Source organism: Schistocerca nitens, chromosome 6, assembly GCF_023898315.1.
Source record: "Schistocerca nitens isolate TAMUIC-IGC-003100 chromosome 6, iqSchNite1.1, whole genome shotgun sequence".
Lineage (NCBI taxonomy): Eukaryota > Metazoa > Arthropoda > Insecta > Orthoptera > Acrididae > Schistocerca > Schistocerca nitens.
In genome coordinates this window covers 558002447-558290804 of record NC_064619.1, presented here as the reverse complement: position 1 = coordinate 558290804, position 288358 = coordinate 558002447, and the positions used below count along the sequence as shown (strand labels likewise).

Here is a 288358-nt window from a genome sequence, read left to right as displayed (position 1 = left end):
CACATCACTGTACGTACTGTATTGCTGCTCGGAATACGTAGGATCTGTTTCGATGCAAGTTGTGCTAAGTTGAACTGACAAATTAATTTTGTACACTTAAAAATTATTTCCAGCTCACACACAAATTCTGTAATTTATTCCAGTAACGAAGTCCGTTTCTGCACATACTTGTATTTCACAATGTATTTTGATATTTGCCTCACGTAAAAAAGCTTTAAAAACTATGTACTATCGTCATCACAATCGCGCATTAAAAGTCGAGTACCGTAAGTACTACGACTGTTCGTCCAGAAAAGGACAACGCCGTAAAGACGTCGGACAAAATCATAATTTCAGTATTCTACATGCTCCACGCAAAATCTACCCACAGCAGCAGTAAATCAAACTAACCAAGATCAAAAAGGTTCAATTAAAGCCATCATCAACAGGCAGGTACTTTTGAACACCGCAGTGTGTTACTAGACAGGTCCTGTTGCAGGTTGTATGCCGTTGCCTTCCCACAGTCTTTGATCTGAGTCGCCCAGCCAGTTACAGGGGGAGCTACAGTTTCCCGGTGTAACTCGACATTTTTCACATAAACAGACGTTTCCAGAGGTGAAAGAAGCGATAAGATACACATAAAAATCATAGTAGTGAACGTAATTGGAATCTCAGGGCACTGAATCGTTAATTCGCACTTATCTGTTAAGCCGCCGACCGAGACAGAAAGAAAAGTATGCGCTGGATTATATCATGCTAAGAAGTAGATTACGAAATCAAATATAGGACTGTAAGGCGTATCTAGGAAAAGATACACATTCAGACCATAATTCAGAAATGATGAACAATAGGCTAAATCTCAACAGAACCAACGTACAAGGGAGTGGAATATTAAAGTACTGAGGAATGATGTTCGTTCCAAGTTCTGAGACGTAGATACTGCGACGACGAACACAACTGAGAAGGAATGGGTCTCTCTTAAAACTGTGATCATAGAAGTTGGATAGTTAAATATAAGGGACTGCGAGTAAGTTATGGGTAACATAAGAAATATTTTAATTCTTTGACGAAAGAAGAAAATACAAAGATTGTTCTGCAAACGAAAGGAATATTGCAATATAGTTTACTGTGAAGCGAAATCAGTAGAAAGTGTGACGAATCTAAAGCGACATGCCTACAGGGAAAAATGAGAAGAAACGTAAAAGGAACTGTCATCGGAAGGATGTAATCAGCAAAAAATGTTTCAAATGGCTCTGAGAATTATGGGACTTAACATCTGAGGTCATTAGTCCCCTAGAACTTAGAACTACTTAAACCTAACTAACCTAAGAACATCACACACATCCATGCCCGAGGCAGGATTCGAACCCGCGACCGTAGCGGTCGCGCGGTTCCAGCCTGAAGCGCATAGAACCGCTCGGTGTAATCAGCATACTGAAAATCCAATATAACTTCAGAAGAATTTAAAAGCAAAAGTATCTACGTTAAGAAGATGCGACGAATCCGCCGTTTAACGTAGAGGAGAATGCGGACTGGTGGAAAGAGTACATTAAGGGACTCACCGGGGATTGGAGAAAGGGTTGCTAAAGCGGTAGAAGAAGAGAGGGACTTGATGCAGTCATCGAGCTAATCTATCCTGTTCAAGTCTCTTCATCTCTGCATAACTACTGAAAGCTTTATCTCTTTGGACCTGCCTACGAATTCAAACCTCGATCCACATCTACAATTTTCAGCCGGCAAACGGTTCTCCATTATCAAATTAAGAATCCAGCCAGCCTTATCGCTCTTCAGCGGCTCATCTACCGCCGACACTGCTTGAACATTGCTGCGGACCAGTTGACACTTGCTAAGGAACAATTACTACGGAACATCCGACCAACGATAGTAGAAGGAAAGGTAGAGGGCAAGACTTGCTAACTGCAGCGAAGCTTATGCACCAACGCTCTGTATGCTTTCGACAGTCCATGCATCACGGTGTTGGACGAAGCTTCTTGTGGAATCGATTACAGCAACATTCCGTGTGGTATGGTAACATGTGTGCAAGGCATCATTTCAGTGCTTACGATCGTGGACGAGAAATTGCACGGCTCGAAGACGATCAATGTGTCACTACTGTGGCCACTGTAATGCGCACGTCCAAAAGTGTCAGCTCACGATTAAAAACGGGCGTTGAACCTGGAAATGCTACGTGAAAGAATGTCAGTCGTCGTAGACGGATCACCACATCGCAACAAGATCGGTATGTAGCCATAGCGGCGATGACGAGCAGACACCTCACTGCTAGGCAGTTCTCAGCAGACCTTGCAACCGCTAACGGTACAGAATCATTTCGCGGCGATTACATCCGGCTGGCTTATATTCTCGGAAGCTTGGTAGATACATCTCACTTCAAGCACGTCAGCGTCGAGAAAGAGTTCGTTGGTGTAGGGATCATGTTGTTTGGCTTCAATGACAGTGGTTCACTGCGACATTTCCGGGGTCGTGCAAGAAACCGACATTTATAGACTGTCAACACCGATTCCCTGAAGATGAATATTAATCGTACCAAAATCGCTTTTCATATTCCTGGCAACCGCAGCTGATGAAAGGCATGATGTTAGGAAGAACTCCGCTAAAAATCCGGTAAAATTGTTGTTTATTAAAGCGCAACTGGTTTCGCTGCCTAAAGCCGCATAATCAAGTGCATTCTACACGGTATGAAGCAAAGCACAGCGTCACCACATTTTGTGGATATTAAAATTAATAAAGGAATTCTAAAATATACTCAACTTTAAAACACCATAGGCATACCCATCTCATACTGTAGCGAGTAATCATGATAGTTGTCATAATGTTTTATCGACAATCCATCCCCTTTTGAGAAACTTTTGGCATCCGCTTACTATCAAATAACTTTTGTTTTCTTTTTAGATGCAAGAAAATTTTAAAGAATGGAGCACATGTTTACAATTCGCTCGCCATAGTATTGACGATATTCATTGTGGTATGTTTTCAATCTGTATATTGAGCAAGCAGTAAAGGAAACAAAAGAAAAATTCGGAGTAGGTATTAAAATCCATGGAGAAGAAATAAAAAACTTTGAGGTTCGCCGATGACATTGTAATTCTGTCAGAGACAGCAAAGGACTTGGAAGAGCAGTTGAATGGAATGGACAGTGTCTTGAGAGGAGTATATAAGATGAACATCAACAAAAGCAAAACGAGGATAATGGAATGTAGTCGAATTAAGTCGGGTGATGCTGAGGGAATTAGATTAGGAAATGAGACACTTAAAGTAGTAAAGGAGTTTTGCTATTTGGGGAGCAAAATAACTGATGATGATCGAAGTAGAGAGGATATAAAATGTAGACTGGCAATGGCAAGGAAAGCGATTCGGAAGAAGAGAAATTTGTTAACATCGAGTAGAGATTTAAGTGTCAGGAAGTCTTTTCTGAAAGTATTTGTATGGAGTGTAGCCATATATAGAAGTGAAACATGGACGATAAATAGTTTAGACAAGAAGAGAATAGAAGCTTTCGAAATGTGGTGCTACAGAAGAATGCTGAAGATTAGATGGGTAGATCACATAACTAATGAGGAAGTATTGAATAGGATTGGGGAGAAGAGAAGTTTGTGGCACAACTTGACCAGAAGAAGGGATCGGTTGGTAGGACATGTTCTGAGGCATCAAGGGATCACCAATTTAGTATTGGAGGGCAGCGTGGAGGGTAAAAATTGTAGAGGGAGACCAAGAGATGAATACACTAAGCAGATTCTGAAAAAAAATGGTTTAAATGGCTCTGAGCACTATGGGACTTAACTTCTGAGGTCATCAGTCCCCTAGAACTTAGAACTACTTAAACCTAACTAACATAAAGGACATCACACACATCCATGCCCGAGACACGCAGATTCAGAAGGATGTAGGTTGCAGTAGGTACTGGGAGATGAAGAAGCTTGCACAGGATAGAGTAGCATGGAGAGCTGCATCAAATCAGTCTCAGGACTGAAGACCACAACAACAACAACAACAAAGTTTTGACTAGGAGCGAAGGGTTTGCCTGCGATCTTTTAATGTAAATGTCGTGTGACTAGGGCCTCCCATCGGGTAGACCGTTCACCGGGTGGAAGTTTTTCGATTTGACGCCACTTCGATGACTTGGAACGCCGATGGAGATGAAATGATGATGATTAGGACAATACAACACACAGTCCCTGAGTGGAGAAAATCTCCGACCCAGCCGGAAATCGAACCCGGGCCTTTAGGTTTGACGTACTGTCGCGCTGACTACTCACTACCGGGGACGGACGATCTTTTAATGTAGTGAGTATATTTTAGACGTTTCTTTGTTTATTGTAATATCCACAAAATGTGGTGACACTGTACTTTGCTTTATACCGCGTAGGTTACATCTGATGATGCGGCTTTAGAACGCGAAACCGATTGTGTTTTAATAAATAACAGTTTTACCAGCTGTTAGCGGAGTTGATCCTAACATCAAACAAACGTTGCCGAAGATCCATTCAGAGGAAGGCATTCATATTTTGGATGTAGGATATTGAGTTCCATCTCCGCGCCCTTATTCACAGCCGGCCGTTGTGGCCGAGCGGTTCTAGGCGCTTCTGTCTGGAACCGCGCTGCTGCTATGGTCGCAGGTTTGAATCCTGCCTCGGGCATGGATGTGTGTGCTGTCCTTAGGTTAGCTGGGTTTAAGTAGTTCTACCATAAGTCTAGGGGACTGATGACCTCAGATGTTAAGTCCCATAGTGCTTAGAGCCATTTTGAACCTAATTCACACAACACATAGACGCACGCACGGGTCTCAACCACAAATGTTCGTCTTGCTTCCGCATTCTAGCAGCATCCTAAATGGATGTTACAGAGAAGACGTTTTTCTTCTTAACTAGATCATAATGAAATATTGTGCCTCTCTATTTGATCATAGACGCCCAGAATCCACTGATGTGACGTAATGTTTTTGTAGATACGAAATGTAACATGTGACGCTTGGCATGTCAGTGGGTTACCAACTCGGTGACAACTCGACAGAATGTATGTGGCATCAGTTTGTTCCGTATCCTGCTCTTTAATTACCACCGCCATATTTGAAACACAGTTGACTCTTTTTCTGCCGGAATTAGGTAGTGATTTAGAAATGAACCGTAAAGCAACTGGCTATTATCACACGGGCAGCGCCTCAATCCGTTACCTCGTCCCATATCTAACAACCTGAGTGGAAATCTTTCCCGTCTGCTAAGCTACGCAGTTACGGATGGGCAATCAACCATTTCGCCTATCTATTCGCTAAAAATCCGCCACCGGAAAATGTAGATATTCTTTAATACCTCTCGGTGCAACATTTGCATGTAACAAAACCCAGGCGAGACGTACTTCCTGGACTACGTGCACGCCAACCTCTCCTGAGAAGTTTATTGGCACCTGTAAGGAGCCAGGTCCAACATCTACAAGGGGTAGACCATCACTGCCGATTCAAACTGAACAGTAGGTTTCGTCCAAATGACAAAAAGTCAAAAACCTTCCGCTGGTCATCTGTTGCTTGCATCCTTTATTTTCTTTCACATCTCGCATTTCATATTTATTTTAATCATCCTTTCAAATTCTCGCCTGGTGGTGAAAACGAGGATCTTCTATTTTCATATAAAATTTTAAGTTGCAAAAAGGATATTTCCGATGAAGGTTCCTACTTCGTCTCCAAAAGGGTTTTTGTTTAAAAGAGGATTTAGTTTCATGAATATTTAGCTGTCAAGAGCATTTTTCTTATGAAAAACTTTCATCTTTTGAGAAAACATTGACTATTCTGGAAAATTTCATTTTTCAGGAAAGGTTTCGTCATTATAAGATTTTGTTTTTGAAGAAGAATTTTATTTACAAGCATATTTTAATTTTCTTAAAGAATTTTGGTTTACGAAAAGATTCAAACTGCTCTTATGGCACAGAATATTTATAGGTAGGAAATCAGAAATTTTCACTGAAAGGCATTCACATTGCCCCGTGAAATATCAGAGACAGAGGCTGAAGAAGGAAGTGTACCATTATGTTGAAAATGGGTGATGCCTTCGACACATGCCTTCGACACATTATGACACCATCTGCTGAGTGAGAAATGCGCATTCAGCAGAAAGAAGACTGCAAAGGAAAACCAAAGGAAGAGAGTCAAGCACATTCGTCGGCTCGTTAGATATGGTGCAAGAAACGCTACGTCTTAAAACAGAACATGTAACGAGGAGCTGATACAGCAGAGAACAGACTATTAAGTGAATATAGCAGGATATGGAAGGCACATGGGGTCTTTACGAACCGAGCATCATGTCATAGCCTTCCCCTAGCCCTCTTTAAATATTCGACTTCCCGAGCTCTCTTCAGTTGGTCATTGGGATCCACGGCATTCAAAGTAATAGCATTCGTTTCTATGATTATGATACTGTAGTGAAACTATGTACTAGGTGTTCCAGCACGGACTATGAACTAGCTGACATGAAAGTCTTCATCTGATGAGCCTCACACAGCTCGCTGCCTGCCATCTGCTGTTGGGACAACGCCACATCGCAGATTGCTACCAGCTTTGAATTTCAACACAGAAGCCAGAAATAGGGCCTCTTGGGATCCACGTTTCTGTTCAGCATCCAGGTATCTCCAGGTGCCGGAGCCCACGGGGCCAGAAGGGAGGAGATCAACCGGCTACACGACTACTGACACCAGGTACACCACTGATGGGTCATCGAAAGTCATCGCAGGATTTGGAGTGGGCCCAAGGACACTACAGCAGTCTGTGCGAAACCAAACGCTTGCACTAAGCACAGCTGCCACCTTCATGCGGGCAACACGTTTGGGCACTTAGACGATAAGCTGACGAAACGGACGTCAGCTGGAATACAACACGCAGGTGAAGGAAGCATCAGCCGAGACTGGTGCACGGGAGCAACGAATTGTAATAATAATGAACTTAATAGTGTTTTATTTGTGTCAAAGATGCTTCATAGGTTGCCAGGCTCCAGACATCACACAGAGGAGAGACCCCCTGTATTGCTTTTAATGTTGCAGAAATCATATCTCAGGCAAGGTTTCGAACAGCAGGAAATTAAGTTCCGTTTATTTAGAGTTTGGCATGTAATCTTTCCGATAAGCTGCATACATATTTCAGGAGACGGTTTTTGTTCAAAATAGGGGCTTGTGATGCAAAAGGCAGCTAGTGGCAATGATCTGTTAATGTAAAAAATGCCAAATTGCATCATGGTTCGAAATCAACGTTAAACGTCAGTTCTCCCTACAAATGTATGGGGGAGTCAAATCAAAGGTAGAGGGAACAGAAGGGCATCCCAACTCTAACTGGGCCACGATCAGTACATCATTTGCTGTATTGACAACGATCTACAGGATAGCCGGCCAGTGTGGCCGAGCGGTTCTAGTCGCTACAGTCTGGAACCGCACGACCGCTACTGTCGCAGGTTCGAATCCTGCCTCGGGCATGGATGTGTGTGATGTCCTTAGGTTAGTTAGGTTTAAGTAGTTCTAAGTTCTAGGGGACTGATGACCTCAGATGTTAAGTCCCATAGTGCTCAGAGCCATTTGAACCAATCTACAGGATAACAACAACTTGTTTGCAGTGAACACATAGTGCGTAGTTGGGCGATCACTCTGTTGTAGATATAATTCAAAAGCCAAGATCGCTTAAATACTGATTACTGGATAACCGGTTTCAACACACTAAAGGTTCCATCATCGGATCTGTGAAGATATAACATGACAGGTTTGAGGGAGGGCTTACATGAGTTACACTATATACACTACTATTAGTGCAGTACCACATACCTGAATGAAGATTAACATTTATAAACCATTTGGATATAACGATACATGAGGCAGATCAGCTGATATAAAATCATTGTTACAAAAAACAACTGCTCTTATGGCTATTCTTTTCCATAAAATATGTAAAACCGAAGTCACAACATAAAACTACTTGGTACATGACCGCTGCTCGACTAACAACGGTCGTCATCACACTGCCCTATTCCGCGCAGGTATACCTGCTGCTATTCTAGTGGTTCACAGCCGGCCACCAGATAGCGCTGCCCAAGCAGTGCACACAACAGTCCCACGGTATAACTACCCACTACCACTACAACATTACTATTACTGCTAATTAAATACCCATGCATAGTATGTATAGTTGCATAGTATGTATAGTACACTCCTGGAAATGGAAAAAAGAACACATTGACACCGGTGTGTCAGACCCACCATACTTGCTCCGGACACTGCGAGAGGGCTGTACAAGCAATGATCACACGCACGGCACAGCGGACACACCAGGAACCGCGGTGTTGGCCGTCGAATGGCGCTAGCTGCGCAGCATTTGTGCACCGCCGCCGTCAGTGTCAGCCAGTTTGCCGTGGCATACGGAGCTCCATCGCAGTCTTTAACACTGGTAGCATGCCGCGACAGCGTGGACGTGAACCGTATGTGCAGTTGACCGACTTTGAGCGAGGACGTATAGTGGGCATGCGGGAGGCTGGATGGACGTACCGCCGAATTGCTCAACACGTGGGGCGTGAGGTCTCCACAGTACATCGATGTTGTCGCCAGTGGTCGGCGGAAGGTGCACGTGCCCGTCGACCTGGGACCGGACCGCAGCGACGCACGGATGCACGCCAAGACCGTAGGATCCTACACAGTGCCGTAGGGGTTCGCACCGCCACTTCCCAGCAAATTAGGGACACTGTTGCTCCTGGGGTATCGGCGAGGACCATTCGCAACCGTCTCCATGAAGCTGGGCTACGGTCCCGCAGACCGTTAGGCCGTCTTCCGCTCACGCCCCAACATCGTGCAGCCCGCCTCCAGTGGTGTCGCGACAGGCGTGAATGGAGGGACGAATGGAGACGTGTCGTCTTCAGCGATGAGAGTCGCTTCTGCCTTGGTGCCAATGATGGTCGTATGCGTGTTTGGCGCCGTGCAGGTGAGCGCCACAATCAGGACTGCATACGACCGAGGCACACAGGGCCAACACCCGGCATCATGGTGTGGGGAGCGATCTCCTACACTGGCCGTACACCACTGGTGATCGTCGAGGGGACACTGAATAGTGCACGGTACATCCAAACCGTCATCGAACCCATCGTTCTACCATTCCTAGACCGGCAAGGGAACTTGCTGTTCCAACAAGATAATGCACGTCCGCATGTATCCCGTGCCACCCAACGTGCTCTAGAAGGTGTAAGTCAACTACCCTGGCCAGCAAGATCTCCGGATCTGTCCCCCATTGAGCATGTTTGGGACTGGATGAAGCGTCGTCTCACGCGGTCTGCACGTCCAGCACGAACGCTGGTCCAACTGAGGCGCCAGGTGGAAATGGCATGGCAAGCCGTTCCACAGGACTACATCCAGCATCTCTACGATCGTCTCCATGGGAGAATAGCAGCCTGCATTGCTGCGAAAGGTGGATATACACTGTACTAGTGCCGACATTGTGCATGCTCTGTTGCCTGTGTCTATGTGCCTGTGGTTCTGTCAGTGTGATCATGTGATGTATCTGACCCCAGGAATGTGTCAATAAAGTTTCCCCTTCCTGGGACAATGAATTCACGGTGTTCTTATTTCAATTTCCAGGAGTGTATATACAGTAACCGTATGCGAAAGTGTTCTTTGAATGGATATTTGATTATCAGTAATAATAAAGTTGTATTGTAGTAGTAATGAGTGGTTTTACCGGGGGACTGTGTGTGCACTGCTCGGGCAGCGCTATCTAGTGGCCGGTTGTGAACCACTAGAATCGCAGCGGGTATACATGCGCAGAATAGAGCAGTGTGATACCGACCGTTGTTGGTCGAGCAGCGGTCATGTACCAAGTAGTTTTATGTTGTGACTTCGGTTTTAAGTATTTTATGGAAAAGAATGATCATGAGAGCAGTTTTTTGATTTTTCGTGACAATGATTTTATATCAGCTGGTCTGCCCCACGTATCGTTATATCCAAATGATTTATAAATATTAATCTACATTCAGGTATGTGGTACTGTACTAATAGTAATGTATATTGTGTAACTCATGTAAGCTCTCCCTCAAACCCTGTCATGTTATATCTTCACAGATCCTATGATGGCATCTTTAGTGTGTTGAAACCGGTTATCCAGTAAACAGTATTTAAGCGATCTTGGCTTTTGCATTATTTCAACAAGAACTTTATTCAAGTGAAGTGCTATGTTGACTCAACTCAGTACCTACGCAAACGCTCCTTAAATGATTCACATCTAAGAAAGGAGTCGTGGTAAGGATATATGACTTGAACACGACGAAGTTACGAGACAGTGCGCAAATGGGACGTATACTGTCCATGCCCATTCAAGACAGCCGTCCCCGTATTTTCCTGAAGCGATTGAGGGATATCACGGAAAGCCGAAATCTGGACAGCGAGACGGAGATTCGAGCCTGAGGATAGTATGCGAGTCCGTTGTGTTAACCAACGCAACACCAGGTTTGCTCTCTATAGTCTGCAGGACGCTGCGAACAATATTATTGTACATGCCAGACGTTCGTAACCCCAGCGAATTTCTGACAGAGAGCGGAATGTCTTTAATTTTGCGAGTTGGGAGTAATATTGTGTTGATGCTACATTTCTCCAGGGTTTTGGCACTCGTGGAAAGGGCGACTCGACGCTTGTAGTAGCGCCACGGGCGCGTTCCTTTCACTCGTCTTTTTCTTGTGTTCACCTACAAGAGAGCGCATTTCATTTGCGTCTCCGAGTAGCTACTCCTGCAGAAGGTTTTACGTATGCTTTGTAGCTGGGCGAGAAAGTTCCTGAGGTGATGCTCAGTCGCCAGAAAATAAAAACAGGAAGGTGGGAAAAGGGGAATGGAATTCATAAGACACGGATATACAGTTATTTAACCTTTCCTTTCTTTCCCAATTTGAATGTGTCATTTCTTATTTAAAACAATAACCTATTTACAGCAACACCATCAGCAGATGCAAAAGTCCTACGAAAGTTCCTCTACCAATAATCCAAATACTAGTAGCAGAGGAAATGAGACTGTTGCCCATTCATATTCCAGCATATGGACTGATACTTGTTCCTTGAACTTACGTAAATAATGTGCCATCATTATTGGGTGCAAGACTGTAACTTCTCCTTGTTCATTGTAAGCCTTACTCGTTGTATAATCTTTATCTAAAAAATTAAATAGCATGAACAGTATAATTAACTTCGCATAGCATACTTTGTTGTACCCAGTGCGTTTTAGAATCATGCCAAACTTTTTGTGAATACACAGGTTATTAGGTGATTGCAGGGCTTATATATTGCGAAATTTAGTACACAGGGCTGCCAACTGTAGCACCAACGATTAATCCAATCCGGCTGGGCATTCAGTCATAACCGTGCTTGTATGACAGCTACGGGTACATCATTACATGCGGCTTCAACTTGCAAGTGCCTTAGCTGTTCTTAAGTTGTGAGTAAATGTAAGAATGTCTGCAGAAAACTATCGTGATTATAGATCCCCACTTATAAACTGTGAATACTGACACATGGAAATTTTATTTTAATGCTACCTGACTTCATTTAAGACCGAATTAACAGAGGGATGACTTGCTACGCCCAACGGTTAACAAATAGGCTTAAATTAATATTTAATCCTACCTTAATGGTCCGGTTTCCTAGTAGCGAAATATCACTTGACCTACAAAATGTACAAATGTTTCGTCTTATAGAAGAAGCATGTGCCATGAGCATGCTTGGCTTACAATTGTGCTTAAACACTTTTCCAAACAAAGAGTGAAAATCTTCAGTAACAGAATATACACTGAAAGTCTCGTGAAAAATCGTTAGCTGCTTGGAAGATCACAAGGCAAACTTACCTTCAGCAACCTAAGAGAATTACAAGAATACGCTAGTAGTATTCATGAGCTGAATGAATGAGTATGGACTCCGCAAGCAGCTCTCAGTGCCTAAATATATTTGCTTAAAGCAAATTATCATTGTAGAATTGCTACTTCCGTTTCGTTTACAAAGTCAATAAACACATGACGTATTAAATAGAATCGTTAAATGAATGTTATCAGTCTAATAATGGCAAGGAGCGTAAACACATTCATAGAGGTTGTGTCTGAAATACTGATTACTTAAATTCAAAATACAGCTCGTAGTACATGGAACAACAAAGACTCGCGTGAATCACATGACATTCTATAGTCACTGCCTAACAACGGTTTTCCTCAAGAAGTATTCAGAAATCTACGAAAAAACAAGATCGTTAGATGAATGACGAAACGATTTATACCACTCGCCTACGGTCCAAATGCATAATACAGAGAAAACGAATTGTGGCTCACATGAATGGAGACTGAAAGCCCCACAATACAAAAATGTTGGACAGTATCACTCGTAATGGCTCAGTACTTACGTAACTACTAGGCCCTAATATAACATCCCAAGCTGCGCTAAGCATTGTGTTACATTGCAACTCGTTGTTCGTAATCAGAGAACAGAGGAAGCACATCTTGCTGTAGCTTTTCACATAGGTACAAAACCAACCTGAAACCTCCAGACAGTTTCTGCGTCTACATACGCTGAGGTGATAAAAGTCATGAGAGACGTCCTAACATCGCGGCGGACCTCCTTTTGCACGGCGTGGTGCAGAAACTCGACGTGGCATGAACTCAGAAAATCGTTGAGAGTGCCCTGCAGAAATACTGAGCCTCCATAACCGCCCATAATTGCGAAAGTGTTTCTGGTGCAGGATTTTGTGAACGAACCGACCTCTCGAGTATGCCTACAAATGTTCAGTGGGAATCATGTCGATCGATCCAGGTGGCCATATCATTCGTTCGAACTGGCTCGAATGTTCTTCAAACCCCACCGTGAAGAATGATGGCCCGATAACATGGCGTATTGTCATCCACAAAAATACCATCGTCGTTCGAGAACATGAAGTCCTTGAATGGCTGCAAATGGTCGTCAGGTAGCCGAACATAACCATTTCCAGTCAATGATCGGTTCAGTTGGACCAGAGGATTCAGTCCATTTCATGTAAACACAGTTCACACCATTATGGAGCCACCACCAGCTTGCACATTGCCTTGTTGACAACTTTGGTCCATGAATTCGTGGGGTCTACGCCACAGTCGAACCCTACCATCAACTATTAACTACTGAATTGGAATTCATCTGACCACGGTTCTGTTTTCCAGTCGTCTGGTGTCCAACCGATCTGGCAATGTACCCTGGAGAGGTTCTGTAGGCGATGTCGTGTTGTTAGCAAATGCACTCGATCGGTATTCTGCTGCCATAGACCATTAACGCCAAATTTCGCTGCACTATCCTTACGGATGCGTTCGTTGCACGTCCCACATTGATTTGCGCAGCAATTTCAGCAGTGTTGGTTGTCTGTTAGCACTGACATTACTATGCAAACGCCGCTGCTCTGGGTCGGCAAGTGAAGGCCGTCGCCCATTGCGTTGTCCAGGGTGAGAGTTAATGCCTGAAATTTGGTATTCGCGGCACACTCTTAACATTGTGGATCTCGAGATACTGAGTTTCCTAACGATTTCCGAAATGGAGTTCCAATGCGTCTCGCTCCAACTACCATTCCGCGTTCAAAGGCTCTTAATTCACGTCGTGCGGCCGTAATCACGTCGAAAACCTTTTCACATGAATCACTTGAACCCAAATAACCTTAGCGCCATTGCACTGCTCTTTTATACTTAGTGTATGCGATACTACCCCATCTGTATACGTGAATATCGCTATCTCATGACCTTAGTCACCTCAGATTACATCAGACCAGCCACAGCTATGAAGCAGGCAACACTCTTTGTGTCCCATTCGAACGCCGAAGACATTACACCGGCGCAGGTGTGCTGATTTCCTATTGCCCGAGACATATGGCTCACCAAAAGAGCGTCGTGTAGACTCCCCATCCCGACTGCGCGAAGACTGTCTTCCCTGCAGATATCAATCAGTGGGCACATTATCTTTGCAATAGTGCTCGCGAGTCAACAGAAGCGGAAAATATGAGAAATTACAAGTTTGCATATATTACAGGCAACTTTCAGAGTCTATGTAAGAGTGCATCAGTCACAGTGGCTGGCGGTTGGTGACGTACCAATCTCTCAGCCTGACCAAGGATCAGATGCTGTCAGTGGGTAAAGAACTCGATAACATGCTGACCATGGCAACAGACATACACCCGCTGTATCGAGGAAGGTTAGAACAGCACGAGCAACACGCAGTCATGCGTTACCTTGTTGAAAAATAACGCCACAGTCACCTTGGAGTTGGGGCACAGCCTTCAGCATTGAAAGGTCAGAAATGTAGCTATTGCTGTACAAATTACCGGCTTTGCAAACCGAAGGTGACTGCGGTGTGTATTCAGTGGCACCCCATACATCGCGCCACGTACAGCTCTCAGATGACGATGACGTATGCAGTCTGGCAATGTTCATCATCTCTGGAGTCCCCACTCCGTCGTGATGCCGTATGCAGAACTGAGACCCCTCTGAAACAATCACATAATGCCACTCACGTACACTTCGTCCATGGGCGACCAATTTCGGAGTGCCTCTCTCTGCTGTCGCGCAAGGGTCGCTATGCTGACAGTTCGTGGTGCCCCACACATAGCCGCTCTGTCTATGTTTGTACTTGACTTGCCGCGGACAAGCTCATAGTGTGACTCAAGGCCGAGCGAACAACGCGAACAGTATTAGGCGGGGCCGGCCGAAGTGGCCGTGCGGTTAAAGGCGCTGCAGTCTGGAACCGCAAGACCGCTACGGTCGCAGGTTCGAATCCTGCCTCGGGCGTGGATGTTTGTGATGTCCTTAGGTTAGTTAGGTTTAACTAGTTCTAAGTTCTAGGGGACTAATAACCTCAGCAGTTGAGTCCCATAGTGCTCAGAGCCATTTTTTATTAGGCGGGCGCCAGTCGCGTGTGGCCGATATCCTGCATTGCTTTGAGTGCGCAACTCCTCACCCCATTTATTCAATATTCGCATGAAAATTGTGGAATCCCGACCAACGCGATCACGAATGTCGAGGAACGATAAACTAGAGTCTTGATAGGCCATAATCTGCCACTATCTAATTCCGACATCTGTTGGTTCATTCCCCTCTCTTACTCTCTTCTCACAAAAAACGTACATTCAACTGTGATTTCTAAATTAGAGATCCGCTGTGGATTCTTTCCTTATGTAACTAACTTTCTGCTGCATAGCTCGCGACAGGGAAGATTAGTGTTCGGACGAGGTTGAGCTTTGTCTTGGCGGTGATGGAGGTGTCCTTCCAGATGTAAGTTTTGCAGTAGAATTTCTCGCAGCCGTAGTGCTCCTTCGGGTTTCAGGTTCACAATCTCCAGTATCAGTGACAACAAATTCTAAATACTTGAAGCGACTGACCACCTTAGCAGAAAAATGTATGATGTCAGTTTTGTTGTCATTAAGGTGATCTACAATCATCACTTCCGTCATTGTGTTATTCATTTCAAGTTCACATTCTCAATAAGCCAGCCTTCGCATGATGGCTTCCAGTTGATGCTCGTCTGATGAAATTACCAGAATACCATCTGCATACCCGAGATTATTAATTCCTTGCCAGCTACAACGATGTCGTCATACCAGTCTTCAGGAACAGCGCTCATAATATGCTCGCTATGTGCATTGAACAATAGTGGAGAGAGAATGCAGCCTTGTCTCACGCCGATGTTAGTAGAAAAGATGTCTGAGAAGGTGTTATTGGCCGGCCGAAGTGGCCGAGCGGTTCTAGGCGCTACAGTCTGGAACCGCGCGATCGCTACGGTCGCAGGTTCGAATCCTGCCTCGGGCATGGATGTGTGTGATGTCCTTAGGTTAGTTAGGTTTAAGTAGTTCTAAGTTCTAGGGGACTGATGACCTCAGAAGTTAAGTCCCATAGTGCTCAGAGCCATTTGAACCGTTTTTGAAGGTGTTATTGATTCTTACAGTCGCTGTGTTGGAAAAGTACAGTTGGCGGATCAGGTATACCGCAGATGTTTCGGGGCACCCATCTTGATGAAGACAGTCCTTAGCTTTGACCATTACACCTTGTCGAAACTTTCTTGTAACCCACGAAGTACATTGTAATGGTACTTGAATTATGCAACAATTACGGCACCTCGCCTCAACCTCTCGATACCAGCAATATTCTACTGTGTTTCTGTAATGTAGTTAACATATTTCTGAGACAATATTCAGATTTGATTTCATTGATGTAGAGGCATTTTGATACATCGATATGTTTATATTGCAATGATATTATTCTTATTTGTATTCTTTCTTTTGTCACTATGATCTTTGACGTACTTGTAACTCTGATATTTCGGCACGTAAGCGGTTATTAAAGAGTCGGACATTGAGAGAGTCAAGTCTTGGACGTCATGTTGGAAAGACGCAAATTGTAGTCAGTTTATAAAATGTCAACTTTAACAGTGAGGAAGATATTTTCAAGTATGTTTTATTTTGTGAAGTGAAGTGATATTGCAACAAAAGCAATAAAAAAGAAGTGTAACTTAAATTCGGAGTGCTGATTACTTTTTTACATCACCATTGTCCTAACTTTCAAAGGTTTATTAATCTTCAAGAATGGTTTGTGGAACACATCTATAAAACTTTTCAATATCGCAGAATAACACCTAGACCTCTGTGCATCCGAGCTTGGAATCATCACCACCTAGATTTTAGACGATTGAGCCATGAGTTCACAGCGAGACCAGCGTGGGAAAAACGAAAAGATGAGTGCCTAGTTTATCCATTATTTCATGAAATGACTTTATTAACTGTGCTCTAATGACACCTGCCACATAATGTAACTTTGTTGTTGCCCGAAAATGCAATATTTAGCAACGTGAGCAACACTACAACCATAATTAAATTTGACCTTTGTTGTGGCAGCACCAGATATTCAAAAATTAACTGTAGATGTGTTTCAGGAAAAGTACATACTGAACCTATTATGAAAAATATCGACAAAAACCTGACAATCAAATATTAAGGAGACACAATCACAGGACGAAAAATGGACGCAAAAAAACAATGGGACGACAAAGGATTTAAAATAAACACTACGACAGGATTCCGACGGAGAAGACATCAGCTGTAAGTTAAGCTAAAATTCTAACGAATTTTGTAATTTGTTATTGTCATCTTAACTGGTTCATTTTTTGTTAACAGTTAATAATGGACAAAATTAATGAAGGGGACGAAATAGTGGGGGGGGGGGGGAAATCAAAAAATTGATAGGACTGAATTAATTCTGCAGCTTCTGAGTAAGCAGAATGAAAAAGTAAATAATTTAAAATCTGAAATGAGGGCCGAAATTGACGAAAGGTTAGCGGAAAATTTGAATAAGCAATTAAATATAATAAGAACCGAGTTAACTGAGGTCAAAAATACACTGGAAGGTAACTTAAAGGTGATAGAATCGAGGGTAGACAATGTGGAGAAAAAAGTAATTGTTTTTGAAAATGAATTCGTTGCTGAAAATAGTAACAGAGCCAGGGAAATTCAGGAACTTCAAAATGAAAATGAATCACTAGATGCAAAATTAGATGACTTAAAAAGCAAACAATGTTAATGCAATCAGTAGTGTTGGGAAAAAGGTTGACAGTTTAAAATCAAATCCTACCAATAAATTGGGCACATTAAAAACTAAAATAAATTAAGTTGAAGAATATGTTGTTAACAAAAATTTGTAGAGTCATTGACCAGTATGGTCGAACCTGTTAGTGACAAGTTTTCCTAGTGATAAATTGCACCCAGTTAATTTTTTGCACCATTGCAAGGAAAATTGTGTGCCAGGAATGTCTAATAATTCAAAAATTAAATTGATCAAAAATTTTCTTGAATGGGTGGCCCTATCCTGGGATAACCGAAATTTCGGGGTTAATCTAACGGTTACAATAGAACTCTGCCACAGAAGATACTGACTTCATCGAATCAAAGAGGTTTCAGTGCCCAGTAATTCAGGATAGACAGCGCTCCCGACAAATCAACTGGGCGCGCAACTTCATTTTACTTATTTATTTATTTCTTTTTTTTGAGTCATCGGTCTACTGGCTGGTTTGATGCGGCCCGCCACGAATTCCTCTCCTGTGCCAACCTCTTCATCTCAGAGTAGCACTTGCAACCCACGTCCTCAATATTTGCTGGATGTAGTCCAATATGTGTCTTCCTCTACAGTTCCTATAGTACCACGAAAGACATTCCCTGATGTCTTAACAGATGTCCTACCATCCTGTCCTTTCTCCTTGACGGTGTTTTCCACATATTCCTCTCCTCTCTGATTCTGTGCAGAACCTCCTCATTCCTCACCTTTATCAGTCCACCCAGTTTTCAACAGTACTCTGTAGCACTACATCTCAATTGCTCCGATTCTCTTCTATTCCCGTTATCCTACATTCCACGTTCAATACCGTATAATGCTGTGCTCCAAACGTACATTCTCAGAAATTTCGTCCTCAAATTACGCCCCATATTTGACACTACACTACTGGCCATTAAAATTGCTACGCCAAGAAGAAATGCAGATAATAAACGGGTATTCATTGGACAAATATATTATACTGGTGTGTACAGGTAAAGCTGCCCATGCAGCTTCAACACGATACCACAGCTCAAGAGTAGTGACTGGCGTACTGTGACGAGCCAGTTGCTCGGCCACCATTGACCAGACGTTTTCATTTAGTGAGAGATCTGGAGAAAGTGCTGGCCAGGGCAGCAGTCGAACATTTTCTGTATCCAGAAAGGTCCGTACAGGACCTGCAATATGCGGTCGTGCATTAGCCTGCTGATATGTAGGGTTTCGCAGGGATCGAATGAAGGGTAGAGCCACGGGTCGTAACACATCTGAAATGTAACGTCCACTGTTCAAAGTGCCGTCAATGCGAACAAGAGGTGACCGAGACGTGTAACCAATGACAGCGCATACCATCACGCCAGGTGATACGCCAGTATGGCGATGACGAATACACGCTTCCAATGTGCGTTCACCGCGATGTCGCCAAACACGGATGCGACCATCATGATGCTGTAAACAGAACCTGGATTCATACGAAAAAATGACGTTTTGCCATTCGTGCAACCAGGTTCGTCTTTGAGTACAGCATCGCAGGCGCTCCTGTCTGTGATGCAAGGTCAAGGATAACCGCAGCCATGGTCTCCGAGCTGATAGTCCACGCTGCTGCAAACGTCGTCGAACTGTTCGTGCAGATGGTTGTTGTCTTGCAAACGTCCCCATCTGTGACTCAGTGATCGAGACGTGGTTGCACGATCCGCTACAGCCATGCGGAAAAGATGCCTGTCATCTCGACTGCTAGTGATACGAGGCCGTTGGGATCCAGTACGGCGTTCCGTATTACCCTCCTGAACGCACCGATTCCATATTCTGCTACAGTCATTGGATCTCGACCAACGCGAGCAGCATTGTCGCGATACGATAAACCGTAATCGCGATAGGCTACAATCCGACCTTTATCAAAGTCGGAAATGTGATGGTACGCATTTGTCCTCCTTACACGAGGCATCACAACAACGTTTCACCTGGCAACGCCGGTCCGTTGCTGTTTGTGTATGAGAAATCGGTTGGAAACTTTCCTGATGTCAGCACGTTGTAGGTGTCACCACCGGCGCCAACCTTGTGTGAATGCTCCGAAAAGCTAATCATTTGCATATCACAGCACCTTCTTCCTGTCGGTTAAATTTCGCGTCTCTAGCACGTCATCTTCGTGGTGTAGCTATTTTAATGGCCAGTAGTGTAGTAGACTTCTCTTGGGCAGAAATGACCTTTTTGCCTGATCTAGTCTGCTTTTGACGTCCTCCTCCCCCGTCCGTCACTGATTATTTTGCTGCCTAGGCATTAGAAATCTTTAACTTTACCTACTTCGTGAGCATCAATCCTGATGTTAAGATTCTCGCTGTTCTCATTTCTGCTACTTCTCATTACTTTCATCTTACTTGCCCTTATCTTTCCTAAAGCCTAACTGATCGTCAACTGACAGATCTTCAACTTTCTTTTCAATTCTTCTATATATTATTCTTGTCAGTAATTTGGATGCATGAGCTATTGAGCTGATTGTGCGATAGTTCTCGCACTTGTGTGAATAATATTTTTCCGCAAGTCAGACGATATGTCGCCAGACTCTTAGATTCCACACACCAGCGTGAATAGTCGTTTTGTTGCCACAGTTTTAGAAATTCTGATAGAATGTTATATATCCCTCCTTCCTTATTTGATCTTATGTCCTCGAAAGCTCTCTTAAATTCTGATTCTAATGCTGGATCCCCTATCTCTTATTAATCGACTCCTGTTTTTTCTTCCAACATATCAGACAAATCTTTCCCCTCATAGAGGCCATCGATGTACTCTTTTCATCTATCCGCTCTCTCCCCTGCATTTAACAGTAGAATTACCGGTGCAGTCTTGACGTTACCATCTTTGCTTTTCATTTCACCGAAGGTTATTTTGACTTTCCTGTATGCCGAGTGAGTCCTCCGACAATCATTTCTTTTTCGAGTTCACCACACTTTTCATACAGATATTTCGTCTTAGAGTCCCTGCACTTCCTATTTATTTCATTCCTCAGCGGCTTGTATTTCTTTACTCCTGAATTTCCCTGAACATTTTTTTTTACTTCCTTGTATCATCAATCAGTTGAAGTATTTCTCCTGTTACCAGTGGTTTCTTGGCAGCTATTTTCTTTGTACCTTTTCTTTCCAACTTCTGTGATTGCCCTTTTTAGAGATGTCCGCTCCTCTTCAACTGTACTGCCTGTTGAGCTACTCCTAATTGCTGTATCTACGGCCTGAGAGAACTTCGAGCTTATCTCGTCATTTCTTAGTACTTTCGTATCCCACTTCTTTGCATATCGATTCTTCTTGACTAATCTCTTAAAACGTCAGCCTACTCTTCATCACTACTACATTGTGATCCGTTACATCTGCTCCTGGATACGCCTTACAATCCAGTATCTGATTTCGGAATCTGTTTCTGAGCATGATGTAATCTAACTGAAATCTTCCCGTATCACTCGGCATTTCCCAAGTACAGCTCCTCCTCTTGTAATTTTTGAACAGTGTTCGCTGTTACCAGCTGAAATTTATTACAGAACGCAATTGGTCATTGTTCTCTCTCATTCCTTGCCCAAGCCCATATTCTCCTCTGAACTTTTCTTCCAATCCTTCCCCTACAACTCCATTCCAGTCCCCCATGACTATTAGATTTTCATCTTCCCTTATGTAGTGTATCCCTATTTCAATACCCTCAATACCTTCTCTGTCTCTTCATCTTCAGTTTGCGATATCGGCACATTTACCTAAACTATCGTTGTCGGTGTTGGTTTGCTGTAGATTCTGACATGAGCAACCCTATCACTAAACTGTCGCAGTAACACACTCCGCCCTACCTTCTTATTCATAACGAATCCCACTCCAGTTATACCATTTCCTGCTGCTGTTAAATGTAAATGTCGTGTGATTAGTGCCTCCCTTCGGGTAGTCCGTTCGCCGGGTGCAAGTCTTTCGATTTGACGCCATTTCGGCGGCTTGCGCGTCGATGTGGATGACATGACGATGATTGTAACAACACAACACCCAGTCCCTGAGCGGAGAAAATCTCGACCCAGCCGGGAATCTGTCCCGGGCCCTTAGGATTGACATTCTGTCGCGCTGACCACTCAGTTACCAGGGGCCGGACCCTGCTGCTTCTTATCTGGCCAGAAATCCTTGTCTTCTTTCCATTTCGCTTCACTGACCTTCAATATATCTAGACTGAGCCTTTGCATTTCGCTTTTCACATTTTCTAGCTTTCCTACCAAGTTCATACTTCTGACGTTCCACGCCTCGACTTGTAGAACGTTATCCTTTCCTTGGTTATTCACTCTTTCTCTCATGGTCACCTCCCTCTTGGCAGTCCCCTTCTGGAGATCTGAATGGGTGACTATTCCAGAATCCTTTTCCCATGGAGAAATAATCATAACACTTTTTCAATTACTAGCGTCGTGTCCTATGGACACATGTTATGTGTCTTTAATGCAGGTTTCCCACTGCCTTCTGCATCCTTATTCTGTTGGTCATTGATGATTCTTCCGCCTTTAGGAGTAGTTTCCCATCCTAAGGACAAGAGAATACCTGAACCTCTGTCCGCTCCTCCGCCCTCTTTGACACGGCAGTAGGCAGAATGAGGGCGACTTTTTATGCCGGAATTCTTCGGCCGCCAATGCTAATTATTAATCAGAACTTAAACGGTGGCAGGGTACTAAACGGGGACCGAGGGCGTTTCGATTACTGATCAACGCCACTACCCTTGGTTCACAGGTGAACCCTTTCCAAGGTCAGAATTCCTTTCTAACCGGCGGCCGTGAAATCCCAGTCAAATCGTTCACCGAGTGAAGACTGTGTGTGGATGAGACTACACTGTATACCACTGTGACTTTCCCTTTGCCTTTTCCTGTCGTACAAATGATCCGTGGAAAGAACAATTGTTGGTTAGCCTTCTTGCGAGATCGAATCTCTGATAAGCCTTTTGCGAGATGCACCCAGAAGGAAGCAATATATTGATTGGATCTTAGGCTTTCGGATTCTTAACAGTCAATAACTTCGTTGAACGCAACGTCTTTCTTGTGTCAGCCACTGGAGTTGGATGAGCATCTCTGTGAGTCATTCGTGGTTTCTCAACGAACTTGTGATGAAACTTATTGTTCTTCTTTGAATCTATTGTATTTCGTGTGTAAAGCCTATCAGGTTGATGCGTAATGCTCAGGTATGGTCAAACGAGTGTTTTGAGAGCTGTCTTCTTCATAGGTGGACAACACTTGTTGACTATTGTTTCAAATGAATCTCATTCTGGCATCTGCCTTTCCTGCTGTTAAGTTTTATGTGGTCGTTCCACCGTAGATCGCCCCGCACGTGCAATACCAGGATCTAATGGGTGCGAGTGCTTCCAGCAAGTGTTCGGAAATCAACAACGGGCCTTTACGCCTATTTTGGGCAATATGTTACATTTGCCTACGTTGAGAGTCAGTTAACAATCCCTGCTCTAACTGTCGGTCCTCTGTAGGTCGACCAACATTTCGATGCAATTTGCTAGTCATGTGACTTCTCTATACAGAATAGCATAATCTGCGAACACCTCCTAATGTCTCATATCTGTAACCGATTAATCTGTTTATTGTTAATCCTTTCCAATTGTACGTTACCCTCGAATATTTTGGGTATTTAGTATGTCTAAAACCTGTGGGAAATGGCTAGAGGACTTAAAACGAAGCAAAAAAACCATATATACTTATGATGGTTTTTTCTTAGTTACATACACTTTTTCTGCCCTTTTGTTTTCTTATTTCCAGCTTGATTCTACTAGTTTTTCTTTCAATTATGGTCTTGTGATGACTAAATGGTATGTTCAATATTTTCACCATTAGCTCTAACATAAACTTTTAACGCCGCATCACGGGTTATCTTACTTCCTCCCATATTGCATGTGTCTGCAGTATCTGCTGAAAACCTTTCTGAACACGCAGGCCAAGAGTTTAAACATTCTCAGTAGGTCTTGAATACGCTATGTCCTCTAAACGCTCCCGAAAATCCTAAATCCCAATGGACTGAGGTCATGTTGCTGCCCCACGACCTATCCATTTGCTTGGAAAACGCTGATTCAAACGTTTACTTGCAAGGCAGAGTAAAATGAGATGGTGCCGCATCGTGCATGAACCACATGTTCTAACGTAACTATAGTGGAACGCCTTCCACAAAAACATTTAAATCTTCCATTAAAAATTCACTCCATGACGCTCCAGTCAGCGTTCCATTCAAAATGACAGGTCCAATTAATCTGCCTCCAATTATGCCACCCCACAATTTAATGCTTAGCTGTTGGCGATGTTTTTTTATTCAAAAACTGCAAAATGATACTGATCCACCAACTCATATTTGTTGAGAAAATTCAGCTGGTAAACTTTGTTTCGTCAGTGAATAGTATGGTAGACATAAAGTGTTGGTCCTAAACACACATCCCCTGTAACCAATCACAAAATACTTTCGTGGACTGAAAACCTGTTTCAGTAAGACCTTTCACTCTCTGAAGATGGTACAGATAAAGCAGTTGCTCTCGTAACACTTTCCACACTGTCACTTGACTCACAATCTCTGTTTCTGCTATTGCTCAGGTACTCTTGCCATCCTTCTCCTCAATATGATGACGTACTCGATTTTCTAAATCAAGTGTTACAACATTATTTGTTCTTACACAAGGAATGACCATATCTCAAAAGAGCCTTTTTCCACAAGACGCTCAAATATTCTTTGAAAGATCTTATAAGAGGCCAGTAATCACGCCCTTGAGTTCAGTGGCTTTATTATCCGCTTCCCCTGAAGAGGATTTGCAGACAAAATTATCAGCTCTTTGATAAATGTCTATTACGAAATCTTTCAGCACGCAAACTAATGGCTTAAGGCTCATTGCAAGTCTATGCATGAGGTGCGTGTCCGCCATGTACCGATTAGAATGCATGTTCAGTACACACTAGTCCAATAAGACTACGCTCGAGCAGGCATGACGCCCGTGATTGGAACTGAGACACAACACGTCGTTCGCCGGCCGCTGGTGGCCGAGCGGTTCTGGCGCTACAGTCTGGAACCGCGCGACCGCTACGGTCGCAGGTTCGAATCCTGCCTCGGGCATGGATATGTGTGTTGTCCTTAGGTTAGTTAGGTTTAAGTAGTTCTAAGTTCTAGGGGACTTATGACCTCAGCAGTTGAGTCCCATAGTGCTCAGAGCCATTTGAACCATTTGAACAACACGTCGTTCTCCGGGTGAGTTCAGTAACGCAAGCTTCTTCCGTGGCGCACCTCTCGGAAATAGCCGATTCGAATCTGGTGGGAGACGAGGATTCAGTACCCACTGAACACTAGTCCGATAAGCACTGTAGAGCGGGCTTCCTCTACTGATTTGGTTCTTAACACTAATAGGATTTGTTTATTTACTAGTACCGTGGCAACTAAGTTAAACATAGAAAGGCTTTGGCTTAGCACTTCCCAAAACGAACAACATTTGAAAAGAAAAAAATACCTGTAGAACCAAGCTGGAAATTTGAAAACAAGAAGATGGCGACGAAGCGAACATTAACAATAATAAAGCCACTGTAAATACGATAATAAAAAAAAAGACCATACGTAAACAGTGAGTTTCACGTAAGAGCTGTCAGGTACTTTTTGTCTGGTGTTTCACAGATATTTTCAATTTTGTTTTTGCAATGTGTAGCTACAGTCAGCCCACACAAATTCTGCTCACCTCGTATTTTAGGCGACGGCCGGCTCTGTGGAGAATGTCAGTTTGTTTCCCGTTACAAAAAAAAAAATGATTTTTAAAGTGGAGTTTTACGTACCCATTCCAAAACCAATCCAGTTCGATACTCGTTTAGCTGACATGTATTACCAGGGACCGTAAAACACGAAGAATGGCAAGTACTTCAGTAGTAACAGCACCGCCCTGTCCCGCATTGACTGCTACCGCCATGCGGAGGCGCGCTGCTCATTCGCAGCTGGAGTACCGCTTACTCCTCGTGTTTTACTGTTCGTGGTAAAACATAACGCTAAAACGAATATCGCACTACACTAATTTGGGACCGCTCTGTCGAATGGGCACGTGAAATTCCACATTAAAAATCATTTGTAACTGGAAACAAGCGACACTTTCTGTCGACGTTGGGCATCGCATGGAACAGGTGATGAGCAGCATTTGTACGGACTGACTAGATCTACACGTTGCGAAAACGAAATCGCAAATATCTGCCGAAACATCAGAGAAAATGCGTCTGACGACTCTCAGGAGAGACACCCCCGTGTATGAACTTTTTTGCTTCTTTTAAAGTCCTCTATCCATTTGCCAGAGGTTTCTCAGTATTAGTTAACAAATCGCAAATATCTGCCGAAACAGCACAGAAAATGCGTCTGACGACTCTCAGGAGAGACACCCGTGTATGAACTTTTTTGCTTCTTTAAAGTCCTCTATCAATTTGCCAGAGGTTTCTCAGTATTAGTTAACACCCTGCACAAAAAATAATTTTAAAAATAAAGTAAAAATATTGATTCTTTTAATGAAAATTATTTGGGCGCTTATGTTCACAGAAAATCACACGTATTCAGGTTGTTATAAAACGAAACATACAGTTGACCATATTTTTAGTAATCAACACTCGTCACTCTAGAACATTGTAGGAGCTACGCAGAGATTAACTGAATATTTGAGGCTTGGTATTTCGAATATTATAAAAAGATCTGAAATTTTCGCTTCTGCAATTAACACAATACTGCTTTAACTGTAGCAACTGACGACAGATACGCGAAAAGATGACAGGCAATACGATAGCAGCCCTCCGTTGCAAGGCCATATATCAGGTGCGTGTCCGCAGGAAACGCTCGCATTCGGCGAGGAAAGTCGAAGAGTTCGGCCACAGTATCTCCCTTGCCCTTCTCTTCTTCTGCGCCCCACTTCTCTCAATGGCCCTTCCATGAGGCAAGCGGACACCGAGCGGGGCGCCGGCAGACGCAGTCGGCTCTGGGTTTTCGGCGGCAGCCACCGAAAGTTGTCTGAATGTATCTTAACGAAGGCCCTACTGTCGTGGTCGAGAATTCTTGTTTATAGACAACTTTAACGTAACTCTGTTTCGTGCAGTCCATGCGGTGGTGTAAGTCTGTTCAACTCGCCGAGCTTTTCATAAACCCGACGTCGACTGTGACCAACTGATCTAATCCACATCGAATGTTTCAGATGAACATTGCTTTATTCGTCATAGACTACAATCTACACAAAAAGTTGCTTCTGGTGTAACGTAACAGACCGTTTCGGTCACTAAGAAAAGTGGCTGAAACCATCCGTCCCTTTCGATATTGACACACTGCCACTAAAGGACCACATCGAAAAATTATGTATTAATCTTAGCAAAACTAACATACTAACCCACGCGGTCGGGAACGGGTTAAGGACAGAGCATGTCTGCAAGATCGCACATAAAACGCGAATTTCATTAGATTAAAAGTGATAATTATTAACTCGGCGAGAAAGCGTTGATTTACTCGCATCTACCGACATTCTGGCCTGCACAAAGCAACCTGGCTTAGACGAGGTCATGTTCCAAGGAACAAGCATACTCGCACCAGGACGACGGCCGCAATAGTGATTCATAATAATACAGCTTCCAGGTGACCGTTGAAGACGCAGCCTCGTTTTTTGCAAAGAAGGAGATGGTGCTAATAGAGCACACACGAAAAATCGAAAAGACTCCGGATTTGCAGTATACTGCCTTATAGGACATCTATGGAATGGAAATATTTAGGTTGGTTTAGTCAGTATTTAAGTGGTCTGACTTATGTTTTGACACTGGATATAGTCAAGTCTCTCCGGCTGGATACACAAATATTTAATTTCGTTGCTGACGTACTGCGTGATGTAATGATGGTCACTTTATACAGGATGTATGGAAATTCCCGTCACAAACTTCTAGGACTTTTAGGAGGAGTCAGTAAATAATATTTTGAATGGGAACCCAACTACGGTTTCAATTCAGTTGTTTGACTTACCCACTTCTGCTTGAAGAATTGAATTAGGCGTGTCGAAGAACAGTTATTAAGCAACAATTCGAAACGAAACGTAACAAAGCATCCATTTATAACTGAAGCACATTTGTTTGTATTAACACTTAAATAATATGAAACTTCTGGCAGATTAAAACTGTGTGCCGGGCCGAGACTCGAACTCGGGACCTTTGCCATTCGCGGGAAAGTGCTCTACCAGGCTGTGGCTAAGCCATGTCTCCGCAATATCCTTTCTTCCAGGAGTGCTAGTTCTGCAAGGTTCGCAGGAGAGCTTCCGTGGAGTTTGGAAAGCAGGAGACGAAGTACTGGCGGAAGTAAAGCTGTGAAGACGGGGCGTGAGTCGTGCTTGGGTAGCTCAGATGGTAGAGCACTTGCCCGCGAAATGCAAAGGTCCCGAGTTCGAGTCTCGTTCAAACACACAATGTGCCAGGAAGTTTCACATCAGCGCACAATCCGCTGCAGAGTGAAAATCTCATTCTTAAATATTATGTGTTTACATTATTCCCAAACAAAAACAAGCCCAGCATACTGTACACATAGGACGGTACTGATGCATTACAACAGCGGCATGATGTGGCGACCACCAACATTGTTACAGACATTGCACCTACGAAGCATGTTCTGGTACGCACTCTCCATCCCATCACGAGTCTCTCCAATTTCTAGTGAACCGGGCAGAACTCATGCCAGCAGATCTTCCTCTGTGTCTACAGGAGTCTCGTAAATTAAACTTTGCATACGACACCACAACAAGTAGTCCACGTCATCCTCCCCACCCTCTTCTATACCAGAACAAGCAAGTCTGAGACTTTCCTCTTTCCCTTAGTAGACGTGGGCGCGTTGCACATCTGTACTGAAACCGTCGCATAACGGGAACATTACATTTCTAGACAGGGGTTCCTATTCAGAATATTATGTACTCAATGGCTTGTACAAGTCAGCTAGAAGTCTGTAACGGGAATTACCAAACACCACGTATTTTATGATTGACTGTAATTTTTCCGTCCAGTGGGTTGAATCATTCTCAGTTTTGGTGTCGTTGCGAACTTAGTTTTGATGGAAGTGTAGTTCTGGGTACTAATTGTCGAGGCTGAATTGATTAAAATCTCTTTACTTCTTTAAACAGTTTCAAATAATGAAAAGATCAAGCTCTTCCCGATGGGAAGATGGAAGACGCCCTCTCGGTCCTACTGGCGGAATTCTGAGTCTCGGTCGAATCTCAAGAAAGCATCCACAGCACAGGCCAGTGAGACTTGAGCACGCCCGAAACTTCAACGCGCTGCGGTAGACACCTGAAACTACCACCTCACTTACGACTTTCGTCCTGCAAGTGTCTTGGCACAGACCAGATATCTGGTGCCAAACACGGCGACAACAACAACAAAACTTAATATTCCTTTAACGTAATCATAAGGGCTTGAAATTCAATAAACATATATGTTGTTCAACCTGCCGTAATTTAAATAGTGCGAATATGCCCCTTAAGGCTTCTTGAGTGTGTGATTCCAGGGCCAGAAACCCAACAACTTAACGCCACTGTATGTTGATGTATCACAGGCCTCAAGGACGGCAGACAACTTAAATACCAGGGCTTAATTTTATCAATCAAACAACTTAAATTGCAAAAGAAGCAGAGCTAATGCTTCAGGAACAAAGCTTCTAAAACTTGCTATACTTTAAAAAAAAAACTTAACTCTGGCCACGCTCATAGCTACTCTACTCAGATGCAAATAAGTTACCACCACACAGACTGCCCAGTACGGCCACAGAATCACAAAACCAGGTACAGATGCCGATAAACTTAACCATAACTGGACGTGGCCACGCAAGCAGTGGCAAACACCGGACAGGCTTTACCAGACCCTAGCGTGCTTTGCAGGTCGAGTAAAGTAAGATAGTGCGACTATACCCAGATCAGTATTTACGGTCAAGCACCCTTAATTAAAATAACTAAGCACACTGATGCACCACTATACAATTCTACACCACCCAAGCACCCTAATTCACACTAACGTGCTCTGCAATATCAAACACCACATATGGCGAAAAAACAACACTACAAAACCTTTAAAATCAACTCAACAAAATCAGTACCAATGACAAACATGGCAACTGATCTCACAACGCCCTGTACTGAAGGGAACTGTCTGTTCATGCTACTGCACACCACAGGGAATCGTCAAGATTCTACATTCAAAGTTTCACCGTTTTGGAAACCATACCAAGGCGACAGCCCACCAGTTCTTCCCTTTTTGATTCGTTTCCGTCACTTCACGACAGCATGTTCGCGTTATAACACTCCTTCGCAAATAATGGAACTAAAAAACCCACGTTGCTGTCGTAGCCATTCCTTACAGTCATCCAGAACGGCAGCACCACACAACTTCTTGACTGCGGCGTGCTATATCGGTGTTTTCCTCTCATGGCTTGAATAAACGTTTTCGAGTCGTCTTTCACCGTATTAAGGCAGCGTGAACCACCTTTCTGACAGCGGTGAAGCTACGTACAATAGAGAGCGATCGACCACTGAATAACCGTAGCTCTTGTTTACAAATTACGTAATCCCGTACCTTGACTGTGGCCAATGCAATAACCATAAACAGCGAGCAATAACAGTAGGACTCCACATACAACGACGTCCTTAGCAGCACAGGACCGCAAAGCTTATCACGAGACAACAGCCGAGCCGTCGAAACCCACAACCCTGGCCAGCGCCAACTCTGCCTCGTTACCGTAGTGCCTCTATCGAACACCGCGCTCGTAAACTCGGAGAGTTGGGAATGGCGAGCTGCCCAAGTGTGTACCACACCTCGCGGCTACTACGGACGCCACTAGCGCCACCACACCGCCACGCGCACACATAGGGTGTTCGTGGGTTGGTTGGTTTGGAGAGAAAGGGACCAAACTACAGGCTCATCAGTCTCTAACATGGGATGTTCAAAATGGTTCAAATGGCTCTGAGCACTAAGGGACTTGACATCTGTTGTCATCAGTCCCCTAGAACTTAGAACTACTTAAACCTAACTAACCTAAGGACATCACACACATCCATGCCCGAGGCAGGATTATAACCTGCGACCGTAGCGGTCACGCGGTTCCAGACTGAAGCGCCTAGAACCGCACGGCCAAACCGGCCGGCCACATGGGATGTCAAACATTCCGTGGAATACATTGCAATTACACAAGGCGGCGCTATGGCTCGAATTCCAAACTGCCAGAAGAGGAATCCAACCAGCACTGCTGCGTAGAATTTTTTTCGCTGCACTTGCCTTTCATACAACTGTAAGTTAATGACTGATGTGATTTTACTGGTACACGTTGGTTCAACTTGCGTCTGGCACGAATATGGTGTACAGCCTGGCTGAGTTTTGTTGTTGCTGTTAGCGCAAAATTTCTTATTCGTGTTCCTTTCTCCGCCAATTCATGTCACTTCATATGATTATTACTGGTACACTCAGTTTGTGTTCAACTCGCATATACTATGTGTACGATGTGAAGATATTTTAATAGTCTGATGTAAATGCGATCTACGCATCAAATTTTTGTAAATATTTTTAAAAAATAGCTTTCCGCTGTGGCCGAGCGGTTCTAGGCGCTTAAGTCCGCAACCGCGCTGCTGTTACTGTCACAGGTTCGAATCCTGCCTCGGGCATGGATGGATGTGGTGTCCTTAGGTTAGTTAGGATTAAGTAGTTTTAAGTCTAGGGGACTGATGACCTCAGATATTAAGTCCCATAGTGCTTAGAGCCATTTTTTTTTAATTTGTCAAATTAAATAAAGGTGGCTTTCTCCATTCCTGGTGTTTTCTGGCAGTACTAAACTACTTCTTTTATCTAAAACTCTGAGTTGCCGCGCGGAGTAGAGCCGCGTGGTCGGGGGCCCCTTGCCTCCAATTTGCATATAAGTTGGTACTTATGCGTTTCATGACTAACTAAACTGAATACCGTTAGTTCTATTGGACCTAAAATTGCGTATTTCGACGTTGGCACCTAATTTCGCCTATTTCGGCATCAAAATCCTAAAAAGTACCTATTTCGTTAATCTGACATAGAGTTTTTGTGTTTTCAAAGATTAGAAAAAGGAAGTAAACTTAGAGCTTGATGTCTCATCGAAGGCGAAGGTCGTTAGAGACTGTTTACAATTCCTTTGCTTGCCTTACTACCAACAGCACTCGGCACGGTTGAATGGTCATCCATCCAAGTACGCGCCGAGCGCGACAGTGCTTAACTTCGGTGAGCGAATGGAAACCGGTCAAAGATTTGAGTCACACATTAGAATCGAAAGTGGGAGTACTAAATGTTATATTTGAAAATATTTCGTTCGTAGGATTCTGGCCAGTTGTGGATTTTCGCAAAGAAACGGTTTCGTAGTCCTTAAGCTGAGCACGGATTAAAAAAACGCAATGTTAATCGTAGACGCTCTCTATAGCTAAATTACTGCCCTTCGCGCATTTTCTCGCTGCTGTCTACAGGCAGTCCTATCAAACTACTCTGTTTCGTGAAAGGTATTATACGTGAATTTTCCGGTTCGAAAAATAATTTGCCAGTAGTGAGATGTTTTCATCTGAAGCACCAGTAGATTCCATTCGCGTGTTCAGAAGGGGCGGCCATCTGTCAGGTGCCGTATGTCCAGCAACGAGTACGATACTACGGTACTTCCCCTACCGCTCCCATGCACCGCAGAAAAAAAAAAAAGTTCTGCAATGATTTGTGTCATGCACTTGTGGCAGCAAACATCCCCTTTCGGAAACTAGAAAACACTATTTTCAGAGGTTTTCTTGAGAAGTACTGCCATCGGTCTATTCCTGCAGAGTCAACTTTACGTAAGAATTATGTGGATTCAGCTTACAATGCTGCATTGCACCGAATCCGAGATGATGTTGGAGAATCTTGTATATGGATTTCTGTGGATGAAACTACAGAGAGTCTTGGCCGTTACATTGCAAACCTGATTATTGACAAGCTAGATCTAGATGCTCCATCCAGGGCTCATTTGATTTACTCAAAACAGCTTCCAAAAACTAACCAACAAACAATAGCACAGTTTGTGAGCAATGGGCTTAAGGTGCTATACCCAAACGGAGTGGATGAGAATAAGATGCTTCTGGCCGTCACTGATGCTGCTGCATATATGATAGCAGCGTCTCAACTATTAAAAGTATTCTACCCATTGATGCTGCATGTAACTTGTGTAGTGCATGGGATCAACCGCATAGCAGACCAAGTAAGGCTACAATTTCCTACAGTAAATAAAGTAATATCTATGGCGAAGAAAATTTTTGTTACGGCACCATCAAGAATACAGGTATTCAAAGAACAGCTTCCAGATGTCCCATTGCCGCCAGAGCCTGTTGTCACCCGCTGGGGCACGTGGCTAATAGCAGCAGAATACTATAGTACGCATCTCTCAGCTGTCCAGAAGGTGGTTGAAAATATACCGGAGGATGCCGCATCCGTAACTGCAGCAATGGAGTTACTCAAAGATTCTTCCTTAAAACGGGACTTATCTTACATTAGGGCCCACTACACATTTATGGCAAGAATAATTTTACAATTAGAAGGCTCAGGGAGACCTATCTACGACGATATTTCTTTGCTTGACGAAGTCAAAATGAAAATTAATGAAGCGCCAGTTGAGCTAGGGGAAAAAGTACGGGCAAAAAAGCAAATGGTTTTGCAGAAGAACACTGGCCTGGAGGAGCTGTGTGGAGCTGCCGACATACTTAGTGGAAAATCCAGCACTCCTGACTGCAGCATTCCTATCCAACATGTGCCGAAAATGAAGTACGCCCCTGTCACATCTGTTGATGTAGAACGTTCTTTTGCAGCGTATAAATTGATTCTGACTGACAAGCGCCACAGTTTTTAACTAGAGAACCTAGAAAAGATTTTGGTTATTTATTGTGAAGCCAACTATGGTCAGAATATGTGAAACTACGAATGTATTAATTAAACCATTGCCACATACTTTTTACGGAGATCTTTATCTTGCAGGAACTCAAAAATATTTGGAGTTATGTTCAACATTAATGTTGTAGATTGCTGTGCTCTGTAACTGTGTAAATATTCATTCTCCTTGTTAAATGACTAATAAGATGTTCATACTGTCAACACTGTGTATTTTAATTTATTTTTATTTTCTCTGCATCATTTTTATTAGAGCCTATTTTAGGTTTTTTATAGCCTAAATTAACTACTGAAGGAGCCTATTTTAGGTGCCTAAAACACACTTTTTTACGACCTAAAAATCCGTGGTCTAGTCATAGCACTTGAAATGCACTTTAAATTCTTTTGACTGATAAAGGAGAACATGGTGAATTACTAATACTGAGTTTTCTTAGCAAAATTATATTGCAAGTTAAGTTTGTCTTTTCAAAAACATGTGAGAATTGAAGCTACATTACTCACAGTTGATTCACAAACAATAAGATTTAAACAGCAAGTATTATCTAACTTCACTAATCCAACCTAAATGTAAATAATCAAATTACATATAGCTCTGTTAACAAATCTTAAAAGCATTATAAAAATGAAATATGTAACTAGTCTTTTCCTCAAAACAGTTTACGTACATTCTGGGGTTACTCAACAATTAGAAATTATCAGCCAACTCATCTATACTAACGCACTGGCAAAAACAGAAATCATAATTATTTAAATCTTTCCTTATTTGCCTGAAGACTTCTGCTTCCATGTTCAACAATATTGAGATACCTACATTAATCTAACTCTTGGTGGCTTCACACAGCATACCACAGAAACTGCCTAATCCATCTTCTTTCCCTCACAGACAGCTACCTACAACAGAGCAACCAGTACTCTCATACTCCAACAAAGCAGTACAGTATCTTTGGCTCTGTAGTCGCGCTCAGTCAGCGATCCACATTATCGAGCCTATCAGACACATCCATCGTTTATAGTACCCTAGTGTCATTTTAATTTATTAATATTCTTATCTTATTCTGGTACCACATACAAGTGTGCCTGAGTATAGTCCTTCATGAGTTACCTGCATACCACTTACTGGATATCATATTTATCACTAGAACTAAGTGTTGATAAGCGCCACTTCAGGTAACAAATTACGTGCTATACTTGTAGATGTCATTGTGATGTTATGAAAGATTGTACTAGCGTATAAGAGATGAATTTGGGACAATATATGGGTAATTTCTGTGGACTAAATGCGAAACATAACGTTGTAGGATTAAGGGTAGAAACACGAGCCATATGGTTCAGCTTCATGGGAATAGAAAGCAAATCAAAATATACCGGTCGAATAATCTAAAATTTGCATCGCAAATATTGCGGAAATGAAAAGTACTATTCATGTGCGGTTTTCGCAGAAGGGTTTGGTAGTCAGCGGCGCGTACTGTCATCCAATAAACTGATTGTAATAATACTTCAAAAGCGTATTTTTTGTTCAAACACTTTTCTAAATGTAACAATAGGCATTGACATTAACAAACTAAAAGTAGGGTAAATCAGAATGTCAGTTGTGTTTGTTGCAGGATTCTAGTGCGAGGCGTTTACGAGACATCGTATTTTGGAAAGTTTCCACAGTGACGCTTGTACAGTACAGGAGTAAAGCCCACTAAAGAATAACAGAAGTGCATACACTAGATAAGTGACAAGTAACGAGACAGTTGATTATCACGCGTTGCTTTCAAAATGACCACCAGCAGCGGAAATACACGCTTCCAGTCTGGTATGGAACGACTGCTGCACACGTGCAAGTATTTCAGCTGAGATGTCCGAGCAGGCTGCAATAATACGTCGTTGCATATCATCAGTGTTGTTGGTCTGTCATCGCAGACAGCGTCTTTCAGCTTTCCCCCACAGATAAAAGTCTACAGGCGTCAAATCTCGGGACGGGCCGCCCAAGATACAGGTCCTCTGCTTCCAGTCCAACGATTTGGAAACAATCCTTAAAGACACTGTGTAATACTTTGTGCACTATGGACAGCCATCATTTTGGTACCACAGGTGCATCCTGGTCTATAGAGGAGGATGTGAGGAGGCTGTGACACTTGTCCGCGTTGAGCGCTCCGTGTACGAAAAACAGACCTATGATGGTTCACCACACGTTTACACACCTTGGACACTGACGTTCCACCTGACGAGGCCAACAGGGATGTTCAAGAGACCAACAGTGCATGTCTTCGCTTGGTAAATGTGCTTCATCAATAAAAAAGATACATGTTACATCTGTAGTATCCTTCGTAATGGCGATTTGCAGAAGTTAACACATATCTCAAAATAATTGCTATGCAGCTCTTGATGGGGTGAGACGTGATAGGGATGGAACCTATCGAGATGGAGAATACGTAGAACGCTTGTCTGAATTATGCCACTTTCTCGTGCGATTATGCTGGATATAATGTGTGGATTAACTGCAACAGCAGTACAAGAACGAACTGCATTCTTCCTACACCATCTGTAGACCACGAGCATGTCAGCCTTATACCATTTTTAGTTTGTTATTCTCAACAGGCATTCTTCGATTCAAAAAGTGTGTGTTTCCACAAAAAATATGCTTTCTAAGTGTTATTGCAATCTTTTTATTGACTAACAATACGAGCCCCTGACTACCAATCCGTTCTGTGAAAACCACACATCAAAAGCACTTTCAACTTCCGTAATATTTGCGACCAAGCTTTAGGTAATTCATCTTGTATAGTGCATAATTGTTGATGTAGCACATGTATGACGCGATTGTTCTAGGAATATCCTGAGCAAACATTCGAGGCGAATTTGCTAAAGGAAAGGGAACGCTGCGCCCCAGAATAATATGCCGAGCAAACTACAATTAATAAAATGTTCCTTGATATTACGCCGTGGTCGGAAGCATTACACCTTGAAACCCAACATGTCGGCCGGCCGATGTGCCCGAGCGGTTCTAGACGCTTCAGTCCGGAACCGCGCGACTGACCGGTCGCAGGTTCGAATCCTGCCTCGGGCATGGATGTGTGTGATTTCCTTAGGTTAGTTAGGTTTAAGTAGTTCTAAGTTCTAGGGGACTCATGACCTCAGATGTTAAGTCCCATAGTGCTCAGAGCCATTTGAACCAACATGTCGTCTTCATCTGTGGAGGACATTTTCAAGCGGGAACGTAGCTTTTTCGAATATCCGATTCACACACTGAGCACAGAACCCATTCTGTGTCTTTGTAGTTTCATTACATTTGCAGACTTTCACAGCGGTCAGGGCTCGTCATCTACGGAAGAATCATTGTACTGAAGACTGATTGAATAGTAAACCTTTGTAACTGTATACATTTCAGTATTCATATCTACTGTTAGCAACTCATGCAGCAACTACAGGAAACAAAGTTACGTATTACTTTTACTATTTGATATTAGATGTAGAATAAATTAATATCTGAGTTCTCTGTCCTCGAATCTCATCTGTTCCTCACTCTCGTATGCACTAAAGAACCACAAAGCGTGCAAAGGAAGTTACAACAAAGGCAACCCAAAGTTTTAAAGGGGCTACAAATTTTACAAAACTAAACATCAGTCTATATTCAAACAAATAAAACCATGTACATGTTAAATGAATTAATGGACGGTGGCTACGGAAACAAATTTACAATCTGTGAAGGCACCTTCATAGTAGCCTGCTATTCGCCTAAAATACAAGGAACACATCAGTAACTATAGTGAGATTTGCAGCACATTGGTCACGCAAACATTAGGCAGAACTTATATAACACGTCGCCTCCAAGCGGCGTTTCTTTACTTAATATCAAAACAAGATTCACAAAATTACTTATAATTGATATAATCGAAAAATTCAATGAGGTAAATTGTTACAGTTAGAATATAAAGAAGACTCACAGATTAAGAATGCAAATACTAAAAGTAAGATAGCCAGAACCAAATTTTAAAATTTTGCTTACACGGAACATTAACAGTATTTTAAACGAAAGGCATTTACTGAATTAAAGGCTGGGTGTTTCTTAGATTTACTTGAAGGTTTAAAGACATTTTGTAAGAAAAACGCCGCGCGGGATTAGCCGAGCGGTCTAGGGCGCTGCAATCATGGACTGTGCGGCTGGTCCTCGCGGAGGTTCGAGTCCTTCCTCGGGAATAGGTGTGTGTGTGTGTGTGTGTGTGTGTGTGTGTGTGTGTGTGTGTGTGTGTTGGTCCTTAGGATAATTTAGCTTAAGTAGTGTATAAGCTTAGGGACTGATGACCTTAGCAGTTAAGTCCCATAAGATTTCACACACATTTTTGTAAGACAAACCACATGCGAATTGAGTAATCGAAATATTCCCAGCGAGACCAATGCTTAAACTCAGGGACAGCAAACAAAGGCAGTAGCCACTCAAATAAACAGACAGCGTGAGCAAGGCCAAGAGAGCAGCGTGTCAAGTGAACAACCTTTGATTACATAAACTTTTAGAATTGTGTTTTGCTTGAAGTTCCTCTTTTCACAGGGGTTGGTAGAAACTTCGATACTTATTGTGCTTATGACTCATGAAATTATTATTATTGGAGTTGAATTCTAAATTCAGCTTTGAAATACCATTCTATTTGTGACACCTCCCAATTTTATATTAAAAAGATCTTTTAATAATTGCTAACTTGTTTTCAAGTGAGGTATACATACACACACACACACACACACAGCTGATTAGTTCCAGTTCTGGCATGATGTCTACACTTGTTGTTTGGCTTCTTTATGTCATTTTTGTACGGGCGCTATGAACCGCGTGACTGCAGCAGTATGCTGCAAGCATCTTACTGATTATTTCGATATATAGTATTGAAATCCACCGATTTTTTCCTATACTCTTAAAGAAATTATCAGTCACGTTATAGAGCCGAATGCCATCAGTAAACAAAAGAGAAGAAGCTTACTGATGCAGGATTTAACCCATACTCATGAAAGTCTCCAAAAATTCTGATCGTTCACAGTCCAATTTGGGAGACGCAAAAAGACGTGATTTATATATGCTTCTGTTTCAGAATCACACATTCAATGGTTCGTAAATGTTGATTCTATATACACTGGTGTCCAAAATTAGAGCAACAAATGTAAATTTTACAAGGTTGTGTTTATTTTGCCACAAAACAGTACAAACAGGTGATAGTAAAGTAGAAACATGGTAAAGAATACGAAAGTAAGCAACTGCGATATGCATAACGGTAGACAAAAATGTTCTTCGTTTTTCCAACTTAAAGGATTTGCTTACACTTTCCTACAACTGGATAATGTTATCAGTATGGGGTCTGACCACCTCTGGCAGCAATACAGGCGTGTCAACGACTGAGCATGCTGTGAATGATATAATCAACCTCATGTTGAGGCAATATCGTCCATTCTTCCTGGAGAGCTGCTCGCAAGTCTTGCAGAGTGGTTAGTGCATGCTGACGTGGTGCACACTCTCTCCCTAGTGCACCACAGACACGCTCTACAGGATTCTAATCGGGTGAGCGAGCAGGCCACGACTTGCGTGCAATATCTTCCGTTTCCAAGGAAACATCAACCGCTCTTGCTCTGTGAGGTCCATTACCGTCCATTAATACGAAATCTGGGACCGCATCAACTCGCAAGAGCCGCATGTGAGGCCCCAAGATCTCGTCACGATACCTAACAGCAGTTAAACCTTGCCGATTCACCACCAAATTTCACGAGAAGGTGTTCATGCGGTCAACATCATCCTTGCCCACAACATTAAGGACCCTCCTAGGTATCGGTCTCTTTGTTTAGAGTTCCAAAATCGTGTTCCACGTTCCCTCCAGATGCGAATGCGTCGAGAATCATTCAACAGACCAAATAGGGAGTGATCTCTGAAACGAACACTGGCCCACTCTTCGACTGTCCAGGTGTCAAGTTGACGACTCCACTCTAGACGTTCCCTTCTGTGAAGACGCATAAGAGGTACACGTACGAGGTGTGGCTAGTAAAAAACCGGACTAGTACTGGTGAAACAATAAAACGAATGCAATAAGGCTGAAAGTCGCGTGGCCTGTCACGTGACTCTCGCTCCGCCTACTGCTCGAGTTTCATCTGCCTCCTGCACTCAGCCGGCCGCGGTGGTCTCGCGGTTCTAGGCGCGCAGTCCGGAACCGTGCGACTGCTACGGTCGCAGGTTCGAATCCTGCCTCGGGCATGGATGTGTGTGATGTCCTTAGGATAGTTAGGTTTAAGTAGTTCTAAGTTCTAGGGGACTAATGACCACAGCAGTTGAGTCCCATAGTGCTCAGAGCCATTTTTGAACCTCCTGCACTCAGTCTGCCCGTGGCGTCTGTTTTAAGTAGTTGACGTTTTGTCTGTGCGTCGGAAAATGTTGAGTGTACAGAAAGAACAGCGTGTTAACATCAAATTTTGTTTCAAACTAGGAAAATCTGCAAGTGAAACGTTTGTAATGTTACAACAAGTGTACGGCGTGATTGTTTATCGCGAACACAAGTGTTTGAGTGGTTTAAACGATTTAAAGATGGCCGCGAAGACACCAGTGATGACACTCGCACTGGCAGACCATTGTCAGCAAAAACTGATGCAAACATTGAAAAAATCGGTAAACTCGTTCGACAAGATCGCCGTTTAACAATCAGAGCAGTGTCTGAGTTAACAGGAGTTGACAAGGAAAGTGTTCAAGATTCCTCCCATTCAACTTGTCATTGTTTTATAACTGTTTTTCAAAGTTCACGCGTAATTTCCACTACGCAGTGCATATTGTCCCAGAACATTTCCTGCCACGTCAGTCACGCACCATTCACTGACAGTTTTCGCAGTTAGAGGTGCCAAGTGTAAGGAATAACGTGAGGCTTGCACTTTTTCAAGATATTGTCCGCCCGCTACATTAATCAAACATCCGCACACATAGGTGCCATGTGGAAAAGTTAGGACATTTAGTCTTCAAACTGTTATTAGTTTCATAGCAAACGCAAACTGCGCTTCCATATGCTACATAGTGGGCTCCTGGATATAACACTTCCCACCGAAAACAAATGCCAGATGCAATAAACACGGTGGATTTCTGAATGCAATATCCGCGCTCGCTTTTCCTAGTACAATGGGAGGCAACTTGCTTACCTCTTGTAGAGATGACTTGTGGCTGTCGCCCCGATTGGTTTCTTCCCCGACGGCCACGAGCACTAGGTGCATACAGAGAACAGTACATAACAAAGAGGCGAATGGGGAAATTCTCAGTGCTGCTAGAAAAAGATATGAAACACTGGGATGCTACCTGACTTTCCTTTTATTGATAGACTCACAAAATCAAGGAAACGATTCCGAGAGCTAGTCAGCTAATATTACTCGTAGAAGTTTCCGGATAATATTTCCAGAACTCCGTAAACAGTCGAAACAAAATGCGTCACAGTATCTTAGAAGATTCAAACAAGATCGCGCATGTATGTTACACAGGTAAATTTTAACAATCCGATCCGTCTTTACGAGAATAGCACTTCACACAACAGAACCTCTCTAGACTCTTAGGGAGCTGTCTTAACAGTTTGGCACCTAACCTCTCAGGTCCCGCTTGTGATGGGTTCTTGGTATCTCCCAAACTGGAATTTGTGATTGATGTATGAATGTGAACTGAAAGTTATAGAAAATACTCGTAATACGTTCTGAGCACAAGTAACGTCAGCAGCACGGTTGGAGATGTACATTAAGATGTAAACATTAAATATAAACCATAAACGATACGCTTCTTGGCGCCCAGCCTCATAGGTGAATCACCTCTGTCTCTCTAAGCTCCTGCATGATACAGCTTCCACCCACCCCACCGTTATCACGCTCTGAGTGCATCTGGCGCGTAGTGGGCCGGCAAGCCGAATGATCTTTCCTTCTCTCTAGCTTCCAGCGACGAAAATAATTCGGCGATGTACGTTAAAACGTAACAACAAAATGCAATAAAATGTAGGCAGGGCAATGGAAACTATTTTAATTTGAAATATAAGGTTTTCTCCTTCCTCTTTCAGCTTATTTATCGGCAAGTATAAGCTCTGATTTTTTATTTACTTATTGAGGAGTTCAGTTTCCTATGTCAAACTTCGACAGCATTCGTGGTCGTGTGTGGCTGGTTAGTAACGTTCAACATTACAATTGGTGTAATAGACTTTTCTATCCGTGGCTTGACCGTATAGTGTGCAAATTTCAAGACATTTTCTCCACTGGTCATTTCCTCCATTGTTACCATTCACACTTCATCAGCTCGGTTAGGTGCAAAACAAATGTGGTAAAAGGATCTGATGTCATTTCTATCCTTGTATTTCTCCGTTAAGCCCAGTTCTTCTACTTTCTTTTACAGACAGTGGTTGAAGTGGAAAATTGCAACCGGGAAGTAATGTTTCGAGGAACACTGTTTTCATAGCTTTAATTGTAGCCATTTCAAAGTGTAGCACTGCAGTTTTCGGAGACCAGCCAGGCATATTACTTTTCGTTCAAAAAATGGTTTTTCATATTTGTTCGGACTTTTGTCTGGGAGTCTAATAAACCAGGAAATACCTTCATCTCTTCTTCAGCGTTTAGCAAATCATCGCATCTAGTGTACAGATGTTTGAACTCTTTCGAACAAATTATACATCCGTAAGAACAGTTCCATTTTCAAACAGGCTTTTCTCCGCTTCTTCGTAAGAGAACACCAGGATCCTCCTGTCAGGAACAGACGCATCGTCAGTTTTCAGACAACTGTTACTTTCAGTTAATTTCAAAATGTCTTCAGTCAGTAGAATCTCCGAACTAATAGGAGGGTTCTGGATCGCCGGAATGGCTTCCCTTCTTGCCTTACACAATGCAGTCTTGGAGTTACCATACGTGGGCATCTACACTCCTGGAAATGGAAAAAAGAACACATTGACACCGATGTGTCAGACCCACCATACTTGCTCCGGACACTGCGAGAGGGCTGTACAAGCAATGATCACACGCACGGCACAGCGGACACACCAGGAACCGCGGTGTTGGCCGTCGAATGGCGCTAGCTGCGCAGCATTTGTGCACCGCCGCCGTCAGTGTCAGCCACTTTGCCGTGGCATACGGAGCTCCATCGCAGTCTTTAACACTGGTAGCATGCCGCGACAGCGTGGACGTGAACCGTATGTGCAGTTGACGGACTTTGAGCGAGGGCGTATAGTGGGCATGCGGGAGGCCGGGTGGACGTACCGCCGAATTGCTCAACACGTGGGGCGTGAGGTCTCCACAGTACATCGATGTTGTCGCCAGTGGTCGGCGGAAGGTGCACGTGCCCGTCGACCTGGGACCGGACCGCAGCGACGCACGGATGCACGCCAAGACCGTAGGATCCTACGCAGTGCCGTAGGAGACCGCACCGCCACTTCCCAGCAAATTAGGGACACTGTTGCTCCTGGGGTATCGGCGAGGACCATTCGCAACCGTCTCCATGAAGCTGGGCTACGGTCCCGCACACCGTTAGGCCGTCTTCCGCTCACGCCCCAACATCGTGCAGCCCGCCTCCAGTGGTGTCGCGACAGGCGTGAATGGAGGGACGAATGGAGACGTGTCGTCTTCAGCGATGAGAGTCGCTTCTGCCTTGGTGCCAATGATGGTCGTATGCGCGTTTGGCGCCGTGCAGGTGAGCGCCACAATCAGGACTGCATACGACCGAGGCACACAGGGCCAACACCCGGCATCATGGTGTGGGGAGCGATCTCCTACACTGGCCGTACACCACTGGTGATCGTCGAGGGGACACTGAATAGTGCACGGTACATCCAAACCGTCATCGAACCCATCGTTCTACCATTCCTAGACCGGCAAGGGAACTTGCTGTTCCAACAGGACAATGCACGTCCGCCTGTATCCCGTGCCACCCAACGTGCTCTAGAAGGCGTAAGTCAACTACCCTGGCCAGCAAGATCTCCGGATCTGTCCCCCATTGAGCATGTTTGGGACTGGATGAAGCGTCGTCTCACGCGGTCTGCACGTCCAGCACGAACGCTGGTCCAACTGAGGCGCCAGGTGGAAATGGCATGGCAAGCCGTTCCACAGGACTACATCCAGCATCTCTACGATCGTCTCCATGGGAGAATAGCAGCCTGCATTGCTGCGAAAGGTGGATATACACTGTACTAGTGCCGACATTGTGCATGCTCTGTTGCCTGTGTCTATGTGCCTGTGGTTCTGTCAGTGTGATCATGTGATGTATCTGACCCCAGGAATGTGTCAATAAAGTTTCCCCTTCCTGGGACAATGAATTCACGGTGTTCTTATTTCAATTTCCAGGAGTGTAAATGTTTATCTTTCAACCCTTTAATTTCATCTTTAAAACTCTGGAAAACAAGCACTTCTTTTTTCTTCTTGGTTGACTCTTTTCCTGCAGTTATGCATTCGTTTCGTAATCAGGCACATTTGCTTCGTCAGGTGGGCGAGAATGTGGCTGTTCACCCATGATTCTACTATTATCAATTTTTAAATGGCCTCTGCGCTTAACTCCTTTCGGCAATTACGCACGACCAGTTCGTTTACTAATTTTCTGTGCATCTCGTAGCGATAACCATCACTGGGGAGCCACGGTTTCGTTTTCAAAATGGTTCAAATGGCTCTGAGCACTATGGGACAGCTGAGGCCATCAGTCCCCTAGAACTTAGAACTACTTAAACCTAATGAACCTAAGGACATCACACACATCCATGCCTGAGGCAAGATTCGAACCTGCGACCGCAGCGGTCGCGCGGTTCCAGACTGAAGCGCCTAGAACAGCTCGGCCACCCCGGCCGGAGGTTTCGTTTTCTTGGTTGTAATTGCAGTATCTGTATTACTCACCGTCTGTAGAACTCAAGTATTTAAGGCCTGCGACACTTCAAGCAAAGTCTGTCGGCGAGGGTACTGCCTGACTGACGGTGACATCTGTTGCTGGTGAGCGAGTGGGATAATCGGCAATGGGGCGGTGCAAAAACTGCATGGCCGATAGTCCCACGTTACTCGCGGCATCTACGAAATGATCGGGAATAGCGTGGTTGGAAAGCCCACGTAGCCGCTGTCAGATGTGCACCGAGTTACCAAAAGTGTGTGCCGCGTTCGGCACTATGTCCTAGGTTGGCAACACCCGAACTGTTATTCTAGGATCGCCACACTCCCTATCGACACTGCTTGTGACATCTGAGAGAAATGTTTATCCGCGCGAGGACAGTGTGGAAATATGGTGACACCGACGGCGAGCTAGAATCAGTACTGAGAGTAAGCAGAAAGTTGTCGCTGACTCGAGGAAAGCCCGAAATGCATAGACGGTGTGTTTACTTGGCTCTGCCTAAGCCAGTGGTCCCCAACCTTTCTCAGACCGTTATCGCTGAGCGCAATCAGATATTATCTAGGACCCCGCCGTCCCCGTCCCACCACCACATTATTACACTACTGGCCATTAAAATTGCTACACAGCCGGCCGAAGTGGCCGTGCGGTTAAAGGCGCTGCAGTCTGGAACCGCAAGACCGCTACGGTCGCAGGTTCGAATCCTGCCTCGGGCATGGATGTTTGTGATGTCCTTAGGTTAGTTAGGTTTAACTAGTTCTAAGTTCTATGGGACTAATGACCTCCGAAGTTGAGTCCCATAGTGCTCAGAGCCATTTGCACCATTTTTTTTTAAATTGCTACACCAGGAAGAAATGCAGATGATAAACGTGTATAAATTGGTCAAATATATTATACTACAACTGACATGTGATTACATTTTCACGCAATTTGGGTGCATAGATCCTGAGAAAGCAGTACCCAGAACAACCCCCTCTGGTCGTAATAAAGGCCTTGATACGCCTGGGCATTGAGTCAAACAGCTTGGATGGCGTGTACAGGTACACCTGCCCATGTAGCTTCCACACGATACCACAGTTCATCAAGAGTGGTGACTGGCGTATTGTTACGAGCCAGTTGCTCGGCCACCATTGACCAGACGTCTTCAATTGGTGAGAGATCTGAAGAATGTGCTGGCCAGGGCAGCAGTCGAACATTTTCTGTATCCAGAAAGGCCCGTACAAGACCTGCAACATGCGGTCGTGCATTATCCTGCTGAAATGTAGGGTTTCGCTGCGATCGAATGAAGGGTAGTGCCACGGGTCGTAACACATCTGAAACGTAACGCCCATTGTTCAAAGTGCCGTCAATGCGAACAAGAGGTGACCGAGACGTGTGACCAATGGCCCCCCCCATACCATCACGACGGGTAATACGCCAGTATGGCGACGACAAAGACACGCTTCCAATGTGCGTTCACCGCGATGTCGCCAAACACGGATGCGACCATCATGATGCTGTAAACAGAACCTGGATTCATCCGAAAAAATGACGTTTAGCCATTCGTGCACCCAGATTCGTCGTTGAGTACACCATCGCAGGGGCTCCTGTCTGTGATGCAGTGTGAAGCGTAACCGCATCCATGGTCTCCGAGCTGATAGTCCATGCTGCTGTATACGTCGTCGAACTGTTCGTGCATATGGTTGCTGTCTTGAAACGTCCCCATCTGTTGACTCAGGGATCGAGACGTGGCTGCACGACCCGTTACAGCCACGCGGGTAAGATGTCTGTCATCTCGACTGCTAGTGATACGAGGCCTTTCGGATCCGGCATTGCGTTCCATATTACCCTCCTGAAGCCACCGATTCCATATTCTGCTAACAGTCATTGGATCTCGTCCAACGGGAGCAGCAATGTCGCGATACGATTAACCGGAATCGCGATAGGCTACAATCCGACCTTTATCAAAGTCGGAAATGTGATGGTACGCATTTCTCCTCCTTACACGAGCCATCACAACAACGTTCCACCCGGCAACGCCGGTCAACTGCTCATTGTGTATGAGAAATCGGTTGGAAACTTTCCTCATGTCAGCACGTTGTAGGTGTCGCCACCGGTTCCAACCTTGTGTGAATGCTCTGAAAAGCTAATCATTTGCATATCGCAGCATCTTCTTCCTGTCGGTTAAATTTCGCGTCTGTAGCACGTCATCTTCGTGGTGTAGCAGTGGCCAGTGGCCAGTAGTGTACCTACTTTAGCAGCTAACTCAATTAAAGGAGAGTTTTATTTTTAAAATGATTGTGTGTGTGTGTGTGTGTGTGTGTGTGTGTGTGTGTGTGTGTGTGTGTGTGTGTCTTAAAATGAATGACGAAGAAATCCATGCTGCATCGCAAGTGCTACACACAACTACTTCTCAGATAAAAAAATGGCTCTGAGCGCTATGGGACTCAACTGCCGAGGTCATTAGTCCCCTAGAACTTAGAACTAGTTAAACCTAACTAACCTAAGAACATCACAAACATCCATGCCCGAGGCAGGATTCGAACCTGCGACCGTAGCGGTCTTGCGGTTCCAGACTGCAGCGCCTTTAACCGCACGGCCACTTCGGCCGGCCTTCTCAGATAAAAAAGCCGACTATTCACAGTGAGGCTAGACACCTGTTACAAAACATACTTTCCCTGTATTACTCCTCTTCATTGCCGCACTTCTTTGATCTACACACTGCAAACCCAGTTGAAATCATCCAAGTTAAAACATGAGCAGCGTACATACTGTTAGTAGATCACTTAATTGCTGCGCTCCTTACTTCTGAACTGGTAGAAAGTGGAAGACTTCAGGCTGTTAATTCTTTGTGCCTCACTGCAGCCACCAATAGTAGTAGTAATAATAATATACTAACAATAACAATACTGTGTACAGCACTTTAGTAGTCCTTATGTGTCTACTGCTGCGTCTTGCAGTCATTTAATTCGTTTATCTACTGTGAAGCGAGTAATGAACAATTTCTGGGCAACTGCAGGCATTCACTACGACCTTTTCTTGAGATATTTAGCATTTGTTACGTATTAACTAATTTACCATCAGTGCTGTTCGGGTCAAAGCAACTTACGTGTATGATGGGTGGATTATGTGAGGAATCTTTAACCTCCAACGCATTAATGATTCTAATTGAGAAAAAGTAATTTTTGACAACTTATATGAGGGCTGTTCAATAAAGAATTATCATAATTTTTATGGTCATAATTTCTCGCGCTAAAATTTAATCTTACGATATTCTGTTAGCTTAATGTGCAGCAAACACGCCGTAGTAGTTTCATTTTTGGGACTCTTGGTTCCCACCTGTGAGAGGCAGGCAGGGTCAGACATGTTCAGTATCGCCTTCCGCTGCAGTGGAGGTAACACGCGAGGAACAATATGCGGGTTTGAAATTCTGCTTTCGTCTCAACATATCTTCAGCTGAGGGCTATACAATGTTATAGGAGACCTATGGCGAGTCTATTCTGCCCTACAGCACAGCTCGTAGGTGGTTTAAAATTTTTAAAAAAGGGAGGCAATCGATTTCAAAGGAAGGTGGACCCTGTGCCCCAGTTACTGCTCTTCCGGAAGAAAACATCAACATTACTGCTGTCATTGTGAGAGAGGATCGAAGAATTACCTTTCTGAAATACTGAACATTTCATTGGGTGCCACCACAGAAAAATTACACATGGCACGTGTTTGTGCGCCATGGTTTCCAAGACTGTTGATTCCCGAACGAAAGGACATTCGCGTGCAGGTCTGCATGCAGTTAAAGTTGATGTTAGAGGAAGATCCGGGGGTTCTTTCAAATGTTATCACTTGACTACATCATTTTGATCCTGAGAGCAAACAGCAAAGCTCAGTGTGGAAATCTCCTTCATCACCAACCCCCAAAAAAACAAAAGTGGTTGCTTCTGATGGGAAAGCTATGGTCATCTCATGCTTTGATATTCATGAAATTATTAATCAGCATGTTGTACTTACACACGTCAGTAACTGGACAATACTACAGGGATGTCCTGAAAACATTGCAAGTCCATACCAGGTGCAAAAGTCCATATTTCCGTGAAGCAGGCTGTATGCTGCACCACGATAATGAGCGGCAGCGTATTACCAATGTTGTTGCTGAATATTTTGCAGAAATCAACGTGAAGTACATCCCTCACCCTCCCTATAGACCAGATTTAGCCCCATGTCACTTTTGTCTGTACCCTAATATGAAGAAACACCTTCATGAGAGGCATTATCAATGAGAAGCAGTGGTGAAGGCTGCTGAGGTGATTTTGAAGGCCCTCTCAAAAAATGGTTTCTAGCATGTATTTGAAGACTGGCAGAAACGCTGAGACAATTGCATCGCATTCGTGGGAGACGACTTTGAGAAGGACCATCAAACTTATGATTGAACAGCTCTCGTATATCAGTATTTCAGTCTTACAAAATTGTGATATTAGTTATGATCTTTTACAAATGATTTAGTTTCGGACTGAAAGAGAATCGGTTCTTTAGCTTTTACCCCTCAGAAATTTTCATTTTACCCCTCAGAGGGTAATTACCCACATGTTGGGAATCACAGCCTAAGCGGTAGGGACCATGGTCTGTCGCACGGACTGTTATTCTGTATGTTTGGCATGAACGCATTGTGCACCTATGAAATGTGAATAATCGTGATTGTATAGCTTATTGCTCCTGCATACATTTTTAAGAACATGGCACTGTGCTGTTTGCACTTTATTATTGACACTCGCAAAAAATGGGATAAGTATATTCTTCTGAAGAAACCTGTCGAGAAATCAAACTTTTCATATACAACGGGTTGCTTATTATTTTATTGTAAATGTGAATAAGCCGGACATATAGAAATTTCGTGTCATCACTGTGTAGCATATTCAGTTCTTTCAGGCACAGTGTACTGATGGTTGTGCCGCCATTTCACAACTTTCCTTTCTTATCGTACAGTTTATTCCTCACAAAACCATACATGTGTAATTCATGTGCTACATAACTTACAGAGATTCAACACTTCCGTGTACACGGTTTATTGCAAAGGCATTTGCCTGATTTAAACTAGTCAGTGGAACCTATTAGGTTCCATAGTAACCGTTAGATTAGTTATTTGAGCGATATAGAGCATTTGCATATTTCTGGATACCTGTGCTGAATAATTATCATGGTTCTGCTTTATTAATTTGCTAATTGTTTGGACTGTGTAAATTTTAAGAGTAGATGCTACGCTCAAAATGGCTCTGAGCACTGTGAGACTTAACAGCAGCCGGCCGGAGTGGCCGAGCGGTTCTCGGCACTACAGCCTGGAACCGCGCGACCGCTACGGTCGCAGGTTCGAATCCTGCCTCGGGCATGGATGTGTGTGAAGTCCTTAGGTTAGTTAGGTTTAAGTAGTTCCAAGTTCTAGGGGACTGATGACCTCAGCAGCTAAGTCCCATAGTGCTCAGAGCCGTTTTTGCACTTAACAGCTGAGGTCATCAGTCCACTAGAACTTAGAACTACTTAAACCTAACTAACCTAAGGACATCACACACATCCATGCCCGAGGTAGGATTCGAACCTGCGACCGTAGCGTTCGCGCGGTTCCAGACTGAAGCGCCTAGAACAACGCGGCCACAGAGGCCGGCAGATTCTACGCAAGTGGTAGCAGAGTGTGGCTGATTGATTTACATTGTCCATACATATACTGCAAAATTACGCTATCTAGTTCACTTATTCCGTGTCAGTTTTTTTTTTTTTTTTTCAAAATTCCCCCCGATGTTAGGTCGAGCAGTGCTTGACACTTTGTTTTCAAAGATAAAGAATCCTGTGCAGGAAAGTTGAAATTAGTGTTCCCAGTTGGCTCTGGATGCAGTTGATAAGATACTGAAGTTTTTTAACTGCGCAAGAATTTCAACAATGGACGATAGCTATGCAAGTAAATAATGTGGACGCATTAAGATTAATAACCACTACTGCAAAGCGTAAATTACGAGAGTAACTAGTGTGATACATGCAACTGAATAACACATCGATACAACTAAGATAGAATTTGTGGGTTAATTCCGCCCAAGACCTTGCAAGAACTGACTTATCGTCAATACTGGTGTGAGCAAAGGTAGTGCTATAACAGTGAAATATGTTGAGTTCATTAAAAGAATTTGGTAGCCTTATAATTGGAGTTCACAGAGGAACAAGTGGTGAATCATATTTTAAGGGGGTTCGGTTTGGAAACCAGGTAGTGTTATATTTGGTCGAATTCCCCCATGATTTGCTCAATTAGAGGAACTAGTGAGACTTATACAAGCCACTAAATTAATGGATTCTCATAGGAATAGATTTAATGAAGGAGGTGCCTGTGAGAATCAGCAGTCAGATAAAATATCAGGGGGTGGGGTGGGGGAGAAGGTACGAGTCCAAGAACACTTCTGTAGGAGGCAGAAATTTAAAAGGACGGATGAGGAAAGGGATAGCAAAGGTAACTTGTTGGAATTGTGGCAAACAGGTCATAGAAGATGGGAGTGCATCGGCATGGTAAACCCAAAACACAATTAAGTAGTGCAATAAGAGAGGGTGGGACTCCACATTTTCCATTCGATTATGCAGCTATCAATAACAAACCAGTCTGTGCCTTAATTGATTGCGGAAGTCGATTATAAGTGGTTTGTCGAACATAAGAATGTATGTAGTTCGGCGATAACCGATACAGACAATACCTCACAGCAGATAAGTCGATCTGGCCATGAAAGGAATCTTACAAGTTAAGATTTCGACTTGCAAATATTCCCAAAAGATCTATATTAGTTTTGGAATATTTAGCTATTGAATATATTTTGGGATCGGACTTTGCTAGTAAGACAAGACTGATTCCAGACTGAGATCGCCAGTGGATTTTATTTCAGTTTTAGGCTTGAAGTTCAGTTTCAGTTTTGTCGATGTGGTCAGAAGGAACTGATCAACTTGGCAGACGATAACAAGTTACTGAAGTGGGTAGTTAAGACAACTCACAATCGGCTGATCAGCAGTTAGGTCACGTCGTCGGTTTCCTAAAGGAGCACATTAAAGGTTGCTGTAAGGAATTTCCGAATGTGTTCACGGAAGATTTATTGAATATCGTGTGGAATTAACGGATCAGATTCCCCTTAAATAGGGGCCATACAGGTAATCTCCTCCTAGAATGAAGGAGTTAAAGGAACATGTACAGAACCAGTTTCTATACGGTGTGATATATCATCCAACTCAACATACGCTGCACCATTATTCTCGGAACCGAAGGACATCGTCCAGTCGTGGATTACAAGGGCCGAAATAAGAAGGTGATGTTAAGGAGCACTGCAATATCGTACTTATACGCCGATACCAGCCAGCGACTTTCGGTTAAAATGGCTCTAACCACTATGGGACTTAACATCTGAGGTCATCCGTCCCCTAGACGTAGAACTACTTAAACCGAACTAACCTAAGGAATCACACACATCCATGCCCGAGGCAGGATTCGAACCTGCGACCATAGCAGTAGCGCGGTTCCGGACTGAAGCGCCTAGAACCGCTTGTCCACAACGGTCGGCGCCGGAATGTTGATTCCAAAAATTGAATAAAGTATTTTAATGCAGAACAGATTTCAGAACAAATATAAGTCCTTTATTAGACAGTAAACTACCACAACGACCTGTATACGTGTAATTCTAGTTTTGCTTAATAACAGGTAGTAGCAAACAATGGTAAAGTTAGCTATCTCACTGACGAGGGATATCAACAAAAAAATTTCACGACAGAGAATCTGATCAAACTATACTCTAATTTACATGTAATACGAAAGGTGCTCAATAGGTAATGCAATACATTTATTTCTTGGGCAATATCATTTTAAAAAATGCTGAATTTGTTGTGGAACATCATCGATTATTCCCGTTTCTGCGCAGGTTACGGCTCTATCCGTTGCTTCAAAATGGCTTCTGTAACGCACCTGCGCTCCAAGCACAGACTTGTCACTGAGTTTCTTGTAGCGGAAAACCAAAGTATCGCAGATATTCAGAGGCGTTTGCAGAATGTCTAGGAAGACCTGGCAGTGAGCGAAAGCACGGTGAGTCATTCGGCAACACGTATATCATCAGCGGAAGAAGGTCGTGCAAACCTGTCTGACCTCCGGCATGTCGAGCGGCCGCAAACAACTGTGCCAACTGTAGTGCTGAAACGAGTGGACACTGTCATTCGAGATGATCGACGGATCAGTCAAACACCTCACTGCTCACCTGGACATCTCTGTTGGTAGTGCTGACACATTCGTCCACCACGCAGGGTATCCAATGGTGTTGCCCGCTGGGTTCCTTGCCGCCTAATAGGAAACGATTAGAGCAACGCAGGACCATCTGTGCGGAATTGCTTGCGTGTTACGAGGCTGATCGTAAACAAATTTTTGTAAAAAATCGTCGCAGGTAATGAATCGTGGGTTCATCACTTCGAATAGTGGCATCACACCACCTCTCCTCCGAAGAGAAAGTTCAAAGCCGTAGGCTCAGCCGATAAAGTCATGGCGATGATCTTCGGCGACTGTAAAAGGGTTATTCCTTTTGATGTCTTCCCACATGGTGAAAGGATCAACTCTCAGGAAATTGAAGAAACAACTTCAGCGTGTGCGTCGTCACAAATGTGCTACTCTCAGGAAATTGAAGAAACAACTTCAGCGTGTGCGTCGTCACAAATGTGCTACTCTCAGGAAATTGAAGAAACAACTTCAGCGTGTGCGTCGTCACAAATGTGCTACTCTCGGGAAATTGAAGAAACAACTTCAGCGTGTGCGTCGTCACAAATGTGCGAACGAATTTCTCATTCTCCTTGACAACGCAAGGCCTCACACAAGTTTGCGCACCCGGGAGGAGCTCACAAAACTTCATTGGACTGTTGTTCCTCCTTCACCCTACAGCCTGGATCTTGCACTTTCCGGCCGGATTGGCCGAGCCGTTCCAGGCGCTACAGTCTGGAACCGCGTGACAGCTGCGGTCGCAGATTCGAATCCTGCCTCCGGCATGGAGGTGTGTGATGTCCTTAGGTTCATTAGGTTTAAGTAGTTCTAAGTTCTAGGGAACTGATGACCTCAGCTGTTAACTCCCATAGTGCTCAGAGCCATTTGAACCATTTTTGAATCTCGCGCCCTCCGACTTCCATCTGTTTGGCCCAATGAAGGATGCACTATGCACTCCGTGGGAAGGTGTACGTGGATGATGGTGAGGTTACTGACGCGGGACAACGTTGGCTCCGACGTTGACCAGTAGAGTGGTACCATGCCAGCAGACTCCCTCAATAAGGTGGCCTAAGGGTGTCGCATTGAACGGAGATTATGATGAGAAATACGGATTTATAGCCAAAACAGTTGTGAATAATGTGGAAGGCGCAGTATACCGTTAGCAGAGCCTGTTCTGTTGATGGTGCAAATAGAGCGGTCTAAAGTTTTGGTGATTCTCATGTACGTCTGTGATGTCGCATTGAACGGAGATTATGATGAGAAATACGGATTTATAGCCAAAACAGTTGTGAATAATGTGGAAGGCGCAGTATACCGTTAGCAGAGCCTGTTCTGTTGATGGTTCAAATAGAGCGGTCTACAGTTTTGGTGATTCTCATGTACGTCTGTGATGCTGTCATCCTAACGCATTACGTCCCTCCACGGCAGACCGTCAATGCACAGTATTACTGTTCGTTTCTGAAGCATCACCTGCGACCAGCTTGGCGAAAGAACCAACAATGCGTGGGCGCATACAGCACAAGCTGTGGTTGCTCTGTTCGGTCGATGGGACTGTGAAGTACTGTATTATCCGCCATACTCCCCCGCCTAAGCCCTTGTGACTTTTATTTGATTCCGAATGTGAAGGAACCACATCGTGACATTCACTTCAGAACAGTTCCAGAGATTCGACAGGCAGTAGACCGATCCCTTCGCACCATCAACAGAACAGGCTCTGCTAACGGTATACTACGCCTTCCACATCGCTGGCAAAGGGTTCTACACAACGCTGGTGACTGCTTTGAAGTGCAGTAACAGGTGCAAACATGTAACTCTTTTGTACCGGTTGTGAATAAATAGTTGCCACTATTTAAGTTCCAACCCTCGTATTGGCAAAGAGCCGAACATCGTGGCTATAATGAAAACATGACGACTCCAGTGGGCAGGGCATGTTGCTCGAATGCAGGACAACCGATAGCGATAGCTGTACTCAACACCAAGCCAAACGGCAGAAAGCCCTTAGGAAGACCTAGAACTTAATGGAGTGACTGCGAATTCAAAGACCCTCAGAGAGTGGGACTGCTGGAAGGATGGCAGAAAGGAGCTGAAGACAGGCTGAAGTGGAGGCAATCTCTCAAAGCAGCGCGCGGTCCATTGGGCCTAATCGCGTAAAAATAAAAAAAATTAAAAAATATATGCTTATTGAACGAATTTCGTATTTGCGGTTTCAGTGAGTTCAGTTGAGATTCTGTTCGGTGTAAGGATAATAAGTAACACGCAAAAGACATTACTCTGGGAATTTTAAAGAATGGACAATGAATCTAAGAGCTTTTAACAGCTCGAATCAGTGCCCAAGAGCGAATAATGAGAGGTACTTACATGTGTAGATTTTACAGTAACACCCACAAAATATACAAATTTGTTATTTTTGCGACGACAGTTTGCATATACACTACTGGCCATTAAAATTGCTACACCAAGAAGAAATGTAGATGATACACGGGTATTCATTGGACAAATATATTATACTAGAACTGACAGATGATTACATTTTCACGCAATTTGGGTGCATAGATCCTGAGAAATCAGTACCCAGAACAACCATCCCTGGACATAATAACGGCCTTGATACGCCTGGGCATTGTGTCAAACAGAGCTTGGATGGCGTGTACAGGTACTGCTGCCCATGCAGCTTCAACACGATACCACAGTTCATCAAGAGTAGTGACTAGCGTATTGTGACGAGCCAGCTGCTCTGCCGCCATTGACCAGACGTTTACAAGATCTGAGAGAATGTGCTGGCCAGGGCAGCAGACGAACATTTTCTGTATCCAGAAAGGCCCGTACAGGACCTGCAACATGCGGTCGTGCATTATCCTGCTGAAATGTAGGGTTTCGCAGGGATCGAATGAGGGGTAGAGCCACGGGTCGTAACACATCTGAAATGTAACGTCAATGTGAGCAAGAGGCGACCGAGACGTGTAACCAATTGCACCCTATACCATCACGACGGGTAATACACCAGTATGGCGATGACGAAGACACGCTTCCAATGTGCGTTCACCGCGACGTCGCCAAACACGGATGCGACCATCATGAGGCTGTAAACAGAACCTGGATTCATCCGAGAAAATGACGTTTTGCCATTCGTGCACCCAGGTTCGTCGTTGAGTACACCATTGCAGGGGCTCCTGTCTGTGACGCAGCGTCAAGGGTAACCGCAGCCATGGTCTCCGAACTGATAGTCCATGCTGCTGCAAACGTCGTCGAACTGTTCGTGCAGATGGTTGTTGTCTTGCAAACGTCCCCATCTGTTGACTCAGGGATCGAGACGTGGCTGCACGATCCGTTACAGCCATGCAGATAAGATGCCTGTCATCTCGACTGCTAGTGATACGAGGCCGTTGGGGTCCAGCACGGCGTTCCGTATTACCCTCCTGAACCCACCGATTCCATATTCTGCTAACAATCATTGCATCTCGATCAACGCGAGCAGCAATGTCGCGATACGATAAACCGCAATCGCGATAGACTACGTCCGACCTTTATCAAAGTCGGAAACGTGATGGTACGCATTTCTCCTCCTTACACGATGCATCACAACAACGTTTCACCAGGCAACGCCGGTCAACTGCTGTTTGTGTATGAGAAATCGGTTGGAAACTTTCCTCATGTCAGCACGCTGTAGGTGTCGCCACCGGCGCCAAACTTGTGTGAATGCTGTGAAAAGCTAATCATTTGCATATCACAGCATCTTCTTCCTGTCGATTAAATTTCGCGTGTATAGCACATCATCTTCGTGGTGTAGCAATTTTAATGGCCATTAATGTATAAGAGCAGTGGCCATGTTGTGTAGGAGAGTTCGCTCTGTAAGGTCGCCGAGCACGAACGTTTATGTTGGTTGGTTTGTTTGATGTGGGGGAGAGAATCAAACGGCGCGGTCATCGGTCCCATCGGATTAGGGAAGAATGGAGAAGGAACCACCCCGGAGCCTGAAGCGATTCAGCGAAATTACGAAAAGCTTAAATCACGATGGCCGGACTCGGGTTTGAGCCGTCAACCTCCCGAATGGGAGTGTGCAAATCACTGCGCCACCTCACTGGGTCCTATATGCTGATGAGCGGGATGTTGGTGGCGACTAAAGTGACTTAAGTCTTTTGAGGACAAGACTAAGGGCTTGTAAAATTTCTGCTGGTGTATTGGAAGTAAGAAAATGTTTCGACATTTCGCTACGTGGACCTTAGCTTTGAACAGCGGAGCATACAATGGCGTGAATTTTTCCACATAAATTCATGGAGTTTAACCCCGAACAGCATCGTGCTAGGACTTGTAAAAGTCTACTTTCGTGAGATTTTAACTGTAATTTAAGGTAGTCGGTAATTTAATCTGTCGTTGCTTCTCTCTTGATATTAAGGAAGATTTAATAAATATTTCATTATTAAACCGTCTCATCTTGTGTTTAGAACATTATTCGCTTCAAGAACCAGTATTCTGCCTGCAGTCTAGTAAAATTATTCGGAGCTAATAGAATAATTACAGCGTAATGAGGACGCCTGTGGCCTTATCCTAGATACAAACGGAGCCAATGAACTTTAAATCGGTCGCACACTTAATTGACCCTTTGAACGACGGAGAATAGTGTGTGGAAGGACATCACAAGGAAACGAAAAACCTTTGAATGAGATCGTACCCAAAAAGCCTTATCTTAATAGCGTTTGAGATTACCAGCGCATTATTTATTGGTGTAGCACCATCTTTTTCATTCCTAATATATTACCCATTCTGAATACTTCGCACATGACGAGGCTTTATAACTTTATTTAACCCTTTCTGCGCCTGTGATTCCAAATGGCATCGTTAAGTATTCCTGGAGGGATGAAGTAGTGAAGGCAGCAGAGGATCAAGTAGGTAAAAAGACGAGGGCTAATAGAAATCCTTGGGTAACAGAAGAAATATTGAATTTAATTGATGAAAGGAGAAAATATAAAAATGCAGTAAATGAAGCAGGCAAAAGGGAATACAAACGTCTCAAAAATGAGATCGACAGGAAGTGCAAAATGGCTAAGCAGGGATGGCTAGAGGACAAATGTAAGGATGTAGAGGCTTGTCTCACTAGGGGTAAGATAGATACTGCCTACAGGAAAATTAAAGAGACCTCTGGAGAGAAGAGAACCATTTGTATGAATATCAAGAGCTCAGATGGCAACCCAGTTCTAAGCAAAGAAGGGAAGGCAGAAAGGTGGAAGGAGTATATAGAGGGTTTATACAAGGGCGATGTACTTGAGGACAGTATTATGGAAATGGAAGAGGATGTAGATGAAGATGAAATGGGAGATAAGATACTGGGTGAAGAGTTTGACAGAGCACTGAAAGACCTGAGTCGAAACAAGGCCCCGGGAGTAGACAACATTCCATTAGAACTACTGATGGCCTTGGGAGAGCCAGTCATGACAAAACTCTACCATCTGGTGAGCAAGATGTATGAGACAGGCGAAATACCCACAGACTTCAAGAAGAATATAATAATTCCAATCCCAAAGAAAGCAGGTGTTGACAGATGTGAAAATTACCGAACTATCAGTTTAATAAGTCACAGCTGCAAAATACTAACGCGAATTCTTTACAGACGAATGGAAAAACTGGTAGAAGCGGACCTCGGGGAAGATCAGTTTGGATTCCGTAGAAATGTTGGAACACGTGAGGCAATACTAACCTTACGACTTATCTTAGAAGAAAGATTAAGAAAAGGCAAACCTACGTTTCTAGCATTTGTAGACTTAGAGAAAGCTTTTGACAACGTTAACTGGAATACTCTCTTTCAAATTCTGAAGGTGGCAGGGGTAAAATACAGGGAGCGAAAGGTTATTTACAATTTGTACAGAAACCAGATGGCAGTTATAAGAGTCGAGGGGCATGAAAGGGAAGCAGTGGTTGGGAAAGGAGTGAGACAGGGTTGTAGCCTCTCCCCGATGTTATTCAATCTGTATATTGAGCAAGCAGTAAAGGAAACAAAAGAAAAATTCGGAGTAGATATTAAAATTCATGGAGAGGTTCGCCGATGACATTGTAATTCTGTCAGAGACAGCAAAGGACTTGGAAGAGCAGTTGAACGGAATGGACAGTGTCTTGAAAGGAGGATATAAGATGAACATCAACAAAAGAAAAACGAGGATAATGGAATGTAGTCAAATTAAATCGGGTGATGCTGAGGGGATTAGATTAGGAAATGAGACACTTAAAGTAGTACAGGAGTTTTGCTATTGAGGGAGTAAAATAACTGATGATGGTCGAAGTAGAGAGGATATAAAATGTAGACTGGCAATGGCAAGGAAATCGTTTCTGAAGAAGAAAAATTTGTTAACATCGAGTATAGATTTAAGTGTCAGGAAGCCGTTTCTGAAAGTATTTGTATGGAGTGTAGCCATGTATGGAAGTGAAACATGAACGATAACCAGTTTGGACAAGAAGAGAATAGAAGCTTTCGAAATGTGGTGCTACAGAAGAATGCTGAAGATAAGGTGGGTAGATCACGTAACTAATGAGGAGGTATTGAATAGGATTGGGGAGAAGAGAAGTTTGTGGCACAACTTGACTAGAAGAAGGGATCGGTTGGTAGGACATGTTTTGAGGCATCAAGGGATCACAAATTTAGCATTGGAGGGCAGCGTGGAGGGTAAAAATCGTAGAGGGAGACCAAGAGATCAATACACTAAGCAGATTCAGAAGGATGTAGGTTGCAGTAGGTACTGGGAGATGAAGAAGCTTGCACAGGATAGAGTAGCATGGAGAGCTGCATCAAACCAGTCTCAGAACTGAAGACCACAACAACAACAAGTATTCCTGGCTTTTTTGAGCTTCCCAATGCTACAATGATACCGTTTGGCATCGCTTCACGTAGTTCCAAGTTTGGCCAACAGATCACAGAAGCAGTTGCTTTCATGACTCGCCGTTTGTTTGAAGTGCAGAACAGAGAAGTGTCGTGACTTGTGGTACTGCATTTGTGAGTGAACAATAACTGTTGTGTTAAGTTTTATTCTGTGTATACTGAAATTCTTGGTTATGGAAACAACTTTACGTAGTTCCTCAAGGGCAAGGGAAAGAAATACGGTAAGTTAAAAATACGGTTATGTATGCATTTTTTGAGTAATTATTATGTAATTTCTAATGATGCCATTTGGAATCATTTTTTTATTTGTTAACCAATAGCTTCAAAACAACTTTTGCAATGGATATGGCATATGTGCAACATATAAAGTAAATATTCATCACAAAAAAATTTTCTCCAATTTTTTTCTAAACGTGACGCACAAAGGGTTAAAATAATTGTGATCTCTCCTTCGTCTGTAATGTTGAATACTGTTTTATCTTTTTGGACAGTGTTTATTTTTTTGGTGGGCATTTCCTGTAACAATGCGATGTCGGTCTCTGGAGCTTATTTAAAATCCTCACCACATTGTATTTTTTTAGTCAACAGTTTTATGACTGGTCTTTATGCGGCCAGCTACAAATTTATCTCTTCCACCGATCTCTTCATCTCAAAGAATCTCTTCTACCCTACGTCATCAATTATTTCTTGAATATATTGCAATATCTATCTTCCGCTACGGTTTTTACCCTCTACAGCCTCCACCGAGAGACGTGGCGCAGTGTTTACCATACTCGACTCACATTCGACAGGACGACGGTTCCAATCTGCGTCCGATCATCCCGATTTGGGTTTTCCGTGATTTTCCTAAATCGCTCTAGGCAACAGGGCGCGACTGGTCTCCAACCCCATCCTTGCAACAGTTAGAGCTTATTCTCAGTCTCCGTTGTCAACAGGGCGCTAAGTCCTAATCTTTTTTCTCTCTAAAGCTTCCTTCAATACTATAGGAGCTATTTCCTGATGTCTTAACGCACGTCTTATCTTTCTATCCCTTCTTCATGCCGGTGTTTTCTATATGTTACTTTCTTCGTTAGTTCAGCTAAGAACCTCCTCAGACCACCTAACTTTCAACATCCTTCTATAACACAACAGCTGGAACGCTTCATTTCTCTTCTTTTGCGGATTTCCCACAGGTCGCCATTCACTACCATAAAATTTTATGTCTCAAACGTACATTCTCAGAAATTTGTTACTCAAATTACGGCCTGTATTTGATACCCATTGAATTCGTTTGGCCAGGAATATCCTCTTTTCCTTCGTCCGTTCCGTCTTGTGTTGTTCTGCTTACAAGGTACTGGTAGGAGAATTTATTAATTTTGATCTTCATTTCATCGCTAGTCTCATTTCTGCTGCTTCTTACGAGTTTCGTCTTTCTCCGATCTACTCTCAATCCATAGTACTTGCTCATTAGACTGTTCGTTCCGTTCAACAAAAAATGGTTCAAATGGTTCTAAGCACTATGGGACTTAACATTTGAGGTCATCAGTCCCCTAGACTTAGAACTACTTAAACCTAACTAACCTGAGGACATCACACACATCCACGCCCAAGGAAGGATTCGAACCTGCGACCGTAGCAGCTGCACGGTTCCGGGCTGAAGCGCCTAAAACCGCTCGGCCACAGCGGCCGGCTCCGTTGAACATCTCCTGTGATTCTTCCGCACTTTGAAGACAGTAAAGCTGTCATCGAATATTATCAATGATACCCTTTCACTCGGAATTTTAATCCCACTCTTAAACACACCTTTCTTTTTCATCGTTGCTTCTTCGATCTACAGATTGAAAAGTAGAGGCGAAAAACTGCATCCGTGTCTTAAACTCTCTTTAATCCAAACTCTTCGTTCTTGGTGTTCAATTACTACGTAACGGCACAGGCGAAAGCCAGGGCACCGCGCCAAATCCAACGCATTGGCTGCACCTAGCAAACCCATCCTTTCGACACAGTGGCAGCTTCCTCAATATCGATTCATATTCCGGGCACTAGCCGTCCTCGAGGAAATGTCAACGACCATGAAACACTTGGCAATACTTTTCTTCCGTATTAAGACGGGAGTTCGACGACACTAATAATACCTTAGCAGTGCTTGTCTTCCCCATTGAGGAGCCCACTCTGGCCGTATATAAAAACTCGAACAAGCCGAGAAGGTCATCGGAACGCCAACGCCAACCACGGACCTACCGCGTATCAGTCCTTGCCGCGAAGTTGACGATGTCCTACCGACGCATTTCACTTCTTGTTCAAAGGTGTCATTGGCGTTTCCCGCATGTGGGCACTGAAGTGAATTACTAGTAACAGATGAAAATTTGTGCCTCTCTTTAGCCGCAGAGCATTCTTCCCTTCCGACCCAAATCCTCTTCCCGTTACACACTACTGACGTGGCGTCACCTGCCCGTGAACCCCTTACTCACAGATCCCCAATGATCCATTAAGAAATCGCCAACGGTGTGCACCTGCGCTGAAAGAAAGCATCGTTGGTCGTCATCGCCTTTTTTGATACGTACAAGAAATTTGTCCGCAGTTACGAATACAAAGTACCATCAGCTGTATAATCCGGGTTCGAGTCCCAATCCGAAACAAATTTTCACAGTCATCATTCCATTATACAGCTGGTGGCCGTCCATATTCCCAACTGCGAATACATTTCGTGTATTTCATACCCGCTGTAGTCGCCGCAGTGCCTGTCCCTTCCGACATTCATGCACGTCCGAAGGAACACTGCATCGTTATTCGGTATAACACAGGCACTGCAATAATTTATATGCCGATATCGGGCAAGTGACTAACAAGTAAAATGTCTCCTGTGTACCGGAATATACGTAATAGATGTACGAGTACACGTTGTAGACATATAGTTGAAGATATTTGGGAATTTGGGTCTAGCCTTGAGTCGTGCTCGGATAACCTAATGGTTGTTCCGCTTCGAGCGCCGAGCAGAAAGGTTCTCGTTTATTTCACCTGTCGCAGCGTCGCTTGTGTGGAGTTTTCCTCGTTAATGTTGTTCTGTCTGCCGAGTAAGTCTTAGCGCCTCCGCTCCGTCTTTACTGTCTGTTTGTGTTCGTCTACTTGCAGCGGCGTCGGCCGTTCCGCTATGGCTACCATGGCCTCCACGTGTGTTCCACTTAAAGGTACTGTGAGCTTCGCTTCCGATAAAAACAACGCGACACGTGCAGCCCGGGTCTCTAGAAATCCACGATTTGTGAACTCTGATCTGGTCCACACCGCTTATTTTGACGCAAACGAGTACGTCTTTTACGCGAAATTTATAGATCCCCTTCACGTTGAAAGATTACTGTCGCTACATGGTTCTCAAGTCCTGTTCAAGCATCGCGATAATTCCGTTAGTATGGTGTCACTCGCAGATGCTGAAATCGAATATACCAATGTTCGAGCGCTCAAACTTCTGTCGGTAGTCAAATTCGAATGGCTCTGAGCACTATGGGACTTAACATCTGAGGTCATCAGTCCCCTAGAACTTAGAACTAATTAAACGTAACTAACCTAACGACATCACACAATCCATGCCCGAGGTGGGACTCGAACCTGCGATCGTAGCAGTCGCGCGGTTCCGGACTGAAGCACCTAGAACCGCTCAGCCACCGCGGCCGGCTGTTGGGAGTCGATGACAAGTTTCTAAAAGACATATTGACTGCATATGGTAACGTGAAAAACGTCCGTCGTGAACGATGGTCTACTCAACACAGATTACAGTGTCATAGTGGAATTCGTTCCGTGGAAATTCATGTCAAATGCAATATTCCACCAATTTTACAAGTGTGTGGTTACCGCGTCCGTGTCATGTATACTGGTCAAGATGGAACCTGCATCCTATGTAATGGAACTGGACACGTTAGGTCTAATTGACCATGGAGGGTTTTTGTATTAAAGCCGTCATTTGTGCAGTGTCGCAAATTGACGGTTGCTGATCTTGTTCCTTCCATTCCCGCCGTCGGGCCTACTTCTGCTTCGGATAGTAATGAAGAAACAGTCAGTTATGATAATCGTGTCAATGAATTTCCGCCTTTACCTCCGCGACAGGTTCAGTATCCTATTGGCCCCAGGATAGAACCTATAATGGCGACCAACAAGCGACGTCGCATGGTGATGGTGATGGTGAGGATTTGGCTGTGCCTTCTGCGCCAACCTCCTCCGCATCGATTGTGTCTCCTTCTCCTCTCGATGGTACGGTGTATCCCGTCCGCGATACGGTGAGTGGCGAAGGAGTTATCTCCAGCATCCCTCCTACTCGCAAAGTGGCTCCTTCTGAGCTGCCTGTGTGTGGAGAGGGAGCGGAGTCCCCCCCCCCCCCCCAACCCTTCGTTTTTGTGTCCTCCGTTACAGTCTGAGACAATGCACGATGCAGTGTGCTCCTGCTCCTTCGTCTTCAGCCGCCGACGGCTTCCTGCGTTTGCCGACTACAGCAACTCACGAGGAGAATAAAATTAGCGACCAAGTATCACCTGTTGCATTGACAGTTCACAAAGGGAAAAGTGGTCCAACTAAAACATTAGTATTTCTTTACGTACTACACGAATATGTAATAAAAAATGAGGGTTCCTATTAAAAAAACGCAGTTGATATCCGTTTGACCTATGGCAGCGCCATCTAGCGGGCCAACCATAACGCCATCTGGTTTCCCCCTTCAAGCTAGACGAGTTTCGTTTTTTGCAGTTTTTTCGTTTGACGCTATTTCGTGAGATATTTGGCCCGGTCACGATCAATGGACCACCTTGTATAGACTGCGTTATCCGGCGACACCTTTATGAGGTAAGAATTTGTCAGATTCATTTCACAGGGCCATGGCGTAGCGCTGCTTTCGTTAAAATTTATCAGTTTTCATTAAGATATGATATTAACAAAAATTATCATTTTTATTAATTTATACTGGAAGGTTACAATCTTTAATGTAGCACCCGAATATTCTCCGGGGACCGCCTTATTCTTTCGCGAAGGCATTCCTATTGCTGAGGTGGAAATACTGGATTCTGTCAGAGGCATAGGTTGTCAACTTTTTAATCTTACCTTGGTTCTTTTATATCCTCCTTCTGTCACTGGTCACGCAGTGGATCGTCCGTGTTTTTTAAAGAGTATATTGTTTATCTGTTGCGTAAGAGTCCTTCAGGTATTCTGTTGGGTGGTGATTTTTAACTGCGTATTGCGTCCTGCAGATCAATTTCCTAATTTTAATTTCTCTCGTGAATTATATGAATTGGTCCGCTCCTTACGCCTAAAAGACGTCTGGATATGTAAATATACGACGTTAGTTTAATTTACCCACTTTACTGAGACTTCTAGTAGCATTTGATAGGTTTTATTTATCAGACTGCCTGAGTGATAGTATTCTTAATGTTGAAGGCATCCCAGCTTCTTTTATGGATCACTGTGCTGTGGCCACAACTCTCAATCTTGAACGGCAACTAGTCAGTTTGTTTCGCCCTCCGTGGATGTTAAACGTCGCTCACCTAGCTGACCCCTCTCTCGGTGGTGTGATGCGGGTCGTGCGGGAGCGTACTTTACGGTCCACTGGGAAATACTCTTCCACTGTTGACTGGTGGACACAGCTAGCAAAACCGAGGCTCAGGCAAACTTTGATACTTTCCTGTGCTACCAAAGCGCGAGACTTTCGGAGTTCTCATGAATATTACTATTCCATCCTGCTTGAACTCTATGCTGCTTCGGATGACGCCCTTCTGCTAATTGCGGATGTCAGGAGTGTAAAAGCAAAATTGTTGACCTTGAACAGAATACAAATGGAAGGTTTGAAAATCCGATCGAAGCCGCGTTCATTGGTGACGGAAGAACTGCCTTCCTTACACCATTTGCTTCGGCATCAGACCCGTCGCCGACGTGCTTGCACTCATTATCTCACGTCAAATGTTCTCAAAATTCCCCGGGTCTAGATGGACTTCCCAAGGAATTTTACATGCGCCTTTGGCCGTTGGGTGCTACCTTTACGTCCATTTTGGATGAATTGTTACAGGGTAGAGTAGTGCCTACTTCGTTCAAAGTGGGAAAAATTTGTTTAATCCCGAAACCCACTGGATCGGCTTCCCCTGATAGCTTCCGCCCACTTACTTTGTTAAACTTTGATTATAAGACTGTGGCGAGGGCAGTTAACAGTAGGATGTCGGCTCTGATGGGACGATTGTTACAAAACATCAAAGCTGCGTATCTGGTCGTACCATTTTTATCCCAATAGTCGAGTCTCGTGACGTAGTTTCCGTTGTTGCTGTAACGTCCGTTTCTTGCGACCTTGCGTTTCTAAACTTCGATAAGACATTTGATCGTGTTAATCACGACTTCCTGCTTGGGATTCTGGAGGCAGTTGGTTTCACTGTTGACACATGGCGAGTGCTCTCAAATCTGCTTACGGGTGTTTCGGCTTCGGTGGTAGTTAATGGCCAACTGACGCCCCCAGTAAATATCCATAGAGGAGTGCCTCGAGGAAGCCCGCTGTCCATGACTTTGTACTTTGTTTTTGTTGTCTCTGGAGCCCCTGCTTCGGATGCTAGATTCCCAGCTGACAGGTTGGACGCTTTCCGGCGGGACTATAGCTGTTCGTGCATACGCGGATGACGTGATGCTTCTACTTTGCGATCCTGCTGAAATACCTCGACTGGGGGCTGTAATCGATGATTTTTGTCAGAGTTCAGGTGCGAAACTTAATGAAGGTAAATGCAAGCTTCTTCCCTTGCGAGATTTTGATGACGCGGTCGTTCCATGGACTACTGCAGTGCATCGGCATACGTCTCTCGGTATCATCATTGACTGTTGTCCACTCAGAATGGGAGTCCGTTACGGACAAAATTCAGGGAGGGATACTAGGGCACGAAAGGCGTTCTCTTACTATGTTCCATAAAGTCTGAATACTGGATACATAAATCTTACGCAAAGCTTATTACGTGGCCCAAGTTTCTCCGCTTCGCTCGATGATGACGAAGAAACTACAACAATTGTCTGGTCTGACTACGAAGTCTTTCGCGACGGAGTCCTTGCGGCAAGTGAACTGAAAACTTTTTATGCAATTGGTTTGGTCGTTTCTTATATTTCGCTTAAGGTATGAGGTGATCACGAGGCCTCGTGCCTTTGGGGGGTTGGGCCTGATTGATATACGAAGGAAGATGAGATGATGTATGTGCGTCGTACTGTTTTGACGATGACTCAAAAAACTAACACATTCACGTCTCGTTTATTTCTCTGTGTCCGTCCTGCTACTCTTGAACCCCCTATTGATGTCGGTCGTATAAATTAAAAGTTAAAACACATTCGTGACTTCTATCTTGTGGTGAGCTATTTAGGGGTTCACATCTCATGGAGACCTGTCCTCACCATGAAATTCCTAAAGACTCGATGGGAAGCAGTCCGTTGCCCGACTTTTCCGTATTGGGCTTAGTGACACGGATTTATGTAGTCGTTGTAGGTCTCCAGATACGATACAATATCGCTTTACTTGTGGGAGTCATATGGCAAACTGGTCTTGGACAAGGCACAACTGGCCTTCCTTACTCGATCTACAGAGACAGCAAACACTGCGGACATCATATTGCGCCGAGATTCGTCTTTCTTTCCAAGGTCGAAAACCCCTTTCCGTTATGTGGTTGCTGGGACACTTCGTTCACTATGTTGTAGAAGGCGAGGGCGAAGATCACATGAACTTCATGCAGTAGATGATCATTGCCTATTGGACATGCTTGCGAATGCCGCGATACCGAGACCTCTTCGCCAACATGTTCAATCTTGTGTTCCGTCGGCAAGGTGTTGGTTAATTTACACTCCTGGAAATTGAAATAAGAACACCGTGAATTCATAGTCCCAGGAAGGGGAAACTTTATTGACACATTCCTGGGGTCAGATACATCACATGATCACACTGACAGAACCACAGGCACATAGACACAGGCAACAGAGCATGCACAATGTCGGCACTAGTACAGTGTATATCCACCTTTCGCAGCAATGCAGGCTGCTATTCTCCCATGGAGACGATCGTAGAGATGCTGGATGTAGTCCTGTGGAACGGCTTGCCATGCCATTTCCACCTGGCGCCTCAGTTGGACCAGCGTTCGTGCTGGACGTGCAGACCGCGTGAGACGACGCTTCATCCAGTCCCAAACATGCTCAATGGGGGACACATCCGGAGATCTTGCTGGCCAGGGTAGTTGACTTACACCTTCTAGAGCACGTTAGGTGGCACGGGATACATGCGGACGTGCATTGTCCTGTTGGAACAGCAAGTTCCCTTGCCGGTCTAGGAATGGTAGAACGATGGGTTCGATGACGGATTGGATGTACCGTGCACTATTCAGTGTCCCCTCGACGATCACCAGTGGTGTACGGCCAGTGTAGGAGATCGCTCCCCACACCATGATGCCGGGTGTTGGCCCTGTGTGCCTCGGTCGTATGCAGTCCTGATTGTGGCGCTCACTTGCACGGCGCCAAACACGCATACGACCATCATTGGCGCCAAGGCAGAAGCGACTCTCATCGCTGAAGACGACACGTCTCCATTCGTCCCTCCATTCACGCCTGTCGCGACACCACTGGAGGCGGGCTGCACGATGTTGGGGCGTGAGCGGAAGACGGCCTAACGGTGTGCGGGACCGTAGCCCAGCTTCATGGAGACGGTTGCGAATGGTCCTCGCCGATACCCCAGGAGCAACAGTGTCCCTAATTTGCTGGGAAGTGGCGGTGCGGTCCCCTACGGCACTGCGTAGGATCCTACGGTCTTGGCGTGCAAAATGGCTCTGAGCACTATGGGACTCAACTGCTGAGGTCATTAGTCCCCTAGAACTTAGAACTAGTTAAACCTAACTAACCTAAGGACATCACAAACATCCATGCCCGAGGCAGGATTCGAACCTGCGACCGTAGCGGTCTTGCGGTTCCAGACTGCAGCGCCTTTAACCGCACGGCCACTTCGGCCGGCTCTTGGCGTGCATCCGTGCGTCGCTGCGGCCGGTCCCAGGTCGACGGGCACGTGCACCTTCCGCCGACCACTGGCGACAACATTGATGTACTGTGGAGACCTCACGCCCCACGTGTTGAGCAATTCGGCGGTACGTCCACCCGGCCTCCCGCATGCCCACTATACGCCCTCGCTCAAAGTCCGTCAACTGCACATACGGTTCACGTCCACGCTGTCGCGGCATGCTACCAGTGTTAAAGACTGCGATGGAGCTCCGTATGCCACGGCAAAGTGGCTGACACTGACGGCGGCGGTGCACAAATGCTGCGCAGCTAGCGCCATTCGACGGCCAACACCGCGGTTCCTGGTGTGTCCGCTGTGCCGTGCGTGTGATCATTGCTTGTACAGCCCTCTCGCAGTGTCCGGAGCAAGTATGGTGGGTCTGACACACCGGTGTCAATGTGTTCTTTTTTCCATTTCCAGGAGTGTATTTTTTCTGGTAAGTGTATTTCGTTGTTATGTATGTTTCATCTGATTTGCTTCGTCTTCCCTCTCCTGGTTTCCCTGTTCGTTTTGTTTAGTGTATTGACTCAGCATCGCTCCAGTTCTATTGTAAAATGTGTACAGATGAAGTATACATACACACGAGCGTAAACAATCCTTGCAACCAAATTGGGATTTTTCTTAGTTTACTATTTCGAATGTAATCTGGTTTCGTTTGCCTGTACTTGTGGATTCTATTATAAACTACAAAAATAAATTAAAAATACAAAATAACAAAAGAATTAAAAAATTACAAAAAGCTCATATAAAAATGACTGTTTATACATATCAGGTGAGCTTGGTGGTGGTTTGTCGGCTATGTACTCCGTTTTTTTTCTTTTTTCTTTTTTCATTTTTGTTTTTTTTTTATTATTCTGCTATCATAATTAATTTTTTCTTCCATTTGCAGCTTATATTACATGTTGATTTGACTATGGCCTACTGAAGTGTCATGATAGTACCGAATCATTCTGATAATTAAAAAAGTGGTAAGGTGACTGTTCGCGATAAGCAGGAAATCCGCGTTCGAGTCCTAATCTGGCACAAATTTTCGCTGTCGTCATTCTATTTTACAGCTGATTATTGTCCATATTCGCAACTGCGAATACATTTCATGTATTTCATAGCGGCTGTAGTAGCCGCAGTGCCAGTTCCTTCTGACATGTCCGAAGGAATATTGTATTAGTAATGCGTGATATCACTGGCATTTGCAGTATCGTATTATTGGCGTGTATACTGGGTGTGTCTCCTATGGGTCGTTAAGCACATTTAATCTGGTGTTTCGGCACGTATTTGCAGTTTCGTTTTTCCAACGTGTAGCTGGAGTCGGCTCAAAACAATCTGCTCATCACTCTTTTATACGACATCCAGCGTCGACGGAAGACATCGGTTTTTTTCCCATTACAAACAAAATTATTTTTTAAACGGAAGTTTTGGTGCTCATTCGATAAGGCGGTCCCAGATCAGTCTAGCGAATTATTCCTCCTATCGATACATAATGAAAGGAATCATAAAACAAGAAGAATAGTCAGTACTCCAGCAGCTACCGAGCAGTAGCGGTCAGTGGAGGCCAAGCCAGCTCTGCCGCTGTTGGAGTATTGGCTGTTCTTAGTGTTCTACTGTGCCTGTTAGTATACATCGGTAAAACGAATATCGCACTACACTAACTTGGTAACTTGGAATCGCACTGTCCAAGGGACATGTAAAATTCTACTTTAAAAATTATTCTATTTGTAACGGTCAAAAAACCGAGTCTTTGCATCGATGCTGGACGTCGCATCATAGATGTGATCACCTGACTCCAGCACAACGTTGCAGAAACGAAACTGGAAATATCTGCCGTAACGTCAGAGAAAATACACCTGATGACTCTTAGGAGAGACACCCAGTATATGGGGTGTCTATTCTTTCGCACATATCCGGAAGAACAGGCACCTTATTTGTTCCAGTGGCCATCTAACTACTTGTTCAAAGGTTTCATTGACTTCAGTCTAATTTGACCACTGAACTAATTCAGTGGTAAGAAGTGAAAATTTGTGCCAGACTGAGACTCTTGCCCGGATTTTCCGGCTTACTCGAACGTTCGCCTTAACTGCCTTGGCCATCCGATCACGTTTCCCTTACGAGTCAAATTTCCCTCGTTGCACACTGCTGATGCAGCGTCACCCACCCATGAACCCCTTACTGGCAGATCCAGATCCCTATAAAAGATGGGGTACGGTAAGCATCATTGGTCGTTGTCACCTTATGATATATATGTAGGGTGGACCATTTTGCTCCATAATGGAGAATAACTCGAGATGGAGTTTCATCGCAGTCCGCTCTGGCCGAGTGGTTCTAGGCGCTTCAGTACGGAACCGCGCTGCTGCTGCAGTCGCAGGTTGGAATCCTGCCTCGGGCATGGATGTGTGTGATGTCCTTAGGTTAGTTAGGTTTAAGCAGGTCTAAGTCTAGGGGATTGATGACCTCAGATGTTAAGTCCCGTAGTGCTTAGAGCCATTTGAGGAGTTTCATCTAAAAGTTGTTGGGGGGGGGGGGGGGCAAAGAGGGTCACGCATTGATACTAACTACCGTGACCTTGAACGTGTTTTTCAAGCTTATTTGCAGGTTAAAGTGATTTTTTTTCAAGGGGAACCCTTATATTTGATTCGAGATTTGGAAAGAGTGGAAAATCTTTCGTTAAAGAGTGATCATTATTCAGGGTGATGACAACGTTCAATCAAGGTCAAATAAGCAACTATGTTTTTAGTTCTAGTAGGGATTAACTCGGGACAGAGGATGGATACAGCAAAATACAGTGGTAGGGGCGTCTTGAGGAATGAGAAGACGAGGGGACTCATGAAGCGACTTGTAAATCAATAATCTACGTTTTACTTATGTTTGTTCTATCTTGCAAATGTCACAATAAAATTTATATGCTTTGATTTATTTATTTCTGCCTATAAACACGCTAATTAAAACTTGAAGTTCGTATCTCTGTTTGCTCTTTCCAAATCTGACGTCACAAATAAGGGCTTCCTGGAAACCAAACTCGACCTTCGACCATTGCGTTTAAAACCATGGTTATTGGCCATGATACGTGACCCTTGTGCATCTATCATTGAACTTTGCAGTATCCATCCTCTATTCCAAGTTAATCCCTATTAGAACTAAAACATATTTGCTTATTTGATCTTGTTTGAACATTAGCATGACGTTGAACCATGTATCATTTTATACATAAAATTTGCCCCCCTTTTCAAGTCTTAGATCAAATATTAACGTCCCCATCTTTAAAAAAATCGCTTTAACCTTCAAATCAGCTCGAAAATCACATTATAGCTCACGGCTAAATCCCCAAACCCAGTGGCCATCACCTTGCCAGCTGAAAAAATGGTATTCGGCTTCTTCCCTGCACTGTCACCAACCTTTTCCAGCGTTTTGACTGCCGTTTTGAAACTGGTGCGTAATGATTGATCCAGATTTCATCAAAAGTCACAAATCTGAGCAAACCGTCCTGTGGACTGCGATTAACTCATCACCAGCCATTGTGTTGAAAAACTATGCTGGATTCGCTTTTGGTCGACTGAGCAATCGTGGCACCCACCACTCACACAGCTTCTTCATACCCAAGTCTCCACGCAGGATAGTACACATTCGCTACCTGAGACGTCTACACTCTCAGAAATCTCATGAATTTTTATTCGGCGGTCTTTCATTACCATATCATGGGTTTTGTTTACGGTTTTCTTTGTGGTGACATCAAGTGGACGGCTGGAGTGCGCTTTGCCTTCGGTGTTTGTCCGACCACATTTAGGTTCATTAATCCAGAAGAAAATATTCCTCAATGATGGTGCAAAGTCCGCGTGAAATTCATCCAGTTCTGTTTTTATTTGCGTGGCAGTCCAACTCTTCAAATGAAAATGTTTAGAAACACGAAACTCGGTTCGCTCCATTTTCAATCTAAGTCGACTCACTGAGCAATTCGAACGGCTGTCAACAATTAACTGTATGCTTCACATTGTTGAAATTCTTTGTAAGATCCTTGGGATAATGAAGTTTACCAAACACGAAGAAACAACTGAAATGTTACCTTCTTTCATGGAAATTTACCAGACTTATCAAACCACCCTCATAGTTGTTCGAGTTGAATGGAGTAATAAGGATCTGTTCTGTTCAGTGATTGTTTTACTGCAGCTACACACTACGTACTCCTGTCTCCCTGGCTACTCTCTAGCATATGAACCCAGCACTCCGCAGACTGGAGTCTAACGTCTTCTGACAAACATAAATAAGGTTCCCACCTCCCATGGCGGTCATTGCACCCACGACCCACTGCACTTATTATTCCTTGTACATATTATATACTAGCTGTGGAACTCGGTTTCGCTCACAGAGTTGACATGAGGGTGATGTTAGTTCGGATAAAATGATAATTTTTCACGTATAATTGAACACGTATTTTAATTATTTACAATACTCGTTAAAATGCAGGAGGTAAAACAATTACTGAAGTACACTCCTGGAAGTTGAAATAAGAACACCGTGAATTCATTGTCCCAGGAAGGGGAAACTTTATTGACACATTCCTGGGGTCAGATACATCACATGATCACACTGACAGAACCACAGGCACATAGACACAGGCAACAGAGCATGCACAATGTCGGCACTAGTACAGTGTATATCCACCTTTCGCAGCAATGCAGGCTGCTATTCTCCCATGGAGACGATCGTAGAGATGCTGGATGTAGTCCTGTGGAACGGCTTGCCATGCCATTTCCACCTGGCGCCTCAGTTGGACCAGTGTTCGTGCTGGACGTGCAGACCGCGTGAGACGACGCTTCATCCAGTCCCAAACATGCTCAATGGGGGACAGATCCGGAGATCTTGCTCGCCAGGGTAGTTGACTTACACCTTCTAGAGCACGTTGGGTGGCACGGGATACATGCGGACGTGCATTGTCCTGTTGGAACAGCAAGTTCCCTTGCCGGTCTAGGAATGGTAGAACGATGGGTTCGATGACGGTTTGGATGTACCGTGCACTATTCAGTGTCCCCTCGACGATCACCAGTGGTGTACGGCCAGTGTAGGAGATCGCTCCCCACACCATGATGCCGGGTGTTGGCCCTGTGTGCCTCGGTCGTATGCAGTCCTGATTGTGGCGCTCACCTGCACGGCGCCAAACACGCATACGACCATCATTGGCACCAAGGCAGAAGCGACTCTCATCGCTGAAGACGACACGTCTCCATTCGTCCCTCCATTCACGCCTGTCGCGACACCACTGGAGGCGGGCTGCACGATGTTGGGGCGTGAGCGGAAGACGGCCTAACGGTGTGCGGGACCGTAGCCCAGCTTCATGGAGACGGTTGCGAATGGTCCTCGCCGATACCCCAGGAGCAACAGTGTCCCTAATTTGCTGGGAAGTGGCGGTGCGGTCCCCTACGGCACTGCGTAGGATCCTACGGTCTTGGCGTGCATCCGTGCGTCGCTGCGGTCCGGTCCCAGGTCGACGGGCACGTGCACCTTCCGCCGACCACTGGCGACAACATCGATATACTGTGGAGACCTCACGCCCCACGTGTTGAGCAATTCGGCGGTACGTCCACCCGGCCTCCCGCATGCCCACTATACGCCCTCGCTCAAAGTCCGTCAACTGCACATACGGTTCACGTCCACGCTGTCGCGGCATGCTACCAGTGTTAAAGACTGCGATGGAGCTCCGTATGCCACGGCAAACTGGCTGACACTGACGGCGGCGGTGCACAAATGCTGCGCAGCTAGCGCCATTCGACGGCCAACGCCGCGGTTCCTGGTGTGTCCGCTGTGCCGTGCGTGTGATCATTGCTTGTACAGCCCTCTCGCAGTGTCCGGAGGAAGTATGGTGGGTCTGACACACCGGTGTCAATGTGTTCTTTTTTCCATTTCCAGGAGTGTATATTCTAACTACTTATAATACTTGTTTATAAGCAATATTTTTCATTTTGTTAGCGAGGTACATATGGTCAAATTTTTAGAATTTCGTGCTCGAGAGCAAGCTACTATGCGTATCGTGAGAGAAGCAGAAGTCTTTGTGGTTGATGCCGCAATATTTTAAGTTTGTCCTCGCGCTTTGTTAAATGTAGGCTAATTTGATTGGAAATTGCAGTATTTCAAATTGGAATGTTGGTTCAGTAGAAATCAGTAGTATTCTGAGGATAAACAGTGTATGTCCTTTGTACTCCAAGGACATAAATTCGGTTTCGATGATGTTATTGGATATCTATTTGACGAACATCCTTCTTCCACTACATAGCTTCGGGGAGTTGATATTTCGGAGCAGTATGATCGGACATCCAGTTTTAAGTCGAAGGCAGTATAATGGCATTCCTAGTACTTGCAAAGACTTTAGAAATCGTGTAGGAAAGTTCTCACTTTCTTTAAAGTTTGCCGCTGTGTGGAACGATTTGTATATTCTACCTTCACCAGAAATTTTCTTTTGAATATTAAAGTTGATACCGTCGACAATATTATTTTTAGTTGCCAAAATTGCCTTTTCAGATAGTCTGGATTGGTGTTGCTGTGAACAATGTTTGGATAACTTTGGTCGATGAGTTCGCTTTGAGCAGTCGCTATGTTGCAGAAATCACTGCTGAATTTAATGAGGCCGGTCGTCCTGTCAGTAGTATTTGTGCCTTCGACTACTTGTAAAAGCTGTTGAGCAAATTGTGCTGTACTTGATAGATTCCCGGGAATTACGCCGGATATTATTGTAAAAATAGCACAATATTTTAGCGAGACAACTGCCCGCCATTTTCAGCTGCTACTGTCGCGTCGCTGAGAAGCTCGACAATTCATATGTTGACTTTCTAGAACAGCGCAGGCGCCAGCGGGGGCATAAGACCAATCGTAGACGGCGTCGAATACCAGAGCCCTCTGCTGGAGAAACGGGTCACGGTCTGCGGAAGCGCGCCGCGGCGCGGGAAAATGAGGCCGGGAGCGACGGACCCCGTTCGCGCGCGCGAGGTGTTGGCGCGCGATTTAAGTATCTGCGCTAAGGCTTTCCATCTGCGTTGACTCAGTGCAGTTGCTAATCTGCGGCTGACGATTCCTTAGTGCCGCCAAGGCTGGCTCCCAGGCTTTGCTCAGGTGAAACCCCGTGTCTCTGTTTATTAGGTCACTGCTTATACGTATTTCGACAGCCTCTTTGATGATGGAGTACCAGTATGTGGAAGCATGCGAGAGGATCTTGGTTTCTTCATAGTTCATGCCGTGGCTCGTGTCAAGGCAGTGTTCAGCAACCGCAGATTTCTCTGGTTGACCCAACGTCGTGTGACGTTTATGTTCGTCGCATCTGTCTTTAACCGTACGACACGTCTATCCAATATAAGACTTCCCACAATAGCACGGAATTTTATATATTCCTGGTCTCCTCAAGCCGAGGTTCTCTTTAACAGAGCCCAGCATTGATTTCACTCGTGCTGGAGGCCGGAACACACATTTAATCTGGTATTTCTCGAAAATTCTGCCCATCTTAAAAGACACGCCACCGACATACGGTAGAAAAACCAACCCCGTGGTGCTTCTTCAGGCTGTTCTTGCGGTTTAGAGCGTGCTGGTCGAAATGCATTCCGGATCTGCTTCTCGGAGTACCCGTTCTGGGGAAACACAGAGGAGATGGCTAAGCTCTGCCGATAAGCTGTCCTGATCTGAGATGTCCAGCAGAGGGCTCTGGTATTCGACGCCGTCCACGATTGGTCTTCGATGACGTTATGCCCCCGCTGGTTCTGCGCTGTTCTAGGAAGCCAACATATAAATTAGCGAGCTTCTCAGCGACGCGACAGTAACACCTGAAGATGACGGGCAGTTGTCTGGTTGAAATATTGTACGGTTTTTACAATATTATCAGGCGTAATTCCCGGGAACCTATCGAGCAGATGCAGCGCTGGGAAAGCCTCAAACAGCACAAAATGTGCTGTCCTTTCGTCTTCGTCAGTTCAACTCTCGTATTTTTTTGTTAGTTGCAAAATTTGTATGTGTGCCCAGAGACGTTATTTTTTTAAGGATGTGTAGATCTCGCTTAGTGGTGCTGACTAGGCAATAACTGGAAGTGTTTTTCGAAAATCCCCTAAAAGTATGAGTGGAGGTACTCCCATCACATGTTTCCTCGAAAGTTTTATAATGTTCTGTCCACGGCTTCGAGTGATTTTCTATGTGCCATTGTGCTTTTGTCCCAGAAGATAGATCTGCTTGCTCTACAACTTCACCCCGTGCAGACGAACTTGAGATTTTACATGCTGGGAATCGTTCTTTGGTTATATTCAACGGTAGTTGTAAGACGTAATGAGCAGATCGCCCTTATTCCATAATTGTGACTGCAGTGCCAGATGATACCTGTGAAACTACTTTACTGTTGTTTAGCTCGTATTTCCGCCAGCAATAGATACATTAGAAACGATTTCCCGGGGCCGCCCGGTGCGTCCAGGTAAATAATTCCGCCGGTATTTTTGTCAGTCCAGTTTATGATGACATTGTAAATCTGCTTTTGATTGTCACTGACGAGTGGTTTATTGTGAGCATTGTATTGAAGTTGTTCGTTGATGTAGCATTTTTCCTTTGTAATTTCGAAGTTTAGCACACTGATAGCATCTTTTCGTGATGCTTGCATCCTAAGTTGTATTAAGGTCTGGTTGTTTATTGCTACACATTTATCTTCTTGGCGAATGAATTTTTTATTCAAGATGATGTCGTTTAGTTTGATGGTCAGTTAAGGTTGAACTTGTTGGATATGGTACAGTATGTCATCACTCATGCTGTCTTTGTAGGAGTCCCATAGGTCTTTCGGAACCGATGGGTTACAGGTTTAGAATTATGGCGAATAAGTCTCCCATTTGTTCAGCTGGGGCTGTGAGTGAGGCTTCTTGTAGTGGTAATTCCCAGTGGTTGTCATTTTCCAGTAGGCCTAAGCGTTAGCATGGTTCCTGTTCCCTTTCGCTTTGCCCCACAGTCCATGTTTCACAACCGTACGGTTCTGTGCTCCAGACGAACAGTCCCAAAAATTTCTTTCTCAAATTAAGGCTATTTTCGATACTAATATACTCCTGTTGGCCAGGAATGCACTTTTTGTCAGTGCTAGTCTGTTTTTTATGTCCTCCTTGCTCCATCACTCATCCGTTATTTTGCTGTCTAGGTAGCAGCATTCCTTCGCCTACTTCTTGATCCCAACGCTGTTGTTAAGTTTCTCGCTGTTCTCATTTCTGCAACTTCTCATTACTTCAGTCTTTTTTCGATTTACTTTCAGTCTGTACTCTCTACTCATTAGAGTGTTTATTCCATTCAACAGATCTGTAGTTCTTCTTCACTTTCACTACGGTTTCTGAAGTATCTGCGCTAGCAGAATAGAAATGCGGAAAACACAAGTCGAAAAACATTTTATTGGACCCATCAAAACGACACAATAATACAATCTCCAAAAGAACAACCGACTCGATCCCAACTACGGATCGACACAAATACAAAATAACAAATAATAATAGAAAAGACCCGACTCTTCACAGTGAGCGAACCCAAAGAATTCGACAACTTCAAGAGGTTCGTCGACTATACCAAGAGATCGGCCAGCTAGAAGAGGCGTCTGGCCATTGGTGTCGGGGCGGCAGCTCTGTATACTTCCGAGAGGTTCGTCGAACTGCCCTTCGCCGGCAGTGCGCCGCCCTATAAAGCCCTTTGGCGGATGTGTCTGAAGGAACTATATGCATAGCAAAGTAGTTCCTGGGCTAGCTGCGACCTCTAGTGAAGCTGTTCTGCAGGCTCTGCGAACAGGTAGCGGTCCCTGGCGGCCGTTGGTGGAGACCTGGTGTTGTGTTGTGTTGCGATCGCCAGTAAGTATTTGTTTTGATAACACAGAGATGAAGGTTTTCCTGGTGCTTATACAACCTGTAATGCAGGCATCCCGTGATGGTTGGACGTGATGTGGGATGCCGATGCTGTAGGCGCTACGATGTCCGACGTGGGCGGCCACAGCAATTAGCAATGTCATCAGTGAACCTTATCGCTGATATCCTTTCACTCTGAACCTTAATCCCATTCTTTCGCCTTTCTTTTATTTTCATCGTTGATTATTATTAATATTCCCATGCCTTGAATTCTGAACCCTGTCTTCAATGTTTCTTTTATTTCCGTCATTGCTTCTGCAATGTATAGATTGAACAGCAATTCTCCGTAATATGTCGTATTGGTTGTCTTGTTTGCGGTGTCCGTAAAAGGTGTAAAGCAGCTATCAAGAGCGCTCCCAGTAATATAAATTTCCCATTCAGTAATCTCATATGTTCGTTCCATTCATTTTATTTCGTTCTGTTACGAACAGGCGTTTAAACGACTTACCTGAGGTTCAACAGCGATATCGGAAGTAGGTATCGTAGTATTGTTGTATGGGCATTTTGGGCATTTAACCTCCGAAGAAAAATTCAAAAAGGGGAAGATGGCTTTTAAAGCATTTATTTCGACAACCGTTTTTGGTAAGACACATCAATCTGTACTGTGTATTGTGGCACATCACAAATATGCCTGTGAAGATAGTGAAAATCACTGGATATCGGCATGTCATATTACGAATGAACAATACATACAAACATATATGATGAGGTGAAATGGCTGCACGATAAATGTGAAGAAATCCGAAAGGAAATGATTGTCAGAAGGATTGACTCACCATTCAGAAAAAATCCAAATCAGCTTTGGTGAAATTGAAAACAATGACGGAAACATTGAGACTGTAATGAGTATACCACTGTTATATGCAGGGGAGAGAGCGGATAGGTGGAAAGAGTAGCTTGAAAGCTTCTGTGAGATGGAGGAGTTGTAAGAAGACGTGTTGGAAGAAGAAACAAGAATCGACAGAGAAGACATAGGGTGTGCAGGACTGAAATCAGAATTTAAAAGAATTTTGGACGACTTAAGATCAAATAAGGCAAAAGGGATTGATAAAACTCTATCGAAATCTCCTAAATCATTGTGGGAAGTGGCAACAAAACACCATTTACTTTGCTGTGTAGAATGTTTCAAACTGGCGATATACCATCAGAGTTCCGGTAAAGCATCATTCACACAATTCCGAAAAGTACAAGAATCGATAAGTGCGAGAATTATTGCAGAGTCAGCTTAATAGCTCATGGCTCCAAGTTGTTTACAAGAATAATACATAGAAGAATGGAAAAAATAGATGAGGATCTGTTAGATGACTATCGGTTTGGTTGTACGACAGGTAATGGCTCCAGGAGAATAAGGGACAGGATGGTAAGACATCTGTTAAGACATCAGGGACTGAGCTCCATGGTACCAGAGGGAGCAGTAGAGGCAAAACCTGCATAGGAGGACAGAGACTGGAATACATCCAGCTGATAATAATTGAGGACACAGGTTGCAAGTGCTACTCTGAGATGAAGAAGTGTTGGCACAGGACAGAAATTCATGGTGGGCCGCAAAAAACTAGTCAGAAGACTGATGACACACACACACACAGAAAAAAAGCACCAGAAAGGCAGTTCTGATGCTGTGGTTGATAATGGAAGCAGGGCTGAAGAACAAGAAAGGCACGTTCATACAATTTGTGGACCCAGAAAAAACGTTCGACAGTGTCAGATGGGGCTAAATGTTCGATATTTTGATAAAAAGAGAGGTAACACAGCGGGAAAGACAGTATGTCATATTACAGGAAACAAGTGGGAACAATAATACTGGAAGATTAACAGTCTTTGAGTTTGAAAGTGTACGAGTTTAAGACATATTACGGAGAATTGCTTCAGTATATACATTTTGGCCAAGTCGAATAAACGAAATATGCGGAACAAAACGATGAGAAGTTACTACGATTATTACAGATCCGTAAAGCCGTTAATGAAGTCTAGCAGAAGCTGAGTAACAATAGCAGCGAGGAAGATGACGTTCTTAGTCAGGCTCTGCTATGGACGAGCCAGATTTCAATGAAACGCAGCTCCTTGTGAAGAAGTTTCGTACATCCATCATGACATAGATAGTAAGACAGCTGTTGAAGAATATATGCGGAATAACCTGAGTAACAAAGTCAGCTCTGTGTCTGAATTTATTACTTATTTAATTTCGACTGCTTTCGTGGTAAAAAAAATGGAAATGAGCGTGTGGCATCGTTAGCCGGTAGGCTCTGTCCGGGGAAGTTCGGCCGCCAAGTGCAAGTCTTATTTCAGTCGACACCACATTGGGCGACTTGCACGCCGGTGATGAGGATGAAATGATGACGAGGAGAACACAACACCCAGTCCCCGAGCGGAGAAAATACCCAACTTGCCCGGCAATCGAACCCGGGCCCATTTGCATGGGAGGCGAGCACGTTACCACCCAGGGAAGCATGCGTACTGCGTTCATGATCCATTCAACCGTCATGAGGACCCTCTGTGCCAAATGGTGGTCACACAGATAACAACAATGTACATCATAAAATGATGGAAAACATCGGCGTCCCAAAACCAAGTTGTGAGTGGTGCGTCTAGTGCAGTCATCAGCCAATTACGACACGGTCCCGCCACATTAATGAGACAACCGCATATGTTCGATATCAACGTACAATAACCACTCACAGACGGTAGGTGGGAACGCTATCAGTGGAGGATATAAAGCATGTCGGGAGACGTAGGAACAGTGAGGTCGTTGTCGCAATGCGAAAACGGAGCGATTTATCCGACGTCCATAAAGGGCATGATCATTAACTTTCGGGCCGAAATGGCTACGTTCGTAAACTTTTGGTGGGCCTCCGTTTCTGAAGTACATCATGCATAGGAAAATGGCTCTAAAAACCGGCGCTGAGGCAACTCTGGTGCACCACGGGCAATAGATGATAGAGGTGAACGACAGCCGGGAAATGTGTACGGACGGATAGATTTTCAACTATTGGGCAACTGATCACACAGATGAACCAAGGGGCTACCAACATTGTCTCCTCAACGACTGTCTGGCCAACTTTGCTGCGTATGGACCTCTGCAGCAGGCGCCTGATTCATGGAGCCATGCTGACTAATGTCTGTACCACAACTGGACGTTCACTGAGTGCCGACAGGTGGCATTTTCAAACGGACCACGTTTCGTGCGCCATCAGGTAGATGACCCTTGGTGTGTACGGTGTGAAACGTCTGGAACCAAACATCCTGCATGCCTTCTGGTCTGGGGGAACGATTTCGTGGCGTTCCCTGTGTGACCTCGTCTGTCTGGAAGGTACTATGGATCAACAAAAGTGTATACCTACCCTTGCGGACCATGCCCACTCCAACATGCAGTTTGTTTTCTCTCGGCACGAGCATCTACATGCAGGACAATGCAACGTGTCACACGGTTCGCAGTATATGTCGTGATTCGAAGAGCGCCAGGATGAGATTACCATAACCCTGGCCACCATACCCGAATTGAAACCCAATAGAGAATCTCTGGGACCACATCGGACAGTCTCGTCTTACCATGGGACATCACCGCAGGACCCTAGCACAACTGGCCAGAGCACTGGCATGGCCGCACATGCCTGTCAGTATCCTCCAGAACCTCATTGATTCTGTTGAAAGGAGTATAATGGGGCGCACTGGTATGTGGCACCAGAATAAGATAGGAATAATAATAAATTGAAATGAAAGTAGTGTAGTATAAACGATGTATTTGATAGGCTCGATAATGCGGCTCACTGACTGTACGCGACGGCAGAGCCAAAGATACTGCTTTGTTGGAGTAAGAACGCACTGGGCACAGTAAGAGAGGGCTAGACACACAGTTGTAGGTAGCTGTTTTGAGGGAAAGACGACGGAGTAGGCAGTTTTTATGGTGTGCTGTGTGAAGTCACCAAGTGTTAGATTAATGTAGGTTCGTCAGTATTGTTGAACATGGAAGCAGGAGTCTTCATGCAACCAAAGTAAGGTTCAAATGGCTCTGAGCACTATGGGACTTAACATCTGAGGTCATCAGTCCCCTAGAACTTAGAACTACTTAAACCTAACTAACATAAGGACATCACACACATCCATGCCCGAGGCAGGTTTCGAACCTGCGACCGTAGCGGTCGCGCGGTTCCAGGCTGAAGCGCCTAGAACCGCTCGGCCACTCCTTCTGGCCCAACCAAAGTAAGGACGTTAAATAATTATGATATCTGTTTTCTTGGCAGCACGTTAGTATAGATAAGTTGGCTGATAATTTGTAATTGTTGAGTAACCCTAGAATGTACGTGAACCGTTTTGATAAAATGTTTCTAAGATTAGTTAACAGAGCTATATTTAATTTGGTGATTTCCATTTATGTTGAATTAATGAAGTTAGATAATACTTGCTCTTTAAGCCACATTGTTTGTGAATCAATTGTGAGTAATGTAACTTCAATTGTCAGATGTTGTTGAAAAGACAAACTTAACTTGCAATATAATTTTGCTAAAAAACTGAGTGTTAGTGATTCACCATGATCAGTACCACCTCCCTGTCCAGGTCATATTTCTTTTTTAAAGAAGTTGGGTTTCCTTAAATGTTCTCGTTTATCATACAAATGAATTTCATGTGCGTTTCAAGTATTATGGCCAGTATTACACACTGCTGAGACTGCAGCTAGCATATTTTTATTTCTCATGAGAGACGAGAATACATCGCGTTCCATCGTTGCTGCTTTAGAGGTAAGGCAATTTAATTTATTTGTTATGTTCACAGGGACCAAAGTTATCAGTTTTGAACAGGGACAGATGACTCAGTGCCTAAGGCTGGCTCTGAGCACTATGGGACTCAACTGCTGTGGTCATTAGTCCCCTAGAACTTAGAACTACTTAAACCTAACTAACCTAAGGACATCACACACATCCATGCCCGAGGCAGGATTCGAACCTGCGACCGTAGCAGTCGCACGGTTCCTGACTGCGCGCCTAGAACCGCGAGACCACCGCGGCTGGCTCAGTGCCTAAGGGGCTGAATGTATTTTGCAATGACTGTATTTCTTTGTTGGTATTGGAAGTTGCATTGCCAAATAGATTCGTGTAAAGTTTTGCTAACAATAACACAGAGTAAGCACACCAATTGCACTTACAACACGCCACACGACAATTCAAGTTCTGTATCTATTCCACAGTTCAGACATTCATTCCAACTTACCGTTAAGTTTATTATTTCATTTTATCTAAAGAAAGTTACCCTATTCCAATACACTAGCAGCGATCTGTGCTGCAAAAGTGCAGTAGGAAGTACTTTCCTAGCCATGGTTCACTAACAGGACGGGAACTGGGTCAGAAGTTGGAAACAGTGTGAAACGAGACACCTGAAAAAAGGACCTTTCGTCACTGCTCTATAGTCCAGATTAGGCTGCTTCAGCACAAAATTTTGCTGTTGCGGCCATTTGCGTAACTGAGTTGTGGTTTTGGAATTCCAGCTAGCCTTGGAATTCGCTGCTTTTGGAGCTCTCTTCGTATTGTTTTGGAGCTGACAGGGTTCGTTTGGGCGAGATTGACTCAAATGACTCTGAGCACTATGGGACTTAACTTCTGAGGTCATCAGTCCCCTAGAACTTAGCACTACTTAAACCTAACTAACCTAAGGACATCACACACATCCGTGCCCGAGGCAGGATTCGAACCTGCGACCGTAGCGGTCACGCGGTTCCAGACTGAAGCGACTAGAACCGCACGGCCACACCGGTCGGCTCATAACAGTCAACACACACTTCCGCCCACGATGTTTTTCAGCGGATAATGTTTTCCCACGTTCCTCTTACATACTTCATACGCTGCCTCTTGAAACACAAATCACTTCGACTCCCTTGGTTACGGAAGCACCCACCATATGAGCACCAACAATTTATCCATGTTAGATTTCACTTACCTGCTACATAACGCACTCAAAACTACACAGAACGGTGTTCAGACCTCGACTGACACCAGTAACGTGATCAGGAGATAGCACAGGTACTGTTCGTGGTTAAATGCAACAGCACAATCAACATGGTCGGCCATCATCTGCTTTTATGTTCAATCATGCATTTCTCACGATGTGTCCATATTTTTTTCTGTGGTCTTGTCAGGCGTCCCGGTGCTCACGACAATCCCGCGATACATCAACGGAACTCGCCGCTAGAGCAGCCAAAACATAATGACACTGTCTGTTAATGTATTGAAGTATCATGTGCAAATAGTAACTCAGTTTCTGCAGTTAAAATGGAAGAACGCTGCAGCGAAGTTTTCTTGGAAGTATAGAGCAACAGTGCACCATCGTATGCTCTGAGATTAGACGGTACAGATCCTTTGACTATGGCCAACCTGAAATACCACATCACAATCGAGACGATAGAGAACGAGAAATTTTGGGTAAATTAGCCATAAAATTCGCCTTCCCCTGATTTTCGTGTTGAAAGACGTTCTAAAAACCAAAAACCGTTCCGAATCGAGGTAGCACCAGAAATGTGGACGAGTGCTTGATATATCAGCATGAAGTGTTATCAACTCTGCAGATAACGTTATATCATGCATATTATGTATGACTTACTTAGCCTCTTAATCACTATGCACGAATGCTGGCTGTATCAACACAAAGTTTTAATTATAAATGTAAATACTACACGTCTATAAGGACTTGGGATTGTTCTGACGATCTGACTGCTGCCCACGATGCAGTACGAGAAGCGATCTGCAACTGTAGATGTGATCAGCATGTCGCCAGTCCCTGCAGTCGTTATTGTCAATAAACGAATCCTGATGATACCGCTGCTTTTTTATTGGAGCAGATCCTCGTTTGGCCTCACTAAACAGAGTGGACTCCGTTCCTCACCTGCCTACCTGAAAAAAAATCGGAGGAGGTACCAGGAACTGAATCCAAGTCCTTCCACGTAGCAGAAAGTGACGCTAATCATTCGGCTAGGAAGGTGGTCTAAATTTAAACATTAAGTCGAAAAAATAAAGTGACATACTTAATTGTTCCTTTCTTTCATGTTATAAGAACCCCCTACTCGTACTAAACCTCCATAAATGTCTGTTAACCGCGTGAGTCCCTAAATGGTGGAATAGGGGGCGTACGATGTAACTTGCCACGCTTTCCCATCCAAGTTCTGCGATAATTGAGCCAGCCCGTCCTTGAACTGACATAGTGAGCCGCCGCGTAGAAATTCCTTCTACCTGTTATGTGGAGATGCTAGCGTTGTTTTATGTCCCCTTGCAAAGCCGTTGCAGCTCCATAGATTCTGAAAGGGCAATACTACTATGTATGTTTTACGTAATGACACGGGAACAAGTTTTCTTGTGCAAATAATTTTTGCACGGGTTGGCGGTATGGTGCGATTATTTAAGAAACACCGTAAAATGATCTTGTTCACACTGATTATAAGCTAGCTATTATAGGTGAAACTAAATAATTTGACCCTGATTTGGAATTTGAAATATGTCACAAAATCGGTTTACTTTCTGACGCAAACGAAAACGCGGGAACTGTGGCTATTAGATTTTAAATGTACACACAGAAACTCAAGAAACTAAACTATTAAAGCACACAGAAGCCTCCAGGGAGCTCGGTATGCACTCATTCACTTAGACGAGAGCCGTCCGGAGTGGCCGTGCGGTTCTAGGCGCTACAGTCTGGAGCCGAGCGACCGCTACGGTCTCAGGTTCGAATCCTGCCTCGGGCATGGATGTGTGTGATGTCCTTAGGTTAGTTAAGTTTAATTAGTTCTAAGTTCTAGGCGACAGATGACCTCAGAAGTTAAGTCGCATAGTGCTCAGAGCCATTTGAACCAACTTAGACGAGACACGTGGTGAGCCCAACTACACTTGATCCGTCGGAACCCAGCTAGGGGACAGCCACGGACCGACCGACACAACGACTTGCTTGCCGTCAATCAGTACATGGAAACTCAAACACAAAAGTTTACGAATGTGATAATCCACAGTGATGTATGTATTAGCTGTCAAAATTACACAGCATGTTGGACAGCAACAACAGGTGAGGAAAGGACGCTGTCTGAAAGTACGTTAGTGGCCAGGACAGGTAACCGGAACACTAACGGCCACAAGGCAGAAAATTCCGCTGGTCCGCAGCAACCGACCGACTCGCCGCCGAATGCCGACAACATCTAAAATAGTCGTCAGTGGAAATAACGGCAACTACACACACAACCTGACAAACACTTGCACTAAGACCTGAACGATACCCAATAGTAATTAAGCACACACGGAGAAAAATCGGAAGTCGATGCGCGCGCACACACGCACACGCACACACACACACACACACACACACACACACACAGCTGACTCACGAACGATCAGCGAGCCAAAACGCGTCGCTCGGTAGGACGACCGACCGACGACCCACCAAGATAGTGGCCCCACTCAAGTGATGCGTGGCGGCAACTGTCGGGCGAGCCATGTCGACGCAGACCTCACTGCTCCAATCCGACTGCACTAGTGCCGCATTGCAACTCCTCGACTGGCAGATCCGGACTGCAGCCTAAACTCGTAACCTAAACTCACGACGAACTAGGTTACGAGAGACAACGACCGGGAAGTAATAGGAGTCGAGCAAAGATACTACGTAAGGGACTATATCAATACACGCTGCTAGCGCCGGTCACGGTCAGGCAAAGCAGCAACTCATTGACAGTAGTAATTTAAATTAGCGTAGTGAGGTGGAAGTACGTTTAAAACAGGGTGCAAAGTACATTATGGCGGAACACGCGCCACGCACTGCTCAGTAGGCGACACTTCTCATTAATGTACCATGTTTGATTATTATTCAAATATTCACACATTTACACTCTCTTTTACAACACTCGACATAGCTTTCTTAATTGTATGGTAACTTTCCCATCCAACTTCCGAAATATGATACACACGTCCAGCTCTCCGGTACGCACTAGTCAGAGTGAGTACTACATATTCACAACTAAGTTACGCCCGATATAGTGTACAATATATCCGGCTCTGAAGAACACCCGAAATAGAGTGACTATTACATATCCACATCTAAGTAATGCACAATACTGAGACCGAGCGAGGTGGCGCAGTGGTAAGACACTGGACTCGCATTCGGGAGGACGACGGTTCAATCCCGCGTCCGGCCATCCTGATTTAGGTTTTCCGTGATTTCCCTAAATCACTCCAGGCAAATGCCGGGATGGTTCCTCTGAAAGGGCACGGCCGACTTCCTTCCCCATCCTTCCGTAATCCGATGAGACCGATGACCACGCTGTCTGGTCTCCTTCCCCAAAACCAACCAACCAACCACAATACTGAGACACGTATCCGACCCTCCAGAACGGCCGAAACAGAGATACGTGTCCGGCCTCCCAGATCGCCCGAAACAGAGTGTCTAGTGCAGCCGAAGTACTTCACCTCCCAGGCGCGCCACTGAGCCCCGAAGGTGTCCGAAGCATTTCGATTGCAATATCGTTACTTTATGTTTCTCAGAACTCGTGAAATTTAATAAACAAAAAGATAGACTCATAGGGTAACCATGAGAGATTGTCATACCAAAAGTCGTGTTGAACAGAATGAAAAATATATAAATAATTAATAAGAGAAGTTAGGCGCTCTGGCGCCTATCACCCGAACGTGCCGACCAATCAGAAGCAGGTTCAGTACAATTGGTGTACTCTCCCACAGGACTGGCACATGCTGTACCACCTGTCGTTTGTACCTCACTCCGCTTTTGTACCATATGCTACTTCACCTGTATCAAGCTGAGTCAAGGCAAGCTTCCAGCAAAATAAAATACTGGCGGCCACAGCCAGCACTATCACACAAGGCACGGGCTCATACCTCACTGTCTGTTAACAAGGTTCATAGCAAGTACAGCGTCCCGGTGTCAGACCACTCGCCTTACACGCCTCACCTCGTACCATGTTTCATCTGTTGCCCAAGGTCAGATCGGTGTTAATAGGAACAAGATTTCAGTCCGCTGCAGCTGTGAAAGAAAAAGCAGCATGCGTCATCAAAGACCTCACGGAGGAAGACTTCCAGCACTGTTTCCATCAACAGAAAATTCGCATGGAGCGTTGTAGGAATAGCGAGGGCAGTATGCTGAGAGTGATAGTGCCTCAATATGTATGTTCTTAAGTAATATTTCGTACAGTAACAGTCCCGTTATTTTATAGCGACACCTCGAATGCTGTAGATGCCAAAGCAAGCTGAGGAAAATGGCACAGTCCACCACCGCCACGTCGCTGAGCAGCGCATTTTTGTTTTGGCTTTTCTAGAGGCGTGCTACGCTGCAATAGTACACCTGATATCCCCACGCCGCAGCAGCGCAGCGCGCCAACTGCGGAGCCAGAACAAACTGGCACAGGTTTCTTCAGTTTTATCAATGGGCTACTTTCATTAGTTTTTCGTTCTCTAGCGGCTTGCTACATTACTGTGGAGTGTGGAGTTCTATCTATACCAAAACTGTAACCATGTGCCAGGTGGTTATAAATCAACTGCAGCTACTTACTAAGGTCCAGTGTGCGTCGCAATTGTCGTAAAGCAGCTCATTTGATAGATATGCCAATGCCTTAACGTGGGACCGATTTACAGTGGAAAAAAAAATTCAATTTTGACCATCAGGTGCAAATCTGGGACTGTAGAGCATCTCGTCGACGTCTCCGGTGCTCATATTAGACAAATTGTGTAAGCGGTAGTAAATAATAAACTTGTTTGACCTTTTGCATACATGTTCTGTTCCCAATCTATTACATATGGAAACATTTGTATATATCTTTGTTGCATTCGCAGGGGAGGATTTACACCTTGTGACCAATATTGGAACTAATTTTTTTCCAGCGTAAATCGGCTCTGCATTAACGCATTAGAATATCTACCAAGTTTCGCTGCCATGCGATAATTTCAGCCCACGCTGGACTCTGCGATTAGCTGCACTTCAGTTATAACTAGAGTTGGAAAACTACCGTAGGTTTCCGTGGGACTACCATAAGTAAGCGTACACTACAGTAATTTTCCTAGTGCCCTCGGTTAGTTAAGGTCTTACCTACGTTACTTTCATGTTAGGTGTGCTGCATACCTATCAGGGTTTACCTCATAACGATTGTTTCCTGCCGGCCGGTGTGGCCGTGCGGTTCTAGGCACTTCAGTCTGGAACCGTGTGATCGCTACGGTCGCAGGTTCGAATCCTGCCTCGGGCATGGATGTGTGTGATGTCCTTCGGTTAGTTATGTTTAAGTAGTTCTAAGTTCTAGGGGACTGATGACCACATATGTTAATTCACATAGTGCTCAGAGTCATTTGAATCATTTTTTTTATTGTTTCCTTTACGTATGCGACCGGTATCTTACTAGATTCCCCCAAAAACTGGAAGTGACGACCTGTCTAGAAACAGTGATGAATACAAAGGGCTGGGTAACCTACAAAACATTCGAAATAGCAATCATCCTGTCTGTTTCTTAAGAAAACACAGCATTTGTAGCAAAACTGGAACTGTCAATGTTTAATTCAGATGTTATTCGAAAATTGTTGCTTTGTGATATGAAGCAGAGATATGTTGTAATAAGAATAAAGAAAAAAATGCAGAGTTGTGATACAGCGCTACGAAATTAATTTCCTCAATAACAAGGTTAAATAAAAAAACACTAAACAAAAATATATCACACATCGTTTCAACACCTTGTCGAGCTCCTGTAAAGCATTTTTCTGTTAATCATAAAAAACTTCCGGATTTATCAATGACAGGAAACCCTTGCCTTTGATCATGATGATGAACGTTCTACTGTTTACAAAAAACGACAATATTTATATATTTTTTGTATGTTTGCTCATGTAAACTGTACTGGCCTCAAAAATCATTGCTTTGTTTACATAAAAGTGCAGGTGTTATGGAGTGAACTAATTTTCATGACTTATAACATGCAATTTATTTTCTATAAGGATACATAATATTCAATGAGCTAACACTGAACGATGCGCGGTTCTAATTATGTGCAAACCGAACAAAAAAAAAAAAAGAAAAAAAACAGAGAGAGAGAGAGAGAGAGAGAGAAGTCGTTGGCTCCCAGTGTCTTTCTTATACATTCATTTATGTTTCTTTCCCTACCAGTACTACCTGTAGTCCTACCACTGACTACCTCATTTACGTAGTGTATCAAAACTACCGAACCATAGTTTTAGTGGAGCTGAACTCTAGGTATAACCACCCGGAACCTACAGACAAACCAATAAATTTGTACTCATCTCTGCCCACTGCGTCGTATGCCAAATAAGAACACTATATATTATGCTATGGAACCAAGACAATAGGCCTTTACTGGCTTGATTAGCATCTTCAGGTATATCATGTGGTCTTGATATCCAAATGATATCGCTGTCTTACTTTCTGTCACTATTGCTCCTTTGATGTTAGTGGAGCTATAGTAAGTGTTAAACTTTAGCTGGAGCAATTATTTCTGAAGTTGTCGAATTATGAAAGTTTATTTGAAAACTCCAGAAATAACTGCTCCAGCTAAAGTTTAACGCCTCCTATAGCTTCGCTAACATCAAACGACAAAACTTATACATCAGTGACAGCAGCTAAGACAGCAGTGTCATTTGGATAACAAAACCACCTGATATAACCTGAAGATGGCAATCACGCCGAAATAGGCTATTGCAATAAAAATATAATCGAACAGAGCAGCGTCTTGGCCTCGTACCGTAATATACAGGGTGTTCCATTTACCTGACGACCGCATACCCGGGGTATGCGGAATTGCTCCCGCGCACTATGCCTCCTTTTCTTTTCTGGGTTTTATCTTGAAGGCCATTCAGACGTGCGCGCCTTGTCGGCCAATGTCATTCGTGCAGTGAAACAGACATCACTAGTGTAACAGTGAAGTTTGCGAACGCAACAACAGCAAGAGCGAATTATTTAATTATTCAAACAAGAAGCGTAAACGACGACGTACAGTGTTCACAGAAGCACGACTCCATTTTAGTCTCTCAGACGCCTTTCGCACCTCTGAACAAATAGGTGCTAAGCTGGTTTGTCTGAGATCGTATAATCAGTAGTACAAGAACATCGACCTGGTCATCGTGCACACAGTGTTAAGTTTTGCGAACGAGTTTTAAAACGAGTGAAATGGATCGTTACCTCATTCTGTTTTCAGACGAGGCTTGGTTCCATTTCCATGGATATGCAAACTCCCAAAACTGCAGACAATGGAGCGCAGATAGTCCTGTTGTGGTTCATGAGGAACCCCTTCACGATCAGAAAATAGGGGTGCGATGCGCCGTTAGTGGTGGCAGAATAATAGGGCAGTTTTTTTCAATGACACGTTTACAAGTAAAAGATATGTGCAAAACATTTTGCGACCGTTTTTGAATGAACTGAAAGAAAGAGAACGAAGAATTGCCTCTTTTTATTCGACAGGATTCGGCAAGGGCTCATACGGCCAATATTTCTTCGCGCGCAATTCACGATGTGGTCGATGAAAGAGTGATCTGACCCGCTGTAAGTCCTGATTTAATTCCGTGAGAGTTTTATTTGTGGGATGCACTGAAAGACAAAGTGTACACAACAAATCCTCCCGCGATTGAGGAACTTAAGGATAATATCCGAGAATCAATTAATTCAATATCTCAGAGAATTACATCGTGTGATTAATAATTTCTTGAGTAGACGCCAGAAATGCGTGGAAAATGGTGGCAGGCAGTTCCAGCATCTTCTTACGTGACATGGGTGAGTAAGAAATTTATTTGCTTGTATTTTAAATGTAGACATGTCATACCGAAACAGCAGACGGGCGACACGGCCTCTGATCGCCGGGCAAAGGAGCTCTCGCTGCCCAACATCTACTGCGCCGCACAGGAGGTCATCAGATAATAGAACACCCTATACGAGGTGTGGCTAGAAAAAAACCGGACTAGTACTGGTGAAACAATAAAACGAATGCAATAAGGCTGAAAGTCGCGTGGCCTGTCACGTGACTCTCGCTCCGCCTACTGCTCGAGTTTCATCTGCCTCCTGCACTCAGTCTGCCCGTGGCGTCTGTTTTAAGTAGTTGACGTTTTGTCTGTGCGTCGGAAAATGTTGAGTGTACAGAAAGAACAGCGTGTTAACATCAAATTTTGTTTCAAACTAGGAAAATCTGCAAGTGAAACGTTTGTAATGTTACAACAAGTGTACGGCGATGATTGTTTATCGCGAACACAAGTGTTTGAGTGGTTTAAACGATTTAAAGATGGCCGCGAAGACACCAGTGATGACACTCGCACTGGCAGACCATTGTCAGCAAAAACTGATGCAAACATTGAAAAAATCGGTAAACTTGTTCGACAAGATCGCCGTTTAACAATCAGAGCAGTGTCTGAGTTAACAGGAGTTGACAAGGAAAGTGTTAGGCAGATTCTTCATGAAAGTTTCAACATGAACAAAGTGTGTTCAAAAATGGTTCCAAAGTGTCTCACAATCGAACAGAAGGAACGCAGAAGAATGATTTGTTCTGACATCCTGGAAAACATTGAAAGTGATCCCACCTTCTTACAAAATGTTATTACTCGCGATGAATCGTGGTTTTTTACTTACGATCCCGAAACTAAACGCCAATCGATGCATTGGAAAACTCCTGGTTCTCCACGACAAAAAAAAAGCACGAATGTCAAAATCGAAATTCAAGGCAATGATGATTGTTTTTTTTTTTTTGACATCAAAGGGATTGTGCACATTGATTGGGTACCAGAGGGACAAACAGTGAATCAGCATTACTACATTAGCGTCCTGGCTACCCTACGTGAGCGAGTACGGAGAAAACGGAACGATTTGTGGAGAAAAAAGTCATGGATCCTTCACCAAGACAAAGCCCCAGCTCACAGTGCGTTGTCAGTGAAGACGTTTTTGGCAAAACACAACATTCCCATCTTAGATCATCCACCCTACTCACCTGATTTGGCCCCCTGTGACTTTTTTCTTTTCCCTAAAGTCAAGTCAGCTTTGAAAGGAACTAGATTTGAGACTGTTGAAGCAGTAAAAGAAAAAGCGACGGAAGTAATGTATGGCCTTACCGAAAATGATCTGCAGCATTGCTATGAACAGTGGAAAATTCGTATGGAGCGGTGTAGAGACCGAGGAGGAGAGTACATTGAAGGAGATAACATGAAATTGTAAATAATTGTAAATAAATGTTTTTTCCAGCATCAGTCCGGTTTTTTTCTAGCCGCACCTCGTATAATGTCCTTATAAACAAATAAATAATTACCTAACTTTATTTTTTAGAGATGGAAATTAAAACCTTATAAATACTCCTCGTACATCAGCCACAGTGTGAAAGGTTCTTAAGAAGACTGATAATTTGCCGTCGTGGTTTTTCAACTGCTTTTAGTATTCACCGCACTACACATATCTGACTGCGGTGTGCAGTCACACAGCTGCTCTCGCGACACGGTCCGGCCCGGCAACTGGCAGCCGGCAGCTGTCGCAGACAACAGTCGTGAAGAGTGTGTAATGGCGGCCCTGCAACAGTGTTTGCAGGAGGCAGGGGTGGACAATCAGCTAATGGCCGCGCGGCGCATTGTTCCGCGTAACGAGGGCGCGCCCGCGCCATCTGCAGGAGGCGGGCCGAGCCAGCCGGCTTAACGGACCGGACCGTAAGCTGCGACGCGCTTCCGCTTCCACTGCTGTGCCATGGCGCAACACGATCTACATTACAGAAATAGGGCAGTGTGTCTCCGCAGCGTGGCATTTGTCAACTTTGACGTTCACAGGCTAATCAGTTCACTGGGGATGTGTACGCTGCTTCGCAGTGGCGGATGACGTGTGAGTTCATTAACATTGCTTATCGCTTGACGCACCCAAGCTTCTCTCATTCATGTTTCCTTTGTATAGCTGTGATACAGTTGTCGATGAGTTTCCCTAAGTGGGGTGTCGGTTGTACTGTTTTGCAGACACCTGTGATGTTATAATACGATCTCTGGTGACCTACAGGGAAGGGAAGCATCCCATATCATCATGCAAATCAATTAAAGAAAATAATAAGATCTCCACCGGAAACGTCTTACTGAACGATAATTGACAGGCGTGGCCCAATCAAGCATGACAATGTGGCTACCACACTACGCGAATAGACATACACCACTGGCCATTAAAATTGCTACACCACGAAGATGACGTGCTACAGACGCGAAATTTAACCGACAGGAAGGAGATGCTGTGATATGAAAAATGATTAGCTTTTCAGAGCATTCACACAAGGTTGGCGCCGGTGGCGACATCTACAACGTGCTGACATGAGGAAAGTTTCCAACCGATTTCTCATACACAAACAGCAGTTGACCGGCATTGCCTGGTGAAACGTTGTTGTGTTGTCTCGTGTAAGAAGGAGAAATGCGTACCATCACGTTTCCGACTTTGATAAAGGTCGGATTGAAGCTTATCGCGATTGCGGTTTATCGTATCGCGACATTGCCGCTCGCGTTGGTCAAGATCCAATGACTGTTAGCAGAATATGGAACCGGTGGCTTCAGGAAGGTAATACGGAACGCCGTGCTGGATCCCAACGGTCTCGTATCACTAGCAGTCGAGATGAAAGGCATCTTATCTGTTTGGCTGTAACGGATCGTGCAGCCACGTCTCGATCCCTGAATCAACAGATGGGGATGTTTGCAAGACAACAACCATCTGCACGAACAGTTCGACGACGTTTGCAGCAGCGTGGACAATCAGCTCGGAGACCATGGCTGCCGTTACCCTTGACGCTGCATCACGGACACGAGCGCCTGCGATGGTGTACTCAACGACGAACATAGGTGCACGAATGGCCAAACGTCACTTTTTCGGATGAATCCAGGTTATGTTTACAGCATCATCATGGTCGCATCCGTGTTTGGCGACATTGTTGTGAACGCACATTGGAAGCGTGTATTCGTCATCGCCATACTGCCGTATCATCTGGCGTGCTGGTATGGGGTGCCACTGGTTACACGTCCCGGTCACTTCTTGTTCGCGTTGACGGCACTTTGAACAGTGGACGTTACATTTCGGATGTGGTACGACCCTTCATTCGATCCCTGCGAAACCCTACATTTCAGCAGGATAATGCACGACCGCATGTTGCAGGTCCTGTATGGGCCTTCCTGGATACAGAAAATGTTCCACCGCTGCCCTGACCAGCACATTCTCCAGATCTCTCACCAACGGAAAACGTCTGGTAAATGGTGGGCGAGCAACTGGCTCGTCACAATACGCCAGTCACTAGTCTTGATGAACTGTGGTATCGTGTTGAAGCTGCATGGGCAGCTGTACTTGTACACGCCATCCAAGCTCTGTTTGACTGAATGCCCAGGCGTATCAAGGCCGTTATTACGGCCAGAGGTGGATGTTCTATGTACTGAATTCTTAGGATCAATGCACCCAAATTACGTGAAAATGTTATCACATGTCAGTTTTAGTATAATATATTAATATATTTGTCCAATGAATACCCGTTTATCATCTGCATTTCTTCTTGGTGTAGCAGTTTTAATGTCCAGTAGTGTATTAATGAGAGGAGGTATCATCTGATCTATAACAGTAAAAGCTCATCACTAGAACAGCCAGGTTTACTATCGAAAAGCATAAAACATGAGTTACACCTGAGATAAATGAACATTTAATACTCTGATAAAGGATTCTACCCTAGTAGAATGGCACAATAAAAATGTTAATATCGTGTGATTAGGGTCTCCCGTCGGGTAGACTGTTCGCCGGGTGCAAGTCACGCGGAGAAAGTTGTATTTATCGAAAACGGCCGTTGTACAGGTACGCTATGAATCTATGAAAAATGCATGCCGAACCAACGCCGATAACAATAGTAATACATTCATGACACAAAAAGTCCACAGCTCGTGGTTTAGTGGTTAGCATTGCTACCTCTAGATCACGGAGTCTCGGGGGTTGGGTTATTTGGGGGAAGAGACCAAACAACGAGGTCATCGGTCTCATCGGATTAGGGAAGGATGGGGAAGGAATTCGGCCGTGCCCTTTCGAAGGAACATTCCCGGCATTTGCCTGAAGCGATTTAGGGAAATCACGGAAAACGTAAATCAGGATGGCCGGAAGCGGGATTGAACCGTCGACCTCCCGAATGCGAGTCCTGTGTGCTAACCACTGCGCCACCTCGCTCGGTGCACGGAGTCTCGGGTTCGGTTCCCGGCCGCGTTGCGGATTTTCTCTGCACGGCGTCTGGGCATTTGTGTTCTCATCATTCCATCGTTTGGGAGAATGGCTAGATTGGACTGTGTACAGATTGGGAGGTTGTACGGGCACTGATGACCGTGCAGTTGAGCGCCCCACAAACCAAATATCATCACACAAAAAACAATTTCAACCAGAACACCCGGAAAATCAAATCGATGTTCTAACTTCCACTGCATTCATTATCCAAATTCTTTAGGCTTATAAATAGAAAATTGGCCGATCACAGCCGAGCAAGTATCATCTTTTGCAATTGTATCTGTAACTGCACTTGCTCAGTGGCTGGAATGTAGCCACGCCAAACATACGTGGTCACAATGTATGAATCCCAATATACTGCATGATCAAGTGTATATAGAACCATTCAAATAGCTGCTGCAGCATATCAGCAGTCGCCGTAATTGCCTTTATTATCGGATATCAGTGCCTGTATTCCATATGGAAATTTATAATTTAATTATAATTAATATACCACAATATAAAGCTGGATGTTAATAACTACAATACTGGTCATTAAAACTGCAATACGTTAACGCGACTTGCGAGAAAAGTCAGATCGGCATGAAGTGTAAGACATGATTCGATTTGCAGATGATTTGAGTGCGGTTGCACCAGTGAGTAGATATGACGCCTCCGCATTCTGTATATAAAAGATTATTGAGCGGGTTACTCATTCGGAAATCACGTTTCAGCGTTGAATGTTTATGAGAAGATATGGAAGTATATGCTAGAAATTTCGGAATTCGGCAGGTTCAGGTTCAAGCCGCAGCAAGTATGCGGTATATCGTTGGTCGGGATCCCACGACTGTTACTCAGATAGGGAATCGATGGGTTCAGGACCCCGTACTCAACGCCATGCAGTATCTCAAGAGCACCATGCGGTTGGAGGGTATTTGAACTTTTACCCTAGCCAACATGTTCTCCAAATATCTCACCCACCGAAAACATCTACAGCTGCATGAGTATTCTCTAATTAACACTAAGGGCACTGCAGAGGGTTCATTGGACCTCCTTCAGCCTATTTTTTACGCCTCCACCCTCGAACTTCCCGTGGGAAGACCGAACACTTACATTTTTCCGTAGGAGCTCTACTATTTTTTATTTCAAAAATGGTTCAAATGGCTCTGAGCACTATGGGACTCAACTGCTGAGGTCATAAGTCCCCTAGAACTTAGAACTACTTAAACCTAACTAACCTAAGGACAACACACACATCCATGCCCGAGGCAGGAATCGAACCTGCGACCGTAGCGGTCGCGCGGTTCCAGACTGTAGCGCCAGAACCGCTCGGCCACCAGCGGCCGGCTATTTTTTATTTCATTATGATCATTTCTTCCCACATAGGATGGCATCAGTAAAATATTTTAGTTTTCAGGGGAGAATGTCCGTGATAGAATTTCGGGAAAAGTAAACGCCTTTGTTTTAATTATCGCCATGGCAATTCGCTTATCATATCCGGTACACTCACTCCCCTATTTCGCGGCAATACAAAACGAGCTTCCCTTGTTTGGACGTCTTCGATGTCCCCTGTCAATCCTGTCTGATAAGGATCCCATACCACATAGCAACACTCTACACAGGACGGACAAGCGTAGTGCAGGCAGTCTCTCTGGTCGAGCTGCTGCACCTTCTAAGTGTTCTGCCAATAAAACGTAGTCTTTGTTTTGCCTCCCCCAACACCACATCTACGCGATCATTCCAATTTACGTTGTTCGTAATTGTAATCCCTAGGTATTTATTTGAATTGACAGTCTTTAGATTTGTAATTATCTCGTGTAACCGAAATTTAACTGAAGTGTTTTAGTACTCACAGGGACGACTTCACACTTTTCCTTGTTTAGAGTTAACTGCCACTTTTCGCACCATACAGATATCGTGTCTAAGTCATTTTGTAATTGCCGGCCGCGGTGGCCGAGCGGTTCTAGGCGCTTCAGTCTGGAACCGCGCGAGTGCTACGGTCGCAGGTTCGAATCCTGCCTCGGGTATGGATGTATGTGATGTCCTTAGGTTAGATAGGTTTAAGTAGTTCTAAGTTCTAGGGGACTTATGACCTCAGCAGTTGAGTCCCATAGTGCTCAGAGCCATTTGAACCATCTATCTTCGAGCGATCCGTTGTACGTGATTACTAAGCACGGAGCTATCCTGTCAGCGTACTCTGAAAGGAATCTGACTGATATACAATTTGAATAGGAAGACTTGCGTCTATTAAGCGATTTAATCTACTTCGCTACACGGGGGTATCTACTTCTAAAATACTCATCTTGGCAGATCTTCTTGATTAAAATTCTTGAATATTTACTTCGTCTTCTTTGGTGAAGGAATTTTCGAAAATCCTGTTTAATAACTCCGCTTTAATGACGCTGTCATCGGTAATATTGTCATTAGTATCGAACAGTGGGGGTACTGATTGTGTCTTGCCGCTGGTCATGCCCGCATCTCGTGGTCGTGCGGTAGCGTTCTCGCTTCCCACGCCCGGGTTCCCGGGTTCGATTCCCGGCGGGGTCAGCCGGCCGAAGTGGCCGTGCGGTTAAAGGCGCTGCAGTCTGGAACCGCAAGACCGCTACGGTCGCAGGTTCGAATCCTGCCTCGGGCATGGATGTTTGTGATGTCCTTAGGTTAGTTAGGTTTAACTAGTTCTAAGTTCTAGGGGACTAATAACCTCAGCAGTTGGGTCCCATAGTGCTCAGAGCCATTTGAACCATTTGAACCGGCGGGGTCAGGGATTTTCTCTGCCTCGTGATGGCTGGGTGTTGTGTGCTGTCCTTAGGTTAGTTAGGTTTAAGTAGTTCTAAGTTCTAGGGGACTTATGATCACAGCAGTTGGGTCCCATAGTGCTCAGAGCCATTTGAGAGCCGCTGGTCATAGCTGCGAAGACACTGGAGTACCACCACTCGTCTGCGACTGATATACTCCGGCATAGAATTGAGGCAGTATGGAAGGACGAACCTGTGTCTGTTATTTGTATCTTTCCTAGTTTTTCAATTTTGATGATCAACGTTCTGTCATCTGAGGAACATACTTAACCGTATACTTATCTGTAATGTAAATGGATGCTTGGTGTGGGAAACATCGGTGCCAGGTTACGTAAATAAAAGTAAGATGTATTTTTGAACTGAGACCAGTAATAACTTTTATGTAGTTACCTTTATACATGCTAACGTTAATTTTTATAAAAATCAACGCAGTACGCTTGTAATATTCAGTTATAACATAAAATATGATTGGGATTCAGGAGTCCCGTCAGCTCCAAAGCTGTGACTTCACTTTCCTTCAAATGATCATGGAAATGAAGTACGCAGTGTATCCAGATCCCAGAAAGATGGAACAGAGGTTGGAGGGAGGGGGGGGGGGGAGGGGGTATTGACAGTTGTGTAAGATTATTATAAACACATGGACAGCTTAGATAAAGGTGACGTGTTGAGGTCTCCTTATGAAATAGTGTCATAAAAGTATTGGTACAGACCGTTTGATGCAATTTTTTACCAAGGAAAAACACCAAATAGCCGTATGTTATGAGAAGTTACTTTATTTAGACAACCAGTTTCCTCATCTCACTAATGCCATCTTCAGGCACCTATACATTCGATGTATAGACAATAAGATATATCGGTACTAGCAAAATGGGAGCGATCAATATCTAGATTCCGTGAATAATTTTTGGGGTGTTTACTTTGAAGACTTGACAACAAGTTGTCCTCAAGTCTTCAGAGCAAACACTCTAAAAACGAATTCACGGAATCTAGATATTGATGGTTCCCGTTATGCAGTACCGATATATCTTATTGTCTATACATCGAATGTATAGGTGCCTGAAGATGGCATTAGTGAGATGAGGAAACTGGTTGTCTAAATAAAGTAACTTCTCAAAACATACGGCTATTTGGTGATTTTCCTTGGAAAATGTTTGACAGGCAGTTGTCCCTTAAGCACAATGGATCAACAGAGGTTTTATGCAATGGTCAAAATGACGTCAATTCCTATATTTCCTACTGTGACGGAAGAGGTATGCTTCCATTGACTTCGAACGTAAAACTGCTCTTGGTCTAATCACACTTGCAAAGCAAATGTACAGAAATCGAGAAACGCCCAAAAAGGATTAAAATTGTCTTCTTTCAACTCAAAAGAAAGACAGCGTTTGCGGCATCAAACGACATCCGTTTTAGAATACAGGATGTAACTGGCCAACATGTCAGTTCAGGAGGCAAATGTGAATTTTACTCATCTACAAAACTAGAATCTAGACCGCATTCAATGTGTTCAGAGTGAAATATTTTTTGTGTGTTAATGAAGAAAAAACTGTTTTTATAAGTATCATCAAAAGCAACAATTCTAGCTGTAGGACTCTGTTGGGACTTACCAGTCGCTAATGTACTTCGCCTGTATAACCTTATCGGGGCTTGCATGTCTTCTGAACATTATATGCATTTCAATTACTTTGGACCATTTTTTAGATAAAATGATTTGCTGTTAATTCAATAACATATAAAGTATTGAAGTAAAAATTTTGCACCTTATTTTATAATTTTTACAGTTACAGTAAATAGAGGGCTGAGGCACACATTTGTAGGGCAGCGATAGTACTAGGCGTACTCAAGAAAGACAGAGGTAGTACGAGGCTTACTCAAGAAATCTCGGGTGAGAATCTAGAATAGTACCGTAATCCTACACGATACTCATTGCGTAAACGGCCCACCACCCGATGGTGAGGATTGCCACAGAACCTCTGAGCGAAGCACAAACTGTTCATCATGTACGCTGCAAAATCGAACCCTGAGCAGGGTATTTCGCTTACAGCCCTCTCATCTCCTCATACACTCACCTAAAGCTTGGAAACAGAATCGGGGGGCCGGTGGGGTGGGGGGTGGGGGGTGGGGGGGGAATATTGTCACAAAGTACCCACATTGTCTTTAAATATTTTTACCATTTCCTACATGGCTATGATTTGTTGCACCTTCAGAGGAAAAAAAACTGAATATAAGCGCTTTGAACTTTCTTGATGCTGCCTCTTAAACGCGCATGTGTGATGAAATCCCTTTTTTCTTTTGTTTTAGGTAGCAAAAACAAGTGAAGTCACAAGAGGCCAGGTCATAAGTTTAGAACATCATCAAGTAAAAGAAGGTAAAACCGACTATACGTTAAGTACAATAGACAGAAGAAAAGATAGGTAAAAAACAAGGACTTCCCTAGAGAAAAGCGGTAGAGACAGGGGAGGTCCCGAACTAAAGATGAAATACGATACTGCAGTGCATGTGTTACGCCGAATTACGACGCACTGTTCCTTCACAGGCACTTCGGCGACTACAGCCGTTACGAAGCGCAGGCGACCTCAAGTAAAATGTCTCCCCTGTACAGGAACATACGTAATGGATGTAGGAGCACAGGTGATGGACATATGGACATATGGAAGTCTGAGTCGGGCCGTGAGTCGCGCTCGGGTAGCCCAATAGTAAGGCAACCGCTCTCGATAAGCGGAAAATCCGGGTTCGAGTCCCGATCCAGCACCAATTTTCATTGTCGTCATTCCATTATACAGCTGATTGTTGTTCATTTTCGCAACTGCGAATACATTTCATGCAAAGATTAAACGTCCTTCACCATACTGCTACGACGGGTAAAAAGTAAAACGCGGTCGGCTGCAAGCACATCGTTCACAGTTGGCCTTTAGCTGTGCTGCGGTGCGGACGCGCTGTTTGTGTTCCTGCCGCACAGCGAGCGCTCGTGTTGTTTACATCGTACTCGGCCGTTTCGCGCGTGCCGTACTCAGCATATAGATCACTATGGCGCACCAATACAGAAAATCGACGCTCAAATTTACGTTCCGCAACGAATTCGCACGGCCCAAAGCACTCGAAGTCGAACGATTTCTACGAGAAGAAGTTAAAATTCCGGCGACCGACATTCTCGGCATTCACTTGTCCATTGTGAGTAGTATCGTATATGTCAAGATCATCAATGACGCAGCATGTCAACGGATCCTTCGGGAAACGAAACAGGGCCTCCGTTTCTGCCATGCTGATGGTAATGTGGGGACTGTGCACGTCGATTATTCTGGCATGGGACTTCGTACGATCAGACTTTTCGAACTTCCTTTCGAACTACCGGCGGAGGACGTCGTGACAGCGCTGCGCCCCTAAGGCACGGTGCATGATCATATTGCGGAAAAATGGACGCAATTCCAGACATATCCGATGCTGAACGGAGTTCGCCAGCTCCGAATAGAACTTAAAAGACATGTGCCTTCACATCTGAATATCAGTGGCAGTGCCATCGTTATCTACGATGGGCAACCGAAGACCTGCTCTGGTTGTGGGAAGGAGGCACACCTCAGATCCGAATGTATCCAACGTCGAATCACTCAACTGCCGCCGGCTGACGCGGACCCGCCATCGCAGCCGACGCTGCTTCCCGTGACTTATGCAGCAGCCCTCACGACAGCTACCACTTCACCACGACAGCCGACATTCACTGATGGGTCGCGGCTCCATCCTACAATACAGGGCGATGACGACACACCCGTTCCACCAGCTAAGGATTCAACTCCGATGCCGCCGCCTCCGTCGACGGATAACAACACACATGACGATAGCATGGCCGTAGACTCGCTTATTGTACCTACGGCTGCTTTTGTGCCGGAACGTCGTGAATCTTTGCCATCGTCTGACACAGAAGGACACACCAGGAAGCAACGCTCTCCGAAGAGACGGAAGCGGAGGCGTAGAGCAACTTCCGAACGGGATGCGACACAGCCTCCAGAGGACGACGACTCCACCTTTAATGACGACGCTACCACAGAGGCAGGCGCCATTTGCTGCAGTGTGGCACCAACGAACGGAACTGAGGACAAACCACACATATCTACAGTGGCAAAATCGGATGCCGATATGCAGGACAGATACCGCCCACCACCTTCTGGAGTACAAGCACCTATGCCGTGTCCTGAGGAAGCTAGGGAAGCCGATCTTGCTTTGAGTTCCCCGACGTGGGCGGATGACCACGACGTCGACGGCACCATGCACGTTACGCCAACAGGGACCACGCCTTTGGCGCCGGCTCTCTAGACAGGACTGCAGGTGAGATTTGGGGGGATGTGGAGGTGTCAATACAGTCAGAAGCGTCATAGGTAATTCCAGTTTTAATGGATAACTTGACACCTGCGGTTCGGCAACAAGTTTATCGTATCATCTCTCTTAACATCAACACGATACAAACGGCAGAGAAGCTCCAGTTGCTGCGTGAGATGCTTCGTTCTTCGGATGTTGACATTGTCCTGTTGCAAGAAGTGTATATAGCGGCCCTCCCCGCTTTCTACGGTTATGTGACATATATGTCACCGGCGGACCGAAATGGTAGCGGTACGGAAATACTAGTGCGCGACGGAATTGCCATCGAAGACGTGACTTACCTTCCGTCAGAAAGGGGGCTGGCGATCACAGCACTGGGCACACGCATCATTAACATTTACGCTCCATCAGGAACTGACCAACGCCGCGAACGATCGCTGTTCTACTCGGAGGATATCGCCCCCCTCTTTATCAGCCGCGTTGATCAATATATCTTCGGCGGCGACTTTAACTGTGTGCTCCACCCCAAAGACCAAGTCCCACATTTCTCGACTTGTCAAGAACTTCGGCTCCTGGTTCGGGATCTGCTTCTCACCGACACGTGGGAGACAGTGCACGGTGACCGTCCCGGGCCGACATACCTTACTAGTCACTCAGCCAGTCGCCTAGACCGCATTTATGTCTCACGAGCTCTAGCGACGGGAGTATTGGACACCGAACGTTGGCCGCTTGCCTTTTCCGATCATAGCGCTTTCATATGCACACTCACTCTACAGCAGCAGCGGATATGGCGCAGCCGAGGACCCTGGAAGCTGAATGTGGCACATCTTCAAGCCCTGGAATGCCGTCAGATTATCACCAACACATGGATGGATTGCGAACGTCGTCTTCCCCGATACCCTTCGAATCTAGCATGGTGGGTGGAATGTGCAAAACCAGCGTTTCGGCGTGTGCTAACACAATTCGGAAAAGATATCGCAGCTTGGCATCGTCACACATTGGACTTTTATTACACGATGCTCCGCGAACTCGCCAGCCAACCACCATCTCCAAACCGACAAATGGAAAGCCGCCGAATTAAAGGTAAAATACTGTCTCTTACGAGGAAACGTTTGGAGGGGGTCGTTGTGCGATCGCGACGTCAAGACCGAGCGGAAGGAGAAAACCCGTCTATGCATCACATCGTGCTCGACGCCGACGCCGACGCCGACAGCAGCTGATCACGGACCTCGTATTGCCAGGTGGTAGGGTCGTCATGACTCAGGCGGCGGTTACAGAAGCCTTTGCGGATCACTATCGCCGGTTTTATGACGAGGTGAATACAGAGGAAGCGGACGATCACGACATACTGCCGCACGTGTCGCACACCCTCGACAATGCAGCAGCGGCGACGCTGTTAGCTGGACTTACACGGGACGACATCGAGGACGCGCTTAACAAGGGAGCCCTCAACAAATCTCCCGGGCCAGACGGACTGCCACTCGAGTTTTATCGGACTTTCCGCGATCTAATGATGCCCCGATGGATCATCATGTACCAAGAACTGATGACCCCTGGTTCCCACGTGCCACCAGCATTCGTGGAAGTGCTCCTTATACCGATACACAAGCCTTCCAGAGGTCGGACGGTCGAGGACTACAGGCCAATTACAATGCTAAACTCGGACTATAAAATCTTCGCCCGACTACTCGCCAGCCGCATAAAGAAGGTTCTGCCCCTACTCCTCTCCATGGAGCAAACGACACAGGGCGGAGTGACCAACATGCAAACGGCAACCAACGAATGCAGGGATTTAATAGCCATCGCCACATCCTGTCGCCTTCGAGCTGCTCTGATCTCCATTGATGTCGACCACGCCTTCGACAGAGTTCGCCACAAGTTCCTTCTGTCCGTTATGGCCCGCATGGGCTTCCCGCCTGACTTTCTCGACATCTTTCAGCGCCTTTTCCGTGGAGCTGCAGCCCGTGTACTGGTGAATGGATGGATTGCTGGTCCCTTTCCGATCCGACGGACAGTTCGCCAAGGATGCCCACTCTCCATGATCCTTCGCGCGATCGCACTCGAACCACTTGTCGGAGGGTTGAAAAACAGGCTCTCGGGCATGTCATTGAGGGATCACACCTTTCACTGCAGGATATATGCTGATGACCTTCTATTACTTGTCCGCTCTGGTGACGAGGTACGCTCGGTGATACAATGGATCAATCGCTATGGATTGGCAGCGGGCAGCCTCATGAATGTGGCCAAGTCGGCAGCGATGCCCATTGGGAGAGGTCTACAGGAGGACGCTTTAGCCCCACTCCCACGAGTCAACAAGATCCGGTTCTTGGGCATAACATTTACACAGGATGTGCGCTGCACGGCTGCCATGAACTATGCACGATTACTACAGGCAATACGCACAGAAGTTCGCCGGAACCTACTTCGACGGATGGACCTCCTACAGCGTGTGGAATACCTCAACCTTCACGTGGCGACTAAGATGATCCACATGGCCCAGGTCCTACCGATATCGACAGCGATGGCCCACGGACTGCAAGCAGCGTTTGGATATTACCTTACCGCCGGACACCTATTCAAAGTCCGCTACGAAACACTCACCCTCCCTCCGCGTGATGGCGGACTGGGACTTATAAATGTACGAGCGAGAGCTACAGCGTTATACTTGTGCGCAATGATGAAATTGTGGACCCACAAAGATGCTTCCCTTACGGGACGTCTGTTAGAGGAATTGCTGCCGGCGTCTCTTCTGCCACCTGTCACGGTTGCGCACATTACACCCTCACTCTCGCACCTTTCGGCTTTTATTCTTGAGTATAGTTACGTGCACCCAGACCTTCCCAATACTCGCACTCCCAAGGCGAGAGACGTTTACAGGCTGCTGCTAAGGTCCATCCCTCGCAATGTGATTGAGAGGAAGAGCCCTACGACCCTATGGCCTGCAGTGTGGAGAGCGGTCCAGAAGCCGTTCCTCCTCACGCGGGTACGAGCCGCGTGGTACCAGGTGGTGAACGGGAAGGTTGTCACTCGACAAAGGCTGCACGCTATTGGGATGACGGATTCCCCCCTTTGCCCACGTTGCCACCTCGTGGATACTGACGAACACCGTTTAACATGGGGATCATCGTTAGAGGTATGGCTGCTAGTGCAGAAGATCCTCGCCTGCTACCTACGTATCGCGCCTCGCACAATTGAGCCACGGTTCCTCCTTTGTCCAGAGGATACTTATTTCCCACCTGCGAAGACTCACGCTCTCACATGGTTTAAAGGCATGTCCATATACTACCTCATTCGAGATGATGAGAAGATGGTACTTGATTACTGCAATTTCTCCAGGACAGTCATAGCACACTTGAGTGTACACCCCGATACCGACAACTATTTGCGAACTATTTGCACAGTGTCTTCGATAACCCCCCTCACAGTTGGAGGGTACCGGGCAGAGGATGGCCGCTGTCTGGAGCTCGAAAGGTTTTACCAATTTGGAACGTGGAATCTGTACGCAGATGGGCCATGCACATGGAATGGCGTGCGGGATTTGGTTACATTTTTCTTTCTTTATTCTCTATCATCACACTATTGGTTTCAAATTCTATTTCATAGTTTAGGAGGAACTCTTTTTCTGTTGTTGCTACGGATGTAAATTCTAATTTAGTTTGTCGTAACTGAAAGACGCCTTTTTCCATATAAAAAAAGTTGGCAGAGAAATAATTAACAATTAAAAAATTGTAAGGCAACCGCTCGATAAGCGGAAAATCCGGGTTCGAGTCCCGATCCAGCACCAATTTTCATTGTCGTCATTCTATTATACAGCTGATTGTTGTTCATTTTCGCAACTGCGAATACATTTCATGCAAAGATTAAACGTCCTTCACCATATTGCTACGACGGGTAAAAAGTAAAACGCGGTCGGCTCCAAGCACATCGTTCGCTAAAACGGCCGATAACTGAGACGGCAAACACACTAGAACGTAAGCGGTTAAAAAAAGGTCATTGTGCCAGGAAATGGTTGATGATAATGAGGACAAAGTGGTTGCGGATGACCACGTAACAAGTGGCGATGGCTAATAAGACAGTGCCAACTCGCAACCTAGCTAAAATAATATCCTCGCGACGATAGGGCCGAGAGGTAGTGTCAGCCAAGACGCAAGGAGTTTAACGTCTTGCAGGCGAGGTTCAACAGTTCAGCGATTTTCTCAAAGATGATACATACCCCCCAGTGATGGGTGAAACACAGTGAGAATATAAACCATCGAATCCAGAGCAACGATGAACTGATCAGCTGTTGAATACCTTGCTTCCTCACTCAAGTAAAACGTAGAAACGAATCTACATCTACATGGGTACTCTGCATCACATGTAAGTGCCTGGTAGAGGGTTCATCGAACCACTTTCACAATTCTCTATTATTCCAATCTCGTATCGCTCGCGGAAAGAACGAACACCTATATCTTTCCGTACGACCTCTGATGTCCCTTATTTTATCGTGGTGAGCGTTTCTCCCTATGTAGGTCGGTGTCAACAAAATATTTTCGCATTCAGAGGAGAAAGTTGGTAATTGGAATTTCGTGAGAAGACTCCATTGCAACGAAAAACGCTTTTCTTTTAATGATATCCAGCGCAAATCCTGTGTCATTTCAGTGACTCTCTCTCCCATATTTCGCGATAGTACAAATCGTGCTGCCCTCCTTTGTACTTTTTCGATGTACTCCGTCAGTCCTATCTGGTAAGGATCCCACACCGCGCAGCAGGATTCTAAAAGAGGTCGGACAAGCGTAGTGTAAACAGTCTCCTTAGTAGATCTGTTACATTTTCCAAGTGTCCTGCCAATAAAACGCAGTCTTTGGTTAGCCTTCCCCATAACATTTTCTATGTGTTCCTTCCAATTTAAGTTGTTGGCAATTGTAATTCTTAGGTATTTAGTTGAATTTATATCCTTTAGATTTGACTGATTTATCGTGTAACGGAAGTTTAACGAGTTCCTTTTAGCACTCATATGGATGATCTCACACTTTTCCTTAGCTGGGGTCAACTGCCAATTTTTACAACATTCAAATATTTTCTAAATCATTTCGCAATTTGTTTTGATCTTCTGATGACTTTATTAGTCGATAAACGACAGCGTCACCTGCAAACGACCTAAGACGGCTACGCATACGGTCTCCCAAATCGTTTATAAAGATAAGTACCAGCAAAGGGCCAATAACACTAACTCGGGGAAGGCCATAAATCACTTCTGTTTTACTCAATGACTTTCCGTCAGTTACTACGAACTGTGGTCTCTCTGACAGGAAAATACAGTCACATAACTGAGAGGATATTCCAAAAGCCCGCAATTTCACCAAATGCCGCTTGTGTAATACAGTTGAAACTTCTTATTATATTTCTTTTTTACTTAATTAAAATTAAATAACTGAGAAGGTGAAACTACTAAAACTGCTGAGTGAAACTGAACGTGCTGTCACTTTGTCTTTATTATTTAAACACTGACCTATAGAATTTTCCTTGACAAATACATCTCAAACTTATTCTATTGATTTATGACCCACAATACACAAGGAGAACGCCATCTGGCTACTATTTAACACAAAAGAATGGCCCTGAATTAGAAGAAATCCTAACAATAACCCATACATTTCATAATAAGTCACTTACCTCACAGAAAATCTTCATGACACGAACTGCAGCAAATACAGCAGGTATACAGACAACTAAATAAAGATTCTAACTACTGTAGGCTCTAACTACTAATAGTTATGTGGTTAGCAAAGGAAAGATTTTGTTGCAGAGAAAACAATGTATTTAGCAGATTTTACCTTAATCATGTGACATCCAGGTCAAAAAATTATATAATCGTCAATAACTCCATTACCCACATTTTACAATCCATGTCCAACCAATATTAAATCTCCATGACGGACACGCGTCCAGACCGTCCGCTCGCGCTAACACTGGAAACCACCGTCACCGCCAACTATGAACGTCTGTCTACGAGTCCTTCCAACAACAGAGTCTCTAACAGAGGGCGCACAGCGCTGTCAGTGATATTGGTGCAATCTCAAGCGCTGCCAATATATAAATGGGCTACTTACACAGTGCCAAAAGCCTTCCGGAAATCCAGACATACGGAATCGATCTGAAATCCCTTGTCAATAGCACTCATTACTTCATGCGGATAAAGGGCTAGTTGTGTTTCACAGGAACGATGTTTTCTAAACCCATGTTGACTGTTTGTCAATAGACCGTTTCCTTCGAGGTAATTCATAATGTTCGAACACAATATACACTCCTGGAAATTGAAATAAGAACACCGTGAATTCATTGTCCCAGGAAGGGGAAACTTTATTGACACATTCCTGGGGTCAGATACATCACATGATCACACTGACAGAACCACAGGCACATAGACACAGGCAACAGAGCATGCACAATGTCGGCACTAGTACAGTGTATATCCACCTTTCGCAGCAATGCAGGCTGCTATTCTCCCATGGAGACGATCGTAGAGATGCTGGATGTAGTCCTGTGGAACGGCTTGCCATGCCATTTCCACCTGGCGCCTCAGTTGGACCAGCGTTCGTGCTGGACGTGCAGACCGCGTGAGACGACGCTTCATCCAGTCCCAGACATGCTCAATGGGGGACAGATCCGGAGATCTTGCTGGCCAGGGTAGTTGACTTACACCTTCTAGAGCACGTTGGGTGGCACGGGATACATGCGGACGTGCATTGTCCTGTTGGAACAGCAAGTTCCCTTGCCGGTCTAGGAATGGTAGAACGATGGGTTCGATGACGGTTTGGATGTACCGTGCACTATTCAGTGTCCCCTCGACGATCACCAGTGGTGTACGGCCAGTGTAGGAGATCGCTCCCCACACCATGATGCCGGGTGTTGGCCCTGTGTGCCTCGGTCGTATGCAGTCCTGATTGTGGCGCTCACCTGCACGGCGCCAAACACGCATACGACCATCATTGGCACCAAGGCAGAAGCGACTCTCATCGCTCAAGACGACACATCTCCATTCGTCCCTCCATTCACGCCTGTCGCGACACCACTGGAGGCGGGCTGCACGATGTTGGGGCGTGAGCGGAAGACGGCCTAACGGTGTGCGGGACCGTAGCCCAGCTTCATGGAGACGGTTGCGAATGGTCCTCGCCGATACCCCAGGAGCAACAGTGTCCCTAATTTGCTGGGAAGTGGCGGTGCGGTCCCCTACGGCACTGCGTAGGATCCTACGGTCTTGGCGTGCATCCGTGCGTCGCTGCGGTCCGGTCCCAGGTCGACGGGCACGTGCACCTTCCGCCGACCACTGGCGACAACATCGATGTACTGTGGAGACCTCACGCCCCACGTGTTGAGCAATTCGGCGGTACGTGCACCCGGCCTCCCGCATGCCCACTATACGCCCTCGCTCAAAGTCCGTCAACTGCACATACGGTTCACGTCCACGCTGTCGCGGCATGCTACCAGTGTTAAAGACTGCGATGGAGCTCCGTATGCCACGGCAAACTGGCTGACACTGACGGCGGCGGTGCACAAATGCTGCGCAGCTAGCGCCATTCGACGGCCAACACCGCGTTTCCTGGTGTGTCCGCTGTGCCGTGCGTGTGATCATTGCTTGTACAGCCCTCTCGCAGTGTCCGGAGCAAGTATGGTGGGTCTGACACACCGGTGTCAATGTGTTCTTTTTTCCATTTCCAGGAGTGTATGTTCTAAAATCCTGCTGCATATCGACGTTAACGATATGGGCCTGTAATTTAGTAGATTACTTCTACTACCTTTCTTAAATATTGATGTGACCTGTGCAACTTTCCAGTCTTTGGGTACGGATGTTTCGTCGAGCGAACTGTTATATATGATTAAGTATGGAGCTAATGTATCAGCATACTCTGAAAGGAACCTAACTGATATACAGTCTGGACAAGAAGACTTGCTATTATTAAGTGATTTAAATTGCTTCACTACTCAGAGGGTATTTACGTCTACGTTACTCATGTTGGCAGCTGTTCTTCATTCGAATTCTGGAAAATTTACTTCGTCTTCTTTTGTGAAGGCATTTCGGAAGGCTGTGTTTAGTAACTGCTTTGGCAGCAATGTCTTAGATAGTATCTCCATTGCTATCGCGCAGAGAAGGTATTGATTGTTTCTTGCCGCTGACATACTTCTGCCAGGTTTCGAGACAATTTCGTTGTGTAAACTGTTATAAGCATCTCGCATTGAGGTCCGCGCTAAATTTCGAGCTTCTGTAAAAAATCGCCATTCTTGGGGATTTTGCATCTGTTTAAATTTGGCATGTTTGTTTCGTTGTTTCTGCAGCAGTGTTCTGAACCGTTTTGTGTACCAAGGAGGATCAGCTCCGTCGTTTGTTAATTTATTTGGTATAAATCTCTCAATTGCTGCCAATACTATTTCTTTGAATTTAAGCCACATCTGGTCTGCACTTATATTATTAATTTGGAATGAGTGGAGATTGTCTCTCAGGAAGTGAATTTTTATCTGCTTTTTTTAATAGGTATATTTTTTTTATTTTTGCAGTATTTGGGGGTTACAACATTCAGTCTCGATGCGACAGCCCTGTGTTCACTAATCCCTGTATCAGTTTTGATGCTCTTTATCGACTCAGGATTATTTGATGCTAAGAGGTCAAGTGTGTTTTCACAACCTTTTACTATTCGCGTGGGATCATGAACTAACTGCTCGAAATAATTTTCAGAGGATGCGTTTAGCACAATTTCGGATGATATTTTATGCATACTTCCGGAATTAAACATGTATTTTCGCCAACATATCTAGGGTAAATTAGTTACCACCAAATATAATCGTATGAGTCGGGTACGTGTTTGAAATCAAACTCAAGCTTTCTTTGAACCTTTCAGCAACTGTATCATCTGATTTGGGAGGTCGGTAAAATGATTCAATTATTATTATATTCCGGTTGCCAACAATGACGTCTGCCCATACTAATTTCGCGAGAAGATAAACTACTTCTAATAGCAACAAACACGCCACCGCCAAATTGTGTTTAGGCTATCCATTCGGAACACCGTTAGGTTCTTTGCCGAGCTTATCTCTGGATTTAGCCAGCTTTCAGTGCCTACAACGATTTGAACATCAGTGCTTTGTATTAGCTCTTGGAGCTGTGGTACTTTCCCAACAGAGCTACGACAATTTACAACTGTTATATCAGTGGTTCCTGTATCTTCGTTCTTCCTGTGTTCGGTCTGCACCCTTTGTGACTGAAGCCCTTCTTGTGTTTTCCCGAGACCCTCTAACCTACAAAACCGCCCAGTCCACGCCACACAGCCTCTGCTTCTCGTGTAATCGCCTCCTGCGTATAATGAACACCTGACCTATTCAGCGGAACCCGAAACCCAACCACCCTTTGGCGCAAGCCGAAGAATCTGCAGCCTACACGATCGCAGAACCGTCTGAGCCTCTTATTCAGATCCTCCACATGGCTCTGTACCAGAGGTCCGCAATCGGTCCTGTCGACAATGCTGCAAATGGTCAGCTCTGCTTTCATATTGCACCAAGACTGGGAGCCTTCACCACTTCTGTCAGCCGCTCAAAACCAGAGAGAATCTATTCTGATCCAGAGTGACACACATCATTGGTACCGTCGTGAGCAACCACCTGCAGTTGGCTGCAACCTGTGCTCTTCATGGCATCCGGGAGGACCCTTTCCACATCTGGAATGACTCCACCCGGTATGCACACGGAGTGCACATTGATTGTCTTTCTCTTCTTGGCAGCGATGTCCCTATGGGACCCCATAACGCTCCTAACGTTGGAGCTCCCATCTATCAATAATCCCAACCTCTGTGATTCTCCGGATCTTGCAGGCTGAGAGGTTTCTGTGTCGCCTGGCCACCAAGAGCTGTTGCAAGACGAATTGATTCACGGATCCAGTTATATAGCTCCTTCCGTGTATAGCGGTTTTACGACTATGACGAGTGGGGCCTGAAGATGGCATCAATATAATGCCGAAACTGGTAGCACATAGAAGTTCATAAAATAAAATAAATTTCTACAATAATTACGTCTGTTGTTAAATTATTGCATCAACAAGAAAAGTAATTTGTCAGAGTATAAGTGCAATAAATAAATAAATAAAATCCAACTGACATCGCGCATTCTTGAAAACGTAAAGCGATGCCACCGCACAACGAAAATTGGTGACCATAACATTCGTCATTGGTTATTTAGAACAGAGTCTGTCACCTTATGGAATTCTACAGTTATTGCTGCAGAAAGAAAACAGTGCCGATAATCGAATCAAAACAGTATAAATGTTTACGCAGTCTCTTCAGTTTGTGTTCCCTCTTAGTTCTGCTGACGATTCCAGTGTTGCTGGATCAGCTACTCCTACAGCACCCGATCAGACGTATCCGAACACACGTACAGAACACAGAATTGATCACTAGACGTCACGAGAGGCAGACCCGCCGGTATAGTGGACTGTGATGCAGTAGAGAAGCAGCAACAGCGGAATAATTCGATTAGGAAAGCTAGGTGAGCTGATAAGTAGACTCGTTATTGGATGTCATCTACATCCACCAGCGAAAGGGAACTCAGTGAATTCAGAAGTAGACTAGTCTCTGTATCTCAACTAACTCCGCCAGCGGAAGGAATCACTCTTGAGTGGCAAAATGCTACGAGCAGTCGAGTTAGCACAATGGCTGCGCGAAAGGGTACAATTGTCGAGCAGCTAATCGTAAGTCACACTTTTTTGTAGTCAGTTCTAACCGATGGACGAGGTGATGTAAAGAGTGACGTTACTGGGCAGTGGATGACTGGAAACTACTGATTTGGACCGAGGAATGAGAGTATATCCTGCGGCAATCTGAAGGAAGGGTTTGGGTATGGCGAATACCTGGAGAACACTGTCTGCCACCCTGTGCAGTATCAACAGTATAGTACGCGGGACGTGATGTTACGGTGTGGGGGAGTTTTTCGTGGTCGGGGTACTGTCCTGTTATTGCGCCGAAGAAAACTCTAAATTCAGAAAGATATGAAGACATTTTGCAGGGTTGTGTACCGCGCATGCTAGAGGAACAATTCGGAAAAGATCATTGTATCAGCATCACAATGCACCCTGTCGGAGAGCAACGTCTGAGAGGCAATGTTTTGTGGACAGTCATATTCCTGAAACTGACTGGCCTGTCAAGAGTCTAGGTATGAACACAACGAACCCAATGGAACACCTTTGGGAAGTACCGGAACGTCGACTTTGCTCGAGGCCCCAGCGTTCAACACGACCTCACGATGCCCGGATTATCGTTCTGAATGTTTTCGGCGGCGCCAGCCGCTCCAGGAAGCTATGCTAACATAGGTGGCTCATGCCTCGTCAAACCTGCGGCAAAAATGCTACTTTCTTTTGACTCTTGGTCGTCTGGAGCTCCCACTTCTGTCGCTTTCATTTCTACCAATCCGTTCAAATACTAAAAATTTGGTCTAAACCAGTGGTGATGAGTTTTCGCGGTTCATTTGTTACATGAGAAACGTCAGTAAAAATCAATATGCAACAGTGTGATAAATTCGTAATTGGTACATCATTGTAAATGTCAGTCTCAAAATCTAAGAATAATTTTTATGAAAAGCATAATATTTATTGAGTAAACGATATTGCAAGTTATAACATTTATTTGTATTTGCTTTCAGAATTTTGACAAAAATGAGATTTCTTTGACTTTGAATCATTACCACTATGCGATACACAACACGGGTGAAGTCAGTTTTCTGTTCAAACAAGTCTTACCAATTATAAATAATTTACAATAGCTCTTATAGATCTGATGCAACGTGTTTCATTCACAACGTATGCAAGTACAGAAGCGAAGTCGGATCAGACGCCTCACCACTTTGTCACTGCAGAGGGACGTCCACTGAAAGGAAAACAAAGCAAAAGTTTTGTAGTACACAACTAACTTCAAAAACAACCATGATGCAAAGCGCTTCCTTTCATATAAAAGAGAAGTAGATGGTTTACAGAATAATTAAATTCGTGTAATAATAACAAGTATAAGAACAACAATAATACGAAGAACAACAACAACGCAAGAAAAATCCAAGTATAAAAGCGGCTCATAACGTTCTTAGGATATCGATACATACAGTAATTCATTAAACAACAAATTTAGCGGATGTTTCGACATTCGTAATAAGGCTTCCTTGATTTAAAATAAGTTTGTAACTGACAGACTGGAATAGCGAGGAACGACACCTGCAGTTGGTGCACACGCAATACGTTAGACAGTTCTGCGTTCAGTGGAGAGAAAATGAAACCGAGTACCAAAACCAAGTCGCCGGCGTCGTCAATGTTAGCGGACGCGTTGCCTACGTTGATGTCTCCACTGCATTACAGATTAACAACTTGGTTTCCATCGTAACTGTTACTTTGTCAACAAAAATTCTGTTTGTTTCATCAAGACAACTGGCTGTTGTCAGACCAGTGGGCCATCTTCAGGTGCTAACAAGTGGTCTAGCATGAGTATTAAAGAACTTTTTCTTCGCCAACATGGCTCCCTGATGCTCTAAAGCATATAACATGTTACCAACCTCACTGTGCGTTCACATACATGCCGTGAAAAGTCGAAAAACATGTTTCAAACAATACAAAAGCCACAGTAACTGACCTGACCTAATACATAAATTCTATTGACTCTAAGTAACATAACTGTATAACATGTGGACACAAGTTATATTGCCAATGAATGCTTGTCAATGTATCAGTCAGTCAATATGTTAATAGATTACTAATACCATCAAAAATGTTTTCCTGAACAGATCCGGCTGATGGACTCTTTGGCATTATAGACATACGCCGTCTGTCCAATAAGTTCCGAAAGTGATTTTACTCCTGGTGCACAATCGACGCCAGGGCAGTAACTACGGAGTAGCTTGAACAAGTAACTCTAAACAACAAATGTGCATCCGACAGCTGTAAGCAAGCAGTGTTAAGCAGTGGTAGCGTGTCAACATTGTTGTGTCACAAATTTCAATGAAGTGACGAACTGAACATCGCTACATCAAGTGTCCAATTCTTTCTCCAGAATGTTTTGTAGAAGAGATAAATTTCAGCAAAGTTTATCCTGCGCACCTTGACTCCCGAACAAGAACTACACGTAGACACTTGTCGCGATCTGAAAGAGATGCAAAACGCGGACTTTTTTCACTGAAAAATTATCACCGATGACGGGACTGTGTGCATCTGTACGAACCTCCAGCAAAACCTCAAAGTGCAAACGGATGCCTGATGGTTCGCCAAGACCGTAGGACTTCTCTGGCAGTTACAAATAGTTGTATGAACGTGGGTTGTACTCAAGTAGGGGAAGACTGTGAAGAACGCCTGGAGCATTAAAACCACCATCTTACCTTTTCTCTTTTTTTTTATTAATTCAGTCTAGAATTTTTGTAGTGACGGAGTATGTCGCTCTTTTCATAGACGATCTAAGTGACTCCTAATCAAAATGAAAACTACTCGTTAATCAGTGATAACTTTTACTGTGACTACTGTTCAATCTATACACCGAAGAAGCAATAACTGAAATAAAATATCAAGAGTGGGATTACAATTCAAGGTGAAAGGATAACGTACGCTGATGGGAGGGTGAAGAATTACAGGATTGTTCGTTGGAATGGTCTATTGAGTACAGAATATGGATTGAGAGTAAACAGAAGACGAAAGTAATTAGAAGTAATAGACATGATAGCAGCAAGGAACTTAACATCAGAACTGGTGATGGCGAATTTGATAACAAATTCTGCTATCTACGCAGTGTCCGCCCCCGGTAACTGAGTGGTCGCCGACACTGTAGCTCAGCGTGTTCGGTCAGAGGGTTAGCTGCCCTTTGTAATAAAAAAACTGAGTCAACGGCTCAACACTGAACTTGAACGGGTGTCATGGGACATCCGCATCGAACAAATACAACGAACAAAATGAGAACAATTAAAAAAAGAAAAAAGAAAAATGGTCAGCGCGACAGAATGTCAAGCCTAAGGGCCCGGGTTCGATTCTCGGCTAGGTCGGAGATTTTCTCTGCTAAGGGACTGGGTGTTGTGTTGTCCTAATCCTACTCATTTCATCCCCATCGACGCGCAAGTCGCCGAAGTGGCGTCAAATCGAAAGACTTGCACCCGGCGGACGGTCTACCCGGCGGGAGGCCCTAGTCACACGACACGACCTAGGCAGCAAAATAACCATGATGGATGGAGCAAGGAGGACATAAATAGTTAACTAGCACTGACAAAAAAGGCATTTGTGGCAAGAGAAGTCTACTAGTGTCGAATATAGGCTTAATTTGAGAAAGAAGTTTCTAAGAATGTACGTTTGGAGCATAGCACTGTATGGTAGTGAAGCGTGGACTGTGAGAAAAACAGAGTATCGAAGCACTTGGAGACGTAGTGATACAGAAGAATGTTGAAAATTAGGTGGACTGGTAAGGCTCCCCACAGATTCGGCGGGGGAAGGAATATATGGAAATCACTGACAAGAAGAAGGGACAGGATGATAACCCATATGTTAAGACATCAGGGAAAAACTTCTATGGTACCACAGGGAGCTGAAGAGGGAGAAACTGTAGAGGAAGACAGAGATTAGAATAAATTCAGCAAATAACTGAGGATGTAGGTTGCAATTACTACTCTGGGATGAAAAGATTGGCAGAGGAAAGGAATTGGAGGCGGGCCGATTCAAACGTCAGAAAACTGATATACAGGCCGATTTATCTTGCTGAAATGTATGCCCAGGATTGCTTGCCACGAAAGATAACTAAACAGGGTGCAAAATATCGTTGACGTACCGCTGTGCTATAAGGGCGCCGTGGATGACAACCAAAGGGGTCCTTCTATGAAAGGAAGCGGCGTCCCAAACCATCACTCCTGGCTATCGGGCTGTATCGGGCGACAGTCAGGTTTGTACCCTACAACTCTCAGGGGAATCTCCAGACACATCCTCGCTGGTCATCGGGGCTCAGTTCGAAGCGGGACTCATCACTAAAGACAATTCTGCAATGAGACTCCAGGACAGAGATATGTCTGGAGACGCCTCAGACAGCACTGTAAAACCAACCTGATCGTCACCCGCCATGCAGCTCGATAACCAGGGGTGATGGTCTGATGTGCAATTTTTTTCATAGCAGGACCCCTTTGGTTGTCATCTGAGGCATTCTTAGAGCACAGCGGTACGTCGACGATATTTTGCGACCCGTTTTGTTGTCCATCGTGGCAACCCATCCTGGAGCTTACATTTCAGCAAGATAATGCCCGGCCGCACACGCTGAGAGTTTCTACTGCTTGTCTTCGTGCTTACCAAACCCAACCTCGTCCAGTAAGTTCACCTGATCTCTCCCAAATTGAGAACGTCTGTAGCATTACGGTCAGGGCCCACCAACCTAAGTGGGAGTTTGACGATCTAAAACACCTATTAAACATGAGGATCCCACGACTCCATCAGTCAATATCAAGTTGAACAGCTGCTTGCATAAGGACAAGACGTGGATCAACATGTTATTGACCTGATCCATTTTTGATGCTCCTTCTCTTGAATAAATCATTCAGTTTTTCTGAAACTCTAATCTTCAGCGTGTCTGTATATGTACATTACCTCTACCGATTTCCGTCCCATTCGAATAATTCTTTTTCGTTTATATAGCACCAGCGTGCCAGCATACAACAAATAGCCCAGCAATGTTCTAAGCCCATGCTCGGTCTGTGACGACTGCATAAGCGTCGGCAGGGATCGATACATGTACACTGTCTGACAAAGTGAAGCAACCAGAAATACTTCCATATGTCACTGTAACTTCGTAACGTATACACCTTCGGCGGATATGTAAATGGTGAGAGCTACAATTCACTATGAGAGATAGAAAGGCCACCAGAGTTTATTAGCGTTCAGTGTTGTTACCAGGCGTGCTAGGGTATATAAGGGCCTGAACAGCGTCGGGTGTTGATTCATCACTGTAACGGACACGGAGATACTATTACTTGTGTGAGATGGCCTTATTGACGCATGGCAGCGTTCGCAAGTGGGCCCATTGTGAGTCTCCATTTGACCAGCTGGTCGAATCGTGCAATATCCCGATTAGTGGCGCATTCGAATGTGACGGTGGCCGAAAGTGGGACAGCATCGGATTGTGAGGGTAGGCATACTCGTCAAGGGTGTGGTCGACCACGGCTGATCACCACAAGGGAGGACCGCCATACTGTGAACCAAGCATATCGTAATCTCTTCGCATCTGCGCCTGCAATCAGGCCAGCGTTCTTCGTCATTCCGCACCATTGGTCGGAAACCAGCAGCAGCCAAGGGAATTATCGTCCCTTGCATTGACTGCAATTTACACTAACGGCTGCGTTTGGAGTGGCGGCGTGACCTGGAAGCATGGATGGTTGATGGATGACCACTGTCGGCGAGCAGGTCGGCAACGTCGGGAGAGGTCCAATTCTTGCAATAATTTGGAGAGTCATATACAGGTAGGTGTTACTCCTAGAGTCGTGGTGTGGGGAGCAATCGAGTATGACTATAGGTTACGGCTGCCAGTGATTGAGGGGACTCGAATGGTACAAGGATACGTCACGGACTTCCTGTATCCTCATGTCTTACCTCTCAAGAGACTGCATAGATGTGCCATTTTTGAACAAGACAATGATCGTCTACACATGGCACGTCTCTCCATGAACTCTGTGGGTGATGTTGAGATACTTCTGTGGCCAGTAAGATCCCTAGATCAGTCCGCAATAGAGCATATTTGGGACAAGCTCGTACGTCAGCTACGCCCCAGTACCAGTATCAACTATACAATGGACCAGTTGCAATAGTTACATTTATTTAATTATTTATTGTTCCGTGGGACCAAATTAAGGAGACGTATCCATGATCATGGAACGAGTCAATACATGAAATTATAACACGATAGTAGAAACAGATAAAATGAAATACAAGAAACGTACTCAGGCGACAATTCGTAAGTTTAAATAAAGAAAATCAACAATGTAACAATGGAATTTTCTTAATTTTTCCGTTCTTCCAGGAGCTCCTTGACAGAATAGAAGGAGTGAGCCATGAGGAAACTCTTCAGTTTAGATTTAAAAGAGTTTGGGCTACTGCTAAGATTTTTGAGTTCTTGTGGTAGCTTACTGAAAATGGATGCAGCAGAATAGTGCACTCCTTTCTGCACAAGAAAGTGCATTCCACATGCAGATTTGATTTCTGCCTAGTATTAACTGAGTGAAAGCTGCTAACTCTTGGGAATAAGCTAATAGTGCTAACAACAAACGACATTAAAGAAAATATATACTGTGAGGGCAATGTCAGCATTCCCAGACTATTGAATAGGGGTCGACAAGAGGTTCTCGAACTTACACCACATATAGCTCGAACAGCCCTTTTTTAAGCCAAAAATACCCTTTTTGAATCAGAAGAATTACCCCAAAAAATAATACCATATGACATAAGCGTATGAAAATATGCGAAGTAGACTACTTTTCGTGTTGACCTGTCACTTATTTCAGATACTGTTCTAATGGTAAATAAAGCAGCATTTAGTTTCTGAACAAGATCCTGAACATGGGTTTTCCACAACAGTTTACTATCTGTCCGAACGCCTAGGAACTTGAACTGTTCCGTCTCGCTTATAATATGCCCATTCTATCTGATCAAAATATCAGTTCTTGTTGAATTGTGAGTTAGAAACTGTAAAAACTGAGTCTAACTGTGATTTAGCATGAAATTATTTTCCACAAGCCACCAACTTATTTCATGAACTACATTATTTGATAATGTTTCAGTATTACACACAAGATTCTTCACTACCAAGCTGGTGTCATCAGCAAACAGAAATATTTTTGAATCACCTGTAATAAGAAGGCATATCATTTATATAAATAAGAAACAGCAGTGACCCCAGCACCGACCCTTGGGGAACGCCCCACTTAACAGTGCCCCATTGGGACTGAACATCACTACCACTCTCAATATTGCGGATAATTACCTTCTGCTTTCTGTTCTTAAAGTACGAGGCGAACCAATTGTAAGCTACTCCCCTTATTCTATAATGGTCCAACTTCTGCAGTAATATTTTGTGGTCAACACAGTCAAAAGCCTTCGTTAAATCAAAGAAAACACCTAGCGTTAGCAACCTTTTATTTAATCCCTCTAAAACCTCACAGAGAAAAGAGAATATAGTATTTTCAGTTGTTAAACCATTTCTAAAACCAAACTGTACATTTGACAGCAAATTATGTGAATTTAAATGCTCCAGTAACCTTGTATATACAACCTTCTCGATAACTTTAGCAAACACCGATGGCATAGAAATAAGTCTATAATTGTCAACATTATCCCTGTCTCCCTTTTTATAAAGTGGCTTCACTACCGAGTACTTTAATCGGCCAGGAAACCGACCACTCCTAAAGGAAAAGTTACAGATACGGCTAAGTACTGGGCGAACATACATAGAGCAATACTTCAGTATTCTGCTAGATACCCCGTCATATCCATGAGAGTTCTTGGTCTTTAGTGATTTAATTATTAACTCAATCTCCCTCTTGTCAGTATCATGGAGGAGCATTTCAGGTAATAGTCTCAGAACACTTTTTTCTACAAGCGCTATACGATTCCCTGTTGGGACTAGGTTGCTATTTAGTTCACCTGCTATATTCAGAAAGTGATTATTAAATACTGTACATATATGCGACTTATCAGTAACACGGACATTCCAACTACGCACTGATTCTATATCCACGACCTGTCTCTGCAGACGAGCCACTTCCTTTACGACTGACCATTTGTTTTTAATTTTATCCTGAGACTTAGCTATTCTATCTGCATACCACATACTTTTTGCCTTCCTAATTACTTTTTTAAGCAACTTACAATACTGTCTGTAATGGGCTGCTGCATTTAGATTTTGACTGTTTCTAACGTTTTGATATAATTGCCACTTTGTTCTACAGGATATTCTTATCCCTCTAGTCAGCCACCCAGGCTGCCTGTTTGTGCTAGTACCCTGTTTTGAACGTTCTAACGGAAAGCAACTTTCAAAGAGCACGAGGAAAGTCTTGAGGAAAGGATTATATTTATCGTCTACTGTATTAGCACTATAAACATCTTGCCACTCTTGTTCCTTGATAAGGTTTACACAGGTCTCTACAGCAACTGGATCAGCTTTCCTAAAAAGTTGATAACTATATTTAACATGTGTTGCATGTGTTGCAGCACAAAAATCTTTTAGAGTTAAAACTTGTGCATCATGATCTGAAATGCCATTCACTTTTTTGCTAATAGAATGCCCTTCTAGCAATGAGGAACGAATAAAAATGTTGTCTATGGTTGTTCTACTGTTCCCTTGCACTCTCGTTGGAAGGAATACGGTTTGCATAAGATTATATGAATTAGAGGTCTACCAGCATCCTTTTCCCTGCACAATCACTTATACAATTAAAATTGACGTCACCACATATTACTAACTTTTTGAATTTCCTATAAAGTGAACCAAGCACCTCCTCTAGCTTAGCAAAAATGTTGTGAAATCGGAGTCTGGGGATCTATAAACAACAGCAGTTAGAAGTTTAACTCCACTAAATTTAACCACACCTGCACAACATACAAACACATTTTCAGTGCAGTACTTTGAAACATCAATTGACTCAAATGGGATACCGTTTTTCACATACATGGCTACTCCCCCACACCGCAAAGAGCTCCTAGAAAAGTTGCCAGCCAACCTCTATCCTGGTAAAGGAAGCCTCTGAATTATCTCCTCATTTAAGAAGTGTTCAGATACAGCAATAATTTCAGAGTCAACATCTATAAGCATTTCACTAACTTTATCTCTAATACCCTCATTACTCGGATACCTAAGCTTTGTCGAAAGTGGTTTCTTTGTTAGGGAGACTTCCCTTAAGCAAGAATACCTATCAGCTGAATTCAATCTCAAAAAGGTGCAGCTCTAACACCCCCTAGTACAGGAATTTTCCCATGAGTGATCCCACCACCCCCACCTATGCTGTCACCTATAAGCTTTGCATGTCAGCTCGCTTCAGGGTAGTGTATAACGACTTTGACTCCATTCCCAACCGTATCAGTGCATGCATCCAGTTCAGAGGGAGTGTTACGTCATACTGATGAGTGGACTCATACTGCCGATTTCTTTGTAAGTTTGACTCGATTTTGTTTTCACTAAAATAATATCACCTATCCTCTCCACCTCTGGGTGCTTCTCTTATTTTCTTAATTAAACTACTGGGGAGGGGTTTTATTGTCATGCAGTGTTGGTACTTTCTTAATTAAATAAAAGCTGAAGCATTAACTGCATAAAGTATGTGTGAATGAGAGAGAAGATTCCTTTCCCATGAAAGGCAACTCGAGCACCACTTACGTTCGAATGGGTCGCAGTCCTCGGCCTGTCGGCCAGTGATGTTGAAGACGGCACCGCCCGCCGTGGCGTTCCGCCAGAACGTCACTGGCACACCTTCGGCTCCCAGTTGTAATCTCACTGCAACAAACGTATTAGTGGTGCATTGAAAGAGGTCAGTACTTTGGGCTCAAATAATAAAGCGAATCTTTCAGTTTTAAACTACTGGCGGCTCCATGTCTCAGACAGATTATTTGTTTTCGTTCTAGACTGGGCTGCTGTTGAAAAACTACCTTGTGTTTTCTAGTAAATCTAACCACTGTGCCATGGATGATAAATAGTGAGAAAAGAGAGGCAGGTGAATTTTAACTGGGCGTCCTTCGTTTGACGGTAAATTTCCCCAGCAGTCAGTACCGGCAGAACTCCAAGGCTCTCTAACTTCATGAATAAATCATCGAAAGTTAATTCATCAAATTTAGTTTAGTGTGACATGACAGACGACGTACGAATGTGTTAAATCAAGAAGGCACTACTGTGATAACAAGAGAGGAATTTACGTTTGTGGTTTGCTCTATTTGTTGCTGAGCCGCGATAACAGAAAGAAGAAGCGATCAAGAGAAAATATTAGAACAATAAAATATGTGAAAGGGGAATAGGACAATGCCAATTACATTAACTTGGTTTACTCAGCTGAAACACAAAGAAACTCGTAGGTCAGGAAAGAACCCACTAGGTCGAGCGCAAAAGCTTGTGGTGTCTTTGCAACCCCTGCCATACACGTGGGCAGAATTTTCAGAGTAACGAATCATCAGGCACATAACATGGCAAAATAAAACCAAATACTTTCATTTCTTATCTCAACGATTAGTTGTACAGTACAGCCACATACGCATTTTTGACCTTTTGTCCTACTTGTTCATGCATATTGTAAGAGGTCCGAGCAGATGTAATTTCGATGTATTGCTCACGCGCTGCCTGCGATATGTAAGGTATAATAGAATCTCAGACCAGAGAGCAGTGTTGACTGCAGTAGGAACTCTGTAGCTGTAGCAGTAAGTTGTTGCTAACGAGCAGTCTGGTGTATCGTGTTGGCTGGGCCGGTCGTGGTGCAGCGATGCCGGAGCCTGAGCATTATTGTATAAGGTAAAAGCAGTCCCGCGCATATGTAGTATTGTTATCTCAAGTCCCATGTAAATGTTTTAAAAATCTCCTAATAATAATCTTTCTCATAAAAAGTAACTTTTAACAATCATTCATTTCAATTTAAAGAATTTACTAATTTCTCCAATCCATTATCATCCCGATTATTGCAAAAGAAAAATCAGTTGTTTCCATTCATAAATGACAAATCTATCGGCCAGCATTGCACGGGGCTGCGCCAGAAAAATTTATTGTAAGAGCAGATATATATGCGTTATCCGGCGACTTCATTGAGGTAAGAATTTTTCTCTTTTTTATTCAGAATGATCTTTCAGGGCCATGACGCAGCACTGCTGACGTCCAAAATTTACCAGGTTAAATTCAAAGTCAATTATTGAAACGTCATAAGTGAGCGACAATTTAATTGAGAGGTTAGTTACATTGTATTATTACCGGGTTACGGGAATTATTTTGTTGGGACGTTACACTGAATGTGAACGACATAATTATATTATTTACTGTTGAGAGGTTGTGCGGAGGTTACACTTGTCGACAACCGGCCAGGATCGTATTTCTTTGTGAATTTCTGAGAAGTAGTCAGTTATATATCTGCTCTTATTTACTTAAATGTAGTTTGCATCTGGCGCAACGCATTTACTAATTTGTCACTCTTTCTTTCACAGATCATCGGCAATTTATTGCTCTTTGTTGTAATTGTGTTTGTTCCATTTTTGCTTCGTCTTTGTTTCATTTTGGACTTCATTTTGATTTGTGAAAAACGCCGCGAAAAACTGTTAACAGTACATCGCGATGTGCAATGAGTGAAATAGCCGACTCGAATAATTTGACCGATAATACTTGCGACACTCAGTGTAATAGCGATAATCCTCTAATTACTGATAATCAGTGCGTGCCGACCACTAGTAATGATTTTAATTCTAATGATGAACAAACAAATTCAATTATGTCCACAGTAAATGTAACAACTGATGACGCGGCACGTTCTGATACAATGAACACTGCCCAGTTTGACATACCCGGTTTGCAAAATTTGGATTGTGAACAGATAAATTTTTTCCACGAAGATTAACAATGTAGTCAGAATACGTCAGATTTATTTGATTCTGATGTAGTGGCCAACAGTGCACATCCGATTGGTAAACCTTTTCAAGAAACACAGAATGACCAAATGGTTATACAAAACGTGACACATACAGATACATCATCACACAGCACAGAGAATACATCAGCTAATTTTGGCATGGATCGAGTTATGGCATTATTGCTACAACTTAATGAAAATCTCAAACAACAAATTAATGAAAATAATGAAAATCTCAAACAAGAACTTAATGAAAAATTCGACAACCATTTCAAACAACTTAATGAAAAATACGACAACCATTTCAAACAACTTATTGAATCGTGCAAACAACTTAATGAAAGTTTCAAACAGTCGAATGAAAAACACGACAACCTTAACGAACAGAACAAACAACTTAGTGAACAGATTACAGGATTACAGCCGTTACCGTGCAACGTCATGACACTAAAGAACAATTACGTGAGGAAATTAAGGCTTGTGCTAGGAACAGTAGTGAAGAAAATAGATCTGTTGCACAAGAATTAAGTAGTACACGTGTAACCACAACGAAATTACTTAGAGATGAAAGTATTGCAGTCACTGAACAATGTTCTGAAAACGCAACACAGTTACGCGACGAGTTTAAATTAATGTCAGCAGAACTTTCACACACGCTGGATGCGAAAGTAGATACGAAATTTGAACAACAGAACAGCCAAATTGACGAACGTTTTAAAGTGACAGAGATGAAAAATGTTGCAGTCTCTAACACGTCACAACATACGCCACTTTCCGAACATTTGTCGCACTCACACAGCCAGTGTAATTTAGGTAATTTACAGAGAGTACTTGACTTAGATTCCGAACAGTCACAGACAAATGGATTATCATACAATCCTGAACCAGTTCAGACATTCAGAGAAGACAATTTTGATTATAAGCACTTTCTAACCGTGAAAAAATTTAAGGTACTTAATAATGACAGAACACAGAGTCACGCTTTGGACTGGATACGACAATTTGCTTTCGTATTTTCACCAGCTTGGCCTGTAATGCAGAAACTAGAATTGGACTGGATACAACAACTCGCTTTTGAATTTTCACCGGTATTGCCTGTAATGCAGAAACTAAAATTTATTTGCAGCGCGTAAATGAACTCAGGGGATTCATTACACTTCGATGAATATGTGCCGTAGCGTGCACAGGGCCCCGAGCCATAGTAGTGCTGTTTCCTCTTTAGTTTTCTGCACTGCTGCCTTCTCTTTTACGATCCTTTATATCTATCAAAACAACTCTTCAACTATCAATCTATCTAGGATTAGAAATGACTAAAGAAAACCTGATATGACAAGTTTTACCTGAAAGTGACAGTTTTCATTAGACACTCACGAAATGACAAGAACTACCAGCGTAATTTTAATAACAGCCAAAATTTTAATTAACAGTATCGTCAAAATCATCAGCAACAGCAAACACATTTTGGTAACAATAGAGGTTTTTCCCCGCAACAGCAACAAAACCAGGCGGTTAGCATACCTAACCAACAATGAAATGTGCAAGGTCAACCAAGCTTTAATGTTTCGCCGCCTATACGTATAGCGTCGGCTCCGCCAAATAGTAACGCACAGCAACAAGGAAATCACTACGTACAGAAGACACATCATTTCAATACCTATCGCAACGCGCCGTATAGCAATGACTATCATGACAGACGTAAAAGTAATGAGCACAATTTTCAGCGTACGTTTAATAACAGTAGGTTTTACCAGCAGCATAATCAACCGCAACAACAGATTATCATGAATGAACCAGACAGTAGATATCATCCCGAACGTAATACGTCAGGACGAATGACAGAACAGTACAAATAATCGAAATGCCACAGCATCCTCCCGCAAATAACAGCACGTCAGAAAGAATTTGACTAGATACAGTACAGGTTGCATCTTCCAGCAACGCAAGCAGTACTTTTGACACAGAGAATCATGTTCACGAAAATGTTATTACTTTTGACGACATCCGAGAAACTCTTTTGCATGAAAAACCTGTTATTCAAAAAACCATTTCCCACCCTATCATTGAAGTAAAGATTGGATCATCCAAATTTTCAGCAGTAATCGATTCTGGATCACCTATGTCAGTTATAAATGAGGAAACTTTCAACGAATGTAACAAAGAGAATACCTATCCTACGTTACCATTAGGTAAAACTAAAGTAAAAGGAGCAGTATCTGGTAAAGGAGTAGATGTAAAATTACAGACACACTTATCATTTTGTATTGCAGGTCATACGTTTCACTCAAATTTTTGGATTGTTCCCTTATTGACAATAGACGTTATTTTAGGTACGAGTTTTTTGGTACAACATGACGCAATTATTGACATTCAAAATTCCTATTTAATGTTAAAGGATGAAAATGTACAAGTGGCATTAGAATTTCAGCACTCTCTATCCGTAGAAGAACAAACAATTAATCGAACAGAGGTCATTTCTACATCGCGTTACATAGACTGTCATTTGACATTGTTCACAGATACGTACGTACACAACTATAATACTCCAGATGAAGCCAACTATGACGTTATGCAAATGATTTCTGATAAAGCAAAGCAAAGCAGTGCAAATACAGACGACGAACGTACAGAGCTACGCAAAAGTCTTTTACAGCAAACTCCAGTTTTTTACAACTTCCCTGGTACTATGTCCGGTTTTATGTATGAATTTCAAGTTAAACAGCACGACACATTTAAAGCCAAACATTATCCCATTCCTTATATTCACAGAGAACAAGTTAATAAAGAATTGCAAGGTATGCTTGACCAAGGAATTATTGAACCGGCAGTTAGTCCGTACATAAACCAGCTCCATACTGTTAAGCAAAAGGATGGTTCACTTCGCCTCGTACTTGATTCGCGTCACATCAACGACATTATTATTAATGAAACAGATCGTCCACAGGCACTAGAAGAACTTCTACAGAAATTTCATGGTACTGCTATTTATTCCACATTAGATTTTAAATCGAGATTTTGGCAAATTCAGCTCCATCCGAACTGCAGAAAGTACACAGCATTTCTCTGTTTTGGAGACTGTTATCAATTTTGTAAATTACCGTTCGGTTTAACAATTTCTTCAGCAGCGTTTATTCGCGGATTGAATACTATACTTCCGACAGAACTTAAAGACAAAATCACAATGTATGTAGACGACATTCTTATTGCAGAAGCTAACTGGTCTGAACACAATCTGATTCTTGAACAACTGTTACAAACTTTTCGTGCACAAGGACTCACAGTTAATCTTAGCAAATCGCACTTTGGTAAAACTTCCATAAAATTTCTTGGACATGTATTTTCAGCAGAAGGCATTGCGCCTGATCCGGAAAAACTTCAAGCTTTACGTGACATTACTGTTCCTACGACGAAGAAACAATTACGCAGCTTTCTGGGATCAATTAACTTTTTCCGTAAATTTATTCATTACTCTGCTTTAGACACCCCTAGATTGTGCCAGTTGACAGGTAAAAACACTATTTGGTTATGGGATAGCCACGCACATTCTGAATTTGTCAGTCTAAAACAAGCTTTGTTGAACGCATCTCTTTTATCACACCCAGATCTTACTAGAAATTTTTCCATTGCCACCGACAGTTCTAACACCGCCTTAGGTGTACACATTTTTCAGGAAACTGAAGAAGACGGTACTACAGTAATTAAAAACATCGCCTTTGCGAGTCGCATTCTGTCACCTGCTGAACGCAATTATTCTGTTACAGAACTTGAAACATTATGTGTTGTATGGGCATTTACGAGATTTAGGCATTTTCTTTATGGAAGACACACTACCGTTTACACAGATCATAGAGCTATGCAGTTTTTACCTTCTGCAAAATTTACACACGACAGATTAAGCAGATGGAATCTTTATTTACAGGAATTTAATTATACAATTGTTCACATTCCCGGTACACAAAATGTTGTAGCAGACGCACTATCCCGTTCTCTCAGCAACAATCAGCAAGACATCGCACCCAACTTCTGCCAAGCAAATTCTAGCGTCATGTATATTCAACAAGTTGCATTCGAAAATTTTATTTCGGCATCATTACGAGACATAGCACAAGAGCAGAGCAAAGACAACGTGTGGAAAGACATTAAACGTTTTGGCAAGATAAGAATAATGTTACCATTAGAAACCATTATACTGTACGCAATAATATTCTGTTTCGCCGCTCTCACCCTGACAGCAACAACTGGTTATTATGTATTCCTGACGAGCTTGTTAACAAATTAATTTGGTATACTCATTTAAGTTACGCACATTATGGAGCCAGAAAATGTTTTCTTATACTGAGACAGAACTGCTATTTTGCCAACATCGAGAAACGTATTCGACGAGTTTTAGCGTCATGTAAAATCTGCCAGAAAGCTAAATCAGACACGACTTCACATATTCCTCCGTTACATCCCATTGTACCCGTTAAATTGAGACACATGGCCGCTGTAGACATTTTTGGTCCGATTCCAAGATCTAATAGAGGCTTTTGCTACATCTTTGTCGCTGTTGAACTCACTTCGAAATTTGTTACCTTCACTCCGTTACGCAAAGCAACTGCTAAATCTATTTCGAATGCATTTGTAAAACATTTTTTATTTCATGTAGGGCATGTATTGAAAGTAATTTCCGACAATGGACCACAGTTTCGATCTGCTATATGGACACGTATGTTACGAGCTAGAAACATTTCTCCGATCTATATATCCAAATATCACGCTTCTTCGAACCCTTGTGAATGACTAATGAAAGAAATTGGTAAACTATGTAGAATATACTGCCATAAAAAACATATTGATTGGGATACACACATACTCTCATTCCAGGATGTAATTAACTCCATACCAAATGAATCTACTATGCCATCTCCGACTGTTATATTGAAAAATGTTGAACCACCTAACAAAATTAAAGAATTAGTATCCTTTCCTACATCTCGTCGACTACGCCACCATGAAATAATTGACATTGCACTCAACAACATCAAACGTGCCGCAGAGCGCCGGAGACGACAGCAAAAACAGGTTTGTACATGCCGTGACTTTCACGTTGTACAGAAGATATTAGTACGCACACATTATTTATCCAACAGAGGAAAGAGTAGATGCAGTAAATTTGAGCTTCTATACGCAGGTCCATATATAATTCGCAGCATTCCTCACCCCAATGTAGTACATGTCGAAAATTTGAGAACCAGAAAAAGCAAAGGCCATCATCATGTCTCCAATATTAAACCCTTTATTGAATGAATATACTTTACGATTTATCACATCATACTGTAATGCCATTTCCTGATATTTATATGACCACTTAAGCAATTATATTTATGTGACTACTTACTGATAATGGTCGTATTTTTTCCTGGCAAGTGCACGCAAGGTAAGGTTAGCAGGTCACTTTTCTTGTCGTTATATATCAGTCCATGCACATTTTTCCAGATAAACTTACATATTTTATTACCACTTATGCAATTCTATCTATGTGACTGCTTACTGATGATTATCATATTTTTTCCTGGCAAGTGCCCCGCAAGGTAAGGTTAGCAGGTCGCTTTTCTTGTCGTTGTATATCAGACCGTGCACATTTTCCATTTTTCGTGTATGTATGATTGTTTTCCTGTTTTGTTTGTATGCACTACGAAATCTTTAAGATATAACAAACACCAGTTGACTTTGACATTTTTCCTTATGATATTTCAATATCTTGACTATTTTACATTTTTTTGCTACTACATTATGATACTCTGTGTACATTTTTCTTTTTTTTTGCATTTGAAAACTGTCTATGTTTTTTACATAATACGTTTTCTGTCATGCTATGCTGTATGCTTAATTATATCACTAGAAACAAGTTTTTATCTAATGAGTATATGATTTAAATGCAAGATATTAATCCTTATTCATCATTTTCAGAAAGCAATAACGTGTAAAAGAAATAAATTAAACAAACCACAGTGGATTACTATGAAATGGGAATTTCACCTTCGGAATGAACGAAAGAAAATGCAATACCTTGTCATGAAGAGTAAATGGATCAGAATTAACAAGCATTAACAAGAATATACTATACACATCGTATGATAGCACTCTTAACTAATTATTTTTCTTTCAGAATACAAGGCGATTGATGCAGACTGTCAGACAGAACTACACATCTTAGTTTTAGTGATGAAATATGCTATAAATAAGAAACTCTATACTATGAGTAGTTGCATGAAGTAAATGGTAATATGAATAATGAATAATGTAGTGTCTTTTTTTGCAGATGATAATAAATGATGATGAATAGTTATATCAAGAATATGGTAATGTGAATAATAAAGTTTTTCTTTGCAGGTGATGATAGTGATGAAGTTATGGTAATATGAATAATGAAGTTTTTCTTTGCAGATGATGATAATGATGACGTTTATATATTTACTGTTAGTTAAGAAATGGTATGTAGTTATTTAAGTATTTGTTGCAGTTCGTTTTGACAGTATGTCTTATGTCGCATGGTATAATGACTGAATGTTTTGGAAAGGACAGCTAGAGTACATACATATTGAGTACACGTTTCATTACCTGTTAATTCGAAGTTCACTACTTTTCAGCATAATATGCGTTTCTTCTTTCAGCTCAATAATCCATTTTGTATTTTTTCCAGGAGAAGCTATTCATGAAATTAATGTGCTATAAGCAGTTAGCATTAAATCTGTTCTAGTACTTGCATTTTTTTTACCCATTTGCGTGTATCATTCATGAATGTGATCACATATACTCTACTTATTTCATAACCTTACTACAGCTGACTCATGACGAATGATGTTATTAATCCTTATTTCCAGCAATAAGTCAAAAGCAAATATTTTCATGCCCCAGCAATTAATTATCGATCTCAACGCAATGCATTGCTAGCACAAAAAAATCTATTACCAGTCCCAGCTTTTACCGGTATACAACCAAATAATGCTACCAGTTTAAGATATATTTCTAGTCCTAAATGTAACGCAAATTTCTCTGATGTATTGATTCCATTATGTCTATGTATTATTCTAATACAGACTTTGAATAATAGTTCCAATGTCTTATATTTTAAATTTGTCTTATGTCACTTACATGATATCATATATGAATACCAGTAGCTTGATGCTACACTCATTAGCTCCTGTTTTGAATGATGACTTCTGAATAATACTGAAAAAAGTTTTGGAAAACTATATGAATACTTTGTACCTGGCCAATGAGTGCCAATAATTACCGCAATCAGATGAGTTATGAAAACTGTTTTGTAATATTCAGTACTTGCTACATGTTTAGTAACTGGCCAATGAATGCCACTGTTTACTGTAATATGATGACTTATGTATAAATGCTAAGCCATTAATTAACTCTTGCTTTGAATGATGACTTCTGAATAATGCATAAAAATGGTTTGTAACTGGCCAATGAGTGCCAATATTTACTGTAATCAGATGACTTATGAATAATGTTCTGTAATACTCCATACATAGTACAGAAATGTTTAGTAACTAGGCAATAAGTGCCAACAATTACTCAAATCGGTTGATAGACTAGTGCAGGGCTTAACAACTGGCCGGTTTTGAGCGCGAGTACTCGCGTCTGCTCAGGCACGTGCTCGCGAGCAGGTGCAAGGTCGCGGAGTAGGGAGGGAGGGGAGGGAGGGGAAATGCGCGCGCACATCTGAATAGGGCCGCAGCTTGCCTATTGAAATCACGCCGACTGTGTAACGTTTAAAGTACTAAGACAGCTCTAACAGTCACTTCGCTGGTTAAGAATCATGTCAAGCCGCCGTTGTGTAACCCCAACCATGCTTTCGCAGTTGGGAGGAATTGTATCTGTTTACAGAAAAAGATGATGTTGCAAAATGTTTAGTATGTCACAAAACGCAGAATTCTTTTAGGAAATTTAATTTGCAGCGACATTATATGTCGTACCACACGAAAGACTACGGAAGTGGAAAATGTGATGGACCAGATCGCGCACAGGAAGTTATTAAACTTAAAAGAAAGCTATCCGAAGAAGATCTGGACGACGAAGAAAAATCAACTGAGGCAGCTCTCAGAGTGAGTTACAAAATTGCTTTGCTTTTAGCAAAATCCCTGCGCCCCTTCACTGATGGCGAGCCGGCCGCGGTGGTCTAGCGGTTCTAGGCGCGCAGTCCGGAACCGCGCGACTGCTGTGGTCGCAGGTTCGAATCCTGCCTCGGGCATGGATGTGTGTGATGTCATTAGGTTAGTTAGGTTTAAGTAGTTCTAAGTTCTAGGGGACTGATGACCACAGATGTTAAGTCCCATAGTGCTCAGAGCCATTTGAACCATTTTTTGAACTGATGGCGATTTAATAAAAGAATGTTTGGTTGTTGCAGCGGAACATTTGTGTCCATCTCAAGTTGAACAGTTTCTGATTGTGCCATTATCTAACATGACCATTATGCGTCGCATACAGGACATGGCAGACGACGTCCAGAGCCAGCTTGCAAATATCTGTAAAGATTTTATGGCTTATTCTCTAGCTCTGGACGAAAGTGTTGATATCACTGGAACAGCGCATCTTGCCATATTTATTAGAGGTGTTAAAAGAGATCTTCATGTGAGGAAGGAGCTCCTCGATGTAGTAGCCATGAAGAACACTACAACCGGAGGTATTTTAAGTAGTATTGAAGAAAGTGTTGAAAATATAGGATTGTCGAGGAATTCTTCAGTTTCAGTGTCTACAGACGGTGCACCAGCAATGACAGGGAAAAAATCAGGTTTCGTTGCGCTGTTGAAGGAGAAAATGCAAAAACTGACCGTGCCGAATGAAATATGGGGCGTTTACTGTGTGATCCACCAGGAAAACTTATGTGCAAAGAGTATCACTCTAAAAAATGTGATGATTGTTGTTGTTCGTACAACCAATTATAGAAGGAAGCATGGGCTACAACACAGGCAATTTAAAAGCTTCCTTGAGGATGTAGAAAATCAGTGTGGTAGCCTGCCTTATTACAGCGAGGTCCGCTGGCTTAGTCGTGGCGAGTTATTAAATCGATTTTTTTGCCTGTTAGATGAGATAAATATGTTCATGGAAATAAATAACATGTGTGTACCTGAATTGAAAGAGCCTTCATGGAAATGTGATCTCGCATTCTTAGCAGATTTAACTAGGCATCTGAATGCTTTGAACATTTCACTACAAGGTAAAGATCTGCTAATTACTCATTTCATAGATCGAGTCCGAGCTTTTAAAATGAAATTGACACTTTGGGTGAGTCAGCTGGAAACAGGAAATCTAGCTCATTTTCCTAAATTATCATCCATGCAAGATGTTCACAAAGACTGTGAACGTTATTCACATAGTTTAGTTGCCCTTAAGGAAGAATTTGATCAACGCTTTCAAGATCTGACAGCACTAGACAGTGATTTTGATCTGGTCTCTCCATATTCAGCGAATATTGAAGAGATTCGTCCTGAGCTGCAACTAGAAATTATTGACCTGCGGTGTGAAAGAGAATACAGAGACAAATTTCAGAACAAGAAAAACATTATGGAATTCTACAGACACTTCCCTCAGGATACATTTCCTCGTTTGCACAAACTGGCGGCTACAATAATATCAATGTTCGGTTCCACGAATGTTTGTGAACAACTGTTCTCTGCAATGAAATGTAACAAGACGCGCCTGAGAAACGCATTGTCTGATCGAAATTTAAACTGCACGCTGCGCCTACGATGCACAAGAACAATTACTCCGAACATAGACGCAATTATAAACGGCAAAAAGTGCAAGTTAACCGAGAATCCCCCACTTCAGTGACACCTTTTATTGTGTAATAGTTCACAAATTAATACGAATGTAGAGGCATACACTAAGCTAATAAAATTTTGTGACAAGTGTACATTCTCCTTTATTTGTTTCATTTGTCGCAGTAATAATTCGTGAGTGATATCCCTGCAGGAGGCCGCGGATTTACATTGACTGGCGGCAGCTGTTGTGTGCACCACGTGACTCTCCCCACTCTCCGCTCTGGTCCGGTAGTGGGGGTAGCGTGCTCGCGCTGCTCCGTGCTTGCGCCTTGCTGCTCACAGTTTGCTCCGCGAGCACGTATGTTGTGAAGCCCTGGACTAGTGTAATTCTCAATGATGACTGGCATAAGACTTTAATGTCATTCACCTACTAACCTAATTACCAGAAATTACTGCAATATCCGTTTGTCCTGTCCATCCTCAAGATCATGGAGCACTATATTTGGTTTTTGCACTAATTCTCTGTTGATGTGAGGGTATGGATTCTACAAGAATGTGGTGTTCACACATCATCCTGTCCACCACCTTGAACGATGGAGATGTTATTATGGTCCCACTGTTTGGTGTACCTAATGTACTACCAAAATGATGACATTTCAGTGTCTTGGCTGCACTGATTAATACTTCGGGGAAGAGAACTTCAGATTGTCTCACTTGGTGTTGTGCTTCTGTAGAAAGATATAGACTTTCAGTGCAGCTACGTGCAACCTACTGTGCAACAACCATGATGCTATCCTTCCCATTCCTTTCCTAGTTCTTGTAACATGCTAAAGACATATACAGCTCGTTTAAATTCTTGTAAAATGATAAAGACATCTACAGTGCGTGTGCACTTTATTTCACTCCATGATATGTTATTTAAATATGCTAAAAACTTCTACATTGCATGTGCACTTTATTTCACTCCATGATATGTTGTAAATATGCTAAAGACTTCTACAGTGCGTGTGCACTTTGTCATTTGTTAATATCTTTTGTACTCATTGCGTATACTTTTTGTCATTTCTTGATATATTCTGTACTCAGTGCGTGTGCACTCTATTTCATTACTTAATATGTTCTGCACTTATCAATAATGTATACACTCTGTGACTGTAGGCTTAGTAACTAAATAGATTTTAGAAAAATTTGTTGCTCATGGCAAGTCCAATTGACTCACCATCGCAGCCAAATTTTTGCCCCCCCCCCCCCCCCCCCCCCCCACAGTGCAGGGTTATGTAAGAGGTCCGAGCAGATGTAATTTCGATGTATTGCTCACGCGCTGCCTGCAATATGTAAGGCATAAGAGAATCTCAGACCAGAGAGCAGTGTTGACTGCAGTAGGAACTGTGTAGTTGTAGCAGTAAGTTGTTGCTAGCGAGCAGTCTGGTGTATCGTGTTGGCTGGGCCGGTCGTGGTGCAGCGATGCCGGAGCCTGAGCATTATTGTATAAGGTAAAAGCAGCCTCGCGCATATGTAGTATTGTTATCTCAAGTCCCATGTAAATATTTTAAAAATCTCCTAATAATAATCTTTCTCATAAAAAGTAACTTCTAACAATCATTCATTTCACTTTAAAGAATTTACTAATTTCTCCAATCCATTATCATCCCGATTATTGCAAAAGAAAAATCAGTTGTTTCCATTCATAAATGACAAATCTATCGGCCAGCATTGCACAGGTCTGTGCCAGAAAAATTTATTGTAAGAGCAGATATATATGCGTTATCCGGCGACTTCATTGAGGTAAGAATTTTTCTCTTTTTTATTCAGAATGATCTTTCAGGGCCATGACGCAGCACTGCTGACGTCCTAAATTTACCAGGTTAAATTCACAGTCAATTATTGAAAAGTTATAAGTGAGCGACAATTTAATTGAGAGGTTAGTTACATTGTATTGTTACCAGGTTACGGAAATTATGTTGTTGGGACGTTACACTGAATGTGAACGACATAATTATATTATTTACTGTTGAGAGGTTGTGGGGATGTTACAATATATCTTTAGAGAATGTATCTTGGTATCTCTTATGTTTCCTCATTGCTGTCATTATGGCCCTCTCCGTCGTTTTGAATACGTCCTGAATCTGGAAACTCTTGCTACATCCACTGTCTCCAGATATCATTCTCTCATAATACAAGTGTTTTTACAGATTTTTCTCTACTGCTCTCTCTACCGCCAGGCTGTCTCCTTTTGTACACCTTAGAGCAGATTCCACCAGGCAATTTGTACTCGCCGTAAAAACGTTTTACATATACTCGCCAGAAATTACACTACTGGCCATTAAAATTGTTAAACACAAGGATGACGTGCTACAGACGTGAAATTTAACAGACAGAAAGAAGATGCTGTGATACGCAAATGATTAGCTTTTCAGAGCATTCACACAAGGTTGGCGCCGGTGGCGACACCTACAACGTGCTGACATGAGGAAAGTTTCCAACTGATTTCTCATACACAAACAGCAGTTGACATTGCCTGAACCACCGTTGTTGTGATGCCTCGTGTAAGGAGGAGAAATGCGTACCATCACGACTTTGATAAAGGTCGGATTGTAGCCTATCGCGATTGCGGTTTATCGTATCGCGACACTGTTGCTCGCGTTGGTCGAGATCCAACGACTGTTAGCAGAATGTTGAATCGGTGGGTTCTGGAGAGTAATAGGAACGCCGTGCTGGATCCCAACGGTCTCGTATCACTAGCAGTCGAGATGACGGGCATCTTATCCGCATGGCTGTAACGGATCGTGCAGCCACGTCTCGTTCCCTGAAACAACAGATGGGGACGTTTGCAAGACAACAACAATCTGCACGAACAGTTCGACGACGTTTGCAGCAGCATGAACTATCAGCTCGGAGATTATGGCTGCGGTTACTCTTGACGCTGCATCACAGTCAGGAACGCCTGCGATGGTGTACTCAACGACGAAACTGGGTGCACGAATGGCAAAACATCATTTTTTCGGATCAATCCAAGTTCTGTGTACAGCATCATGATGGTCGCATCCGTGTTTGGCGACACCGCGGTGAACGCACATTGGAAGCGTGTATTCGTCATCGCCATAATGACGTATCACCCGGCTTGATGGTATGGGGTGCCATTGGTTACACGTCTCGGTCACCTCTTTTTCGCATTGACAGCACTTTGAACAGTGGACGTTACATTTCAGATGTGTTACGACCCGTGGCTGTACTCTTCATTCGATCCCTACGAAACCCTACATTTCAGCAGGTTAATGCACCACCGCATGTTGCAGGTCCTGTACGGGCCTTTCTGGATACAGATAATGTTCGACTGCTGCCCTGGCCAGCACATTCTCCAGATCTCTCACCAATTGAAAACGTCTGGTCAATGGTGGCCGAGCCACTGGCTCGTCACAATACGTCAGTCACTACTCTTGATGAACTGTGGTACTGTGCCGGCCTCGGTGGCCCGAGCGGTTCTAGGCGCTTCAGTCCGGAACCACGCGCCTGCTACGGTCACCGGTTCGAATCCTGCCTCAATCATGGATGTGTGTGATGTCCTTAGGTTAGTTAGGTTTAAGTAGTTCTAAGTTCTCGGGGACTGATGACCTCAGATGTTAAGTCCCACAGTGCACAGAGCCATTTGAAACTTTTTTTTTGTTGTATCGTGTTGTAGCTGCATGGGCAGCTGTACCTGTACACGCCATCCAAGCCCTGTTTGACTCAATGCCCAGGTGTATCAAGGCCGTTATTACGGCTAGAGGTGGTTGTTCTGGTTACTGATTTCTCAGGCTCTATGCACCCAAATTGCGTGAAAATGTAATCACATGTCAGTTCTAGTATAATATAGTTGTCCAATGAATACCCGTTTATCATCTGCATTTCTTCTTGGTGTAGCAGTTTTAATGGCCAGTAGTGTAATAAAATTCCTTTTAAGCAAAATATGACATCTTTCATAAGCATTTCTACCATTATTAAATTGTTCTTCCTCTTCTTCGCGAATGTATCACTTAGGAGCACGCGTAATCAATATTTGTTGGCCTTCCTTTTCGCCCAGCATTCCTTCATAAGCAACCATTGGGCTGTCTTTTGTTGCGTAGACCACGTATGTCGGTTAGTTTTTCTCTCTTCTTCCCCAAAACCCCGTGTGTTTGTGATTTTTATGATTTCGTTTCTGTCTTGTAGATTTGGAGACCCTAATTCTCTCAGGTCTTTTTCCGTCTGTTTGTATCAGTTCGGTCTTGTAGTTTTGTTCTTTAAAAATGTATGGATTTTGTGTGTTAGCCTTTTTGAGTCCATTCTTTTTAAATGTCCCACTAATTGGATTCTTCTCATGCGCATTGTGTCTGTTATTTTGGAGATATTTTTATATATTCCTGCATTTAGTTTTGGATAATGTACAACATCTTTAGTTCTTGGTCCTAGGATTTTCCTCATTATTTTACGTTCTTTCACTTCAGATTCCCTTTTAGTGTTCTGTGTTGAAGTTTTAGTGTCTCAGATGCGTATAGAGCTTCGGGTTTAATTACTGTTGTGTAGTGTCTTATTTTGCAGTTCCACGAGACACTCTTTTTGTTGTAAACGTCTTTTGCTAACTGAAACGCCGTCTCCATTTTCTGGACTCTTGATCTGACACATTTCTTTCATTACAATTTTCTGCAATCCATTCACCTAAATATTTAAATTCTTTTAATCGAGAGATGCAGTTATTACCAATTTTGAGATCAGAAGGTGCATCTTTGATGTCGGTCATAAATTTTGTTTTTTCCAATGAAATTTGTAATCCTATTTTTTCTGCCTGCTCTTGTAATAATTCTAGCTATTTCTGTGCATCGGTAATGTCTTGGGCGATCAGTGCCATGTCGTCATCAAATGCTTAACAGTCTAATTTTATGCCCTTACGTTTTGGTCCCAGTCTGTGTGCTGGTGCACCTGCTTTTCTCCATTCTCGAACAACTTTTTCAAGAGCACAATTGAAGACCACTGCGGACAGTCAATCCCCTTGTAGTCCTGCATCTATTATTAAATTATTTGTAAAGAATGTAAATTTACGTTTGTCTGACACGCACAGTTCAACTGAAGATTATTTAGCTGTTTAAACGGCCTTGAAAATAAAGAATTCAGGGAGATGAAGCTGAAATGTTCACCTCAGATACGAGTATTTACTGAACCCTTTTATGTTCTCATTCAATTAATTCTGAAAAATTCCTTACTAAATGAAGAATAACCTCCTGTCATAGTTATTTTAACTATAAAACTACCGGTATAAACTTCGTGTTTTCAAATGTAACTAGAGTAACTTCTGTTTCTAATATCGTAGCTTCAAAAGACACCGATTTCACTGTGTTCCACTCTTCAGAATCATATTAGTAGCTTACAATAAATTACAATATTTATAATTTGGGTTGTATCTGTTTTGGACACGAAACAAATTGCTGCCTTATGCCGAAGTTTGTGATTTCATATCCAAGTAAGGAAATATATCATGTTGCTTTCATTCTGTCTGTGTCGTTCATGTGTGTCGAGTGCTGATACGTTGGAAAAAAAGAAATATCTTCCACAAGACAAGAGAAACTTTGTCACTTTTTTACGGAGAATGCAGAAGGAACTTAAATGTCATGTTCAGGTCCATGTTGAAAACACAGAAATCCTACATTCTAAATACTGTAATTTCTTTGAAGCTACTAATCGGATTTGAAGAGTCAAACGCCGTTGAATTCCTGTCTTTTTAAGAGCTGCGATGTTGGCGGTAGAAATTACGTTTGTTACGTTTGCTTTGAAAAAGTGAAAGTGATGTCGATAGCTCAGTAATTAATATAGCTTTGAAAAGAGCTATAAGTCATATAGCGAATACATCATCAAAAATCATCTGGGTGAAGATAGAACTGCCATATCTGAAACGATACCAGAAATATTTGAAGTCAACAACTTAGTTGAATCACCCTATACATCCCTGATAGAACTGTGTAGTAATGCTAATGACGTTCTTCGGACTGTATTTGATATGCAGAAAGGTCTGTTGTTTTAAGCATCTTACTTCCATAATAAACACTGTAGAAGAGTAGAGTTAGCCCAGTGAACGAGTTTCAGCACCAAATGCTCCATGGCCCTTTCCTATGAACTGCCCAATAAGTTGAACGTGAGGTTGAAATTTGCCTGTTCATTTTCAATTTCATTGTTTGCTCATAGGGTTTTTACTTTTCTCGAATTGCGAATTATCTTTGCAATGATTTGCGAGTTCATGCTATAGTCAGCTTCGATTAGTCGAAATAAGCACTTTGAGCAATCTATGCCTTCTCACTGATGTATTACGTATCTTTGGTGGTCGCTTTAGGTCATCAGCGAGTGGGAAACGTTCGGAGGTTTTTGTAACAATGACGTGCCATGGTTAGAATGGGTATTCGCCATTCAGTTCTAGTGTGTGCTGTTCTAATCTTGAGCTGATGCGGTCAAGATCGTTTCTGTTTCATCTGGGAGATGGTGAGGCTTTGACTGGTGCCAGTGCGAGCCGTTTCGGAGTTTTACAGTGATGCGCAAATGGGTAAGATCTCGTCAACTACTTGCTGTGGTGCTGTTAGGCGATTATATGGGTTTTTCAGAAGTGCGTCGTTACAGTTAATTTGCGATCACTCCGCATTCCCACTTGTGATAATATCCTTCCCCGGGTGGAGTCTAAGTTCATAAAACTGTTCATTTTTTCATTAAATGAAAGCTGAGTCTAGGACCGAGTCCTGTATGTTCATTCTGTCGTGATATGGATCCAAAATTATCATCGTCTCCTGCATTAAAAAAGGGTTGTTGGGAGTCGTAAATCGAGAACATACGATCCCGATTAGTCTGTGTGAGAATCCTATTTGTATCTGCTACTTTGAAGACCCTTGTGGTCTTTGGAGATCTATTGTATTCTTTTGACAACAAAATAAATACTTATTTACAATATTTTATAAGAATTATTTCGTTCAAACCGAGTCATTTCGTTCATTACCTTTACTCAAAGCAGCTACATGGTACTATGCCGCCATATTCTGGATACTTGCTGCAAACGTCTTTACCAGATATGTTTTCTAAGGTGCCATGAGATTGCTGTTCATGAATGGCAGCACAATAGGTCGAATCACCAGACTGATGTATATATTTGCAGTCACGGAGCGTGGGAGCACCACTGGAGTGTCCCTGCAGTCATACGAAATCGCGTCCCAGACCATAGCCCCAGATGTAAGTCCAATCTGCCTAGGATGCAGACAAGTTGGTTGCATGTCCTCACTGGTCTCCTCCTAACCAACACACGCCCATCACTGGCACCGAAACAGAACCAGCTTTCATCAGAAAACGCAACAGACCTCTCTGCCCTGCAAAGAGCTGTCACTTGATAACAGCGAAGTCGCAAATGACCGTGATTTGCGATCATTCGAATCCACGCTACAAAGCGTATGGTTCGGAGCTGTCCTTGCAGTAACATATTTTTAATGGTTCGTTGTGTCATTGTGGTGTCGATTGCTGCTCATATTGATGCTGCAGAGACTCGAACCTCTGCCGGGATCAGCCGCACAGTCCATGACTGCAGCGCCTTAGAGCGCCTTTTTTTTTTCCGTGGTTGATCGTTGCGGACATCGCATGACATCCTTTAAAGTTCGTTTGTTGATCCTTCCACTCAGTTTTTTTTTTATTACAGAGGCCAACCAGCTCTCTGACCGAACACGCTGAGCTACCGTGCCGGCTACGAGAAGGTACATTTCAGTAAGTACACCGCTCGGCTAATCCCGTCCGGCGGCTACCTTCCTGCCAAGTCTTTCTGCAGTATCGCAGAAGGAACATCCAGTTCCTCGTAGCCTTATTACTCGATGTCGTTCAAATTCATGGCATCTTTGTCGCCTTAAAGGCATTCTTGACTAACATCAACTCACCACCTCCAGTCTCAAGGATAACTAACCTGATGACCGTTACAGTATTGTTTGAAGCTAACCTGATTTGCATCCTCATAATGGCGCTACTAGCGCCACCTTTACGCGACTGGAGTGAAATTTGAGTGGACGTCATCTTTAAGAAGTAGAAATACACCTACCATCTTAGTTTTGTGTCGCACAACTCCTTCTTAGTGCTGTGATTTTTTTTTTTCATCAGCATATATGGTGGAATGTGTAACATCGAGTGGCTTCCTAAGTGGAACAATAGGAGGAGACATTGTTTCGAAGTTGTGTTCTGACCTCAGCATTTCAAGAAAGCATTTATTTTAATCATTCTTTGAAGTATAAATTCACTGAGCACTGAGAGAGGACATCCTCATTTGCAGCAGTGCTGTGTGGACTTGTTATTGTATCTGTTACATGAAGAAAGATTGATGGTAAAGGACAGCAAGGATGAACATGATAGATTTATTGGAAAGCTAAATGAATGTATTTTTGAAGAGAAGAAATTTGAGATAAGACTGGAGCACTGCACAGCAAGGAATGATTGTCAGCTAGTGTACTTGCTCCGAGTTGAGAGAAAGACCACCCCACTTCCCTGACTCATGCATTAACATATTAACTGATTCACCTGTTTGGTTCTCATAGAAATTCTCTGATAACATTGTACCCTTTTAAAATTATTGTTCATTTTGATAAGCTTAGTATTCTTCAGACCAATGTTATGTGTGAAAATCACGCGAGGTTATACTCTGTCTTTTAGAATAAATATTTCATTCTAAAATCATTGTCTTGGAATATCATTTCACAGGAATAGTTACTCTCCCCATCCCACTGTTTGTCATCACGCATTACCACATGCATCAGTTTGAATATGTATTCATAAACATAAATCTAACTTAGCCGCTGCCTGCTTGCTGTTTGCTGTTGTGCTTTCGAGAAATCGGCAACAAAGTTGTCAAGGCCATGTAAAGTTACTTTGCTTAACATTTTAGATTTACATTTTACATTTTTGCATATTCATTTATCGATTTCACTCTTTTACTGCACAGTTCTATGTGATATCGTTCACAGACTTCGTTACACAGTTCACATACAAGTGTGTTGGTTGGGTCGTGATAAGTTCTGTTTTGCATTTAATATAATGGCAAGTTGCATTTTGACCAGTTACAGTTCAGTTTAAATTAGGTTCTATTTGGTCAAAGGTTAGCACATGATTTTAAGTTGGATAACAGTTTGTGGGGACGTAGTTTTGGTAATACGTAGACTTTTATAGAGTGAGAGGAAATTTAGGCTAAGTTTCAGACAGGTACGAATATAGTGGGGAGGTTACAAAGCGTCTGAATGATTGAAATTGTCACAGTGGTTCAATAAATACCTAATTGCATAGGACACTGGTCGGAGCCATTGGTAAATGTAAGTGGTTATTTTGAGTCGTTCCTTGATTAGTAAGATAGTTGCTGATGTCCAGGTAGTTAAATTTGTACATTTGTGGAAATCTGAACGGATCCCATTTAAACTGCATATTCATTTTTTCTTAGCCTGTGGTGTTCCAAGTACCTGAACACTTGTAATTGTGCTTGTAAATCCTAGAGCGTGTACTGATGGCTCACGAGCGTTATGTATGTCAAGACTTAGTGGTGCGTGTAATTTTTCCGTCTCTTGATGCCAGTAGTTAAGCCTGCTGGTTCTGGGCGTGATGCCTAGGTCTGTTATTAGTGTAATTCTGGAGACAACGTGGAGCCTTAGTGAAGTGTAAAATTTAATTCTTTACATGGATAAGAAAGAGTAAAGTCAGAGTTTGGTGGTCAGCGGATGTGTTGAAGCTCAAAATAGTGTTCCTGGAGCTACTTTGTAGCAATTCTTGACGTGTGGGATGTCGCATTGTCCTGCTTGAATTGTCCAAGTCCGTCGGAATGCACAACGGACATGAATGGATGTCACCTGTCAGAGTCATATCTAGACTTATCAGGGAATCCCATATCACTCCAACTGCAGACGCCCCACACTATTACAGAGCCTTCACCAACTTGAGCAGTCACCTGTTGACCTGTAGGGTTCCAGAATTCATGAGGTTGTCTCCGTACCCTTAAATGTCCATACGCTCGATACAATTTCAAACGTCGGATCAGGCAACATGTTCCCAGTCATAAATGGTCCAATGTCGGTGTTGACGGGCCCAGGCGAGACGTAAAGCTTCTTGTCGTGCAATCGTGAAGGGTACACGAGTGGGCCTTCGAATCCGAAAGCCCATATCGATGACGTTTCATTGAGTGGTTCGCACGCTGACACATGTTGATGGCCCAGCATTGAAATCTGCAGCAATCTGCGGAAGGGTTGCCCTTCTGTCACGTTGAAAGATTCTGTTCAGTAGTCGTTGGTCCCGTTCTTGCTGGATCTTTTTCCGGCCGCAGCGATGTCGAAGATTTGATGTTTCACCGGATTGCTGATATTGACGGTACACTAGTGAAATGGTCGTACGGGAAAATCCCCCACTTCATCACTACCTCGGAGATGATGTGTCCCATCACTAGTGCGACGACTATAACACCACGTCCAAACTCAGTCAGATGTTGGTAACCTGCCATCGTGCAGCAGTAACCGAAGTAACAACTCGTCCAGACGCTTGTTGCCTTATGTAGGCGATGCCGACCGCAGCGCCGTATTCTGCCTGTTTACATATATATGTATTTGAATACGCATGCTTATACCAGTTTCTTTGGCGCGTGAGTGTATTAATCTCTTTATTGTGTAGGGACGGCTGTGTCGATTTCCCTAGCATTATACAATGACGAACCAAAACATTGGCTACCTACTTAATAGCTTGTTAGTCCGTCTTTGGAACGAAATGCATCACTGATACATAAGGACAGTTTGTTGGTAAGTTTGTGGAGGTATGTGGAATTAGATGTCCAAGCACAGGTCATGTAATTCGAGTAAACAACGGGCCGAAGATTTGCGTATGCGGTGACGGCGCTCGATAACCCAAATGTGTTAGGTAGAATTTACATCAGGGGAATTTGGTCGTCGAGACATCAACTTGAGTTTACTATAATGCTCTTCAAATCACTGCAGCATAGTTCTGACTTCAAGACACGGACAATTGTAAGTTGAAATATGACATGGCCATGGGGGAAGATATCAAGTATGAAGGGATCCAGGTGGTTCGCAGCCGTTAGCGTGTCTTCCATTACTACCACAGGTCCCATGAAAACGCGGGAGAATTTCTCCCGTAGCGTAATGCTGCTCCCACCGCCATGCGCCAGTGGCGCGCTGCACGTTTCGAGGCACCGATTATCTCTTAGACGGCATTTGTGGAGACGACCATCGACCCAGTGAAGCAAAAATGAGATTCCGCCGAAGAGCCAACACCTTTCTATTGATCAACGGTCGAATCCCGGTGGTCCCATGCCCACTGTGTTTGTAACTGCCGATGTCGTTGGGTCAACATGTGAACATGTAGGGATGATCTGCTGCGGAGCTCCATTTCCAACAATCTACGATGAACGCTGTGCTCCGAAACACTTGTGCGTGCACTAGATTTTTGCTCTTTCAGCAGAGATGCCACCGATCACCATCTATCCCACTTCACAAAGCAGACAAGCCTCCGAGCCCTACGTCCTGTGAAGAGTCGTGGACGTCCAATCATTTAGCGCCTATTGGTAATTTCACTGTCCTACCTGTTTTCGTAGATAGAGATAGTAGCACGTGAACATTCGCCGTTTCCTAGATACTCGTTCACAGGCTCTGGGTAAGAATAATCTGCCCTTTGTCAAAGTCGCTTATCTCAGTATATTTCCCCATTTGCAGCTCGTATATTCTTTGCTATAATGGTCTCCTGTCTGTGTTTGTTCCGCTCACATGCTTTTGTTAATGCGTCACGTTCACGCAATGCCACCAGGCGGCATCCAACGTCGCGCTGGGCGGTGATCATGCAGTTTTAGCTTGTCAATGTAAGTGTACTGCGTGTTGTTTCATGTGTACTGGGCTGACAACACTGCAGTATTCAGACGTAAGAAGCAGTAACATTGCATACCGTCTATCATTCATAAACTTTCTCTTATAATTTCAAATCTTGCTTCATCAACTCCGGGTCAACTTTTGATTGCACCTACAAACATTGCCAGAACAAGTTTCGGCCCTGTTATAACAGTCTAATTTTAGGACCGTTTGTGCTTTTTTTCAGATGCACAAGACGCATTTCTCTGTAACGAAACTTAGAAAAATGAGACTAAATTTGACAGATAGGTCTATGGACTGAGAGCCATGCCGCGTCTCATCCCAGCCGTCTAGGGCACTGTACAGCAAAGCCGCGCGACGTGCCGCAGCGTCGGCGGGTAATTTGAGAGCTCACTCGCCGCGTGGGTCGGGTGCTACAGCGAAAGTTTGCAAAACAGGGAGTGACAGAGAGCGATGGGCTGTGAGACGAGGTTCCGCGTCTTTCATAATCGCATAACCGAAGCCTGCTGTAACGAGGTGCAACCTTCAGCTCCTTAAGCCGTCGGCACACGGACCGTGCATCCGAACGTTGAGCGTTGAGCGTGCCGAGTTTCTGACGTCATAGCGTGGAATAGCACGTTCGGGAGTCTTCCCGAATGTGCAGAGCCATATCTGACATGTCAAATATTCTGAGCGTGCGTCTGAGCGTTGACCAATGAGATGGCACAACGCCACCTACGTCACACGAACGCAGTCTCCCTTCAGTACAGAGTTGTGAGGCGTCATATTGGCATTCATTTCAAGCCTATATGTATATATGCCTTTTCTGAGCACCAGTAAATTGAGAATCACTGGAAAACCCGTTGTTAACTGTGTGATTCGTTGCAATAAAATAATGAGAAACATATTCGTGGTAAAAGAATTATTGTAACTTGCGTATTATGAGAGTATGCTATTCGAAGGCAGCGACACATTGAACATCCACCCAAACCGCATTGTTCTTGGTACAATTTGTTATAATTAAATTTCAATTAACAACATAATTATCTACGATTAACGCTTTTAGCATGGCTTAACATACTAAGATTAGATAGTAACCGTGTCTTGTTGGTATATCGTAATGAATAACGTCACTATCCAATGATAAAATCGTCATTCGGGCATCCAAACCCTACCTAGTTTTTTTCTAACATTCGCAAAAAATGGTTCAAATGGCTCTGAGAACTATGGGACTTGACATCTGTGGTCATCAGTCCCCTAGAACTTAGAACTACTTAAACCTCACATCCATGCCCGAGGCAGGATTCGAACCTGCGACCGTAGCGGTCATGCGGTTCCAGACTGAAGCGCCTGGAACCGCATGGCCACTCCAGCCGGCGCTAACATTCACATTTTTATTAGGTTCTGATACTTTATTATTAGTTTAATTTAAGTATATGCTATAATACTTGATGTTATGTAAATATAAGTTCACCATTTTTGAAGGGTGACTGTTCGATTGGCTTAATTTACAGGATAGCTTGCGCTACTTGTATAAAGATATTTTGCTCCTTTTTCTTTTACGCTTCGTAATTCACATGTTGCAAAGATTCTGCTACTGGGTAGGAACAGTGATCAAGTAAGACTGACCTTGGGATTTTACTAAAATGTGAGAATGATGAAATAATGTTTATCTTATGCTGAGAAGTATTCCAAATTTGTACCACACTGTTTGTAATGGAACTTTTATAAGCCTGTGTCCTTATTGATTGGACATGGTACTTTCCTTTTTCTGGACGATGGAGGAAATGTGCGTTTTAATAGAGCTAACGTGGGAATTTTACGCGCGCCCGTTGAGTAAACAGTGTGCTCTACGAACTAGCAACATTCCTCAACTGCCGCTGGAGTGCGTTGCGATCGCGTATGCCACGTTGGGGCCCACGAACCGTATGCACAAGTCGCATCGTTCCTGAGCGTTCAGCAGCACGTTGAACTTGGCACGCTCGACGTTAACGTTCGACAGCACGGCCCGTGTGCCGACGGCTTTAGAGTAGTCAGCAAAAAGCTCACGGTCAATGGGTGCGACGTACGTACACAGCTCACTCAGCGATAACACCCCACTGGAACCTTTGATGTCTTCAGCATAAACGGAAAGTCAATCGTCAGCTGGAGAAGAAATACCGCACTGAATGTCATTTTTAGCCTATATGAGCAATTTCTCTCTGCAAAAACGATACTCGCTTTACAGCCCAATATTCACCTTGGCTGGTGCTAGTTATAAGACAGAGGGCATTTGAATCGGTCTTGTCGTCACGATAGGAGGACTGAAATACACTGAAACGGTGATTAAATCTGTGAAATAGGCGGATGCCTCTAGATTCTTTAGGAGACAACAGCTGTGGAGCCACGAGATATACTCCGCAGGTGGCCGTACAGTGAATGGCGGAGGTGGTACTTCAAACTAGTGTTCTGTCCTATTCCATTGTCTAATGAGCCTTGAAAAAACGTTTTTATGCCTCTTTACGCAGCCTAATGCCTCTTATTTTATTCTCCCGATTACCATGTGAGATACGACGACGGCAGCACAATGATCGCAAAGTCCCTTGCGAACATAGGTTCTCAAAATTAAATCAACAAGGATTCTCATTTAAATTCCCCGAGTATTTCTGTTACATTGTCATATGGAATACAGTGATCTTTTACAACGCTAACCACACGTCTCTGAATTGATTTGAATTCTACTGGATAAGAAATCTAAATGGTAGAATCTGTCGTAATAGCGTCTTGAATGCGACTTTCCATAACGCACGTAATCATCCTTGACAGAACTTATCACAAAATGTATTTTTATAGATAGGTAGGGCGCTTTGCAGTTTTTACTTCCTTAGTATTATACTCACTTTTGACTTGATAGTCATTTACCTTACGTGCGTAGTCCGCTACAGGGGACTAAACGCCTTGTAAATTTTACTCACATACGTTTCACTTCATGTATTTCCTGAAAGATGTTTAATATGTGGCAGGTACGAGGACATATATATAAACATGTAAGAGTATCAAGCAATTTTAAGCTTTTGTTTTACGTCTTAGACTAAGCATACGAATTTCCTGAATTTGTTCAGTCCCTATACGATCAAACTAATCTCTTCTAAGCAGCATTCAGAAATTATTATTCCATATACCGTGAATATATACTGATGGTGACCCTTTGGAATCTCGAAACTTTTTGATGTAATTAAAATTGTTCTCAAGTTACCAGAAATGAGTCATTCAAACAAAAAGTTTGTCATGATCTTCTACGGGGCAGTGGTCCCAGGGACATGTCATTTAGTGTATTAACTGTATATTTCTACAATGATCATTCATACTTAGGAGCCACTCATTCTGTTCTATCCTAATTGTCTCATTTCGGTGTTTTTTCGAGTATTCTACAAACACACTCTCTTGTCGCGGTCTTTCTACTTACAGTGTTTTCTTATTATCTTCGTTTTTATATTTCTAGTAGTCGTCTCACACACACTGCCGGAAGACAAATTAGGACACCCTTTCAGAGGTTTCCAGTTCACTTAATAGGTAGTGTTGCAACAGTGCATATGGAGTACATGAAATGATTACATTTACAGATCAAGTGGTGTAGTCTCCACGCAATGCTCCACTGTGGCATCCAGTCGATCGTACAGTTGGCTAATACTGTCCTGGGATACGTTATGCCAAGCCTGCTCGACGTTTCCATCTAGTTCTTTAAGAGTTACAGGTAGACGAGTCGCATGAGTCACTTCTCGTCCCATCAATGGATGTGCTCGATTGGAGACAAGTCCGGAGATCGTTCTGGTCAGGGAAGTTGCTGCTCATCTTTGAGTGCACGGGCAATGTGTGAGCGAGCATCATCCTGTTGGAACAACACACAAACTTTCTGTTGCAAGAAATGCAAAAAACGAGTCTAACAATAAACGAGCATCATTTGCGTGCAGGCAGAATCTGCTTTAATCGCTGAAGATCACTGCTCGCCATTCCATCTCCCAAACGACCCTCTGACTGCATCACCAACCGAGCCGTGCACGTCGATGTTGTGGTGTGAGTCGGAGACGGGCTAGAGGTATGTGTGTCTTATTGCTAATTACCTGTTCGCAACAATTGCTGACAAACCCTCTTATCTGTGCCGTGATAGCTCCACGATCTGCCAATGCTTCCCTTACATTACAACGATCCTAGCGGGCGTCTGGCTGGATGAAAATCCAGAACCCCACCGAGTGAGGTGGCGCAGTGGCTAGCACACTGGACTCGTATTCGTGAGGACGACGGCTCAATCCCGCGTCCGGCCATCCTGATTTAGGTTTTCCGCGATTTCCATACATCGCTCCAGGCAAATACTGGGTTGGTGCCTTTGAAATGGCACGGCCAACTTCCTTCCCTGTTCTTCACTAATCCAATGAGACCGATGACCTCGCTGTCTGGTCTCCTTCCCCAAACAACCTCCCCCCCCCCCCCCGCCCAGAATCTCATCTATGGATGTGATAACGTTCATGTGAGCACTCAACCAGCATGGTTGCACAGCTCCGAAGGGATTATCCCGACACTCGGAGGGCCACAATTTGACCCCTTTCAAGCTCCGTCAGTTGGCTCTAGCAAGCACGAGTGCGTCTCCGCGGCCTAGTTACCTACTTGCTGCATGCACACCTATTAAAGGGTAAGCACAGATGACGCTCTGTTAGCTATGCCAGTGTACTATCTGTTGGCGGACGACGTTAAACGCTTTATCAGTACATTCACCATCCAACAAGTGGCATATGCTGTCATCGGATGAAAATCGATGTCGTCTTTCCTCGTATATTTTTTTTCGGCATCGTATACGCATGTGAAGTTCAGACAGTATAGTTAATACGCTCCTAGCCCACAGGTTACATTCAAGTATTACAGGACATTGAAGATGCTTCGGAAACAAATGAAGAGAAACACTTTTCCATTCAAGAAGATAACATTCATCTGCAAAAATGACCCTTACTGACAGAGTAAATTACATTCTATTTCTGCTATTGAAAAATTGGAAAGAGGAAGACGAAATTTTCATTATGTTTCCGTTAGACTTCGGATACGTTTTATTTTTAGTTCCAATCAGTTTTACTTCAGCTACGAGCTTTTTCCTACCTAGAAATAGTCGATGGTCTTGCTCCGAAATCAAATCGCTTTAAACCTGACTCATCGTCATTACTCGATTTAATCATTACAGAGTGGCGGCACCTCAGTTCAGTCATTTGTTAAACGACTGAATCTTAGACTGCACCTCTCCATCCACAGTGATCTTCAGCTCTTCTTTATACAGAGTGGCAGGTTGTACTAGGGAGAATGGTCAACATCGAGGGATATGAGAGAAACGATCATTCGAAGCAAAAGATTATAGCAAATAATGAGTTCTCTAAATTGCATCTCTTAAGAGCTATGAGCACTTCTTCATCCTCAATACTACGATAAAAAATGGCTCTGAGCACTATGGGACTTACTTCTGAGGTCATCAGTCCTCTAGAACTTAGAACTACTTAAACCTAACTAACCTACGGACATCACACACATCCATGCCCGAGGCAGGATTCGAACCTGCGACTGTAGCGGTTACTGTGATACAAATCTGTTCTATTGCAAGCGCTTTGTTTTCCATATGTCGGGAGGACGTAATACGGATAAAAAAAAGGTAAAATTGAGTAGTAAAAATGGGCTCCAAAATGCCTACCGTAAGAGTATGAGAACTCGTTCAGTAGAAGATATGTTTCACAGTAGCAAAGGTGAAAAAGTGCTCGTAGCTCTTAAGGCATGCACTTTAGAGCCCTTGTTTACTGCACTTTTTTCCATGTTTACTCCGTAATACCACCTCCCGAAATATGGGAAACAAAGGGCTCGCAGTAGAAGAGATTTGTTTCATAGTATCAAAATGGTTGAAATGGCTCTGAGCACTATGGGACTTAACATCTGAGGTCATCAGTCCCCTAGAACTTAGAACTACTTAAACCTAACTAACCTAAGGACATCACACACATCCATGCCCGAGGCAGGATTCGAACCTGCGACCGTAGCGGTCACATGGTTCCAGACTGAAGCGCCTAGAACCGCACGGCCACACCGGCTGACGTTTCATAGTATCGAAGATGAAGAAGAGCTCATAAAGTGAGCATTTTAGAGCGTATGTTTACTAGAATTTTTTCCTTCGAATGATCGTTCCTGTCATGTCCTTGAATACCGACCACTCCTCCTTGGACACACTGTATAATGTTAAGAGAGAAGACACCTGGACCGTGAATGTTGGTGACAAGTAATGTCTGCAAGATATGGTGTTGGAGGGGGATGCACTGAAGAGTCAAAGAGAGTGGTATAGTAGGCATACGTTTTCAAATACAGAAATACGTAAACAGGCTGAATACGGCGCAGCCGTGCGGAGTAGCCGCGCTTTCTGAGGCTGCTTGTCAGGGCTCGCGCGCTTTCCCCCCTGCCCCCTCTCCCATCCCCCCCGTCGGAGGTTCGCGTCCACCCTCGGGCATGGGTGTGTGTGTGTGTGTGTGTGTGTGTGTGTGTGTGTGTGTGTGTTGTCCTTAGCCTAAGTTACTTCAAGTTAGCTTAAGTAGCATGTAAGCTTAGGGACCAATGTCCTCAGCAGTTTGTTCCCATAAGACCTTACCACAGCTTTCCAACTTCCAACATTCAAATACGGCGCTTCGGTTGGCAACGCCTATATAAGACAAAAGTGTCTGGCACGGTTGTTAGATCGGTTACTGCCGCTACAATGGCAGCATATTAAGATTTAAGTGAGTATGAACGTGGTTTTAAAGTCGATATACGAGCGACGGGACACAGCATCTCCCAGGTAGCGATGAAGTGGAGATTTTGCCGTACGACCATTTCACGAGTCTACTGTGAATATCACGTATCCGGTAAAATATCAAACCTCCGACACCGCTGCGACCAGAAAAAGATCCTGCAAGAACGGGACCAACGACAACTGAAGAGAATTGTTCAACGTGACAGAAGTGCAACCCTTCTGTAAATTGTTTCAGGTTTCAATGCTGGGCCATCATCAAGTGTCAGCGTGCGAACATTCAACGAAACATCATCGATATGGGCTTTCCGAGGCGAAGGCGTCCTCTTATACCTTAGATGACTGCATAACACAAAGCTTTAGGCCTAGCCTGGGCCAGTCAACAGCGACATTGGATGGTTGATGACTGGAAACATGTTGCTTCGTCGGACGAGGAGCGGATGGACTTGCACGGGTATGGAGACAACCTCATGAATCCATAGACCCTGCATGTGAGCAGGGGACTGTTCAATCTGGTGGAGGCTCTGTAATGGTGTGGGGCGTATACTGTTGGATTGATATTGGACCACTGATATGTCTAGATACGACTCTGACAGGTGACATCCATTCATGTCCACTGTGCATTCCGACGGACTTGGGCAATTGCAGCAGGACAATGCAACATCCCACAAGAGCAGAATTGGTACAGAGTGGCTTCAGGAACATTCTTTTGAGTTTAAACACTTCCGCTAGTCACCAGACTCCATAGACATGAACATTATTGAGCATATCTGGGATGCGTTGCAACGTGCTGCTCAAAAGAGATCTCCAAGCTCGTACTATTACGGATTTGTGGACAACCCTGCAGAATTCATGGCGTCAGTTCCCTCCATCACTACTTCAGACGTTAATTGATTCCATGCCACGTCGTGTTGCGGCACTTCTGGACGCTCGTGTGGGCCTAACACGATGTTGGGCAGGTGTACCACTTCCTTTGGCTCTCAGTGTAATTTTCGTTCCTGCACTCCTTTTTCTTCATAAACTCAATAACAGAGAGTCTGAAATCGAAAAATCGTTCCAGGCATACCCCTTGACTTAAAAATGCACTTTACAGTAATATCACTGTACGAAGACTCCATATTCTTCGTTCAGTTGCATCAGAAACTGTTAAACTGACAATGGGATATGTGTGCGACTTTTTTTTTTACTATTCATACCACCAATTTCTTCACGTGCTCCACATATGCTAAGTTAGCGCTAAGTGCTTCTTAATGTACAGAACAATGAATCCCGTCTATCAGTTATTGGAATTTTTTGCTCTTTCACTGTCAAATATATCTTTAAATTCCTTCTACATGGTTTTATAATGTCGGTTCATAGAAAATTTGTAGTACCCGTTGTTTGTGCGGCTGCTTAGGAAATATTAAGAATTGTCACCCCTCTCTTCTGTCATTCCTGTTCATGTTTAAAGGCTTGTGACTGTAGATCACTGGACTGCCTCTTTTTGTGCAAACAGCACTTGACCTCTGGACGTCTTCATCCACAAACAAATAGCGAAAAAATGTAAATGCGCGTACGGCATTGTGGGCCGGGAGTCCCCCAATGCGACGCCCCACACATCCAGAATTGCTACAGAGGGGCTTCAGGAACGCTCTTCTGGATTTAAACATTTCCGCTGGCCACCAAACTCCCCAAACAGAGACATTATTGAGGGTATCTGGGATACCTTGCAACGTGCTGTTCAGATCTCCACCCCACCCCCACCCCCCTTGTACACTTACGGATTTATGGACAGTCCTGCGGGATTCATGGTGCCAGTTCCCTCCAGCACTAGTTCAGACGTTTGGTGAGTCCATGCCACGTCGTGTTGCAGCACTTTTACGTGCTCGCGGTGGCCCTACACGACATCACGCAGGTGTACCAGTTTCTTCGGCTCTTCAGTGTATTACGCATAGCATCTTTATGCAACACAAATTCTCGAAGGCATCACTTGTCACTAGCTGCCACGGTCCATGTCTCGTATTCATATAAGAAGAAAGTGAACAGTAGTGATTCTTCGTTGTTTAGGATACAGTCCAGTTCTGCCACATCTTCATGAGTTTGACCATTGCTGTTTGGACAGGACGATTCTACATTTTATTTCATTAGCACAATTTACTGTGCATTGTCTGATATTCTAGATATGCACAGCCATTCACTATCTCAAGACTCTTTAAGCAACCTGAAAGTTGAGTTTGACCTAAACCTTGTCGTTCGTAACTATTAGTCATTGATATATCAGTAGTCTAATTTAGGAAATATAATTTGCACTGGCATAACGTCAGTCTCCTCGTCGACCTCTCACTTGTATAATCTCGCCCAGTTTTAAATGAACTAATTGACGTATTTTTTATAATTAATAAAACTAATCGCCTGTTTGTTGCATGTAGTTCTCGGTATCGGTAATGACTAACTTAATGTCTCCGCTACTCACCAGAATCCCCGGAGCGGTCCCCGCACAGCTTTACAGTGCCCAGTCTCAGCTCGGCTTGTCCACACGGCAGGCGCAACTCCTCCACGTCCACCTGCAGCTCACACGAGTCCTGAAACACGCCGACACTCCTCTTCACGCACCGTACACACGTACTTAACTACACAAAGCTAAAACTGTTTACTACTGAATACCATACACAGCAGTCAATTCAAACTGTATCAAATGGTTCTGAGCACTGTGGGACTTAATTTCTGAGGTCATCAGTCCCCTAGAACTTAGACCTAACTAACCTAAGGACATCACACACATCCATGCCCGAAGCAGGATTCGAACCTGCGACCGTAGCGGTCACGCGGTTCCAGACTGTAGGGCCTAGAACCGCTCGGCCACATAGGCCGGCTCAAACTGAATGCTGGTTGCGAGCTGCTGTCATGAAACTCCCACAACGCTCACCGCGACGTAGGACTAGCTGACGGTTTGAATCGGCGATCAAAAGCGAGTGCGTAGGTTAAGCTCATCCACTGAAATGTGCTATTTGCCTTCCATCCAACGGACTGTTCATGAAAGCTGAGCGTTATGGGATATGATCTTAACAACTGCAGAAGTTTCTGTACTGACCGTCACGAAACTAGTGGAGTTCTCGTCTATGTACAGCATTATCAGTTAATTATAGTTCTAATTGTTAGTATAAATTCCTAAAAAAATATTAGACATCTCCGTTTTTAGTCCAGAATATGATGGAATGCCTCTCAAATGAAAATTGTTGCCAGCCGCTACGAAGTTACAAGAAGTTTCTAGGGAAAATATTTTTTTACTTCAACCCGTGGAAGCACTAACATATATGAACTGGAAAAAACATGCGAACAATATCAAAGTTTACAGATACGTCCAATACATATTTTATTATAAAAACATAAAAATATTCAAATGTAAAAAATAATCGGTAACAAGTTTATAACGCAAAACGTCGTCGCTGATGAATTTGCTTTCTTTTGGACATAATGGAAACTACCGGTGAGAGGACTGTTAACAATACCATAAAATTTTGATAACACCGGAGACATCGCCGGCCGGTGTGGCCGTGCGGTTCTAGGCGCTTCAATCGGGAGCCGCGTGACTGCTACGGTCGCAGGTTCGAATTCTGCCTCGGGCATGGATGTGTGTGATGTCCTTAGGTTAGTTAGGTTTAAGTGGTTCTAAGTTCTAGGGGACTGATGACCTCAGATGTTAAATCCCATAGTGCTCAGAGCCATTTGAACCATTTCAACCGGAGACATCATTATTGTACCGTCTCGTTTATAACTCGATTTATTTGCGAGAGACATCGTGTGACGCAGCAGGGAACGACATGCATGCCGCTGCAAGGATTAATGACTTGACGGCTTGACTTAATAGCACCGGGAATGTTCCTTATCTCCCAAAGAAATTATATTTTCAGCTATTACAGACACTTCAACCCTGCACTCATTGCCCAAGCACACGCTATACAAAAGGATCCGTAGTCACTATTAGATCACCGTTTCCCTTGGCATCGTGTCAAATATACACTGCCTAGCCGCACGGGGTATCCGCGCGGACCTAGGCGCCTAATCACGGGCCGCGTGTGTAGGCTTAGGGACTGATGACCTCAGCAGTTTGGTCCCATAAGACCTTACCACAAATTTCCAAAATACACTGCCTGACAAGAAAAGAAACATAAAGAAAATCAAGCAATCAGAAGTGCCCCACTCATTTCACGGAATTTTCTTACAACCACCATCCCTAATGCTTGACGCTCCCTGCCCGCCAGAACGTGCTGTGTGCTCGGTCTCGGTTTAGTTGTGGTTGTTCCTCCGCATTTTCACTTCACAATCATGTCACCAACAGTACACTTGGATGTTTTAAAAGTTTGGAAATGTCTGTGATGGATTTGTTGCTCAGAGGACATGCGCCGATTAGTCCACATTCGAAGTCATAGGAGCTCTCCGACCAACCCATTCTGCTATTACTGGTTCTCCTACACTCATTTTATACTGTCCTCTCGTGACATCTGGTCGTTAGTTACGCATTACGTAGGGATGTTCGGTTACTTTAATCAAATAGTGTACCAGTAGAGTCCGTTTGGCGAGAAATGCTCTCTTTGCCTTTGCTAGTCTAATTACACTGAGGTGACAAAGTCATAGGAGACCACCGTCTATCGTGTCGAACGTACTTTTGCCCGACGTATTGCAGCAATTGGGCGTGGCATGGTTCAACATGTCGTTGGGTGTCCCCTGCAGAAATATTGAGCCCTTTCTGCGATAGTGTTGCCGGTCCAGGGTTTTTTGCACGAACTGGTCTCTCGATTACGTCCCTTAAAAGTTCTATGGGATTAATGCCGGGCGATATGGATGACCAAATCATTCGCTCGACCTATTAAGAATGTTCTTAAAACCAACTGCGAACACTTGTGGGCCGGTGGCGTGGCGTTTTTGCATAGATAACATAAAGTCCATGAATGTCTGCGAACAGTTTACAAGTGAGCCGAACATAACCATCTGTAGTCAATGATTGGTTCAGTAGGAGCATTCCGTGTAAATACAGCTCACACCAACACGGATCCAACACTAGCTTGCACAGTGCCTTGTTGACAATTTGGGTCCTTGGCTTCGAAGGTTCTGCATCACACTCTAACCCTACCATCAGCTCTGAAATCGGGACTCATGTGACTGGCCACGGTTTTCTAATAGTCTATGCTCCAACCGATATAGTTACGAGCCCAGGAGTCCGCCACCAGCTTGCACAGTGCCTTGTTGACAATTTGGGTCCTTGGCTTCGAAGGTTCTGCATCGCACTCCAACCCTACCATCAGCTCTGAAATCGGGACTCATGTGACTGGCCACGGTTTTCTAATAGTCTATGCTCCAACCGATATAGTTACGAGCCCAGGGGTCCACCACCAGCTTGCACAGTGCCTTGTTGACAATTTTGGCCCTTGGCTTCGAAGGTTCTGCATCACACTCTAACACTACCATCAGCTCTGAAATCGGGACTCACGTGACTGGCCACGGTTTTCTAATAGTCTATGCTCCAACCGATATAGTTACGAGCCCAGGAGTCCACCACCAGCTTGCACAGTGCCTTGTTGACAACTTTGGCCCTTGGCTTCGAAGGTTCTGCATCACACTCTAACCCTTCCATCAGCTCTGAAATCGGGACTCACGTGACTGGCCACGGTTTTCTAATAGTCTATGCTCCAACCGATATAGTTACGAGCCCAGGAGTCCACCACCAGCTTGCACAGTGCCTTGTTGACAACTTTGGCCCTTGGCTTCGAAGGTTCTGCATCACACTCTAACCCTACCATCAGCTCTGAAATCGGGACTCACGTGACTGGCCACGGTTTTCTAATAGTCTATGCTCCAACCGATATAGTTACGAGCCCAGGAGTCCACCACCAGCTTGCACAGTGCCTTGTTGACAACTTTGGCCCTTGGCTTCGAAGGTTCTGCATCACACTCTAACCCTTCCATCAGCTCTGAAATCGGGACTCACGTGACTGGCCACGGTTTTCTAATAGTCTACGCTCCAACCGATATAGTTACGAGCGCAGGGGTCCACCACCAGCTTGCACAGTGCCTTGTTGACAATTTGGGTCCTTGGCTTCGAAGGTTCTGCATCACACTCTAACCCTACCATCAGCTCTGAAATCGGGACTCATGTGACTGGCCACGGTTTTCTAATAGTCTATGCTCCAACCGATATAGTTACGAGCCCAGGAGTCCACCACCAGCTTGCACAGTGCCTTGTTGACAACTTTGGCCCTTGGCTTCGAAGGTTCTGCATCACACTCTAACCCTTCCATCAGCTCTGAAATCGGGACTCACGTGACTGGCCACGGTTTTCTAATAGTCTATGCTCCAACCGATATAGTTACGAGCCCAGGAGTCCACCACCAGCTTGCACAGTGCCTTGTTGACAACTTTGGCCCTTGGCTTCGAAGGTTCTGCATCACACTCTAACCCTTCCATCAGCTCTGAAATCGGGACTCACGTGACTGGCCACGGTTTTCTAATAGTCTATGCTCCAACCGATATAGTTACGAGCGCAGGGGTCCACCACCAGCTTGCACAGTGCCTTGTTGACAATTTGGGTCCTTGGCTTCGAAGGTTCTGCATCACACTCTAACCCTACCATCAGCTCTGAAATCGGGACTCATGTGACTGGCCACGGTTTTCTAATAGTCTATGCTCCAACCGATATAGTTACGAGCCCAGGAGTCCACCACCAGCTTGCACAGTGCCTTGTTGACAATTTTGGCCCTTGGCTTCGAAGGTTCTGCATCACACTCTAACCCAACCATCAGCTCTAAAATCGGGACTCATGTGACTGGCCACGGTTTTCTAATAGTCTATGCTCCAACCGATATAGTTACGAGCCCAGGGGTCCACCACCAGCTTGCACAGTGCCTTGTTGACAATTTGGGTCCTTGGCTTCGAAGGTTCTGCATCACACTCTAACCCTACCATCAGCTCTGAAATCGGGACTCATGTGACTGGCCACGGTTTTCTAATAGTCTATGCTCCAACCGATATAGTTACGAGCCCAGGAGTCCACCACCAGCTTGCACAGTGCCTTGTTGACAATTTTGGCCCTTGGCTTCGAAGGTTCTGCATCACACTCTAACACTACCATCAGCTCTGAAATCGGGACTCACGTGACTGGCCACGGTTTTCTAATAGTCTATGCTTCAACCGATATAGTTAAGAGCCCAGGAGTCCACCACCAGCTTGCACAGTGCCTTGTTGACAATTTTGGCCCTTGGCTTCGAAGGTTCTGCATCACACTCTAACCCAACCATCAGCTCTAAAATCGGGACTCATGTGACTGGCCACGGTTTTCTAATAGTCTATGCTCCAACCGATATAGTTACGAGCCCAGGGGTCCACCACCAGCTTGCACAGTGCCTTGTTGACAATTTGGGTCCTTGGCTTCGAAGGTTCTGCATCACACTCTAACCCTACCATCAGCTCTGAAATCGGGACTCATGTGACTGGCCACGGTTTTCTAATAGTCTATGCTCCAACCGATATAGTTACGAGCCCAGGAGTCCACCACCAGCTTGCACAGTGCCTTGTTGACAATTTTGGCCCTTGGCTTCGAAGGTTCTGCATCACACTCTAACACTACCATCAGCTCTGAAATCGGGACTCACGTGACTGGCCACGGTTTTCTAATAGTCTATGCTCCAACCGATATAGTTACGAGCCCAGGAGTCCACCACCAGCTTGCACAGTGCCTTGTTGACAACTTTGGCCCTTGGCTTCGAAGGTTCTGCATCACACTCTAACCCTTCCATCAGCTGTGAAATCGGGACTCACGTGACTGGCCACGGTTTTCTAATAGTCTATGCTCCAACCGATATAGTTACGAGCGCAGGGGTCCACCACCAGCTTGCACAGTGCCTTGTTGACAATTTGGGTCCTTGGCTTCGAAGGTTCTGCATCACACTCTAACCCTACCATCAGCTCTGAAATCGGGACTCATGTGACTGGCCACGGTTTTCTAATAGTCTATGCTCCAACCGATATAGTTACGAGCCCAGGAGTCCACCACCAGCTTGCACAGTGCCTTGTTGACAATTTTGGCCCTTGGCTTCGAAGGTTCTGCATCACACTCTAACCCAACCATCAGCTCTAAAATCGGGACTCATGTGACTGGCCACGGTTTTCTAATAGTCTATGCTCCAACCGATATAGTTACGAGCCCAGGGGTCCACCACCAGCTTGCACAGTGCCTTGTTGACAATTTGGGTCCTTGGCTTCGAAGGTTCTGCATCACACTCTAACCCTACCATCAGCTCTGAAATCGGGACTCATGTGACTGGCCACGGTTTTCTAATAGTCTATGCTCCAACCGATATAGTTACGAGCCCAGGAGTCCACCACCAGCTTGCACAGTGCCTTGTTGACAATTTTGGCCCTTGGCTTCGAAGGTTCTGCATCACACTCTAACACTACCATCAGCTCTGAAATCGGGACTCACGTGACTGGCCACGGTTTTCTAATAGTCTATGCTTCAACCGATATAGTTAAGAGCCCAGGAGTCCACCACCAGCTTGCACAGTGCCTTGTTGACAATTTTGGCCCTTGGCTTCGAAGGTTTTGCATCACACTCTAACCCAACCATCAGCTCTAAAATCGGGACTCATGTGACTGGCCACGGTTTTCTAATAGTCTATGCTCCAACCGATATAGTTACGAGCCCAGGGGTGCACCACCAGCTTGCACAGTGCCTTGTTGACAATTTGGGTCCTTGGCTTCGAAGGTTCTGCATCACACTCTAACCCTACCATCAGCTCTGAAATCGGGACTCATGTGACTGGCCACGGTTTTCTAATAGTCTATGCTCCAACCGATATAGTTACGAGCCCAGGAGTCCACCACCAGCTTGCACAGTGCCTTGTTGACAATTTTGGCCCTTGGCTTCGAAGGTTCTGCATAACACTCTAACCCAACCATCAGCTCTAAAATCGGGACTCATGTGACTGGCCACGGTTTTCTAATAGTCTATGCTCCAACCGATATAGTTACGAGCCCAGGGGTCCACCACCAGCTTGCACAGTGCCTTGTTGACAATTTTGGCCCTTGGCTTCGAAGGTTCTGCATCACACTCTAACCCAACCATCAGCTCTAAAATCGGGACTCATGTGACTGGCCACGGTTTTCTAATAGTCTATGCTCCAACCGATATAGTTACGAGCCCAGGGGTGCACCACCAGCTTGCACAGTGCCTTGTTGACAATTTGGGTCCTTGGCTTCGAAGGTTCTGCATCACACTCTAACCCTACCATCAGCTCTGAAATCGGGACTCATGTGACTGGCCACGGTTTTCTAATAGTCTATGCTCCAACCGATATAGTTACGAGCCCAGGAGTCCACCACCAGCTTGCACAGTGCCTTGTTGACAATTTTGGCCCTTGGCTTCGAAGGTTCTGCATCACACTCTAACCCAACCATCAGCTCTAAAATCGGGACTCATGTGACTGGCCACGGTTTTCTAATAGTCTATGCTCCAACCGATATAGTTACGAGCCCAGGGGTCCACCACCAGCTTGCACAGTGCCTTGTTGACAATTTTGGCCCTTGGCTTCGAAGGTTCTGCATCACACTCTAACCCAACCATCAGCTCTAAAATCGGGACTCATGTGACTGGCCACGGTTTTCTAATAGTCTATGCTCCAACCGATATAGTTACGAGCCCAGGGGTGCACCACCAGCTTGCACAGTGCCTTGTTGACAATTTGGGTCCTTGGCTTCGAAGGTTCTGCATCACACTCTAACCCTACCATCAGCTCTGAAATCGGGACTCATGTGACTGGCCACGGTTTTCTAATAGTCTATGCTCCAACCGATATAGTTACGAGCCCAGGAGTCCACCACCAGCTTGCACAGTGCCTTGTTGACAATTTTGGCCCTTGGCTTCGAAGGTTCTGCATCACACTCTAACCCAACCATCAGCTCTAAAATCGGGACTCATGTGACTGGCCACGGTTTTCTAATAGTCTATGCTCCAACCGATATAGTTACGAGCCCAGGGGTCCACCACCAGCTTGCACAGTGCCTTGTTGACAATTTGGGTCCTTGGCTTCGAAGGTTCTGCATCACACTCTAACCCTACCATCAGCTCTGAAATCGGGACTCATGTGACTGGCCACGGTTTTCTAATAGTCTATGCTCCAACCGATATAGTTACGAGCCCAGGAGTCCACCACCAGCTTGCACAGTGCCTTGTTGACAATTTGGGTCCTTGGCTTCGAAGGTTCTGCATCACACTCTAACCCTACCTTCAGCTCTGAAATCGGGACTCACGTGACTGGCCACGGTTTTCTAATAGTCTATGCTCCAACCGATATAGTTACGAGCCCAGGAGTCCACCACCAGCTTGCACAGTGCCTTGTTGACAATTTGGGTCCTTGGCTTCGAAGGTTCTGCATCACACTCTAACCCTACCATCAGCTCTGAAATCGGGACTCATGTGACTGGCCACGGTTTTCTAATAGTCTACGCTCCAACCGATATAGTTACGAGCCCAGGAGTCCACCACCAGCTTGCACAGTGCCTTGTTGACAATTTGGGTCCTTGGCTTCGAAGGTTCTGCATCACACTCTAACCCTACCATCAGCTCTGAAATCGGGACTCATGTGACTGGCCACGGTTTTCTAATAGTCTATGCTCCAACCGATATAGTTACGAGCCCAGGAGTCCACCACCAGCTTGCACAGTGCCTTGTTGACAATTTGGGTCCTTGGCTTCGAAGGTTCTGCATCACACTCTAACCCTACCATCAGCTCTGAAATCGGGACTCATGTGACTGGCCACGGTTTTCTAATAGTCTATGCTCCAACCGATATAGTTACGAACCCAGGAGTCCACCACCAGCTTGCACAGTGCCTTGTTGACAATTTGGGTCCTTGGCTTCGAAGGTTCTGCATCACACTCTAACACTACCATCAGCTCTGAAATCGGGACTCATGTGACTGGCCACGGTTTTCTAATAGTCTATGCTCCAACCAGCCTAGGAGTGGATGTGGTCCTGTTAGCAAAGATACTCGTGTCAGTCGTCTGCTGTCACAACCCATTAACGCCACATTTCTCCGCTCTGTGGCAAGTGATACGTTCGTCGTACGTCCCAATTGATTTCTGCTGTTATTTCACACAGTGTTGCTTTTCTATTAGCACTGACAACTCTATGTAAACACCGCTGGTCTCGGTCGTTAAGGGAAGGCCATCGGCTACTGCGTTGTCCGTGGTGAGAGGTAATGCGTGAAATTTGATATTCTCGCCACACTATTAAGACTGTGGATCACGGAATACTGAATTGCCTAATGATTTCCGAAAAGGAATGTCCTATGTGTCTGGCTCCAACTACCATTCCGCGCTCAAAGTTTATTAATTATCCTCGTGCGGCCATAATCTCGTCGGACACTTTTTCACAAGATTCAAGAGATTCATGTGAAAAGATGCCCGACGTGATTACGTATGCACAACGGGTATTAACTGACTCCGAACGCGGAATGGTAGTTGGAATTAGACGCATGGTTCATCCCATTTCGTAAATCGTTAGGGAATTTAATATTCCGAGATACACAGTGTTAAGAGCGTGCCGAAAAAACCAAATGACAGCTTCGCCAATACACTGCCATTTTACACTTTTGTGTTACTACCGTCATCTGTTTACGTGCATATCGCTTTCCCAGGACTTGTCACTTCAGTGTATTATTTCCTCGTTGTCTGTAGTAGTAGCTGGCCTTGGAATCGTCGATGTGAGTGACACCTTTTTCCACATGACACACAGCAGTTTTCCCCCCACTCTCTGAATCCTGAATCGCCCATATCCCCCGTTTTCCCCTTCCCTGACCTCTCTCTCTCTCTCTCTGTCTCTCTCTCTCTCACACACACACACACACACATGCACGCGCAAGCGCGTATACGAAACTAGTTGTTTTTGCGCCGTAAAACGAAAACAAAAAACACACACTGCAACACACCACGGGTTTTTCCATCTAGTAGCAAATGTTTCCTACTGCACCGGCATCATGTTGTCTTCCTGTAATATTTCGATCGTCTGCTGCTTCTTCTTCCTGCTTCTTCGCCTTCACTAGAGGCGAGATTTTCCAGATGTCTCAGCGCTACGCTACGGTCCCAGTGAATGTTTCTCCGTGTGCTTTCTAGCCCTGTCTCTGCCGGTTTTTATCCCTCCAGCAGCGAGGACTTTCAAGGGTTTGAAAGCGTGCAATGTAATCGTCGCCTTCTGAAAGTTGAATACGGCTCTCAACAGCCGGACTTCTTACTGGCGTTCTAGTATATTGAATGCAACAGCAGTATTTATCTCATTAAACATGACGTTTATAACACCCTTTGTGCACCACTTGCAGACTAAACTTATTTGGTTACTACGCTTCTAACGACGCGAAAGATACAGTGCGTAAAGGAGAACAGTGAAAAGAATGAATAACCAGAGGTGGAGATATGAGGTGTGTGAGGTGGGGAGAGGGAGAGATAGAGAGAGAGAGAGAGAGAGAGAGAATTCCGGAAATCACAAGTCTGCTGTCAGTATATTTCTGTACTAATTACATTATCGCGTCATACACCGTAGGTTACCATGTTTTTGTGTACTGAACAAAACGCACTGCAAACTATTATTTAATAATGTACCGCCTTCCTTACCCAGTCTCGTATTTTTAGCCATCCGTCTTACCGCTATTCACATCCTGCTGTGCTGCAAGGTACGAGACATGCATATATCATCTGGCTGTGTGCGCTTCGTACATAGTTTTTACATCAGAAGAACACAAGGCGTCGTATGTAATTGAAATCCACAGAAATCTCATCTCCATTCTATGAGAATTTTTAAAACTTTTCCACATATATCCCCAAAAAATTACGATATCTCATTCCATGCCACTGATAGTACCTCAGAAACACAGTCGAAAGAGTATAAATCATAGAACGACAGGGAAAGCACTAATATCGGGTAACATACATGTATGTAATCTACGTGCACAGAACATGAATGAAACCAAATCGAAAATCAAGGCACTGACAGTCTAAATCCGATATCAGCTAACCTGATTTAGATATCTGTGATTTCCCGAAACTGTCCTAGTCCGAGAGCACATTTTTGGCGGTTCCTCAGACCAATTTAATATCACGCCTCGCAGGTATACCGATGAATTAGGGCATCTAAGGAGATGCTCTGGAACGGGTCAGCTGAAACCGATTCATGAATGTTAGTGCGTCTGGCGTCGTAACATGCTTGCAAATTTTAGTTCACATGACATTTCACTTCACCGCAGCTACGAGTAGCCTCTGGAAAGGAGAGGAGCAGTTTTTTTTTATTTATCTCTGCACAGCACACTTTATGCCCAATCTTCCTTATGAATATATGTTGAAACGGTTATTATTACTTGGAGTGGCAGGGTCAGTTTATTGAAATGTACCGGCTACTGAGAAGACTAATTAATAAGAATTACCCTATCAGGGTAAGCTAAATACGATATCCACTGTGTGAGTACATAGAATAAACAGAAATTTATTCAACGCATTTGTTGAAAGTAAAGTGCCTCATATATAAGTATGGCTGATGGCACTGGTTAATCTTTAATCTAAGTGTGACAGAGGTTAACTAGCTACCGAAGAACAGCAAATGAAATTCAATTCCTGCAAATCTATTTCACAAGAATGTACACATAAGGGGGGAAATTAAACATGTTCAAAACTGATAATATAGATGTGACTCATTAAATTGTCTCAGTTACATGTAATGAATACGTGACTGGTTCGCAAGGTACAAGGAATATAATATAAAAGAGGTGTTATCTCTAGAGATAATGGCAGAAGCAACTTGAAACAGCGGGACAGAAATAATTCCCTCATCACGGTAAACGAGGGCTGCTATCAGATATTGTTGTTGTTGTGGTCTTCAGTCCTGAGACTGGTTTGATGCAGCTCTCCATGCTACTTTATCCTGTGCAAGCTGCTTTATCTCCCAGTACTTACTGCAACCTACATCCTTCTGAATCTGCTTAGTGTATTCATCTCTTGGTCTCCCTCTACGATTTTTACCCTCCACGCTGCCCTCCAATGCTAAATTTGTGATCCCTTGATGCCTCAAAACTTGTCCTACCAATCGGTCCCTTCTTCTTGTCAAGTTGTGCCACAAACTCCTCCTCTCCCCCATTCTATTTAATACCTCCTCATTAGTTAGGTGATCTACCCATCTAATCTTCATCATTCTTCTGTAGTACCACATTTCGAAAGCTTCTATTCTCTTCTTGTCCAAACTATTTATCGTCCATGTTTCACTTCCATACATGGCTACACTCCACACAAATACTTTCAGAAACGACTTCCTGACACCTAAATCTATACTCCATGTTAACAAATTCCTCTTCTTCAGAAACGCTTTCCTTGCCATTGACAGTCTACATTTTATATCCTCTCTACTTCGACCATCATCAGTCATTTTGCTCCTCAAATATCAAAACTCCTTTACTACTTTAAGTATCTCATTTCCTAATCTAATTCCCTCAGCATCACCCGACTTAATCCGACTACATTCCATTATCCTCGGTTTGCTTTTGTTGATGTTCATCTTATATCCTTCTTTCAAGACACTGTCCATTCCGTTCAACTGCTCTTCCAAGTCCTTCGCTGTCTCTGACAGAACTACAATGTCATCGGCGAACCTCAAAGTTTTTATTTCTTCTCTGTGGATTTTAATACCAACTCCGAATTTTTCTTTTGTTTCCTTTACGGCTTGCTCAATATACAGATTGAATAAGATCGGGTAGAGGCTACAACGCTGTCTCACTCCATTCCCAACCATTGCTTCCCTTTCATGCCCTCGACTCTTATAACTGCCATCTGGTTTCTGTACAAATTGTAAATAGCCTTTCGCTCCCTGTATTTTACCTCTGCCACCTTTAGAATTGGAAAGAGAGTATTCCAGTCAACATTGTCAAAAGCTTTCTCTAAGACTGCAAATACTAGAAACGTAGGTTCGCCTTTCCGTAATCTTTCTTCTAAGATAAGGCGTAAGGTCAGTATTGCCTCACGTGTTCCAACATTTCTACGGAATCCAAACTGATCTTCCGCGAGGTCGGCTTCTACCAGTTTTTCCATTCGTCTGTAAAGAATTCGCGTTAGTATTTTGCAGCTGTGACTTATTAAACTGATAGTTCGGTAATTTTCACATGTGTCATCACCTGCTTTCTTTGGGATTGGAATTATTATATTCTTCCTGAAGTCTGAGGATATTTCATCTGTCTCAAATGGTTCAAATGGCTCTGAGCACTATGGGACTTAACATCTATGGTCATCAGTCCCCTAGAACTTAGAACTACTTAAACCTAACTAACCTAAGGACAGCACACAACACCCAGCCATCACGAGGCAGAGAAAATCCCTGACCCCGCCGGGAATCGAACCCGGGAACCCGGGCGTGGGAAGCGAGAACGCTACCGCACGACCACGAGATGCGGGCATCTGTCTCATACATCTTGCTCACCAGATAGTAGAGTTTTGTCATGACTGGCTCTACCAGGGCCATCAAGAAGTTCTAATGGAATGTTGTCTACTCCCGGGGCCTTGTTTCGACTCAGGTCTTTCAGTGCTCTGTCAAACTCTTCACCAAGTATCGTATCTCCCATTTCATCTTCATTTACATCCTCTTCCATTTCCATAATATTGTCCTCAAGTACATCGCCCTTGTATAGACTCTCTATATACTCCCTCCACCTTTCTGCTTTCCCTTCTTTGCTTAGAAATGGGTTTCCATCTGAGCTGTTGATATTCATACAATTGGTTCTCTTTTCTCCAAAGGTCTCTTTAATTTTCCTGTAGACAGTATCTATCTTACCCCTAGTGAGATAATCCTCCTATCAGATATGCACAGGAAATAATCCACTGTCCAGTCACATTAATGTGACTTCCTCTCAAAAGCCTGAATAACCATCTTTTACAGTTCGGATCGTTGCGAGACGTGCTGAAAGAGTTCAGTGAGTTTCTGGAATGTACCGACAGTGATGTGAAGTCATGCCGACTCCAGCGCCGTTTCTCGGCTGAGGATCCATGGCACGAACAACCTGATCAAACTGATCCCTCAGATTCTCGATTGAGTTTAAATCCGGAGAGTTTTGTGGCCAGCGGTGTACGGTAAACTCATCAAGGTGCTCTTCAGACCACGCACGCACGCTGTGAGCTGTGTGCAGCGTTGCATTGTCCTGCTGGTAGATGCAATCGTGTTGTGTTGATGCTTTATACCTTCCAGAATGAAGAGAACACCGAGGAAATGCGACGAAAACATTGTCCCGACCATAACGGTCCGACGATTGTTGCAGAGTGTTTGCTTTGGATATTTCACGTTATACCCATCAGCGGGCGTATGTCCAATGGAGCATAAAACGTGATTCATGTGATAAGACCACCCGTCGCAACTTAGTGGACGTCCAGTGGCGATACTGGCGTGCAAATTCCAGCCTTCGTTGCCTATGAAGAGCAATCAGCATGGGTGCGTGAAGGAAGCGCCTGCTGCGGAAGCCCATACGCAGCACCGTTCACTCAACGGTCGCGGACGAGACACTGTTAGTAGCGTCATGGTTCATCTGGACGGTCAGTTGCTCAACAGTTGCACGTCTACTCGCCTGAACACGTCTCCGAAGCCACTGTTCACCCCTGTCATCTATGGCCCGTGATGCAGCACAGTTGATATTCGCCGGTTTTGGATAGCGTCATTTTGACGTCCACAGTATACTTTAACGACGGCGGAACGGAAATAGCTTACAAACTTTGGCGTTTCAGAATTTCTTCTACCCGTACCCCGAAAGCCAGTGTTCTTTTGCACGTGAGACAAATCGTTCAGATTCCGCATTATGACAACTACAGCACTGTTTTCTACGCCCCCGCCACCTTTCGAGGGCTTTATGTACCCTCCATCTGCGAGTGACGACGAACATAGACGGTGGTCACATTGTGACTGCTGGACTGTGTACATGCCCTTGACAAGGTAACGAGCCAGACATGACAACACAACTTTCGCACCATAATAGGAAAGAATTAAAGTGACAAATATACGAATCATGACTATGGCTTTAAGCAAGATCCAAAATTCAAACACAGCAGCAAAACACTTGCCAGTCTCCACAGCATCAGAGTCGGAATCCCGTTCTATAATGCTCCACTTTCGGACCCCAGATCTGTATTGCTCCATAATCGGAACCCAAATCTGTACTGCTCCAGAGTCGAAGCCTGAATGCCGGAAAATTTTGAGTCTTTCTAAATTCTGGCGTCCCACCGAAAAAGTCCACCAAAAACCAGCGAAAACTAACCAATGTTCGTTGCTCTTTGTTTATCAGAGAAGAGAGAAATTTTCCACTCGAAACTCCTCCTGTTATGTCCTCGAGAAAAACCCACGCCGTGATATTAGTGGTCAATCAGAGCTCTAGACTCGTTGTTGGCCTATGAGAGAAGAGGAAACACTTGCGCCTTCTCCTTCCATACCGAGTATTTTTTAAATATATTGATCAGACTAAAGTAGTCCTTCCTCGAAAAAGGGTGCGCATTAACATGGTGGGCAGGCAAACACCGCTGCTAGTTCTAAGGTGGCGCCTCTAAGCGTTACTCTTATCAATTAGAAAGCTGGATTCGCAGTTGCATTCCAGCCCAAAGTTGAGCGTGCCACCCCTTGCTCCGCATGAGATGCGCAGCGTTGGGGCGGTGGAGTGCGGCGGGGGAGGGGGGGGGGGGGAGTGGTCCTCTGCGCCACAGTGCCGCTTATATACAGGCTGGTCAGAAAATGTGTGAAATGCCTGTAGGGATGTTACAGGGCAAGTTGTACAGAGACATAAATATTAAGAAAGAAATTCGATACGTTGCGCCGTTTCCGAGTTATTTAGCATTGAAGTTAGCCGATCAGATCGTCGCGCGCGTAAATTCAAGTTTCAGCGAACGAGACGAAGCACTCGTTGGGCAACACGGCCCCTGGCAGGCCGCTTGAATGCGAGCGCGCGACGCCCCCATTGGCTTTATTCTATGCTAAATAACTCGGAAACGACGCAACGTATCAAATTTCTTTCTTAATATTTGTGTCTCAGTACAACCTGCCCTGTAACATCCCTACAAGCATTTCACACATTTTCTGACCACCCTGTATATTACTTGGAAGGAGTCACCATTTTGTGAGAAACAAGCAGGCTAATCTCCCAGAATGCACACGACTCAGATGAAAATCCTATCAGGTGAACATGACACCAGACGGGAAGCCCTATTATTTTAATAAAATCCGACATCCTTGTTGTTTACCATCATACACGATACAGTCACATTAATGTAACCACAGCAGACGTTCAATGTCTACGTGCAATAACCACTCACAGACGGCGGGTGGTAGCACTTTTATTTTTTTCAGGTTATTTGAGGCGTGTCGGGAGTGACGCGAAAACAGTGCATCGCTGTCATAATGCTGAAACGGAGTAATTTACCTTGTCGAGTCCTGCCCACTCGTCTCTTATAGACTGCCTAAAGGATACTGATTTCTCGGATAGCTATACAAAAATTCAATCAAATCACATTAATGGTTTTTATTACAATAAAGTACACTACTGGCCATTAAAATTGCAACACCAAGAATAAATGCAGGTGATGAACGGGTATTAGTTGGACAAATATATTATACCAGAACTGACATGTGATTACATTTTTACGCAATTTGGGTGCATACATCCTGAGAAATCAGTACCCAGAACAACACCTCTGGCCGTAATAACGACCTTGATACGCCTGGGCATTGGGTCAAACAGAGCTTGGACGGTGTGTACAGGTACAGCTGCCCAAGCAGCTTCAACACGATACCACAGTTCATCAAGAGTAATGACTGGCGTATTGTGACGAGCAATTTGCTCGGACACCATTGAGCAGACGTTTTCAATTGGTGAGAAATCTGGAGAATGTGCTGGCCAGGGCAGCAGTCGAACATTTTCTGTATCCAAAAAGGCCCGTACAGGACCTGCAACATGCAGTCGTGCATTATCCTGCTGAAAAGTAGGGTTTCGCAGGGATCGAATGAAGGGTAGAGCCACGGGTCGTAACACATCTGAAATGTAACGACCACTGTTCAAAGTGCCGTCAATGCGAAAAAGATGTGATCGAGACGTGTAACCAATGCCACCCCATAACATCACGCCGGGTGATACGCCAGTATGGCGATGACGAATACACGCTTCCAATGTGCGTTCACCGCGATGTCGCCAAACACGGATGCGACCATCATGATGCTGTGTACAGAACCTAGATTCATCCGAAAAAACGACGTTTTGCCATTCATGCTCCTACGTTCGTCGTTGAGTACACCATCGCAGGCGCTCCTGTCTGTGATGCAGCGTCAAGGTTAACCGCAGCCATGGTCTCCGAGCTGATAGTACATGCTGCTGCACACGTCGTCGAACTGTTCGTGCAGATGGTTGTTGTCTTTCAAACGTCCCCATCTGTTGACTCAGGGATCGAGACGTGGCTGCACGATCCGTTACAGCCATGTGGATAAGATGTCTGTCATCTCGACTGCTAGTGGTACGAGGCCGTTGGGATCCAGCACGGCGATCCATATTACCCTCCTGAACCCACCTATTCCATATTCTGCTAACAGTCGTTGGATCTCGACCAACGCGAGCAGCAATGTCGCGACACGATAAACCGCAATGGCGATAGGCTACAATCCGACCTTTATCAAAGTCGTGATGGTACGCATTTCTCCTCCTTACACGAGGCATCACAACAACGTTTCACCAGGCAAGTCCGGTCAACTGCTGTTTGTGTATGAGAAATCGGTTGGAAACTTTCCTGATGTCAGCACGTTGTAGGTGTCGCCACCGGCGCCACCCTTGTGTGAATGCTCTGAAAAGCTAATCATTTGCATATCACAGCATCTTCTTGCTGTCGGTTAAATTTCGCGTCTGTAGCACGTCATCTTCGTGGTGTATCAATTTTAATGGCCAGTAGTGTAGATTGATAATACTTAGGTTTACAATGTCGTGTCGCGAGCTATTGGCGACTTGCAAATAATCAATGTCTTTCGCTATACAGAACGTCCATTTATGGATGACAAGTAAGAGCTCTACTAGTTTCCGTGCTCTACTATCCGGCCGAGGCTGGCTGGAGGGGCGCTTAGAGAATGCGATCCTTATCAGCAAACTACTGGCTGACGTCGTCTTACAGCCTTCTCTGTTCTTGCGTTCATCTTTGTGCTGTCGCTTTTCGTTACGTCGGAACATGTCTGACATCCAATTATCATTGGCTTTCGTGTCAAAGGCAGAAGTATCTCCGAAACCGATGAGTCTGTAAACTGTTCATGTTCCGCCGTGGTTGAAGTATAAAGCGCATGGCAAAACAGCGCTATCTAAAGCCGGCACCTAGGCAACTTTGCACCCGAATCCATATGACAGATATGAACGATGGCTTCGGAGATGTGCACGGGCAAACAAACGTGCAACTCTTGAGGAACTGCTCTCCAAGATTAATCAAGGGGCTACCAGCAGTGTCTTAGACCGTTGAGCGAACGTTGATGTGTATGGGCCTTTGCAGCAGGCGCCTGTTCATGTACCCTTGTTCACTGCTGTTCATTGACGATGAAGACTGGAATTTGCACGTAAACACGTCCACTGAGTCGCGACTGGCAGCCTTCCCAGATGAATCATGTTTATCCTCCATCGGACACATGTACGGCGTGAAACATCTGGTACCAAACACCCTCGAACAATTGTCAGCAGTGTCCGAGCTGGAGGGCACTCGCTGCGTGGTCTCATTCTGAAAGACACAGTGGATCGACTCAAGTATGCATCTACCCTTGGGGTCCGTGTCCACCACAACATGCAATTTGTTATTCCTCGGCATGATGGCATCTACCAGCAGGACAATGCAACGTGTCACAAAGGTCACACTATACATGCGTGATTTGAAGAGCATCAGGATGAGTTCACTGTACTTGGTTCAAATGGTTCTAAGCCCTATGGGACTTAACGTCTGAGGTCATTAGCCCCGGAGACTTAGAACTACTTAAACCTAACTGACCTAAGGACATCACACACATCCATGCCCGAGGCGGGATTCGAACCTGCGACCGTAGCAGCAGCACGGTTCCGGACTGAAGCGCCTAGAACCACTCGGCCACAGCTGCCGGCTTTACTGTGCTCCCCAGGCTTCCAAACTCCCCGCATTTAACCCAGTGGATAATCTGTAGGACCATCTCGATCGGGCCATTCGCGCCACGGATCTACTACCGAGAAACCAAGTGCCGATGGCCACGACACTGGAGTCGTCATGGCTCCATATCCCTGTCGGTACCTCCCAGAACCTCTGACTCTCCCTGCAGGTCTCGCATCTGTCCGTAATTCAGAAGGTAGTTATTCAGGCTTTTGACAGGTGGTCACATTAATATGACTGAACAGTGTGAGGAGGGTAATCTATTTATATATAAGTAGTGGTAAAAGCAACAAGCTAGTGAGATGATCGCAAACGGAGTTTCATCTCAGCAAGGGAATGTCTCACTCAACGTGCAAAAGTTAGACATATGCCAGGATCTTCGTATGTGCACTTTATTAGTTTATCTATTTGTTATCCGTCGTCAGACTGAATTGGCATATTAGCTGGTTTGCGAAAGGAGTAAGGAGTGCGGGGCCATATCATTACCAGTGAATACAATGACACACTTCCTTCCGAGGAGCTTTACTATCTTTTCAAGCGAAGGTAGCGAGTGGCAAAGCCAATGAACAGTCAAGAAAAGCAGCAAGATATATGAGAGAGAACTGACGGGTTCCTCTCAATGTGTGACTAAATGTGACAGAGGATTCTGCAGATGCCCCAAGCACGGCCAGTGTACAAAGAGATTTGGGTTTGTATTACCAGCCTAAGGTGGAAAACGTAGAAACCAGAGAGTTTCTGACTGGTGACGGAAGAATGATCAGGCTGGCGCTCTAGAGCAACACCGTTCGCATTCCGCTGCTCCAAACGGTAACATCCCCTCCACAACTTGTCACCGGACGTATGATCTGAACAAGGACAACTTCCGACGCTCTTCTGTTGGTTCCCTGAAGCACTGGACGCTTGCAGTAGCGATCCATTGGTAGATGGACAGTTGTATTTCGTTAACTTCAAATCAGTGGTCGGCAAGCTGCGGCCAGCGGGCCGCATACGGCCCGAATCAACCATTCGTGCGACACGCGGTTCTCAGTAGTTTTTTTTATAGCTATTCAGCTAACTCCCAACAGCCGATTCAGAAACGCCAAGTAACGTTAAAAGCTTCTTAAGAGAGCTCAATAACAACCAAATTTATTACACAGGCAGTAACATTTTAAGATGTGCCTAATTTTAGTAGAATTGGTGAATTCGGCCGTGAGGTAAGAACAGTTTATTTTTTGGTACTTAGGCCTACAACTAAAGGGCGTCCTCGACTCGTACCGTTCAGCTGTTATCGTATAAATTTTGAGAGGGAAGTAACATGGGATCCTCAGTACGCATTGTAGAGACTAGCATCTTCAAATGCGGTACTTATTTGTAGCAGTTATGAAAAGGAAGGAGACTGTACACAATGTTAACCCGATTTCCTTAAGCTTTTCTTAGTGAAACATAGTTTAGGTAAATGAAGTACCTGAAAAATAGATACTTCAATCGGTTGTTCAGTCATTTAAAAGACACAATGAGGACTGTATGCTGTCCAAACGACGCAAATATAGACGAGACTGCAAAAAAGTACAACATCGCAAGTGTCATTGATCAACATTTTTATTTTTGTAATTAATTTTGCTTTGCAACTGGAATGGATAAAAATCCAGAGTCATGGCTGTAGCTTTTTTACACAGCGCTCATTGGACATTTGTCATTTTGAAGGTTTGATATTATTGGCATTAGTGGCCATTTGAAAAATATAATTTTCTTTTCAGTGATGCAACAGGCTAACCTTGCATTCAGAAACAAAGTACACTGCTCGAAGATTCGTTTTCGACACTGATTCAAGATGATGAAATTACTAACGATTCCCTTCCTTTCCTGCACCCTTGATATGAACCTGTCAAGCGACATGAACATTAAAAGACTGAACAAGACAGGAGAACTGTAATTTCACAGGGATAAGGTGAAATGGGCTCGCTGTTTTCGTTTACGCAGAACTGATCAGTTACACTTTACCCTATTTTCTGCTCTCACAAATATGGTGACAGTCGTTATGAGAGTGGCACACCGCATCGACGCCTCGTGGTACGACAACGATTGTTCCTGTCAGCTCCAGTACTCCATCCCCGTGAGTACACCACTAAAAATCTAATCTTTGTCAAAGCGGCGCGAGCCAGCGTTCGACTCCCATCAATAGATCCATCGAAATTTATTGTTAAATGGGCGTGCAGCAAATTGAAATTCTTATTGCCTATATTGGAGGATTTTAATGTTATAAACATGGCTGATTAGTGTCAGCAAGTGCAGAATAATTGTATTCGATGAAGGAGTCATGCAAAGGTAGATTATGATACGTCGGGCATTAGCACGGACAGTTCTGATTTTTTATTCTTGTTCAGGGTTGCAAAAAGTTCGTGTTTCGAGAATTTTACGACCGTATGGGGAGTCATTTGGCAACAAAGCAGGGCCAACGTACAATGCGTTTATGTTGTCTAGACGTTTTTGATCATTTTTCTCTATTCGTTTTTCCTCCGCTCGTTTAGAGATGGGCAAAAGAAAATGTGTGTTTAATGCTTACTTGGAACAAGAATACAAATTTTTTAAATTGTGTAATGAGAGGAACAACGAATGGCATTAAATATCACGCGAAAATAGTTAAATATTGGAGTGCTATTAACGCTACTGCTTCACCAAACATAAGAGATTTTTTAAAGATTAAGATGGGAATAACGGGCGGCACAAGTTGATAACGAAATTATAGCCGGCCGCTGTGACCGAGCGGTTCTAGGCACTTCAGTCCGGAACCACGCTGCTTCTACGGTCGCAGGTTCGAATCCTGCCTCGGGCGTGGATGTGTGTGATGTCCTTAGGTTAGTTAGGTTTACGTAGTTCTAAGTATAGGGGACTGATGACCTCAGATGTTAAGTCCCATAGTGCTTAAAGCCATTTGAACCGGTTTTTTGAAATTATAAAAGACACCATCAATATTGATGACCTATTTGATGAATGTACTTTGTTCAACCAGGTATTCAAAACAAGAGGGTATGTTGTAGTCTAGGTTCTGAAAACGTACCAGATATCACTGAAGAGAAGTGAAAAGCAACTTTTAAGGTGTCCTAAAAGACTGATGCTTCGTGTTGCAGTATTCCTAAAGGGTTGAGTTTCCCATGTTTTTGCCTGTGACATCTGCTGCAGTTGAATTTTTTAATAATGGGAAACATCTGCTCCACAGAAAGGGATTGACTTTTGATATCGACTGTTAACCATCAGTTAAACGCAAGAATTAATTTAGACCTTTATCGTTGTGAATTTTATCGCGTAATTCATCCGGCGTAGAGCACAACCGCGATTAATTGCTGCACACAATCAAAAGCCATTCGTTAGCTGTCCAGGTCTCCCTGTCACTCAACCATTCCAAATGTAGTCGTCATGGACATTAAGCCACCCTCACATCTGAATGCCCCACGGACCATGATAATGCACAGTACGACTAGTGGACCAAATGAGGCCCGTTTCAAACTCACCAGTAGTCATGAACGACAATCCGACCGTGTCTTCCAGGTGCTTCACGTTTGTCTTGCAGTATATGCAATTTTTATGGTGAATAATTGCGGAAGGGAGGACACAGGCATTATCCCTTGAAAGTCACGGTCAGTAGGAAAGCCATTATCATCTGAAATACAGGATATGAACCTTTTTTGCAAGTAGGCAAACATTCTACACTGCACCTGCAAGAAACCAGTTACATTAATTCTCATTGCGTATGGATTATCCTACCAGCACAGCAACGTCTTCGGGAAATCTATTCCTCCCCTGCTTTTGTCCTCTCCCTCGCGTTGCTACAGTAATGCACACTGATTGTAGTTTCCATGTCAGACAAGTGTGAACCTTGCTTTTGAAAGCTGTGTTTAGTTTAAAGCGATTCATTTTTCACTTCCGTTTCTTTCTTTTGACGTTTCTGTGTCCGCCAAACACAGAGAAGCCGCCACACAGCTAGGCCAGTCCCCGGGGGGGGGGGGGGGGGGGTTACATAGTTGCGGTCAAACACCACGGAGGGTGCACACAACACGTACTATGTTATGCTTCTACCTGCCACACAAAAAGTTCTGAAGTGAAAACACATCCGCCCAACGTGTATATGAGCAGCAATACGGCTCCACTCAGTCAATTTGTTGATAGTGCCAATACTGTGCCTTATCGCATCATCAGAAATTATCTCCATGGCCGCCCAGAAGAGGCCAACAGGTCATTCTATTAGTAATCTCACTCACTGTTCATTGGATTCAGGACAAGCTCAGTGATCAAAGACTGATCAGTGCATGTGAACATTTAACTATATTGCCAAGTCTCGTCTGCACAGAGATGGACAAAATTTACAGATACCAAAAACATAATACGGTACCATACCTGAAACGTTGTAGGAGAACGGTTGGCTTTCAAAACAATTTCCAGTCGTCTTGGAGTGGATGAATACTGGCCCTGTATGGTTTTCAAGGCAATCTTATACCATTCTTCCTGTAAAACGATGAGGGAGGCAGATAGTGATCACCTACGCGTCTTTCCAAAGCAGATCACAGAAGCTCAATAATATTGAAGTCTGGTGGTGGCCAGGGCAGATGCGACAATTGTTCCTCGTGCTCATGAAACCAGTGCTGGACGATGTGAGCTGTGATTGCAGAGGCCCTGTCGTCTTGGAACACAGCAACACCACTGAGGAACAAACATTGTACCATGGAATGAAACTGATAAGCCAAAATGGTCGTATTATTCCTTTCAGTAATGCCAACCTTGCGCAGAATCTCTGGGGCACATGGAATAACACATTATGGCTGTCAAAATCATCACTTAGCCACCGCCACATTTCACTGTTGCAATGTATACTGGATCAGAAGTTGAAAGCAGTGTGAAACGAGAATCATCAGACCAAATGACTTTCCTCCATTACTCCATGCTCCATATTTTATGGCTTGAGCACGACATTTTCCTTTTATGGGCATTTTCATGACTGATCTGTGGTTCTGGAATTCCAGCTCGGCCTACAGTTTTCAGCTTATGGAGGTGCCTTCATGTTTTTCTGGTGCTGAGAGTATTTTCAAGTGCAGCTTTCAGTCCTGAAGTAATTTTGCAACTGTTGTCTCCTTCTTTTTCGTCACAGTCCTGTTCAATGATCGTCTGTCACGAGCACTCAACACACACTTCCATCTGCATTGTGTTTTAGGTGATGATCTTTTATCTGCTTATCCTGTACATAATATAAATCATTATATGGTGCATCTTTTAACGCTTTGGCTACCTTAGTTATGGAAGCACCCAAGTAGTAGAGCTTTAGCACACTTTGCACTTTCATGACCTTGAAAAGTCCAAGTGTTTAAGCAGATTGCTTACTAAATAAAATATGGCGTTTCAGTCTTCGATCGCTATTCTTTATTTTCAATTACCGGTTTCGGGCTAGCTGCCCATCTTCAGATCATATATTATAGTTACAGAGTAACTTGTTCCTACAGAACACTCGGTTGAGTTTTGACAGTGAACCGAGTGTTCTGTACGGACAAGTTACTCTGTAACTATAATATATGATCTGAAGATGGGCAGCCATCCCGAAACCGGTAATTGAAAATAAAGAATAGCGATCGAAGACTGAAACGCCATATTTTATTTATTGAACGATCGCGGAATTCCCATTGGGACAATCATGTCTAGTTTTGATAAAGATTGCTTACTTTCAGGCTCAATGACCTTGAGCTTGACCTCATGATGCAATCATATCGCCTCCCTCATCTGCCTTGCATCTTCCCAGGCTTTGTCTGTATCCAATTACTCAGTATTATGGAAAGTATGTGTCCAATTACATTACTACAGACTAACTGCGTGTGTCATAATTCCATCCTTTTCCCAGCTCAATATTAAAAATCCAAGTACATGGAAGTAAACAAATCGTGTGCTTTATAATGCATTATGCATTAGACAGTAGGAATTTACCATTTACCACTATCATTAGGCATTTAGATTTACATCTTGGAATTTAACATTAGCGTTTAATGATTGAAGTTCAGCACTTAACGTTAAGCATTTAGCGTTTAACATCAAACATTTAGTGTTTAACATTTAGTGCTTACTAGTAGGGAAGCACAGCTGAGGGTATAAATTGCACAATTGGTCTGTTTCCATCAACTTGGACTCTTAATACTGTGCTGGAAAGAGGAGGGGAGGGGGTTGTAATGCTCTGTAGATAAATAACGAAACCTGACACTATTTTTCTGCTGTAAATAATGAATTCCTTCGACTTTCAAATGGAGGTTATGTGATTTTTACTACATATCTGGAACCATTTATACGTTTTATTTAAATACTATCATCTGACTGATAGGAAGAAGAGGAGAGGTACATGGTATAAAGCATACACAATTGGTCTGTTTCCATCATCTCTTGGATTTTTTAATGCTGCACTATGATTTGCTGGAGATAAGGAAGGAGAAGCGCCATACATTGATGTGCACATCAGAAATAACGTTACTTGACACTATTTTAATACTATGCTAAGGCTTTGGAGATAGAGAAACGTTTGTTAAGTATAAAGCACATAACTGATGTGTTTCAACTGTCTTGGACTTTTAATTCTGCAGTGTAATTGGTTGAAGATGAGGAGTACTGTCTTGTGATTGGCTGGGGATAAGAGATGATGAGTGGTTTTCTGATTTTCCACTAACACAGCTGAGCTATTTCTGTCATCCTGGACTTTTCATTGGCTGTTTCATTTTTAAGACTATGCTACGACTGGCTGGAGACCAGGAGGGAGGAGAGACAGGACGGGATGGGGCAGGGAGTGGGGGGGGGGTATGATTACTTCATAATGTCAAGGTCAAAGTTAAAGTCATTGACCTCTGCTTCTAACTGGAGACAACCTGCTTGAACACTTCCACTTTTTGAGGTCATTTAAGTACGAAGTATGCCAAAATCACTATAGCCCTACTACTCGCCTACCATACGATTACCAGCAAAATGGCTTTGACCATTATGGGACTTAACTTCTGAGGTCATCAGTCCCCCAGAACTTAGAGCTACTTAAACCTAACTAACGTAAGGACATCACACACATCCATGCCCGAGGCAGGATTCGAACCTGCGACCGTAGCGGTCGCGCGGTTCCAGACTGTACCTCCGAGAACCGCTCGGCCACTCCGGCCGGCAATTACCAGCAATTTTTCCACATTCGTGTTCACTTAGCTCCGACATAATGCACTCAGAAATACACAGCACACTGTTCTTACCACGACTGACACTTGCAACACACAAAGACGTTGCGTAGGTGCCGTTAGCGATTAAATACTACAGTTCGATCTGCAGGCGAGGCTAGCGTCTGCTTTTACGTTCTAGCATGCATTTCTCGGGGTATTTCCGCATTTTTGTCCAACCCCTCCAGAATTTATGTAGTATACAGTTGTAAAAATTAGTTAACGTGTGTTGCTACAATTTTTGGTGTAGTTTGCCTAAACCTATTTAGCTGTGACGAGGCTATAGAGTTGTGTAGGGGGTTCTCTTCCTTACATTTTTATGTTTAACGCCAAGAGTATTTGGTGAATACAACTGGTGCCCATCTCGTCATTGTCTTGAACATCCCTAAATACAAAAACTCATCTCATCCATATAATAAATCATTGTTTTTTCACTATTTTCTTCTTGGAGTACTGAATATTTATTATTTTAGACATTACGATTGATTTTCAAATAGTTGGTTCTTCCATTAGTTACTGAAGTTTTCTGATCCAGAGAAAAGCCGTACTACAATATCAAAAAGAATCAGAAAAACTAAGATGATTTAGATATGTTAATACATCCGTGGTATCAATGTACATGAGCAACCGAACAACAATCTTTGGATCCAAAGCGGATAGGACATGTCCCATGGTGAGTGAAAAGATGTTATTTTCACTCAAAGATTTTTTCGAATGAATTCGTTGACTTACGAGAGTTCAGAAAAAATTAAGAAGAACTGATTCGTGGGCTAGTAGCTGCCTGTCTGACTGCTCTGCAGAGAACAGATATATCCAAAAGCGCGGGAAAAATGTTATGCTGTCCGAAGGTGCGTACACCGGTTCCTAACAGATCGACAAATTTAAGCAACGTCAGGCGTGGCCAGTACTTGGATGGGTGAGCAAAAAATGGTTCAAATGGCTCTGAGCACTATGGGACTTAACTTCTCAGGTCATCAGTCCCCTAGAACTTAGAACTACTTAAACCTAACTAACCTAAGGACATCACACACATCCATGCCCGAGGCAGGATTTGAACCTGTGACCGTAGCGGTCTCTCGGGTCCAGACTGTAGCTCCTAGAACCGCACGGCCACTCCGCCCGGCGATGGGTGACCGCCCGGGTACGCCGCATGCCACTGATAATTTTTCCTTTACCTTTGCGTCAGGGGGGACAGGAGATGTGGTGTATAAAGTCTCATATCACCAATCTTTGCACCAACGTGCACTGAAGTTACAGCAATTTATGACAATACCCCCTGGATAATAAAAGAGGTGGGACGTGGTTCTTAACAGCGTGAGTGATCACCACGGACGGCATTGTGTACTCTGCAACGTACTCCCATGCCGACCACAAGGATTCGCACACTGTCGTGCATAAAAATGGAAAGAGTGTCAAATGCACCCCTTGAAAGATTCATATAGGAAAGGACAGTGTCACAATAACGTTGGCCTGTGGTCCTAACTTCATTTTTATGGATGACCACATCGAGCAGTGCAAGTGGAGGATCTTTTGGAAAGGGACGATATCTGGCGAATGGACTGACTTGCCTGTTGCTGCTATTTCAATCCTATCGATTACGTGTGGGACGACGTATTACATCACGTCCACATGCACCAACGACCATCTAGCAGTTATCGACCACGCTGGTGGAGGAATGGAACGTCCTAACACAAGAACTCCCCAACATGGGAGGACACTGGGGAGCATTCAGCGCCCTCCGCGGTGATCCCACTGCGTGTAATGAACCACGTCGCACCTTTCGTGATGTCCAGGAGACTAACATACACAGTGATGACTTCAGTGTAATTATTCTCTCTGAATAAAAGTGTCACTTCACACTGCGTATTTTTTCACTTACCTTCCGCACTGTACTATACTGCAGCAGTATTTTGTATGTATGGGCCGAGTTTCGTTGAGCTTTGTTGCTTGGCAGTGACACATCATGCGAAAGTTACTTTACCCCTTTAATTTTGCATTTCAATGTACAATTATTCATTCGTACCGTTCTATGAAAGCCAGCACGATCGTGCGGAATTCTTATCAGTCACACTACAGACCTTTTTACTAGCACCCTGTTAGTTTTTATATCGAGCGTTTGCTCCCTGCATGTGCTGTGACCGTCCCAAACTGTAGTGTAATTACGATGGGCAGCAGCCCTCGGCAACGAGCAACAGCACGCCGCCATTGCCCTATACACGGCGCAAACGAATCTTCACTGGGCAGAATAATTACAATATTAATTGCTTTATCAGTCATCAGTTTCTGGTGGCGATATTTTAGGCTGCGCAGAGGCGAGTCGTGTTTCGCCTGACACTGCCGGGACAGGCTGCGGCAGGCAGAGTCTGTAGAGTTCCTCTCCGCTCCACTGGCCCGCGTGATCGCGTCCCGCTGCGGCACGCTGCCGCCCGAACCCATCGCGGAGCAAGTGATGGTCGTAGGTAACCTATGTCAACTTCTCTGGCAGCCTAAGGGCCACCAAGTGGATTTATTGTGTGTGGTGTACGTACCTCTGAAGTAGCATCCAGAAAAAAGACTGACGGCAAAAATCGCAACACCAAACAATAATTAATGCAGCTTAATGAAATTTAGGGAATAGATTTGTCTAGATAACATATTTGACACTGACACTGCAAGCTCACAGGTTAATGTAAGTGCGAGATAAGCAATTGAAAATGTGACATGCTAGTACAATAACAACCGGTGTAACCGCCAGAATTTAGAATGCGAGTATTCAAACGCCAATGTATTTTGCTGCAGAGGTGTTCAAATGGTTCAAATGGCTCTAAGCTCTATGGGACTTAACATCTAAGGTCATCAGTCCCCTAGACTTAGAACTACTTAAACCCTAACCTAAGTGCCGGCCGCTATGGCCGAGCGGTTCTAGGCGCTTCAGTCTGGAACCGCGCGACTGCTACGGTCGCAGGTTCGAATCCTGCCTCGGGCATGTATATGTGTGATGTTCTTAAGTTAGCTAGGTTTAAGTAGTTCTAAGTTCTAGGGGACTGATGACTTCAGATGTTAAGTCCCATAGCGCTCAGAGCCATTTGAACCATTGGAACCAAAGGACATCACTTACATCCTTGCCTGAGGCAGGATTCGAACCTGCGACCGTAGCAGCCGCGTGGTTAGAGGTGTCGGATGTGAGTTCGTGGGATGGAGTTCCATGGCTGGTGACTTGGTCGGTTAACAAAGGGATGGCTAACGCTGTTCGTGTATGACGTTGGGGTTGCGCGTCCGATGATGTCCCATATGTGCTCAATTGGAGACATATCTGGTGATCGAGCAGACCAACGCATTATGTCGACACTCTGTAGAGCATGTTGTGTTATAGCAGCGGTGCGTGGGTGGACGTTATCCTATTGGAAAATACCACTTAGAATGTTACATGGCAGCACAACAGGTCGAATCACCAGACTGACGTTCAGTTTTGCAGTCATGGTTCGCGGGATAACCTCGACAGTGCTCCTACGGTCATATGAAAGCACCCCAGCCCATAACTTCAGGTGTAGGTGCAGTGTGTCTAGCATACAGACAGTTTGGTTGCAGGTCCTCAACTGGCTTCCTTCTAACCAACACACAGTAATCACTGGCATCAAGGCATAACCGGCTTTCATCATAAAAACAAAACCTCCATCCTGTCCTCCAGTGATCCCCTTCATCTTGATACCATTGAAGTCCCAAATGTTGGTGATTTCGGGTCGGTGGAACGCACACTACAGGGCATCTGGCTTGAAAATGTCCTTGAAGTTACCGATATGTAGCAGTTCTTTGTGTCATTGTGGTGCCAACTTCTTCTCAAAATGCTACTCCATATGCATTCTGATGCTCCAGAGCCCCCCCCCCCCCCCCCCCGTCAAACACGGTCATCCTTCTGGACAATGCCACGCGGCCGTACGGAGCCCGATGTTCTTGCGACCGCATATCCTCATGACCACAGCTACCAGCAGCTATGTACAGTGGCTACTTTCCTGCCCTGTCTGTCAACAATATCGCTGTAGGAACATCCAGCTTCTCGTAGCTCTACACACGACCTCGTTCAAACTCAGTGAGGTGTCTGTAATGGCTTCCTTGTCACTTAAAGGCATTCCTGACTAACATCAAGTCTCTACGTCCAATCTTAAAGGTATCTAAAACTCACTAAAGATCACAACTGTTGCAGAGTGTATTCAAAGCAAATCTGATCTGCGTCCACATAGTGGTGCTACTGCCCCAAGTCTTACGCGACTGGTGCGAAATTTGAATAGACATCTTTCAGATGTAGAAACCCGCTACCAACTCTCGTTTACGTTGCAAAACAGCTTCTCGGTGTTGCCATTTTATTTCCGTCGGTGTAGCAAGCAAAATGGTTCAAATGGCTCTGAGCACTATGGGACTTAACATCTGAGGTCATCAGTCCCCTAGAGCTTAGAACTACTTAAACCTAACTAACCTAAGGACATCACACTCATCCATGCCCGAGGCAGGATTCGAACTTGCGACCGTAGCGGTCGCGCAGTTCCAGACTGTAGCGCCTAGAGCCGCTCGGCCACTCCGGCCGGCTGTAGTTAGCAGATATATGGTAGGATGCTAAGCGTACCGGATTGTCTTACAGAGAAACAGGTTCACCTCCATTTTGGTTTAGGTTTACCCTACAAACGCAACGATATCCAGTCGGCCACTTATCCATTGAACAGCTTGATCATTCTGTTTTGGAATATCGCTGGTTCGAGTCACAGCTCGCCCTTAACATACTTGCAGAATGTGAACGAATATGTGATAATACACTAAAGCGCCATAGAAACTAGTGTAGGCATGCGTATTAAAATACAGAGATATGAAAACAGGCAGAATACGGCGTTGCTGTCGGTAACGCCTACATAAGACAAGTGTCTGGTGCAGTTGTTAAATAGGTTACTCTGCTACAGTGGCAGGTTATCAAGTTTTAAGTAAGTTTGAACGTGTTATAGTCGGTGTGCAACAGCAATGGGACACAGAATCTCCAAGGTAGCGATGAAGTGCGGATTTTGCAGTACGACCATTTCACGAGTGTACCATGAATATCAGGAATCCGGTAAAACATCAAATCTCCGACATCGCTGCGGCCGGAAAAGATCCTGCAAGAACGGTAGTAACGACGACTGAAAAGAATCTTTCAACGTGTCAGAAGTGTAATCCTTCCGCAAATTGCTGTAGTTTTCAGTGATGGGCCATCAACAAGTGTCAGCGTGCGAACCATTCAACGGAACATCGCCGATAAGAGCTTTCGGAGCCGAAGGCCCACTCGTGTACCCCTGATGACTGAACGATACAAAGCGTTACCCCTCGCCCGGGCCCGTCAACACCGACATTGGACTATTGATGACTGGAAACATGTTGCCTGGTCGGACGAGTCTAGTTTCAAATTATATCGAGCGGATGAACATGTACGGGTATGGAGACAACTTCATCAATCCATGGACCCTGAATGTGTGTAGGGAACTGTTCAAGCTGGTAGAGGCTCTGTAATGGTGTGGGGAATGTGCAGTTGAATTTATATGAGGCCACTGACACTTCAAGATACGATTCCGACAGGTGATACGTACGCAACCATCCTGTCCGATCACCTGCATCCATTCATGTCCATTGTGTATTCCGACTGACTTGGGCAATTCCATCAGGACAATGCGACATATCACACGTCTAGAATTGCTACAGAGTGGCTCCAGGAACTGAGCTTAAACACTTCCGCTGTCCACCAAACTCCGCAGACACGAACATTATTGGGCATATCTTGGATACCCTGCAACTTGCCGTTCAGAAGAGATCTCCACCCGCCCCCACCCCCCTCCCCGAAAAATTGCGGGTTTATGGACAGCCCTGCGGGATTCATGATGTCAGTTCCCTCCAGCACTACTTCAGACATTAGTCGAGTCCATATCACGTTGTGTTGCGGCACTTCTGCCTGCTGGCAGGGGCCCTACACAGTATTAAGGAGGTGGACCAGTTTCTTTGTCTCTTCTGTGTATATGAAGTATAAACCCACCTGAAGCTGTAAAAAGAATGGAAGTCAAAAGGCATTAAAAAGTAACAGGTACGAACAGAAGAAGTTGTTTCAAATTCGCAAGCCGACACTGAAATGTGAAAAATTGATGATTCTTCAAAGACGTAGCTATCTTTCTGTAAGCTAGGTTACTTCATGAACTGCCATTATGATAGTCTTTAGTTATTTTTAGAAAACTGATAACACGTGAGGAACTGATAGTCATATTTAGTTCTTCTCTTACCGAAGCTATGGTTTCAATTTTTTTTGGAGAACTGATACTTGTTATGAAATTTGAAGTCCTACCTAGTTCCTCTGTTACAAGAGATTTTATGTTTTTAGAAAACTGGTACTAAACGAGCAAGCGAGATCCCGTTTAGCTCCTGTTTTACTCGACTAGACTTACAGTAGGGAAAATGCATCCGCTATTGACTTGTTAGTTCTAAAACAAAGTGACGCCTTTTTACGCTGTATCTAGAAACAATCCTTTCCGTTGATCCTTTCCGTTGGCAAGCTTTGTAACAATTTATTTGTTTATTATTTCCATTAAACTTATGAAAAGAAGATTTTTGTCAATTCTGGTAAAAACAATGCTATTGTTGTAAGCTCCGACTGAACGTCGAACTATAATGGGATATACCCTGCCTGACAAAAACAAGTGGAGCGCACAGAACACACGATCGAGTGTCAATTGAACTTAATACACATACACACCACTGGCGGTTACATAAGTCACAAAAGTTGCAGTTTTCTGCGACAGTTACAACAGCCAAAAGAGTGCATTAGTGTTGCTCATCATTACTGTTGTTACCAGGTCTGGTAGGTTATGCAAGGTGCGTCAGAAGTCGAGAGTTCATTGTGAAGGTTACGGAAAAGCCAGGTACTCACGTGAGACTGCGTTATCAGCACCTGACAGACTGCTGATGGGGCCTCGTTGAGAGTCTCCATTTGGCCTGCTGGACAAATCGTGCTTCCAGATTAGTGGGTAATTCGAATGTGAGATCAGGCATACTTACCCTTTGGTCGACCTCGTGTTACTACCATTACAGTCTCGCCGAATTCTTCACCAAGCACATCATAACCGTATCACATCTGCACTTGGCAAACGAGACTGCTTCTGGACTCCGTACAACAGTCTGCATCATCTTGAACCATTGGTTTGTAATCAGCAGCAGGGGAATTACCACGCCATGCACAGGCTGCCGTTAATATCACAACAGTAGCGGCTGCGTTTGGGGCGGTGTCGGGACTGGCAAGCATGGACTACTGGTGAATGCCGCCACATTGTGTTCAGCGCTGAGTTCCTGCACTGCCCTACCCTAGACGACAATTGTCGGCGGGTATGGCGGCGTCAATGGCTCTGAGCACTATGCGGCTTAACTGCTGAGGTCATCAGTCGCCTAGAACTTAGAACTAATTAAAGCTAACTAACCTAAGGACATCACACACATCCATGCCCGAGGCAGGATTCGAACCTGCGACCGCAGCGGTCGCTCGGCTCCAGACTGTAGCGCCCAGAACCGCACGGCCACTCCGGCCGGCGTGGCGTCCTGCGCAGAGTCCCCTTCGTCCAGTTCTCTGGATGACCACAAAATCGCGCGGAATTTTTGACGGCAACAACACACCAAAAGTACTTCGCCACAGTGGAAGAATAAAAATCGAAACCGGATGATAATGTAAAGCGTATCTTGGAAATCATGTGAACAGTCGTCTTATGATGAACTTGCCAGTTCGAAACCGGTAACGGCGCTATTTACCTAAATAAATAGCAGTATTAATAGTGGCTGGTTGCTGTCTTCAGTTTTGTAAGAATTAATCTGTATTAATAACTTCTGCTAGTAATCGTTATATATTAACAATTGCTTCTTATAGACAATAAAAATTGAAGACACGTAGTATGAAATGTTACATTCGGATAAGTCTATACTATCATCATCATCATCTATAATATTTAACACTCCTCCTGAAACAAATGGTATTTATGTCACCTACACGAATGAAGTTGTTCGTCTTGGTCGCAACATTGTACTAACTAAGCGACTGGCCGCAGCTGAAACTGTGATGGGGATACTCGCTTCTTCAAACCTGCACTGGCAGTGGGATGAGCATTGGTTACCACGTCAAGGGCTACCGCGAATAAATCCTAATGGGTCATCCTCCGATCCCCATAGTTGATGTTAACAATACGGGGCTGGCATTTCGTCGTGAGGGACCTTCCAGTCAGAGGACAGACAGGTAACAGTGCTTGATCCACCAACTGGATCATTAATTACTTCAATACGTCAGTGGCCCCCCGATTACGGTAGAAATTCTCGATATAGGAATTACCGTCACCCAGAATACACCATGTAGCTGCAATGAAAATAAAAGTTTACCATAGCACCAGTTGTAGGATACCGGTTCATGTGCATGCCGGTAGTCGTCTTCCTAGTGGAGCTAGCTCCTTCACTTGCTCGCTGGTCGAGATGATAAACGGCAACAAAAACGCGTTTTACATTCTTCGTTTCAACAGATGCAGTTCAGTTAGAACTGTGTCACGTGGTAGTCGAGAGTACTACACTGCATCTCTGCAGCTCATAACATTTTCAAGACTCACTGCTTGAAAGGTTCACGACAGCAACGTCAGATCATGTTGTGCAGTTTAGGCAATACGATAGGACGCTAGCACCGAGCCTTTCAACCGGCTATTACTTCGGGAAAGCATCACTCAAGATACTCATTGTTTATTTAGGGGAGAACCCACACGTGCCTCTCGCAGGAGGTGAAAACGTTCACGGAGGAGGAGCTAGCGACGTCACAGCCTGCAGTTCAACGTTCCACTCCGTTGCGAAACGTGAAAGGGGAGAATCTGCCAACATGCCCAATGAAATGCATCATCTGCTTTACATAATAAGCAGAACTTAGGAGTCGCCATACCGTATTAAATCATACAGATCTGAACTCTGGTTTTCATACTATAGCGTACGTGGTATGAACATAAGCTGTTTCAAAACACAACTATATTTGCGATCTCTCAAAAACGCGTCGTTTTACGTACGATTTGTTATAATAAAATACTAGGAGACTCCCTGAAGGTAGTACTTGCCGCTTTTCCCGCTATAAATAGCGTGCTATGAAAGCATACCGTTTCACTGTTGCCGCACAATGATGGGAGCTCCAACGTCAGGCGCGTAATGGGGCCCCTTAGGGATATGGCTGCAAGGGAGGGGAAGATAACCAATATGCACTCCGTGTGCATACCGGTGGGAGTCATTCCATGTGTGGAAAGGGTCCTTCCGGATGAAATGAAGGGTACAGGGTGCACCCATCTGCAGGTGGTCGCTATTGTCGGCACCAATGATGTGTGTCGCTATGGATCGGAGGAAATCCTCTCTGGCTTCCGGCGGCTATCTGATATGGTGAAGACTGCCAGTCTCGCTAGCGGGATGAAAGCAGAGCTCACAATCTGCAGCATCGTCGACAGGACTGACTGCGGACCTTTGGCGCCGAGCCAAGTGGAGGGTCTGAATCAGAGGCTGAGACGGTTCTGCGACCGTGTGGGCTGCGGATTCCTCGACTTGCGCCATAAGTTCGTGGGGTTTCGGGTACCGCTGGATAGGTCAGGAGTCCACTACACACAGCAGGCGGCTACACGGGTAGCAGGGGTTGTGTGGCGTGGACTGGGCGGTTTTTTAGGTTAAATGGCCTGGGGCAAATACAGAAAAGGCAACAGCCTCAAAGGGTCCGGGCCAAAGTCAGGACATGCAGGGACCAAGCAGCAATCGGTTTTGAATGTAATCTGTGGAAGCTGCGTTGGTAAAGTACCGGAACTGAAATTTAGCAACTTCGCTTATGTGACGCCAGCGCAAAACTGTACGAGGTTAAATTAAAGCACGATTTCCACTCATTTTGTTGCTATTGGTCTGGTGAATCTAATAAAACATGTCCCAGACGTGTATCTACAGTAGTTTTCCAGAACACCCAGAGTAGCAAAGATTATTATACAAGTGAATTTGTTTACTTTCGATTAATAATGTAGGAACGTTTGTCATTGTTGGCAGCCCTTAGTGAGTTGTTTCAGTCATTTTTTAACATTGAAACGAGTTAGTTTTCTCTATTTTTTTGTGAAAGGATATAATAACAACAGTATATTTAAGTGAAACCAAATAGTATCTGTTGTAGTTTGTAGATTATTTATGAAATGGGGATGTCTTTTAAATTTACGACTGAGGGACACGCCGATATGGTGTTTATTTCTGGCAAATGTGTATGGTAATGCTACGGCTGGAGTTAACGAATATAGAGTACGTTATCCAACTCGGAGTATTCCGAATGCACGAACCATTATTTCGAAGGTTACGGGAGACAGGTTCTCTGCCTAGCGTTCATAATCTGGATGTTCTGGAAAACTACTGCAGATACACGACTGGGACATGTTTTATTAGATTCACCAGATCAATAACAACAAAATAAATGGAAATCGTGCTTTACTTTAACCTCGTACTGTTTTACGATGGCTTCATATTAGCGAAGTTGCTAGATTCCAGGCAAAATCTTTTATTAGCCGTAACTCCATAACCATACATTTGTGGACTTACGTTTGTATGTACTTCTTTCTTTAGTTTTACTTGTAGAATAACATACTAAAATATTAGCAAAGCGGTTCTAGGCGCTTCATTCTGGAACCGCGCGACCGCTACTGTCGCAGGTTCGAATCTTGATTCGGGCATGGATGTGTGTGATGTCCTTAGGTTAGTTAGGTTTAAGTAGTTCTAAGTTCTAGGGGAATGATGACCTCAGATGTTAAGTCCCATAGTGCTCAGAGCCATTTGAACCATTTATTAGCATATTTTCGTGAATCACCCTGTATCCGGTTGGTTTTTATAATCGATTTATGTAATTCCGTAGCTCATTTTTCATGTGCAATAGCAGCAAAATGAAGATAATCTCGTACAAAACCAAGGAATGTGGTATTCGTAAACAATAAGTTGAAAGTCAGACAATTTCATCTGAATATTGAAAACAAGAAAAACGTGTACTGTAACTTGTTGAGAAAAATAACCATAGGTACATTTATGTAAAACTGGATCTACCGATAATAAATAAAATAGTTTACCAGTGGTATACTTTGGTACTTGGGGAAAGTAAATTTAGAAGTAGAGATGCCGCCGACTGCGGTGTTTCCTTGTGTTGACCGTGCAAAAACTGTTCGTCTTGGCTGAGTGGCGTCCTACACGAAGGGCTGCCAACTTTTCGGCACTTGTGTCAGTCTGGGGCGTGGCGAAGGGCCGGCCGAAGTGGCCAGATGCTCTCAGGATAAATGGAACGTGCCGGAGAGCTGTCAATATTTCATGGAATACGGTGTTTGGAACTCATCTCCCAATACAAGAGACAAGTTTCAGCAAGAACGTGCACTGGCAAAGCAACCGTGCTGTATATTTCACATCTCCCGTCCACTTCTGCTTTTGTCGAACGCTGTCGTATTGCTTCAGACGTGCATTCTGCTTCAGACGTGCATTTCCTTTTGAATGTCTCCGTGTCAATTTCAGACTATATCTTCCTGGCTGCCGTGTTCTGCTGAAATATGTTAAACTGTCAGTTTTTCTTAGTCGCATTTTGAAGGCAGTTCCCTAACGTCACGTGTCTTACATTTCAGTTCACAACAACTCCGTTTACTTACTCTGTTGTATCAAACTGTGGACTATGTCCTCTGTGTGTAAATGTGCTCTAAGCATAGTTCTTTTTATCAAACGTCCCCTTCTCCCCATTGTCATCCCACAAAAACAAACCATGCAACAATTTTCTCCTCTCTATTATAGAATGGTTTCAGAAAGCAAGCAGAATTGTTCAGAAACGGAGATTGAATGAAGTGTTTATTACTTAGTATCTTAAAGAATTTGATGATTGCTCCAACTATTTTTGGCAATATCATAAGAGAATGTTGAAGTGCTCGCTCTCTCACTCATTATTACGAAATGTATGTAATGAATGGCATCCTTTAGTACTTGTCTGTACTGGGCTATTTTTTGAATAATGTATTTCGATCAAATTCATACCATCTTTGAGTAATAAAATGTGTATTAAAATATGCATTCCCCACTTGCATTAACTAATCATTCTTTAAATGTGCTGCTTACGTAATGTAAACATTGCTGTTTATATTTCAAGAATGATTAGTTATTGCAGTTGTAGAGTGTACGGGGAAATATATGTGTACATCACCTGAAGATGGGCTGAATTTTGACCGATATCGATAGTAAAAAAATTTGAGAACAGCTTGGTACTAACGCAGTTCTTAACATTTGCGAAAGCTGTCCAACACAGATCGCACTCAAAAAAAATTTGTTAACACTTAAGTATTGATTGTCGAAAAAACAAAACTTCAGCCCATTTTCTGACGAAAAATTTTGACAGCATAAAACGCAAATGCAGGGTGAGTCAGGAGGATAGGTACACACATTCAGTGGTGATAATATTGGTCATTCTGAACAAAAAACTTCATATGAACATATGCCCTATTCCTAATGGTTGCCAAGAAAAAACACGTTTAATGTACATTGCTATTCAATTTCTGTATGACGAAGAGTGTTCAAAAAATACGGTGAATAATTCTATTACAAACAAAGTAATAAGTTTACATGGAATTCATTTCATCTTCTTAAAGATACTGTTCTTGCTAGCAGTGTACTCATCACAACTTTGAAACCGTGACGGGGAGCATTTCTGGAAGGCTTTTTTTGGAAGGACGTTCAGTTGTTCTGTGATGGCCCTTTCAAAGTCAGGAATGATAATACGTATAAGCACGGTTTTAATTTTTCGAAGAGCCTGAAGTCGCTTGCTGCTAACTCTTGTGATTATGTCGATTGTGGGCGGAGAGGAACACTTTTCCGGCCAAAAACTCCCGATGGAAAGGTGAGATTCGACAGGGCACATTGTCGTGATAAATAGAAGGAAGCCAATGGTCTATTTTTAAGGTGTATCGCTCCGTACATCGTTTCGCGAACGTTGCAGTACGCCTTTATAAAATTCGGCGTTTCCGTTTCTTCGCCTTGTAACGAACTTTGATCGCACTATGTCCTCAATATCGAAGAAAACTATGAGCATAACTTCGATATTCAACTGTGATTGACATACATTCTTAGGGCAAAGAGGTTCACTGATTTTCCATTGGGAACTCGGAATTTTGCGTCTCACGGTCATAGCCGTAGACCCAAGTTTCATCTCCGTGCAAACTGTCAGACGACTTTCGTTCTGTTCATCACGCAAAAATCGTAGTACCAATTCTTCAATAACTCGTCTCATTTGCAAAATGGTTCAAATGGCTCTGAGCACTATGGTACTTAACTGCTGTGGTCATCAGTCCCCTAGAACTTAGAACTACTTAAACCTAACTAACCTAAGGACATCACACACATCCATGCCCGAGGCAGGATTCGAACCTGCAACCGTAGCGGTCACGCGGTTCCAGACTGTAGCGCCTAGAACCGCATGGCCACACCGGCCAGCCGTCTCATTTGCAATTTATCGGTTTGCACAGACCCGTACGAGACCCCAAGATCTTCGTCAAGCTCTCGAATACTTATTGGCCTGGTTCAATGAACAGTTTTTGCCACTTTTTGCACGTTTTCTTCTGGTTTTGAGTTTAATGGGTGTCGAGAACGTTGCTCATCTTCTGCCTACTCATTTCCGCTTTTAAATGCCTCATACCACTTGTAAACAGTTTACAGAGTTACAGCATTATCACCATACACCAATTTCAACACTTCATGAGTTTCTTTGGCACTCATTTTTGCGCCGTCAAACAGAACTTGATGTTCCACGCGTTGTTTGAAACCCATGCGAGCGACGGACAGGCAAACACAACCTCACTCTAGTGTCTCTGGTCGCTGACTGGCAACGCTTAATAAAAGCAAGTCTTCTGGTCCAGACTGTATACCAACTAGGTTCCTTTCCGAGTATGGTGATGTATTAGCTCCATACTTAACAATCATATTCAACCGTTCGACGAAAGATCCTTACCCAAAGACTGGAAAGTTGCACAGGTCACACCAATATTCAAGAAAGGTAGTAAGAGTAATCCACTAAATTACAGGCCCATATCGTTAACGTCGATACGCAGCAGGATTTTTGAATATATATTGTGTTCGAACATTATGAATTACCTCGAAGGAAACCGTCTATTGACACAGTCAACATGGGTTTAGAAAACGTCGTTCCTGTGAAATACAACTAGCTCTTTATTCACATGATGTACTGAGTGCTATTGACAAGGGATTTCAGATCGATTCCATATTCCTGGATTTCCGGAAGCCTTTTGACACTGTAACACACAAGCAGCTCGTAGTGAAATTGCGTGCTTATGGAATATCGTCTCAGTTATGTGACTGGATTTGCGATTTCCTGTCAGAGAGGTAATTGACGGAAAGACATCGAGTAAAACAGAAGTGATTTCAGGCATTCCCCAAGGTAGTGTTATAGGTCCTTTGCTGTTCCTTATCTATATAAACGATTTGGGAGACAATCTGAGCAGCCGTCTTCGGTTGTTTGCAGATGACGCTGTCGTTTATCTGCTAATAAACTCATCAGAAGATCAAAACAAACAGCAAAACGATTTAGAAAACAATATCTGAATGGTGCGAAAAGTGGCAGTTGACCCTAAATAACGAAAAGTGTGAGGTCATCCACATGAGTGCTAAAAAGAACTCGTTAAACTTCGGTTACACGATAAATCAGTCTGATCTAAAAGCCCTAAATTCAACGAAATACCTAGGTATTACAATTACGAACAACTTAAACTGGAAAGAACTTATAGAAAATGTTGTGGGGAGGGCTAACCAAAGGCTGCGTTTTATTGGCAGGACACTTAGAAAACGTAACAGACCTACTAAGGAGACTGCCTACACTACGCTTGTCCGTCCTCTTTTAGAATACTGCTGCGCGGTGTGGGATCCTTACCAGATAGGACTGACGGAGTTCATCGAAAAGGTTCAAAGAAAGGCACCACGTTTTCTATTATCGCGGAATATGAGAGAGAGTGTCATAGAAATGATACAGGATTTGGGATGGAAATCATTAAAAGAAAGGAGTTTTTCGTTGCGACGGAATCTTCTCACGAAATTCCAATCACCAACTTTCTCCTCCGAATGTAAAAATATTTTGTTGACACCAATCTACATAGGGAGGAACGGTCACCACGATGAAACAAGGGAAATCGGAGCTCATACGGAAAAATATATGTATTCATTCTTTCAGCACGCTATGTGAGATTGGAATAATAGAGAACTGTGAAGGTGGTTTCGATGAACCCTCTACCAGGCACTTAAATGTGATTAGCAGAGTATCCATGTAGATGTAGATAAAGAGACAAACAATGGATTGGCAGTTTGAGCAACAAACTATTGGGAAAATTTCTCCTACGGTGGGTGATCAGTAAATCTAAGGCCCTGCCTACGTTGAAGATGAGTCTGGAGTATTTTAATGTCTGACTCTTCTTCAACAGACCATAGAACGTTCCCTCCCGGTCAGATGTACGAGCAACATGTTTTCTTCCTCAGTCAATAGTCTATGGTACTATGGTTCGTGTCTCAGGAATGTGACTATACACAGCACCAAAGATTAGATGACTCGATTGTCTTTAGTCTTAAAACGGTGTCTGATACATCCCTGGGAGCTCGTGTCCATTACCATCCACACTGGCGTCCATAAAAATCATGTCCGCCTGCTCACAAAATGAATACCCTGCCGTGTTTGCAAGGAGTTTTCAGTTAACTCACTACCTGCAGAACATATAAACTATGGACACGTTGAATGTAAACAAGTCTCCCTGGCAACACAACGCCATCTATAATATAATGAGTCAAACGGCTTTATAAATATGAGAAGTTGTTGCGTTGTATCTGGAAAGCCGCAGAACGTCAACTTTAATTACCAACTCGAAAATGAATGGTTTTCGGACATATGATGGTATGAACTCTTTTCTTATTCTGATGTAAGGAATCTGTCCCAAAAATTTGTAAAAGAATTTTGGAACACCCCTATGTACCCCTGGGCCACCCGAGCAGGTCATCGGCACGGCTGGGCAGTACATCGCCATACGTCAGTCTCTGCCGGAGGACACTCTTCCGACGCAGCTATCACTGACCAGCTGTGCTGCGACCAGCGACCGCTGTTTGACAGCATAGTCCTCAAGTTACAGTCAAAATGACTCAAATGGCTCTGAGCAGTATGGGACATAACATCTGAGGTCATCAGTCCCCTAGAACTACTTAAACCTAACTAACCTAGGGACATCACACACAATCATGCCCGAGGCAGAATTCGAACCTGCGACCGTAGCGGTCGCGCGGTTCCAGACTGAAGCGCCTAGAACCGCTCGGCCAGATCGGCCAGCCCAAGTTACAGTCACTCTACTAACAAAAATGGTTCAAATGGCTCTGAGCACTATGGGACTCAACTGCTGAGGTCATAAGTCCCCTAGAACTTAGAACTACTTAATCCTAACTAACCTAAGGACATCACACACATCCATGCCCGAGGCAGGATTCGAACCTGCGACCGTAGCAGTCGCGCGGTTCCGGACTGAGCGCCTAGAACCGCTAGACCACCGCGGCCGGCACTCTACTATCATCCCCACAGACCTGTCACCGGTAATGTAACCGTCCGAGGTATAAGCTGAGGTTCTTCCAGCTCTGCGCTGATGGGGTCCCACGCTACTGGATGCAGCATTGCAGCCGTCCAGGATCCGCCACCTGGAGGTCACCGCTGTCTCCTGGTAGCCTGGCCAATAGCCTACGTTTTGCGGCTACCCAAGCTAGGACGCTGACACGTCATCCTGATTCACCGACAGTCGACCGCTTGGAATGCGGTAAAAGGCCGCTCGCTGCTACGCTACCTCTTCGAGAAGCACTTACATTTGCGCGACCACATTGGTGTCCCTGTTTGGAGTGTTCAGCGTCCGTCACTTGTCTGCTTACTACTGGCATGGTACACTACAGCCCAACTAAAATTTCTTGGTAGTTGACACTTCAGACGTCGTTTTTATCCAATTAACTGGTTTAAATGTTTTTTTTTTATTTCTAATACTTCGTCGTTCATTTCATCGTATTAACTGTTTTATTTGTCCTTATTTTTATTCCTATTCTTTTTTCGTTTGGAATCTGCTTGTGTCGCCTATAATATCAACCAAGTTCCAACCAGGACTGCTCAGCGGTCGGTAACGCGTCATGCCGTGTAGCCAGTGTGTGGATGGTTTCAGTGACAGCGAGAAATTATAGGCTGCTTTTACCGCTAAAACTGAAATTTTGCTGCGGAAGATGGCTATCCAAACAAATATCTTGTGAATTTTTTTCTCTCTTGATTTCCCCCATAGTGTTTAGCCTTAAACGCCGTGGACAAAGTGGTCGTGATTGTAGTTCTGCCGCAGATTGTTGATCGCCGTTTTCTCGAATACATAGCACATCACGAGATTGTGGTTAGTTTAGGAAGTAAGTTTGAATTCAGAACTACAAAATCGGTCGTCTGTCGCAAATCGCGGTTCTAGGCGCTACGGTTGAAGGTTCGAATCCTGCCTCGGGCATGGATGTGTGTGATGTCCTTAGATTAGTTAGGTTTAAGTATTTCTAACTTATAGGGGACTGATGACCTCAGAAGTTATGTCCCATAGTGCTCAGAGCCATTTTTTGTCGCAGCTCACTCATTGGTCGCTTAAAATCAGCTGTCGACAGAGCGTCAGCCACTTCCGTCATACCTCGAGGCGGCCGCTTCCAACATTGCTCCACCTTAGACATCAACAGCATTTGTGAAGTGATCCACGATGATTGTGTGACGTCTGTAACCGAGCGGTAGCAAGCAGCGGATGTGGCAACACTGCAGTGGCAAGTGACAAACGTCAAATATCAATTTGTTTTAATCGGACTGCACACTGACCAGCCAGAACATTGACCATCGACCTACTATAGATATAAACCCTTGCAGGTGAAAGCGGCGTCACCTGGCGACTAATAATTGCTAGTCAGACACACGCGCGGTGAACAGAGGAAGGCGCGCGATCTATCTGAGTTTGATCGGCGGCACGAGCATTTCGGAAACTGCACGACTTGTTGTGTGTTCCAGGACTGCTGTGGCGTGTGTCTTCAACATGTGGCGAAACCAGAGTGAAACTACATCCAAACGGCCACCTCTCATTATAGATGTCGCAGGTCGTAGGCTGGGCAGACAGGTAAAACAAGACAGGCGGCCAACTGTGGCGTAACTAACATCAGACATTAATGTTGGGCAGAGTACAAGTGTGTCTGAACACGCAATTCGCCGAGCACTCCTAACGACGTGCATCCGCTGCTGACGATCCATACATGTGCCAATGTTAACATCACGGCATCGGCAACTACGACTGAAACGGGCACGTGACCATTGGCACTGGACATTGGCGCAGTGGCAGAGTTCGCATCGTCTGATGCATCCCGATACCTTCTTCATCATGCCAATGGGAGGACGCGAATCCGTCGTCACCCATGGGAGCAACTCCCTTGGCACCTTTACTGCGGGACGGAGACAAGTTGGCGGCGGCTCCATTATGCCCTGGAGAGCATTCACGTGGACGTCCATGGGTCCAGAGGAGCTCGTGCAAGGCACCATGACGGCCAAGGAATATCGTACACTGGTTGCAAACCACGCGCACCCCTTCTTGACGATCTTATTTCACAATGGCACTGGCATTTTTTAACAGGACAGTGAGCCATGTGCCAAGGCCAGGAGCGTGAAGGAGTGGTTTGAGGAACAGAGTGGGGAGTTCCAATTGATGTGCTGGTCGCCCGACTCGCCAGATCTGAACACGATCTAACACATCTGGGATGTGACTGAACGAGGCATCAGAGCTCATCAGCCTACCCTCCCCGTAATTTACGTGACAGATGTGCAGATGTGGTGCCAACTCCCTCCAACGACCTACCAAGGCCTCATTGCTTTGGTATCGCCACTGTTATCCACGCCAAAGGTGCACATACCGACTATTAAGTAGGTACTTATAATGTTGTGGCTCATCACGGTTAACAGTAAAGAACTTTGACATCATCTGCGCCTCCATCCAGCTCCTGCAGAGAATCATTCGTGCATCCTATTCTCCGCGACACCTTTGCACTTCCGTGATGAGTAAGACAAACTGCGAATGTGGATTTGGAGAAGCACGCATGCGGATCGTCTGGTACACAGAACAGCACGCAGGTTAGAAGTACGTACCTGAGTGGCGGGCACCACGGTCCAGGAACAGGAGTAGTTGCGCCCAGTAGGCAGAACACTACTGGACAGCTGGAAGGTGCTGTTGCTGATGACGCCCCCGCAGCACGGCAGCTGGCGGTAGCGAAGGCTGAAGCCGCGGTGGCCGGCGGGGGCGACCGCCGTGCTCGCCACGGACACCGTCACTGACGCAGCTGTCGACGTCCCTGCGCAGTACGTAATCGTAGCTGCAGTCTGCTAATTTCAAAACGCGTGGGACTGACTGACACAGAAAGAGGGAGGGAGTATCAAAGCTGGTAGGAGGGGTAGATGGAGGGGAGAAGAGCATCATCAGGGAGGGGGAGCTGGAGGAAGCCACCTTGGGAGAGGGTATGGAGCGTGGAGAGATGGAGAGCAGGTGGGATGTGGAAATACAGGCATGGCAGCGGATGGGGGCGGGAGAGGATGGGAGAGACCAGCGGGTGAGGAGGATCCGTATCCGTTCGAGGAAAAGGAGGAGGTGGGGGAACGGAATAAGGTCGTACAGAATCCGTGTGGGGGAGGGGAGACGGATGAGATAGGCGAGGCGAAGAGCATGGCGTTCTAGGATCTGAAGGGATTGTAAAAGGTAGGGGGAGTGGAGATCCAGGCAGGGTGGGCGTAGCAAAGGATAGAGCGGATGAGGGATTTATAGGTGTGGAGTATGGTGGAGGGGTCCAGACCCCACGAACGGCCGGAAAGGAGCTTGAGGAGACGGAGTCTGGAGTGTGCCTTGGCTTGGATTGTCGGGAGATGGGGAGTCCAGGAGAGGCGACGGTCGAGGGTGACGCCAAGATACTTAAGGGTGGGGGTGTGGGTGATAGGACGGCCATAGACGGTGACATAGAAATCGAGGGGGCGGAAGGAAGGGGTGGTTTTGCGTACTATGATGGCCTGGGTTTTGGAAGGATTGACCTTAAGCAACCACTGGTTGCACCAAGTGGTGAATCGGTCAAGATGTGACTAAAGGTGTTGGGAGCGCTGCAGGGTGGGCGCCCGAGGGCAAGGAAGGCGGTGTCATCGGCGTACTGGAGAAGGTGGATGGGGGGGGGGGTGAAGGCGGCGGCATGTCCGCTGTATACAAAAGGCACAGAAGAGGGGAAAGGATGGAACCTTGGGGCACACCGGCGGAGGGAAAGAAGATGTAGGAATCCGTGTTATGTCCGCAGCTCGTGGTCGTGCGGTAGCGTTCTCGCTTCCCGCGTCCGGGTTCCCGGGTTCGATTCCCGGCGGGGTCAGGGATTTTCTCTGCCTCGTAATGACTGGGTGTTGTGTGATGTCCTTAGGTTAGTTAGGTTTAAGTAGTTCTAAGTTCTAGGGGACTGATGACCATAGATGTTAAGTCCCATAGTGCTCAGAGCCATTTGAACCATTTTTTGAATCCGTGTTATGGATGGTGACGTAGGTAGGATGTTGGGAAAGAAAGGACCAGATCAGACGGACGTAGTTAATAGGAAGGGCAAAGGTTTGGGGTTTGGATCTTGAAGAGGAGACCGGAATGCCACACATGGTCACAGGCGCGTTCGAGGTCAAGGGAGAGGAAGATAGCGGAGCGACGGGAATTAAGTTGTTCGGAGAGGAGATGAGTGAGGTGGAGGAGAAGGTCATCGGTAGAGAAGGAGGGCCGAAAGCCACACTGGGTAACGGGAAGGAGGTGGTTCTGGCGGAGATGCTGGTGGATGCGTCGGGTAAGGATGGATTCCAGGACCTTGCTGAAGGCCAAGGTAAGGCTGATGGGATGGTAGGAGGAGACGGCGGACGGCGGTTTGTAGGGTTTGAGGAACATCAGGATGCAGGAGGTTTCCCACAGTTCGGGGTAGTAGCCGGTGGACAGGACCACATTATAGAGCCTGGCCAGACTGGAGAGGAAGGAGGCCGGAGCTTCACGGAGGTGGCGATAGGTGACACAATAGTGACCAGGAGCGGTGTTGCGTTTCGTGCGGAGTGTAGCGACGAGACCCTGAGTAGTGATGGGGGCTTTGAGTTCGGTGTGTGCAATGTTGTCCAAGTACTGGAAACCAGGGGCGAGGGGAGGGACAGAGGTGTCAGGTCGATCGCGGACATCTGGGAAGAGGGAGTAATCGAACTGGGGATCGTCGGGGATGGTAAGGACATCGGAAAGGTAGGAGACAAAGTGATTGGTCTTACGGAGGTTGCCAGGGAAGGGTTGATCATCATGAAGGAGAGGGTAGTAGGGAGGGGGCTTAGATCCGGTAAGGCGGTGGAAGGCTGACCTGTACTTGGACGAGTTGATAGGAAGTGTAGCATCAAGACGGGTGCATGTCTGTCGCCAGTCCCGGCGTTTCTTAGCCGCGAGCAAGTTCCTGATGTGTCGTTGTAGTTGTCGGTGGCGTCTTAGTGCGTCCGGGTCACGCGTGTGAAGGAAGGCACGGTAGAGACGGCGGGGGACGGCCTGTGGGGGTAAAGTAGGACGGTGGGGGTGGATGGCGACGGTAGGTACGTGGGCCTCCGCGGCCTCAGACAAGGTCTGCTGAAGAAAGGATGTGGCACGGGTAATATCATCAGGGTGGTGGTAGGTGAGGGGGTGGCTATCGACCTGGGTAGAGAGGGTATCCCGGTAGCATTCCAGTCGGCACGGGAATAATCATGGACGTATTTGGGGGGAGGGTCAGTACGAGGGTCGGGACGGGGGCGACGACCGTCTGAAATGGTGAGGAGGACAGGGAGATGGTTGCTGGCTGAACGAGAGGCAGGCGCTTAAATACTCTATCGGGGGTGCTGCTATTGGCGGTGCGCGGTTCCACAACCCGTATAAACCAGGTCCCTGAGCTTAAAGATTATGTACTATTCTAAGTTTAAGGAAATGTTTCATGTTTTAGTTATTATAACACTATTTTCAATTAACTGCAATTGCAATACAACTTCTCCACTCCTTTTCCTACCCCTGGAAACTCTGCATGATTCCACATTTTGAATTTCATGCATATGATTATTTCTTCCATTCGATCTTCCTGGCACAACTTACTACATCACTTAATAAATGACTTGCTGTTGTGGCTTTCTCAAGGTCTACAAAACAGTTCTTTTTTATAATGGAGGTTTGAGCTCAGTTTCCGTGCTCGTAGGAAATTAATAATGAATTAAGGATGGGTCCTGAGGCTGGCCTGGTTGTTGGCTGTATCTAAGCCGCAACAACGTAACAGGACACAGTATTTACAAGCGACCATACATAAAAACAAACACGTCAAAACTAAGGATTAGTACATGGCGTACTAATTTACACCTGCGAATACATGTCCAAAGGTACATTGCATTGTAATCCGGAACAACATAGGCACCGCAATATCGTATTTATCCACCAACAGCGGGCAAGCGACTTTCAAGTAAATTGTTTCGCCTGTACGGGAATATACAACGTACATAATGGATGTACGAGTACAGGCAGTAGACACATGGTTGACGACGTATGGAAGTGTGGGTTTGGCCGTGAGTCGTGCACGGATAGCCTAATGCTACAGCGACCGCGGGAAATTTGGGTTCGAGTTCCGGTCGGGAGAAATGTTCATTGTTATAATTCCAGTCTACAGCTGATGGCTGTCCATACTCGAAACTGCGAACATATTTAATGTTGGGGACGAACTAGGGGCTGTAGTCGTCGCAGTACCTGTTACTTTCGACATCCATGCATGTCAAAGGAACATTGTATCGTAATTCGGAATAACACAGGCACTACAATATCATTTTCTCGAAAAGAACTCTAATTCAAACCTGCTTCCAAACTGGCTTTCACATATCTCACGTCTCTCTTCTCTCTCTCGACATCTTTTCCTCATTCTTGGACGTATCATTTTACGTCTACATCTATAGCTATACATCGCAAGCGGGGCTACTTCTAGTACCACTATCTTTCCCCCTTCTCTATCCCATTCTCAAATGGAGCATGTGATTGCCCGATTTTCTCATCGTGGTCGTTTCGCGAAACTCATGTGGGACGAACTAGGGGACAGTTACCTATATTGTACGGGCTCTTAATTTCTGTTTAATAAGGCGAGGGTGAACTGCGTTATTCTTGGAGCCATGCCGTCAGCTATGAGTTCTGTGTGTGGCAGAACAGATCGTGTAAAGACAGCGATGGTTCTATTATAGTTTTCATCTAATTTTCTGTGTACGTGGCGAAGAATTACTGCTATGTGGTTCAGTAGCAACGCAATGTTTTTATTTATGGGTGAATACAACTGAAGTAATTTTAGTTTTCTGGCAGTCATGAATCTGTATTCGTTGTAGTTCGTTTATAAGAAATTAACAAAAACTAAAGTGCGTCATTGCGTATGGTGCACCGCTGTAATTTTACGATACTGTACCGCTCAAGTTTCAGAAACTTGGTCTTACAGTGAGCTTTAAAAATGCGTTTAGCGTTATTAGTGCAACATATTATTAGAAATGATTTGGTGAATTTTCTAATGCGTACTCTATCCTAAGTTATTAGTTAAATAATTACTTTGTATTACAGTACGCCAACAGAAAGGCTAATTATGTAAGTGTAGACCAGATATGGCTCAAATTCAAAGATACAGTATCGACAGCAATAGACAGATTCTTACCGCATAAGTTAATAAGAGACGGGACTGAACCACCACGTTACACAAAACACGTCAGAACACTGTTGCAGAAGCAACGAAAAAAGCATGCCAAATTCGGAAGAACGCAAAATCCCCAAGACTGGCCAAGTTTCACGGAAGATCGAAAATTTAGTGCGGAAGTCAATGCGAGATGCTTTTAATGGTTTCCACAATAAAATATTGTCTCAAAATATGGTAGAAAACACAAAGTGATTCTGGTCGTATGTGAAGTACACCAGTGGCAAAAAACAGTCAATACCGTCACTGCGCGATAGCGATGGAAATGTTACCGACGATGGCTCAATAGCGCCTTTCTTAGCAATCGTATACAACCGCTCACTTGACGAAAGGTCTTTCCTATAGAGTGGAAAGTAGCACAGGTCACACCAATATTCAAGAAAGGAAATAGGAGTAACCCATTGAATTACAGACCCATGCCACTGACCTCAATTTGCAGTAGGATTTTGCAGCATATACTCTACTCGAGCATTATGAATCACCTTGAAGAAAATGACTCATTGATACATAACCAACACGGGTTCAGAAAATATCGTTCTTGTGCAACACAGCTAGCTCTTTATTACCATGAAGTAATGAGTGCTGTCGACAAGGGATTTCAGATCGATTCCATATTTCTAGATTTCCAGAAGGCTTTTGATACCGTTCCTCACAAGCGACTGTTAATCATATTGCGTGCATATGGAGTATCGTCTCAGTTGTGTGCCTGGATTCGTGATTTCCTCTCAAAGAGGTCACAGTTCGTAGTGAATGACGGTAAACCATCGAGTTGAACAGAAGTGATATCTGACGTTCCGCAAGGTAGTGTCATAGGCCCTCTGCTGTTCCTGATGTACGTAAATGATCTAAGTGGTAATTTGAGCAGCCCCCTTAAATTGTCTGCAGATGATGCTGTAATTTACCGTCTAGTAAAATCATCAGTCGATCTATTTCTATTAAAAAATGATCTAGAGAGAATTTCTGTATGGTGCGAAAAGTGGCAATTGGCACTAAACAAAGAAAAGTACGAGGTCATCCATATGGGTACTAAAAGAAATCCGATAAATTTTGGGTATATGATAAATCGCACAAAACTAAGCGCTGTTAATTCGACTAAATACCTAGGAATTACAATTACGAGCAACTTAAATTGAAAAGACCCCATAGATAATATTGTGGGAAAGGCGAAACAAAGACTGCGCTTTGTTGGCAGAACACATAGAAGATCTAACAAACCCACTAAAGAGAGAGCCTACATTACACTTGTCTGTCCTCTGCTGAAATATTGCTGTGTGGGTTGGGATCCTTACCAGATAGGATTGACGGAGGACATCAAAAAAGTGCAAAGAAGGGCAGCTTGTTTCATGTTATCGCGCAATAGGGGTGAGTGTGTAACTGATATGATACGCTAGTTGGGGTGGCAGTCACTGAAACAAAGGCGGTTTTCTTTGCGGCAAGATCTATTTACGAAATTTCATTCGCCAACTTTCTCTTCCGAATGCGAAAATATTTTGTTGACGCCCACCTACGTAGGGAGAAATGATCATCATAATAAGAGAAATCAGAGCTCGAACGGAAAGATTTAGGTGTTCCTTTTTCCAACGCCCCATTCTAGAGTGGAATGGTAGAGAAGTAGTATGCAAAAGGTTCAATGAACCCTGTGTCAGGCACTTAAGTGTGAACTGCAGAGTAACCAAGTAGATGTAGATGTCTTGAAAGGTACACCACAGATGATCTGCATTTAGCTGTAACAGTATACGTAATTGGGGACTGTGGATTCAATGAATGTATGCACACATAAAATGTGCCTCATCTTACAGTTATGAAGCATGCCGAATATAAAAATGAAAATGGAAACTGGGATGTGAAAATGTTTGTCCACAATAGTTTTGCAACGAACCTGAAAACGAATGGAAGAGCATATTCTTACTTGTGAAGAAATAATATTGGATTTAAACATGTTGGATGTACGAAAAGTTGCGTTTTACTTTGCAAAACTAAACGGATTGCCCTACAAGACCAGAACGAAGAAGCCATGGCAGGCAAAAAGTGGGCTCAAGTTGTCCATTCAAGATATATCACCGAATGCGACGGCAATGATGCAATCTACTGGACTTAGCCAAGGAGCCTGTGAATTGACGAGCATACAGGGCCCGCTCTAGGGGCGGGCTGCCCAGATATTTGTCCTGGGCGCCAACATTTAAGAGCTCCATTTTGGCTGTAAGTGTGAGAAAAATATTGGCATATCAAATATTCAGTAACAGAAAAATATTACTGCAGGTAAATATAAAATGGAAGCTGTAGCCATGCGAGTGGTTCCCGTCGCATCCGTTACCTAAATTTTCTTAATTATGATTATGTGTCTGCCTGCACGGCCTGTTGTTGCGAGATCGAGAGCCCCTGATTTTCGCAGCCCTCTGTGGTGTCCAAGGTTCTCCGGAGGATGGCGAAAGTTCCCCGCTCCCTCCGAGATAACACTGTCGCTGTTATGTGACCTATAGTTAACGTCGGTCGCGGAAATTCGAGCGGAAGTTGTCTACGTTTCTCATAAGAATTCGCGATAAGAATAAGAAAGAACTCATGGGAAGCACTAGATAAAGCCATCACAGATACAAAGGAACAATATAAAAACACTTCTTTCAAATTTTACAATAGTTCAATCACTAAATGCACTAGAAGAATGAATTGATCAGATTGGCAATCACAGTAAATTTTTCAGTTCTTATATAATATATACGAATTAATACCATAACCAAAGAAATGCTACTAAAATGCTGTAAGCATTTAGAAAGCATTTTAACTGATTGTTATTCTGTCGACATAAATAGGAAAGAATTACCAGAGGAAATTTCAGCAATATTTGCGCTTTTGGGTAAAAAAGAAAGCCTAAACGATGTACTGATTTTATTTACAATGTTAAGTTTTGCCCAAAATCTTACTAGTTCTTTAAGAATATTGATAATGACAGCAATATCTGTAGCAAGTGGCGGAACAAGTTTCTCTATGTTAACATTAATTAAAAACTTTTTACGTTTGAATATGAAAAATCTTCATAATGGTCTGGCCATCTTCTCAACTGAGCCTGAAATTGCTGATCAAGTCCATTAAAAAGGAGCAATAACAAAATCTGTGCCGGCACGGTAGCTCAGCGTGTTCGGCCAGAGAGCCGGTTGGCCTCTATAATACAAAACTGAGTGAAGGATCAACCACCGAACTTGAACAGGATGTCTTGCGACGTCCGCAACGACCGAACACAACGATCAACAATGAACAAAACGCAAAAAAAAAAAAAAAAAATGGGTAACGCCTTTGATTAGTAATCAAAACATTCTCGGTCCCTGCTTCGAAACCTGCCACCGCTTAAACTTTGATTAATAATCAGCACTGGCGGCCGAAGGCTTTCGGCATAAGAATTCACACTCTTTCAGCTAACGGCCTTGTCAAAGAGAGCGGAGGAGCTGTTAGAGGTTCAGGACACTCTGTTGTTCTTGGTGAAGAATCAACAATAAACAAAGGCATGAAGATGCATAAGACAACGGAAACCACTGCATTAAAGACACATAACGTGTATTCACATAAAATGTAGCCTGTAATGAAAAAGTGTCATGATGATCTCTCCATTGGGAAAAGATTCAGGAATAGTCCCACATTCGGATCTCTGGGAGGGGACTGCCAAGGGGGAGTTCACCATGCGAAAAAGAACTAATAACCAACGAAAGGATAACGTTTTATGAGTCGGGTCATGGAATGTTCGAAACTTGAGGGTGGTAGGGAAGCCAGAAAATCTGAAAAGGGAAATGCAAAGGCGTAGTCTACATATAGTAGGGGTCAGTCAAATGCAATGGAAAGAAGACGAGGATTTCTGGTCAGAGAAGTGTAGGGTCATTTCAACAACAGCAGAAAATGGAATAACTGGAGTATGAAGGCAGGGCAGAGAGTGTGTTACAGTGAACAGTTCAGTTATAGCATTGATTTGGTCAGAATCGCAAAACACCGACAACGGTAATTCAGGTATACATGCCAAAGTCGCAAGCTGTAGGTGAAGTGACAGAGAAAGTATATGAGAATACTGAAAGGGTAATTCAGTACCTAAAGGAAGATGAAAACTTAATAATCATGGGGGATTGGAATGCAGTTGTAGGGGAAGGAGCAGAAGGAATGGTTACAGGAGAAATGGGTTTGGGACAAGGAATGAGAGAGGAGAAAGACTAATTGGGTTCTGTAATAAATTTCGGCTAGTAACAGCGTAAACTCTGTTCAAGAACCACAAGAGGAGGAGGTACACTTAAAAAAGACCGGGTGATACTGGAAGCTCTCCTTTATATTACATTATAGTCAGACAGAGATTTCGAAATCAGATATTGGATTGTTAGTCATATCCAGAAGAACATATAGACTCAGAGCACAATGTAATAGTGAAAAAAGGAAGAATCAAAATGCAAAGAAGTGAGATACAGAAGTACTAAGGAATGACGAGATACGCTTGAAATTCTCTATGGCTGTAAATACAGCAATAAGGAACAGCTCAGTAGGCAGCACAGCTGAAGAGGAATGGACTTCTATAGGAAGGGCAATCACAAAAGTTGGAAGTAAAAATACAGGAACAAAGAAGGTAACTCGGAAGCCACAAAATGGCTAAAAAAAAAGAAATTATTTAGTTGATCGGTGAAAGAAGGAAGTACAAAAGTGTTAAGGAACAATATAATTAGTAAAATGGTTCAAATGGCTCTGAGCACTATGGGACTCAACTGCTGTGGTTATCAGTCCCCTAGAACTTAGAACTACTTAAACCTAACTAACCTAAGGAGATCACACACATCCATGCCCGAGGCAGGATTCGAACCTGCGACCGTAGCAGTCCCACGGTTCCGGACTGCGCGCCTAGAACCGCGAGACCACCGCGGCCGGCAATATAATTAGTACATAATATGGACTGACACTAAATCAAAGTAAAATCAAAGTAATGACAAGTAGCAGAAATGAGAACATCGAGAAACTTAACATCAGTATTGTTGATCACGAAGTAGATGAAGTTAAAGAATTCTGCTACTACTGGAGAAAAGGGTATTACTGGCCAAGTGAAGTCTTATAGTAACAATCATCGGCCTTAATTTGAGGAAGAAATTTCTGAGAATGTACATTTGGAGCACAGCATTGTATGGTAATGAAACATGGACTGTTGGAAAACCAGAACAGAAGAGAATCGAAGCATTTGAGATGTGATGCTACAGACGAATGTTGAAGACTACGTGGACTGATAGGGTAAGGAATGATGAGATTCTGCACAGAATCGAAGAGGAAAGAAATATGTGGAAAACACAGACAAGGGGAAGGGACAGCATGATAGGACACATCTTAATACAGAGAGGAATTCGTGGCGGGCCCCGTCAAACCAGTCAGAAGACTGACGACTCTAAGAAGTAACACTTAAGAGAAAGATTCAAAGTAGGCAAAAAGTCAATATCGTTATGTATAAGCAACATATCAAAAATAGTATAAATTAACAATGAAGCCACAGAACATATGTGTTTTCGTGTTCACGACAGCTGGAAGCAAAGAGATGGAAAGAAAAAATAAATAAATAAACATTAATAACCAAAAGAGTAAAAATGCCGTAGTGGGTATTTGGTAAACTAAATAGGGTACTCAGGATTAATCTTCTGATATATCTTAAAAGGAAAACAACCAGTCAGTTTTGGTTATCGGTTTTGAGTCATGCACTTGTTGTGCAGAAACCATTTAAAAACGGAGGATTGCTGTGAGAGAAATACATGCATGTTGGTATTTACTGGAAAAGTCGAGGAAAAAACAAAGGGAACGACGCTGAAGAGGATGATGTGATTGTGACTATATTGGAAATGTGGTTGACTTACAGTATTTAAACCAGGAGAATGGGTAGAACAAGAAAATTCTTTGCTGAATTCCAAGAGACAAGAAATGATCAAGACTATGTAAGGTGGGTGGATTTAGAAAAAAAATCTGAAGAAACGTGTATGTATAAAGCTGAAAACTGTAAAATCCAAGCAGAAGAGCTTATACCAAGCAGAATATACCAAACAGCTGAAGAGGATTTTGAAAACCAATGAAAATAAAAATAAAGATCACCACTGTTGGGCTTTATCTCTACAACTTCCTAGTGCAAGTCCAGTGTGCTAACCGTTTACGCCTAATGTATTTTGAAATACGGACGTAAACAGATATTGATATTGATGCTATATGTTAATACAGACGGAAACTGTCTTTTCATATTTAATTCATTTTTAATTGTAGAATTAATTAATTAGACAGTATCAACCAATCTGAAGAATAAACTGTATATACATCGAGGACAGAACAGACAATCTTGACTATTCGGGAGCAGATAAGGGATTACGTCATACATATTAGCAGTCGTCGAGAATATAGTCTTTTAAACCAAAATGACAGATTTTAAATTAAATTTTGGGGCAAAAAAAAATGATTCAAATGGCTCTGAGCACTATGGGACTTAACATCTGTGGTCATCAGTCCCCTAGAACTCAGAACTACTTAAACCTAACTAACCTAAGGAGATCACACACATCCATGCCCGAGGCAGGATTCGAACCTGCGACCGTAGCGGACTGAAGTGCCTAGAACCGCACTGCCACACCGGCCGGCTTTTGGGGCAAAAATAATATCTTTCTTCAAATGAAGAGTGAAATTAGAGAACTTTCTAAGTGCCCGTTTTTGAAAAACAAGAATAGTTTTCAGTTCTGTTGTGCTGTCGTCACTCTGTTGTATGATGCTAGACTTCATCCAGGTGCCAAATCATGTAGAAAGTCTTTCAAACATGCGTCAGTAGATGGCGCATGTTATCTGTGCCAAGCTTTGCTTCTCTCTGGAGTTAATAATTCTGTTAATTTACACAAATAGCGTCGTTACAGGTTTCGAACCACAAATTCATCTGCATAAAACTGTTCACAAATAATTACGTTTGGCGCTCGGAGTGGCCGCGCGGTTTGAGGCGCCATGTCACGGATTGCGCGGCCCCTCCCACCAGAGGTTCGAGTTCTCCCTCGGTCATGGGTGTGTGTGTTGTCCCTAGCATAAGTTAGTTTAAGTAGTGTGTAAGTCTTGGGACCGACGACCTCTGCAGTTTGGTCCCTTAGGAATTCACTCACATTTAGTAAACAACGTTTTTTTTTTAATTAAAAGTTACATTTGCTCACCTTACTTGCCAAAAAGGAAAATAGCCAATAACCAATGTAAGAAACCACAAGTGTAATATAAATGTGAACGGCCATATGAAGATGAATCTGTCGATTCGAAACTGGTAACAACGCTATCTGTGTAAATAAATGGGATTTTAAACAGTGGGTGGTTGGTGTTTCCTTCTTTGTAAGAATCAGCTTGTCAGAAATTTCTTATTGGACTTTAGAACCAATCAGTTTCATGGTATGGTACTTAAAACGTTCTTAATAAGGTATTTATGTTCTAGTGATACCTTCTCAGTTTTTTCGATACAGATGTTATGTACAAAACAGATATACATTGTATTTTCACTCTCCTGATACATGTCTGAATGACTTATCCAAAAGAAGTATGTACTTCCCTCCTGCTTAAATGAGGAAACTATGTGAGTTTCAGTGCTGTTGCTACTTTGAGGAGAATGAAAACATTTCCCTTAGGAGGATATTCGATTGCATTTTTCATGTTCTGCAGATATCGCTTAACAAAACAGCAAGATACAAATAGAGGAGGAAGAGAAGACGACAAACGGATCGTAAGTGAAGAGCTTATGAACGGCAGGATGGGTGTTACCTAGCTAACGGCGTTGTATTACGAGACAGCCCGGGGCTGTACGTTTATAGGCAGAAGGAGACCTTTAATTTCCGCTCTGCAGTAGCTTGCTCTTAAGCTTGTTGCGTGGATAACTCAGTAATTTACGACGGCGAAATTAATTTCACCGGAGTAAGACGAGGCGCATTATAAACAGGAGACAGAACGAAGATTCTAATAAAGCACCGCAACAAATTACACACATTGAAAACGGAAGTCCAGAGTGGAAGGTGGAAGCTGTTACTATGTTCAGAGAGAAGTGAAGGTTATTCAGGAAGTACTATCTACGTCACCTTAAACATAACAAAGCAGCTAATTGAAACGGTATTTGAAACATTCGCAGAGAAGTTCTCAGATTGGTATATTATTAAACTAAAATTAATGAGTTCAATTATATATAATGTGGACAACGTTATTGCATGTACAGAAACTCACATGTCTTTGATAGCAGCGAAGTTCCACAGTATCTCTGACCTCCCTCTTCTGTTTGCACGTAGCCTTCCGTGCAGCTGGGACTCGAAGGCAAATCGAAGTCTTCCATAGTAAATTCAATTGCACAGGATTCATTGCTAAGCGAAAATCTGAAAAAAATAGAAAATGTATGTTTCTTAGAAGCTCACACGTTCCTTGTTTTTCAAAGTTTCTCTGATTCTACAAAGAAGAGCAGCGACTTAATTTTTTTTCGATATGGTATGTAGCCTTCTCCTTGTGGTTACATATTTATTTAATTATATATAAAAAGTTCAATTTAATTTCTGTTTGGGCAATGGTGTTAAATTATTGTAAAGGATAAATGTAAAATTATGCATCAGAACTTTGGCGTATCATTACCGAGGAACTGTATCGAATATTCTTTGTAAATGTAATAATTTATGAGAATTATGTTTACGCTGCCGGGGTCCATTTCAATAAAATCCCTCACGCGACGTGGCCACGTTTATGTAATAAAACTGCCAACATATGGGCTGTTGTTGTAGCCTGTTGAGGACTGCCTGCAACAGCAGCCGAAACGTTGGTAGTTTTATTACAGATGACGCGGTCACATTTCATGAAATGGAAGGAGATTAACTATATTCATCCGCAGTTCAGTACTTTACAGTTGTAACGTATCCACAAAAATACACTTAAAGCAATGACGCTTTCAATAAATGTTAAAAAAATAATAAATGAAAAGCACCAGTTTGCTTTTGTTCTACAATATTGTAGAACAAAAGCAAACTGGTGCTTTTCATTTATTATAATGTTGTTCTACCAAGAACCGACGGAAGATTCTGTTAATATGTTTAAAAAATAAAAAATAAAATTAAAAATTAATAATATAATTAAAAATTAATAAGATAATTAAAAATTAATAAGACAATTAACAAGAGTAATTTTTTTATTTATCAGTTTTACTGTGTTTACCAATAAATTTCAGGAAGCCGACACAGTGTTAAGAGTGACAGTGGAACATTGATGTAAGTATTTTAAAATCAGAAAGAGGTGGACTCTACATTTCGTAACGATTGCAAACAGTAGTACAGCTCAGGGGATACTGAAGACGATCCCTGCTAGTATAGTGCTGCATGTGGCCTGAAAAGTAAGTGAGTATACTCATTTATTGATTCATATATTAGTGGACCAGTGTAGTGAATTTAATTATATTCGAAGTGTTAAGAGTTACAGTGGAACATTCATGTAAGTGTTTTAAAATCAGAAAGAGGTGGACTCTACATTTCGTAACGATAGCAAACAGTAGTACAGCTCAGGGGATACTGAAGACGATCCCTGCTAGTATAGTGCTGCATGTGGCCTGAAAAGTAAGTGAGTATACTCATTTATTGATTCATATATTAGTGGACCAGAAAATAGACCAGACCATCCTACATGTTTTTTCACAGAAGAGCCGAAGCAGCTGGTATGGATGACAATTAAAAAGATCTGTACTAACTAATAAGAAGCGAGGAAGTACCTTGGGAGAGACAACAGCTGTTAGAGATATCAAATGTACAGACAAGAGCTGTAGCAGTATATCTATATAGGTGAGGTTAATTGAACAATTTATATTTGGAAAATAAAATACATGTGCAGTTTTGTTGCGCGATTATATGGCAAATTAGAAGTCGCCTTACAGGAAGGTGGATGGTCTTTTTTTCATCAAGCAAGATGTCAGTGTTTTCAGTCTAGGAATCACAAAGGCTGGAAGAAATCAGTGCTACAGTGTAACAACCATCATCATCACCCGAAGATGGTGTTCCAACTGTGTAAGATCAGAGGTGTTAGGGTAGCTGTCCTACAGAGCATAGCCTGAAACTGAACAATAAATACGGTGCGGAAAAACTCTATGCATCCATGCACGTGAATAGACGATTGGTAGCTAAGAACAATGTGAGTAAAATTTTGTATTTTTCTTGGAAAAGAACAGCACAATGGTATATCAAGAGTGGAGAGAGGCTATAAATTTAATTTCGCAAACGAAAGTGACTGAAACCGTCTTGGAATTAACAGATCTAGGTCATGACACGGTGCTTACACAGAAGGTATGCATAAAAATGGAAAGGAGAAAGTGGAATTGGGGTGTTATAACATTCTAAGACAGACAACAGGCCTGCTGCGAACTGAGGCGCAAAAATGTAGAGATTTCAGGAGGATTCGACAACGATGAGATACGAAATGAATAGAAAAGGAATCTATTGACAGGAGAAGCAAACATTATTATCAGCACAAAATTACATTTTTAAACTGGGAAATATGAGGGAGAGTGAATAAAAATCAGCCTATCAAACTGCGAGTTTGTAAAAAAGGCAAAACTGTTGCTGGGATTTGTTACATGGTAGAAATGAATAAGCTCCAAAACTAATAAACTGAAAGTTAATGATCAGTCTCCAACACTGTAGAACCGAAGATCAATCAGTCACATTCGGTATTTTTGATTCCTACACGCGTTGAGGAAAGCCTCCGCGGCACGACAGCCTTACGCAACTATTGACTGTAGGAAATGGGGGGGTTTGAGTTTGGATGAGGAATACAAATGTTCCTTCAATACACTGATAACAGTAATATCTTAACTTATTTCAGCCTCCCTTCAATATAAAATGGATGTATCTGGAAGTCTACTATGGGTAGAATTCTTCCTTGACATGAGTTAAAAGAATGTGTACCTTACAATAACAACATTTTGGAACTCGAATCTTTGGCCTTTGAGTTTGATAACCAGTTTGTCATTTGCGAACCATATCTGCTGGCGAGCTTCGATTAGCCCGCTACTAGTATGCGTCTAGATTACCTACATCGGCAGTTACGTCATGTTTTACTAGTTTACGCTTTGCGAAGGGTATGTATTATAATTTTATCCCGTGAATACGAGGGTTGAAACTTAAATAGTGGCAACTACTTATTTACAACCGATACAAAAGAGTTACATGTTTGCACCTGTTACTGTCCTTCAGAGTAGTCACCAGCGTTGTGTAGAATGTGGAAGGCGTAATGTACCGTTAGCAGAGCCTGTTCTGTTGATGGTGCGAATGGAGCGGTCTACTGTCTGTCGTTGAGTCTCTGGATCAGTTCTGAAGCGAATGCCACGAAATGGTTCCTTCATCTTCGGAATCAAATCAATCGGCATGATTGCCCCAAACAACAGCCAAGGTCAGCCATGTACTGCCTCCAAAAACAGCTTTTTCATCACACGTGAACTCCATTCGTAGTCAACGAAATACATCAGGTCCACCCATAAGCTGCTGCTTATTAAATTGACAACTCAAATCAATATCACGTGCTCTAAGTGTCTTGTAGACAGGAGCACTGCGCCGCCAACGGCGACGATACGATAGTCGCAAAGGCATTGATGTCACTTCCAATAAACAGAGCGCCGATATGTTTACATTGTCGACATCTACATCTGTATCTATTTTCCGAAAGCGGCATTACGGTGTGTGGCGGACAGCACTTTCTGTAAAACAATCATACCTCTCTTCTCCTCTTCCAGGTGTGAATAGTTCGCGGGAAGAACGATTCGCGGTAAGTCTCCGTGTGAGCTTGGATCTCTGTAGATGTTCAGATAGATAGTAAACTGTCGTGGAAAGCCCACTTTCAGGATCTTGTTCAAAGTGAAGTGAAGTGAGTGATCATTCGACACTAAAAATAGTCTACTTTGCTTATTTTCATTCGCTTATGTCGTATGATATTATATTTTGGGGTAACTCTTGCCATTCTGAAAGGATATTTTTGGCTCAGAAATGGGTGCTTCGGGCAAAAAGTGGTGTAAGTTCATGAACCTCTTGTCGACCCGTGTTCGCGAGTCTGGGTATTTTAACATTGGCCTCTCAGTATATATATTCCTGACTGTAATTTATTTGTTTACAATATTAGCTTATTCCCAAGAATAAGGAGCTTTCATTCAGTTAATACTCGGCGGAAATCAAACCTGCTGCATCCATTTTCGATAAACTACCGCTCCAGTTAAAAAATCTTAGCAGTAATCCAAGAGCTTTCAAATCGAAACTGCCGGCCGCGGTGGTCTAGCGGTTCTGGCGCTGCAGTCCGGAACCGCGGGACTGCTACGGTCGCAGGTTCGAATCCTGCCTCGGGCATGGGTGTGTGTGATGTCCTTAGGTTAGTTAGGTTTAAGTAGTTCTAAGTTCTAGGGGACTTATGACCTAAGATGTTGAGTCCCATAGTGCTCAGAGCCATTTGAACCATTTGAACCATTCAAATCGAAACTGAAGAGTTTCCTCATGGGTCACTCCTTCTATTCTGTCGAGGAGTTCCTTGAAAAATTATGCTGTTTCTTGTTATGTTGTTGATTGCGTTTTCTTAAACCTATCGATTGACTTTTTTTCGGATTCATAAATATTTTATTTTTATCTTTTATTACTTTTATTTTGTAATTTCATGTACTGACATATTTCATGACCGTGGAGATTTGCTCCTCAATTTGGCCCTACGGAACTTGAAGTGTAAATAGAAAATAAAGTAAAAACAAATAAAATATAAAGGATTTCTTAAATCGCACTCAAAAAATTTAGTTACTCGAACAATTGCCTCCTTTTATAGCAAACATAGAAATTATATAAAAATACAACTTATTATATCTTTATGATGAAGAAACAACGGTGTTGCTTATTAGCGTAAACTGATACAGTTGAGCAGTTGAACAAACTATTTAAAAATTGGTCATTACAGATAAGTAGTAGGCCTAATTAGAAATACAGTATATTTATTACTTCAAACACTAAATACATCCTTTATCTTATGAGCTACGTTGAAAAGACAGTATGCAGATTGTATGAACTTACAGATCACTAAGAAAAACTGTATAATAATTTCATACTTTGAATTCGTTTATTTTTCACGTACGTTACTGTTTTCCCCAGCAATTACAAAAGACTAGGTTATCACCTTAAATTTTAGCAAAGAGTGCTGTAATTTACAATATTGATGGGCTTAGATTATCATTTCGAGCGTCATATTTGAATTCCGCAAAACACTATACAATCCAAATCATTTACCAGACTCCTGTCCGTCTAGACTCTAGCGGCATCTGGCGTGAATAGTGATTGAACAGTTCTTCCACATGCCTCTAGAACGGGCAGCCATCGGCTTCGCTTATTACCTTGGAACATTAAGTTTCCCGTTCTTACCTGTCTAGCACGGAGTATTTTAAAATTTTGCAAGTTTTATATCATTTTATTTTAACTTTGTGGCCGGATACACTCATTGACGCCATAGTCGTAATGGGAACGTAACGGAGGGAAGTCGTGTGCACCATCTGCCTGTGAATCGTGTAAACTTTGTTCTGTGCGTTACTGTGTTTTAAATGTTGGTGTGTGGTATTCTCTGAAACTTGTTTTACAGACCTAGCCACCATTTGTCTAAACGGGTGTGGAAAACTTCCTAAAAACCACACTCAGGTTGACGGGTGTACTAGCCAACGTAAGAGCAAGCAATATGTTGGTTGACTAATCTAGAAACGCACACGTTCGGGAAATACACGGTGATGCAAAACGCTTCTCTTGCAACGTCTGCCACTGGGGTTGACTGAGCATCTCCATTAAACTTCCAGATTTACTGAATGAACCTGTAACAAAACACTCTGCTCCTGTTTGGCTCTTCTCTATTTCCTCTACCAGTCCCATCAGGTATGCATCGCAGACTGACGAGCAACACTCAAGTATTAATCGAACGACGGTTTTGTAAGCTACCGCCTTTGTGTATGGACTACATTCTCTGAAAATTCTTCCAGTGAATCTCATCATCTGTCTTACCCGCGAGTAGTTTTACGAGTACGAGGTCTGTTCAAACAATTCCGGAACACGCGTAATTTCGCGTCAATGGTGTGTTAGAGCGAAATGTGGTTTTCATCCCTGCACACGCTTGTGTCTAGTGTGTAGCTCCCGGAAGAATCATTGTTGTATGTCTATTAGTTACTGTTCAGTGCTGTATTTGCGTAGAATGTTGTGTCATACAGTTCGCGAATTTCAAGATGGCAGAGTTAGAGGGGCAACGCGTCTGCGTTAGATTTTGCATGAAACTCAAGAAAACCTTCACAGAGACACGCCAAATGATGCAGGAAGCCTACGGTGCTTCAGCCGCAATCTGTGTTAGGGATGGTTTTACTAGGTTTAAAAATGGCCGGACGGAAGCCAAAGATGACCCTCGTTCAGGATGACTCTCGACTTCTACCGACGACGCTCATGTCAGTCACGTCAACGACACTGGGTGTGCCAATCGATAACTGCCTGTCGGAGGGATTGTAGAAGAATGTAACATTTCAGTTGGATCATGTCATGAAATCCTAACACATCTTGGAATGCATCATGCTACCGCTAAGTTCGCCCCGCATCTAATGAGTCATGCGTGACTATTGCACAAAAAACGAAATCACTGTATCCTTCGTACTCATCCAGACCTGGCCACTGCGAACATTTTTTTATTTCTTAAGTAGAAAGTACGGTTGGAAGGACGAAGACTTGCAACGACAGACGAGATAAAAGAAAACTTAAATTATTATAATTTGCAGTAAGAGGCGTACCAAGATTGCTTCCGGTCCTGGAAACGGCTTTGGGAGCGGTGCATCAGTTGCTGAGGAGAGTATTTCGAAGAAGCCACATTTAACTCTCATTTCACAGCATTTGGTATTAATGTAATCAGGTGTTATTGCTAAGAAACTAAACTCCGTCCGAACAGGCCATGAAGGCCCAACGGTACCGACTGGTCGCCGTGTCATCCTCAGACCACAGGCGTCACTGGATGCCGATACGGAGGGGTATGTGGTCAGCACACCGCTCTCCCCTTCCGACCGTATGTCAGTTTACGAGACCAGAGCCGCTACTTTTCAATCAAGTAGCTCCTCAGTTCGCCTCACAAGAGACAGACGTTAATTCAGATGAAGGAAAACCCGCATTTTACTTGCAGTCACACACGCGAATTTTTTAGAAACAGAATATTATGACAGAATAGTCACTTCGCCCAACATTTCATTGAAGCAAGATCGAATCGCTGGAAAGTGATGTCTAAAAACCAACGTTTTTACAGATGTCTTAGCTATTTCCACAAAAAAACACTCTGTAAGCTTTAGAGTGGATAACATTAATGGTGATAAAGCTAAAATAAACGTTTTGACTTTCAATATTTCGAGAGTGTAGAACAGTTATTCACTTGTTTCTGAAGCCATTGATAGGTTTGAACGAATTAAGGCTATCTCTAGATAAATTAGCTTCTAAAGGGCATAAAGAAACCGATTTATATCTTACAAATTTCTCAGAGATAAACCATTAGGCAAATAGTAATTGGTAAACCTTCCGTACTACTGTTATACCTAAAAATGTTTGTTGGTATTTCATTTACCTCGTGTTCTACAATAGCTATAGTTAATGTAATGACAGACCCACAGTCACTTAAATCGTCCACTCAATTTCGACAGGGGAAGCATTTGTCATTCAAATTAAGGCAAGATGTAGTACGCGCTACCATGTAGACGTCTCCAGTTCTACTTTTCGTAAATTCACTTTTCAAGGTTTTACCTACCTTACGTAGATGTAATCCTGGGTGTCAAACCCAACTGGCCATTCCATTCATCCACGTTATTCGATACTGTGAGCCATGATATTAGACGAAAGGATTTACATAATCTCATTATCAAGTCGTGTGAAAGAATTTTGTTCAGTAAAAAAATTATTAAGACTGGATCGCTAATTACTGTAAAATAGTCACACGACCGGTTTCAGAATTATATTACCATCGACGGATGTGGAATGTCCACAGGAAATTTTTGTCAAAATTTAGAAAAAATATTCAAATATGTGTGAAATCTTATGGGACTTAACTCCTAAGGCCATCAGTCCATAAGCTTACACACTACGTAACCTAAATTATCCTAAGGACAAACACACATACTCATGCCCGAGGGAGGACTGGAACCTCCGCCGGGGCCAGCCGCACAGTCCCAAAATTTAGAGAAAATAATTATATTTACATGTACGACAACAACGATAACCGAACCTTTACCAAAATATAAATACATTTCGGTAACAGAGATGACGTACAGGATGAGAAAAGTTATAGATAACTTCAACAGAAACCAAAAGTCAGTTAGAAGTATCGAAGTACATGAAAGGGGCCCGCCCGGCTAGCCGCACTGTGTAACGCGCTGCTTTCGGAGCGGGAAGGCGTGCCGATCCCCGGCACGAATCCGCCCGGCAGATTAGTGTCGAGGTCCGGTGTGCCGGCCAGTCTGTGGATGGTTTTTAGGAGGCTTTCCATCTGCCTCCGCGAATGCGGGCTGGTTCTCCTTATTCCACCCCAGTTACACTATGTCGGTGATTGCTCCACCGGGGACCGAACTGCACAATAACCCTCGGCGGTGGGGTCGGTGCTCCGTCATTTCTATGTCCCTGGTTCAATACACACACATGAAAGGAAAGTACTAGTTGAGAAATGAGAAAGAAACTTGGAAGCCTTGTCCGATTTTAATCTACTCCTTGATCAAGCACTGAAGGGCACAAATGAGAAACTCTGAAAGGGAATTAAATTTCAGGGAGATGAAATAAAACCTTTGAGGTTTACTGGTGACACTGTAATTCTGTCAAAGGAAGCAAATGACTTCGCAGATCACTAAATGCAATAGATAGTGTCTAGAAATGAAGTTATATGATGAACTTCAACCAAAGTAAAGCAAGGGAATGGAATTTAGGCCAGTCAAATCAGATGATGGTGAGGGAATTGCATAACGAAGTGAGACTATGGAAGTATTGGATGAGTTTTGCTATTTGGATAGATAAACTATTGACGATGGCAGACGTAAAAATTATATAAATCTCAGATAAACAGGAATATCGTTCATGAAAAAGGAAATTTTGTTAACATCGAATAACCAGTGAACATTGAAAAGTCTTTCGTGAAAATATTGAGCTGGAGTTTTGCTTTGTGCTGAAGTGAAACGTGGACAATAAACAGTTTAGACAAGAAGATAATAGCTTTTGAAATGTAGTGCTACAGAAGAATGGCATGTCGAGTAATTAATGGAGATGTACCGAATCAGAAATTTACTGGAAAGAAATTTATGGAAAATTGGAAGAATCGCATAAAAAAGTAGGAAGGCGAATCACAGACTGCGTTTTATTGGTAGAGCACCCACAGGATGCGACAGATCTACTACATACACTGCCTACACTGCGTTTGTCCGTTCTCTACTGAAGAAACACTGCACAGTATGGGACCCTTCCCAACTAGGACTGACGGAGGACATTGTATTGTAGTGTATTGTATTGTATTGAACTGGGGAGTTAGAAACGAGGGATAGGCTTCGTCCCCGCCGTAGCCATAGTGGTACACAACCCCACAACAAGCTACAGTAGTCCGCTCACTGCGCCGCCCCACGCAGAACCCAGGGTTATTTTGTGGTTCGGCCCTCGAGGACCACCTCCCCCCCCCCCCCTCCCCGGCAACGTCGCACACCAGAGAAGTGTAACCCCAATGTTTTCGTGGTAGAGTAGTGATGGTGTACACGTATGTGGAGAAAGTGTTTGCGCAGCAACCGCTGACGTAGTGCAACTGAGGCGGAATAAGGGGAACCAGCCCGCAGTCGCCGAGGCAGATGGAAAACCCCCTCAAAACCCATCCACAGTCTGCCCAGCGCACTGGACCTCGACACTAATCCGCCCGGAAAGCAGAGCGCTAGATCCCACGGCTAACCGGGTGGGCCTACGAAGGACATACAAAATGTGTAAAGAAGGGCAGCTCGTTTTGTTTTATTGCGAAATAGGAGAGAGAGACTTCCGAATACGATGCTCGAGTTTCGATGGCGGTCATTAAAACAAAGTATTTCTTCGACGTGGCGAGGTCTTTTCACGAAATTTCAGTCAGCAACTTTCTCCTCCTAATGCGAAATTATTTTGTTGGCTCCCACCTACACAGTGGGACACGACCATCGTAATAAAATAACAGAAATGGGAGCTCGCACACAAAGATTTAAGTATTAATTTTTTCCACGTGTTATTCTACATGCTGGACTACATCAAAACTCCGCAAGTCACCTTACGGTGTGTGGCGGAGAGTACTTCGTGTATCACTGTCACTTCTCCCTTTTCTGTGCCACTCGTCAATGGTCTGCAAGAAGAATCATTGCTGGTAATACTCCGTGAGAGCTTGAATGTCTCTAATTTTACGTTCATGGTTTTTTCGCGAGGTATGCAGTACGTGGGTGAAAGCACTATATTGTTTGACAGGAACATACGCTCTCAGAACTTTCATAGTAAAACTCGCCATGATGCAGTACGCCTCTCTTGCTGCGTCTGCCACTGGAATTGGCTGAGCATCTCTTCGCGGCTGTCGCGCTAACTAAATAAAACTGTAACGAAACGAGCTGCTCTTCTGTGGATCTTCTCTGTTTCTTCTATCTGTTCTATCTGGTACGTGTTGTAGTTTGATGAGTACAATACTGGCCATTAAAATTGCCACACCAAGAAGAAATGCAGATGATAATCGGGTACTCATTGGAGAAATATATTATGCTAGAACTGACATATGATTACATTTTCACGCAGTTTGTGTGCATAGATCCTGAGAAATCAGTACCCTGAACAACCACCTCTGGCCGTAATAACGGCCTTGCTACGCCTGGGCATTGAGTCAAATAGAGCTTGGATGGCTGCCCAAGCAGCTTCAACACGATACCACAGTTCAAGAGTAGTAACTGGCGTACTGTGACGAGCCAGTTGCTCGGCCACCACTGACCAGACGTTTTCAGTTGGTAAGAGATCAGGAGAATGTTCTGGCCAGGGCAGCAGTCGAACATTTTCTGTATCCAGAAAGGCCTGTACAGGACCTGCAACATGCGGTCGTGCATTATCCTGCTGAAATGTAAGGATTCACAGGGATCGAATGAAGGCTAGAGCAACGGGTCGTAACACATCTGAAATGTAACATCCACTGTTCAAAGTGCCGTCAATGCGAACAAGAGGTGACCGAGACGTGTAACCAATGGCACCCCATACCATCACGCCGGGTGATACGATAGTATGGCGATGACGAATACGCGCTTCCAATGTGCGTTCTCCGCGATGTCGCCAATGGGACCATCATGATGCTGTAAACAGAAACTAGCTCATACGAAAAAATGACGTTTTGTCATTCGTGCACCCACGTTCGTCGCTGAGTACGCCATCGCAGGCGCTCCTGTCTGTGATGCAGCGTCAAGGTCTCCGAGCTGATAGTCCATGCTGCTGCAAACGTCGTCGAACTGTTCCTGCAGATGGTTGTTGTCTTGCAAACGTCCCTATCTGTTGACTCACCGATCGAGACGTGGCTGCACGATCCGTCACAGCCATGCGGATAAGATGCCTGTCATCTCGACTGCTAGTGATACGAGGCCGTTGGCATCCAGCACAGCGTTTTGTATTACTCTCCTGAACCCACCGATTCCATATTTTGCTAACAGTCATTGGATTTCGACCAACGTGAGCAGCAATGTCGCGATACGACAAACCGCAATCGCGATAGGCTACAATCCGACCTTTATCAAAGTCGATAATGTGATTGTACGCATTTCTCCTCCTTACACGAGGCATCACAACAACGTTTCACCAGGAAACGTCGGTCAACTGCTGTTTGTGTATGAGAAATCGGTTGGAAACTTTCCTCATGTCAGCACGTTGTAGGTGTTGCTACCGGCGCCAACCATGTGTGAATCCTCTGACAAGCTAATCATTTGCATATCACAGCATCTTCTTCCTGTCAATTGAATTTCGCGTCTGTAGCAGGTCATCTTCGTGGTGTAGTAATTTTAATGGCGAGTAGTGTATTACTCAAGTATTGTTCTAAAGCGGGTTTTGTTAGCTACCTCTTTGTGGTGATTTGTGTTTATTCATTTGAGGATTTAAATATTACCAGGAATAATTTTTTTAAAATCTGTTCTGTATTCTATTCTGGCAACCGTCCAGCCATTTTCAGATGAGTGTCCGCCACTGGAGGCTAGTAGTTCATGGTGTCGGCTTTATAGCAAAATTTGGCGCGGAACTAGCAGCCTCCAGTGGCGATCACTCACCTGAAGGTGGCTAGACGGTTGCCAGCCGACATATCGTGGCAAGAAGTCAACATGATCCGGCTGAAATCCCAAAATCTCATAGAATATTCAGTGCGCCGGGGAAAATTCAAGATTCGCAATCAAAACCATAAAAATAATAAGTTGTATTTTTCGTATCAATTATATTCGGAGCTATACGTTGTCTTTTGTAGAAAAAAGGGGTGGACTACAGTCATTAATTTTATTAGGTTCAAATGGTTCAGATGGCTCTGAGCACTATGGGACTTAACATCCGAGGTCATCAGTCCCCTAGAACTTAGAACTACTTAAACTTAACTAACCTAAGGACATCACACACACCCATGTCCGAGGCAGGATTCGAACCTGCGACCGTAGCGGTCGCCCGGTTCCAGACTGAAGCGCCTAGAACCGCTCGGCCACATCGGCCGGTAATTTTATTTGGTCGTTCCGCTTCAAATCGTTCCGTATGCATAGTTGTATAAATTTTTTTGGATGTTACTGGTTCCAGCTACTGTTTTGGAAGCGAGCAATCACAAAATAGTCGGGCTTTCTGGCTACAGTGATTTACATTTGTTTATGTCAAGAGTCGTTTCCGAAACCCTGCCCAAGAGCTGATCCTCTGCAACTCTTCTTGTACTTCGCTACAATTTCCTGATACTGCGACTTCTATGTACACAACAGCGTCATACGCGAAATGCTTGATGGAACTACCACTTTGTCCACGTGCTCATTTATATGTACTGTGAAAATTAATTTTTCAAAAACGCTCCTTTCGATAGTGGAACGGTCGAGAAAAAAGTGGCGTGTGGAGGAGGAGCGTTTAACGTCCCGCCGACAACGTGGTCATTAGAGACGGAGCACCAGCTCGTATTAGGGAAGAATGGGGAAGGAAATCGACCATGCCTTTTAAAAGGAATCATCCGGGCATTTGCCTTGAGCGATTTAGGAAAATCACGGAAAATATTCCGTGCGGGATTAGCCGAGCGTCTCAGGCGCTGCATTTATGGACTGTGCGAAAAAATGGCTCTGAGCACTATGCGACTTAACTTCTGAGGTCATCAGTCGCCTAGAACTTAGAACTAATTAAACCTAACTAACCTAAGGACATCACACACATCCATGTCCGAGGCAGGATTCGAACCTGCGACCGTAGCGGTCGCGCGGTTCCAGACTGCAGCGCCTAGAAACACACGGCCACTCCGGCCGGCATGGACTGTGCGGCTGCTCCCGGTGGAGGTTCGAGTCCTCCCTCGGGCATGGGTGTGTGTTTGTCCTTAGGATAATTTAGGTTAAGTAGTGTGTAAGCTTAGGGACTGACGACCTTAGCAGTTAAGTTCCATAAGATTTCACACACATTTGAACATTTTTGAACGGAAAATATAAATTTCAATTGCCGGACGCGGGTTTTGAACCGTCATCCTCCCAAATGCGAGTCCAGTGTGATAACCACTGCGCCACCTCGCTCGGTAGTGGTGTGTAAAGTCTCTGCGAAGCACCTATGTGTGAATTACGGAGCAGTCATGCAGATGTAGACTAAAAAAAGGTATCGGTTGATAGGACACGTCCAGAGGCACTACGGAGTCGTCGGTTTGGTATCTTAGGAATGTGTGGAGGTAAAAATTTAGAGGGACACCAAGTATTGCAGTAATCAATCAATTGGATGTAAGTTACAGCACTTACGCAGAGATGAAGGTTGCACCGGACAGAGTGTATCAAACCATTTTTCTGAAAGTAAACCACTAATACATTTCACTGTCCACTATAAAAAACGTAACTTTTACCATAAGATATTAAAAATATTGGTTATCTGGATTTCAATTAAACTCAATGGCTTCGTTGGCAACTCTCCCCTGTTTACAACTGAACGCGATTTTAAGCGCCTTCTACGCTATTTGTTCTGTACTTGTTCAAATGGTTCAAATGGCTCTGAGCACTATGGACTTAACTTCTGAGGTCATTAGTGCCCTAAAACTTAGAACTAATTAAACCTAACTAACCTAAGGACATCACACACATCCATGCCCGAAACAGGATTTGAACCTGCGACTGTAGCGGTCGCGCGGCTCCAGACTGTGGCGCCTAGAACCGCTCGGCCATCCCGGCCGGCCTGTACTTGTTATCCGGCATTCTTCTATCATTTTCGACTCTAATTCACCAGACGGTCATAGCGTTTCCAGTAAACCTAAACGTCAGGTTCTAAGAATTACTTAAACTGACATCACTCTCCGTGTTTGTCAAAATGCTGTAAAACGAACACACAAACGCAGCGAAGGTAGACAGAATATCGCGTCAATGGGACAGTTCTCCAGTTATCTTGTCGGTTGGATTAGTCCTGAATAGCGTGCTAATATGATCTAATAAGGTGGAATGGTGTTGTATTATAAGTAGCCTGTCTGTATGTTGGCAGCGCAATAGACTGTGGTAACATCGCTGACATCGCTCTGCGCCCTCGGAAGGAGCTTCTGTGGTTGGAGGGACTAGCAGTTAGCAAGTGGATGGAGAATTGTATGGCCATGTGTTTCTTAGTGGAGACTTTGTGATGGTAGGACTGAGATGAAACTTCTTATAAGAAAACATACAAGGAAAGGTATGTTAATGGATGTATGGTTGATAATGTTTGGGTAGTAGAATTATTGACAACTATATAATTTTTGGAACTGGATGTCACATGAATAATGAAAAATTTTCTAAATACAGTTCTTGCTTTTCAACAAATTCTTTATTTTGCTAACCATATGCCTCCTACCAGTTAGAGTCTGTAGTAGTTAGAATCCTTTTATTTAGCTGGATGTTGCTGATTCTTTCTGTAATTGGTGTAATTCGTGTTATGAAGATTTTCTGTGAGGTAAGTGACTTATGAAAAAGAGTTTGGTTTCCACTATCGGGATTCGTGACTGAAAAGAGTTAAGGCAATTAACAGAGTTGGAGGTAGTTTCATATTTCATTAATTTAATATTTATTTGATTTGTATTATTGTCAGGATTTCTTGCAACTCTGGGCCATTCTTTTGTGTTAATTATTGAAAGTCATGTTATCAATGTACCGTAGTCAGATTGCGTTGGGCTTGTATATTGCGGGCAGTAAATGAATAGGTTAAGTCTGAGGTGCCTTTGTCAGGGAAAATTCTGTAGGTCAGTGTTTAATAAAAAAAATAAAGAGTTAGTTTCAGTATGAAAGACAGTCGCATGTAGTATGTAAGAGACGTAGGTCGCTTTATGGTGAATTGCTTTAATTCCTTAGGTGACAGTAGGCCCCATCACTTCAGCATGGAGAGATATATCAAGCTTGATCGCTTATCAGCATTCCTCAAGAACATATCGCTATACTGACATCAGTAAAGCTAGAGTTACTGACCGGTAACAGCTGTCGATGCCTGGCTGGAAGTAGCGCGGGTAACCCGGGGAGGCGATGACGCTGCTGTTGACGACGCCGGAAGTGATGCTGGTACATGGGCGAGCCTCGCAATCTGAATTTGACGCCCAAAGGAGCCAGTCGTCTTCAGCTCCACATCGTTCATCAAACTGCAAATACGTGCCACGTTTCCATTAACTACTTGCGAAAATGTGAGACAGTAAATGTGTCATTATAAACATCTAGCTTTCTACACACGTACGCGTATATCGCAAACTTTTTAGACACACATATATATTCCGCTACATTTGCGGTGCAAGTTGTAGGTGATAGCCCATAACTATTGCCACCAAGAATAACTACTAAAGTATAATAGGAGCTGAAAAGTTCGTAGGAAAAAAGTTGCATGGGACAACAGGGGCCATAATATGACGTTGGTTTTTTGTTGGTAGGTGGGGTCGCTCCAGAGATATGATCAACTTTTTTTTAAAAATAGGATGCTATAGTTTGGTACTCATTTTCTGATAGTGGCTATCGAGACGAATCCAATGATGTGTAACAGTAAGGTCTTTGAAGGTAAACGAAGGTCACAAATGTGGCATGAACGTCCATTTACAGAAGGTGTTCTTAGTGATGACCATTGGTACCAATGCAGTACTGCAATCTTCTTATTATGGACTGAGTGGTATTCCTTATCACATCGGCACTTATCGACGCACATTCTCTGGCAATTCTCTCTCGCATATCTTCAGGTGTAGTTGGAATGTCTTTATAAACAATGTCGTCTACGAATCCCCACAAGTAAAAATCCAGAGGCGTCAAGTCTGGCGAACGAGCCGGCCACGACACATCTCCTCTGCGTCCAACCCAACGATTTGGGAATTGTCTCTGCAGCTCATTTCTAGCCATCAGCGAAAAATGTGCCGGACACCCATCGTGTTGATACCGCTTTCTGTTCCTTGTTCCTAAACATATTTCTTCCAATAACAGACCTAATGTTTCTTGCAGGAATGTGGAGTACTTTGGTTCAAAAAATGGCTCTGAGCACTATGGGACTCAACTGCTGAGGTCATTAGTCCCCTAGAACTTAGAACTAGTTAAACCTAACTAACCTAAGGACATCACACACATCCATGCCCGAGGCAGGATTCGAACCTGCGACCGTATTGGTCTCGCGGTTCCAGACTGCAGCGTCAGAACCGCGCGGCCACTTCGGCCGGCTGTGTGGAGTACTTTCTACCATTAAGATTTACTTCGATGAAGTAGGGGCCTATAATCCTGTCCTCCATAATCCAACATCATACATTCACCGACCATGGTTTTTCGTGTACAATTGCCGCTGCCAACATGGATTTTCAGTTGCCCAATAAATCACGTTATGCAAATTAACATTTCCATGATTTGTGAATGTAGCCTCCTCAGTAAATAAAATAAAACTAATAAATGTGTCATCCCTCTGAATCTGAAGTTTGAGCTCATTGGCAGACTTTAGCGTGACGCGTACAATCCGTACCAGTTCATTCTTGATGGAGACTGATATAGTAAGGATGATATTTATGTCCATGCAGAACACGAACAACACTACTCTGGCTCATGACAGATTCCCTAGCGATCTGACGCGAACTTACACAATGATCTCGAACCACAGTGACAAGTGTACCAATTTCCCTTTCCTCGGTAGTAACTTTCCTTTGCCGGATATGTTTCCGATGCGTTAAAGATCCAGTTTTTCTCAGTTAGACATACACATACATAAACGTACGACGTGTAGGGTGAGTACGTTGAGGATATCTCTCAGCGTATAAGTCTCTAGCGCTCACTGTATTTCGTTGGCATTCTCCTTAAATGAGAAGCGTATCTACTTGTTCTTCGAAGGGATACATCATTCTCAATCGCTTGATTCGACGATACTAGTCGCACCATTCGTATTAGTGTTGTATTTGCAAAACGGTCGAATGGTTCTTACATGTCAACGGCACGTTGGATGGATACCCCGTATTCGGCGAATATTTACTATCTGCACGATATACGAGAGAGAATTGTCAGAGCATGTGCTTCCATAAGCGCCTAAGTGATAAGGAATACCAGTCAATCCATGATAAGAAGATCGCAGCACTGCATTGATACCAATGGTCATCACTTCGGACACTTTTTGACCTTCGTTGACCTTCAAAGACCTTAGTGTTACCCATCATTGGATTCGTCTCGACAGTCTCTATCAGAAAATGAGTACCAAACTATAGCATCCCAATTTAAAAAATGATCTTCATCTCTCTGACGCCACCCCGCCTAGTAACAAAAAACCAACGTCATATTATGGCCCCCGTTGTCCCATGCAACATTTGTCCCACAAACGTTTCAGCTGCTATCGTACGTGAGGAGTTATTCTTCAAGGTGGCAATATTTAGTGACCCAACCTGTATATATATTCTTAAATGCAATAGCGCCTACTGACATTAAGAGAATAAAAGCAGGGTAAATTAGAATGTCAGTGGTGTGTGTTGGGGGATTCTAGTGGGAGTCGTTTACGAGACATCGTATTTTCAAAAGTTCCCAAACCGAAACTTGTGGAGTACCTGTGGTAGCACACATTAAAACACAAGTGCATGCACTAGTTATGTGGATTCTGACCAGTAACTAGAAAACTGACCATCACTGTTCAAAATGACCACCGGCACGGGCAATGCACTCTTCCAGTCTGGCATGGTACAACTGCTGCACACGTACTAGCATTTCACCGGAGATGTCCGGGCAGGCTGTAGTAATGCGTCGTCACATATCATCGGGAGTAGTTCGAATGTCCTTGTAGACAGCATCTTTCAGCTTTCCCACAGAAAAAGTCTACGGCCTCAAATTCGGGGAACCGGTCAGCCAAGATATAGGTCCTCTGCGTCCGATCCAACGATTTAGAAACAATTTGGGAAGACATGCTGCAGTACTTCTTGCACTATTGGCTGGACAGCCATCACGCTGGTACGACAGATTCCTCCTAGTCTGCAGAGGAACGTCTTCTAGCATCCGTGGAAGATCGTCTCTTAGGAGGTTACGATTCTTATGTGCGTTCAGTGTTCCGTCTACGAGAAACGAGTCTATGTGCTCATGGTTCACTATCCCATACCACATGATTACGCTCCATGGACGCTGGCGTTCGGCCTGACGAAGCCAGCGGGGACTGTCAAACACCAACAGTGCATGTTTCGGCGGTTCACCTGACCATGACTGGAAAATATAGTGTTATTACTAAGCAAGATACATGATACATCTGGAGTATCCTTTTGTAATGCCTATGTACATAGGTTAAGACGATTTTCATAATCGTTTCCATGCAGCTCTTGATAGAGAGAGAGGTATTGGGGAAGGAACCTATCTTGATGTACAACGTATATAATTCTTGCCTCGCTCATACTTCTTCCTCGTGTGATTGCGAGGGAGCTAACGTGCGGAAAAAGCGCAACAGCAGCAAGAGCATTAATTTCCTTCTATTCTGTCGTCACTTGTTTCCTTCCGTTACGTGTCACACTACCACTTTCACCTAACTGGTTGAAGAGGCTGATAAATAATTGCCGAGATGGTTGACGGCTATTGAGATATCTCTCCGCATATATTTTGCAGGGACGAACTGCATTCTTCCTACACTCTCCATACACTATGAGCGTGTCGGCTTTCTGCATTGGTAAATCCAATCGTAAACTCACGACCTTCTGCTTGGACTGTCACACACTAAGTGACTAGCAAGTCGTAATGCACTCAGGGAACACACAAGCACACTGTAAGCAAACATAACATCTTATCTAGCATACGTCGATGAATGGCACAAACAACTTTGCACGATACTATATCTCGCAAACGACTCCCGTTAAACTACCGCAACAGATGTCACTGACATTTTAAATTACTCTACTTTTAGCCTGTTAATGTCAATAGGAATTGTTATATTTGAAAAGTATGTCTGTACAAAAATACACTTTCTAAGTATTATTACATCTGTTTCTTGGTTGAAAATAGGAGCGCCTGAAAATCCATTCTGTGAAAACAGCACATCAGCAGCACTTTCATTTCCGTAATATTTTAGGAGATTCACCATATATAAACACTTCAAAAAAAGTTTTGCATCACCTCGATTCCGAGAGTTCTGGAAACTGTACAGAAAATTGGAATAGAGATCAACATAAACATCATTTTCGCCCTATTTATTGCTCATGAAAACCACTCAGTGCATGCTGTACCACCATACAGCGAGACCTTAAGAGGTGGTGGTCCAGACTGCTGTACACACTGGTACCTCTAATACCCAGTACCACGTCCTCTTGCATTGATGCATGCCTGTATTCGTCTATCCACAAGTTCATCAAGGCACTGTTGGTCCAGATTGTCCCACTCCTCAGCGGATCCCTGAGTGGTTGGAGGGTCACGTCGTCCATAAGCAGCCCTTTTAAATCCATTCCAGGCATGTTCGATAGGGTTCATGTCTGGAGAACATGCTGGCCACTCTAGTCGACCGATGTTGTAATCCTGAAGAAAGTTATGTACAAGATGTGCACGATGGGAGCGCAAATTTTCGTCCATGAAGACGAATGACTCGCCAATATGCTACCGATATGGTTGCACTATCGGTCGAAGGGTGGTATTCACGTATCGTACAGCCGTTACGGCGCCTTCCATGACCACCACCGGCGTACGTCGGCCCCACATAATGCCACCCCAAAACAGCAGGGAACCTACACCTTGCTGCACTCACTGCACAGTGTGTCTAAGGCGTTCAGCCTGACCGGGTTGCCTCCAAACACGTCTCCGACGATTTTCTGGTTGAAGGCGCATGCGACACTCATTGGTGAAGAGAGCATGATGCCAATTCTGAGTGGTCCACTCGGCATGTTGCTGGTCCCATCTCTATCGCGCTGCATGATGTCGTGGTTGCAAAGATGGACCTCTCCATGGACGTCTGGAGTGAAGTTGCGCATCATGCACCCTATTGCGCCCAGTTTGAGTCGTAACACGACGTCCTGTGGCTGCACGAAAAGCATTATTGAACATGGTGGCCTTGCTGTCAGGGTTCCTCCGAGCAATAATCCGTAGGTAGCAGTCATCCACTGCAGTAGTAGCCCTTGGGCGGCCTGAGCGAGATATATCATCGACTGTTCTTGTCGCTCTGTTTCTCCTCCATGTCCGAACAACGTCGCTTTGGTTCCCTCCGGGACGCCTGGACACTTCCCTTGTTGAGAGACCTTCCTGGCGCAAAGTAACACTTCGGACGCGATCGAACCGCGGTATTGACCGTCTACGCAGACATCACGAGCCGTATACCTCCTTCCTGGTGGAATGACTGGAACGTATCGGCTATCGGACACCCTCAGTCTAATACTAATAGGCGCTGCTCATGCATGGTTGTTTACATCTCTGGATGGGTTTAGTGACATCTCTGAACAGGCAAAGGGACTGTGGCTCTGACTCAATGTCCACAGTCAACGTCTACCTTCAGGAGTTCTGGGAACTGGGGTGATGCGAAACTTTTTTTGATGTGTGTATATGTAAACGGTCGGAGATATATCCGTTGGAACAATCCACGTCAAATTTTTCATAATGACGTATCCTCCTTTTACGTTATATAAGTATTTATGTACACCATATGGCTATTCAATACGTATATAAAAACACGCGCGAATGTCACGTTGTGTCAAAATTTCAAAGCGTTGTCTGGAGGACTTTGGGAGATTTACGATTTTGTACAAACAAAGATTTACATCTAGATAAATAAAAATTTAAATGTTTGTTTTCTAAACCTTAAATATCCGTGTAAGTTCTGCACTGATTGCTTTGAAACTTGCTGCATTCGAAAACGCGCTTATTTTGGTATACCTATTTTTGAATATACATACCATATAGCCGGCCGGTGTGGCCGAGTGGTTATAGGCGCGTCAGTCTGGAACTGGGCGACTGCTACGGTCGCAGGTTCAAATTCTGCCTCGGGCATGGGTGTGTGTGATGTACTTAGGTTGGTTAGGTTTAAGTATTTCTAAGTTCTAGGGGACTGATGACCTCAGATGTTAAGTCCCATAGTGCTCAGAGCCATTTGAACCATTTTTATACATAAGTTATGATAGTCAAACATTGTTAGCAAACAGGAAAGTTATGGCTTATTGGCTTCTTATCAGAATACTACTAGAGAAGCTGAATATGCAGTCACAATAGCCAAGGCTCACGGTCAGAGGGAGAGGGGAAGAGGAGGTGAACAATGCGGTGGGAGAAAACGGGTATGGAAAGCTGTCAGGAGGAGATAGACGAGATGGACAGAGAGAGGGGCAGAAGAAGATGGGGGGAGAGAGGGGGAGAGAGAGAGAGAGAGAGAGAGAGAGAGAGAGAGAGAGAGAGAGAGAGAGAGATGTGAAGGTGGACATAGGAAAGGAGAGGAGGTCATGGACAGAGATAAGGTGAGAGAGAGGGGCAATATGAAATGGAGAGAGATGGGGGAGCAGAAAATTGACTGAGTGAGGGGGGAGGTAGTGACGGACAGAGAGCGTGGGAGGGAGGACGTGGAAAGAGAGAAGAGGAGGCAGGGATGGACAGAGTCAGGGGAGAGAAGGAGACTGTGACGTACATTCAGTTCCCATACATATTAGAAACGTGTGCCTTCTTTTCCGTTTAAGCAGGCTGAGTCACAGCAACATATGGCCAGTAACTGTTAGTATTTAAATATTCGTATTAAACATTTTTGAATAGGTTCGCTATCATTCTTTAAAATTATGTAAATTCAGTTTTATTAATTCTTCAAAGACATATCAGTCATTATCATCTAGCTGTTTCGTTTTATATTTAATCTCTGTGCTTTTTCGTTGTGCACAGTCTTGGCGGGAGGGTAGTTGTAAATGGACTGTCTGGGTGAATGAGTTACAATAAATGGAGATAACGTGTTTTTATAATAGTGGTGAAGGCAGAGGTATCTTTTATTAATAGTTCAGTGTGTGGAAATTTTAGTGAGTATAGACGTCTTCAAAGTTCAGAAATTTTATTTCACTGAATAATGGTAAGTAGCCACTTGCATAACACAAGCTCTTCACCAGTTAATGTTTCTACCTATCAGAAGAGGGATCTGAAACGAGTGTTATATCCCACACAAGACAATGAGGCCGTCAACGAAATAGCAAGATAAGTAATTTGTTATAACTGTAGACATGGATGAGAGATTCGATCAACTCAGTTAAAATAAATTATCAATGACTGTTTTGAAGACACAATATTGAATGTTAAGCGTTATCGACAGCTGTATACAACAAGACAGTGTGCCAGGATTTGATTACCGATAAACTCGACCTGTGGGACGAGATCAAGACAGTGTGCCAGGATTTCATTACCGATAAACTCGACCTGTGGGACGAGATGCGTGTAGTCAAGAGCCAAGCAAACACGACATTGTAGAGCTTAGCACCGGTTTGTAGGGGAAGAGAGACTGAGCGCGTTGTTCGTGACATTTCGTCAGGTGTATGGCGGATGTTGGCACAAAGATACCGCACTGGGCTGTAGGTGCGCCTGTGTGTTTAAACTCGGTGATAAAGTAAGCGAAGTGTGTGAATGAGTGAAGGCAGCCAGGATATCTTCCGGAAAAGTGACTGGTTTAGTAATAGAGAGGGGTCACAGATGTACATTTCATTCAGGATCAGAATGGAGCTTTACAATTTTTCACGCTTATACTGGCTGGTTCCTCTCTCGATTCTTTATACCATCGAGTTCTGCGGTGTGCCTCTACACCTTTTTGCAGTTTGTGGCCTTGTGAATAACATCGCATACACTGAAACTTCCTGGCAGATTAAAACTGTGTGCCGGACCGAGACTCGAACCCGGGACCTTTGCCTTTCCCGGGCAAGTGCTCTTCTGGATTGCATACACCGGTAGGCGAACGAACGCCAGCAGTTATCTCACATTTTATCGGTTAATGCAAAGGGAAATATGTGTGGTGAGAGTGGTATCTCGCTGAAATGGATTCTCAAACAACAAAAATAGATCACGCGTCATTTACGTAACAACATCTCATTACTTGGAAAAAGTTGTCCATTTATTTAACTGCTAATTATATAAAAAATCTGAAAATATGGAACCGTAAGATATAAAGCTCACAGTCGAAACACGTTATCAAAAATACTGGACCCAAACCGAATTTATCGTTAATTCGGAGCACAAATTACTCTCGTAATTGTAATTTAAAATTTATCTCGTTCATTCGTTTTTATATTTTCGCCGTCCTTTCAATTAATTCATCGTATTGCTTTTCTGAACGGCTGTTTTAATTTTTACCTTCATTTTCTGTATTACACAGTCTTTATCGAGCCAACACTTAAGTCAAGTAAATGCAGTTTTAATATTAAATATAGTAATAAGACCAAAAAGAAAAACTAAATACAACTAAGAGAATTCGCAGTATACAAAGTGTCGCCTTGCGACCTATATGAAAAATCCATTGCTCTCACCACAAATGCCAAAATACTCGTTACTTATTGAATTAGATATGAATTAACTACTAAATATACAGCCGAAAAATTGAAACAGCGGCAAACAAAATTTTACGGAAAAGCAGGGATTTCTCCGCCACACAGAAATTTAATCACCGTGTTTCGGTAACATTTACCTGATGGCCTACATACAGGATATTTCAAAACGATACACCCAATTCGACAAGACTATATCTTCTACATGAATGAAGATAGAAACTTGAGTTTTTACTTACGCATCGAAACTAAAAATTTACTTTGGCGCAAATTCTCAGTTTCCAGTTCAGATCCTGTAAGGATCCTCCTGGTACACTTAACTAACGGGTTCACTGTGCGGTGTGATCCTGGTCCAAAGTACTGTACTGCACGTCCCACATGTCAAAGCACTCGAATATGGCACCATCGGTATAAACACATCGGCTTTTATTTATTTACTAGTCTTCTGGCTGGTTGGATGTGGCCAGCCACGAATTACTCCCCTGCGCTAACCTCTTCATCTCAGAGTAGCACTTGCAAACTGCATCCTCAATTATTTGTTGAATGTATTCCCGTCTCTGTCTTCCTCTGCAGTTTTCATCGTCTACAGCTCCCTCTAGTACGCTGGAAGTTATTGCCTGATGTCTTAACAAATGTCTCATCACCTTTCCCTACTTCTTATCAGTATTTTCCGTATGTTCCTTTCTTCTGTGGAGACTTTCTCACTTGAATACTTCTCTTACTTTGTTAGAACTTCAACGTAAGATATTACGAGCATGTTAATGACCAGATTGTAAAAAAATTTGAAATTTTTTAAGTCTGTCTATCACACGAAACATTGAAAATCTTATATTTGTTGCTCCTGAAAACCGCTAGATACGCAACTTGCAACAGAAAATCTTCACCGTACAACTCTTTAGCCATTTAGTGGTACAGATAAGCTGCTTCAACGATGGGTCGGTCGTCAGCACAGCAGTGATCTCTCATTGCCGTATTGGCCCCAAAGATCGTCTAATTCCAGGCTGCGCAAAGATGCCGCTCTTGCTATGGGGCGTTGTACAGGGGTGGACAGAATAAAGGAAACACTGAAAACAACACATTTCCATGCCTAATAGTGTAGGAAAACCTTTGACATTCAAAACAGTCGTTTGGGAATGGATAAATACAGGTCCTGTATAATTTTCAAAGGAATCTTATTCGGATCTTCCTGCAAAATTGTGGTAAGTTCAAGTAATAGAGGTAGATAGCGATCACTCATCATTCTATCCTAAGCAGACCACGAAGACTCAATAATACTGAGATCTGGCAAATGTGGTTACCAGGGGAGATGCGACAACTCATCCTCCTGCTTACAAAACCAGTCCTGGACGACGCAACGTATCTGAACGGGGGCGCTGTCGTCTTAGAACACAGCATCGCCATTGGAGAACAAACACTGTACCGCGGGATCGATCTGATCAGCCAGAATGGCCGTTAATCCTTGGCAGAAGCCATGCGGTCAGTGCCGGGCGGGGTAGCCGCGCGGCCTGGGGCGTCTTGCCACTTTTCGCGCGGCTCCCCCCGTCAGAGGTTCGAGTCCTCCCTCGGGCATGGGTGTGTGTGTGTGTGTTGTCCTTAGCGTAAATTAAACTTATATCAAGTAGTGTGTAAGCCTAGGGACCTATGACCTCAGCAGTTAAGTCCCATAGGAACATACCACAACCAATCATGTGGTCAGTGTGTAACACTTATATCGATTAGAAGTAGGTCTATGTTATGTAACTGTATATCTCCAATTATGGAGTGTGTATTCTTTGTTATTTAAAGTCATTGATTTGTGACAAGAAAACTCAGAGTTTTTTAATTATGTGAAAAATGATTTGTTAAAATAATAAGTTTTTGTAATATATGTATGTTTATAAGAAAGACAATCTTTATTGAAAGCTGGTTCATGCTTAGGGCACTTGTACTTGTTGTATATGAAAGACGTAGTGAAGTTTCTCCGCAATGGAAATGGCATGGCGCGATGTAAAAGGTGGTTTTGGCGATCGAACTTGGCGGCTCCTTGGTGTGAACAATGTGGGTAGTCATAGCACGGTACACTTAAACAGTGTCAAGAGAGGCAATTGGAAGATGTTTTGCAAAGGATTTGTGCCTTGGATGTGGATCTGGATATTATTTGGTATTCTCTGCAAAAAGGAATGCCTCTAATATGTTGAAAATCCGTCGCCAAGAAGAGATTTTATAGAGCATTCGTACATCAAAAGCCGTGAGTACAGTTAGCCGCCAAGTCGCTTGCCACCAAAACGTCGTCACTGCTTTACTAAATTCATACATCCAACTATATACAGGGTGAGTCACCTAACGTTACCGCTGGATATATTTCGTACCACATCAAATACTGACGAACCGATTCCACAGACCGAACGTGAGGAGAGGGACTAGTGTAACTGGTTAATACAAACCACACAAAAATGCACGGAAGTATGTTTTTTAACACAAACCTACGTTTTTTTAAATGGAACCCCCTTAGTTTTGTTAGCACATCTGAACATATAAACAAATACGTAATCAGTGCCGTTTGTTGCATTGTAAAATGTTAATTACATCCGGAGATATTGTAACCTAAAGTTGACGCTTGATTACCTCTCCTCCGCTGTTCGATCGTGTGTATCGGAGACCACCGAATTACGTAGGGATCCAAAGGGAACGGTGATGGACCTTAGGTACAGAAGAGACTGGAACAGCACATTACGTCCACATGCTAACACCTTTTATTGGTCTTCTTCACTGACGCACATGTACATTACCATGAGGGGTGAGGTACACGTACACGCGTGGTTTCCGTTTTCAATTACAGAGTGGAATAGAGTGTGTCCCGACATGTCAGGCCAATAGCTGTTCAATGTGGTGGCCATCATTTGCTGCACACAATTGCAATCTCTGGCCTAATGAATGTCGTACACGCCGCAGTACATCTGGTGTAATGTCACCGCAGGCTGCCACAATACGTTGTTTCATATCCTCTGGGGTTGTAGGCACATCACGGTACACATTCTCCTTTAACGTACCCCACAGAAAGAAGTCCAGAGGTGTAAGATCAGGAGAACGGGCTGGCCAATTTATGCGTCCTCCACGTCCAATGAAACGCCCGTCGAACATCCTGTCAAGGGTCAGCCTAGTGTTAATTGCGGAATGTGCAGGTGCACCATCATGCTGATACCACATTCGTCGACGCGTTTCCAGTGGGACATTTTCGAGCAACGTTGGCAGATCATTCTGTAGAAACGCGATGTATGTTTCAGTGCTCTCCGATACACACGATCGAACAGCGGAGGAGTGGTACTCAAGCGTCAACTTTAGGTTACAATATCTCCGGATGTAATTAACATTTTACAATGCAACAAACGGCACTGATTACGTATTTGTTTATACGTTCAGATGTGCTAACAAAACTAACGGGGTTCCATTTAAAAAAACGTGGGTTTGTGTTAAAAAACATACTTCCGTGCATTTTTGTGTGGTTTGTATTAAACAATTACACTAGCCCCTCTCCTCACGTTCGGTCTGTGGAATCGGTTCGTCAGTATTTGATGTGGTTTACGAAATATATCCAGCGGTGACGTTAGGTGACTCACGCTGTATATGGGCATGGACCAGTTAATTTGTGTGTGTGGTTCTAATAAAAATCCAAATGCTATACATCTGTGTCCAGAACCATAACTTCTATCGTGATGACGAACCTACGCAGTGACCAATCCTAACTGCTGTTAAAACCGATTATCCTGTTTTAAATGAACAATTCTTGCATTCAGGTGTTTAAAAGTGTTTTTTGTTTGTTTGTTTGTTTGTCAAATGTAAAAGGAGTAGCACAAGTGAAATGTAAAGCCACAAAAGCAAACTTAGATAAGATTTTGCTAAAGTACTCTTAGTTTACTGCAAAGTATAGGTTTGCAGGAATACAGTGCCAGGTTGCGTAAATGTTATTGTCTAAAATACCTGCTTCACAGGTGGTAAAAAAGAAAAATACGTTAATCTCATTACAAAAATAGTAGTGTTTTGATTTCTACCACGAACGGTTCCTTTTTCGAAGTTGTTGATTTTTTTGTCCTGCAAAGTAAATTATGAACTACTCCAAGTGAAGTGAAGGATTAGCTTTGTTTGAATTAGTCTTTTTATTGAAATTACCATAGAGTTTGACTAGTGACACTATACTAGTTTATGGGTCCCCATCATATTCTCCACATAGTAGAAAGATAATTGGACTATTACTGCTGCTAAGGAAAACTGATAAATGTAGAGGAGTATAAACAGTGTATTGATGATATTATTTATCTTTACTTGTGTTTTTACATGTCAGTTAAGATAGTAGCCCCTCATGTCCAGATTTAGTTCTGCGCATCATGCTGTAACATTTCAGTATTGGTTTAAATAATGATCTTGAGTGTAGTTGTTATTAATGTGAGCTTGATGCAAATTTTCCTTTCATAATTACTGGTGGGTGCGTTATTGATAATTGCTGCTGCACCAGCTCAAAGTACACTGTGTCAGTTTGTATCCTGTGCACTATTCAAAGGGAAATATCCACGAAAGTAACTGTAATAACCAATGTTCAGTTTTTTTAAAACATATATTAAAAAATTAATATGCCTAATTGGGCTAGCGACCGTTCTTTTCTTTTCACTCACGTATGATTTTTACCACTTTCATTAACTCCCAAGGTTAAAGTCCGTTTAGTTTTTCTGGTAATTTCACCATAGTCAAAATTATAGTCCGATAGCTTTATCCATTATCTACACGCGGGGTCAATCCTCTCAGAGGGTAACGTTGGTTTGTTTCACGGTACGCCTGTGCATTACATGCGGCAAGTAGCGTTATAAACGGAATGACAGAGGTCCCCAAAATCACCACCTAACACGTACCATGTTACACCCTTGGGGACCGAGCGAGATGGCGCAGTGGTTAGCACACTGGACTCGCATTCGGGAGGACGACGGTTCAATCCCGCGTCCGGCCATCCTGATTTAGGTTTTCCGTGATTTCCCTAAATCGCTCCAGGCAAATGCCGGGATGGTTCCTCTGAAAGGGCACGGCCGACTTCCCTTCCTAATCCGATGAGACCGATGACCTCGCTGTTTGGTCTCTTCCCCCAAAAAACCAACCAACCAACACCCTTGGGACATAAACTCGGCTAGAAGTTGCAAACAGTGAGAAACACGTCTCATCCAACGACATAACTTTCTAGTAATGTTCCCTAGTCCAGTATTTATGCCTTTGGCATCGTGTTTTCCTGTTACGGGCATTTGCAACACTGATGAGTTGTATTTTCACCCTGCAGTTTCCTGCTTATGGAGATCCCTTCTTGATTTTTTGGGGACTGATGACCACAGCAGTTAAGTCCCATAGTGCTCAGAGCCATTTCAACCATTTGAACTCTCGTAATTGAAATTTAAAATTTATCTCGTTCATTCGTTTTTATATTTTCACCGTCCTTTCAATTAATTCATCGTATTCCTTTTCTGAACGGCTGTTTTAATTTTTACCTTCATTTTCTGTATTACACAGTCTTTATCGAGCCAACACTTAAGTCAAGTAAATGCAGTTTTAATATTAAATATAGTAATAAGACCAAAAAGAAAAACTAAATACAACTAAGAGAATTCGCAGTATACAAAGTGTCGCCTTGCGACCTATATGAAAAATCCATTGCTCTCACCACAAATGCCAAAATACTCGTTACTTATTGAATTAGATATGAATTAACTACTAAATATAAAGCCGAAAAATTGAAACAGCGGCAAACAAAATTTTACGGAAAAGCTGGGAAATTCTCCGCCACACAGAAATTTAATCACCGTGTTTCGGTAACATTTACCTGATGGCCTACATACAGGATATTTCAAAACGATACACCCAATTCGAGAAGACTATATCTTCTACATGAATGAAGATAGAAACTTGAGTTTTTACTTACGCATCGAAACTAAAAATTTACTTTGGCGCAAATTCTCAGTTTCCAGTTCAGATCCTGTAAGGATCCTCCTGGTACACTTAACTAAAGGGTTCACTGTGCGATGTGATCCTGGTCCAAAGTACTGTACTGCACGTCCCACATGTCAAAGCACTCGAATATGGCACTATCGGTATTAACACATAGGCTTTTATTTATTTACCAGTCTTCTGGCTGGTTGGATGTGGCCAGCCACGAATTACTCCCCTGCGCTAACCTCTTCATCTCAGAGTAGCAGCCGGCCGAAGTGGCCGTGCGGTTAAAGGCGCTGCAGTCTGGAACCGCAAGACCGCTACGGTCGCAGGTTCGAATCCTGCCTCGGGCATGGATGTTTGTGATGTCCTTAGGTTAATTAGGTTTAACAAGTTCTAAGTTCTAGGGGACTAATGACCTCAGAAGTTGAGTCCCATAGTGCTCAGAGCCATTTGAACCATTTTTCAGAGTAGCACTTGCAAAATGCATCCTCAATTATTTGTTGAATGTATTCCCGTCTCTATCTTCCTCTGCAGTTTTCATCGTCTACAGCTCCCTCTAGTACGCTGGAAGTTATTGCCTGATGTCTTAACAAATGTCTCATCTCCTTTCCCTACTTCTTATCAGTATTTTCCGTATGTTCCTTTCTTCTGTGGAGACTTTCTCACTTGAATACTTCTCTTACTTTGTTAGAACTTCAACGTAAGATATTACGAGCATGTTAATGACCAGATTGTAAAAAAATTTGAAATTTTTTAAGTCTGTCTATCACACGAAACATTGAAAATCTTATATTTGTTGCTCCTGAAAACCGCTAGATACGCAACTTGCAACAGAAAATCTTCACCGTACAACTCTTTAGCCATTTAGTGGTACAGATAAGCTGCTTCAACGATGGGTCGGTCGTCAGCACAGCAGTGATCTCTCATTGCCGTATTGGCCCCAAAGATCGTCTAATTCCAGGCTGCGCAAAGATGCCGCTCTTGCTATGGGGCGTTGTACAGGGGTGGATAGAATAAAGGAAACACTGAAAACAACATATTTCCATGCCTAATAGTGTAGGAAAACCTTTGACATTCAAAACAGTCGTTTGGGAATGGATAAATACAGGTCCTGTATAATTTTCAAAGGAATCTTATTCGGATCTTCCTGCAAAATTGTGGTAAGTTCAAGTAATAGAGGTAGATAGCGATCACTCATCATTCTATCCTAAGCAGACCACGAAGACTCAATAATACTGAGATCTGGCAAATGTGGTTACCAGGGGAGATGCGACAACTCATCCTCCTGCTTACAAAACCAGTCCTGGACGACGCAACGTATCTGAACGGGGGCGCTGTCGTCTTAGAACACAGCATCGCCATTGGAGAACAAACACTGTACCGCGGGATCGATCTGATCAGCCAGAATGGCCGTTAATCCTTGGCAGAAGCCATGCGGTCAGTGCCGGGCGGGGTAGCCGCGCGGCCTGGGGCGTCTTGCCACTTTTCGCGCGGCTCCCCCCGTCGGAGGTTCGAGTCCTCCCTCGGGCATGGGTGTGTGTGTGTGTGTTGTCCTTAGCGTAAATTAAACTTATATCAAGTAGTGTGTAAGCCTAGGGACCTATGACCTCAGCAGTTAAGTCCCATAGGAACATACCACAACCAATCATGTGGTCAGTGTGTAACACTTATATCGATTAGAAGTAGGTCTATGTTATGTAACTGTATATCTCCAATTATGGAGTGTGTATTCTTTGTTATTTAAAGTCATTGATTTGTGACAAGAAAACTCAGAGTTTTTTAATTATGTGAAAAATGATTTGTTAAAATAATAAGTTTTTGTAATATATGTATGTTTATAAGAAAGACAATCTTTATTGAAAGCTGGTTCATGCTTAGGGCACTTGTACTTGTTGTATATGAAAGACGTAGTGAAGTTTCTCCGCAATGGAAATGGCATGGCGCGATGTAAAAGGTGGTTTTGGCGATCGAACTTGGCGGCTCCTTGGTGTGAACAATGTGGGTAGTCATAGCACGGTACACTTAAACAGTGTCAAGAGAGGCAATTGGAAGATGTTTTGCAAAGGATTTGTGCCTTGGATGTGGATCTGGATATTATTTGGTATTCTCTGCAAAAAGGAATGCCTCTAATATGTTGAAAATCCGTCGCCAAGAAGAGATTTTATAGAGCATTCGTACATCAAAAGCCGTGAGTACAGTTAGCCGCCAAGTCGCTTGCCACCAAAACGTCGTCACTGCTTTACTAAATTCATACATCCAACTATATACAGGGTGAGTCACCTAACGTTACCGCTGGATATATTTCGTACCACATCAAATACTGACGAACCGATTCCACAGACCGAACGTGAGGAGAGGGACTAGTGTAACTGGTTAATACAAACCACACAAAAATGCACGGAAGTATGTTTTTTAACACAAACCTACGTTTTTTTAAATGGAACCCCCTTAGTTTTGTTAGCACATCTGAACATATAAACAAATACGTAATCAGTGCCGTTTGTTGCATTGTAAAATGTTAATTACATCCGGAGATATTGTAACCTAAAGTTGACGCTTGATTACCTCTCCTCCGCTGTTCGATCGTGTGTATCGGAGACCACCGAATTACGTAGGGATCCAAAGGGAACGGTGATGGACCTTAGGTACAGAAGAGACTGGAACAGCACATTACGTCCACATGCTAACACCTTTTATTGGTCTTCTTCACTGACGCACATGTACATTACCATGAGGGGTGAGGTACACGTACACGCGTGGTTTCCGTTTTCAATTACAGAGTGGAATAGAGTGTGTCCCGACATGTCAGGCCAATAGCTGTTCAATGTGGTGGCCATCATTTGCTGCACACAATTGCAATCTCTGGCCTAATGAATGTCGTACACGCCGCAGTACATCTGGTGTAATGTCACCGCAGGCTGCCACAATACGTTGTTTCATATCCTCTGGGGTTGTAGGCACATCACGGTACACATTCTCCTTTAACGTACCCCACAGAAAGAAGTCCAGAGGTGTAAGATCAGGAGAACGGGCTGGCCAATTTATGCGTCCTCCACGTCCAATGAAACGCCCGTCGAACATCCTGTCAAGGGTCAGCCTAGTGTTAATTGCGGAATGTGCAGGTGCACCATCATGCTGATACCACATTCGTCGACGCGTTTCCAGTGGGACATTTTCGAGCAACGTTGGCAGATCATTCTGTAGAAACGCGATGTATGTTTCAGTGCTCTCCGATACACACGATCGAACAGCGGAGGAGTGGTACTCAAGCGTCAACTTTAGGTTACAATATCTCCGGATGTAATTAACATTTTACAATGCAACAAACGGCACTGATTACGTATTTGTTTATACGTTCAGATGTGCTAACAAAACTAACGGGGTTCCATTTAAAAAAACGTGGGTTTGTGTTAAAAAACATACTTCCGTGCATTTTTGTGTGGTTTGTATTAAACAATTACACTAGCCCCTCTCCTCACGTTCGGTCTGTGGAATCGGTTCGTCAGTATTTGATGTGGTTTACGAAATATATCCAGCGGTGACGTTAGGTGACTCACGCTGTATATGGGCATGGACCAGTTAATTTGTGTGTGTGGTTCTAATAAAAATCCAAATGCTATACATCTGTGTCCAGAACCATAACTTCTATCGTGATGACGAACCTACGCAGTGACCAATCCTAACTGCTGTTAAAACCGATTATCCTGTTTTAAATGAACAATTCTTGCATTCAGGTGTTTAAAAGTGTTTTTTGTTTGTTTGTTTGTTTGTCAAATGTAAAAGGAGTAGCACAAGTGAAATGTAAAGCCACAAAAGCAAACTTAGATAAGATTTTGCTAAAGTACTCTTAGTTTACTGCAAAGTATAGGTTTGCAGGAATACAGTGCCAGGTTGCGTAAATGTTATTGTCTAAAATACCTGCTTCACAGGTGGTAAAAAAGAAAAATACGTTAATCTCATTACAAAAATAGTAGTGTTTTGATTTCTACCACGAACGGTTCCTTTTTCGAAGTTGTTGATTTTTTTGTCCTGCAAAGTAAATTATGAACTACTCCAAGTGAAGTGAAGGATTAGCTTTGTTTGAATTAGTCTTTTTATTGAAATTACCATAGAGTTTGACTAGTGACACTATACTAGTTTATGGGTCCCCATCATATTCTCCACATAGTAGAAAGATAATTGGACTATTACTGCTGCTAAGGAAAACTGATAAATGTAGAGGAGTATAAACAGTGTATTGATGATATTATTTATCTTTACTTGTGTTTTTACATGTCAGTTAAGATAGTAGCCCCTCATGTCCAGATTTAGTTCTGCGCATCATGCTGTAACATTTCAGTATTGGTTTAAATAATGATCTTGAGTGTAGTTGTTATTAATGTGAGCTTGATGCAAATTTTCCTTTCATAATTACTGGTGGGTGCGTTATTGATAATTGCTGCTGCACCAGCTCAAAGTACACTGTGTCAGTTTGTATCCTGTGCACTATTCAAAGGGAAATATCCACGAAAGTAACTGTAATAACCAATGTTCAGTTTTTTTAAAACATATATTAAAAAATTAATATGCCTAATTGGGCTAGCGACCGTTCTTTTCTTTTCACTCACGTATGATTTTTACCACTTTCATTAACTCCCAAGGTTAAAGTCCGTTTAGTTTTTCTGGTAATTTCACCATAGTCAAAATTATAGTCCGATAGCTTTATCCATTATCTACACGCGGGGTCAATCCTCTCAGAGGGTAACGTTGGTTTGTTTCACGGTACGCCTGTGCATTACATGCGGCAAGTAGCGTTATAAGCGGAATGACAGAGGTCCCCAAAATCACCACCTAACACGTACCATGTTACACCCTTGGGGACCGAGCGAGGTGGCGCAGTGGTTAGCACACTGGACTCGCATTCGGGAGGACGACGGTTCAATCCCGCGTCCGGCCATCCTGATTTAGGTTTTCCGTGATTTCCCTAAATCGCTCCAGGCAAATGCCGGGATGGTTCCTCTGAAAGGGCACGGCCGACTTCCCTTCCTAATCCGATGAGACCGATGACCTCGCTGTTTGGTCTCTTCCTCCAAAAAACCAACCAACCAACAACCTTGGGACATAAACTCGGCCAGAAGTTGCAAACAGTGAGAAACACGTCTCATCCAACGACATAACTTTCTAGTAATGTTCCCTAGTCCAGTATTTATGCCTTTGGCATCGTGTTTTCCTGTTACGGGCATTTGCAACACTGATGAGTTGTATTTTCACCCTGCAGTTTCCTGCTTATGGAGATCCCTTCTTGATTTTTTGGTGATGACAGGGTTCGTGAGTGACTTCTGCAGTTGTTAACCTGTTATTTTTGCTCAGAACCCTCTTCAGTGACCGCTTGTCACGATCACTCAGAACACACTTTCAACCATTTTGTGACTTTGATGCTTTTTCGTTTTCCCTGTATGTAGTAAAAAAAAAAACATCTATACGATTGAAACATCAGACACTTCGGCTATCTTGGTTACGGAAGAACCCATTATATGAACACGAACAATTTACCACGTTCGAAGTCACTTACCTCTGACATAACTACTCACAACTACACAAATCATTGTTCTGGCCACGACTGACACATGCAACGTATTGAGGACATTGCACGTGTCTGCCAGTGAGTGGTAAAATACAACAGCGCAACTTGCCGGCTTTGCTAGCATTTCTGTTCGAGTCCGCATTTCTCGCAGTGTTTTTACATTTCTGACCGACCACAGTAGGTCACTCCAAGTTATTGGAAGGGGAAACATATAGACGGAAATTTACGCCTACATGTTAATAAACGTAAATTAGAAACTCGGTAACGAGTTATCAGAGACCAAGGGTCCCTTATACCAAAATACCCATACATTCCTGAACAGACATTTTGACAGTGGAATTCCGGTTAAGAATTTATATTCTGTAATTTAATGGATAACTGTTCACTCACCCGCACCCTGTGACCGCTCCATTTGGTTAGCGCTCCCGTGGCAGCCTCAGGACTGTAGTATGGTTTCCAGTGGCCGTAGCTTCCCAAGGCGTACCATTCTTCCTCCGTTCTCTTCCACCGGTTTCTTCCTTCCTGCAGCACCTCTATAACGAATCCGCTGTACTTCGGGTCATCCAGCAGTTCATCGCCAGGGAGCGAAAGGACAATCTCCATGTTGTCGCCTGTGAACGGGACGACGAGTTCCGTTCCGGACCTGCACAGAGCAAAAGAAGGTAGATGACGCCATCAACTCCATATATTATATGTTATTTTGAATCACTTTTCCTGATAATTGAATAACGTCTAGGAGATTCTCCAACGTGGAGCTGCAATATCGTAGGCATGACGGCAAAGCAATATGCCCCAGTGGTATCCACAACAGCGGTATCATAGCCGATTTATCAGCAAACTCTGACGCAGCCGTTGCGTAGGGATGGATCCCAAACGACTGTCCAAAATGAAGATCATCAGATGTAATGCTGTATTACTATGTAACTGCGTTATTCAGTTGGAGGATGCCTGCGAGGTGTCTTTGTGGGGATTGTGACTCTCGATGCTGGAAAGGCAATTTGCTCGCTTGAGCTGCGTAAGAGTTGTTTCAAGCCCAGCTATGTTAGGTTGACGCTTGCATCAGTGTCGTTCTTCAGTAACCTCCACTGGCCAATCATCTACTCAGCCCCAGAATCGGCTACCACGATGCAAAATTTTTAAAGAGGTCCAACCCTCCAGTGAGGGGCACATTTAGTTACCAGCCAACAGGTTTCTCAACCCACTTGGCCGTGTTTACGGGACCAATTCCGATGCCAATACTCTAATTTTCCTGGGGTGCGTAAGGAAAACTAAGTTCTAATATCGTCTCTCATGGCAGTTCACTCGGTATGTCCATAATTGATGAATCAGTCATAGAACTGGTGGGACATAACTATCTAGCACAGACGTGATGCCAGTTTACCTGCAATGGTGTCCACCTGCTTAGCTTGGTGGTAAAGTGCTCGCCTTCCAGGCAAGCGTGCCTGGGTTCGATTCCCGGCCGGGTTGGAGATTTTCTCCGCATGGGGACTGAGTGTTGTGTTGTCCTTATCATTTCATCACCGGCACGCAAGTCGCCCAATGTGGCATCGACTGAAATAAGGCATGCACTTGGCGGCCGAACTTCCCCACATGGGGCCTCTCGGCCAACGATGCCATATGCTCATTTCCACTTTTTTTTACCTGTAATGGGGACATTTTAAATGACAAAGAAATAATTCAGTATTAAGTCTCGATCAATATACATTCCCAGAGCACTAAGATGGGGAATGGTTTATTGGGACATCAGGAAACACACAGCCTCATTCACAACTGTCCCTCAAGCACTCTTAGGAGCAATCACACTATGCTTCCTGCAAACTCCCTGGTTGCAGTCAACAAATCTGGTGTGGCTGGCACTCGAACAGAAGCCCTCCCCCAGTTCACACTATCACGCTTCCAAGTTACACAGTTATATCCAGGAGTGCAAGAACTCCGGTTAGGGCTCTGCACCAGGTAGTGCATCACAATATTTCTACAACTTCGATTAACCTGGCAATAACTGACTTCGTAACTAACGAACTCTCATTCATATAATTAATTTAGTCATAATAACCTGGAACTATTTCGTGTTTTAACTAAGAAATATACAATATACTCCCGACTTTTCGTATAGTATTATCCTGTTTCCCCCGCCGTTACAAAGGAGCTACCCTTACCGTGGAGGTGTGCGCTGCTTTGGTTAACACTTGATATTTGTTGGAACCACTTGCCACAGTTGCTATTCCGTGTTGAATCCGATGAAACTGGAGATTAAACTGATGCTTCTACAAACTAGTCGGTGACAAGTGAACATGTAAATGTATAAAATAAATATTGGTACGTAAAGACAACTATCGCAAACTATCTTTTGTAGCACAACGTTGATCCATTGTCTAAGTGACTTCCCCCAGCAGTGATCTTGAACTATCAGGTATGTCAAGAAAGAAGTTTCATTCGCAGTACTGTGAGAGTGTTCCAGGCACCGACTGACGGGTCGATGCACTGTTGCTAAACTGGTGCATGAGTCTTTATGGCGGACAGATGTAACTCTGCCACCAGTAAATACAGTTGGAAACACCAAATGCAACACTCTTTGCGTCCAGCGCAACAATTTAAAATGAATGCATGGAAACAGCGATCGCGTGCTGCCTAAATGGGCAGTTATAGTTAGTTGCAACTTCCCTCGCGTCGTGGTCTTCTACCAACTTTGATACTATTGGTATTGTTTAAGCTCTTTTTGGAATGTGATGTATCGAATGCTTAGTACCACGTCCCAGCAGACGTCACTGATCTTTATACTAGATGAACAGCAGGCAAAATGGTAAGGTGAGTCCAAATGTTGCCGTCTTTGGTCACCCTTGCTACCGACTTCAGGCAGTGGAAACAGTAACCGTCAACTCGTGGTAACCAGTGAGCCCAAATCCGTGCCTTTTTTTCAGCAATTCTCGCCGATCATCCATCATTCTATCAATCCATCGTAGAACTATATTGAATCTAGAACGTACATATCTTTTGGGAAATACACCTGGAAAAGTCATCACTCCAAAAGTGCTCTATAATTAAAATGTGGATATAAATACCGATCAGCTGTAAACTCGGAAGAAATCTGGTGGACAGTGCCTCAGAAGTAAATCGTATCATTATGAGCAATATGACGCGTCTTCCCCACCGACAAGTTTTTAATGAGGGTCCTAATTTCTAACCGAGAAGTGCTATTTATCACATAGTACTCACCCCAGTTCCCGGTTTTCTGTTAAAGAATGGTATATTCCACTAAACACGCCAGTCCCACGCATTCTGTCATTTATCACGATCTTACGTTCGAAAGCGTAACCTGTCATAACCAGGCCATATGGGCTTTTAGAAAGGAAGGATCTGGCACTAGGCAGTCCGTTAGGTACACTCCTCACAATTGCGTGTTGTAGATATTTTGTCTGTTTCTTCCTTACGTCAGTTTTACAAGAGCCACTTTCTGCTCAAAGTCGAGTACTCGGTCTGAGTGTGTGTCAGCATGCAATCAGCCGCCAATCAGTTCTCCAGTGGGTCGATAACTTCAGTGCTCAATTTACTGTGCAGAGTGTGCAATTCTAAAGTCTTGAGTACGTCGAAGACCGCGCGTGCGAGGAAACAAGGGGCGGCGGCTTCGTCTGCTAACTTTGGAACTTAACCAATTCTCGCTTAGGTTAGTCGTGTTCAATCAAGTTACTTTGCGCTTTTGTGTCTTCTGTATCTTTATCTCTTCTGTTTGCTTTGTCTCCGTGATGTATTCCGAAGGTTGTACCAACAGCTGATATTTTTCCTACGAGCATTTTCCCACAAAAAGCACCAAATATATGAAATTAATAACTTGCTTACGTTTCGCAGTTCTTGGACATAGAAAACCCCTACGTTATAAATAAATAATGAAGTAAATAGATTAATAACATTTCTAATGAAAATTGTTTTATTAATGAAGACGAAAAGTAACTCTCAACATTATTTGGCACTCTATTTAACGAAGGAAACAAGACATTAACGATAAAGTAAAAAGGCGCTATATACTGCTTTATGAATATTTTTCGATTCGTTTCTACGTATATATTTTCTTTCGAAAATAAATTGTTTTGAAACATTTGGACGATATTTTTCCTATTTTCATTTTTCATCAATGTGGAGAATTTACCATCGACCTAATTCAGGAACATATACAGTCAATGTTTGTCACTAAACGAACTCTACAATCATTGCTACTTCCCTATTTTTCATCTTTTTTTATATTACACACCTAATTTCGTAGGACCAAGCTGAGGGGCAAAACTCCATGGTCATGGAACGTCCCAGTTCATGAAATTACAACAGGAAAGTAGTAACAGATAAAATAAAATGTTTATCAATCCTAAAAAGACGACAGGCTTTAAGTTTATGTGAACTCAGTCAACAATGTAGCACAGGAATTAGCTTAATTTTTCAAGGAATTCCTCAACAGAATAGAAGGAGTGACCAATGCGGCAACTCTTCAGTTTAGATTTCAAAGCGCGTGAATCACTGCTAAAGTTTTTGAATTCTTATGGTAGCTCACTGAAAATGGATGCAGAGAACACTGCACGTCTTTCTGCAAAGAGCCAAGGAGGTGTGATCCAAATGCAGACTGGATTTCTGCCTAGTATTGAGTTAAAGGTGCTAATTCTTCGGAATAAGCTGGTATTATGAACAAGAAAAGACGTTACACACGCTGTAGAGCCAAAGAAACTGGTACACCTGCTTAATATCGTGTAGGGCCCCCGCGAGCACGAAGAAGTGCCGCAACACGACGTGGCATGGACTCTACTAATATCTGAAGTAGTGCTGAAGGAAATCGACACCATGAATCCTGCAGGACTGTCCATAAATCTATAAGAGTACCAGGGGGTGGAGATCTCTTATGAACATCACGTTGCAACGCATCCCAGATATGCTTAATAATGTTTATGTCTGCGGAGTTTGGCGGCCAGCGGAAGTGTTTAAACTCAGAAGAGTGTTTCTGGGGATACTATGTAGCAGTTCTGGACGTGTGCGATGTCTCATTGTCCTGCTGGAATTTCCCAACTCTGTCGGGATGCACAATGGACATGAATGGATACAGGTGATCAGACAGGATGCATACGTACGTGTCACTTGTCAGAGTAGTATCTAGACGTACCAGGCGTCCCATATCACTCCAAGTGCACACGCCCCACACCATTACAGAGCCTCCACCAGCTTGACCAGCCCCAGCTGACATGCACTGTCCATGGATTCATGAGGTTGCCTCCACACATGTACACGTTCATCCGCTCGATACAATTTGAAACGAGAATCATACGATCAGCCAATATGTTGCCAGTCATCAACAGTCCAATGTCGGTGTCGACGGGCCCAAGCGGTGCGTAAGGCTTTGTGTCGTGCAGTCATCAAGGGTACAAGAGTGGGCTTTTGGCTCCGAAAGCCCATATCGATGATGTTTCGTTGAATAGTTCGCACACTGACACTTGTTGACGGCCCAGCATTGAAATCTGTAGGAATGTGCGGGAGGGTTGTACTTCTGTCAAGTAGAACGATTCTCATCAGTTGTCGTTGGTCCCGTTCTTGCAAGATCTTTTTCCGGCAGCAGCGATGTCGGAGATTTGATGTTTTACCGTGTTCCTGATAATAACGGTACTCTCGTGAAATGGTCGTACGGTAAAATCCTCACTTCATCGCTATCTCGGAGATGATGTCCCATCGTTACTGCGCCAACACCACGTTCAAACTCACTTATATCTTGATAACCTGCCATTGTGGCAGCAGTAACCTATCTAACAAGTGCGCCAGTCTTATATAGGCGTTACCGAATGCAGCGCTATATTCTACCTGTTTACAAATCTCTGTATTTGAATACGCATGCCTATACCAGTTTTTTTTGGCGATTCAATGTATATTGAGAAGCCAAAGTCAGAATACTCAGACAGATGAACCAATGTCGACAAGAGGTTCGCGAACTTACACCACATATTGCCCAAATCGCCTGTTTCTGAGCCAAAAATACCCTTTGAGAATTACCCTAAATATAGTACCATGCGTCATAAGCGAATGAAAATAAGCAAAGTAGACTACTTTTCGTCTGTAACTATCACTTACTTCAGATACTGTTTTAATAGTAAAATTGGCAGCAAGTCTTTGTACAAGATACTGAACATGAGCTTTTCACGACAGTTTACTTTCTGAATAAATTACTAATTTGAACTATTCAGTCTCTTTAATCATATGCCCATTCCGTGTAATAAAAATTTCAGATTTTGTTGAATTATGTGTTAGAAACTGTAAAAACAGAGACTTATTGTCATTTAGCCTTAGTTTATTTTCTACAAGCCATCAACTTATGTCTTGATCTGCACTATCTGAAACAGTGCCAATGTTGTACACATGATCATTTATTACCAAGACAGTGTCATCGAAAAACAGAAATATTTTAGAATCACCTGTGATACTAGAAGCCATATCATTTATATACACTCCTGGAAATGGAAAAAAGAACACATTGACACCAGTGTGTCAGACCCACCATACTTGCTCCGGACACTGCGAGAGGGCTGTACAAGCAATGATCACACGCTCGGCACAGCGGACACACCAGGAACCGCGGTGTTGGCCGTCGAATGGCGCTAGCTGCGCAGCATTTGTGCACCGCCGCCGTCAGTGTCAGCCAGTTTGCCGTGGCATACGGAGCTCCATCGCAGTCTTTAACACTGGTAGCATGCCGCGACAGCGTGGACGTGAACCGTATGTGCAGTTGACGGACTTTGAGCGAGGGCGTATAGTGGGCATGCGGGAGGCCGGGTGGACGTACCGCCGAATTGCTCAACACGTGGGGCGTGAGGTCTCCACAGTACCATTCGCAACCGTCTCCATGAAGCTGGGCTACGGTCCCGCACACCGTTAGGCCGTCTTCCGCTCACGCCCCAACATCGTGCAGCCCGCCTCCAGTGGTGTCGCGACAGGCGTGAATGGAGGGACGAATGGAGACGTGTCGTCTTCAGCGATGAGAGTCGCTTCTGCCTTTGTGCCAATGATGGTCGTATGCGTGTTTGGCGCCGTGCAGGTGAGCGCCACAATCAGGACTGCATACGACCGAGGCACACAGGGCCAACACCCGGTATCATGGTGTGGGGAGCGATCTCCTACACTGGCTGTACACCACTGGTGGTCGTCGAGGGGACACTGAATAGTGCACGGTACATCCAAACCGTCATCGAACCCATCGTTCTACCATTCCTAGACCGGCAAGGGAACTTGCTGTTCCAACAGGACAATGCACGTCCGCATGTATCCCGTGCCACCCAACGTGCTCTAGAAGGTGTAAGTCAACTACCCTGGCCAGCAAGATCTCCGGATCTGTCCCCCATTGAGCATGTTTGGGACTGGATGAAGCGTCGTCTCACGCGGTCTGCACGTCCGGCACGAACGCTGGTCCAACTGAGGCGCCAGGTGGAAATGGCATGGCAAGCCGTTCCACAGGACTACATCCAGCATCTCTACGATCGTCTCCATGGGAGAATAGCAGCCTGCATTGCTGCGAAAGGTGGATATACACTGTACTAGTGCCGACATTGTGCATGCTCTGTTGCCTGTGTCTATGTGCCTGTGGTTCTGTCAGTGTGATCATGTGATGTATCTGACCCCAGGAATGTGTCAATAAAGTTTCCCCTTCCTGGGACAATGAATTCACGGTGTTCTTATTTCAATTTCCAGGAGTGTAAATAAGGAACAGCAGTGGCCACAGCACCGATCCCTGTGGCACCCCATTCGGATCCTACATCATAGCCATTCTCAGTACTGTGGAGAATGTCCTTTTTCTGTCTGTTCTTAAAGTGAAGGTGTATCAAATGTCCGCTGCTCCCCCTGTTGCAAAATGATCTAACCCCTGGAGCAATACTTGGTGATCAGCACGATCAAACGCCTTAGTAAAATCAAGAAAGATGACTAGCGTTTTTGTTTAATCCACACAGTACAGCACAGAGAAAAGAGAATACAGCATTTTAAGTTGTTAAACCACTCCTAAGCCCAAACTGTACATCTGACACCAAATTATGTGAAATGATCAATTACGCTTACATACATAGGCTTTTCAATAACTTTAGCAAACACTGATGGCATTGAAATAGGTTTAAAATTGTCTATATTATCCCTTTCTCTCTTTTTATATAGTGGCTTTACTACTGAGTACTTTAATCGTCCAGGAAACTGATCATTCCTAAACGAAAAATTGCAAATATGGCTAAGTACTGGGATAACATGTGCAGCACAGTACTTTAGTTACTTTTGAATACATTGTGGGAGTGAACAGTGATCGAAGTTCTACAAATATTTACTATCAAAAACAGTCTTGATCACAATTTATTTATTACGGTGACCGGTTTCGACCACTACTGTGGTCATCTTCAGACCAATGAGTAAGGACCTCCTGCTGGGGAATCTCCAGCAGAAGGAGGTTCTTACTCATTGGTCTTAAGATGACCACATTAGTGGTTGAAACCGTAGCAGTCGCGCGGTTCCTGAATGTAGCGCCTAGAACCGCTCGGCCATCCCGGCCGGCTTTGCAGAACAGGTCGTCTACTATTTCGCTTTGTTCGGTACATACCAGGAAAACGATTCCATATGCACATGACCTATATATTCCCATAAGGTACACACGAATGTGGAACATAGTTAATGACCTAGTGAATAAAACCTCCCATACGCTAGAAGAGAGTGTAAGGAATCGCGCTCTGTTGACTTTCTAGAATGTTGCAAGTAGGACTTAATAGGATCCAGAAATTAGACTAGTGAAGAGGGAGTGTCGACAGTGGCGACAGTGGAAGGTGGTAGCTGCGTAATCGTAGTTTCACAGGAACTTGTAAGTCACATTTTTGCATTTCTGGGTTACCAGAAGATCTCTGCACGGTGAGTACCTACACACTCCACATGCCACCACAGCAGAGTGAAGCTCATTACTGTACAGCATCTTCTGTAAAATGCAGATATCTCTCCGTCTCGCTTGCATCTGTTCCCGCTAATGAAATATCATCTGCGGAGTCATTACTATGCACCTAAAGAAGAAGTTGAAAGATATGAGAGAGGCTGGTTGCGGAAATAGAGTGTCGATTTTGTGAGTGCACAGAATTTATACGTAGTTAAATTCTACTATTTTCCCTCAGTCAGAAGTGCAAAGTTTTCCATACCTGTCTTCTATGAATGAGTAAAGTCGTTGCTTATTAATGTTTTATTAAAGTTTAGGCACTGTAAACAAGACGCTCTAGCGTCCTGCATGTTTATACACATGATATTACGTATTAGTACAAATATTTGCTCGTGTTGTACTGTTATTTATCTGAGCTATTTCCTTGGCGGCGTGCCGCGGTTAGAGTTCACCAGCAGACGTCACATATGGGCCATGGAGCTTACAGCACCGCAAGTGCTGCTTATGGGGAGCCTCAGAACAGGCGATGTTAGCTCTTCAATGAAGAATATCCAACAATAGACTTGTGAAAATATTTTGCAGAATATCCATAGATCGTTTTAGAGAGTATTAAGCATACTTCCACTCTGCAAGCGCCGGTACTTGGTTATATAATAAATGATCGTATTTACACAATCCAGTGAGCACTTATTTATAGTGTACACAAGAATAGTTAACGATTAATGTACTGAAATCACACATATTTCAAGGCCATTTATTTATGTTTTTGCCACCAAGACCCCTCCATTTCTTTCGTGACGGCTTGAAGGAGCTCGTTCATCGTTGGCGGGAGTGTATGCATTACTCTGGTGACTATGCGAATAACTAAATATTGTGTTTAAAGAGCACATTTTTAGGATTATTTCTGCGTTTTATTCATTGAAATACGGCCAACGCCTCATTCTACAGGTTAGTGCGAACCTGGAAATGCACAGATAACACGAAAAAAACAGTTAATTCAAAATGCACTTAGTTTTATATGTAACTTATATTTACAGTATCAGTCCATACACGACAGTGCACGCTACCGATATGTTCCAAAAATCTACGTAACAAAATGTGATTTTTCAGGGGGTCATATTTCAGGTACTATTGACCAGTGATAAGGGGTCAAGGGCTTTGGACAGACCTTGGCCTAGCCACTATTTGTATACTTATTGGAAGAACGGGCATAATGTAACTCTCCTACAGTCTTTTCTTTGGCTGATGCCTTGTCCCGCTGTTTCGTAGGGTCGGCATGGTTAGGAGCGGACTTGGCAAGGTTAGTTTTAAAGGATGGCCGCATGTCCTTCCTGCTGCCACCCCGTACCCCCCGGGACGGAATTAGTGTAACCCAGCTGTCTGCGTCTAGTGTAATCCATGGAAGAGTGCGAACGTGTACAGATGTCTGTGAGTCGTGCAACTGAGGCGGAACTTAGGGACCAACCCGGTATTCACCTAGCAGGATTTGGAAAACCGCCTAAAAACCACATCCGGGCCGGTCGTAACACTGGCAGCATTCGGTAATACGCTGGGCGGATTCGATCCGGGGCTGGCGCGCCTACCAAAATCCAGAAAGCAGCTCATAAGCGCTCTCGGCTAACCTGGCGGGTCATAGCTCTCCCACAGTACAGAGTCAAATTTAAATGTTACATATTTCCTCCAGCCCAGGCAAATCGGTTAGTTCTGTTGCATTTGGTGTGATATAGGGTGGGCCTTATGCAGCCTGTAAAAGCACCTTCTGTTCATGGGCGGTTCCTGAAAAACAAGCGAAAAACCGTGATTATTTGGGTACGAAAAGTATCAGTAGTGGCAATCGCTACTTTTCAATAATTTCTCTTCATGGTAGATCGCTGAAATTTTTACCATATGTTTAATGCTGATGATCTCGGGGAACCTTGAAACTTTTTTCGATACCATTATCTATTACCGACGTCCATAAGTTCACAGTTACCATACTTAAGATCATAAAATATGCACGTAATAACCGGTGTGAGACATAATGTGGTTTTAACTAACGTTGTGAACATGTGGTAAGGATTCTAGGGGTTATTGCCAGAGTTCTGAGATCACTAAAGTATGTTTTTAGTTAGCCATTTTTCGCCAATAAAAATTTTAAGACGCGCTGTCTGTGCACGGTGGGCACTTCAGGCCTATAGAAATAGGCCAAGAGTGATAAAAATGCCTGAAAAGAACTTAAAATTTCTGCCAAAAACTACGTGGAAGTGGAAAGACTGCAAATTAAGTAAAATATTTCTAATAACATACTTAACCTTTTAAAATACGAATCGTAAGCCGAGCATTTTCGATCAATTGACATTGGTGATTAAAGTATCCAGAAAAAATATAAAGCAAACGATTTTTTGCTAACCTTATTTTATGCGTACTTATTTGTTATTTGTATGTATCAAAGCATATAAATGTGACGAGGTATATAAATAAACTGTCGAAATGTAAAGACCTAGATAAAATTCGTTTTAAATACGTAGCACACCCTGTTGAAGAAAGGAAAAAGACAACAAGCCGAAAGATGCTCTTTTTGGGGCGCAAAAAACAGCGAATATGTTCTCCTTTAAAAGACTCTGACAGAAATGTGGAGAACCAGCTACTGCAATCGTCATTCCGACTTCGTCATTAAAAATTTTAGCATGCAAACATATTCGCGCTTTTTTGTTTTGAGTGAGAGAGTAGTAGAGAGAAATTGGAAGAGGGAGGAGATAGTTCCAGTGGGAGAGAAAGTGAGAGGAGAGAGTGATGTTGAGAGAGAGTAAGAGGAAGGGACAGGGAAAAAGAGATGGAGGAAACAAAAAATAGCAGTGGGAGCCAAAGAGAGAGCAAATGCTACTGGTTAGTGAGAGACAGTGCCAGTAAATGAGAAAGAGAAAAGGTTGGAGACAGAAGCAGTGGGAGCAAAAGAGAAAAGAGACAGTGGAAATATACAGATGAGTGGAGACAATACTAGGCAGGGAGCGTATGGATCCTCACAAAGTGGCAAAGTTAACACGTAAGTATAGGGGAGGGCCTAAAAATTTAAGCACGGGGGTGTAAAAAATAAAACGTGAACCCTCAGAATTCTAGAGCTGCCGATGTATGGCGGAGACACTGGGAGTGGGAAAGAAATACAAAAGGAGACAGTCTAGATGAGAGAGGGGACAGTGGTGATAGGATATAAATCAATGCGAGAAGTAGGAGACAGCAGCTGAGAGAGACATTTAAAGACAGTGGCAGTGACATATAGAGGCTATAGACTGTGAGAGAGAGTCTTCATATGCAGAGATACTTGGTAAAAGGCTTTATGATGCTCTGTGTTAAAAGAGCGCGAATGTGTTCGCATGCCAAAGTTTTTGATGAGGAAGGTAGAATAAGGATTGAGGCAGCTGCTACCACAATTTTCTGTCAGTCTTTTAAAGAAGAAGATATTCGCTTTTTTTATGCTCCAACAGGAGCATTTTTCCTCTGGTTCCCTTTTTATAAAACACGCTTCACTTGACATTTGAAATCCCCCTGCTATATTTAAAGGGAACTGCCAGTGTTTGCACCGCTTTGAAATCTTATCAAGCTCTGAAGATCTGTGTAGCGTTCTTCAGACAGTATTTCACTATAGCAAACTGCATAAGCTGCGAAAAGTCAGAGGTTACTGTTATTTTTGTCTATAAGGTCATCAGTATACGACATGATGACAATGGTGCCAACAAGCTTCCGTGGGGCACGCATAAGGTTACTTCCATTCAAGATAACAAGCTCAATCTTCCCGACTAATGAACCCTCAATTGGATGTTGCTTCACATTTTGTATGCGGTGTGATGGGTGTGTCTTTTGTGCGACAGGATACAGAGATGGAGGTATAGATGGAGGTCAATTGTGTTTGATAAATACAAAACAGATCGCGGTCCACTGTTTTCCACAGGTCACACCTGCAAACGAAATATGACAATACAACTTACTTTAGAATTGACAGCTATGAGGGAATTAATGGGGTGAGGTTCACGAAGAAGATACGGCACGTAATCATCCAATCCCACGAGTGCGATGCAGCAGTTACCACTAGAACTGATATTGCCGCAAATTAAAGGTTATGTTAGCAGTAATAAAGGAATTACGCTGTCTGCATTAGAAAGGTTCAGCAACAAAACTGTTAAGAAAGTCACCGCTAAAGAAAGCTCTCAATCATAGGCAGCCATCCATGAAAAAGCATGACAAAACGCCTTTTAAAAAATTATTACAGAGATGGATACGTTATTAAATAATCACTGTGACAGAATCATTTCAAGCATGTTTAATAGAGACGAGAGAATTTTTCGTCACAAAAAGATGCATAGGTTCAATCAGCTGAATATTTGATGTGTGCGGTTCAAGTAATTGCAGAGCAAAATTATTTTCTCACAAGTTTCGACTATTAGTTAGAGGCAATTAAGTGGCAGTTGACCCTCAACATAAACAAATATAACGTATTGCATGCCATGAACATAAAGACCCAGTATTTATTATTACAGGATTCCAGAACAGTCACTGGAAGCAGCTACTTCCATAAAAAATGTAAGTGTATGTATACGGGAAATGTAGTCCGTCAGCAAAGAAGTTAGCTTACAAAAATTTCGTTGTACTTATATATTGGTCCTCAGTATCGGATCAGTATCAGATAGGTTTCATAGAGGAAATGGAGAAGAATAAAAGGAGGGCAGCCCGTTTCGTTACAGGTTCATTAAGTAAGCACGAAAGCATTACCGAGGTGATAAACCAAATACAGTGCCAGACGCTGCAGGAGAGGCGTTCTGGGTCACGTTGTGGTTTAATGTTAAAGTTCCAGTGGTTTTCGTTCCTAGAAGGGTCAACAAATTTATTGCTCCGTCCTATGTATATCTCCCGAAAACACCATGGAGATACCATTCGCGACTGGAACAGATAAGAGGCGGGGGGGGGGGGGGGGGAATAATGACAGAGGTACACAAGGTCCTTGCGCATTATGGGTGAAGACGTTAATAAGAAGGCTGTTATCAGCACTGAGCTCGAAGGAGGTCACCCGTGGATATCCTTCTCACTGTCTTTGTTACTCTCCCTTTTGCTTTCTTCCAAATCGATAAGTATCCTCACTTCGATTAATGAACATAACATTTTTTCTAACGCTACAAATAAGTAGGAAATCAGATAGAGAAACTTAGTATCAAGTTAATTATAAAACCAGCGATCCGTTTCACTCAGTGTAACCTAACGGGTGACCACTGAGGTTTTGTCTCACGAGCGCATCATGCCTCACGTTGAAGTCAAATTGCCTTATGCCAGGGCTGTCCGACAGTCCAAGTTTCGAGCAGGTGAGTATATGATGTACAGGGTGGTTATAAATAATCTTTCCCTATTTAACGCGTTATAACACGGAAACTAACTACCGTACGAGTACCAAACTTGGTAGCATTAATGTCCAGAGTATGGGGTGCTTTATTTCCATGCGTCACACTGCCATCATCCATTTCCAACTATGACCATCAGGTGCCTTGATCAGCATCGTGATTCATAGTCACACACCTGACCAGTCGCAGTGCACTTGTTGACGTGTCAACCTGAGCGTGAGGAGCAGGGCATGATTGATGAAGCTCTCTTATCAAAACAACACTAATGCTGCAGCTGCACTTCGAGAATATCGCCGGCTGAAAGGATTACGGAAGGGTCCTCTTTATCCACCTGCTGTACGGAACATGATGACGTAGTTCGAATCAACTGGATAACTGGGCGTCACTCCGGGAAGAGGCCGACAACCAATTGCACCTCAGGTAGTTGATGAAATCGCTGTTGCTATGGAAGACAAAGCTGCACGCAATTCCCGATCGTCGGGCAGAGCATGTGATGTGTCACGAGAATTGAACATCTATAGGGAGTAGAAAAATTTCCGTTACCAGTCACAATAAAAGATTATTTATTCGTCACACGACCGGTTTCTGGCTTGTGCCCATCCTCTGGTGTTTATAAATTCATGTACATGTTTATATTGCTGGAGATCACTGTATAAATACAAAGAAAATTACTTGCTGGTGACTAAACAGATACAAGTGGGACAATTCTAAGTGGCAAGGTAGCATTTGTCGAAAATATATTCCACTTGTATCAGTTTAGTCACCACCAAATAATTTTCTTTGTATTTATACAGTGATCTCCAGCAGTATAAACATGTACATGAATTTATAAACACCAGAGGATGGACACAAGCCCGTGTGACGTATAAGTAACCTTTAATTGTGACTGATAGCGGAAATATTTCTACATCATATAAAGGTACAGTCACGGAGTTCAACAGCGTCCATTACGGATAAAAATCACTAAATTGAACATCTCGTGGTTCACTGTGCGGAAGGTGCTACGAACCATTCTCAAATGGTATCCGGACAAGATCCATATCGTACAGCAGATTGCACAAGAGGGCGCACAACGACATGTTGACTTCGCTCTCCACAAGGACTGAAGTTGACGAGGACTATCCTGTGGACAGATGCTCATTTCTCTCTAATTGGTGAGCTTAATACACAAATTGCCAAGTGTGGGGATCTTTACCTCCAGTCACTGTGCATGAAGTTCGTCTCTATGGTGAATATGTCACCGTGTGGTATGGCTTCACGGCTACGTTTATCATTGGCCCATTCTTTTTTGAACAGGTTTACGCTCAGTGACCAAAGACGTGCAGAGTGGCTGAAAACATTCCTGCGATATGCTTCGCCAGCGTGTCTTACCCGCCCTACAGGGGAGAGACGCATTAAGCAGTTTTCATGCAAGATGGGACTCACCGCACATCGCTCGCGAAGTTCACCTTCTTCTCCGAAACACATTTGGAAACGATGGAATTATCAGCCGATCGTTTCCAAATGCTTGGCCGCCGCGATCACCTGATCTCACATCCTGTGATTTTTAGTTTTGGGGCTACCTAAAGGACAGGGTTTACCAGGGGAACATTCACATATTTGCTGATCTGAAGCGCAGCATATTAAGAGAGGTAGCCAGCATACCTAAGGACATGCTTCGTTCTGCTGTGCAGAATGCATTCCTGCGCTTTCAGACTCTTCTGGACACTGATGGGTGCCATATTGAGCCTCTTTTGTAGAAATAATTGTATGTTGTACCGTAGCATCACATTAAGAGTGTCTCAATTGAAATGATTCTGCATTATTTCTCTTCCCCATGTCTTTGGCAATAATACTACCAAGTTTGGTACTCGTATGGTAATTAGTTTTCGTGTTTATAACGTGTTAAATAGAGAGAGTTCAATTATAAACACATGGTATTATTAAGATTTCATTAGAACAACCTGTTCACCTAAATTCAAAAACAAACACATTTCCCGTATGCTGCAATTTTGGTAACATCGCTAGGAAATGTAAGTTCGTAAAATTTCCGTGTATCATATTCAAAATTTGCTGTCGCAAATAAAAATGAAATGGATACGAAACAGCACAGCTCTTCAGGAGACTGTGATTCCAGTTCCATCTTTGTACACTGAACAGTTTGCGCGTTTCAGCGAGCTTAATAAAAAAAAGTAAGATTATGCATTTCTTCTGTGCGGAACTTGGGAACTTAAAGTCCGTGCCTGCACGCGTTCCTGTCGAAGTATCACTCCTAAAATAATTTTGAACAGGCTATATTAATAAAATTAATACCGTCGCTCAAGCTGTAGCAGGCTCTTGTTATAATAGAACTATGAGGAAATACACGAAAACAGAACTAACGCGTGCCGATCCACTTTGCCACGGGACTCTAGGGACGTCGCTGGTGAGCTGCTGGAAGGAGCATGCTCCGTGGGGAGGAAAAGGCTTTTAAACAGCCTGCTGGATGATGTTACAGCCACTAATGAAGTGTCAGTGTTGATACGACCACTCGATAAGTGTCTACCATCATAAGTCAGCAGTACCAGTGTCTAATGTAGTTGTGTTACGTATCACCTGCACCTTGAACATACCCCGTCGGAGGGTGGTATGGGATTTAAAGTCCCACCGCCACACCTTCAACGTGCGCTCCAATGATGTCCTTGGAAGATATCATTGTAGGATACAACAATTTTACCTCTTCACCAGGACAGTAAGACCGAGGTCCGCCGGTGACGCTTTACTTCAACCTACCACAAAAAGATGAAAATAAAAGCACTGGATGAAAGGCGGTAGATGGACAGAGTGGGAGGTTGGCGGGCGAGCCGGGAGGTGGCGGGGAAGACTCTCGCGGACGACGGGGGTGAGGGAGCACCCCGGGCCGCATCAGACGCCTAGTGTTCTTAAGAAGGAACGTGCGGACGCTCTGTGAAGTGTAAGGCGTTCGGTAGAAAAGTTCGACGTCTGTTTCTGTGGTGAGCAGGAAATTTGAACTGTTGGAAGTCTGTGTTGGCGTCGCGGCTCGTTAGACTTTTTATATAGTACCTTTACAGTCGCTGGATTCTGAATGTATGTCCTTGTAGGCATCGCAAGGCTTTAACTGCTAGTGTTACTCTCACCAAGTTAGTGTTTGCATATTTCTTCACTAGATCCTGATGTTGTGAAAGAATCTACACTCCTGGAAATGGAAAAAAGAACACATTGACACCGGTGTGTCAGACCCACCATACTTGCTCCGGACACTGCGAGAGGGCTGTACAAGCAATGATCACACGCACGGCACAGCGGACACACCAGGAACCGCGGTGTTGGCCGTCGAATGGCGCTAGCTGCGCAGCATTTGTGCACCGCCGCCGTCAGTGTCAGCCAGTTTGCCGTGGCATACGGAGCTCCATCGCAGTCTTTAACACTGGTAGCATGCCGCGACAGCGTGGACGTGAACCGTATGTGCAGTTGACGGACTTTGAGCGAGGGCGTATAGTGGGCATGCGGGAGGCCGGGTGGACGTACCGCCGAATTGCTCAACACGTGGGGCGTGAGGTCTCCACAGTACATCGATGTTGTCGCCAGTGGTCGGCGGAAGGTGCACGTGCCCGTCGACCTGGGACCGGACCGCAGCGACGCACGGATGCACGCCAAGACCGTAGGATCCTACGCAGTGCCGTAGGGGACCGCACCGCCACTTCCCAGCAAATTAGGGACACTGTTGCTCCTGGGGTATCGGCGAGGACCATTCGCAACCGTCTCCATGAAGCTGGGCTACGGTCCCGCACACCGTTAGGCTGTCTTCCGCTCACGCCCCAACATCGTGCAGCCCGCCTCCAGTGGTGTCGCGACAGGCGTGAATGGAGGGACGAATGGAGACGTGTCGTCTTCAGCGATGAGAGTCGCTTCTGCCTTGGTGTCAATGATGGTCGTATGCGTGTTTGGCGCCGTGCAGGTGAGCGCCACAATCAGGACTGCATACGACCGAGGCACACAGGGCCAACACCCGGCATCATGGTGTGGGGAGCGATCTCCTACACTGGCCGTACACCACTGGTGATCGTCGAGGGGACACTGAATAGTGCACGGTACATCCAAACCGTCATCGAACCCATCGTTCTACCATTCCTAGACCGGCAAGGGAACTTGCTGTTCCAACAGGACAATGCACGTCCGCATGTATCCCGTGCCACCCAACGTGCTCTAGAAGGTGTAAGTCAACTACCCTGGCCAGCAAGATCTCCGGATCTGTCCCCCATTGAGCATGTTTGGGACTGGATGAAGCGTCGTCTCACGCGGTCTGCACGTCCGGCACGAACGCTGGTCCAACTGAGGCGCCAGGTGGAAATGGCATGGCAAGCCGTTCCACAGGACTACATCCAGCATCTCTACGATCGTCTCCATGGGAGAATAGCAGCCTGCATTGCTGCGAAAGGTGGATATACACTGTACTAGTGCCGACATTGTGCATGCTCTGTTGCCTGTGTCTATGTGCCTGTGGTTCTGTCAGTGTGATCATGTGATGTATCTGACCCCAGGAATGTGTCAATAAAGTTTCCCCTTCCTGGGACAATGAATTCACGGTGTTCTTATTTCAATTTCCAGGAGTGTATTCTGGGAGGGTTGGTTTACTTCGCCGGCAAGTATGACGTTTGTGAAAAACCGTTTTCGATTGCTGTGTTTTGTCGATTGTGCATGTTAGAACTACTAATTAGGGGTATTGAAGCAAATGCTATGGTTACTTCATTTGTAAATAAATCAAAAATAAATAAAACGAAGAGTCACAACATGATCGCTGACTCGTTTACAGACTTTCTCTTCAATTGATAAATTATTTGAGTTAATAATTTCACTTTTCTGTTAGTTGTACAAGCCTGACAATATGCACTAGTTTTACGTGCTACTACGGGATTGTTTCGTAATTGCAAGCGGCCGGCAGCGGGTTTGTCAGCTCTTGAACAGCCAACTGCTGGTGCATATTCTGCCTCCGGTTCTGTAATATTTAGTTGAGCTGTATGCCCTGGTATGGCAGTACATGAATTTTCCAGGCTGAAGCTTTCGAGGGTATTTTACTGCTTTGCTCTTACTTAGCGTAATTGTAACAAACTGCCAATGACCAGTACTCGTTTTCTGATGACAGTGTATTGTTCTTAGATTGGGAGTTACGTCATTTTGTTAACTACTGTAATGCTGTACTAAACAGATGGATAAGCTGACCTTATGTCGTCACTTACTGGTATTCTTAACGATAAAGTGCTGATGAATTTTCTTTAATATTTTCCTTTAATAATCTTCTTATTGTGGGCAAGGACATGTCGAGATTTGTTTTAGTGTTGTAATTGATTATCTTGTTTGATTTACAGGGAGTTGAGCGCAATTGTACTGTTTTAAAACATAATTGTATGTTAACAGTTCCGATTTCAGTATATCAATTTGTTTTTGGTTCAAATGGCTCTGAGCACTATGGGACTTAACATCTATGGTCATCAGTCCCCTAGAACTTAGAACTACTTAAACCTAACTAACCTAAGGACATCACACAACACCCAGTCATCACGAGGCAGAGAAAATCCCTGACCCCGCCGGGAATCGAACCCGGGCGCGGGAAGCGAGAACGCTACCATACGACCACGAGCTGCGGACCATGTTATTCCAAAACGTTATCGTGGAAGTAGGGGCCAGGAGATGCTGGTGAAATAACACACACTGCTAAAGATACCTTTTTTATTTTAAAATACTTTGTCAATAAATTTTTAAGTCTGGCATTTTTTTAAAAAAACAATTTCAAAACTATTCCCAATAGCTAATAAATTTTCTTTATGAAAAGGAGATTGCAAGGTATGATGTTAACAACTTCCCAATAATAAGATTTTAAACACACACACACACACATATATTTATATAAGAGAACAATTCCTTAAAAAAACCTTCAAGTAGCTAGTTTGTACTAAAGTGAAAATAGTTGTCTCTCGCCAATTAAATAACTTACATTACACCTTACAAGATCAATTTGAATAAGCCAGCACACAAAGTTTCACATTAAAGGCAGTTCCCAAAAAGAAATTTCCTTGGCTCGGTGAGGGAGTGCCACGTCTCAAGGGGCCCAGATCACAATAGTCGGAATAGTTATTGGTGGTCTACAGGGCCACAGCAGATCAGCCCCAAAAGCTGCATTACAAGCCACCGCCTCCCCGAGTTACCCAAAACCAGAAGATGTAGCAAGGGCGATGCCTGTCAGACTCTGAACCACAGAGACACACGACTCCCACCCTAAATCATCCAATAAAGGTGTGAATGAAACGGCCCGACCTAGAAGCAATTACCACATTCCCACGGACAGGCAAACGAGCGGTGGGAAGACCCCAACAAAAGCACTGGTGAAGAAACTCATACACTTCACTAGAACTTGAAGATATATATAAAGCGCCAGGAACACGTTACACTTCCTTATGCTCGTCAGAGCCAACCGCTGCCAGTGGTTTCAACGGCCGATAAGAAGACATACGGTCCCACGCGCTGGTCTCCTGCACCACGGCTTCTAAGCTTCATAAGCCACGTAAATACGGGTAAGGCAGACTTAGCCACTGACAGCCAAGAGGTCGGCCAAAGCGCGTGGCGAGCAGTTGACGACCCCCAACAACAGGGCCCCGCTCTCGCCACCACCTCTCTCGACCACCGCCCAGTACGTACTCCTCGATCATCACGCGACCGTACACGTGCTCCACCTGCCGCCAGAGGGCGGTAGCGATCCAAACAGCGCGCCAAACCGAAAGCGCCACCGCAAACACTAGACGCGAAGCGAAAGCACTCCGCTTGGCGCGCTTTTCGAAGAGCCGGACACAAGTACGGCTCACTGATGACGGCTATTTATAGCCGAAATCTAGATTTGCAAGCATAATAAAAAGTAATGGGATTGCTACTGACCGCTGTGTGCCTCTCCTTCCAGTAATGTATTTACTGATTAACTGAGTTGAGTTTTTATGAATGTGTAACAAGGGAACCTCCTCATCGCACCCCCTCAGATTTAGTTATAAGTTGGCACAGTGGATAGGCCTTGAAAAATTGAACACAGATCAATCGAGAAAACAGGAAGAAGTTGTGTGGAACTATGAAAAAAATAAGCAAAATATACAAACTGAGTAGTCCATGTACAACATAGGCAACATCAAGAACACAGTGCGCTCAGGAGCGCCGTGGTCCCGTCGTTAGCGTGAGCAGCTGCGCAACGCGAGGTCCTTGGTTCATGTCTTCCCTCGACTGAAAAGTTTACTTTTTTTATTTTCGCAAAGTTATGATCTGTCCGTTCATTGACGTCTCTGTTCACTGTAATAAGTTTAGTGTCTGTGTTTTGCGATCGCACCGCAAAACCGTGCGATTAGTAGACGAAAGGACGTGCCTCTCCAATGGGAAACGAAAACATTTGATCGAAAGGTCATAGGTCAGCCGATTTCTCCACAGGAAAACACGTCTGATATATTCTATACGACACTGGTGACGGCACGTGCGTCTGTTGTGTACATAGTTCCGCGTAATCAGCGCGTACACAACGTTCCCACTAGAGCGCGCCCCGCTAAGCACAACAGCGCAGGCGCAGCGCTCGTCCGTCTCCGCACTACGAGATGGCGCTGTCTTAGAGACGGACCAAATTCTGCTTCCGCCGATCCGCGTATTAATATGTAACGCAGCCAGTGAGATTGCTGCTAACGTAGAACCTTTTCACCTCGCGGATCACACTCGCGCAGTGATACCTGAACGCGCGAGGTATTATAACGAGTGTACAGACCTCTGATTAGTCAGTCTGCATTTGTCTGCCTTTGTCTGCCGTCAAGTTTCAGTCTGCGCCTAATAAGATTATCATATTCCTGTACATAGCCATGAAGAGAAATGTATAGACACTTGGTCAATGTTTAAAGTTGGTCACCGTCAATCTGCTACTCTAAGCGTGCAAGTGGCATTTCTATCGTCTGACCTAACGACAGAAGATAAACACGCCACGATAAGACCACGAGACATATTGCTGACACTCGCCTACTTCGTTAGAGCGACAAGTCAAATAATCTGATGGTGTGTGTACCGAAGGTCTTACAGTACGCACACCACAGCGTCACATGACAGGAATATGTTGTCGACCCACCTAACTTGTACACTTGGCGAATGGAAAAAAGATTCTTCTACCTTGCCCTATTTACGTTTTCTTGTGGATGTGATAATCACTTCCAAAAAAGTGATGAAAACATAAGAGTTTGTCGCATAAACTGCAACAAAGGAATGCAACAGTTTCACAGTCGCACAGTTTTCCCTGTGCTCTGTCAAAACATACGTTTTTAACGTTTTCAAATTTTTCCGTTCAGGTGTAGTGTCCCCATACTACGGCGCAGTTATCTCGCATCGGACGGACGGACAGATAATAATTATCTGAAAATAAAAAATGAAACTTTCTACTCGAGGGAAGACTTGATCCAAGGACTTCTCGTCCCGCAGATGCTCACGCTAACCACGGGACTACGGCGCTCCTGACCTCACAGTAACCTTGATGTTGCATATGTTGCGCATGGACTACTCAGTTTGTATACTTTGCTTACTTTTTTCATAGTTCCACACAAATTCTTCCTGTTTTCTCGATTGATCTGTGTTCAGTTTTTCAAGGCCTATCCACTGTGCCAACTTATAACTAAATCTGAGGGAGGTGCGATTGGGAGGTTCCCTTGTGAGTACTCAGGAATGAAAGGTTTTACTGTAATTAAGTTTGCTGGCCAGAGTGGCCGTGCACTTCTAGGCGCTACAGTCTGGAACCGCGTGACCGTTACGGTCGCGGGTTCGAATCCTGCCTCGAGCATGGATGTGTGTGATGTCCTTAGGTTGGTTAGGTTTAAGTAGTTCTAAGTTCTAGGGGACTGATGACCGCAGCAGTTAAGTCCCATAGTGCTCAGAGCCATTTTTGTAATTAAGATTGCGTTAATGCGTGTAAAATCTCGAGTGAATGTTCAGCAGCTTTTCAGTGATGGAACCCCGTTTCCTAGTCACTCTGCACAATAGGTGTAAAATCTTAACAGAGAGCGGTTTCAAGGACGAACGCGTACCTGCAGCCGCAGAGCTGACAGCGACCGACTCGCAGGTGTCCGCGGCGGCAGCGGCCGAATGCATCAGGCGGTGGCAGCGCGAACAGCCGAAGGCGCAGCCGGAGGCGGCAGACGGCGCGGGAGCTGCGGCGCACCCAGTAGGAGCAGAGGCGCCGCTCTGCCGCCGTGTGCGGCAGCCCCGGACTGCTCAGCAGGTGGGCCGGCCGCGTCGCGTTGGCGGCGCAGCACGCCGGCAGCCGCTGCTGCGCCCGCGCCGGCTGGCTCCAGGACCACGAGGACGACGACGATGAGGACGACGACGAGGACGAGGACGACGACGAAGTCGAGGACGAGGACGAGGAGGAGTAGCCGCGCCACCCTGCGCCACCTACAACTGGCGAAGGCGCCGCGCCGACATCTCAGCCGCGATGTAAAGGGTGGACACGTGGGAGAAAGACGCGTCTGTGGCTACTCGCACGTGATAAATGACGCTACCCATAAGCGGTGCATTAGAACTGACGAGGAGACGTCCTGAGTGGTGGGATCCACTTTTCAAAACAATCTATACGGCGATGTAGATTAACGTCCAAGGCATCGTACCCTACAGCCTTTCACCCTGGTGGGCCCTCGATTGCGAATAATTGACGGAAAAATTAGGAAATTTCGCGTATTGCTGTATAGATTTAAAATTGGCAGCACTGTACAGGCTAGTTGCATAGCGTAATGGTAAAGGTACTGACGTTACGTGTAGTTCATATCTCGTCAAGTACATTTAAATATTTTTATTTTCAAATCCTGATCGAAATGACTTTGATCATTTTTTTTTTCAAATAATTGGTTGAAATGTGATTTTTTCTGTTCATTTGTTATATCATATTGAAAGGAGTATACTGGGTCACATTTATATGTGGCACACGAATATGATTTTATAAAATGTTCAAATGTGTGTGAAGTCCTATGGGATCAAACTGCTGAGGTCATCAGTCCCTAGTCTTACACATTACTTAAACGAACTTATGCTAAGAACAACACATACACCCATCCTCGGGGGAGGACTCGAACCTCTGGCGGGAGGGGCCACACAGTCTGTGACATAGCGCTTCAAACAGCTAGGCCACTCCGCGCAGCTGTGTTTTTATATAAACATTGTATGCTTTTGAGAGACTTTATGTCGCTGGCTGTGTAAGACTGCAGATTCAGAGATACTGCTAGTGTTGGAGTAAGAGAGTGCTTGGCGCACAGTTATAGGTAGCTATCTATGAGGGAAAGACGATGGAGTACGTGTACTGTGTGAAGCCACCAAGGGTTTATTTTAATTTACGTATGTCAATATTGTTGAATTTTGAAGCTGAAGTCTTTATGAAGGCAAGGTAAAGATGGTAAATAATTATGTTTCTCCCAGTGCATTAGTATAGATGCGTTGGCCGATAATTTGTAATTGTTGAATAAACCCACAATATACGTTAATTTATTCAATCGTATGACTAGGGCCCCCATTCGTGCAGGCCGTTCGCCAGGTGCCGGTCTTTCAATGTGACGCCACTTCGGCGACCTGCAGTCGATGAAGATGATAGGAAGATGATGAGGACAGCACAACACACAACCCCTGGGCGGAGAAAATTGCCCGACCTAGCCGGGAATCGAACTTAGGCCCAGAGGATTGACAATCCGTCACACTGACCATTCAGCTACCGGGGGCGGACACAATATAGGTAAACTGATTTGATAAAAAGGCCAGTCAGATATTTCACTTTTTTAATGTTGCTAAGATTTATTAAACGATCTACACACATCAAAAGAAGTTTTGCATCCGCTCGGTTCCGAGAGTTCCGGAACCTGTACAGAAAATTGGAATAGAGATCCGCATAAACATAATTTCCGCCCTTTTTACTGCTCATGAAAACCACACATTGCATGTAGTACCACCATACAGCGAGACCTTCAGAGTTGGAGGTACAGACTGCTGAACACACTGGTACCTCTAACACCCAGTAGCACGTCCTCTTCCATTGATGCATGCCTGTATTCGTCGCGGCATACTATCCACAAGTTCATCAGGGCACTGTTGGTCCAGATTGTCCCACTCCTCAACGGCGATTCTGCGTAGATCCCTCAGAGTGGTTCGAGGGTCACGTCGTCCATAAACAACCATTTTCAAACTGTCCCAGGCATGTTCAATAGAGTTCACATCTGTAGAACATGCTGGCCACTCTAGTCAAGCGATGTCGTTATCCTGAAGGAAGTCATTCACAAGTTGTACACGATGGGAGCGTGAATTGCCGTCCATGAAGACGAATGCCTCGCCAATATGCTGCCCATATGGTTGCACTATCGGTCGGAGGATGGCATTCACGTACCGTACAGCCGTTACGGCGCCTTCCATGACCACCAGCGGCATACGTCGGTCCCACATAATATCACCCCAACACAGCAGAGAACCTCCACATTGCTGCACTCGCTGGACAGTGTGTCTAAGGCGTTTAGCCTGACCGGGTTGCTCCAAACATGTTTCTGACAATTGTCTTGTTGAAGGCATATGCGACACTCGTCGGTGAAGGGAACGTGATGCCAAATCTGAGCGGTCCATTCGGCATGTTGGGCATGTTGTTGGGCCCATTTGTACCCCGATGCATGGTGTCGTGGTTGCAAAGATGGACCTCGCCATGGACGTCTGGGGTGAAGTTGCACATTATGCAGCCTTTAGCTCACACTTCGAGTCGTAACACGACGTCCTGTGGCTGCACGAAAATTTATATATTCAAATAACTTGTGTATTCAAATAACGTATGTATTCAAATAACTTATATATAGCGCTCCCTGTCTTCTGCTAGAGTTTCTACGTATTACAGATCTCTCGACTACAAACGAAGTTTTTCCCTGATGCCTTAACACATGGTCTATCGTCCCTTCTTACTGTCAGTTTCTCCACGTATTACTTTCTTCGCCGATTTTGTGAAGAATCTCCTCATATCTTACCAGTCCACCTAATTTTTAACATCCTTCTGTAGCACCACAACTCAAATATTTCAATTCTCCTCGCTTCCGCTTTTCTCACAGTCTATGACTCAACCCCATTCAATGGTGTTCCATAAACACACATTCTCAGAAATTTTATGTTACATTAAGGTCGAACAAAATGAACAAGAAATGACAGTAGGAGGTAATAGCCTAACGTTAACAGTTAAATAATAGTGCCCCTCATAAGAACAAATTAACCATGATCCAAACGAATCCATCGACTGTTTGACTGTCTCCTTGAGGAGTGGAACATTTTTTTGGTCATGAATGCCTTCTTTTCCAATACCGGTCTGCTTTTTATGTCCCCCTTGCTCCGCACATTATGTGTTACTATGATTCCAACGTAGCAAGATTTATTAAGTTCGTCTACTTTGTGGTTCCCAATTATGATGTTAAGATTATCGCCCATCTCATTTCCCCTATTCCTCATAATTTTCGCCTTTCTTAGCTATACTCGCAGTCTGCAGTGCGTGTTTATTATAATGTTTATTTTATTCAATAGGTTGTGCAATTTTTCCTCACTCCCACTGAGGATAGCAATGTTATCAGTGAATCTTAACAACTATATTCTTTCATCCCAAATTTTAATACTACTACTTTAGCTTTGAGAAGTTCTCCCGGCCGGTTTCTAAATTCACTTGCACAGAGCTTACTTGCTGCAGTTTTGCCGTGGAAATGATATGGTGGCCACCTGTTGACGTCCTCAAATGGTTCAAATGGCTCCGAGCGCTATGGGACTTAACATCTGTGGTCATCAGTCCCCTAGAACTTAGAACTACTTAAACCTAACTAACCTAAGGACATCACACACATCCATGCCCTCGACGTCCTCACCTGTCTACATTCCTGTAAGTTATTTTAATATTCACAAGTAGTTATTAATAAACTAAAAACAATGGACAAGACATGTGCTGGCTTGTCACGATTTTTCGTATTCATCATTATTATTTGCTGAACCGATGGATGTGTAAAATGCTGCAGGGATTGTTTCCTCATATGTTGATGAGACAGTAGCAATCTGCTCTTGAACAATGCCCTGGGTTAATTTGTGAACCTGTCCTCAGTGAGTGAGTGAGAGCATGTGATACTGCTGATGGTGATCATCCGCCAGATGACGTAGTCAAGCTCGGTAATCATCCCGCTGTTTCTCAGAAAAATAGGTGTAACCTATAGGAAAGTACGATGCACATGCAAAAATCAAGAGGGAACAATAAGAACAGAAGGCCAAGAACGAATTGCATGGATTAAAAAGGATGTAAGACAGTATATCTGTCTTTCCACCCTCCTGCACAATTACTTGTCGATGAAACAATGACGTAAATAAAAGAAAGATTCAAGAGAAGTTTTGAAATTTGAGGTGAAAGAATATATAAGATTCACTGATGACGTTGCTATCCTCCGTGGGAGTGAGGAAAAATTGCACGATCTATTGAATAAAATAAAAATTATAAAGGGCACACTCTGTGGATTGCGCGTAAACCGAAGAAAGAAGAAAACTATAAAGAATAGTGGAAATGAAGCAAGCAACAATCTTCACATCAATTGGGAACCATGAAGTAGATGAACTTAAGAAAGCTTTCTACCTTGGAAGAAAAGTAAAACATGACGGGTGGAGAAAAGGGGACATAAAAAGCAGACCGATACCGAAAAAGAAGGCATTCGTGGTCAAAAAAATGTTCCATCCCTCAAGGAGGCGGTCGAATAGTCGATGGATTCGTTTGGACCATGGTTAATTTGTTCTCCAAAGGGGGGGGGGGGGAGGCGCTCTCTTTATTATTTAACTATTGATGCAGGGCTATTATCTTGTACTGCCAGTTCTTGTTCTTTTTTTTCGGCCTTAATGTAACGAAAAAAATTTCTGAGAGTGTGCGTTTAGAGAACACTTTTCTATGGGGCTGAGTCATGGATTGTAAGAAAACCGGAAGTGAGGAGAATCGAAGGATGTTAAAAATTAAGTGGCCTGATATGAGAAGATTCTTCGCCGAATCGGTGAAGAAAGTAATAGAAGGAAACATGACAATAAGAAGGGGCAAGATGGTAGGTCATGGGTTAAGGCGTCATGGGCTAATTTCGTTTGTAGTTGAGGGATCTATGATATGTAGAAACTCTAGCAGAAAGATTGGAATACATTCCACCAATTATTGAGGATGTTTTGTGCAAGTGCTATTCTTATAGGAAGAGGTTGGCAGTGGAAAGGAAGTCATGGCAGTGTGAAGTAAATATCAGCAAACTCGTTAAAGAGAAAAAAAAGGAAACAGATGCCCAGCATGGACCAGCTGGTAATTTGTGGTTGCTAAGCCCCCTTGGGTTGATTCTCAAATGCCCAGTTTCTCTCACTTTCTGGATCTAGACATTTATTTTGGAACTTGGATTGTTTATATTGTTTTGTATGATAATTTTGGCTTTGTGCATGGCTACTAACTTGACCTCACGTTATGTGCAGTCATAACTTTCGCTCTCTACCGCATTTACAGACATCAACGTAGGATAGATTATGGTATCAACATGTAATATGGTTCACCGTAGTGACTTGCCTAGTTTGTGGCAGGCTACGGCACAAAAGTGGTGACAAGGAGTCCTAAGCTTTGCCTGTTGCTAGTGCATAATGGATGCTAGGTTTATCGAAATGTGGAAGCAGCAACCAGCATTAATTTCAGTGACATGTTAAGATACATCAGAAAAATCAGAGGGTTTTGCTGGGGTGCACAGCAGAACGGAACAATGTTGCACCAACAGCATCAACACCATAAGTTAGTCGGCATCTATGTTCACGGCGTCCGATGATCTGAAGCAAACGAGAAAAACATTCCACCATCTGTTTCTGCGGTTTTGCAACTCTTGGAACTATTCTAATACTCACATCTCTTAAAACAGCCATTTCATTATTATGCGCCAAAATGTAATCTATGTTTCGTTTTCTCCAACCAAGCGTTCTGTACCTCAGCCCCATAACGAGCTGAGATGAACTTACGTTCACATCGTAGCAAGTGATATCCACTGCACTCAAAAGATTTGAGGGATCTCCAGTCCTTCTTGGGTCACAAATTACCAAGAAAAATTTATAACGAATGATGCGAAGATATCATAGTTCAATATTACAAAATTAGTAGAAATACCGAAATACTGAAAGGGAATCAAATTTAGGTCACATACCACTTGCAGAAAGTGTTCTTGAAGTTGTTAAAGGGAAGTTTGCTCCCTGTCTGCTCACGTTTACGCCAGGAAAACTTCACTTCCGTCGGCATATGCTTCGCAGTTTGGGACTGGCGTAAATCTGGCATTTACATTCCCAGGTGGCAAGGAAAACTAGTTTAATATATGTCTTAAATACTAACAACGGGGCACGTGAATTATAGCCAAATGCCTTGCTTCGGATTGGTAATAGTCTACTGATCGGAACTGGTAGAACTGAGCATCAAAATAAACAGCTGATGGTCATCTACAATGAAGTTCCCAATTATCTTAGAGCTGTAAAGCCCCACCTCATCACAAATCCATGTGAATATGTTGATGACGACATCAACGTTTGAAAAAGCCCTGACTTCCTTCTTTGGTATGTATGGCTCCCCACACATACACAAAAGCCTTTTCAGTCATGTATGCCTGAACCAGTAAGCCTAGTCTCCAAAGTCCTGCCCTATCTCCCATTTGGTCGTCTTGTCTCGAACAAATGGTTCAAATTGCTCTGAGCACTATGGGACTCAACTGCTGAGGTCATAAGTCCCCTAGAACTTAGAACTACTTAAACCTAACTAACCTAAGGACAACACACACATCCATGCCCGAGGCAGGATTCGAACCTGCGACCGTAGCGGTCGCGCGGTTCCAGACTGTAGCGCCAGAACCGCTCGGCCATCAGCGGCCGGCTCTCGAACAAATGGCCACACCGTGGTGGACGCAAGGGGGTTCTCATATGGGGCATCAAGTCAGCCTTTCGTGACATCGTAACCGGCTCTGAACATGTAACTAAATGACATTACTCACCCAACTCCTAGCACCGACCTGAGACCTCCACCACTGCCGCCTAAGCCTTCCAGCCAGATCAGATCCAGTCGATTCCCAGTCTTCGGCGCACTAGCCATCACAGTTCCTAGTCTCCACCACTGGTACTGCTTGTCTACGACGTCTGCCCTTGGAGTAGCTTATGCCGCGACCATCACATGCGCTCGACTTTGGGGCTTCCATGAATGTCGAGCTGCTGCCTCCAGCTGTGTGTCTTCCCCTTGCACCAGAACAATAACGTCCTGTCTCCATCACCAATTGTTACTGAGCCACTGACAAGATAGCCAGCGTCACCTCACCCTGTACCTCATAGGTGCCTGGACGCTACCTACCAACCCCCAGAGAGAAAGCGACGGCGCGCACGGTGTGATGTCATGCAGAGTGAGCCAAGATTGGCTAGACGCCGCACTAACAGAATCGAGGCGGACGCCCTGCAATCTTTTTTAATCTATTTTACAGAATCTATTGGGTAAAAGAAAGTGATTTTTATTTTACTGTAGCTTTACCACTTTGTTAGATTCATGGTGAAGTGCACGTCATTTTGTTAATGGTCATAGTTATTGCGTTATTTCACATACAAGTAACAAATTCGAAAACGATGTAATGAAAACTAGGGATCGCTATGAATTCGCATTTCTCACATATTAGACCACATGTTGCTCTGTATGGAATATAGGTAACATTTCGAATTTTTCTTTAAACCTGAGAGGGGATCAGTATCTACCTCCAGTCTCCGGAAAATAGATTTTATGTAGCATGTTCACTTCCGGTCCCGCTAATGCAGGAATGAAATATTCATAACATCCCTCATATCTTGTGAACCGGCCGGCGAATCAAAACCAGATTTTGATAAATGATAGCACACAAAGAGGAGAGTATTTTTCCACATAGTTAACACATCGAACTTTATCTGTGGCGATACAGCAGAAGCCACAGTTCTTTATTTTTTCCAAACCAGAACTGTAACTTTTTTTAACAGTCATCGACAACTAGTGAAAAGAGAATTTGTTAGCACGGAAAAAATGAAATTTCTTCTCTTTTTTTAGTGTATTCCGAACAACGGAACTTATCAAGAAATTTCCTTTGTACACTTCAGTTATTTTGACATCTGGAAAATAACTCAAATAGCATACCATCTTTCTGTTCCTGTAACTGCGAGGGAGTGAATCTTTTTATTACACACATCTTTTAATTCACCAGTGAAGGTGATTCTGACGCATAGTTGGCAAGGTTCTGCAAGTCGTCAGCTTTTTCACAGCTTCAGCTTCAGAGTCATGAAAGAGTTTTATTGGGTCAGTTTTAGTCTGCAGCAAAAGAAATAACGAATTTAATGTTGTTTATCTGTAATCAACAAGACTGCGAAAACATTATAGTCATCACTTTAAGAACCGCTTGATACCACTCATTAAGGTTAAAATAGATTATAAATATACATAATTTATCCTTAACACATCAAAAGGTAATTAAAGTGAGGGCCTTAACCACCTCACTCTGAATGTCAATAGGATCGAAAAAATAGTTTACTATTCTCAGTGAATTATTTTCATATTTATAAGATAAATAACAGTGACAAAATCCTTTTGAAAGTTTCAGTCGCATCTGTTTGTCATCAAAAATTCGACGAGTCACACGACTAAGCCAAAATTCCAACACAATTGGCGCTTTTTTTTTTTTTTGTTTGCCTGAAATTTTAACATGTTCTCGTTTGAAGAATCATCATCAATTTGAGTAATGGTTACATTTCTCTTGTTGGCGGGTTTAATTTTGCTTCTTTTGCCAAAACACAGGCCATTTGCATAAATTCCTTTTGCAATAGCTACTGCGATAGAATACTGAAACGGAATGTCATATTAAACAAGCAAGCGGCGACAACAGAGGTCAACAACTTGTGGCAGATCTCATCTCAATACGTCGGTTTACAATAACATAAGAAATGAAATTTCACATTTTTCATACTATGAAATTCTTTTTTCGCTAGCTGTTGATGACTCTCAAAAGATTACAGTATTGGGTTGAAAAAAATAAAATAAAAACTGCAGTCTGCTATATCGCCATATGTACAGTTCTGTAGGTTATCTAAATGACAAAATACTCTCCTGTTTGTGTGCTATCATTTGCCAAAATCTGGTTTCGATATATCGAACGGTTTACGAGATATGAAGATGTTATTAATATTTCGCTCACACGTGTTTGCGATAGGAAACGAATGCACGACCTAAAATGCATTTTCTTGAGACTGGAGGCGGAATTTGATCCCCTCCCAAGTTTAAAGAAAAATTCAAAATGTTATCAACATTTCATACACAGCGACATGTGGTCTAAAATGCACCAAAAGCAAATTCGCAGCAATACTTATTTTTTGAATTGGTTACTTATGTGTGAAATATCACAATAATTATGACTAATAACTAAATGATGTGCATTTCACGATGATTCTGACGTATAAAGCTATAAGTGTCGTAGAAATCATTTTTTTAACGAATAGTTTCTGTAAAATCGATTGAGAAAGATTGCAGTGTGTGCGCCTCCATTCTGTCAGTGCAGTGCCTTGCCAGGTCTGGCTCACTGTGCGTGACGTCACAACGAGCGTGCCGCGGCCTTCACTTCAGGTAGTGGTGCACTCCATGTCCTATGGTCAAGGAGGAGAGATGTCTAATAACGAACTACGCCAGCCACGTGCGACGGGTGCATTTGCATGAGGCTGGACGTTGTTCTGCTACAGTAAGTAAGTGCCTGGCCAAAGGCATTTCGTACCACTTTGTGGAGCCCTTTCAGCGCCGATCCTCGAATGCAGCAGCTTTCCCTGCTAGCTGGACCAGCAATTTCGATTTTGGAACTCTTTGTGTGTTGTTGTTTACGTCGATTATTTGCGTATCGGTACTGTCTTGAGCTCACGTTACTTCCAATCGTAAAATTCGCTCTCTATTGTGTTTTCGGTCATCAACTTAGCATCGCTCTTGGTATCAACACGCTATGTGGTTCATGGCAATTACAAGGCGCTCAATGGCTGGACGTCCACGAATCTCCACAGAACGTGGGGTTCGGAGTCTTGTCTGCTCTATGAAGGAAGAGAGACGGTAATCTGTGGTATCTCTACCGAAAGTGCACAATGCTGCTGCATACACAAGTGTTTCGGAGCACATCGTTCATCGTACGTTGTTGAACATGGACACCGAGCGAGGTAGCGTAGTGGTAAGCACACTGGACTCACATTCGGGAGGGCGACAGTTCAAGCCCTTGTTCGGGCATCCTGGTTTAGGTTTTCCGTGATTTCCCTAACTCGCTTCAGGTAAATGCCGGTATGGTTGTTTTGAAACGGCTGAGCCGACTTCCTTCCCCATCCTTCCTCAACTCGATCGGACCGATGACTTCGCTATTTGGTCCCCTCCCCAAACCAACCAACCAAGCAACCAAGAACGTCGTCAGTACGGCTTTAGTGGGCACATGAACAATGGAATTCGACTGTCGATCAGTGGCAACGTGTCGGCTCTTCGGGTGAATCACATTCTTGCTACCCTAGGTCGTTGGTCGTCTTCACAAACGCCGTCACCTAGGTGACCGGCGGCTCGAAGCGTGCTGCGCGCCACGAACGCTGGATGATGGGAGCAGTATTATGCTGTGGGAGACGTTCTCCTGCGCTTGCATATGACCTGTGGTAGTTATCAAAAATACACTGACAGCTTCGAACCACATGAATCCCTTCATGCTTGATGTCTTCCCCAAATACGAAATCATCTTTCAGCAGTATAATTGTCCGTGTCTCGAAGCCAGAACAGTGCTACAATTGTCTGAGCACTACAGTGGACTCACGTTGATATCTCGGAGATCAAATTTGCGTGATGTGAATCCCATGGAACTCGTCTGGAACGCGCGCCATCACCCCGTACGCAGACCAACGGCCCGTTATTTACCTGAATTACATGACCTGGACGTAGACGTCTAATGCTACACACCCCCACAGCCTTACCAACAAACTGTCGGATCCCTTATACGCAGACTCTGATGTATTTCGTTGCAAATGCCGGCAAAAAAGCTATTAAACACATGGTCATAATGTTTTGGCTCATCAGTATAATTTTTAGCAAAGAAACTCTCACAAAAATTGCGTGTTTGGTGCGAGTGTGAAGTCCAAATTTAGCATTGTGAGAAATGTGATTTTAAAACGTTGAAGATAAATCATAAATCAAATTATTCGAGTAAAATTACCCAACTGTCAAATTAATCATATTGTCTCTTACTATACTCTCAAGCTTAACCTTACCTTATTTTATTAGACTCAAAACTAAGAGGTTCACAAGGAAGTTTGTACTTAATGTAATTTAGAAACAACAACAGAATTAGTCTGTCTGTGGGATTCAGTCTAGAAATATAAAAAGAATTGAATGGTCATGGGTTGGTAGAATTTATGAAGATGACGTACTACATTAAGTTCTTACGAAGATTCGAAACATGCGAATTCAGAGAGTCAGCATTTGATTTAGACGAGAACAGGAATTCACATATCACACCTTGATGTAATACCATCAGAGTAGTAGTGAGCGATAGAAGTGATAATAGCAAGTCACTTAGTAAAATGGCCCTGAGCACTATGGGACTTAACATCTATGGTCATCAGTCCCCTAGAACTTAGAACTACTTAAACCTAACGAACCTAAGGACAGCACACAACACCCAGCCACCACGAGGCAGAGAAAATCCCTGACCCCGCCTGGAATAGAACCCGGGAACCCGGGCGTGGGAAGTGAGAACGTTACCGCACGACCACGAGATGCGGGCAAGTCACTTAGTATTCGCAGTAATCGTAATAATGTGTTATCTCCATTAGGCAGCCATTTCAATAACTGCCAATATTTCGCGCCCTTTGCTTACCTTGCACTATCTAATCTTGGCTATGTGAGCATACTAACCATACGATACTTCAGACTTCTATGAAAATAACCGGTTAAGCCCGCAGAAATACAAATACTGGATTCCAGTATCGCTGCATTTGTGGAAATTATGTGCATTTTTCATGAGGTGGAGCGTTGTACGTACGGCTAATGGTTCATTCGGATCTGCGTGGAATTCACCTGTAGTAACACAGAGGAGAAACAATAAATCCGTTAACAGCTACTTGCAGCTCTACAGACGTAACCGAAGTTTCAAGCTTCGAAATTTCTTGTTTCGCTCGTCCAAGCGGCTCATGTTTCCAGCAGTAAAGTGAGTGAGGGCCATGACAGTCGTAAATGAATTCGCATAATGTTACTTGTGCGTAACACGTGAAGTTTACTTATAACTGCTGCATGCTTTCTGTTTCCTTTTTTCTTAAATGCTGCAGATTCACAATTTCTTATCTACTGACAATTTATTCGTTACTAAAATGTAGACTTTCACGGCCGGAAATGTCATGTCCATTATAATTATCCGGGCTGTTATGCCGTGGTTGGTTGATGAAATCTGTGTTAATTCCCAACGTTTCGTCCCCGTCTGCGGGAGACTTCTTCAAGGGGGTCTGTAGGTCGATGGGAGTTCCAACACACCCATTGGTTCGCTACTGACTGCCGCTAAATTCCGTGTCCGCGCGCTCCCGCGCCTCGGCGTGACGTCACGTGTTTTGAAAACGTCAGTGCAATTGGCCGCTGTCCGTTGCCGTCGATCGCCGTTGCCATCACCCAGAAGTGGACGGATGGTACACATCTTCTTTAACACCGGCATCCATTGTCGTTGTCATGGTCTTCAGTCCTGAGACTGGTTTGATGCAGCTCTCCATGCTACTCTATCCTGTGCAAGCTTCTTCATCTCCCAGTACCTACTGCAACCTACATCCTTTTGAATCTGGTTAGCGTATTCATCTCTTGGTCTCCCTCTACGATTTTTATCCTCCACACTGCCCTCCAAGACTAAATTGGTGATCCCTTGATGCCTCAGAACATGTCCTACCAACCGATCCCTTCTTCTAGTCAAGTTGTGCCACAAACTTCTCTTCTCCCCAGTCCTATTCAATACCTCCTCATTAGTTATGTGATCTACCCACCTTATCTTCAGCATTCTTCTGTAGCACCACATTTCGAAAGCTTCTATTCTCTTCTTGTCCGAACTATTTATCGTCCATGTTTCACTTCCATACATGGATACACTCCATACAAATACTTTCAGAAATGACTTCCTGACACTTAAATCTATATTCGATGTTAACAAATTTCTCTTCTTCAGAAACGCTTTCCTTGCCATTGCCAGTCATTTTATATCCTCTCTACATCGACCATCATCAGTTATTTTGCTCACCAAATAGCAAAACTCCTTTACTACTTTAAGTGTCTCAATGTACCGTTTAATTCCACGCCCTCCTCCTTTCGATTGAAATTGTTAGGGGGTTTAGCGATTTCGATTGCCTCCCTGTAGAGCCTTTCGTAATATCCGCTTGTGGCCGCTAGTACTTGCGTCTCCTCGAAACGAATATTGTGGTTCCCTGGCTGGAAAGCATGCTCAGCAACAGCTGATCGTTCCGTTTCTCCTCTTCTACAATTGCCCTTGTGCTCTTCCAAACGTTTTGAAACAGTTCTTTTAGTGGTACCCACATAAACATCTCCACAGCTGCATGGGATCCTATACACACCAGCTTTTTCCAATGGTTTGCGAGCGTCCTTGGCAGGCTTAAGGTATTCCTGTATCTTCCTGGTGGGCTTGTAAATTACGGTAATATTCCGCTTCGTCAAGATGCTCCCTATTCTTTCCGTTTCAGTTTTACCAAACGGCAGGAAAACCTTAGATTTTGCAGTAGCCTGTACGTCACTATGATTTCTGCGTGGCTCTGTCTACGCACGTTTTATTTCGGTGGACGAATATCCATTCTTCATTAGTGCATTGTGGCGATGTTCCATCCCAGCGTCGAGCAACTCAGGTTCACAAATATTTGTAACTCTGTCCGCTGACGTCTTGATAACACCCCGCTTCTGTCCTGGGTGGTGGTTCGAATCCCGGTGCAAATAACGGTCCATGTGCGTGGGTTTGCGGTATTCTGAATGGCCCAAACTACCATTTTCGTTTCTAAAAACAAGCACATCGAAGAAATGTAATTTGCTGTCTACCTCCTACTCCATTGTAAACTGAATTCTCAGGTTTATACTATTCAGATGTTCGTGGAACCGGCTTAGTTCCTCCATGAAATGTCTCTACAGAACAAACGTGTCATCCACGTATCGGAACCATAGATTTGGTTTTTTGCTGGCAATACCTAAGGCCTGTTCTTCGAATTTCTCCATAAAGGAGTTTGCAATTACGGGACTTACGGGGCTTCCCATAGCCACGCCATCCGTTTGCTCATAAAACTGTTCATTCCACTTGAAGTATGTGGTCGTCAAACAACACTTAAACAGTTCTGAAATATCGGTAGGAAAAATTCGATCCAGCTGTTCCAGTACATCATTAAGTGGAACCATGGTAAACAGCGATACCACATCGAAGCTGACCAATATGTCCTCCGGCTGGATCACTATGCCATTCAATCTGCTGATGAAATGTGTCGAATTGGGAATTAACACAGAATTCATCAACCGACCACGGCATAAGAGCCCGGATAATTATAATGGACATGACAATTTATTCGTTGTTTTTGTGTTACAGTACGTATTTCAACACGGGGGATAAATACAACTGTCGTGAAATTGGCGAGGCTCCCGCTGTCACGCCA

The 288358-nt window shown here is 43.8% G+C and overlaps 1 protein-coding gene across 1 annotated transcript; it reads right to left on the bottom strand.

The window, feature by feature from the left end:
• Nucleotides 1-115262: 115262 nt before the first annotated feature.
• Nucleotides 115263-280769, bottom strand: LOC126263462 (uncharacterized). The gene is made up of 9 exons (XM_049960555.1): nucleotides 280672-280769; nucleotides 273691-273951; nucleotides 250745-250997; nucleotides 230375-230541; nucleotides 214936-215081; nucleotides 202109-202311; nucleotides 156969-157077; nucleotides 123911-124027; nucleotides 115263-115417 (listed from the first exon to the last, which is right to left on the bottom strand). Exons 1-9 carry the CDS (start codon nucleotides 280767-280769, stop codon nucleotides 115398-115400), a joined length of 1374 nt encoding a protein of 457 aa, XP_049816512.1. The 3' UTR covers nucleotides 115263-115397.
• Between the last annotated feature and the right edge of the window lie 7589 nt (nucleotides 280770-288358).

Coding starts and splice junctions, on each gene's coding strand:
- LOC126263462 (XM_049960555.1), bottom strand. CDS start 280,769: ATGGCTAGTGCGCCGAAGACTGGGAATCGACTGGATCTGATCTGGCTG. Junction 230,542..250,744: donor GGAGCGGTCACAGGGTGCGG/GTGAGTGAACAG, acceptor ACGTATTTGCAG/TTTGATGAACGATGTGGAGC. Junction 157,078..202,108: donor CCGTGGTGCCCGCCACTCAG/GTACGTACTTCT, acceptor GGCGTGTTTCAG/GACTCGTGTGAGCTGCAGGT.